At 41.1% G+C, this 225,548-nt stretch overlaps 17 protein-coding genes and 1 long non-coding RNA gene across 21 annotated transcripts; 11 read left to right on the top strand and 7 right to left on the bottom strand.

Moving 5' to 3' along the window:
- Positions 1-40,232: 40,232 nt before the first annotated feature.
- Positions 40,233-53,053, bottom strand: hic2 (hypermethylated in cancer 2). Its single transcript, XM_069138297.1, has 2 exons — positions 52,953-53,053; positions 40,233-42,960 (listed from the first exon to the last, which is right to left on the bottom strand). The coding sequence occupies exon 2, from the start codon at positions 42,902-42,904 to the stop codon at positions 41,138-41,140; it is 1,767 nt and encodes a 588-aa protein (XP_068994398.1). The 5' UTR covers positions 42,905-42,960; positions 52,953-53,053; the 3' UTR covers positions 40,233-41,137.
- A 5,645-nt stretch (positions 53,054-58,698) lies between these two features.
- LOC138191606 (sphingosine 1-phosphate receptor 3-like) lies at positions 58,699-59,565 on the top strand. The gene has a single exon (XM_069138508.1). The coding sequence runs from the start codon at positions 58,699-58,701 to the stop codon at positions 59,563-59,565; it is 867 nt and encodes a 288-aa protein (XP_068994609.1).
- Positions 59,566-64,825: 5,260 nt separating this feature from the next.
- On the top strand, positions 64,826-65,897 carry LOC138215916 (G-protein coupled receptor 183-like). The gene is made up of 2 exons (XM_069178415.1): positions 64,826-65,712; positions 65,839-65,897. Exons 1-2 carry the CDS (start codon positions 64,826-64,828, stop codon positions 65,870-65,872), a joined length of 921 nt encoding a protein of 306 aa, XP_069034516.1. The 3' UTR covers positions 65,873-65,897.
- A 2,503-nt stretch (positions 65,898-68,400) lies between these two features.
- LOC138191876 (protease-associated domain-containing protein 1-like) lies at positions 68,401-71,568 on the bottom strand. Its single transcript, XM_069138937.1, has 5 exons — positions 71,342-71,568; positions 70,960-71,060; positions 70,736-70,845; positions 69,554-69,721; positions 68,401-69,451 (listed from the first exon to the last, which is right to left on the bottom strand). Exons 1-5 carry the CDS (start codon positions 71,415-71,417, stop codon positions 69,331-69,333), a joined length of 576 nt encoding a protein of 191 aa, XP_068995038.1. The 5' UTR covers positions 71,418-71,568; the 3' UTR covers positions 68,401-69,330.
- An 894-nt stretch (positions 71,569-72,462) lies between these two features.
- On the bottom strand, positions 72,463-77,879 carry il12b2 (interleukin 12B 2). The gene is made up of 8 exons (XM_069138723.1): positions 77,052-77,879; positions 76,694-76,775; positions 76,313-76,561; positions 75,944-76,046; positions 75,625-75,815; positions 75,128-75,276; positions 74,925-75,035; positions 72,463-73,258 (listed from the first exon to the last, which is right to left on the bottom strand). Exons 1-8 carry the CDS (start codon positions 77,052-77,054, stop codon positions 73,094-73,096), a joined length of 1,053 nt encoding a protein of 350 aa, XP_068994824.1. The 5' UTR covers positions 77,055-77,879; the 3' UTR covers positions 72,463-73,093.
- Positions 77,880-79,524: 1,645 nt separating this feature from the next.
- On the bottom strand, positions 79,525-82,600 carry LOC138191743 (transcription factor BTF3-like). The gene is made up of 6 exons (XM_069138725.1): positions 82,498-82,600; positions 81,589-81,661; positions 81,393-81,506; positions 80,580-80,781; positions 80,436-80,492; positions 79,525-79,898 (listed from the first exon to the last, which is right to left on the bottom strand). The coding sequence occupies exons 2-6, from the start codon at positions 81,655-81,657 to the stop codon at positions 79,852-79,854; spliced, it is 489 nt and encodes a 162-aa protein (XP_068994826.1). The 5' UTR covers positions 81,658-81,661; positions 82,498-82,600; the 3' UTR covers positions 79,525-79,851.
- Positions 82,601-82,964: 364 nt separating this feature from the next.
- utp15 (UTP15 small subunit processome component) lies at positions 82,965-90,248 on the top strand. 2 transcript variants are annotated; one of them, XM_069178446.1, is made up of 12 exons: positions 82,965-83,110; positions 83,540-83,652; positions 83,788-83,880; positions 84,050-84,234; positions 84,521-84,699; positions 85,155-85,280; positions 85,866-86,001; positions 86,679-86,763; positions 87,341-87,496; positions 87,672-87,773; positions 88,016-88,149; positions 89,153-90,248. In XM_069178446.1, the coding sequence occupies exons 2-12, from the start codon at positions 83,563-83,565 to the stop codon at positions 89,448-89,450; spliced, it is 1,584 nt and encodes a 527-aa protein (XP_069034547.1). In that variant the 5' UTR covers positions 82,965-83,110; positions 83,540-83,562; the 3' UTR covers positions 89,451-90,248. The 2 variants fall into 2 exon arrangements, with proteins under 2 accessions (XP_069034547.1, XP_069034546.1); XM_069178445.1 differs by having other exon boundaries at positions 83,536-83,652.
- An 856-nt stretch (positions 90,249-91,104) lies between these two features.
- LOC138191609 (rho guanine nucleotide exchange factor 28-like) lies at positions 91,105-128,966 on the top strand. 2 transcript variants are annotated; one of them, XM_069138511.1, is made up of 39 exons: positions 91,105-91,304; positions 92,303-92,346; positions 95,631-95,772; positions 96,407-96,516; positions 96,935-97,121; positions 99,748-99,931; positions 100,431-100,632; positions 100,894-100,969; positions 102,509-102,555; positions 103,076-103,169; positions 111,305-111,426; positions 111,598-111,980; positions 112,852-113,026; positions 113,530-113,641; positions 114,803-114,845; positions 115,799-115,888; positions 117,301-117,424; positions 118,240-118,384; positions 118,644-118,699; positions 120,121-120,178; positions 120,829-120,967; positions 121,159-121,289; positions 121,374-121,514; positions 121,959-122,209; positions 122,286-122,411; positions 122,506-122,623; positions 123,077-123,331; positions 123,420-123,496; positions 123,596-123,774; positions 123,955-124,052; positions 124,221-124,418; positions 124,828-124,959; positions 125,203-125,336; positions 125,414-125,461; positions 125,927-126,031; positions 126,167-126,331; positions 127,051-127,302; positions 127,407-127,767; positions 127,920-128,966. In XM_069138511.1, exons 2-39 carry the CDS (start codon positions 92,314-92,316, stop codon positions 128,105-128,107), a joined length of 5,481 nt encoding a protein of 1,826 aa, XP_068994612.1. In that variant the 5' UTR covers positions 91,105-91,304; positions 92,303-92,313; the 3' UTR covers positions 128,108-128,966. The 2 variants fall into 2 exon arrangements, with proteins under 2 accessions (XP_068994612.1, XP_068994613.1); XM_069138512.1 differs by lacking the exons at positions 91,105-91,304; positions 92,303-92,346; positions 95,631-95,772; ... (6 more) ...; positions 103,076-103,169; positions 115,799-115,888 and adding an exon at positions 106,370-106,618.
- A 204-nt stretch (positions 128,967-129,170) lies between these two features.
- On the top strand, positions 129,171-135,999 carry osmr (oncostatin M receptor). Its single transcript, XM_069138944.1, has 17 exons — positions 129,171-129,258; positions 129,348-129,502; positions 129,659-129,812; positions 130,252-130,524; positions 130,638-130,767; positions 131,184-131,332; positions 131,542-131,675; positions 131,771-131,912; positions 132,210-132,295; positions 132,432-132,645; positions 133,060-133,245; positions 133,344-133,445; positions 134,212-134,379; positions 134,607-134,759; positions 134,899-134,980; positions 135,094-135,178; positions 135,461-135,999. The coding sequence occupies exons 1-17, from the start codon at positions 129,171-129,173 to the stop codon at positions 135,863-135,865; spliced, it is 2,706 nt and encodes a 901-aa protein (XP_068995045.1). The 3' UTR covers positions 135,866-135,999.
- A 473-nt stretch (positions 136,000-136,472) lies between these two features.
- On the bottom strand, positions 136,473-139,723 carry LOC138191885 (uncharacterized). Of its 2 annotated transcripts, XM_069138945.1 has the most exons (5): positions 139,635-139,723; positions 139,071-139,125; positions 138,156-138,227; positions 136,751-136,835; positions 136,473-136,557 (listed from the first exon to the last, which is right to left on the bottom strand). In XM_069138945.1, the coding sequence occupies exons 1-5, from the start codon at positions 139,686-139,688 to the stop codon at positions 136,509-136,511; spliced, it is 315 nt and encodes a 104-aa protein (XP_068995046.1). In that variant the 5' UTR covers positions 139,689-139,723; the 3' UTR covers positions 136,473-136,508. The 2 variants fall into 2 exon arrangements, 1 of the variants encoding a protein (XP_068995046.1); XR_011177760.1 differs by lacking the exons at positions 136,473-136,557; positions 136,751-136,835 and adding an exon at positions 137,255-137,810.
- Positions 139,724-140,899: 1,176 nt separating this feature from the next.
- ykt6 (YKT6 v-SNARE homolog (S. cerevisiae)) lies at positions 140,900-146,247 on the bottom strand. Its single transcript, XM_069138338.1, has 8 exons — positions 146,053-146,247; positions 145,613-145,750; positions 145,028-145,110; positions 144,587-144,687; positions 144,384-144,488; positions 143,897-143,962; positions 142,765-142,866; positions 140,900-142,667 (listed from the first exon to the last, which is right to left on the bottom strand). The coding sequence occupies exons 2-8, from the start codon at positions 145,714-145,716 to the stop codon at positions 142,632-142,634; spliced, it is 597 nt and encodes a 198-aa protein (XP_068994439.1). The 5' UTR covers positions 145,717-145,750; positions 146,053-146,247; the 3' UTR covers positions 140,900-142,631.
- Positions 146,248-151,095: 4,848 nt separating this feature from the next.
- On the top strand, positions 151,096-155,653 carry gck (glucokinase (hexokinase 4)). The gene is made up of 10 exons (XM_069138337.1): positions 151,096-151,176; positions 151,513-151,675; positions 151,788-151,942; positions 152,064-152,183; positions 152,347-152,442; positions 152,556-152,655; positions 152,750-152,933; positions 153,590-153,745; positions 154,196-154,429; positions 154,891-155,653. Exons 1-10 carry the CDS (start codon positions 151,096-151,098, stop codon positions 155,036-155,038), a joined length of 1,437 nt encoding a protein of 478 aa, XP_068994438.1. The 3' UTR covers positions 155,039-155,653.
- A 1,637-nt stretch (positions 155,654-157,290) lies between these two features.
- Positions 157,291-158,602, top strand: myl7 (myosin, light chain 7, regulatory). The gene is made up of 6 exons (XM_069138274.1): positions 157,291-157,326; positions 157,691-157,766; positions 157,975-158,079; positions 158,167-158,245; positions 158,358-158,406; positions 158,498-158,602. The coding sequence occupies exons 1-6, from the start codon at positions 157,291-157,293 to the stop codon at positions 158,600-158,602; spliced, it is 450 nt and encodes a 149-aa protein (XP_068994375.1).
- A 1,439-nt stretch (positions 158,603-160,041) lies between these two features.
- On the top strand, positions 160,042-160,328 carry LOC138191942 (uncharacterized). Its single transcript, XR_011177764.1, has 3 exons — positions 160,042-160,080; positions 160,174-160,216; positions 160,307-160,328. It is a non-coding gene; the product is annotated as an uncharacterized lncRNA (long non-coding RNA).
- On the bottom strand, positions 160,074-167,777 carry agpat9l (1-acylglycerol-3-phosphate O-acyltransferase 9, like). Its single transcript, XM_069139040.1, has 14 exons — positions 167,729-167,777; positions 167,159-167,365; positions 166,861-166,927; positions 165,428-165,576; positions 165,166-165,311; positions 164,098-164,172; positions 163,909-163,998; positions 163,728-163,821; positions 163,518-163,633; positions 163,283-163,338; positions 162,987-163,072; positions 162,752-162,880; positions 162,360-162,439; positions 160,074-161,995 (listed from the first exon to the last, which is right to left on the bottom strand). Exons 2-14 carry the CDS (start codon positions 167,303-167,305, stop codon positions 161,890-161,892), a joined length of 1,341 nt encoding a protein of 446 aa, XP_068995141.1. The 5' UTR covers positions 167,306-167,365; positions 167,729-167,777; the 3' UTR covers positions 160,074-161,889.
- Positions 167,778-172,658: 4,881 nt separating this feature from the next.
- Positions 172,659-192,451, top strand: LOC138191953 (A disintegrin and metalloproteinase with thrombospondin motifs 12-like). Its single transcript, XM_069139063.1, has 24 exons — positions 172,659-172,841; positions 173,004-173,368; positions 178,371-178,548; positions 178,739-178,944; positions 179,064-179,147; positions 180,109-180,233; positions 180,361-180,510; positions 181,571-181,714; positions 182,279-182,423; positions 182,503-182,595; positions 182,740-182,885; positions 183,015-183,184; positions 183,633-183,766; positions 183,943-184,063; positions 185,049-185,293; positions 185,584-185,725; positions 185,831-185,957; positions 187,400-187,610; positions 187,747-188,868; positions 189,180-189,332; positions 189,528-189,704; positions 190,740-190,886; positions 191,026-191,179; positions 191,329-192,451. Exons 1-24 carry the CDS (start codon positions 172,724-172,726, stop codon positions 191,442-191,444), a joined length of 4,773 nt encoding a protein of 1,590 aa, XP_068995164.1. The 5' UTR covers positions 172,659-172,723; the 3' UTR covers positions 191,445-192,451.
- An 8,018-nt stretch (positions 192,452-200,469) lies between these two features.
- On the top strand, positions 200,470-207,051 carry fgf10b (fibroblast growth factor 10b). Its single transcript, XM_069138427.1, has 3 exons — positions 200,470-200,923; positions 205,889-205,992; positions 206,291-207,051. The coding sequence occupies exons 1-3, from the start codon at positions 200,470-200,472 to the stop codon at positions 206,480-206,482; spliced, it is 750 nt and encodes a 249-aa protein (XP_068994528.1). The 3' UTR covers positions 206,483-207,051.
- Positions 207,052-210,788: 3,737 nt separating this feature from the next.
- On the top strand, positions 210,789-219,288 carry paip1 (poly(A) binding protein interacting protein 1). Its single transcript, XM_069138411.1, has 11 exons — positions 210,789-211,204; positions 212,754-212,905; positions 213,004-213,198; positions 213,301-213,413; positions 213,728-213,839; positions 214,130-214,255; positions 214,344-214,450; positions 215,046-215,163; positions 215,264-215,318; positions 216,367-216,445; positions 218,186-219,288. Exons 1-11 carry the CDS (start codon positions 211,006-211,008, stop codon positions 218,283-218,285), a joined length of 1,356 nt encoding a protein of 451 aa, XP_068994512.1. The 5' UTR covers positions 210,789-211,005; the 3' UTR covers positions 218,286-219,288.
- The last annotated feature ends 6,260 nt before the right edge of the window (positions 219,289-225,548 follow it).

The following is a 225,548-nucleotide window of genomic DNA, read 5'->3' as shown; positions in this document are numbered from 1 at the left end:
TTATAATGAAGTTTAATGTAAAACACATCCGTGTATTGTCTATGGAGGGTTCAGTGTTATGGATTACTATCATGGAAGGAACTTGATTTAATTATTTTTACATTCACATTTTAAATTTAGCTGGGTGGTAGCAGATATATTTCTCTTTAATCAATATGTTGGGCTGTGCAGTGAGGTGACTGGAACATTTCAACGTTTGGGTTGGTAAAAATCTGTAATAGAGAGTTTTTAAATACTAAATTATTGGACTTTTATGTTATGACCAGAAAAGTATAAACAAACAACAAAAAACAAACCAATAAAAATACTTTGAAGATCGGTAATACACCACAGGTTTTTTTTTTCCTGCTATGTAGCACATGCCTTGTTTATGTTAGATAATGTGCAAGTCAAGATGGAATCATGTTTTATTTATTATTTACATCCACCAGAGGGCAGCATATGATGTATATATTGTATTTCCAAGCTCTTAAGTGGCCTGTTTTTGACTGATTCAAAAAAGATACCACTGACTTTTAACTAATGTGAAGCCAAATCAGCTAACACAGTGTTCTGCCTGATGTTTTGAAGATGGCTGTCTCTGTGCACAAGACATGAAATATAAAAGAACTAACATGAAATGTGTTTAAAACAGAGCTCAGACATCACAGCTGTCAAACGGTTTTCCTCTCGCATAATAACAGTGACCTTGAGTATGCTTTGAAGGATTTAAAGATGCACTGACACACTCTGCTTTTGAAGAAGATCTTGCCTTCTGACAGCAGCATGACTTCAAATGGAGGCCAACATGTACTTGCCTGTTTCTGCTGCTATGAAACGCAGATTGAAATGCTGTCTTGTATGATATGATCTGCCAAAACAAGTTATGTTAAATGCACTGACGCTGGGAAAAGAAGTAAAACAGACCAGCCCAAAAGGCATTGCAAATTAGCAAGTTTCACTTTAGTCTCATAGGTGTGTTAACAATGGACAGCAGCACCTGGGCGGGGTGCGTGTGCTCCTGCTGTTCATCAAAAACATCAGTGAATTATTGGAGATATTCAGCATAACGTTCACAACTCAGGAACATTTGCTAGGTAACTGCTTCGAAAGATGAAGTTGAAAAACTCCCGTTTCAACAAGTTATGACTGAGCCTATGTTTTTCCTCACCATTAGGTGTGAATTATTAATTTAAATAACTTTCAAAAAGAGCAATATTAGTGCAGCATATATATGATTTAAAGTGTATTTGAAGTGTATAAAGGGGGTGTCGGGGTGGACTGTTAGATGCGTCAGCAGAGGAGAACGAGAAGCCTCAGGAAAGAGCCGACGCAGCTGAAGTTGACACACTGGAGGCCAAACAATCAGTGAGATTGAGAGAGAAAGATAGATAGAGATCCCATGACAGCATGCTGGGCTGCTCCTCCTTTTAGTTTTCACAGCTGTTACACCAGCGGATATAATCAAAAGTCTACATATCAACTAGAAGAAAAGGTGCTGATGGTCACATGCGTGTCTCTTCTCAACACTCTATTTGGTTAATATTTCATTGCATACAGATTTCCAGAGGGGAAACACCGTGATGTATTTTTGATGAGATCAGATCACTGACTGTCATTGCTACTCCCTGTGGTCATGCAGATGTACTGATCTGATCCAAGATGTTTGTGTGTGCATGCAGCAGACTGGACATTTGCACTGGCTTCAGGTCCAAACATGTACTAAAGCCTAAGAGACACAAATGTAACTTTCTGTTGGTTCACGAATCATGAATGACAGCCGAAGGAAAGTTTTGTTGGCATCAAGGTCTTTTTCTAAACACACCGAGCAATGGCTTCAACAAAACTTGAATATCTAAAATGACTTAAAAAGCTGGCGACAACACATAATAAATAAATATTACTTGTAGCTGACTATGGGTGATGATCAAAGAGTCAAAGACATATTATGACAATGGCTGTTCCAGTACTACGTTTAACCTCACATTCAAACCATGAAGAGATGATGCAGAGAGCTGCAAAGAGGTGGTAAAGAAAGTTCTGGATTTCACACTGTATATAAAAGAAACATTGATACTGACAGTGCAAAGTGCATTTCGTGTTAATGTGTCAGTCTTTGCAGGGTTGAGGGTCGTGGTGTTGGATGGATTGATGTTTGAATTGTCAGCACATGTGAGTGATTATCCAACATTTGCGTACTTTTGATTACTTCTAACTTGTAATCAGCGAACAGAAATGTTTTTATTTTTGTGTGTTTAAACACTGAGCTCCATATTTCCTTGTTTTCCATATGCATTAAACTGCAGGGCGTCTTGTGACACATTCATGCTTCTTGAACTGGTGCAGCCGTGGCTCCATATGCCAGCCATGTGCTATGCAATAATGAACTCTTCTCTGAACTGTTCCAGCCATTAAAGCTGTAAGGAGTGCAGCTGAGTAGAAAGGGCTATTTGTCCAAAGGAAAAGAGCAGACAGTCAGGCCTATTGATGAGATGCTGGAGCTAATCAGAAATAGTGGCTGCTGTGCCTTAAATAGTAGCGTTGATGTTGGGGTTTTTTTGTGGGAGAAAGGAAACTATGGTGCCACACAAAAGTCAGGCTGCAACAGGTCTGGCACCTCGCACTCCCGCAGCACCCCCCATAAAAAACCCCGAGGGATCCGGTCGAAAGCCTTCTCCATGTCCACAAAACACATGTAGACTGGACGAGCAAACTCCCAGGACTCCTCCAGTAGTCTTGCGAGGGTAAAGAGCTGGTCCACTGTTCCCCGACCGGGATGGAATCCGCAGTGCTCCTCTTGAATCTGAGGTTCAACAAACGGTCGGAGCCTCCTTTCCAGCACCCTGGCATAAGTTTTGCCCGGGAGGCTGAGTAGTGTGATACCCCGATAGTTGGAGCATACTCTCCGGCCCCCTTTTTTGAAAATGGGAACCACCACCCCATTCTGCCAGTCCATGGCCACTGTTCCCGACCCCCACGTGACATTGAAGAGGCGTGTCAGCCAAGACAGTCCAGCAATGTCCAGCGCATTCATCATGCCAGAACTTCCCTGAGGCCAACCGAAAGTCCTTCTCCATGGCCTCCCAGAACTCCTCCCATGCCCAGGTTTTAGCATCCGCCACCACCACAGCTGCAGCCCTTCTGGCCTGCCGGTACCTCTCAGCTGTTTCAGGTGACCCCTGAACCAACCAGACCCGAAAGGCCTCATTCTTCAGCTTGACAGCTTCCCTCACCCCCGGTGTCCACCACCGGGTTCTCGGGTTGCTGCCACGACAGGCACCGATGACCTTCCGACCACAGCTCCTTGCAGCCGCGTCCACAATAGAGGCTTTGAACATGGTCCACTCGGACTCCATGTTCCCAACCTCCTCAGGATGTGTGAGAAGTTGAAGACCTCCCAGACAGGTTCCTCCGCCAGACGTTCCCAGTTTACCGTCACTACACGTTTGGGCATGCCAGGTCTTTCCAGCCGACTCCCCCGCCATCTGATCCAACTCACCACCAGGTGGTGATCAGTTGACTTCTCTGCTCCTCTCTTCACCTAAGTGTCCAAGACATACCAGATGGTATGACTACAAAGTCAATCATTGATCTCCGGCCTAAGGTGTTCTGGTACCAGGTACACTTATGAGCCACTTTATGCTCAAATATGGTGTTTGTTATGGCCAAACTGTGGCTAGCACAGAAGTCCAATAACAAAACAACACTCAGGTTCAGATCGGGCCGTTCCTCCCAATCACTCCCTGCCAGGTTTCTCCATCGATGCCCACATGAGCGTGGAAGTCTCCCAGGAGAAATATGGAGTTGGCAGGCGGCACCCCTTCCAGGACTCCCCCTGTCTCCCCCTGCCGGCGATCAGCTCGCCCGGGCCCCTGGCACGGCCCGCCACCTGGTCTACATTACTCCCTGGCTGCTCCATGTTGTTTCTTCAAGCCGAGCCCGACCGGGCCCCATGGGCGAAAGCCCGGCCACCAGATGCTCGCCAGCGAGCTTCCCTCCTGGCTCTGGCCCCGGGAGGGTGCCCCGGTTTCCCTGACCCAGGCGAGGTGACCTCAGACAGTGGTGGGCTGCTATTCATCGGGGGGTCTTTTTGAACCGCTCTCAGTGTGGGCTCTCACTTGAGACCAGTTTGCCTTGGGAGACCCTACCAGGGGCTGATGCCCCGGACAACATAGCTCCCAGGATCACTGAGCCACTCAAACTCCTCCACCACGTTAAGGTGGCGATTCGCGGAGGAGTATTAAACTCAGTGTAAATTCATTTGATTCCATGTAAGAAGAAAACAGTGAAATTGGTGACATTTTGTCTGGCTGTAATTGACATGTGGCCAGAGGGCAACGGTTGGTCCAGCCTCTCCTCTGCACTGTAGATCAGTTGTGTTATCTGATGTCGTGATGATTTAAGGGAGAAATCGGAGCTACAGGCTTAACCAACATAGTCACTATTTACCTGCAAGCTAAAGGCCAGTGGGTAACAAACACTGTACATTTAAACATGCAAACACATGTATGCACACACAGGAGACATGCACAAATACTCACTGTTAACGGTCAACTGCTAAATTCAGTACAACAATATATTTCACTGTCTTCAATTTTTTTTTTTTTTAAATACTGTATTTGCATAACAAATAAATGTCTTTAAAAAAAAAAACTCCTGTATGGCTGCTTTAAATAAAAGACTTTCCCAGAACTCACTGAGGGCTTGTCAAGACACACACTGGGGCCAAAAACTTTCTGTTTCTCGATGCCCACATGTTATACGCTATTGGTTGGGCTGCTGAATGGGCCCCAGTGTCTGCCCTATCCTTATCGTGTGACCTTTGATCTGTTTGGACAGCGTGACCAACAGAGGCTGCAAGGAGGAGAGAGCCTAAAGACACCCGAGTCAGAGCAGAGGAAACCAGCACAATTCAATCGTAGAGGCTTTAAATACAGTAAAGTTCAAATCAGGGCTTTGTTGTGTTCTTTTTAAAGTCTGTATTGACCTCAAAATGTTCAACCACATACTGTAGCCATGCACTTTCCCATATAAAAGATATGCCACACCCATACTAACAACCTCCACACTGAGAGCAAGGATGCAAAGTGAAAACTCTCACATCAACATCGTGTTTTTCTCCTAAATCTAATTTTCTGTGGAACATCATGGCACCACTTATTTTCATGTAAAAAAAAAACCGTCACTGCTCTTGCAGGTAAAAATAGCATATTGAGCCTTTGTCCTCTTGACTCTATTGTTCCCCCGTCTGCTGTCCTCTCCCATCATTTTACCGCTTACCTTTGCCCCGCTTCTGCTTCTCTGTACAGACTTACTTTAACGGTTCCTGATTTTTGTCACTGCACTGACTTTGTGCATTTTACAGTCGACCATCTAAAAATAATACCAACTATATAAAATATGAAAAGCAGGCTTTCATGGACAGTAGATATCTATTTTTAAAATGGAAGCCACTTAGACATTGTTCTTGTTTTTGTTTTTTTTAACGCGGTTGCTTGTTATCTTGTTTTATTTATGATACATTATCCCTTCTTTTCTACCATTTCCTGCAACATTTCAGTGTGAAATAATGTTTAATATTTTCGATGGGTTAGTCAACAAGAAAAATACAAGCCAAGACAAGCAGAAGCAATAAGCACTCCATGGCGTTCCTCTAGGCATTAAAACAGGGATTTGATATGCATTAAAAAAATGCTCCTATAGTTAATTGGGTGGCTCTGGGTTGATGATCATGCAGTTGTGTGTTTGCCCAGCAGAGGGCTGAAGCAGCACCAAACTGCAGGAACATCAGCACAGGAGCTGGAACCCAAACAGGCCAGAAGAGCTGTGAATGAAATTTGCAAGGCTTCTCTAAAACACTTTCTAGTTTTCCTACCACTCCTGTTTTTGCTCTCTGTTTAATATGCTTTTGGTTTTAAATGCTCCGATCTAAAGTAGTCTCCACATTAAATAACAGCAAATGTCTTTGCTTTATGGCTACTTTAATGTGAAAATGACCTTTTTTTTTTTTTTTTTTTTTTTTTTTTTTTTTTTTTTTTCAAAAATCATACTTCTATTTTCCCTTTCGGGCTGATTCAGATTAATTAAGCTCTGGCCATGGCAACCAGTCAACAACAAAAAGCCTCTGCCACTCTCTCAACTGCCGTGGCCACTGTTGCCACGGAGACCCATTCAGATGCCCGGTGGTGACCTCTGACCTGAGGGGAGGCTGGTGAATGTCGCTGAAAGGGGCGGCTGGGTTGGGGCATCTGGGGTATCATCTGGCGCTTAACAAAGCCCCTCGCCAGCTGGGGAGGAGGGCAGGAGATACAGAGAGGAGAGAGGGAGCTGGAAGAAGGGGCACAGAGGAGAGGGGAGTGGAGAGAAAGAGAGAGCACCCTTTTCTTCTTGCCCTCTTCAGAGAGAGTGGCCATTGACACTGTGCATCTCATTAAAATATGTGCGCCCCCCCCCCCCCCCCTTTCCCTCTTCCCTCCCATCCTTCTCTCTCTGGTGCTCAGGGCCCAGGCAGCTGCCCGTCCCGCTCTGGCCATTCAAGCTCAAGTGCAGTCCACTGCAGGACAGGGAGAAAAAAGGCAGACAGAGAGAAGGTTGGGACTCGGAGGGGTGTAGGCGGGTTGGGAGGGGAGGAAGCCTTGGACATATGCCACCGCCACTGGGACTGGATAGACTGCATGGGGAAAGAAACTGCTCTAATGTTGTATCTCAAAATGCTTTTTCTTTCTGTGGGAAACACTTGTTGCAAACACATCCAAAAAGAGTGCAGATTAAAGAGGTGCTGTGCACAGAATTTTCTTTTCTTTTTCCCTTCGGAATCCTCTTGAAATGTGCATTTCTATTGTAAGACTTTACAGCTTTCCTTCCCTATGAAAAGAAGAGTATCAGGCACAGCATGCATCCTGAGTTGGATCATTTTTTTGTGCATTTTTTTGAAAGATGTAAGCCCAAGAGTGATGTGATGTCACCAAGGCGCCAGACTCAGCCCTATCCATGTGTAGATGGACAACAGGATAAAACATGCAAACAGCTGCTGGGTGGCAACACGTGTAGTCACAGACTGCAAACAATGACACACACACACACACACACACACACACCCGTCAACCTCCCAGAGCCCCTCTGCTGTCCCTACACCCCTGAAGGACATTGTGGATATGCACAGGTCCCTCTGAGGGTCATGGTAATGCAGTGTGTGTGTGTGTGTGTGTGTGTGTGGAGCCAAGAGAGCACAGCAGGGCTTCTGTCAAAACAGAAAATCTGCCATGGGGTGCAAAAGGTGGGGGATCTGTAATAGGGGAGGGGAGAAATCACTAATATGAGGGGCGGGGCTTAAACTGGTGGGTGCTATGCTAATGAGATGATAACATTGCAGGTACCAGAGAGTGAAGCACAAGCAGAGCTGAAATTACTCAGAGGAATATAACATGTTTGTGTGTGTGTGTGTGCACATATTTCATTTGCACACACAAACACACTTCAGGCATGTGATTGTTTCAGGAATGAGTACAGCGCTGAAAACAACATGTATCAGATGTCTGGAGAAATCAGCCTAAACTCTCCCTCCCTACCCCCCCTCCCTCCTTTTTTCCCTCCAGCTTTTTCAAACTAGTTTGGATTCCTAAATTCAAGGGTACAGCGACAGAGCCCCCAGTCTCCACCATCCCACCCTCCCACCTCTTTTCTCTTTCTGTCATCTCCACTGATGAATGGGGCTTTGCGTGTGGATTTTAATTACTGCACTGTCGAGGTGGGAATTGGCCATGCATTAAATTGGAATGAGACACATTTTTCCCCTCAGCAGGGGAGGGAGGAGAACGGGGGGTAAAAGGAGAAACTGGTTACTGTATATTAATTGAACCATCCAGTGGCACAAAGTTCTCATAAAACTGTGCGAGGCGAAGAAAAAAATGGGGAAGCTTGGAGAGAAGAAGTGCACATTTTTCACATGCAGGAAAACTGCAGAAGAGCCACAAAAGTTTATCAGTGATTCTACTGGATGTATATAATGGTTCACATGACATATTCTGGCCAGAGTATTCCCAAAAGATTCACCTTTTTTTCTGTTACAATAATTGCTTAAATGTGAGATGCTTCACATATTAAAGGCCTGGTTGCTCTTTCTCCTTGTAGGAATTTATTCAGCCAATCTACTGTAAGTGGATGGAGTTGCGGAGGCACAGCACTGCAGGGCTCCTGCATGGTTGGCAAGGGCACAGGCAGTTATGATGAAGGTCTATCTGTGTCAATTACCTCTGATTAAAAAGGACATTACACAGGTCAAATTCCATTTTGCAGTGTGCCAGTACAGCTTAGCAGCATCAAAGAAAGTTGAGCTTTGAATCCATTCACACAGACACACACACACACACACACACACACACACACATGCAGAGGAAGGCTCATTTTGCAAGAGTGACATTCAGTGGACCAAAGAAAGCTAAAGAAAGCACTAGTGGTCCATTTAATCTTTTTTTGTAACCCCAAAATTTTTTCAATTTCAGTGAGTGAGTCATTTTTCTTGACCACTAATGGCACATAAATCACCTGAGTTGTGGGGTTGATACTCGAAATGTTAAAGTTTATGACCAGGACATTAGACTTAAATGGCTGATAAAATGTAAATACCCATGGGAATGCAAGCAGACTGATACAAGATTTTATGACTTCACTCAAATACACAAGGGATGTCTAGAAAACGGTGAAGGTTAAACATATCCAAACCTCTTGTATTTTCCTGCAAATCCTTGTGATAAACCATATACTGTGTCTAGACTGCTGTTTTTCACCTTGTTTGAGTTGTTTTATTGCCACTGATCAGTGAACATCGGAGCTGTTTGATGCAGCCATGTCATATGTACTGCGTGAGTTGATTACGATCAGTAAACCACTGATTGCTGGTCTGATTGTGGCATCTACTGTGCTCTAACATAAGTCCCTTCTGTCAAGTGGGAACAAATAAAACACAGTGCACCAGCAGCCACACACATTCTCTTTAAAGAAAGGGCTCATTCTGGAGGAAGTCTGCTCATCTGATTTCCAAGCAGATGCTGTCGTCTGTACTGATGGATATTCCCCACTTGACAGAATGAGACACCAAAGCTATTTTACTCCACTCCTATTTCAAAGGACACAACTCAGATAGTTACAGGTGAACAATGGATTCGGGGATACTGAGGGCTGCGAAGGATTCACCGATTGTGTCCTCAAAATCCGGTCATGTGAGAGTTGGATTTTTGTCCGTCTTTTGGGCTGAATTCTGTAAAGAAACATTGGCTGTTGATGCATACAGTGTCGCCCTGTTGTGTCCTGTGTTTCAGTCATGAAGTGAACTTATCGTCTCCAGTGTTTCCTGTTGGTCCTCTTAAAAAAAGATTTTTTTTCTTCAAACCATGCATACATTGAATAAACTACCCTCCATTTCCGAAGTAGACTTTACTTGTCCTGCACTTGGTTTACAGGATCAGTATCTTTTCACCTGTAATCACTAAGACACACTGTATCAGCTCATGGAAGATTACATTATGCTGCATTTTGGAGGAGGAGAATACACTGTTTTAATATACCCAACAAGCCACTCCACGTAGACATGGTAGATCAGCCTGTAGGACAAGCAGACTGATTCATAATTGAATTTGGTAAAACCGTACAAATTCTGTTACAACATTTGTCCGTGTCCTATACCCACTTAATCCTGAACAGGGTCCATTTGGGGGGTGGAGCCTAGCCCAGTCAAGTTTGGGCGCAGGCGGGTACAACCTGGACATTTGTTATAACCAAAATTTAACTACTAAATCTCGTAACAACAATCTAAAGAAATGACAGACAGCTCATTATTAACAAATGTTGGTCTGTGGTGTCTTTGAGTTCAAAGATACCAAAGGCAAGTGATTTTTTTTCTGGTAATCTGTGGACTTTAGTGACCTGGACAGATGGCAACAAACAACTCATTGTGGGTATTTTCTTGTCTGATTCCAGTATCTTTATTCTTAGCAAACTAAACAGGACAATTTTCAGGCTGAAAATATCGATCTATTATACAAACTCCCATGAGGTGAAGTTGATGTTTGGGTCCTACTGAATAACTGTCTCATCTTTTTGAAGGATGATGAGTGCTCCAGGTCCCGAGTCTCCGAGCCAATAAATGTTACCTAAAAGAAACTTTTCTATAAATAGTACTGACATTGTTCCGGTCACATTGATAGGAGAGGACTTAAGACTAAACGTGACGTCTGTCAATTGGATACTTGCGGTATGAAACTTAATAGGATTAAAGTGAAGGGTGCAACCAACCAATGTGGCCTTGAAGTAGCTGAACAATTTGTGTAACATCCAATATTGCTCATATTTTTGGTCAATTATTTACTGTTTATTGATAAGACCACAACCTGAAATGTCCTTGGTCTTTGCCTGGACCTGCCATGTAGGGATTCATAGACTGCTCTTGTACTGGATGATGAGCGTGTCCAGCTGACTGTGGTTCTGGGGCAAATCCCATGATTTTATTGGAGGTTAGAGGGGTCAGCACATGGTCATCTGTAGTCAGCTGACAGGCCGAGCCTCTCTCTGATAACAGGCCAGACGGTCAAAGGGCAGGAAAAGCATGACCTGGCAAACAACACGTGACCCTGACAAAGATCTTTGTCTATTTGTCCTCGTTTGTCCCTTTAGGTCTCTCAAAACCTCTCTGTCACTTACCCTTTGAAGTGTGTCATGCTCAGCTCCTCTCAATAAAGACTTTTCTCTTTCAGGCTAAGGCCGAGTGCTCCACAGATGTTTTACTGAGAGAGAGAGAGAGATGAGCAAGGAAGTGGAACTTCTTTACTGCCAAAAATCAGAAACAAAATAAGAAACTAAAGTCACAGAAAATTTACCCGATTTGATATAACTTAACATAACTTAACAAAAGTAAAATACTTTTCAGTTCTATCTAACAGTCAAATCCACATCAATACTGGCAACTTTAAACACGGTGATTCTATTGGATTCAATGTCTTCCAGTTTGACTTTATATGGCTTTTAAAGTCTGTTAAAATGCTGTTCAGTAAACAAAATTTTTTTATCTACAGATTATTTTTAAGGCAAATTAAACATATGTTTTCCCTCTGGCATGCCTTTATACTGGATCAAAAAATATAACGATTAAGTAGTGCAGTTTTAAACTCACTTTAATCTCATTAAAGTAATTTGCTCCATCAACCTTCTTATTCTATCAACCCAGGAATGCACAAGAAGTTTATTCAATCCTCTATTTCCCCATATAATCAACTTTCCCTCCCTTTTCCTTCTTCTCTTCCTTCCTCCTCAGCTCTTCTTTTTTCCATTTCCACCCTCCTTTCCTCCCTCTCCTTCTCCTCCTCCATCTGTTAATGGAGTGTTGGCAGCGAGCCAGGGGAAGCCTTGCTCTGTAGGTCTTCCCTCCTTGGCATAGCTCCCAGTGTGCACGTGTGTGTGTGTGTGTGTGTGTGTGTGTGTGTGTGTGTGTGTGTGTGTGTGTGTGTGTGTGTGTGTGTGTGTGTGTGTGTGTGTGTGTGTGTGTGTGTGTGTGTGTGTGTGTGTGTGTGTGTGTGTGTGTGTGTGTGTGTGTGTGTGTGTGTGTGTGTGTGTGTGTGTGGGTGGCACAGAGCTCTTTCTCATAATCACTGCCATTCAGCACCTCGTCGGAGTGTGTCCGTGTTTACACGAGAGGGGTCAGGGAGTAGGCAACAACTCTCTCTCTTTCACATCAAACACACACACACACACACACACACACACACACATGTACAAACAGAGGTCAAGGAAGAAACATGGCACATGCTGAAAATAATGCTCCACAGTCTGAAAGTATATATATCTATATATATTTAATGTTCTAATATCTGTTACTCTAATAATTAGCTACTGATTGTAGGTTTACTTTTGAATCACATAATTTCACTCTATCAGTTCATTAAACTTATTTAAAGCATGATTTCTGGCTCATTACAACTTGGACCCATAAACAATAGTAACAAAATAATATTCAGTGGTTTCACTGCTGTGATTTGAAAAATCTTAAAGATATTTGAAACTGATTCTGACTGATAAGAGCCATGTTTCCATGGTAACAGTCAGTGACCCAGTTGACCAGTGGTGGCAGATAATAACTGCATTAAAAAGCAAAACAACGTTTTGTGAGACTAATGAGAAGGCAAAGATTATTTTTTGGGGTGGGTGGGAGGCTTCCTTTGTTTTCTTTCAACTATTTTTATTCTATTGTCGGAGCATTAAAAATCCTATACCATAAAAAATATATATCGATCCATGAATCCGAAGTAATCAAGAGTTTGTGTAGCAGAGTATAATAAGAACAAAAGAGAACAATAAGAGACACAAAAACTACTGCAAAATAACGAGAAATGTATGAAACAATTATTTTTCATCATAAATATGCAGCAGTCAACACTGTAATTGAGAAGTGGTCCAAGTTTGTGTAATATGGTTCTTAAAATTAAACAAAGATGATAAACAGAGAGCAGTATATGTGTTAGACTTCAGATAATAACTATGACAAGTCTTCTGGTAAATACAAGTCAATACAAGTATAAACAGTTTGTCAAGATGTGGGAAATACTATATGTACTGTACATAGTAGATTATAGGTTTTCTATGTTATTGTGTGAGTCAAGTAATCTGTTTATATAAAAGTATTAAATATTTCCTCTATAAATCTCAGGTTGGTATTAATATCTAAAAGTAGAATGAAACTGCTGAATGGCAGTCATCATTTGTCTGTATTACCACAAAGAGTACTGTATATATGTATACAGAAGAAACCTGATGTAGATAGCTGTTTATGTAACAATATGAAGTCCTCAGTTGTAGATTTCCAGGTCACCACGCCGATGGACTCCCAGCTCCAAAACTGTGTGCACATAAACACATCACTTTACACCTTAATGTCAACAAATTGTACCAGTGAGGCGTATGTGCAAATGTGCATGCAAATAATCCTTGTCTGTTGGCATAAGAAGCTTTCGGAGCATACAGCTCAGAGCTCTCAGCAGGACAACCTGTATCGCAGGTTTGAATGTGTAAGTTTCACATTGTTCAAATTGACAGGTCGAAGGAAAAGTAATTGTCTTTGCAGCAAAGACTCCCCTGGCATGGAGGAATGTGGCTCGTTTTCTCTCGTGCTCTGTTTTCTCTATAATCTGTTATTCTTTTTTTTTCTCTTTCTCTAATAGCAACCCTCTGCACTTCCCCCTGAGGGCCTTACATTTGCATGTTGGGAGTGGGTGTGTGAGCAGTTCAACTGTCTGTGTTTGGATGTCAAATAGCCCTGGGTTACACTAGTCATCACTGGATGGCAATTATGCTTCTTGAAGAAATGATAAAAAAAACACCTCCAACTGTGGCACTGACTACCTTGGGGGCTGTCCAAACACAATTACCATTTTCAGTGTTAAACAGTTAATATTCAAACCTGGGAACTGACTTTGGTGTGTCTTTATATTAACCGCTGCCAGACCAATGGTGCCTCTTCTTCTGGTTCCAGCCAGTAAATGCGAGCAAAATGTTTCTGTGTATTTGTGTGTGTACATGTGGGTGTCAGAAAATATGTGCAAACGTACACACAAAGAGAAAGAGCGACCTGATGGCTGAGTGGTCAGGGCCAGCTGCACTTTTGCGACGTCATTCCCCTTCAGTCTTTTCCCACATTTCATGTTTATCTCTACCTGTCTGAAAAGCTTAAATCCCAAATAATTATAATGATAATATTAATCTTTTTTTTTAAATTTATATATATATAAATATAAAACATACAGATGGTGTCTTTGCTCTTTAGTCCCAGCATGCTTTTCTACCATTGATGTACATTCACAAACATCAAACAAGGAACAAAACTGTCATCTCATGAGAACATTACAACAATAGACTGGCTTTTTTTATTTTTTTTTATTCGTTGTCATTTCATCCAACATAATTTATTCATAACAAATCACGTTTATTTTGATGCCGTGACAAACACTGTGAGGGGACAGCTCCTGCTGTGACAAAAGTGGCTTAGTACATGTGACATGTGATAAAGTGAACTCAGGTTAGACTGCTATTTTCTCAGACTTCCTACCTTCTCTTTCCCCACAGACCTCTCTATCAGAAACATCACTTTGGTTAAAGGAAGTTTATATTCCTAACTTGTTTTCAATATCTATCTACATAAATGTTTTATTTTAGTGTTAAAACCTCTAGCCAAGGACGAATATAATGGTACTCATATTAATAATAGATGCACATTAACTCAGAGACCACTGATGGGCCTGAAATGTAAACAGTATTGATTGATAATGCACACTTATCACCAGAGGGGTCTGCCTGTTTTTTTTTATTTCACATCTTTCTATTTTATAGTTTTGTTTTAGCTGCTAATAAATAAATAAGATGAATTAAATAATCCTTACCATCTTTAGTCTACCCCCTGTTTTTCCAACACTTACCTTATCCCTCTTCTACTGGTGGCATTTAGTCCACAGAGTGGCCAACTCATCAGCAATCAGCTTATACCAACTGGGTCATTCGCACCTAATGAGATAACAGAGGAGGCATCCAATGCCTTGAGGCTTAAGATCACACCAGCAGCACTTTTTATTTACATATATATTCATTATATGTACATACAACACATATTCACCAGCCTTCTAATACTAATAATGTTTAAGGTATATAACAAAAATGTGATAAAAGTGTGAGATTAACTTTACAAAATATGTTAAGCTTAATTAATAGTAATGAGACACAATGTGGCCATTGAGCAGTTGGTTAAACATTTGGTCCAAAACAGCCATCCCCTTTTTACTTTAATGTTTTTCAAGAAACAGCAGCATTAAGTTTAGAGCTGGTTTAGTAATTCTCCAAGCAGATTAGGATGCCTACTGCATGCTTGCAGGGGATTGGGCACACGAGCGCAGAGTCGAACAATACAGCAAGACAGATTACCTATTCGCTGTGGCACACGGCTAACCACAGCTATAGGGGAGACTTACCGCTGATTTCTTTCCCTCACAGCCTCATAGTCACAAGCATGCAGGCACTCACAAGAGAGCAGGATGCCTTCCCGATAGGCGGCACAGGCAAACAATGCACACATGCAAGCACACATAGACACATATGTACACATACCCTGCACACAATACCCAAGAACTTGAGCCTGATCATCTGGTGTTGATCTCCTCTGTGTGTACAGAGGTCATATTACATCCAACAATACATAGTATTATCTACAAAAATAATTGTATGAGTTCACATGCATATAAATGGAAGGTTTGTTCTCACGACAGGGACTATGTGCTCTGTTCATTCGAAGGGAAATGCAACCCCTGGTTTTATACAATGCTATTCTCTTCTTTTATTTCCCTACAAAATCCTAAAATAGTGTTAGCAACCTGCAGAGTTCCCGTTTCATTCATCTATTGGTTATACAGGTAACGAGTGGGTAAAAGCAGCAGTGAAAGAAAACCACATAGCCTATTCAAATTAAAACATCTGTGGCAGGAATGCATGCTGGTCCTTCTGCACCTGCATTCACTGGAGACTTATTTTAACTCTCGTTTTATAACTGTGTAGTGTAGGTGGAAAATAGACCGAATGAACACAGAAAACATCAAGATGGGATTAAAAGCAGAAAATGATTGAGAAATTTAAGTTTGTTTGTTTTGTTTTTACAATATTAGAACACTATATTTTCTGTGTATATGCATGTTTAAATTAATGTCTGTCTGTTAGATCATTCTTTCATTCCTTTATTGGTTCATGTGTAAAAACTGAATACATCTTGATACACTTGAATGTGCTGAAAGCACGCCCAGTACACACATGGAAGCCTTGTAAAATAAACAATGTCCTCCTTATCTACAATTATAACATGACAAGATCTCTTTCACTTTATGGCGCTGATGCTTTCTATTGTTTTTCTCAAATAAGCAGAAATTATGACCAAAACCTTAAAAAGTCCCTAAAAATCCAGATTTATTATTGTTAGATATTCAGTTACATTTTATACGTATTTTTGATGTTAAATATGGAGGTCTAAAAGCTGTTTAAATAATATCTAAGTTTCCAGGATTTAAATTCTGGAGAGGAAATACTTCTACCTTTATTAATTTTTGTTGTTGTTATTATTTCCTCAATAGTGGTCAAAAGTAAGCACATTAAAAACCCTGACATTATTTTGTGTTCAGTTTCAGTTGTAAAATGTTAACTCACTTTAGCAACTCAGGCAGCTAAAACTCCTATACTCCACCAATTACAGACAACAGGACTTCAGTATCCTCTGTTGTAGCTTCGTTTCTGTCTACATCATGAGCAGTGGCTTTAAATTGAAGGAAAACACTGACTGGAAATTTCTCATGTGATTCATTCCCATTGGCCCAGCTGAAGGACAAGTAAACCTAGAGCTGTTGGCTTTGTTCCCCTCCTTTATTCCCAAGACTGTTGTTACCAGCGTTGCAACGCAACCATTTCCTGGAAGAAAAAAAAAATCTAATTGGAGTCTGCTGTTGAATAACACCACATATATATTCCACAATTGACCATTTATTGATTGCAAAGTGTTCATACAAGTCATACACACACAGCACAAAGGCTGATGGTGCTGCTGTGGTGAAAACTCTATCTGCATGTCCACGTAGTGCAGGTCTGTCCCAGTCTAAGGGCTCAGAGTCCCAGAGGGCCAGCGAGGGTCTCAGGGCCCCAGTGGTTGAGAATAGCTAGGTGATCTATATTCATTGGCCAGCTTTGGAGAGGCCTGCTGTCATGGCCTCCCCACCCCCCATGGCAGACTAAACCAGGGACGTGTGCGTATACGTGCTCCTCATGGCAGTAATGCAGTCTGACAGAGATGAATGGAGCTGGACCACACGGTTTTCAGCGACGAGGGGTCCAGAGAGAGGAGACTGGAGGACGCTATCTGCATATTGCAAAGTGAAAGAAGGAATGGAGAGCATGTAGGTGAGGATAGAAGAAAGATGAGAGACTGCAGGGGTGGGAGGAGAGAGGGAGAGAAGGAGATAACATGAGGGAAATTAAGGAGTGGAGGGGGGAGGATGCAGGTGCTGGACTGGGCCTTGAGTGAGGAGGGGAGGGAGGAGGAGGAGGAGGGGGTGTGAGCAGCTCTTCTTTGGCACTGCATCTCTACTGGAGATGAGGATGGAGGAGATCATTAAGGTAATAGGACATTGGAGACAAGAGAATGACAATATCGAAAGAAGACAAAATAAGGTGAGAGATGAAATTAAAGGAGGATCAAAGATACACATGGACCATGGAGGGAGGATTGTGACGGGCAGGAGAGGGTTTTACGGAGGAGAAAGGAGGAAAAACAGGGGAAAGGGCAAGCAGAGAAGATGGTTTGAAAAATGGGGGCTGGTCCCATTAATGTTAATCAAACAGCCCTGACAGATCCTAATGAAGGTTTCATAAGAAAGGTTATTCATGATTTCTCCTCACAGTGTGTCACATAGCCGCAGCAGAGCTGCAGTGGCAAGAGCCATAGTGTTCAGCCTTGGTGTTATCTATTATCTCACAAGATTATTCCCTCAGTTAACCCCCAATTAATGTTTGATGTTTAGAAATAAATAGAAAAATATTAAAGATCAGGCAGAATTAGTTATTTGTAGTCTCTGGTTCTGCTTGGGGTTGTTTTAAAATCTGATTACAGCTGAAATATTGTTTTTTTTTTTGCATGGAACAAGTATAATTAAAGGGCTTCATTAGCATCTGCAGAAACTGATGTATCCTTATATTTTTTGAGGACTTTGTCTTTCTGATTTTAAAGACAATGACTGGGTTAAATAACTTTAAAGTTCAAGAAAAAAACAGATACACAAAGAATAAAACAAAAGCATAACAGATGATTTACACTGTTCTTTTAGTACTGGTATTTTTCATTTTGAAAGTTTCTGTTGGAAGTTTGTTCGTTAAGCTTATCTGTTAGTATGATCTCTGAAAAAAAGAAGAAAAAAAAGACATTTGTTTAAAACTTAGATCATGTAGCGATATAGAAGTAATGAGGTTTTGGTTTGTATATAAACACATAACTTCTCTCTTCACATGGTTGGTAAATAAAGTACAATTGCTGAAACACTGTCACTAAAATTTTTGCCAATAATGAAAGACAATTTTGAACATTAAACTGGGTAGGACATAAGATTAATTGATCTTTGAAATGCTTTAGTGTATTTTTCATGTGATAGCAGAATAGCACTTTATGACCACCACACTTACATACAACAGCCGGATGCAATGATGAAAATGATTCTGCAGAATAAAGCAGAACACTTACTGTAAAGACCTGTAGTGTACACAATAGTGTGTGTGTGTGTGTGTGTGTGTGTGTGTGTGTGTGTGTGTGTGTGTGTGTGTGTGTGTGTGTGTGTGTGTGTGTGTGTGTGTGTGTGTGTCAGTACTGATCATTGTTTTTTTTTCCAGGTATCTGGTGGACCACGTCTTAGTGTGTACCCCGTGCCTATTACCACCATGGTAATGACTGTTTTGCAAGGGACGTGCACACATACCCTTCTTCGTTCGCTGTCTGTAGGGCGTCTGAGGTGGCAGCATTGATGTGTTTATGTACCACATGCACCATGCTGCTTTCCATTATGGACCTGGGGGCTCTCTCACCTCCCTCCTCCGCTCGCCACGATTAGCAGCACTCTCCTGTCAGACTAATGAACATGGCAGAAAGCAAAGGCGAAGAAAAAGAGCGGGAGGAAGAGGAGCGAGGGGTGGTTATGAAAGAGACAGAATAAGAGGGAGATTTTCCAGATATGGGGAAGGATATTAATAAGTGAATGAAGTGAAGGGGAAAAGATGAGGCTACAAAATAAATTAAAAAAAGAAAGGGTGTTCAGAGAGTGTCAACTTATGTGGTCAGCCATCAGATCTGGTAACGACCAGGTTTTATTATGACAGCAGTATGGACTGTATGGAAAGGGGCTGACCTACATATCAGATGGAAAGAGGTGATATAATATAGAAAAAGTTCACTGTGGGTCTGTGTCATAAAAGTGGACAATAATGCAGAGTGAGCTGCCAGTGTTATCATTAAATTCAAACCATGTTCAATGGGGTGTAATAAATGAATTAAACAGAAATTTTACACTAATATACCTTTAAACTTTTCTATGTTGCCTGATTGGTCATACTTGATTGATTTGAGTCATGACCCAATGTTACGCAGTTTAAAATGTCATGGGTAAAAGCCTATTCTTTATTCTTTTGCAGAACAAAAGGCATAGTTTTTCTCCATGTGTGAAGCTCACATGAACGATTAGCTTTAAAGCTTCCATGTTGAGATGGTAGCTCAGTAATATGTAGCCAGTTTTATACGTGAAAGGAGCTTGGAGCATTAAGAGTACTTTATATGCTGATATGTCGATTTTTCTGGAGTTACTGGAGGAGCACTGGAGGCATTCATGATTGTAATTGCTGCAGGAAAGAGAGCTGTGGTGTATTTTTTGGCATCACTTAAAACCATAGAAGTCAGAGGTGTCATTCCCGGAAAACACACTCATAGAAACGTAGGTTTAGACCTGATGACCAAGTTTCATTGAATCCCATTTCCTCTAACAAGCCCATTTTCCTCCAACATGTGTAACAACAGTCGTACAAACGAACGGCAGAAGTTGTACCGTTTTCCTTCAGGCGGTCTTCAGACTGTACAGTACAGCGTTCAGAGCTGAGATCAGCCCTGACTTCCACCATGATGACAAGATTATTAAATCTGATAAGGCTGCAGATGTTGTGCTCCTTTCTCCCATGTGTTAAAGTGAGCCCAGGTGAGATGAAGATGATGACCCTTGTAAAAACCCCACCAGTAAATGCCTTATTTGTACAGCAAATTAAAGCATGTACAATGTTACATTTGAGCTCTTTGAGAATTAATGTCAATGAATGATGATCAAGAGTAATTCCATCCGCTTGTTAATAAATCATTTACTCCCGCTTCCCTGTATCTGGGCTAGATTAGCGGGAGAAATTCATAAAATGAGGAAGGGGGGTGGATGGTGGTTACTGTGGCAACACTAATGACACCCACCCCCACTGTCTTTGTGCGCTGTCTCCTTCCTCTTTCCAAGATATCATGTAATTGTAGCTTGTGCTGAGGTTGGTAGTGCAAGCCCTTATGGAGGGAAAAAAAAAGAGGTTTAAGGTGGCATGTATGCATGGTTGTGTTCGATATCTCAGGAGGAAAATTCCACACGAAGACACTTTTTATTTATTGTGATAGTTACGATTTTACAATTTTGAACAAGCCACTGCCAAAGGCTTGAAATGAAAGTGCCAACACTGATATATTTGATTTAATTAAGATAGAGCCAAACTATTACAACATCAGCAAATGGAAAACAATGCACCGAAGGCATTCTCAGGTAACATAAAGTCATTGTCTGATTGAAGATTACGTGCAACTATGAAAGGAGTACAACTGGATGGAAAACCAACATTTTACACAGTTTGGAAAGTCAGTTTGCGAATAGTTAACTTCTGTCAGTTTTCCTTTCATGAAACCACTTATGGGAACAACATATAAATGACAACCTGAAGAAATGTGGCATTAAAGAGAGTTTTGTCTATAAAACACAGTTTTTATTGTCAGGGGACAATGTTTTACCTAAAAAATTTCATCTTTTTATCAACACATACAAAATATGTCAGATACAACACTAAAGTCTTTGAAGCTGTCATGAGCCATGTAAATAAGAATGCAGAAACCAGCAGAAGTAGAGCTGCAGGGTTTACCAGGTGACAGCACTGGTGTGTTTGCGCTATTTTCGTGCAACTTTCATGTTCAGTGTTTACTTGTGTTGTATTTGTGTCTTCTTTTTGCATAATATGTGGATGTCTCACTGTGTAGCTGCACTTACTCATCCTGTTAACATAACGTCGTCTGAATCTGCAGGGTGAGACTGCTTGATGACACTATTTTAAATAAGTGTTTTCTTTTTCTTTAAAATTCTGCAGTGCTTCAAAGCCAATCACACTTGCTCTTTCCCATTGATAAAAAAAAAAAAAATACCATTAGCCTTTGCCTGTGTGACTAAAAGGCACGCATAGTGATGCTTAACTCTTATCCCTCTGGGATGAGATGACAGGAGAGCCCATGCAGTTGGTGTGGAGAGGCTTAGACCCATAGGCTGATTATCGCAGTACTGCTGAGTATGCTAAAGCACATGGGCTCAAGGTGGGCTGGGTCACTATGATTAAGGAAAGCGAGAGTGGGTGTTGAGGATTGGAGAGCAAAAGAGGGGACATGGCCACTGAGACACCATCAACAGAGAGAACTGCTGAGTTGGACTGAGTAAAGCCATCACAGGCTAAATCTCCTCCCTCCTCGCTCTGCATCCTGCCTGTTTGCATATACAGGAAAACTCCCGTGCAGGCCAGTAAATAATAATATTATGTAGCCTAACGGCAACGATTGGAGCAGTGTTTGGGAGGTTCAGTGTGTACACAATCAGTGTGAAAAGTATCAGTCACAGGTGCAGAGCTTGACCCCTTTTAAACACGGGAACAAAAAGAAGCCTGGAGCAAATCCTGTCCGAGTGTGTAGGGTCGTGGAGTCTCGTTGAGAGGGGAAGAGGTTCAACACACTCATGAAGAAACATAAAGAAAATGTGCTTTCGTACAGGAAACACAAAAAAACCGCTGAGTTTACCTTTAATCTAACGTACACGTGCGTGTGTGCGTGTGTGCAAAGACCCAGAGTGAAGATTATTGAACCCATTTGTGTGTTCATTCATACAGTGTGTGTGTTCATTTGTCCCCCTGAGGAAGTTCGTGATTTTATTGCCCGTCGACTTATTGCAATGGTGTAACTGTCCAATTGCTGGGGGTGAGAACATAATGAAGTTGCTTTTTATTGGCTCAACATTCAAAGTCAGGAGGCCCTTTCCCAGCTTTAGCACACAAGGTGTGTGTGTGTGTGTGTGTGTGTGTGTGTGTGTGTGTGTGTGTGTGTGTGTGTGTGTGTGTGTGTGTGTGTGTGTGTGTGTGTGTGTGTGTGAGAGTGATAAAGAGATACAGAGAGAACCGCCTCGTCTTTCATATGATGGTATGTATTTGTTGGTAGATTACAGGCCTGATCTTGTGCAAACAAGTGCAATAACCTGTAAAAGGTCTTAGCTTTCCAATATAGCCGTTACTGTAGGGCTAAAAAGCTTCAAAAGCTTCTTGACAAAATTAAATCAGCCACTGGTTTCCACTCATTTAGTATCAAAATTAATTGGCAGACTTCCCAGATAGAAGTGATGCAATGTTCAAGGAATGTTTCCTTTTTTTGTTGTAGTGTTTTTGTTTTGTTTTAGAGTTCGGATAACGTTCTCTAAAAACATTCTTAAAACATTTTAAGAGTGTTGACACAAAATATTTGTTTTATTATTTTCAAAGCATGTTATCCTACTTAAAATAATTACATTCTGAAAATGTAAAATCTTTTTTTTACTAAAAACATTTAATGCATTCAGGCATAATGTTCTGGCCTGGTGTTACAGGCCCAAATTCACTGTGTTAATTTGTGGGTCTGGGTACACTCCATCGGGGATTATTTCAAGTTGTTGCATCCAACTGGGCGTAGTCCTCAGGTAAAGTTTGAAACTATTGGAGCAGCCTTGACCAATCGGCATTGACCACTATATGCACTGAAACTCTAAAACTACTGCAACTATATTTAGAAAATAATACTTGACTTCATTACAAGCATTATCGTCATCACACCTGATTGTTGATAGGTCCGCCCTTCAGAGTGGCTGAGTAAACGTTAATGTGAACAGGGTTTCCAGACTATAATCAGAGCAAAGAAAACTGAAGCTGTGACTAAGGGTCTGACAGAGCCAGACTAATAATATCTTAACAATATTATGAAGAACATTGTGGGAAAAACAATATTCCTGCTGAAAACATTTCAAGAACATTGCATGACACTCAGAACAAATAAAATCTATCTGGGTTTGTTTTAATGGCATAATACAAAACAGAGAAGTTAAAAGATGATCCTGGTTTATTTCAACCTGACGTATTTCCCATTAATGTGACTACTGAAGCTCTATGATTCGAGCTGTTGTGGAAATTCAGGGAAACAAGAAGTTATACAGAACTGCAGCTGGAATGTATTGGTTGACTTGTACTCAAAAAGAATAAAACATGATTTGAGTCATTTTAAATGTTTGTTTTCAAGTCTGACCTAAAGTAAACAGTAAAATGAGCCGCCTGGCACGGCCATTTTGCGAACTGCATTAGAGATAACTATCTAGGACAACATGGTTACAGGTGGGACACCAACTCTCTCGAAACTCAGCTGTTAAATGTGATAGCAGATTACCCCGTGGACCATTACGAGGACGATCGCAAGTCATTTCAGCTTGATGCCTAGCTGTATTTATTGTAACCAGAGTCCATAGACAAGGAGCTGAATCAAAGTGAAGATGAGACTAGGACGCTGGAGGCAGAAAGCCAACAGGACCACCCTGAAAGACAACATACCTCTTGAAACTATGGTGTTCCTGGACTCACTGCTCTGCTACTGATTGAGCAGAAAACTGCTGCAGACAGTGGGATCTATTGATGCCAGAAAATCTAAATATATACATGAATGTGAGTTATCACAACTACAACAAAAGAACTTGCAGCTTTGGTATACACTGCCGTGCTGGTAATATACCTCCCAAAGTCAACTGGAGGGAAAGATTGGCCCGACCTAAGATATAATAACAACAATTACAAATTCTATGTATGTGCTAGATATCTTGTTTGCTACGACATCTCACAAACAGTCTCACATACAGACAAACCAGCATGTGCAGATGAATATGCCGGCCTAATGCAGGGTGATTAGGTCAGCCAGCAAATTGTTTCATGGAAATCCCTAATGCAGTTTGCAAAATGGAACTTCTATGCAGCCAATTTCAGTGTTTACTTTCAGTCAGACTTGAAAAAAATGTTGTAAATGATTAATGTAAAAATACCCTGTTTCAATGTTTTTGTAAAGCTACAGGGAGTTCAAGCCAGTCACTCAGATTTACAATGCCTGTGCTCTATTTTGTGTGACTCCTCATTCCTTGTTTTGAATCTCTAAAATGAAGATGGAGAATGGAAAGTGAGCATGACACAGAACCACAACAGGTACAGTAATGGGAAAAAAAAAATTATATTCTAAAAATAACAACCAAATAGATTTATTTTGTGCAAGCAGCTTCTTACAACCAACAGCTGCAGTTTAAATTTAAGCCACCTATAGCAGATGTAATGACAATCTGGTGTCCCAGAGATGGAGGCAGATCAGATGATGTCTTTTGATGTTTTTCTTTGCTAGGAGGAGAAGGGTTGAGTAGTTGAATCAATACCAACCACAAATCGGAAGAATTGTTAAAACTACATAAACCTTTGCCACGACAACAAAGCCAATTGGTTTTTAACCCAACTCAACCTGAGGCGTTAATTTGAAGCTACGGACAAACAGCACATGGTTGTATGGGCTGGAGGACTTGATGAAACATAGTCCAAGTTGAAATAAACCAGAATTAGTTTTTAGAATCTGCATTTAGTTTTGTAAGTTACCATATCATTGTTTCTTAATGTAATTTCAGCCAAATAACTACGGACATGTTATCTCACCTACCTTTTGTCCAGGTAGTTTTGGCTTTATTTTAGGTTTAAGATGATCTGTCTTTTAATTTTTTTTTTTCCCTCAGGTTCCATTACAATGGAGATCAAAAGACTGAAAAATTATATTTGACTATTTTCATATAGAAAGTAATTTCAATCAAAAACTGCTGGTAGTGAGGTCTGTGGCGACATGTACAGGAACATTTATACTGAAAGAAATATTGCTGTTTCATTTTTCATGGTCTTAGCCCATAAATTATTTGATCTACTGTATTTGAAATGATCCTTTTAGGGCAGACTAATGTGAAAAGTCTGCACTGACTTTGGGATGATGACGTCACACAAGTTAATCCAGACTTAATGTTTGTTGTAATGGATCAGAGAGGTCGAGCACGTTTCACCAGTTTGCCTGTTACACTGTATTTTGTATATCATGAAAAATAAATAGAAACCAGCAAAATCTAAAACACAACAGCAGATGAAATTAGATGTTGTGTAAAGTGTGTGTTATTTGTTGTAAATAAGCTGAATCATGCTAAACCAATGATGCGATGCCCTGAAAGAGAAGAATTATTCAGCAAAACTGGGTTATCAGATCACTGTAAAGTAATGAGCTGCAGAGAAAAGGTCACCAGAAGGCAGGAGTGGCTGTTTTTTCTGACTACAGTCATCAGGGGCCATTCAAAGAGAACCGACCAATGACGAACACTATATGAAGACATGCGACAGCAAAGGGTCTTATGACCAGCAGCCTCTCCACCGTGCTAAATCAATAATCATTAACACTGCAGCTATGTAATGTTAATTCCATACATAGCATTGCACCACATCACATGAAGGACGAGTCGAAATGTTTGCTCTAATCAATTGCACAGGGCCCTTCTTTTGACTCATTGTATTGTCCACACTTCATTTGTGCTCATCTGGGAAAAATTTATATTGCTGCTGAAGCATATATTAACACAAAGTAAAGAAGCTCCTTGTCTTTCGCTTATGTGAGATCTGGAATCCACTTGCAGGTTGCAAGCCACAGCGTATTTATCTTCCTGCCTGCTACACACACACCCACCCACACACACACACATAAACATTGCTGCCAGGCAGGGTGGAATAGCCAGAGATGTGCTTCAACTTGCCCAACAACATTCCCCAGAAACCATGGCAACCTCACAAAGTATAGTGTGAGCGTGTGTGGTGTGTTTACTTGCCTCTAAGGGTCTCCAGTGCCAATCAGCCCCACACAGTCTGACTGACTGCACCGGCCCTCGCTGGAGCCACTCCACATCTTTCAGCAGCTGAATAGGGTCAAGCCTGCATGGCAACAATCTCTTCTTCCTTTGTGGCTCTCTGGGATCCTTAAAAGAAACCAGGAGGGCATAAAACTCATTCACTGACTCAACCACTCATTTGCGCGTGCACTCACACACACACACACACACACACACACACACAGACACAGACACACAGACACACACATACACACACACACACACACACACTCACATGTCCTCTTTCTTCCTCTCTCTAACACACATGCAGACATGTACAGCTGGAGAATGTGGAGGTCTAGTGGGAATGGAAGGGTAAGTGCAATGCAACCTCACACTGACCCTTGGTTGAATGAAGGTGCATGCATCCGTGCACACCCACGCATGTATACACACACACACACACACACACACACACACACACACACACACACACACACACACACACACACACACACACACACTAAACTGAAGGACTCCAGCACCATGTTTCAAAGGAAACTCCAGCATCACCACCCAGCTCCATCTTTCTTTAACTCTTTCCATTACCTATTTTGATACTGTGTACATTTTAAGGTGGATTCCTGAGCGGGGTTGGCTACGGGTGAGGACAGCTACACACACACACACACACACACACACACACACACACACACACCCTCTCTCCCTCTCCTCAATTATTTATACACTATAACATCCTCTCCTGCTCCCAGCCAATCACCACAAGCTGAGAATGAGGAGAGGATACTTGGGGGAGGGCATGTAGAAACATGGGAGCAAAGAAAGAGCGGATGAATCCGTGAGCTCCACAAGAAGCTGACACTCACCTATCCATTATGGGCTCCATTATTTCCTGGAAGGTATCAGATGCGGAAGTATCTGATTCCATGAGCACAAACTGTGGATGGTATTGCACACGTATGTACACCTGTGCACTCATTACGTACAGCAGCTTGAGTCTCCCCTCTCTTGCCAATGCACTTATATGGGCACACTTAAGGAAGCCTTCACTGAACAATGCCGCCACAATTGCTGTGTAAGCATTAGCATAGTAATTGGTGTCTTGAATACAGGGTGAGACACAGCTCTTAGATGATTAGAGCCATTCCAGGTGCCTCCAATCTAAAAATGACCCTGTTCAGCTGTGACTGCAGGATCACTTTAAATGTTTGTGGAACAATTTTTGTAAGGGCTTACCAATATTCATAGCTTTTTTTGTAACTGTACATAAATCAGGCTAACTGTGGCTTAAAAGTGTGAAAGTTTTGATGAAAAAATAAAGTGAGTGTGAGACCCTGAGTGTTTTAGCATCACTCCAGTTTCATGGCTAGTCAATAAAATCTTTACTACAAGAATGAGGCATGTAGTTACAAAAGAAATCAGAAATTAAAAACCTCTGCTCATACACAGTTGTTGTAGGACCTTATGAGTCATGAATTATTGTAATGTCCATCAATGATGCACTATCTGTCACCTAATTGATACATAAATAAATGAACTTAATCTAGCTAAATTCTGAGGTCACTTATTAAGTGCTTTAATTGATTAAAAATACTTTTATTCGTGGCATTTAGTTAACATGTAATGAGAAAACATCACTAAAGTAGATTTAACTATTATCAATCACAAAACAGCAGACATACTTATGAGATGACAGTTAACAATGCATGAATATTATATTTTGCTGTGAGGAACTGAGCAAACAGTCAGACCGCTCCTCCCTGAGGAGAAGCTGCCACTGACCTCTCCCACAATGCACTCTGGTGGCTTCAGGGCAAAGGGTGTAGTTCTGTGCCGCCAGGGAGCTTTCCTCCCTCCATGTAACACACAGCTTTTACCCTTTATTTTAGTCCTCCCTTCTTCTCTATCCCTGCTTTTCCTCTACCTTTGAATACAAAGTAAAGGCACAAAAGGGAGAGGAAGAGGAAGCTTCAAGAGAGAGCCACCAAGACAATGAACAAAGGTTTTGACTAAATGGAATATATTGCATTATGGGGAAAGAGAGGAAGACAGAGGAATAACACACAAAAAAAGGGAAAAGAAGAAGAAAGGAGAAGGGGAAGCAGATCAAATTCTGTCCAATTAAAGCAGGAGCTGAGGCGTAAAGTGAACTGGTGAGGGAATGGAGGAGGTATTCTCACTAAACTACAGGCGAGGAGAGGAAACGAAAGGAAACAAAACAAAACAAAACAGTGGCTGCAATGATGAGACAAACATGTTTTATGGTGGCAAGTCTTTTAAACACAATTGTGACCCACAAAAATTAAGCAAACACCAAAAAGACGAGTAAATCTTGGACAGACACGAGAAAGGATAATAGAATAAATTGTAACATTTAACACATGGTTTACAGTACATTATAATATAAAAGTCTGCTGCTATATGAACATTTTACTTGCTTATTAGTTTAGCTATTATATTCTCCTGTGATGATATTACAATGGTGTTTTGGTATATTTTAAGGGTTGTTAAATTATTATTACTTGTTGCTATTGTGTGTATACTATATGATCACTAAACAGATATTAAAGAAAGAAAGAAACCATTATGTTGCTGTGATAGTGAAGCACTTGTACAGGCTGCACATATTATTGTTTTGACAGGCTTGAAACACAAATACAGGAACATCTTATCTGTATTTGTTAACAAACAAAAATCAGAATTAGATTTTGAAGAACAAAAATTAACCATGAAATTCCTTCAAACCAACATGACAAATGTGCCATTTCCCTTTTTATCTAACAATGTGCTTTATATAATGTAAAGCCCGTGTAACAGCTTTGTACGAAGTATCTCTTTACTACATGTTGTGCGAGCCTTTAATAAGGAGCGGAAAAGAGAGAAGAGTAATTTCTCTGAAACTGAAACGCGTGTCTTTTCACAGAACCACTGCTTGATCTTCTAACTGTGCCAAATCTTCCAAGAATATTTCATTGTTATTCTTTTTAACATATTCATCCATGAAACTGGATATTGTTTTAATTTTTCTTTCACATGTACTACTTTGGTATTTATATTGGGTCAGAAACAACTGGTAACTGGATAATAAGGCAAACATTAAAACTGGCAAGTAAGAGAGTAAAATATAACACTTGTGTAGAATATTATTGTGAAACCATGTATCTGAATTCCATTGTTTTGTTGGATCATTTTGTGACAAAGAAGCGTGTAATAAATGTATCACACTCTTGTGTTTCACTGTATATAAGCAGCAGCCAATAATTTTTCAGCACAAGATTATCCGTGTGATTGTGCCCATGCATGTGAGATAAGTGTGTTTATGCACACACTCTGATTAACACTGAAAGTCACCCAATGAATGATAAATTAGGAGCAAGTTTTAATTCACTCACCACCAGAGAGAATTGCAATTAAACCTCCCCCCCCTCCCCTCGCCCACACACACAAACACAAACACACACAGATGAAGAGATATAAACAAATTATTACAAAGAGGAGGAGATTACAGAGTAAATGAGTTTACCCATACAACATGACACTGATTACTCTTTGAGACAAATACTTCTCACCTCATGATACCCTTCCCATGTACACAACTTGAACGTGCTGTGTATGTGATTATGGAAAGCAAATGATTAAGAAGCAGTAACAAACAGTGGATGGTCTCATATTTTAAAAAGAGAATGTCATGTGGAGAGGTTTCATGATTGCACTGTATTATTTTCCTCTTCAATTAATGAAGGAAGCTGCAATTAACAAGTGTTTTCATTATCAAATATTCCATTGATTTTTTTTTCTTTTTATTAATTTGTCTAATTGATTAAATGTCAGAACATGCTGTTCACAATATCCCAGAGCTCAACGTATGTCCTCAAATCACTTGTTTTGTCCAACCAGCAGTTTAAAATCCAAATATGTTGAAGTCTGACAATAAAGAGAAGCAGCAAATCTTAAAAATTAATGAAACGAAACCAGTAAATATTAAACACTTTCAGATAGAGGTTAACTCTTTTGATAATTAATCAAAAAAACAAAAAAGATATAAATAGACTGTCTGCATTTTTTAGATTGTATGCAGGCATTTGATAATGGAGTCTTTATTCTTGCATTCAGTCTGTTTGCGTTATGTTTCTCTACTCTCACTAAGCCAGATGAGAAAACGAAGCTAAAAATTGCTTGCCAAAATGTACTTAATATAGTTTTAAATTGTCTGATGAGCTATTGTTTCAAAGTGCCCGAATGAACTTAAACACATTTGATGCCAACATGGGGGACAAGTTTTCAAAATGGTGCCAAGACATCAGACATTGATAAGGCAAAAGAACAGAAGGTGTTCGGAGGCATTTCAGTGTCATTAAAGTAAGTTTTAAGGAATTCAAATGTAATAAAAAGTTTACTAAATACCTTACTGATGTCTCTCCAAGAAAATCCCAGTATAACGTGATCAACTAAATAAATAAAATCCACAACTGCCACACTGGCTAAACAAAACCCCAAAATAGAGAGTGCACCATGAAGCAGGTCAGCCAGTCACTAATTCTTATTTAGCTCTGAAAATGGGATAATGATGATAATGAGTGTGATTACTGAAATGGACGTCGTGAAGCACAATAATCTAGACTGTCCATCACAAAGAGAAAAAAAAAAAAAAAAGTTGTGTGTGTGTGTGTGTGTGTGTGTGTGTGTGTGTGTGTGTGTGTGTGTGTGTGTGTGTGTGTGTGTGTGTGTGTGTGTGTGTGTGTTACAGCTTACAGTACTACTCTGTAAATGAACTGGCATTAGCATGCTCTGAAAGGAGCAGAGCTGGGGTTGAAGGGAGCAGGTGAAAATCTCACTTTGAATCATTTCCCCTCCCAGTCCCTGCCATTGTTCCTGTCCTCACACATGGCAGAGGCAGAGAGAAAAGATCCTATTATTCCAGCCCAAGCCTGTTCTCCTCGTTTATCGTTTAAAGAGGGGGAAGAGAGGGGGAAAATATTCTGATGGAAAACAGGGCCTCTGTGGCAGCCGAGTAGTTGTGTGCCAGCTGAAAGGACTCCGCGGGCTGAAGCTGCGGCGGTGCCCACCACCTGCCGAGCTCTTTCTCCTTCATCTCTCTCTCGCTGCCTGCTCTCTTTCTCTGCCTTTCACTGTCAAGCGCCTGGTGACTCAGCAGTCCAGGTTCAATTCAGGCTGAGGCCTCATAAAATAAAGGGAAAAAAAGAAGGGTACAAAAAGAGAGAGAAAAGATTAATTTCTTGAGTGGGAGTGAAAAGGGGCTAAAGGAAGCAGGCAGATACATAGGTACTGTATTTTGTTTTGCATTAAAAGGGAGGCCTGAGCTGCACCTGGCTCAGGATTATAGTGATTTTCATGACTGTTAAAGAAGGACGAAGTTTATCTTTCTCTCCTCCAGATATCCATCCAACTTCAGGAGCATAATAACCCAACATGCTACCTCTAATGCTTATATCTCGTATAGTTCACTGGACCTGCTCCCGCTTTGGCCTTGTGCTGTGCAACACGGGCCTTGGATATCCTCCCCATGCTCCATAAACAAACCCACTGAATTTAAGATCAGGTATTGATGCTCAGAGTGTTCTCAGTCCCCATCAATACTGATGGGTTATTGATGAAGGTGTGAGTGAATCCTTGTACTGCACCATCATGAGACCAGCGCTGTCAGAGAAACATCTGTGTGTGATGAAATAATGAGATAGAGTGAAAGCAAGGCGTTGTAATACATACGTGTGCGCACTCACACTGCAAAAATCAATGGAATCCCACACAAATGGAGATATATACATTGCCTGCAGCATTGCACTTTTGCGCCAAGACACGCGTCTTCCCAGTGGGACGGGATCCACTTCCCCAAGGAAGAAGGAGACAGGAGGAGGGCGTAGTTAACTGCATGGATGGAGGGAACGGCCCCCACAGGCAGAGGCAGGGAGATGAAACACTGCAACTGTGAGAAAGAGGAGAAGTGTTGGAACAGGGGATGAACAGGACAGAGCTTTGTATCAGAGGGGAAAGCAGCAGTGAATCAACATTTCCCCAGCTCCCCCCCACCATCTCACACCCTCTACTCTGCCAGGACCATCTTACAACGGCTGTTGGGGCTCCAAGGCATTAATTCAACACATTGTTAATAATAGATGTGCATCAAAACATTGAAGATATATGCACACATGATCAGAATGCATAAGTTCTACTTGTGGGTGATCCACTCTCTCTAGAGGTTTTTATCAGCCTCGTTTGGTGTGTTTGCTTACTCATTGCAGCAACTTTGGACCAATAGAAAACTCTTTGCATTCAGTTTTTGCATTCATAATCCTCACCTACTTTTGCTTCTGCTTTAAGTCATACTCAAATTGATCACAGAACTATTACACAAAGAATACAAAAACCCATTAAACAGCATGTCTCATTAATCTCTAGTGTTTCCTTAAACATTTCCCAAACACACAGAACATTAATATTTCACTCAGTGCAATCCTGTTGCTTTGATGAAGTGCTGGAACATGCTGAACATTTGTGTTAAACTCAAAAACAGAAGGCATTTCTTTATGTAAAGAAATTTAAGGAGAAAGGTTTGAAATAAATCAGGACTTTAAAGTAAAAGTTGGGCATTCTGGGAAATTCACTTCTTCTTTGTCTTGCCAAGAGTTAGATGAGAAGATTGATACTGCTCTCATGTGGTATCAGGTTACGTCTGTGTGGTCAATATTAAGGTAGAGCCAGCAGCTAATTATCTTAGCTTAGCATACAGACTGGAAACACAAGCCTGTCTGTGTCTAAAGACAACAATGGATACCCATCAGTACATCTATAGTGCACTGCTTAACACACCATATCCCTTTGGTTTAATCCATAAAAAAATTCAGAGCAAAAGTTACATTTCTATGCGGGTAATATGCTGTAATAGTTGCAATAACTGGCTTCTGGTGGTCGCCTTATTTATATATTTACTGTACAGTCATGTTAGCAGTATACATGTATGTGTTCTCAGATGACTCAGCAAGAATGTGAATAAGTGTAATGGCAACAACATCAAACTATCTTCACACAGAGGTTCAAACAAAGCCAGTCAACAAGACAAGACTACAGTCCATCTGCTTAATATCAGCACGGAGACAACAAGGTCATCTGGCACTGGAGATAAAGGGGGGCGTGGGTTTTGTGCGTGTTTTGTGTGCATGTGTGTGTGTGTATACCACTTATAACGGACGTTGTCCATCTCCCTCGCCCAGCATGGGCAGGCCAGGCATCTCTCATCCACATTCCTCAGATTATAGAGGGCCATCCCAGACGAGCAGAGGCAAGCCTGGACCCACCTGGGCAGACCCTGGTAAATTCCACTCATGCTCGCAGACCCGCCAGGATAAGAAAAGCTGGTGAGAAGTGGGGGGATTTTGAGGAGTGTCTCTCTTTGCTCTTCCCCAGATGAAACCAAAATAACATTGTATTCTACTGTTTGCGAGGAGCCAATCCAGCACTCACTGTGAGTGACCCCTGGCAGGCAAAAAGGCACTCCAGATCTTTGCTGTGGGTTATGTCCACTCTGTACCCATCCACCCCCCTCGGCTCTCACTATTGTGTTAGCTTGGCGCTGATGTTAGTGGAAAGAGGGGCTCGGGTGGGGGAGGGCAGGGTAGGGCTATCGACACCATGGCCATTGTTTCTCAGCGACCCCCATTCAGGGTCATTTAGCATGTGACACCTCTGGGGGCACAGTGCATTACTAATGGTACAGAGGAGAAATAAATGTGCCAGTTGCCTACACTCTGACCTGAGCCAGGGTGATGAGAAACACTGAGGCAGGATGGGCAAAGGGGCGGCAGAGGGAAAGTGAGATTATAGACTGAAATATTGTAAACAAGACAGCAGCAGAGGAGGACATTATAGAAGGAAGGCAGGGAGAAACACAAACATAAAGTAGACGAGACGGTTGAAGTAGCTCATATACATACCCAAAGAGGGTGTGTCGGCAAACGAGTATGTGTGATATATGCAAGTGTGAGTGACTGGCAGTTCAACAGCCCATAGCCATGGGCATTCCTGCAAGTGGCATCAAAGGAATATGAGAAAGAGACGCAGGGGGAAGGGGCTGTAAACAGGCTGGATAAGGCCCAGTGATTACCACAGCTGGGTCAGGACTAAGTACAGGAGTGCGAGATGATAGTAGAAACCCCCCCCAACAATTACAGGTAGGTGACTGGAGGAGCAGTGCGAAGACTGCAGGGCCTCCGAGTTAATGCACTGGCCAAGAAGTAGTTAAGCACCATAAAAACCAACTAGTTAGTCTGTTTTTATATATTCATATTTTTAGTGCTGTACAGACATGTCAGCGGCACTGATTGCCTCGTGAACGTATCAGCAAGAAAGCAAATGCTGTGCTGCTTTAATGGTTCACCGTTTCATAGTTTGTGTTGTTGATTATAGCATGTATGCAGTGAAGGCCCCTCCTAAGTCAGTGTTTGTGAAGGAATTTCTGTGAGCACATGCAAAAGCTCGAGTCACCCTGTGGATGGTTGTTGAGACATTTCCTGTTACCACATAACATACTCTTTTCAATGATTGTTAAGACGCAACTGAGGCAGCGAAAAACTACAAATGAAGCTACAGTTATATGAACATGAACACTAATTATGTGCCAAAACAAAGGACTGATAATCTAAAATTTTCATGGGAGTTTTCAAGGTAATTTATGGAAGTACAAAGAGGACACAAAGGTAGTCTGTATGAACTCCTTGTGCATCAGTGGCAAACAGCACAAATTGTGCAATGAGGCAAAAGGAAATAACTCAAGAATCATGACAACACGCATCTAATACAGGAAAACTGGGTTTGCAACGGACTAGTGGCCATAAGTTGACCTTCGTAATGGTGGACACTTTGACTCGTCACAGTAGGGAAAGCACAGGTTTATTGATGATTCTTCAGTGCATCTGTGTCACCCACGACAGTGTACCAACATGCACAATCGGCATCATATCTAGAGTTTTTGAGGAAGACTGCCAACAGGTTCTCATTTCACAGGAGCAAATTATACATCACAGATCAGATCAGTATGTCACTTCAGCATCCCTGCATGACGCACATAAATTACCCTGAGGCAAAAGGGTGGTAATACCTGAAATGAGACAAGAAAGCGTGATCTGCCCTGTTGGGAAACATTACCAATCCGATATTATCTATGACCAGGATCACTTACACAGACACAACAGAATCAGACCTGTTCTCCAGAGAGGAACAGAAGAAAAGTCAAAAACCATCTTGGTTTTCAATCAAGCTTTTAATGAAAAGATCATAAAATAACAGTTTATTTTTCCTCACTGCTGTACATTAAGACTGCAAGGTTGTGAGTGTTGAGGTCAGCTGTATTACACTTTTATGACACTTATGAGTTTGCGAGCCCCATCGCTATGCACGGCGGTGGCTCTGACCTGAATACGAGCTCTCTGAGGAGTGGAGATAAAGAGAGAGCCCAACCTGGGTGCTGCCAAAAGCCACACAAAGGGTCAGAAAATCTCACCTTAAATACTGGTGTGTGCATGTTAGGTGGTGTTTGAAGTCTAGACGGTGGCATCTGTGTTTGCATTAGTGGAGGTTTATGCGCATGCATGCTAGCAAAAGTGCACCTGGGCGTGTACACCTTTGCATGCGAAGTGTGTTTGAGAAGGGGGAGGGCTTCTTGACCTTTAATTATTCATCAGCAAAGACCCTACATGTCCATTCCAGGGCCTCTCAGCCCATGGATCCTGATACATTATTGAGAGGCTGTTCCTGAAGAAAACCAGAGAAAGCTCGATACACCCACTTCATGGGCAGCTCCACTAATCAACTCTTCAAGTACTATTTTTCTTAGCAGCTAATCATGTCTTTCCATCAAGTTAGTGCACATCAAGGTGACACTGTGCCTTTATAAATTCCTGAACATATGTAAATGAAAAGTTAGGTATGAAAATATGCTGCTATAAACTATTTCAAAATGGATATTTTGGTTACAGATGGACGGCAAAAAAAAAAAAAAAAAAAAAAAAAAAAAAAGTATAAATGTAATGGCAAGATAGCACATTTCTGTAAACACTGAAAGTTTTGAGGTAATTTGGTGTTTTCTGGGTTGTTGTTGTTGTTGTTTTTTTGTCACTACTGCACAATGTCATTAGATGTACAGTAAATACTGAAGAATGCAGCAGAGCGGAGGATACAGTCCCCTGTACGGTAATAGAGATTACATTGAGTGGAAGGGCTAAAGCAGGGGTCAGTTGTATCTGAGATAAAGCAAAGGACAATAAAGCTTAAGGGTTTAATGGCACTAGATGCCATTTTAAAACTGGCTTTGGTTCTGTCTGCCGAGGTAAGAAGGAGCATCTCCATAATAACTGGACAGACCAGCCCATCTACTATACAAAATGCCTGGAGAGGATGGTAGAAGTAGCAACAATAATACCAAGAAGTGAGATGGAAACTTGAACGCTTTGAGCCGAGTACAGTGCTCTGTTGAGTTTCCTGCTTTGTATATGTAAGTTTAAAGCTTTTTTAACACTGCATAATGATATGATACGTGAACAGCAACAACGATGAGGTAAGAAGAGAAAGAGAAAGAGTAAACCGTCAGTAAAATTGGAACTGATATGAGAGCGTCCGGTTCTTTCCAGAGGCTTTGAAAAACATACAAAGTGCACTTAGTAAAGCTATCTCTTCCAACGTTTCCAAAACCCTCCGAGGTGGAACTAACAGACACTAAAAACACACACATCATGTGAAAGAGATGGAAGAAGTGGCGAGTGGTTTAAGACATGAAATGTAACAATAGTGAAGAGGAGAACACTACAGCTGAGAGGAGAGAAGTGTGGAGTATGTGCATGTTTCTGCTGTGTAAATGTTTTTTCTTCAATGTCAGCAACATGGCAACACCCAGGGAGAGCAAGCTTGAAAAGATACAGTAGCCTCCGCTCTGCACAGGCAGCGACAGTGTCCTGCCTGTGTCCACAGACACACACAAGGGGTTAAAGTTCAACTCCCCTGGTGTACAGTCATTCAGTGAGGACGCATGGGTAAAAAATACCCACAGTGAATTACATGAAATGAGAACCCTACAGACTGTCAGGTATAACTGAGAAGATAATAAATGCCATAGACCATTTTTCTTTGAGTTGGAAAAAAAATAAAATCAGTTCTCCCACAAAAAAAAGTCAACTTCACAGATTGTGGTTAATGGCTATGTTTTGTGTCTCATTTTTGATTCTCAGCTTGAAATCCTCAAAACAAAAACAAAACAAAAAAGGGGGGTCCTGCCTCCACCTCAGTCTCACACACTGAGCAAAATCTTTGAAGAGGTGAGGGCAGGCCCAGAAATAAATACATTCATCACTGACAATAGACATTTGATAAAAAAAAAAAAAAAAAAAAAAAAAAAAAAAAAAAAGAACACTGTCTATAAGTGTTTGCACCAACTTTGTTTGAGGCTCGGCCAGCCAGAGGTTTGTGCTGCTTTTACCCACAGGACACGGGCAGCTAAAAAAAAAACAACAACAATATTTAAAACATAAAAGCAGAAAAACGACGATAACATTCACAGTTAAGACTACCAGATAAGCCTGTTTACATGCAGCGAACAAACCAAAGCTACATTCTCCAGATAGGTTTCAGGAACCGTCAGCATAAGAGATGGACCATGTTAGACTACGACTACGAGCCAGACCATTCAAGCATCACCCGCTCTGTCCTACATATTAAGAGACCCAAGCAGCAGAGGTAGTCCTCGAGTGCATTTGGGTAAACAGAGACACAACATTGAGCTAAAGACCCTTGCTAACAATGCCTTTTTATTAATACGTCAAGGATGCACTGCCCACCCCCCACCCCCCCCCCCCCCTTGCTGTGGTCCCATCTGAAGACAGGCCAGAGGGCAGGGGGACTGAGGCGCAGGGTCACCCCAAAGCCAGCTGGCAGGGAGGGGAGGTGTGCGTCTGTGTGGTGGTGGGGGTGCCCCTGAACCGCACACCCTCCCCTAAATTGAATATGCAGTAGTTCACCCTATGTTTAACGCTATGCCTTTGTTTTGGCAGCAACCTCTGTGGAAAAGCATCTTAAAAAAAATAAGACACAAAACCATCTCCCTGATTGGCCGAGCCTCGACTGAGGTCTGTAAAACTGTAAAAGTTTATGTAAACAATGAGATAAATACATGTTTCTTTTTAGAGCCACACATGGTTCCATAATCATTCAAATGTGCTTTGGTTTAAAAAATAGTTTGTGGATTTGGGTATGAGCTTCTTAGTTTCTTTGTACAACTTTGCAACTATTTCTGAACATACTGTGTTACCAACTAAAATGTAGACTTGTTTCGAGCTGCCTCGCCTTTGTCAAGGCTTTTTATGTTAGTTGAAAAAGTACCCCCGTTTGTCTTAAATATGAAACTAGTGTTTTGCTTTTCCCATGATTAAAATACAGAGAAATCGATACAATGCTATATCTTACAAATGTAGCTGAGAGTCCGCATTCACAGATGCAGTACAATCCCTGAAGTATTTGAGTAGTAGTAGTTCTAGTAGTAGTAGTAGTAGTAGTAGTAGTAGTAGTAGTAGTATGGTCACAGTTTGGAGTTCGTAGTTTTTCTTTCTTCGTTATGTCAAACAAGCAAGCATTCAAATGCAACTGCAAAATCCTTTGCAGAGATGGCTAAAGATCTTGTTGTACAAAAACACCTTTTGCATTACAGACTTTACGCTATGCTGCAGGAAGTGTTGACAAGTACGATAAAGTTTGAAGGCAATGCATTGTGGACTCCCTCTTAAGCTAGAAGAGGTCACAAGCAACAATGTATCAGGCGATAAATAACATGTTTGTGGGTGTGGTGGGGGTTGGGGAGTGTGAAAAAAATTCAGATGTACCATGCAATCACTAAACAGCAACTGCTGAACAGCAAGACACCAACATCCAGCATAACCAAGTAACAACACTGGGAGTCCAGGAAACAGGTACCTTAAAACAGTAGTGATGGTTGTGTAACTGTAGCTGCATCCCTATGATAACAAACATTTCACAGACCATAACATGAGGACAAAAGAGGAATAAAAAAAAATAAAAAATCAAGAGGATATTTAAACCAACATAATAGAGGAATGCCTATATCAAAAACTTGTAGTGAAGGTTCATGCTCCACAGTGTAACTGTTAACGGTAGATACACTGGACAACAGAGCGGCCATTCCCAACTTGTGGTTGCTTATGATGAGGTAAAGCTTTAAATAGTTTAAAAAATAATTTAAAATCACTGTGCGATGTAATGGAATACAATCAGAAACAAAAGGATGCTGCAGGAGACCAACGAGTTGTCCAGCTGTCCAGTGCATCTCTGCTTCTCCCTTCTTATTACAAGTTTTTACAAATCTGGCTCAAAAAACTAACAAGCAACTTGAAATTCACATTAAAATTCTGATTATAATTCCTTTGTTTGTTTTTTTTTGTTTTTGTTTTTGTTTTTTTGGTCTGAACAGAACACACAAAATGTCATCAAGTCCATTTTTTAAAGTCAGGGAATATAAAGTGATAAGGACTCTGGATACAAACAAAAAAGAAACGTTAAAAACATGTCCGGGGGGGAGGAGAGGGGGGGGGACATGTTTTTAAACTTTACCAGTTTTGGTAGGTGGTAAAGTTTAAGTTCTACCAGCCCACCAATCAGCACAAGCTTTCCTTGCAAACCACAAGAACCTTCGTCAGTCTCAGAGTCATTGGCCAAAACTCCATCAAAAGAGTAGATTTCTTTGTCTGGACTTAGAATATAATTCATAATTTGTTTTATACAGCAAAAAGAAATCAAAAGTGAAATAATTTAGTATGCTATATATCTTAAGTACATCTTTTTAAAACTTTGGTTATGAACTTGTCTAGCAATGTTTGTTAGTTAGCTCTGTTGTCCTCAACATTCATAAGATCTTTGGAACACTATACATTTAAACTAACCAACTAACCACTATTTGCTCCGGGCAGGAAGCTACAGTACACTTTGAAGTGGGGCCACAATGAGCAGGGCGCCCAAAAAGCTATATCTGGCAAGTACAAACAACAGCTAAAAACAATATTAAATGTTTAAATCTATGAGCATTAAAAACCTGTGTTGAGAGATGGGCAGGTTAAAGCATTAGGTGAAAAGTTACCATAATCTACACACTTTTTACAATTAATTACATAGGAACTTTCAACTAATCAACATAGAGTTTGTAAGAGTAATCAGAGGTAGCGAGGTCACAAGTCTATACAAATAGACTCTTCTTTTTTCTGAGGGGAGGAAAGCTATACAGACAGAAAAATAAACGTACCCACTGAACATAAAGTTCAGTCTAAACACCCTCTCCTTATCCCCATGAACCCCCTCCCCCACCCCCACCCTGCCTCCCCAACTCAAATCCCTCCCCTCCACAATAAAACTCCCAAGACCTTCCAGTTTAAACATTCACTGAAACATTACAAGTTCTTTAAGTAAAACAAGTACCTCAAGAGGTTCATCTTTCCAACCGGGAATCGTTCCCGGGTACACTAGCAGGCAAAACTGAAAACAATGAAAATCTTCTCTACATTAATGCAAACAGCCAGAGAGAGGACGTAGCGAGTATTTGTTGTCTATTAAACAAAAACTTATCCAATGTCCTCCCCATGTCAACCTTCTTTCAGGACTTTCAGTTAAAGCATGGAGATGGTCCCAAACCAGTTAACCCTCCTCTTACATACAGATACCCATCACCAACATAACCAAGGATATAAAGCTGTCAGAGTAAAAATAATCTTTTTGCTGAATTATTGCCAGTATTGTTTGCACGTGTTTTTTTGGTCAAAATAGCACTGGAGTACAGAGGGGACTCTTGAGTTAATCTGTTTGAGGAACAATCTGAAAAACTCAAAGACTCAATGCTTAAAGGAGAGGAAGGCTGCTGAGGGATATGAGGTGAGGGGGGCTTGACTTTATATCAGTACCCACATTCACATTTAATAGACCAGAAGTCATGTCACTCCATCAGGGCTTTGTGACTTTGGAGAGAGACAGCAGGAAATTGTCCCTTTGGAACTCCTGAGAGGTGAGCAGACGTCATTCGATATAAATGATGACATGTTCCTTGCATGAACAAGATCCCACCATCACCAAGAGCGCACTGTGGCTAACAGCTACATCATTCAGTTAGCCAGGGTGTCGTAAACTGGAATTTATATGTAGAAACTATGTGTGTGCATGTGAATGTGTGTGTGTGCATTTCTTTGCTTTCGAGATGGAAAAAAAAAGGTTGAGAAATGTTTTCTATTCCCAGAGTTCTTTGGCTTGATGCATTTCTAGGAGGGTGAGGTGTGCATTCTCAGGTGACTGATGAGGTTGCGCTGCTGGGTGAACTTCCCCCCACATAGCTGGCATTCATACGGCTTTTCCCCAGAGTGGACACGCATGTGCTCTGTCAGACGGTACTGGCGTGTGAAGCGCATGCCACACTCTTCACATGCAAATGGCTTGAGGCCTAGGTGGCTGCGCATGTGGCGCGTCATGGTTCCCCTCTGGGTGAACATTTTGCCACAGATGTTGCAGGGGAAGGGCCTGGTCAGCCAGTGGCTCTTTTCGTGTTGTCTCAGCGTTGCCGGGTCTTTATAGCTCTTACTGCAGACTGTACACTTGAATGGACGCGTTTCAGAGCCAAGGTTGGAGGGACCAACGGGGGCAGAGAGGTCCTCTGCCTCCTCCTCATCTTCCTCTTTCACAAATGTCGTCCCTCCCTCCTCTTTGATGTAGAGCTCATCCTCAGTGTGCGTCTCCACGTGAGCATTGAGCTGCTCAGAACTGGGGAAGCCCTTACCACAGGGAATGCACACGTAGAGGTTGTCTCCGAAGGCTGGCTCAAAACCTTCCTGCCGGTACACGTAGTTGGCGCTGTGGTGTCCCCCTCCTGTTCCTCCTCCACCTCCTGCGCTCTCGCCATCACTCTGACCACTCTCCTCACTGTGGTCCTGGCCGTTCTCTCCTCCCTCTTCCTCGTCTTTACACTGGAAGGACTGGTCAGACGCAAAGCTGCTACCACTGCAGCCTCCAATCCCAGAGGAGCGGCCATCTTTAGGACCCACAATCACCCCATTGACCAGGGGCCTGTCGTGGTCTTCAGACTTCAACCCTGATGCCTCTCTTTTAGGCCACTCGTTCTTGCGAGCACCCTGTCTGGATTTTTTCTGGGGCGGAGGGCCATCAGGCTGGTTTTGAGTTTCCTCTGAGGTTTTTGAGGAGGAGTTGAGCTCCGTGGTCTCTGAGGCGCAGGTGTCTGCACCTGGTAGGGTGGTAGAGGAGTCATCTAGTGAGGCACTGTTGGTTGTGGATACTGAGGCAGATTGAGGGGATTCTTGGGAGTTGCTGTGCGGGCTAAGGGTATCAGTGGCTGTGCCCGCAGAGGGGGGACTCTTCTTGGACAGGTCTAGTCCAAGGTCTGGCTCCCCAGCACTTCCTCCACTGCTGAGGTTACCGTTACTGCTGCCATTCCCCCCATTCCCATTCTTCCCAGAGCTGCCGACAAACATCTCGTCGTCTGAGAGCTTGTCCCGAAGGCCTTCATCTGGCTGTTGTTGGTCGGCATCGGAAGGGGTCGGAGGATAGTGGTTTTTGGGGCCAGCAGGGGTAGAAGAGGAAAGGCGCTGGTTGTTGAGGCGTAAGCGGCTAAGGGGACCTGGAGTGGAAGGTTTTCCTGGCAGGGGCTTCCCACCACTGCGCTTGAGCTTCTTTCTGCACAGAGCAGCGAGGTCATGGAGCTGGAGGTAGCTGGCTGCGGTTAAGAGGGCACTGAAGTTCTGTTCACTGCTCTGGTCTGATGAGGACAGCAGCTTCCCAGTGTAGATGAAGTCCAGAACTTGTCTGAATACAGAGGGGTTAACCATCTCTGTGTCGAGGTTAATGAGGTTATCGTGAAGAACCAACGACTTGAAGTAGATGCTGCTTGCCGCCAGGATGTTCTTGTGGGCACGGAAGAGCGCATTCTCCACCACGATGATAACATCACACAGGAAGCCCTTGGCTCTCTGCTGGTTGAGTTGCAGCAGCAGTTGTTTGGCATGATTTGGCAGTTCCATCTCCTCCTTCCTTCTTTCCTTCTCTCTTTCTCTTCCTACACGAACACCACCTGAAGCTGAAAGAAAAAATGAAAAGACTGTTAGTTTCACATGATACAAAATGTAGTATTACACTGGCAAATGACAGGTTGTTCAATGAGGTGTAAGCCAGAATAAAGAAACGAGAAGAAATGGTCTTCAAAAGAGCCCAAAATCTATAGAAACTAGCCGTCAGTGTGCGAGAAAAGTAAAAAAAAAAAAAAAAAAAAAAAGTTGACTAAGCAAGGTTTTATGAACTAGGTCAGTCCAGCATGCATGACTTTAGAGGGAAGCCAGAGCTTGCTTTGTTTAAAAGCAGTAAGTTTTTATGCAAAACTGGTTTAATTACAGTGCTTGCATGTGTCAAACGGCTAACAATTAAGGTGGGTTTCTTAGATTTTAGCTCTCACAGGGGAAATTAGCAAACTGTTAGCACAGCATGCCACACAATCACACGGCATCTTAGAAACTGGAACCTTTCCCGCCCTCTCATCTTCCTTTTTAAACAAATTGCAACCCAACATGGATCAAGTTCTGATTGTACACATTGCCACTGTTCTGGCACAAAAGCCATCGGGGCGGAGAGGAAGAAAGGGTAAAGTAAGTACTTTTCTAAGGTGGCTCCTCTCAGCTTCTCTTCCCTATCTCACCTTAGTAACTCTAGTTTCGGTGGGATGTCCTCTTTGGAAACTGGGCTCACACTAGTCTCCATTAGGTCATGGTAATGTCAGCCCTTCCCCATTGTCTGGGGGTGGGGGTCGGTGGCACAGCAGGGCCGGGGGGAGGGATTAGGTGACACCTGAGCAGGTAAAACTACACAGGCGCTCAGGCAGAGGAGGAGGGGGAGGGTGTGGCCCAAAGACAAGGACAGCACCACATGATCCCCCAGAGAGGCCATCATTTATGGAATTAGGACAGGTGAATCCCATTCACCGATATATCTCCATACAGATGACCTACTACATACCACAGTCCTCAGTTTCTAGTCTGACACTAAAAACACAAACTTGATATACAAAGAGTTAGAGTGCTTTGGTTGAGGGCAGCAGGGTCTGTCTTTGGTTCATGTTTACTATGTTCTTAAGGCTTTGGGCATGCTGGGAAAATGAAAACGCATCGTTAAAAGGCCCTGACCACAGCAGGGTATCCCACATTACAATAGATTACACAGTAATGCAGAGAAATGCTTAACTCAAGCCGTAAATACATGTTAAAATGTGCCATTTTAACCCTGTGCCAACCAAGAGATTTACTGAATGTCGTGTTTCATGATGCATGGCAGGAAAAAAGGGAGCGGTGCCTCAACTCAGCCACATTGAGAGGCGCCAAGCCTGACTGCGAAGACATACGACTGTTTTATCACACACACCTCTGCCAAAAAGGCAAATCTAAAAGCTGAAATAAAAAAAAATTGTATCAGACCAAAGCTCAAAGGCTCCTGTCCTATTTCAGTCACTTTTCAATGTATACTGAACACAACTGTATACGATGTAGTTCATCATTTAACTAGTCAATAAAATTTGAAGAGACAATTTATATTTCCAGCATCATAATGGGTATTATTACGGCTGGCTATGACAACATACTGTTGCAAAGACTGTTAAAAGCAATACTGATGAATTGAACAAGGTGAAAATAGAGAACTGGAGATGGCTGGCTGATGTATCAAAGCTTGGCGGTGTCACAGTCAGACTGGTTGATACAATCAGCTGAAGTGATCATATAATGCTCAGGTCCAGGCCTGGGCTTCCCCCCCTCTGCTTTGACGCTTCTACTCCTGGTCTTCTTCCCCTTCCCCCGTTTCTCCCCGGCACCTCTCCGCCTTTCTCTTTATCTTTATCTTCCCACCCTCACCAGGCTTTCACCGGGCATGCAAACACATCCCGGGAACTGTTCACTGTTCCCAATGTGAATCATAATGAGCTGTTCTGAAATGCACATAACCCAGATCTGGTAATGGCAAAACGTGCTGCCGGGGTCTACAGCTCTCAACCCTGCAGGCTGTAATGGAGAAGAGGGCTGCTCAAGAAATAAGGGCCTCAGCTACGATGCCAGCCAGGAAGCCATATATCATTCAAGTCTCTCTCTTAACATACACACACACCTCTGTAGGCTTTGTGGGGGGATTCAGGAGGCTTTTCCAGCAGACGACATAAAAGGGGGCTGGGCTCTGAGTAGAGTAGCCAGCAGAGGAGAAAAAAAAAGAAGAAGAAAAAAAAAAAAAAAGAGCCCTCCCCCACCACCCTCCACTTCTCATCCCTCTTTCTCCCTCTCCTCCCCCCATCACCCACACAGCTACCCTCTCCCCCTGGCCCCTCCAGTGCTGTGCTGTGCCGGCTGGATTCCAGGGAGCTGCTAATGGATTACGGCTGATCTATATGCAGCTAGGGTGGGACACGTGTAGGCCCAGCTCCCCTTCCAACGATACTGCCCAGGAAAACAGGCTTAATACCGCAGGGGACAGATAGGCCTGCACCATCGCGGCAGCTCCATCTGTGAGAGCATGGCACTCTTTGCACTTTGTAGAAGCATTTCTGATTCTACATCTAGGCTGGTCTCCAGCATTGCAGCCGCACAGTTACAGTGGGAAGTCGTAAATGGACGACCATTAGAAAGATGATCCTACAAGAAAAGCAAGAAAGATGTTTCCAGTCGGCAGGATGACTATTTAGTGTGTATAATGTTACGTAGTTGGCCAGCAGCATTTCCTGCAAGGGGAGGTTCCCTGTATTTTTAAGCCAGCTGTAATGGCTGACTCGGAGGTTGAGAGATGGCATGGTAGCTCATCAGGAGGTAAGAAACACAACGTGCCCTGACCAAATATGGCACCACATACCAACCAAAGTCAGCCTTGGGCTCAGACTGTAACAGATCAGGGTATATGTTGCCCTTCAAGCAAAGGCACGGGATCGGCTTACCTTGCCTGCAGCGTTAACCTTTTCAAAAACTGTGGCTTAATAAAGGAAAGGGGGCAACCTCATTTTAAAAACGCAGCACCCTGCTGCTTAGCCTCAATCTTGACTTGTTTCAGGAGCTGGCTGACGAGGAGATGAGCAGAGGGATGTTTACACACACCTGACAAACAAGATCAGGAAAACGTACTCGTGTGCTGATTCGGAACTGCAAACTAGTGAGCAACAAGTGCCCCGAGCAGTGAATAAATGTCACCCTTCTCTAAATTACACTGGTGACGCCAGAGATCTGGATGATCAGGTTTGACTTCATTTACTGCTGCCTGTCGTTGCATCCTTTTGTGTCCCAAGGAGTTTATGGATTAAACAGCAAGTTAGTAAACCTTTCACAGTCAGTGTTCATGCAGCGAAGGTGACTGAGAGCGGTGGGCTGTGGCACTAATCTCCTGAATAGAGGGTAGAGAGCCAAGAGAGAGGGCAGAGGTGAGGCAAAGTCCTGTGGCGCAATAACAAAACACGGCCTACCACTGGTGAAAGGTCATCTGCTAACAACCAATAGAAAACCAGACCAAAGCAGGATTTTAAAAAACATACTCAACCCAGGTTTTATTGCAGGGTTTTGTTTCACACCTGCAACAATGGACAGTAATAACCCGTCAACTATCACACTCTCCTTGAAAGAATAGGTAGTAGAGGCAGACAGGTAGACTGAAGTAGTCAGAGAACGATAGCCAATCATGCAGAGGTGCAAAAGGACAGTGCACTTGAATACACACACACACACACACACACACACACACACACACACACACACACACACACACACACACACACACACACACACACTGCTGGTGGGCAGAGGGAGTGGGGGAGGGGCTAGGGGGATGGTACAAAGCCGGTTTGAAATACAAACACCAAGCAACCACCTCTGAGCCAAATTCAACATGGCTGCGCTGCTGCTGCAGCATGGGTAAAGTAGATCCTCGCAGGACCCATGGGCAAGGAATTATCTCACTTTTGGTTCCCCATGAAAGGGTTGCTCTTCATACAATAAAGGAGATTAAACCAAACAGCTGGGCTTTTTCAGCAAATCACCCTACATTTTTCTTTACACCCAAGTCATATCTGCTGCATCAGACGAAATGCCACGAACCTGTTTCTAAAGATTTATCATGATATTAATATTGGGCCCACAGTTAAATTCACACACACACATACACACACACAAATAACAGGTTACTATTGTGAATTAGCTTACAGCAGGAAACTGGAGAGCACATTTGCAGTAACCTGGTTACTGTAAACCCTGTAGTTACATGCAGCTGCTGAGAGAGTAATTTCCACTCCGTGATGTTTTTAACTCTACCTTAAGTGTATTTGTCTATCTGGGTTGGGTGAGCTGTGCAGCAGGACATCTGACAGTATTTCCTTGGTGTACGTTTTATGGTCTTCTGTTTCACTGCAGAGATCAGCAGACTTATTTCTGTTTTAGTCAGTTTGATTGGTAACAAAGACTCACTTATAGGAAATTGCCTTTCATCCTGCAACACTACTGTCACTTTAATACTTGGCCTACCCCAACTTTGTCACATGCACACAAGTAAATCCTTGTTTAGAAAGTCTGTTTAACATGTAAAGCATAAAAGTCCCTCCAGCTGAAATCCAGCAGTGTTAACCGGGTTTTCTTAATCCCTCACCCCATTGAAGGAAACCCGATTTCTTGTTTCCAGAAAGTTCAAGAAATCAGGTTACTGTAGAAAATCAACAATACAAAGGTAGGTTAGACAAAAAAGTGAGCCATGCTTCTAATTTTAAAAATATGATCATAAAATTACTGTTTCATCATAAACCTTGTACAATCTGAATTTTCTAAACTAGATCTAGTACTATATCGAGAGCCATGTTTTTCAAGGTGTCATGGAGAGTGGAATATGCTGATTTATTTATTTTTCCAAGAGACTACAGAGGGTGAAATAATAAGTGTAATCCCTTGGTGTGGTCTTGGCTTGAAATAAAATAAAAACAATTTTTTTTTAAAAAGGCTATTTTCATGTCTCCATGGAAAATGGTTGAATGGCTCTGATGCAGAGCATCTGCTGGAGCTCAGGACACTGATCCAATTCTAGATATAATCTTTTCAGGAAAGCTGCAGGAGGGACTTTCTGCTGCACAAAAGCTAAAAAAAATTTTGACAAGAGGTAAAGGCCGACCTTTCCCGTCTTAAAGAGATGAATTATTGCACAAGTGCTGGATCCAAAATGTGAGTGAACAGGTGCATGATCATACATGCTGAATGGCTGAAGTACATGAATTACAGTATCCCCTGCTGCAGTCTGGGTAGAACCCCTCCAATTAAGACTCATTTTCTATCAGGCAGTTCAGCCATGTTACAGACAAACAAGTCGTGCCCGGGCTGCAGCGGGATGAAAAGATCACCGATCGTTTTATTACAGGGACGTAAAGGCAAGACTTTCTTTCTCACAAAGACACAAATCCTGTGCAAAATTCAACCAGTAATCAAACCCATGGATTATTTTGCATTTCAGGATTTTCACACATTGAGCCATCAACTCCATGAAAAGAAGAAAGAGGTGTTTCTGAAGATATTCTTTGCGTCATAAAGCAGTAATGTCAGCCATACTGCTTTTTTTCCTGTATCCTAACTTAACAGTGTATGAATGAGTTTGCTCTGTGGTGTGTGCGTCATCCACAGGTAACCCTAGATGCTAAAGCCACAGTCACATCTAAAAGGGAGTAACAGGGATACAAGGTTCCTCTTTCATGTGTGCTATTGCCGCTTATTCACACTGATGCAGTTTTCTAAACTGGGCCACACCCCACCCTTATATTTTATAGATTGTGACCAGATCCCATTTAATTCAAGTCAATATTATTTATCAGCATATAATGTCAGGATTAAAAAGGTAGAGTAAAATATTAAAACACAAGATTAAAAAAACAAACAGGACAGGACAGAAAATAAACATTTAAGGATGTTACTTTCAGTCATTTAACTCCCTTAATGTGGAGTGTACAAGGAGAGGTCAGCAGTTGTGTGTCTAAAGCTGAACATATTGTGCCAGAAGACAAATGTCCAGTTAAGTATTTATGTTATATTTAAAGATTATACAGTCAAAAAAAAATAATTTTATGTTTGCCTTTTCTCATTATGAGTTCACGTGTGAAGACTCAGAGTCTGCAAAAGGTGCACCTAAATGTTTCCCTTTGCAAAAATAAATGTGACTTATCCTATATTTTCTGGAGTTACACAAGTGTTTTAAATCTTGAACCTAATATTTAAAAAATATCACAAGATTCAGACATATAGAAAACCAAAGCTATGTTTTAGTATACAGACTGAATATTTAATGTTCTGTAAAATGACTATGTGAATGTGTTTTCATTTCTCAAACAAAACAATAAAAAGAGGCAATAAAAGATTACAGAAGAGCTTTTTTTTTACTCTGAGAATAATAAATCTAATTGTTTAATCAGTCAAATAAAAAATGGAAACATCAAACTCAATTCTACTTGGGTGATTTTTAGAAATAGTTACTACTGTCTCTCTCGTTTTCTGCCATGGGTTTATGTACGAGTGTGCCTCTCCTCTGTGTTGCCCATGCTGTATTGTATTTTGTGGCTCATCCAGAGTGGCCCCTGGAGAAATTAAATAGGGACTGAAATGAACACTGAGACTCTGACATTACCGACAGCCCACACGCACTGTATCGTCCTGTGTCTCCTCACCGAAAGTGAAGTAATCAACCACTTCTCTTACAACTTAACATATGACTGGTGTGATGAAGTGACCTCTGTCTAGAGAGTATAAAACTTGATGAGATGATAAGACACACACACACACACACACACACACACACACACACACACACACACACACACACACACACACACACACACACACACACACACACACACACACACACACACACGCTAACTGCAATAAGACTGTACAATAGTTAACCTCTGGCGAAATCCATCCTACATAAATAGCACAGTTGCACTCTTTGTTTAATTAATTGCACTGTTGTTTAGTTTAATAATATTCTATTTTTATTTGTATATAATGTGTATTTTTACATTTTTCATATTTAATATTTTTTTACTACCTCTATTCTTATGCTGTCATTTTCATTGCCTTGCCCTGTACCTGTACATGCTGCTGTAGCAAAAAAAAAAATGCCCCCTTGCAGGTAAAGTGTCTGTCTGTCTGTCTGAGGACAGCATGGTGGGTGAGGACAGCTCCTGTAAGGTCCAAGGTTTTACGGAGCTGCTGCTCTGCTCCCCTCTCACCCCACCCCACCCTCCTCCTCCTCCTCCTTCCTCCTCCAGCCTTTAAACACTGTATAACCTTCTGGCTATCAGCACTACATTCCACATTCTTCTTCTTAAAGAACAACAACAACCCTGCCCCGAGGTGCTTTATCCACTGAACAAACCAAACTGCCCTCGAACAGGCAGCACAGAACAGAACGGACAGATCCGTATAGCTCCAGCAGCCTAGCACAATCTATAAATCCTCGTCCAACATGTCAGCAGAACATATAGCCTAAGTAGCCTTCTTACTGCATTGTACTGCCCACACATGCCACTGTAAGCCACGATCACACTGTACACAGGATGCTGTGTGTGCTGGGGAGGGGAAGGGGCAAGGGTGAGGCAAGACCAACCGGCCGATCATGAGGATCATGAGGCGCACACACACACACAGGCCTCAAATTACCCTTCAGGCAACACTTTGTAGTCCATACTAATCAATGAAACTAATCACACTGAACAGTTGACTTGACTTGGTCATTTTAATGGGCTAAATTAACTTGTTTGTAGCGTACAAGAAGTACAATAGGCCGTGACAGGCTTGGCAATAAAATAACAAAAAGTACAGTCAGTATTAACTCTTATTTTTGTTTGCTGCTTTGACATCAGCTCGCTACTCATCTGCCATTTAGGCTGAAAAACACATTCTCAGTGTATTATTGTTATTATTATTATTATTTCTACTATCTGATAGAGGAGTGGTCAATACTCATACTTACTATTCCTGCACACTCTTGTAAATTTATGAGAGATACTGTTTTGAAAATAATGGTATCACATGCACTCAACACTACTCTCTTCAAAGCCTATTGCTGTTTGGCATGCAGCACTTCGATCATCAAACGCTTAAGTCAGCACAGCCAGGAGCCCTCTCCCTGCTTTAGAAGACTCACTAAATTAGATTATGTATATAAAATGTATTTGGATGCACCTCGTCCATGCAGGCTTAAAAAAAAAAACATATACTTTTCAGCTCTAATGTTGCAAGGCACCATTCAGCCAAATTGTGGGCCGGCAGGCAGAGCAACTGAACACTAAGACTACACCTCTGGCTGGGTGTAACCAGCCAAAACAACGTCTTGTAATCTTCATATTATAAGCTATGGGGTCCTGCGACTCCGAGCAGGATAAGAGCTTGTGAAAACAGATGGATTTATCTGGAGGTGGCTTTAAACTTTCTCAAGACAAGAGTCTAGAAAACAGAAATTCCAACTGGAAATAAATTGACTGCAACAACTACTGTGCTTTCTTTTTTTTATCTAAAGAATCAAAATAGTTAACTTTCTGGGATAAGGCTACAAACAAGACAAGCACACATATATCATGAGAACAAATATATCATTTTAAACCCACATTTTGTATACAGAGCTTTTACTGGAACATCTACTTTTAGAGTATTTAATACCAAAACGGCCTAAATTACTAAGACAGTAAACCGTTATTATATTGAATCACACAGAAAATATATGAGTACAACCTGTATGTTGGGTAATTTTTTTCTAACTTGAAACTCAGCAGTGTTAAACAGAACTAAAGAGGAACTAGTATTACAGAACTCAAATTTTGTTAGAACAGCAGTCAGTCGAGGGAACACATTACTGACATTCCTGTGCCTTATTATCGCCATGCCCCTTGGTACTTTAACAACACTAATCACCTGAGGAGCCGAGCTGCCTTCACACCTGAGCACATACATTGTTTCACCAGCAAAAAAAAGTGATTTGTGGTTAAGACTTTCAGAATCAAATATTCGGATTGTGGCTTTTTGTTTCATTTAGAGCGATCATTTACACCCGGAAATTAATGTCGTGCCACACTGTTTCTATATAACGCAGCAGTTTGGGTCACAATGTAATGTTACACCCACATTGTAGCCGATCACAAAGATGGTCGATGTATAGCAGTAGTCCCCCTGTAGGCTATAAGGACATATACAACCCATTGCCTCGACAGAATCCATGTTTAGAACACAGCGTTTTAAACCACAAACTGGTTGCATCTCCTGTGTTGGGTGTCAATCCTGTTATATCATTTTTAATTAGCCTATCTAAGACCGAGGTGGCTTAACCTACATATAAACAATGCGGGTATCGACTGCAACTGTTAACATCTCAACGATTATTAGGTGATTGCGCAAAATACCGTGCGTAAAAGCACCAGAATGAGCCCTGCTTCATTTACCACATAAAAGTGCAATTCAATTCCATTTGAAAAAGTCTACTGTGCTTTCATGACAGCGACGAATTTAAATGAAACCTTCAGCTCATCGCCTTACATTTTGGTAAACAATTCATTGAACATATTGGACTATAAAACCGAGAAAAACGAGGTTAAGCGTTGAAACGTTTAATTATTTCTGTAACGCGTAGCGACGAGCCGTTTGAGGATCCTTTCTGTCGCCTGATGTGCTTTGCCAGCCTGGTAATTATTTGGTACACGCTCGTCCTGTGGGGCTTCTCTTGTAAGCGCACGACGCCAAAATAAACGCCACAACAATGCAATTAATTTATTTTGCGGTTTCGAGCTGGACCCCGAGATAAGATCGAGTAATTGATGTGGGATTTGTCGGCTTGCCAAGCAGGCTGGTCGAGACATAATAGGCACCAACGGAGCCCCTTTTTGTTGGCACGCCGTGAAAAAAAAAAAGCACCACCGTAACGCCGAAAAGCCTTGCGATTCTTGCAGCAGCTGGGAGAAAAACGATCCGAACAAAACAGACACGAAAGCAGCTCCGTTTACCCATTTACAATCCACCTTCAAGAGATACAATTTCTTTGAATTACCTTATTACATCGGTAGGATCGTTCTCAAGCGTTCTTTACCATCCTCTTGCTCATCTCACAGCCTTCGGGACGCCATGTTGCAAGCTTATGACGTTAGGCTTCCTCACCCCTGACCCACATTTGAATAGAAACCAGCCCAGAGTGCAGCAGAGAAAACATCCCACTGTGGGAGGGTTTGGCCACTTTCTCAAACCAGGACTCCTGGCAACTTTACCTGCAAGATGGCAGAGAGAGAAAGACGGAGGTGTTTACGGTGGTTCGGGCCTTCTTTTATCAGCACAGCGACTCAATCATGGTCCTATACTGCACAATGCAGGTCTGCGCTGCAATAACCTTGTAAATACCTTGTAACCTTATACTTATTTTGAGTAATATTCATCCCCGCTTCTCTAATTTTAAAGAACAATTACAAGAACCCAAACTTTTTCTTTTGAGAGGATGTGATAGAAACCGGAAGGTTTCGAGCCCAGTTTCACCTGAAAGCAGTAAAATAAAGTGTCAGTTGGCCATAAATTGACGAAAAATGATATTGATCTATAAGACTTTATATTTTATAAAGGTTTTTATTTTGTAACTGATCCGGGTTTGATTTAAAAAAGCTAGTTGCACTGATGCATATTAAGTAAATCGATATTTTTTTGCAGTATATACTGTTTCTTTGCAATTTTTTTTGCAGTGTACACCATATTTGTCTGCAAGCTCAATGGTCTCCACTGGTAAACTATGCAATTTCAACGGGAAATGTAATACCCATTACATTATAAACCCATTACATAATAGACACTGCTATATATTGCACCTACTTCAATCACCAGAGAAAACAGCAACAATCTTGTAAATCAGTATAACAGATGGACTTCATGCAACCTGAAGCTTCAAAACCTCTAACCTAAAAATCTCAAGAATGATTTGAGAATGAATCCACTTTATTTCTCTGTTTGGTCTGGACTGGGTTCATACAGACAATAAGTGACTTGTGTGTTTCAGGTCTGAGGTTTTCGGGGCTTTTTTTTTTTTTTAATGTAAGACTGATGTATATGCATAGGCCGTCTGGTGACCAGGGTCATTTTAAATCTTCTGAGATGGCCTGGTGATTTAAAGGTAGAAGCAAAGTGAGAGAGAGAGAAAAAAGAAAGAGAGATGGTTGGGGTTCAAAAACTGGGCACCAGATGTGCGGAAGTGTGGCGATGTGCAGGCTCCTCCTCTTAGCGCAGACAACCCGGACCCATCAGCCAATAGAAAACTGGATATAAGCTCACTGATGGCTTTCACATACCATTTCTTCAAGCTCCATCAGTGAGAATTAATTTTGATAATGCTGCCTGCAACTACTAATGAATCGTATTGCTCATCTGGCACAAGGCGCTGGAGACATTGATCCGGTAATCTCCCATGTTTTGTGCTTATGGTTCACATTCCTGGCATATCGACGTTATGGCGGTGTGCCAAAGTGCTCTTCTGACACTGTGTGGTTGCCGCGGAAACTGCATCCCCCGCTGGGGAGGCTCGACACAGAGTTGCATAATCAAAGTTGCTCACAGGCACTGCATGAGCTGAGGACCATTCACAAAACAGCCATGACTATAAATCATGTGACAAAACTCATTTCTAATAGCACATATGTCCAAAGGAGATTTAAACAAGAAAATTCAGAGAGTCGTTACAGGCAAACAACTATTTTATTTTATTATTGTACGTTTCAATGTTAAAATGTTAACATTATCGAAAATCTGTTTAATTGAGATATCAGGGGAGCTACCCAACTAAAAAAGACAAAGATGTTGAAAATTAAAATAAGAAAAAAAAAAAATCAACAGGGCGAAAAAAATAGCACAGTTGTGTTTCGGTTATTGACAACTTTAAATTTGTATTGGATATTAAAGAGAAAAAAAATTATATTTTAAACTGGGTTGAGTCATCATTTCCATCAGTTCTTTGTGGAATAACATTTCACATGGAAACCAATTCGTTCATTATGTCTGAGTCGATTATGATTCAGTTCCAGCGAATTCCAAGAAACCAAACGAAGCATGATCAACGTTGATTTTAACATCCTCCCACTTGGAAATGATCTAGCGTTTACATTAAGCCGCGTGGACTGGGTGTTTGGAGGGGCCAAGGCGTCGAGGAGGCACATTGTGAAAGAAAAGGAAAAAACAAATCACTTGGATCAATTTCAAGATTTGATTGCATAAAACCAACTGAAGTCTGGTATTTTCATCACAGAGAAGAAGGCAGCGAGATAAATTATATCAATCAATAGCCAGTAGCCTAAACAACAATAACACGTAAAGTAGGCTATAAAACATGCAATGTCAGAATACATAAACAGCATATATTCATGTCAACAAGAGGAGCATTCAGAATAGGGGTATATCATGATATTTAGCACCCTTAAGAGATTAACAGGACCAAATTAAAGTAAATATGGAATTACGATACTATTTCAGTTTTCTGCTGCATCTATAAAGTGATTCTGAGCTCAGCTGTGATCATATTGATCTCACTATCACGAAAGGTGTCTTTGGATAAGACTTGTGGAACATATTGAGCCTCACCTCCTCCAACAGCAGGGTCTCCACACGGTGGCGAGCAGCGTCGCTTTGAGCGCAGAGCAGCCTCTGATGTACAGAACGGGGGTCAGGGCAGCATTAATTCGGGGCAAAATGCGCAGCGGGTCGGTGCCTTCATTCTTAAAGGTGTGACAGGCTGTACCAATTAAATTGCAAGCCATGACATGACTGAATATAGGAACCCACGTCCCTAAGAAAAACACCGCCACCACCAGGATGAGGTACACTGACGAGCGCTTGCTGTCTCTCTCCTTGGAGGGCTGCTCCCTTTCCAGATGGAACCTGGCAATGAAGAACAGTCTGATGTTCAGCCCTATCATTATAGTCACTGCCAATATGTTCCCCACAAACGTACCAAAGCTCGTGATCTTTCTGGCAATGCTGACTCTGACTAGGTTGTGCACAGCCACGATGATAAAAGCGTAGAGCCAGTAGGCACATATAACCATCACGGTCCTGTTTCGGGTCATGCGCTGGGAGTATTTAAAGGGCGACACTACCGCGTGGTACCTGTCTGCCTGCGCGGCCAGGATGGCCATGAAAGACAGCCCTAGAAAAGTGTGTACGACGTAAAAGGTTCTGGTAGGGGAGTCTAATGTGTCCCTCACATCAAGCACCCCAACATAATAATAAGACACGCCGGTGCAGATGTCACTGAGGCAGGTGCTAAGCATGTACATGAAGCGGTTATCGCTGCGCAGCCCCTGGTTGAGCAGGATGGCGAGAGACACGGACACGTTGAGGAAGATGATGGCTGTGGCCAGGAGAACGTTGAAGAGAAGCATCAACACATTCCCAAAGCTCGTGAGGGGCAGCACAGGAGACAGAGCCTGGCTGAGGTTACTCATTGGTGCAGAGACAGCGTGTGTGCGACAGTGTTCAGGTCTTCGTTGCACAGCGGGGACAAGCAGCAGAGCAGCAGTATCTGTAGCCTGCAGCAGAAGGGCTTCACCTCTGATCTGATTTATGCAAGCACAGTCAAGCTTGAGGAAGACCTCAGCGACTTCAATTCCCATGGACAACCAGTGAGCCCTTGATACAGAGGTCAACAACCTATTCAAATGACTGCTGTAATAGACCCAAATATGATCTTTGATTATCATCATATCGCTAAGTAGGTTAGTTCTATACATTCATTAGGACAACAACATCAGGAAGGACATGTTAGCATGTGCAATAAGTCAATCTCTGCAGCTCGAATATCGTTTTTTATCATAAATCATATTCAGCTATTTTACAGTCCAAGGCTGCATGTGGGCTAAATGTTTGACTTATTTTCAAGTTCTCCCTGAAAAACAATGGTTTCAAAAGGCCCCATGGTTCCACAAAAAAAAATCACCAATTCAATAATCTTTTTATTTACGGAGATAAATCTTTGCAGACTTCATGTGGTTGGTCATGTGGATATAGCTGGCATCTGAAAATAATGCAATTATTTTAATGTAGTCTCAGCAACAACAAAAAAGTGATAATAATCTCCCGCAGATTATTATTTCACTTTTTTTAATTTAAAAAAAAAAAATACTTAAGCAATTATTAAGCTACATTTTTGAATAGATTTATTTTCTGTCAACCTACTTATCAGCTAATCTGTCTGGTGTGCCCCCTCATTGTACCTGCCTGCCTGAAAGCAGTCAGAAACATTTATTAGTAGACATCTGCCTCTGAAACTGTTTGTTTAAATTTCAGACAGAAAGTAGGCAAAGAACAGAAACCTGCTATAATCTAAAAACTATTTTGCACAGTGTTCTCCAAAGTTGGAGCTTTAGGGCCATAAAAGAAAAACAACAGAGTCAGTTATGACAAGAATTTTCTTTGCTCTTTACCTCAGTTAAACAAATTCTATCTACATGGTCAGTTATGAATCTTTAATGAAGTTAGTAATCATACAGGGCTTTCTTATTGAAACATATAAAGAAAGCATAATGTTTCATAATTAGTCGTGTGTTTAAAATGAATGCATTAGTCACTGCCTATGATATTAACTCTTTCAATAACACAGTTCTTAATTAAATGTATTCTTATAGTTAATAGTGCTTCAAGAGAAAACTTGCGGATAAATCAGTGAACCAAAAGTATTTGCATCATGATGTCCACTGTGATGGGCTAATTTATGAAAGGATCCATCTTCCATACATTAAGATTTACTACAAACTGAACTGACAACACAAACATGACACACCTCCTTAGAGGCTATGGTGGACAGTATTGGACAAGAATCCATGCAACTTATTTTGTGCAAGATCAGTGATTGCAGCCATGAGTGAGGTATTTGGTCATGGTGAAAAAAAGTGTGTAATGCTCCCTCTAGTGTCTAAAATACGCATTAACTTTAGCCAGGGATTGTGACATGATCAAACGATTCAACAGCCTAGTCATGCGACAATTTATGTAATTAATCATCAGCAAATAGCAAATGTTCATGCATTTAAATGTTAATTTGATGAATATAGGCCAGTAAGAGATACATTGTATTTGATTGGAAACTGCCACTAAACGTTTTGCAAACTACATGTATACCTGGATGAAAAAAACAAACAAACAAGCCTATCTGTTCAGGCTTTTGTTTATGTTGTTATACTATGCGTGGTGAGTTGAGCAGTTCTAATGATTTTCAGGGTAATTTTGATAAAACATATACTAGACCTATTTGATCACTGTCTTCACTATTCTGTAACTAATGGGCAGATATCAAAATGGACATTTGTGAGAGCAAACTAATTCTCTATTACAAACGTAAAAACAGAAAGAAGAGTCAAGTAAAACAAAATGTCTCGTTGCAAAGATATCTTAGCATGTACATCTTTAGTTTTTTGTCGACGAATATCAGTGTTGATTTAGATGAGAAGAAGAGAAATGGGAATAATGAAGGAAGGGCCTATTGAACAGAATGCATAAACAATTTATGAAAGTATTCTTGGGTCATCAAGGTGAAAATAAATGTCCAAGTTGTTGTAGAAACAACTGAACGCAAATTATGATTGGTGATTTTGTTTTCACCATTATCAAACACACCAGGACACATCATGTGACAAGGCTTCGCGTTTCCCTCCATACAGTATATCTCTCCTTTGCATGCTGAAGCCTCTGTCCTCTAGAGATGTGGATGTTTGACGAGTGGCACCAGTCATCTATAAATATAATGAAGGCTCGTCCTCTGGCGGAGCGTCAGGATGCTCCTTAACGCCACCGTTCCCCTGTCGGTGCATTTCAACAGTCCGGAGGACTTTCTCATCTTCATCTTCCATATTCTCTTCGCCACAAGTGCTGTGCTGGTCGCCGGCTCGGTGGTCGTCGGGATCTCCTTTACCCCGTCTCTGCGAGGCCAGAACCGCTTTGTATTCATGCTGAACACGAGCATCAGTGACACCCTGACCGGCTTCTCGGTCTACTACCTGGGCCTCTTCGACGTCCAGGAGGGCTACCCCTCCAGGAACGGCACGTACTACATTTTACCGTCATTTCTAGGTGTCAATGTGTTGACCTTCCTCTTCGCTCAGTTTGACCGCTACTTTGCCGTGTGCCATCCGTTCTTCTACAACCGTTACATAACCAGGTCTGTTGTCATTGGTACCTGTGCTTTCTGTTGGATTTACACCTACTCCATCCTCACCGTGCAGAACATGGTGCCCATGTCAAAGGCGGCGCAAATAAACGCATTTGGTGTCATGACTCTGCAGATTATAGTTCTCATTAAAGTGCTTATGACAATCAAATTATACATTATAGCCAGGAACCACCTGGTGAGAGAGGCACCCAGTGCTGAGAGGGACAACAAAAAGGAGTCACTGCGCATCATTGTGTTTGTGGTGATCTGCTTCTTGGCTCTGTGGTGTCCATCCTTTGTCAATATAATCGTCAGACAGCTGACTAGGAGAGGTCTGATGTTTAGGAATGAAGCCACGAACCTGTTCGCTATTATGGCACGTCTGAACGCACTAGTCACCCCGGCTGTGTACATCTGGGGCAGCCCAGCGCTGCGGGGCGCCGTGTGGAGGACGGTGTGGCGGAGGGTCTGCCCCAGGCGCAGGGAGAGGTAAGACACGGTCTAAACACTTGGTCTGATGTCAAATGGCTTCTTTTATGTCAAATGAGTATTCTCACCCCCTCATTTTTGTGAATGACTAAATAACCCATGAATGATCTCTGTCTCTTTCCACCCCACCCTCTCGCTTCCTCTTTTGCAGAATTGGCTTTGGAGTGACAAACAAATTATAGTGAAGCAGCCAGCATCAACTGTATCATATGGAGAATGGACTAAATGGTCAGCTGATAGGCCATGTGTTTCAGTCACATTTGAATTGATGCGAGCTCACTTTAAAATTACCTATATAAACCAAACGCACATGGCAGATTCCCATCTAAAAATGGGACTCATTATATTTTACCCAGTCTTCTGCGGGTGAACATCATGACGTTTTTATTCGCCCAGTTTGACCGATATTTCGCGGTGTGCCATCCGTTCTTTTATGGTCGTTTCATCAGCACCACAGTCATTGTGTGTCAACACGTATAGCTGGGTGCACGTGTATGGTCAGCAAAATCTGCTGCTGCAAAACACCCAAAAGGTTGGTTACGAATTGCTGAAAGGAAAAACGGATACTTTATTTGGATTGTGTTCATTTTAGGCTACGAGCTAGAAATGCGATGACAATTCGCTTTAGTCTTCCCAAATAAAGCACAACAATTGTAATGGCAGTCTTTTGCTTTTCATTATTTGGCCATGAAATGTAAACTAAGAATGTTTAGCAGAGGCCTTTTTAATGGTAGGTATTTTAGGTGGTTTTTTTTGTAGAGATTACAAGTTTATATGCTACGAATTTAGAGAAATTACGTTCTAAGTAAATTAATTTCGCCGGAATAATAATAATAATAATAATTATGTATATACATATTATAATAATAATAATTATTATTATTATTGTCAGTATAATGAGATTTCACAATATCAAAGTCGCAAAACGTTGATTTCATACCGAATAATTAACAAATGATTATGATTAGCGCCATTAAGTGTTTGAAAAACAATGATTATACATGAATAATTTCTAGAAGACAGGGTTGCCGTGGCTCAGTAAAATGGACCTTGTAAAAGTCACACTTGTAATAACCTGCTCTGATTAGTCGAAATGAAACGGGCCTGTCGTATTTGCTCTACCCTGTAATATCTTGAATCACGCCAGACAATAATTTTCCCCTCAGAGTGAAGATCATGACAACCCAAATTCTTAAATATGAATTTTTTTTTTATTATTGTAATGCGATGGAGGTTTCAGAAATTTGACTTTGATTTCACTTAGTTTTGTTGATGATTTTTGAAATAACCAGAATTCCTTAAATATAAATTAGCATAATGCATAAATTATCAACCATGTTCTCTTGTTTAAGTATATATATTTAATTGTTTTTGTCTTATCGTACTGAAGTTGTAAATTCTGTAGGAATAACACATTTGATAGTAAATTGTATTGGGAGTTATTGCCTGGTTCTAATATTTCTATTCTGTTTTATTTACACTTGTTCAAGTCCAACTTTAATAATATACCAGAATTTCTACACAATTTCTACAAGTTTTTCCAAATAATAATATTAATATTAATAATAATTGACAATGGTTCTTCTTCTTGGGCTGATAAAATTGGTGATGAAGTGGTTTGGAAGATTCACAAAGACTCCCAGTTTGTGTTCAAGTTTGGAAAAAGTACTCATGTCATCTTCATCCCATGACTGTCAGACTGTCATGAAGTAGTGTACTATAGGCCTACTGATTTTTTTTAACTCTCATGTACCAACTGTTATTTAAAGGTTTGCAGGCCTCCTCATTGTAACTTGACAATATCCCCACAATAATATGAGCTGTGTGACTGAATTTCTTTGCCCAAATATCTGGAAATGACCAGTTCTGAGAAAAGTTTACAATAACAAGAACATCTGCAATGGTCACCTTTTTTTGGTTATTGAACAACAACCTTAAACAAATAGTTGTAAAGGCAGAGTTGTCATGTAAAGGCTATACAGATGCAGCACTCAAGATACACATATTATGCCGGATCAAAATTTTTTAAATTCAATTCTGTTGTCTTTTTAGATCTTATTAAAAAATATTTGACATGTAAAGGGCTCTACATTGCATGTGTGTATAAGATGTGCAAGACAACTAAAATCTGCTTGCTCTGTTTAAAAAATGTATACATTTAAAATGTAAAACTTTGTGACATACAGTAAAAATCCTGTATGGTTATGTGATTAACAGATCAACGTGTTGGTCTGACAGTAAATCGGTCTTTATACTACAAGTGTTGCTATTGTTTTGACTTATACGTGACAAGGTTGTTATGTACGGTTTGTAAAGTTGATTTGCAGGCCAAAAAAACAAAAGAACTGAATATTTCCACATGTTATTCCAGGGAAAATGTATTCTTTATTGAGTTTCAACTACACCTTACAAATGCAACAAAACAAAAAAAAAAGGAGAAATCTGAAGGCGAAAAGGTTTATGAAGTTATTTGAACAAATGTTAACCTAATCATTGATGCGAAAAGTGAGATTAGGTCATACCTCAGGAGGAAAGACGGCTTGGGTTTAGAGGGACAGAGGCCCCATAAGAAGCTATAAAAAGACATTCAACTTAAGCGGCGTTATTGTAACAATGCTCCTCTCCAACCTCACAGACTCTCTCACTGCAGGAGTTGCTCTCTCTGTGAACTTCGACAGTCCTGTGAATTACCTCATTTTCATTTTTCATGTTTTATTCGCTACAACTGCTGTTCTCGTGGCCGGACCTGTAACTGTAACAATTTTGGCCACCAGAGCGCTGCGCCTTCAAAACAGGTTTATTTTTATGTTGAACACTAGTATTTGTGACACGCTGGTTGGGCTCTCGGTGTATTATCTCGGTCTGTTTGATGTGAAGGAGGGATACCCTGCAAGAAATGGAACTTATAATATGTTGTCCTCTCTTCTTGGGGTAAACCTCATGACATTTTTGTTTGCGCAATTTGACCGATACTGTGCGGTTTGTCATCCTTTCTTCTACGCGCGCTTTATAACCCGGCGTGTGGTTATTTCTGTAAATGTCTATTGTTGGTTTCATGTCTATTCTCAAGCGATCGTTGCTATTTTCTTGCCACTTTCAAAAGCAATACAGCTGTATGTTTTCAGTATTGTCAGTTTACAAGTCATTGTGATCACCAAAGTTGCCATGACTTTGAAACTGTATGTTATTGCCAGATATCAAATCGAAAGAGGCCCTCCAAGCGCGGACAAAGAAAATACCAAGGAATCATTAAGAATAATCATTTTTGTTGTTATAAGCTTCTTGGTGTTGTGGTGTCCCTCTTTCGTAAATATCGTCCTCAGACTGGTGGTAGGAAGGGGGCTGATATTTAGGAACGAGGCCACCAATCTTTTCGCCATCATGGCGCGTTGCAATGCCGTGTGCACACCGGCGGTGTACTTGTGTGGCAGCCCGGCTCTGAGGAAAGCCGTGCTGAGGACGGTGTGGGGCAGACTGTGCCCAAGATGCAAAAAAAGGTAAGAACTGCACTAAATATGTCAACCCTTTCTCTCTGTAGGCTGTCAAATGTGCAATAAGCAGCTGTGTACACGCTTCTTGTACAGAGTTGCGTCCTGTCGGGGAAAAGGAAGGCCGAGGGAGTCTCACTGACCGGAGTGAGCTGACTGCGTGAACCAAGGACTGCGTCACCGCCCACAGCACACATAAAGGACTGGAGGACAATTACTAAAAAAAGGACCGGAAAAATAAACCCTAAATGTATGGAAAAAAAAAAAATCACTGATTGAATTGTGTTCTTTGTCCCAGTATATTGGCTGAAGGCTGTTCCTGATCTTGAACTTCAGTTGTCCGTTTGATCCTGATTTTCCAGTTTTATTTGGGATTTACTGTTTGAGTGGGCCTCAAGTCAAGAAGTCCCTCAACATTCTCAATTAGTTTTCCTCCCAATTAAAATTAAGCTAATACAAATTTATATATTTAAAAAAAAAAAAAAGGTGGATGCTGTATCAGCTTGCCATTGCACATTAAAAAGTGTTATAGCAGTTGGTAAATTAATTTTAATTTCTATTGTGTAATCAAATAACCATCAGTTTTACTGTTATTTAATCCTTATTATTAATGGTTTTTGATTGCACGTCACTCACCCGTCTTTAATGAATATATTACCGAATCAATTCTTTCTAGGTCCTTTTGAAACGCTTGGGTTGTATTTGATGTTACTGCTGAACCTAATTCTCTAATCTGTGTTAAAGAGCTCATGATCAATTTACTTTGTGTCCATACCTAAATAATACAATAATTCTCACAAACAAATGAAGACGAGGTTTAATCATTTACTACCCGCAGATTTAATACTGGTAGGATTTAATACACCGGTCTGGCAATGACAAATGAGTTAACACAAAATGCTGTTTATTCCTCTCTGTCATTCATCGGCATTATGTTTGATGATTAAACAAAAATAAATCACTGCATCTTTAAATTACACTAAACACAGACTCGAACTTAGTGTTGCCCTGCTGAAAGAGACCACAGCACCCTCAGGTGGTGTTGTTGAGTAAATATATCTAAACAACTGATCAAATCTCTGGGAATTAACGATGAATGATGTCATTTTATTGTGTTTAAAATGTTTTTCTCTATTGGGCCCCAATTAACTTGGAAATATTTTCCAAAGAGATGAAGCGTTTTAGCAATTAGTCAAGAAAAGACATTCGCTATTATATTTTTAGAGCCTATTTTAGCCAATAGCTCATTTTTACCCGTGGGGCCGGCCATGCATATTATCTTGGTGACCTCAACACATCTCTTACAACTAATACTTTCCTCACATGTTTGGTAATATCCACAATTTGGATATTTGTATTTTTGTTTCCATATTTATTTTTGTTCCGTCATGAGGGTGTTGGTCACTGGGAATGATTTGTGATTATTATTATTATTTGGATTTTAATATTACAAACAGAGATGTAAAGCACAATTTGCAGGTGTTTGACGAGTGTGTCCTCTTTAACTCTGCACTTCAAAGTCCCAATTAGGATCACATTTAGAATGACGACCGAGAGTCAAACAAAAGGTCAATAACAGCCTAATTTGCTGCATGTGTGGAAAACTATATTCAAACATATCTGCAGGACTTCTATACGAGACAGTTGTAGGAGGAGAAAAAAAAAACGAAAAAAAAAAAACACATTAGCTCAAAACATCACTGAGCGACCAAAGCTTGTGACTCCATGTACGGTGCCTATAAAATAATAGTTGCGCCTCATACTTGGGCATAAACAATGCTCCTCTCCAACATGACAGACTCTGTGTCGGGTGGCGTACCTTTCTCTGTGGACTTCGACAGTCCTGAGGATTATTTCATCTTTATTTTTCAGATTTTATTTGCTACAACCACTGTCCTCGTGGCAGGGACAGTAGTCATTGGCATCTCGGCCACCAGAGCGCTGCGCCTTCAGAACAGATACATTTTCATGCTCAACACGAGTATTTGTGACACGCTGGTTGGCTTTTCAGTGTATTACCTCGGGCTGTTTGACGTGCAGGAGGGATATCCCTCCAGAAACGGAACTTACAACGTTTTGCCGTCACTTCTGGGGGTCAATATACTAACGTTTCTCTTCGCGCAGTTTGACCGGTATTTCGCTGTGTGCCATCCTTTCATCTACAGCCGCTTCATAACGAGACACGTTGTGATAGGCATCAACATCAACTGCTGGGTTTACAGCTTTGCTCACTTGCTCGCCAGGAATGTGTTGCCAATTTCCAAAGCGATGCAACTGTACGTGTTCAGCATTGTCTTCTTTCAGATAATCGTGCTTACCAAAATGGTCATGACTATCAAACTGTATGCTGTTGCCAGATATCAGCTTGAAAAAGACCCTCCCAGCGCAGAGAGAGAAAGCAAGAAGGAATCGCTGAGGATAATCATTTTTGTGGTCATAAGCTTCCTGGTGCTGTGGTGCCCCTCTTTTGTTAATATTCTCATCAGATTCGTGGGAGGAGGAGGAGGACTGACTTCTAGAAACGAGGCCACAAATCTATTCGCCATAATGGCACGCTTCAACGCCTTGTGCACGCCGTCTGTGTACATCTGGGGCAGCCCGGCTCTGAGAGAAGCCGTGATGAAGACCGTGTGGCGCAGAGTGTGCCCAAGATGCAAGAGGAGGTAACGGGAGGGTGGCAGGGAAACACTGCATGCAAAATTCAATACCATGTGAGGCATTCATGTGTGATTTTTACGCACTGATGCAGTGCTGAATTCAATTATATTGTCCGTAACTCTTTTCTCCAGAGTCGGATCCAGTCATGGGATGTCATGGAAATAACAAGAACCCGAGGACTGCACTCAGCAATAATCACCTGCCTTCTGCCATCTCTCTCCTCCTGCATCTGTATGTCTTTCTGAATCGTGTGATTTGAAACTATAGCCTCGGTATACAGACACGGAGGTCGTCTGACATGTTTCCATCCGCTTATCTTCAAAGGTTTCATCTAATTAGCGGCTGATTCTTTGACAGCCAAAGGTTCAACGCTCATACAGCTACTCCTTTTCAATTTTAAACCAGTGCGATAGTCTGAAAAGTAGTTTATTTACATAAGATAGATTTTTTTTTTTTGAATTTGCAATAATAAAAAGATTCACATTAGAATTTTGATCTGATGACGTCTGCCTGAACGCTCGACTGGAAAGGTGATTTCAGTGCAGATTAACATCACAAGTGAACAACTTAGTTTACTGGATTCATGAATATTACAAAAAAGAAAAATAATACTTTTTAAATCACTGATGTTTCCAGTGTGTTTAAGGTCATTGCAGGTTTAAGGCCATTACACTGTTCATTGTGTGTAGTGCTGATCTGATATATCTTGTAAACACAGTAGTGTTAAGAACACACGGCATGCAGTTTGGGTTTATGTGCTGGTTTTTCACGGTTACTGTTTTATGTAACGATTTGGGGTTTTCTGGTTTTAACTTTGAGCTGAAATAGAGGAACCGGATTTCCCCAGCCCTTGGAGAGCGCGTTCAGCAGAGTGCAGCTGCTGTGTATGAAGCTCAACTTTTAGCAGGTAATACGCCCCACATCTATTTTTGAATATTAAAGAGGAATGAAAAACGTTATTAACACGCTTTCAACTTGAAATTAACTACATATGTAATCTGAAAAAAAATATAAACTATTTTTAGGTTAATTTTTAAACGGGTTCGATAAATCAACAAATTATTTTTTTTTAGATTGAAAAAGCAACAGACCTGAAGCAAAGCACGAACTGAAAGTAATGATGTTGTTAATAATGTCGGCTTTATGCATTTCTATTCAAAATATTTATTATGATTTATATGTCCGCTTTTTTCAAAGAGGTATAGATGGATATCAACATGACTCGAGGCAAATAACAGCATTTTTCATGTTCTTTCTTCTTTACGAATGGAATGTTTGTTGTTAAAAATGCTATCTGAAAGGACTGGAGAATTTGGTGTAGACTTCAGATACAAACCTCCACGGGACTACAACATGGCCCCATCTTCAGTGACATAAAATATTTTGCAAAAATAGGTTTAACTTTACTTGTATACATAAGTCATAAACACCTTTCAGCTAATTTTAATTGTTTATACCAAATTGTGACGGGTATACCAGAACCACAAACGTCATATTGCATCGAGCTGGTGTGGAAAGCTGGTTCAGAACCACAGACAGCTCCCTAAATTCAAATGTATAGCTGATTATCTTAACATGGTTCATTTTATCTAATGGAATTAAGATCGAAAAAATGCATAAAAGGACATAAAAAAAAAAATAATTAAAAAAAATAATGCAAGAGACAAAGCGGCTGCTATACATCATTAATATCAGTTCTCATTCTGTTGTTTCCTCTTTACATCTCGACATTTCTCGATTTGATCTTGTGCAGTCTGTCCCTCCTCCTGTGTGCGAGCCGTCACTCAGGACGGTCGTGGAAACTGTGGAGCCAAATCTGCTGCTCCACAAAGGCTTAAAGAAACCTGGTTTACTTTAAGAGTGTAACTAACACTATTTGGACTGAACAGAGAGTTAATTGAAATGATTTACTGCACCTCCAATTACAAAAAGGTCATCAAAGTTTAAATTAAACATGCATAAATAGACAACTAACTACAAAACTTAACATTGGTCTAACTATTGAATACATGTATTAAAAAAACATTTTTACACTTACTTGTTTTAACTTTACTGGCAACTACATTGGGGGTGTATATATATATATATATATATATATATGTATAAAGAAAAAAAAGTGCCACCTAATTATCAGAAACAAACTTCAGCAATACCTGAGTGTATATATGCAAGCATAGGGGGTTATTTTCTAATTAAGCCACAATAAAACTTATATTTTGAAAGAGCCTGGACATTTTCTTTTGCTACATCTTCAGTCAACTCTCACTGAAAGCGGTTTAGAATAAAAACTTCAGTTTCTTCAGCACTAATATCAAATTAAAATTTGAACAATCTGTTTGGAATATACCACGAGTCAAAGTCTCATTGCTGAAAGGAATACTTGAATCTGCATCATAAGATAGTAAACGACCGAAAATAGAAATAGCTTCAGTACATGGAAAATAACTTTGTTGTCATTTGGGAAGAAAATGGGACCTGTTGCAGAAGCTTATATAGACAGAGAAAAGATTTGTGGATGTGGACATACAGTCGATGGTTAAAAGAGGCTTTTGTATAAGCATGTGAAATATGAGATATTATTAGTTGAAGTTCCAAGTAGAATGATGGTTGATCAGCTACCGTTAAAGTCAGTCCAACTTTTACAAATCAAACACTTTTTTATGCCAAAATCTTACAGATTAGAAGACAAATAATTATTTTGATCTCTTTAATAAACACATTACAGAAAATACAGCAGGTATTGAGATGTAGCATCATTTCTGTTACACTAAACTGGAGTACTGCTATGTTGAATTGTGCTGAATGCTGCCACTAATGCTTAACTAATGGACCTTTATTGCAGTTTAGCTTCTGGCCACCAGATGCAATCTGCTTAACCTTCGATAGGTAACTGAATTCACAAGGAAGGTATAAAACGGGTGTTTCACTGGGATAAAATAGTTTCCCTGTTAGGGCTGAATCACAACATTGCAGAACAGTGCAGTATCACCTGTGGTGCTCAGTTCTGCCTACACTTTACAAAAACTGCCCACCAAGTTACTTTGGACAGGGAACAACAGATTTTAAGTATTCAATCTGCGTTTGGAATATCATCACATGCTGTATTTTTTTTTATTTTCAGCATAAGTACTTCCAGTAATTTATCCAAACTAATCGAAAACAGATTTGTCTGCATCCAGTGTATTGAAAATGTCAGTGAATATTGTAAATACACAGCCAAAGAGGCACAGGCAGACAAAAAAAAAGTGCATTCAAAGTTGAACTGAAAGCTATTAGATGATACTTGTCGATGCAAAAAATAGAAACTGAATGGCCCCCTGTTAACATTCATGCAGATAAACAAGAATGTCATGCAGTCATGGCCGGGTTTCTCTGATGGGTTGTATTTTTCAAAGTGGCCCAAGTGGTCTAAGTTTTTAGCTGAGCACTGAAGCAGGCATCTTTTTCTGTTGTCTATCTGTGTACTGTCACAATGGCTAAAGAGGTTCGTTCCAAATACTTTTGGCTGCGATTGTGATTTAATCTAATTGTGTTAATTTGATTCACTCACCACTGCACATATGAATTTGTTTCATCGTCACCAAAAATGTCCTTGTGTGGATGAAGTTGTGTGCGAGTCCTTTCTACCAAAGCGTCCATGGGGGTTGCTTGAGTGGGAACGAAGCCAAGGCAGAAACATTGACAGGGATTGAAATGACCGCCCACGGCAGATCTAGTCTCTGAAGAGATCGTCTAATCATCATCCTATAAAACACACGGAAAAGGTGGAAAATGTGTATTATCCTAAAATGTACTGGATTAACGCTTAAGTAAAATGACTTTTTTGTGTGTCCGCATGTGTCTTACCCATCACGTCCCAGCAAGAAGAGAGCAGGTATGCTTGGTTTGGTAGTGCTTCCATCAGTGACCATATCAAGGTACTGACTGTCGTTGTCCTCTGCATTATCAGCAATCAGAACAGCTTTTCCCCCGGCTTCCTCCACATGTCGGGCTTTTTGTACAAAGGAGCAACCTCTGGAGCGCAGACAGAAACAGAGAAACAAATGTGAGAAACTATTTTAAAATTTTACAATAATAACATGTTTTCAACATAACAGATAAAACCCTGTTTTTCTCATAAGCGCAGTTTGATCTGCACAAATGTGGTAAAACATTGAAAAATAAAGTGACGTCTCCTGCCATAGCTTTCATTTGGAAGAAGCATCATTTCATGTGTATGACATCTCACAGTGAGCACTAGTTCGACTTTCGTTTAAACACCGACTCCAAACCAGACTGTTGTTGGTCGTCATGGGTAACCAACTGGTAGTCACTGATCAAGTACATAATTAAACAATTCAAATTATTAAGGGCCACTAAATATTGTTTTTACACTGGAGATTCAACATGACGTAGAGCCAGACTAACAGATTAGAGCAATCATGCTCGGATTTATGTTCAAATATTGTTGTAGAGGAAAGAATTACATCTGGGGTTAAGAGGGTGGGAAGTTGAGCAGTGTTCAAACCATAACTCAGTTTGGGAATAGGGATGTACAGTCAAATCTGATCAACTGAATCAAACTCATAAATATTAAACATGGTTTTTCATTTATTTGCTGTTTGGGGGACAAGACTAGGCTATTTCCCAGGTAATGTCATATTCTCTGTCTCAGAAATACTTTCCCTATAAATAATCATCAAACCTACAAATAACTTTGAAAAAATATAGATTGTATTAATCATGCATTCTAAATATTTAACTAAATAACTCCATCTTACAAGACCACTGAAACAACAATATCACAGTGACACCTACAGCTCAAACTGGCCTCTGAAGGCTGTGATTGGATTGCCAAAAGTAGAATATATTAGTTGCCTTACCGGCCAATTATTCAAACCTATTCTTACTTAAAGCAGAATCTCAGGTCACAGCTTTAACTTGCTAAATGCCTCCAAGCTTGTAGTTTATCACCACTGGTTTGTGTTTATGTGTAGCCTGTGCAGCTTATACAGCTGCCGTTATAGTTGCTGAAGGATGTGTGCTTACCCCCTTTCCACCAGGATTACTTGCCCCTGAATGATTTCTCTGTCTTTAATGTCTGAGCAGCCGTCAGCGGGGTCTGCAGGCACGAGAAATATCTCATCATAGGACGCCGTCTGAGGGCCAAAGCGGAGAAGACAACTGTGATTAGAGGGTGAATGAATATGCGGCTTGAGAAACATCCAGAGATCAAATGGGATTCAGAGAAAAAAAAAATCAAGAGTACTCACAAAATCTCCTCCAAAGTCTTTAGCTGGTGCTGCACTGAAGAGGTACCCAATCTCCTCTGGACTGATGACTCGGAAATACAGCAGTTCATTGACCCCAAGACCTGCAGCAGGCCAAAAAAAACAAAAAAACACTTACAACGATGAGTTTATATCAGAGATGAGAGCTGTATCATTATTATGACGTCAGCGTTGGTAAACAACAACAACAACAACAGGGAGATATGAACGGGACATTCAGCTAACAACGCACACACACACCCGTTAAAATAACAAGAGACGGATCGTGACGTGAAAGCAGTCGTAAAACCAAAGCCACAGCTTCTGACCTCCTTCAGCTGACACCGACAGGCAGCTCAAGTGAAACGTGCCCTCTCCTGCTCACCTGACGAGCGACTGAGCTGCATGAAAACACTCCAGAGGTGTAAAGCCAGAGCTGCGGTCCGAGCAACATTTGCCATGTTCAAGACATTTGTGGAGGTCCTCGACGTTACACAGACCAGACTTCAGTGTAGTTTTGTGTCTGACGCCGGTGTTGTGTCCATTTGTAGCTGTGCTTCTTCTGTCAGTGCTTCATCATCTGAACAACAGATCAGCAACCACTTCCGCGCTCTTTTTGTGCGCATGCGTATGTCGCAAAGACGGATTGATCTGCTCGGTGAGCGCGGGGCGAAAATAAAGCTATTGGGCCCCATTAGCCCCCCCCCCCCCCCGTTTCTGCAGCTTGTACAACAGGTAGCGTTTGATGATTTGGGAAACGTGCTTATTTGCTTCCTTGCTGAGAATTAGATGGGAGGCTTGATACCACTCTCGTGTTTGCATGGTAAATATGAAACAACACGAAGTAAACAGCTAGGCCTACCTTGGTTATGTCTGTAAAACCCCTGCCTCACTTCGAAAGCTCTTCCAGCAACACATTATGTATCTTTTGTTCAATCCATACAAAAACGAAAGTTTAAAAACACAACTTCAACCAAATGTAGCCTACATTATATAAGTATTGCAAACATTTATTAAATTTTAACACTGACATCTGATTTAGTAACTTAGGACAGACTTTACACAAAATATTGCATTAAATTGCACACAGTTGTGCACAATGCTGGTGTAACCCTAAAGCTGACTAATTAACTAATTAAGTTATTGTTATTAAGATGTGAATTAATTAGTCAGCTTTAGGAGTGCTAGTTGGAGGATTTGGTCATCTTTGGATAGTGCCTGTGTTTACATTCTTTTGAACCTAAGTAATTTGCTGTTGGCCATATCTTCATATATATTGTACAGGCATTAACCTTGAACTTTGGGCAAGAAAGAGTTTAAGCATATTTCATAAAGTATATATATGCATATATATATTACTTTAACAATGGCTCTTTTTTCTCTGCTCTCTTCATAATGTGTCATGTTGCGAGTCCTGATAGTCTGTATGTGAGCCGTCACACCATGTACAATGCATCAGACTCAAAGACTCAAAAAACAGATAAATCGTATTCAGCCATAGCCTTTTCATTTTTTTTATTTATCCCTGCACTTTTTCCACTGTGACAAATCAAGTATATTCTATGAAAAATGTCAGCTAATATGCAAATAGGTACAATACTGTCATACAAAAGGTTATACATTTTATCACATGGACCCACTTCAAGTAAATTTCCTGTTAAATTGACCCAATTAGTGGGTTAGTTACTATTTTCACCCCTGAAGATCTGAGGAGCTTGGGTCATTTCCTGTATAGATCAATTTATTATCCAGTCGTAGCAAGCTGAACATAGTGGTTACTCATTTGTCTATAAAATTCACAGTCAATTTCAGTTAATTAGCTGCTAAGAAAACAACAATAATGCCAATAATAAACAATTCTCTAATCCACCCTTTATTCAAAGAATTAACTCAATAAAAATGATAAGATATTTAAATACATAAAAGTTTTAACAAAAACTGAATATTAAGTCCATCTTGAAGGCAAGATTTGTTGGCTCTATTTAGCTAGGTGTACCTGATATCTATTATAAAATCCTCACCACCTACAGAGTTGAATCTTGAATCGGTTCCAATTATTTTGGATACATCCAAACATTTTCCCTCTATTTATACATTTTACACATCAACACAATTCCAGTTGCAATGCATGTTTTTGTCAAACATCTTGCTTTTTAAAATCTCTGACACCACTCAGCATCTTCATTCCTTTTTTGTTCTTCCTCCGCTTCTTGATGTGGTCCAAAGACCCAGGTGGCAAGTCTGAACAGCAGGATTTTACTGGATTTCTGTATTTGCATCGGTTCTTTTTCCCTGTTCTCACCTGCAATGAGTTAAAAACAGATCAGGGTCTGAAATGATAATATGAAAATTGTAAAGGCAATGCTTCAAGTCTTACCAAGTCTTAGATGTAAAATACGATTAATCTTTGCAAGGTCTGGATATGAATGTCAGTAATAAACAGATTACAACACTTATTTTACCTGTTAATATAATGAGTGTATAAACTACTGCTCTATGTATCTGTAACAAACCAGTCTGGCTGAGCCAAAGCAGCCATGATAACATGTTTCTGCATTTTACTGTTTTCCATTGTTAGCTTCAGAGGGTTTGCATTTACATTATTGATGATGATATGAATGTGTTAAAATAGAAAATATTACCATTATACTATAGCTAATGTCTTAACTGAAAACTGATGTCAGTTTAAATCTTTTCCCTGTTTTAAAGGTTTTGGGTTGCAAAAACTATTCCTCATGACATACATGTAATTGTAGATTTTAAACCTAAACTAGGTGATAGTTTAAAAAAATATATTATTTGTGAGAAAACTACTTTTTGTTCATTCTTTACAAACTAAAAAGGTTGAATATTAAAGCTACTCCTTCAGTCTTAAACAAATGGTTTACCAGTAAGTGATAACATAGAAAAACTGGTGTGAATTTAAACAATGATTGGTCATGTGTTAGAATTACTGGAGTATTGAAATCCCCATAATAGTGATCAGTTCGTAAAAAAAAAAAAAAAATAGCATCTAATTTTGTTTCTGTAGAAAGCTGTTAATTTTTTTTAAATACTTCTCCAATAGAACCTAATTTCTTTTGCTCTTAGACTTGACTAGCTGTCTAAGAACATGAGATACACACACTTAGTGACCAAAGTTTAGAATGTTTTGTCCACCCCCGTATACATGAAGCATGTGGCTTTACGCAGCATTACACAGAGCAGGAATATCTTGTCTAGTCATTCACTGTACACATGACATGAGCACAACAAAAATGAAGAAGGAACATGTATAAGGAAGAAAGCACAGAGCTCTTTTAATAGCTATTTGTGTTGCACAGCACCAAACTACTAATACACAAAAACACCAACGTAATTACACAGAAATAACAGAGACAAGACACAGAATGTGTGAAAGTCTATCTAAAGGTTAGACTGTACTCAACTCCTCCAGCAGAAATGCAAAGTTTAAAATGATTCATGGTGAATTGTAAATTATGTAGATTTCCTGATGTTAATGTCCTTAAATGGACAAAACTACAGAAACCCATGAAACCTAATTGGGCAGTTATTGCTGGCAGATACAATTTCATGTTAATCTGTCTGTGTTGGAAGCTGGGGCTGGGAGGGAACAGTCGCTGTACCAGCATCTAGTGTCTACATTTCCTATTGGGACCTCTATTAGTCCTCATAAGGACAGTAGTGCTTTAATTTTGTTGTCTGTAATGGTGGTTGCTTTACTTTTTGTGTGTACGATTTGCAAATAAATAACAATAAATATGTCAATAAATAAATTATTTGAGGACTGTCACAAATAAAACTAATAATAAAAGGGTGTTGTAGTGACTGAATGCTCCAGAGAGAGATAGACAGGACCACATTATGAAAAACAGATGAGAGGACATCAGAGGACATTGCAGACATGTAAGAAAAATAGAAAGAGCAAGAGCTGACAGTACTAGGATCAAATAATATCAGTAGGTTACATTTTTCCAGGGAGTCCACAGACTCCAGGCTGAGGGCACCAGTGAGTCTCTGGAGCGGACCCTCAGTTTGCTGATCCTCTTCGGGATCAGAGCAGATGAAGAGCGTTCAATCTAAAGTCAGAGAGGTCACACAATGAGAAAACAAAACCACAACAGAGAGAATGACAGATGTTTTGATATCAGCAGTGTAAGCTTGTATGTACCTTGCCATCATCTTTGAACTCGTATTCAATCTGGTGCTGCAGACTGAAGAAGCTGTGAGGAGTCGACCAGCTGGATGGTGGATCGATGGTCACGTTCACGCCCTGCTCCTCCTCTTGGCACCTGACAATCTGGGGACTATCAGGCTGAACTGGACACAACACAACAAATATATATAAATTTACAAATCACATTAATATATAAAAACATCTCCTGATAAAAAAAAAATGGCATGACTGCTAACATTTGTTTTATTTTGTAGTTATTATTATTATTATTTTTACATGGATTGTTGATGTGGATCTCCTGCTTCATCAGAAAGTTGCTTTACTGAATAATGTGCGACTGGAACCCTATCATTACACCAAATGTTTGTATTAAAATGTTTAGTTTAATCACTGAAAATCAATGTTCGGAATTAGTTTTGTACTTTGTGAGTAGCATTTAAAAAGATGCTGTTTGTTTGATAATCTTCTGCTGAATGCCTTTCACATCTTACCAATGTCCCTGAGATAAAATGTCATGGTTCTCCTGAGGATCGAGAGGTCACTGATGGCCTCAGCAGTGAGCTCGAGCATGGTGCTTTCCTCTACGTAGGGTGAGAGGGAGTGAGGTAGCTCAAACTGGAAACCCCCATCCAGGAGCTTGCCATTGCTGTTGACCCATTGACATGATTCCAAACCTTCCCGGCTGCAAAAGCAAGCAGGAAAAATCCCATTCAGTCAGATATGAAACTCAGAGAGAAAATTATGGCTATTTTTTTTAGTCTGTGTTAATACATTATGCAATAGTTTTGCAGAATCTTTGAATTCCTTTACCATTCATGGCTCAGTCCAAGACGCACGGCTGTGTATCCACTGCGGGTCCAAATGCAGCTGAATGTACAGTCATAAGATGTTGCTCGACAGCTGATGAAGGAATCTATAACAATACACAATGCGAGTGCATACAAGTGTAATGGAAAATTAGAAAACGGTTGGCCTTTATGCTGGGAGCATAACATAGAAACATTCAGTGTTAATTTTCAATCTCACCCTCTGGAGAGAGACATATTTCAAACACGGCCATATTCAAGATTTAAAACTGTGTTTGGCAGTGCTATAAGTTGGCTGTATATTAGCATTGTAAAGAAATTCCTGTCATCAACTTGACATGTACAGTAAATTAGGGAAACAAGATTATCTTACCTAACGTCTCGTCCTCCGCATCCTCCAGCAGCAGGTAGGTTGATGATAACTTCTGGTCTCCTCTCCAGCAGCTGTATTCTCCCAAATTGGGTGTATCTACTTCTGACACGGTCAGACTTTGACCATCCTGCCGGACGTTGTCCACATCCTCCATCACATCACCATCAAACTTCCATGTGACAGCTCCAGCAGTTTTTGTGCCGCAGGTCAGTGTTACTGGATCTGCGTTGTTCCTCTTTGCCACCACAACTATGCAAATATAGACAGGCAGGTACACACACAGATACATTTACAAAAAACACACATATGGATGAGCAGATTTGAGATAAGCTGAAAGATGATAGTTGGAAAAAAAAAATGTGTAGCAGAAATAAGACATACAATTTTCTGGAAAGTAGTTGAGTCCATGGGCTTCTGTGAGGACGATCAGCAGAAGCCCACAAATCCACAGTGAAGAAGTCTTCTGAGGAATTGTGTGACAGAAAGAAGATTAGAAGATGATCATTGAAACTGAGCTTTTACTTCTATTGAAACAAAACCTAATTTTCCTGTGCTTTCATCTACAATTGGGAAACAAAATATGAATCTGTTCATAGATTTCAATGGGTCAAATCTTTTTTGAACAGCAAAGTTGATCATTTACACCTTATTCTATCATTACCAGATACATTTAAATGCCACATTAATTGACCAGATAATAAGTATAACTAACAAAAGGACTCCCAGTAGTTGTTCTTACCATCTGGATGAAGTGACACTGAAGTGATGCTAAAAAAGCAAGAGCAGAAGTTGACAGAAGTCCTGATGATGTATGCTCTAACTGTCCACTGAGCTTAATTTATATGTAGTTGTGTGCCGCTTGCATCATCATCATCATCACCACCACTATTACAGGACCTTTGGAGGTGAGAAAAACCACTGATATAGTAAACAGATAAGAGCCTGGTGACAGAGGCTGTGCATTTCCTGTACACTGTTTTGCATGTAAAATTTTTTATAAAGATAAACTGTGAGTTTCGAACAAGGGACTAAGAGATGGAGATAAGAAGCGTGGGAGTTCAGTGGGGTGGGGAGTTACCCTTAGCTCTGACGGTGAAATACAGCAGCATAACACAGCATCTGTGATATACTGATTAACAACCTGGAATTACACACCCACACAGTAAACAAGGAAAAAGCTTGACTTATTTTCATGCTTTTTCATGGACTCAAACACCAGTCTTCCAGGTGAATATGTGGGAACTTTGTAGTGCACTGACAGGTGTATTACAAACTTAAGATATAGCCAGCAATTTTGCTAATAATTGAAGCAATTTAAAGTATACACACACAAACATACAGGCATGTACACACACACACACACACACACACACACACACACACACACACACACACACACACACACACACACACACAAACAACACTGGTCACTGCTCTCAAATGTGAATATTTCTGCTTTTGTAGTATAGATTTTTGGTTTTATTGGTAAATTGAAAAATAAATTGTGAGATTATTTAATAATGAAAATCATCAATAATTTAAAAAAAAGTCTGCACACAAATGTTTTTCTGATTTTCAATCTCATTCTGTCCCCTAATCGTGGTTTTAAATCCTAGAAATAATTGCTCATTATCTTGGCCAAAGAGAAGACACGCAAAATGATCTTCTTTCAGAAGTTTCCCTTCAATCACACCATCATGAGGACACATGATGCTCCCAAAGCTTAAGAACATGCAGACATGACCACATTTGACAGGAAATAAGAGAGGGACAGACAACAGGACTTCCCCTTCACTTTAGGGGTAACCCAAATTTGTTTGGCCAAATGTCAGCTATGACAGAACAATAGATTTTGCTCATATTAAACAGTGTGAAGTACTTCCACAGTAATAAAACACTTGCTGGAGTGCTGCATTAGTATTTGGTGTCATAATTTTTTGTCCCTCAGACAGGTTGGTGAGTAAGTGTAACAGAATCTACCATGACATGATCTTGACCACACTGCTGACATGAAATTCATACGAAACTTGTTCGGTTATTTGAACAGAAATAGTCAGTTTCAGTTCCTTAAAAGCCTAAAGAGCAGTGTTTGTGTCTGCTGTCGAGACTTTAAATGTCAGTGTTGAAAAAGGTGCAGTAATTTGCAAATATTCACATCTAATAATCAATTAGCTCAGTCAGACAAACTGATATAATTATAGAAGACAGATTATGTCAAACAGGTGCTCTATGAGTTGTCACTGCTGGTTTCTACTGTCTGTAGTTCCTTTCTAACACCGAACTTACAATTTAATTTTGTTCAGTTATAAATTTAATCAAGCAATTTATGTTTGAATACTGTATTTTCAGTTAGTTTTGCTGAAGTTAAATTCTTATATAACAGTTTCACTTTCACTGTAGTTAAATATTTCTATAGTGATTGTATTTTAAGTCTCCAAATGATTGTGAACAAAGCTTGTTTTGTATGCTGTCTGCATTTACATCAGCTTCAGAGTTAATTTAAAAATGAAAAGCTAAGTAGCTACAAGGACAAGCAACACCAGTCTTAAATGGAAGATAAACTTATAGTTGACACAGAACTCTGACAGACCATTTTGGGTTGATACTGTTGACTTCAAATTCAGTATTAAAATGAGAATTGGGCGTTTTCTTTTAATCTGAATACACTAGAGAATATTTAAGGTTTGTAATTACATTATAATTAAGCACTGTGAATTCAGACCGGGGTGTTAAGAGGGGAGCTACATACATCTACTGTCCCTTGCCTATTAAGAGGAACAGCACTGGCCTGTTTGATCCTTACAACTCTATTGTATGTAACAGTACTCAATGCCTTTTGTTTTTCAGCCTTTGGTATTCTGGAGTGGACATGTTTCCAATAAAACCCACACTGCTGCTGTCTACAAAAGCCTTCCAATGTCTTACACATATTACATTGTGCTGGGCTGAGGTCTGTCAGATGCTTTGGAGAACACATCAGTGCAGCTGTGATCAGGTCCAGTGTAGACATACACCTTAAATGTGCTGCTTTTAATGGACAGCCAAGAGTGTTGTTTTTTTTTTTTTTTTATATTCCTGTTAGTAATGATTACCATTTGCTCATTATTGTTCAAATTGAAAGAACCAGGAGCATGAGTTTGAATTTATTAAAGTGAACATGATATTCTTTTAGAAGTGAGAAAGAGCTGGTGGAGCATATAAAAGAAGAGAAATTTAAATGTAATTTTTATTACATGAATAATTCCACTGATACATTTTTGATGTGTGGGCATCACAATGCAGGAGAGGCAGTGTGAGAAAGAGGAGGGTTTGCACATTCCACTGAATTAAATAATTTCACTTGTACCGCAGAACAAGTAAGACAAAAGGTTAACGGTTGCCATAAAAAAGTAGATTTGATGTGTTTTAGCCTACTGTCACGGTTAGAGTTAAAAAGCAACTTTTGTTTGTAGCCACAGAGCAACGACAGATGGACAAAAGATTGCTGCGCCAAAGTACGGTGAGTCAAAGAGGAGCTCGGAAATGTTTGCGGGCGCTTGTTAGTTTGCCTCGTCCTTTGAAGCCTCATCGAAGTTTTCAACAAGATCTGAAAATGGAAACAGAAACCATTTTTTATTATTAAATATGAATATGAACTTAAAATATCAGCACTCTGACTCTAACAATAAACTCTGTTGATGTTTTACATTCTTTAACACTTGGTTAGACTCAGAAGTGTTCCGAATATTTTGTCAACCCAATTCATTTCAATGGCACGGACAAAATATTAGGAACACTTCTATTTTGCAGTCTCCAAAATGACCATTACAATAAATCAAAACCTCTCTAAATCAGATCAATAAACAACTGAACATTATAATCATTAAGAAGGGAGGATCGGTTGTATGAACTTTATTCTACACCTAACAGTGGCTTTAATGTCATGGCCGATCGTTGTATGATCCATGTAATTGGGTCCAGAACAGACTGACCCAAAATGTTTGTGTCTAATTAATGGAAAGACCTACGTAAGCCTTTTCTGGGTTGTTGTTATTATTATTAATAATAATAATATGGTGATATTAATGCTACAGTATAATACAGACTTGATTTGTTTTAAGAGAAGATGTGTAAATATGCTCACCTGGAACCTCATCATCTTCCTCTTCAGCAGCAACCATCGGTGCTTTGTTCTCTCCGGCTGTGAAGGAGACAGCAAACTATTGAAAAACAGCACACAAAATGACTGATAGAAACATACAGGTGAAGATAAAAGTGTTGTGGGTACCTGGTTTTGGCAGGGTTTCTGCTAATCTCCGGAGGCTGGTAAGACTGTCAGCTCCCAGCTGGTTTAGGATTCCTGGTAGCATCTCTGTGAGCTGTTTGTTCTCAGCGTGCCCTGTGATTGTGAAGGTGTTGGCAGCCAAGGAGGCCTGAACCTTTGGGTTGTTGAAGTGGATCACTGTGCCCTGGTTTGTGAACATATTCACCTGAAGTGACACACAAAAGGAATTTGAAGGAAAGATAGAAAGAACAGGGTGAGGTTAGTGTCAAAGAAGATGATGCAACAGCCCTGCTCCTGCCACACACCGTTTTCAACATTGGATTGATTTAAAACACTCACTCTTACAGTTCTTCTTACCTCTTACTATTATGTTATTTCTGATGATGCTGGCTTCCAATCAATGATACAACACTGTGCTAACAAGCAAACTGCACATACCATCCATGCCCTTTTATATCTGAAGTAAAGGTTTGGACATATTGTGGTTGTCCTTTTAGGTAGGTAGGTAGGTATATACTTTATTTTTATTTACCAGGATAATAAACTGAAACATCATAACATATTTTTTCCCTACCATCTTTACTTTACTTGTTGATTAATGAACCCGGTTTCTTTAAAATACAGTAATGAAAAGGCTTCATTTGACGATACTGTTTTTTTCCCCCAGTCGCGTCTTGGTTGAAACTGGCCTTTTACATAAAGCTATATTTAATAATGTATTAATAATTGGACAAACCCAACCTTAAAACATCAGTGTCATGAAGACTATTTGTTTCTCTACTTGTTTCTGTACAGCACAGAGAGAATTTGATGCACCTCCTCAATGCCAGAGATATTGTTGACTCCCAGTTTCTTCAGGGAAAACTGCAGCTTCTTATCATCTGCTGTAGCTGTTCTGTGCACCACCTTCTTCTTTCGGCGGGCCGACCCCTACAGAGCAAAATGAATAGTGACGTCGTCATCATATATGAACCTGTAATCCATCGACAACACTCGGTGTTCTTCAACTCACCTTGCCGCCGATGCGGACCTGCGCCTGCAGTTTGGCAAGCTTCTCCTGGTTCATTATCGACTCCTTCATCTGACTAAAAAAACAACAACATGATTCAGAAAAGAAAAAAAAAAAACTAACTCTTATTAGACACAGAACAAGAAAACATCAATAGAAAATGGTGGTACTAAGTAAAACTGATTGATCTTCACACTGTTTTTTTTCTAACCATTCTCATATGTTCAAGAAATATGCAAAATAGGAAGTTTCACTTTCATGACTGACAAATTTATAAAGCTTCAATGTGTGATTCCAACAGTTCACGGGAAAAAAAAAAATGGGGTTTCTAAGTGACAAAAATAAAATGACCAAAAATCCCCCTCATCGGTTTGCAGTTTGACGCAAGATAAAAAAAAAAATAAATTAAAAAAAAACCCAATGCACAGCTGTGTGGGATCCACAAATAGCTGCACACTCCTGAAGTCTCCAGGTCTGCATGAACCAGACCAGAGGTGGCGAGTTCAACTTAAAGAGGACAAGTTGGGGCTCCACACCTTCTCCGGAGCGAACAGGAACCAGTCAAGACGCCGACTCGACGTTCACCAACCTGTCCACCTTTTACCAACAACAACATTTGACCTGACGTGGGCTCGTGATTGATCTTCGCGCCTCCCGAGACGAGGAAGGACGTTTCGACCCGATTCTCTCAACCTGATGACAACTGAACTTCGAGCTAGTTAGCAAACCAGGCTACACAGCCAGCCCGAGGCCTCCTCCACCTCCTCCACCTCCTCCACCTCCTCCTCCTCACAAACTGCTGCCGGCGTTCAAAAACAGCGGATGTTTTCATCGCGTTTGAACGCGTTCATTATTTGTGTTGAACTATATGAGTGTGAGGCTGATAAATATGCCAGAGAGACGTGAACTGACCTGGGAGTGTGTAAACACGCGGGTCACAGTCGATAGAGCCGCGGAGAAAGGAGGGAAGTCCGGAAGTGACGTCTTCAGATGGCGGCTCTGACGGATGTCCGCAGATATTTTAAAAATACGTCTCAATGTGACTTCAATTTCTAGTATTTCTGAATGTTACGTTGCAGAGACTACTCCCAACTAGTCTATATTTGTGTAATACAATTTTTCTTAACGCTCACAATAGCGGTTAAAAATATACTATTTAAGACAGAACGCAATTTATATTAATACGGAATATTTTTCAAAGAGAAAATAAATAGATGTATTTATTAAAATGTATTCTTAGAATTAGTACACCCTCTTGTAGTGTTATTTGAAAAAAAAAAAATTAAAAAAAAATGAAAACAGCTTTCAAATTGTGTATCCTTTCAGTGAACAATAAAGGTATGTCTTTCAAAACGGAAGTAGTTGCGCTCAGTCATGGCGTCCTCCTGTGCGGCGAGGAGCAACGTGATCGCACGTTAAAATGAGAAACTTTTGCTTCGGTTGGACAAACAATATCGGGATCGTCTAATTTCAGCAAGTCGTTCGTAAAGAATAAGTTTGCGCTCCTGGATCTTTTAGTGAGAAGGTAAGACTCATCGGAGCGCAGTTTAGTGGACAATGCCGGCCGGCTAAAGTTGTGATGTACTGAGCACGTTGGGTCACTTTCTGTCTCATAAGCGGCTTTTGTTTTCAAACTAGTAACGTTACATCTGTTTTCAATTATAAGGACAAGATTAATCACAGACACTTTTATTTTATTGAACTCTCTGTGCAGAATCTAAAGCTTCTAACTAGTGAGCTCGTTAGATTGGCCTTCGGGAAAGTTTAACGTGAACTCTGATACCAAAGTCGGTAACTTCTGCTTAATGTTATTCCACCCTCCCAATATATAGCCTAACATATTTCTAATGTTTGGAAACAGAAATGCAAAGTAAATATCTGTGTTTAATCAGATAGTTGCCATATCTCCATGTGGAAATATTCATGATTTTCCCATCTGCGTCTTCCCAGATAGACTATCCTGTAATCAGCGCAGAAATGGCTTCATTTAAACCCACAAAAGTCCAGGCCTATCCAAAACTCGGAGAGAAAGTCACATGGGACACACTGTACTGGAAAAACTACAAGGTATGTCTCTCTGCTGTATTCTGTTTTAATGTTACTGTGAACCGAAATGTCCTGCACCATGCTCGAGATCAGGGTAATGCATCTTTAATTTTGTTTCTGCATCCTCAACAATGCCCCATTTATTCCTTCTGGCAGGCTCCAGTCCAGATAAAAGAATTCGGAGCGGTCACCAACATCGACTTCTCCCCTGTGGCACCACACAATTTTGCAGTGACAGCATTCACACAAGTACGTTGGCTTTGCTTGTATGAATCCATATCAGATGTGTTCACTCAGTTTCATCCATGTTCACTTTGTAAACAATTATGGTTCCTGTCAGTTCAGTCCTTGATGAGTGATCACATATTAAGGGTGCAACATTTGTTTGACATTTCCTCTCATTCTTGTTTCTCTACAGGTCCACATTTACGGTCCATTCTCCCAGGAGCCCGTCAAGACATTCACACGGTTCAAGGACACTGCTTACTCTGGCAGGTTCAGGTCCGACGGTCAGCTGCTCGTGGCGGGATGTGAGGACTCAGTCGTCCGGCTGTTTGACGTCGGCGGCAAGGTGGCACTCAGGATGTTCAAAGGGCACACAAAGTAAGTATCATGTACGCCATTATCCAATTGTGTTTGAGTTGTTCTGACCCAGACTGAATTATTTTTGAGCTGTTGTCTTGTTCTCAGTGGCAGTGTCTTTTGGAGCTGCTGTGTAGTCAAAGACTTGTTGAATGATGATTACTTGAGTGATCCATCGACTGAATTTCCTGATGATCTCAAGAGTTCTGACAACCTGTAAACCGTCTTATGGACTTATAGACGTCTGGTCATGAATGTCTTGGTGTGACTTTTGTCTCTTCTTTTTTTTTTTTAAATCTTTTTTCAGGGCTGTACATGTAACAGACTTCACCTCGGACCGTTACCAGATCCTCACGGGGTCAGACGACTACACCTGTCGACTTTGGGACATCCCAAATGCGACTGAGCTCAACACCTATCAGGAGCACACGGATTACGTTCGCTGTGGTGTCACCAGCAAACTCAACAGAGATATCTTCATTACTGGTGAGATGGAAGCCCGTTTTGTTAAGTGGTGTGGAGAAATGTTAAAGGGATGTCGTCAAGTTACCTTTTTGCTCATTTAGCATTGATGTTTGGTGTGTCTCAGTGCGATCATGTATATATTTTTACACTTTTTGTCGCAGTTAGATTAAACTAATTTAACAGGCGCGATCAAAATCCACCAACATTTGTCTTTTGACTGTGCAGTATAATTTCTGCACTGTATGCTACAATAATTCTCCATAATCTTAACAAAAACAATAATCACAAAAGTCTAATTTAAGGACAGGAAGTAACTTGTATAAGTAGAATAAATGATATACAAAATGACTAACAGCAGAAAAAACTTAACCATCACAGTGATCCTTTTAATTATTGGATCAAGTGCTACATCAGATTGAAGGATGAAACATTGCTCTCTTTTTTGTGTCCCTAAAAACTGATTTTTATTCTCCCAGGATCATATGACCACACATTGAAACTGTTCGATGCCAGAGTGGATAAGTGTGTGATGACCATGGAACATGGCCAGCCGGTGGAAAGTCTCCTTCTGTATCCCTCTGAGGGACTCCTCGTCTCCGCAGGTAGGCAGCAGTGTAATCCGCATGTTCACATAGCATATCCAGAAACTGGGCCAACTTGTAGTAAGATATAAGATAACACTTTAATAATTCCCATGCCCAGAAATTTGGGTGTTAGGTTAGGTTAGGTAGTTACTTTATTAATCCCCGAGGGGAAATTTTTCCGCTACAGCAGCATACAGAAGCAATAAGATAATAGAATAATAGAAAAGCAATAAAATAGCAGTATAAAATATAAAATGCACAGTATATACAGTATATACAGTACAGTATATATCTATATATATTATATACAACAGTGTGTTGCAGCAAAAAGAAGTTCAGGGGGTGGTTTGGCCTTTATCAGCCTAACAGGTTGTTGTGTTGGACGGAATCCATCATTATCGGCCATGACAAACAAGGAAGACAACAGCGTTTAGGTCTTTTTTTATGCTTCATTGAGAGTTCAGTCAGGACAAAGCTTAAATTGTTTTTCTTACACTATTGCCATCTGAAATACACAGGTTATTTGTTGTATTTACTCATGTTCACCCAGGACAAATAAGAAGAAATTGTAATCCACCTTTCATTTTCTATCACTCTCTTCAGGGGGGCGCCATGTCAAAGTGTGGGACCTGCTAAAAGGAGGCCAACCCCTGGTGTCACTGAAGAACCATCACAAAACTGTCACCTGTTTGTCTCTCAGCAGCAACGGACAGAGACTGCTGTCAGCTTCCCTGGACAGGTGAGGGGACATTTGTAGATACAGCATGAGAAGGGAGTGAAAAGTTCTGATAAAGTTCATGTTGTGCACGAATGGAGCAAAGCACCGTAATGTGCACGGAGCAGGGGGAAGTAATAACTTCTGTGAGAAAATATTCTAAGTTAATAAACATCAGCACCTGAGTTACACATGCGTTTGTGACCACTGATGCGTCCACATTTGCGATTTCACCATGGATCTAAAAATTGAGCAGAGAGTGCACTTTGTTCTGTGTAACATTTTTCTGGAACAGAAAGAAATCTCGGGTAAACCAATCTGGCAAATATGGCCGGTGTGGACTGATCATTCTATCGTGTGCGAGAAACTGGTTTGTTTTCTCTCAGATGGCTCAGAATGTCATAGTCAAACTAAGTGTTGAACCTGGGAGACGAATTTACAGTTCTCAAACCGGTGACTGTCAAAGAAACACAACTTAGTTGTGCTCCTGACCTAATGCGTCGTCTTTGGTCCTGGGCAGTGATGTTCTGTCGCTCTTGAAGCACTATGTCCGTCATGATAGCTGAATATGTTTTTGATGAATTGTAGTGTGTACTCGGGGCGCTCAGACAAAAGAGAGTGAAACTGCTCTCATTGGACCACCCTGTACAGGCTGAACGAATTGCATCTGATCTAATGCAGAGCCTCTGTTTGTCTTTCAGGCATGTGAAGGTGTACAACACAACCAACTACAAAGTGGTCCACAACTTTGACTATGCCGCCTCTATCCTCAGTCTGGCTTTGGCTGTAAGAAACATTTTATTATTTGTTTTCCCCATTTCAGAAAGGATTCAAAGTGTGGTGCATCTAGGTCTGTTACTTACTTACCACCTGTTGTGGGAAGCAGTTTATTTGTCTGACTGCAGGATGGAACTAAAATTGCCTGCGTCTCTGAGGTGCACCCTCAGAGTGAGCTGTGATCTGAGAGATCAGCTCTGAGAATGCAAAGTGATAGAATCAGTTTTCTGCAGCGGCCAGCACAAATATCTGCCAGTGATTTAAATCAAAAGATGATGAAGCAGTACATCCTCTCCTCCTGGTGTAGGCTTTCCAGAGCACAGAGTGCAAAGTCAGATAGGGAACTGACAAGGTTTTCTTTTAACTTCGGCCTTTCAGTTCTTGTAGATTTTCCCTTTCAATCACCACCAAAATCTTTGATTTGTTAGAATCATGCATGCTATAACAATACAAATTAATATTTTATACCATATTGATGCATCAGTTATAGCAGAGTAAAGTCGATTTTTTTTTTTTTTTTTCTCCTGCTCCTAAAAAGTTTTGTAAAATCCTGACGGTAAAACTATGAATATGTCTTTCTCTGCAGCCAGATGACGAGTCCATTGTCGTGGGTATGACCAACAGTGTTCTGAGCATCAAACACAAAAAAAGCCCTGAAGAGTTAAAGGAAACAGGCGTCCAACAGAGGCGGCGACCATCCTATCGTGTTTTTGTGAAAGGGAAGAACTACGTCCCTAAACAGGTATGTTTACCTGTAGTAACATGTAGATGTGATTATTCTCCAGGAGATGCATTGAATGAATGTTAGAAAAGACTGACAGTGGTTTAAGCTGTTCATTTCTGCACACAAGGGTTATCAGACTGTTTCCTTTCTTACTGTTGTTCATTTATTTCTTGTTTTTTCCATCTTGTTCCAGGATGATTATCTTGTCAGTAAGCCAGTCAAACAACATTTGGCCAAATATGACAAGCAGCTCAAGAAGTTTAATGTGTCCAAGGCTTTGGATACGGCTCTGGAGGTAACACGTCTCGTGCATTTCTAGCATTAGCAACAAGATTAAATCAGTCGGTGTTATTTACTTGAACTTCCTCCTGGTTTCTGTGTTGTACGCATTAACAAATGCTACTCTGTTGTTACCGAGTTGTACCTGTTGTTACTGAGTTGTACAATGTGGAATGGCACAAACAAACATTTCTAAAAGCCAGTGGCACAGTTTTAGCTTTATTTGTGTATATTAAGTATAATGCATTTTATTTATAGGCATGGACAAGACTGCGAAAGCCAGAGATCACAGTGGCCGTTATAAAGGAGCTGGATCGAAGAGGAACGCTGAAGAACGCGCTGGCAGGAAGAGATGAACAGGGGCTCTCTCAGCTACTCAACTTCCTCATAGGGTAAGATGCAGAGAAGACTTCATCAGTCAGGTGCTGACATACACCGATGAGCCAGAACATTGTGATCCCTCAGATGAAGTTAATAACTCATAACAGCAGCACATTACTAAGGTCTGGGATATGTTAGTAATTTCGGCTCTCCGAGTCAATGGGTTGGACAATTGTGCAACAGTTGATAGTGTAACCTGTGCAGTGCTCCAAAGCCCATGAAAGACTGTTGTACACCATTGAATAACATAGCTAGAATCTTTAATGACTGTGACCACGATCTTGCGCTTGTGTTTACGGCGAGAGGAGAAACCCAAGAAAAATGTTTGCACTTGGGCCAATCACAACGGTCTGGTGATGTTGCAGATGGTGGGCAGTAATTTGTTTTAAAAGCTATGTATTTTCAAATAATTTTAAACCTCACAATATTTCATTTTAAATGGCATAAATATAATAATCACCAAACACTTTGTAAAACAAAGCTCATAGTGAGGTCATAGTGGCTAAGGTGCTGTAAAAAAACCCACTCATGCAGCACTTAAGTGTTATAATGGTAGGAAAAACCCTGCAACTACGTCATGCGGTTGAATGTGGGAGGAATGGGGTGGTGTAAAGACCTAAATGACTTTCTCCCAAAAAAACAGCCAAATGGTTTTCTGAGAAAATGACAAGTCTAGTCGAGAGTTACCGGTCAGCAGTGGTGAGCATTTACCTACTGTGGTCTGAGGACGGACAAACAACAGCAGGATGTTGGGGCATGTGCCAAAATAATTCTGACTTACAAGCTTTGCTGCTATTCTCTCTGTGCCAGATACCACAGTGCACATTAAGATGTCTTGTGGAGTCCACAACCTGTTTAGGTGGCACATGAAGGACCAACAGCTTATTATGCCGGTGTGGTCATAATGTTTTGGCTCATTTTATTGTCATTTGATGCTTTCAATTTATTTGCAGTTGTACATCAACTCATTAAGAAATATTTTGCCACAAAAAACGTTTTTTGTTTCTTCTCCAGGAACTTGGTGGACGCCAGGTTTGCTCCAGTCCTCGTAACAGCGGCCGACATGATACTGGACATTTACCAGTCAGTAATCGGCCAGTCAGCAGTCGTGGACCGACAGCTGCTGCGACTGCAGGAGCTGCTGGAGAGAGAGATCGACTACCAGAAGGACCTCCTGGAGGTGCTGGGCATGTTGGACACAATGTTTGCCACCTCCCTCCCGAGAAAGGAGGTGCCATGCGCTGGCATCAGCAGGTCTAATGGCCTGGCTCAGGGAGAGGCAGGTACCTCAAGACCGCAGCAGGTCACCTGAGACTTGCAGGGGAAGGAAACTGCTTTAGACTGGGTTAGAGTGCCTTTACAACTCTGAAAACCTCGTTTTGAAACATCGGACGCAAATTTCCCGACATGAAGGCTACATGTCATTGACTTCAAACAGAAACATTTTGCTACATGTTTTAAAAGACTGACAGAGCCACGGTGTCACTCTGGTCTTTTAACTCGGCGTGACTGACAACACAGCAGGCAAGGAAGAGAACATGCATTTACTGTATGAAAAATCTCTGAATGTGTGGATGTGAAGCAAGGCAATGCTTGTAAGTCTCGTAATTACACTTTCAATTGTAAATGTGTGAGTATATGCGTGTTTGAATGAGTTCACTGTGTACGTCTGCTTTGTGTTTTCATATGAGGCATTGTTAAATGTTTTATAAGCAGAAAAAAAATAAATCTTTGTCATATTGAAACTGACCGATCATAACTGTTCAAATAGCTTGAAAATCAGTGCAACTCACTGGTGGTGGAAGAAGCATTCAGATCCTGGACTCAAGGAGAACTACTAATACAGCAAAAATAGTAAAAAATACTCTTATTTAATGGTGAAAATCCTACTGCAGTCATAAGTACTAGCAGCAAAATTAAGTTAAAGTAAAAGTCCTGGTTGGGTCCCTTTGACTGGTATTATTATATATGACATCTTTAGATTGTTAATAGTGAAGCATAAGTGTATAAACAGAGTGTTACTGTTATAGCTGCTGCAGGTGGTGCTAGTTTGAACTACTTGTCTGCAGGGACAGCAGATAAATGTGAGTTGTCGTCAGATGATTACTGGGAGAGGAAAGAAGAAAAAAATAAAATTTGTTTTCAATTGTTTTTTTTTTTGTGATTTTTGGTGAGATATCAGATGATTTGAACTTAAAAAAAAAATAAATAAAAATAAAATAAAAATTAATCCTTACAGAAATGTAGAGGGACAAAAAAAAAAAAAAAAAAAAAAAAATCACTTTGGTGGAGCTTATCTCAACTCTGACATCTGTAATGGGACCCTTAATACACCCGGCTTTTTATAAGACATCAGAGGACAAACATGTTGGACACTACAATTAACAATGTATTTTAAAAGCTTGTTACATTATCCATTGTGCCAAATCTTCATCTTAAAATGAACTAAAGCTGCCAAATAAATGTAGTGGAGTAGAAAGTACAATAATCCCCTCTGAAATGTTGTGGAGTGGAGATATAACTTGCATAAAATAAGAAAAGGTCTGAAGTGTTACATTTAAAACTAGTTTAATGATGGTGTTCTTTGGTAGGGAACATAAAAAGGTCAAAAGAATGGACAAAGTCCAAGGCGCAAAAAAAGAAAACACCTTTATTCAGATGGTTAGTTCATGGTGAAAAACAAGATGCTTATATGTTAATCCAGTTCTGTTTTAACACGTATAAGCATCTTTTCCTTTCTTTTAAAACCATCATAACTTATAACCAAGTACCTCCAGTACAGTACTTGAGTAAAGGTATTTACATTCCACAACTACAACCCTCCACTGTTGCAGGTTTCTACTCGTCGCAGTTCCATCGCCCTCCACTGGGGGTCGCTGTAACCTCTTAAGAAATCGTTAACTTTCACTTGTGAGGCGGAATTTGCATTTGAGCAGCCAGACGGAAGACAAACGGCCTCAGCGAGAGACGCGGTGTCAGTGGAGGCTGGAGCTCAGCCTGCAAACAGCCTCGGCTCCGACCCCCCCAAAAAAACAAATGTCAACGAGTTTTTGAATTATCAGGTAGCAATAAGAAGATGAGTCCGACTTAGCGGCTTTTATTTTGTTGTTGCTGCGTTTCAGCGGGCTGTCAGGTTTCCTCTGCCGGAGTTTGAGCTCCTCTGAAGGTAGGTGCATCACTCATGTCCCTCTTTATGTTACCTGGCGACTTATGTCCGTTTCCTTTTACGTTATTTGACAGTTTGCTAATTTGTAAACACTCAAAAATAAAAGAAACCTCGGGCTTAATGAGTCAGCAGGAGTCGAGTTACTTTAAATCATCAAGAAAAAAAATAAATCACGTAGATACATCTAAAGCTTGAGTATTTGTGGTATTTAATGGTAAATATTCACTACAAAGCCATAAATAACCCAGCTGTGATGGACACTTTTGCTGTGTCATATAGCTAGCACACTTACAAAACTAGACAAAGTCCTCTCCACTTGTCTGTCAAGGCCTTTGCAAACTGTGACTGTTTATTATTATTATTATTAGTTTGGTTTGGTTCTGTTTAATATGATTCCACATTTATAATAATAACGTTTACATTTCTTATGCTTTTAATTTTCTGACCTTTGTGCTTATTGCTTGAAAAGGTGCTCTATAAATTGAATTATTATTATTATTCTAAATGTAAATGTGAAACAGATTGTGACTGCACAGGAAACAGCTTCTTAAAAAGTGGTTATTTAAGACCTTCGCTGTTGTGTCCAGTTTAGAAAGTAGCCCTCGATAAAGACCAGATCTGAACCCTGCATTACTGAAATCCAATCGATTTCCAACCAACACACACCTACGGACACGCACACAATCAGATGTGGGCACATTTGGTTTTCTGGTTCTGTCTCTACACACCACAGCACAAAGTATCATCATTAAAATCATTATTCACACAAAAGATGATTCTGTCTCGGCAGAGGACCCCTGAGTCTGCTTGGCACACAAAAGGGTGGATAATCTTTCTTAAGGATCAGAGGAAAAGGCAGAATAACCAAAACAACCAAAAATATCACATGGCTGCACTGAGTGTGTTTTCACCATTTCATTTTTATCTGTCTAAAATCTCTTTTTTTTTTTTTTTTATTATTATTATTTTTTTTTTAATCTTTAATGTCTGTCTTGCAGTTGCTGTACAGATGGAGTTGAGCAGGAGGAAAGTACCGCTGTATGTAAGTATGAGCCCTAGTTTTGCAGGCAAATTTTAGACCTCCAATTAATCTGCAGAGTTAGTTGTCCCTCTCTGCAAATTGAGTTTGGAATGTAGCTGGAGATCAGCAGCCTCGTTTATGAGAACTGACAGTCATTGGCAGAGATTTTTGTGCTCATGACCAAATGATTATAAATATTATATATATATATTGTACCTGAAAGAAAGTAAGTATGTTCTTTTCATGCATCGGTACAGTCCATGTGATGTAATGAAGTCTACTGCAGTATAATCAAATAACTGCATTAATGATTTTTTTTTTTTTTCAGAAATGACCTCAGTAACCATGTCAGATATGAGCTCAGATTTGCCTTTGGTGTCTCTAGGATGGCCTGAGATTGATGTTTTCAACTTTATGGGTCTTTGAATGCAACATTTCTGGCATTCGCTTCGATTACTTGAGCATAAATTGAAGTTTCTCAAGAAGATAATAACCTTATCCATCAGTACCACACTGACTATAGCAGCCTGGCATATGTGTACATAACTAGCAAATCAGTAATTCCAAGATTCATTCACAGTGATGTTTTTTATTTGTATTGTCGGAGTTGGAAAATAACGTTTATTTGCTGTTCCTTTGACCGGTGGTGTTTCTTGTGGTAAACCTTTAAATGGATGCTACATGAAATTGCAGAGGATCACTTTTAAAATTATTCCTCTGTGAGCATGGACGTATACTCCGAAATGCACACCAGTATAGCTTCTAAAAACAGCTACTGTCAACCTCGCTAGGGAAAAAGTCACGACTCATTACATCACTGTAGTCCGTGGCTGTCATCTGTGGTATACATGTGCACACATCCAAACGAGAGTCTATGAGCTTCTGTTCCAAGGTGGTGGATAAAGCAAAACAGTTTCATGGCTACACTGGCACTCATCATATCACTCAATGCAACAGCAACTGTTTTGGGCTTCAAAGCCGGTTCCAATCCATTCTTCCTCTGCCTCGTGTAGTCCAGTACTTTATCTTGCGGCCACAGCATCATTAGTGGTCACCATCTGGTCAGTCATACAGACGTGAGGAGTCCCAATGAGGGCGCAGGAGATGATGTATAAACATTTAAAAATTTGTGGTGAGCCTGATTTTCTGTCTGTCAAAGAATAAAACCATAAAAGAAATGAACCTGAAGGTTGGATTAGATGAGACGGAGAGAAATGGAGGCAGGATTACTCACTGTCTCTGTATCTGAGGCAGTGAGAGAAGTAAAGAGAAAAGCCTCCCAGTTTTATAGTGAGAAATCAGGTCAGCTGCCGAGGTGATGCAAGGCTAATAAATAGACTCTCAAGAGAAAAGAGAGAGAAAGAGAGTACTTTAAAAACACTCTTAAATTATCCAGCACTCCCTGACTGGTGTGGATTGAATTTAAAATTAAGCCTTATGTTTTACATTTCTACTCTATCTTTTTCCATCAGCCTGTCGCCTCTAGTTCTGCCTCAAGTCAGTTGTTTGAAATGTTTCCAAGAATAACCCACACAGTATGTGTTGTGGCCTCAATACAGTCTTATATTGAGGGAACTAGCTGGACAAATTGATATCTTCTACAATAGATTTTTCTTCTTTTTCTTCAAAGATCCAAAATTTTCCAATATATAATACTCTCGTATTCAACACGGCACAGAGACTGTCCTTGTAAGAGTTATCAATGATATCTTGATGAAGTCTGATGCAGGTGAAGGCTTGGGGCTGTTTCTGCTTGATCTCAGCTGTGTTTTTGATACAGTGGATGATAGCATTATTATTGATAGGTTAAAAAAGTGCTTTGGTATCTTCTCGCGTTGCCTTCCAGTGGTTCTTTTTTATGTTTCTTTAACAGAAAATTTGTGGTGTCTGCTGATGGCTTCACCTCCTCTCAAGCAGTGTCTAAGCATGGGGTGCAACAGGGCGCCATTGTAGGACCTATTTTATTTTGTGTAATTCACCCACTTTTTCATCAAACAGCATGCTACTTCCTTTAATTGCTATGCAGACGATACTCAGCTGCACTTGTCCTGCAAACCATCTGAATCTGCAAAGTTATCTTCACTGCACAATTGCCTAGTATCAGTTAAGGATTGAGTGGTAGAACATTTTCTTTAGCCAAACTCCTTATAATAGGTCCTGAGCACACTTCTCGCAAAGTTCTGCCTGCTCCTGGTACTGCCTGCTTCAGCATTTGGTACCTTCTGTTAAGAACCTTTTTTTGGGGTGAGAAACTGAACTCGAGTCTCATGTTAACAAGCAACCTCAGTCGTGTGTTTTTCCACTTGACAAATATCTCTAGAATCAAATCTTTTATTACTTTTCATGATTTTCTCAAAGAGTTACTCATGCTTTATCATTCCTTGTCTTAGCCAAAGCATGATTGAACAACTTTAGGGTGGCCAAAATGTAGTTGCCAGACTTTTCCGGTTTTCTTTTTTCTGTCCTTGTCCTTGTTTTTGAAGCTCTTTAAATATAGTAGTTCTGTGCTGTTTGAATAATTGAATATTACTATAAATATATTATCACACAAATGGACCTTTGTGGTAATTCTGCTGTCCACAAGTTCTGTAATATGGATCTTTATATAAAACATTTTTGCATGATGCATCTTAAGCTAGATATGTAACCTCAGTACTGTTTCATTACTGAACTACAGTGTCTCCGGTGTATCCTCCAAAGTTTGAAATGTCTGTACCAAAATCAGCGATTGAATGTCTGCTTACATTTAGAAACCTTTTTATTTGTCTTCATTTTGATAGTTCCAGATGGAAATAACAATTTTCAGAAAACATTTTATTTGAAAATGTTTCCCTCGTTGAGTACTACTCTCAAAACTGAAGCACCCTAGATAAATCAACAGCAGAGAATCTGAGCAACTCAACCTGGGCCTTTTAAATAACTATTTACAGTCTAGTGAGGCTGACATGCAGTATAACACGATGTCACAGCTGACCGACAGAAAGTATTTTAAAAGCTATCAATCACTTCATATATTCGTATGTTTCTCTTTCTTCTGCCTCAGATGTGAAGTCTAAAGTGTTCTGGCCTGTTGGGATCAGGGCAGGTCTTTGCAGCAGACACTATGAGGCATTCCTGTTTTTATTGAGGGGGTATATTTTATTGTACGCTCAAGAGGAATGCTGTCAGGGGATTTGCTGTGCTTTACAGACATGTAGAACACTCTAAAATGATCCGCCATACTCAGGAATAGATCTATTTTTTTGCTCTCTACATCTTTCGTCTTTATTGTGCCTCTCAACCTCTCCCACCTTTCTTTATCTCAGGGTGAGGCGAAGGTATTTGCATTGCTGGAAGGATTAGACTCGGTGCCAGAGGATGCAGAGGTCTATGTTGTTTTGGAAGGATCCACGCTGGTCCATGTCACCAGGGCTCAGAGTGATGTCATGCTCTGCTTTATCGTCCCTGGTATGTGCATGTGCATGTCTCTATGATATGTTGTCGTACGTGTGTTTTCATGTCCTTTGAAGTATTTTCCTTTGTTTTACAAAACCATGTTCAGATGTCAACCTGCACATCCTTACAAACCCAGGCGTTCCACTCTTGTACACACTGCACTCATGAACAGTATATCACCATTTGAATCTTCAGACACACACACACACACACACATACACACCGTATTGGCTTCCTCTCAGAAGGGAAACAGCTCCATGACCAAGCTCCATGTGTCAACCTACACAGAGCCTCAGTAATGTTGACATAGGCAACAGGCAGAAGACCTGCAGACTCTGTACTTCCCATTAGAGCTGCTGGATTAATAAAATAACGTTTCCTTCTATATTAATTTGAATTATGTTAATTAATTAATCACAAACCATAAATGTTTTTAGATAGATTTCCTAGCACCCAGTCTGCAATCAATTTCAGCTCATTTAATCACAGGCTTACAGAGATAAGTAATCAATCATTGTGAACATCGTCTCTGCTGAATTTGTGTTGCTGCTGGTGCTTTATTTTAGAGAGAAAGAAAATGTGGATACATATATTGTGCCCAACAGCTCTTTTTGATTAAACTTTAGCTTTTGATGTGTATCTTCAGGACATAACCTGGCTGAGGTGGTCTCTGTCCAGGCCTATCTGTGCTCTGAAACCACACCCCTTACCTGGGTAGGCGGGGCTTCATTAGAGTACGTTCATGATGATGCTCAGGTAAAAATGACAAAAATATGCAATCCTATATATTTCACACAAGGTTCAGTGTCATTGTAGTTAGAATCTATTCTTACACAGATTATTTTTGTGTCCATGCTGCACAAAACATCCATTTTACAGAGACAGGTTTTAGGCTTAAAAAAAGAAGAAGTTTGAAATGAATGAAATTGAAGAAATTCACTTTTAAGTCAGTAGTGGAAAGTCAATCTCATATCAAGTGATGTAATTAAGAAAAATTCTCCGAACATGTTTGATTCAGATTGGAAACAACTAAAATAACTCTAGTTGCATATTAGTAGCTAAAAAAACGAACTACAAAAGTAGTGATTAAAAAAAAAAAAAAAAAAAAAAAAAAAAAAAACTTTTGGAAGGCACTACATTGTATTTTATTCATAACTATTTTTTTCCCCTTCAGGACCTGGCAGAGCACCTGGTAATCTATGGACATTGTCTGAGCTCCATGGATCACAAGGAGCTGAGCAGCCTCTTCAACCTGGGCCAGGAGAGCTCTCGCTGGGCCATGGATCGTCGTGTGGCCCTGGCCATGGCCAACCTGGATATCCCCCAAAACTGGAATGTACTGGGGAGCCACAGTGGAGATGGTGAGAGCAAGACTGTCTTATCTTGCTGAATCCGCATTGCTGTACACAAATGTTAATCGAAAGCACTTTGGATTTGTTTGTTTTTTATTACGTAACAATGTGTGTAAAGCTACTGGTAAATACCTACACAGAACTTTGCCTTGCAGATGAGAGGAAATGTTTTAAAAAGGCGGTTTAAAGACAGACACAAGTGAAGAGGGATTTACCATACTTACATGTGTGTTCATTAACAATATAAAAGAGGTCAGTTAGTGAGCAGTGATGCAGTAGATATTGTCATGGCCTAATCTGTCAACAATGTCCTGGAAACTTGAAGCCAGTACTGTATAAGTAGGGTGAACTCTTCAACCCTGCCCCCCCCTTCTCCCTTTCCCCCCTTCTCCCCTTCCACCATCGTTCCCATTTTCCATGTTCACCGGACTGAAATCGGAAGTGAACATAGTCACATTTGTGCTTCTGTTGAATTCATCAAAGCCAATTAAGCAGCATGTAATGTGGTTATTAGAGCCTTTTCCATCTGGAAGTAGCCCGAGGCAGAGCTCAGTAAATCTGAGGCTAAGTGCGTGTATGTGTGTCTGCGTTCGTATGTGTGTGGCTTCTATGTGTGCTGACCACCATGTTTACGAGATGCCACCATCTGTTTGTATGATCTGAGTGTTTGTGTAGGGCCACCTACATAAATAACAAACTAGATTTAGTGGTAATACAGTTATAGCAGTCTGTTTCATTGCAGCGTCTCCTTCTAATTGTCTGCAGATAATTTAATAACGCTGCTTATGACATCACTCTAATGCTGATGCTTTATATGACTCGATTATCAATACCCAACTGTCCTTTAGTGGTGACCATTTGCTTACAGTGCATTAAATATTCTTCAAGTAAAAACTTAACAAAACCTCATTACTGCCACAAAATCAAGTCTTGTGTTTGTCCTCAACCGAGTGCAGTTCTTAAAGTGGAGCATTAAAATTTTGACATACAAATGTGCTATCTTGCAAAATCTGTCTTTGTAGTCTAATAAGACCTGCATCCTGGTGAGTTTTTGGATATACAGAATATCCTTGGGCAAATAATAACACTCCATTTCTAAAGTTACATTCTCAAAGATCTCTGTTTCAATCTCTTTGGTGGCACATATGGCAGTTAGCGATAATTGCAGCCGTGTTTTGGGAGCTAAACAGTTACTGTGTTTCAGTTCACGTACTTCAAATCGCACACACTTACCAGAAATAATCAGAACTTTTGAAAGTGTGTCACGTTTTGCGTAAAACTTGCATTTGTATTTTGTGGTGTTCCACAGCAGCTGCGGAGTTGAAAATGTGTCGGTGTTCCCTCCCTTTCTACTACGTAGCCGTAATGGTGACCATTGAGTGTGAGAAGTGTACAACGCTTCATACAAAAACTTTTGACAGTTATGAGTAAACCATTCAGGTACCACATGTTGTGCACGTTGCCTTACTTGTCGGTGTGATTGCACTTTTGCACTCAAAATAGCAAGTATAAGTACGTTAGTGCACGAATTGAGACAGCCAGTGTCTCCTGCGCTATGTCAGTCAATAGAAACTGATAGGTTGAGTTGAAGAGGGAGCGTGTTGTGTTAGCTCTGCCTTCCCACTGTGGAGGAAGAAATACTGCTGGGTGGTGGAGAACGTGTCACTAAGTGTGCACCGGTTGTGATTTTCCCTGAGAATCTCAACACAGACCCCCGGCTCGCTCAGTTTGTTATACTGCAAATGCTACCGCTTTCATCAATGGACGACTCAGCTTTTATTGTGTTCAGTAATTCAGTGATAGATAATGACTGAACAGACATTTACTAAAATGAAAGTCATTGATGACTGTAGCTGTAAAGTAAATACAGGTTTGGTTTCTTTAAAAAGTAAACAAATTCAAATATAGTTTTAAAGCATCAAATGAAAGTTAAGGGCTAACCACAGTATGTGATTAAAAATGACTTTTTTATCATGTCACCCTTATGTTTCTGAATGCTTACTGAACTGCCCGCTATAGTACAAAGGGCAGAGTTTCATTTATTTTGCGAAAGTCCCGCATCAACCCCACAGTAACACATTTCGTAAGATTGTATCTTTTTGTTAATGAACTATGACATACAGTGCAACACTTTCCATTGACCACAGGCTGAAATATGCTGAACGTCTTTATATTTTTAATGTGAAGATATTTTCTATTTTCAAGAATAAGAATTAAGTCTAAAAGGAATTGTCAGAAATCAAAATGTTTTAAGATTCGGGTGAAATTTATGCTGCAAGAATAAAGTCAAAGTTGTTTGCTGGGAACTGTTTTGATGCTGGACAGTTACCTGGATACGGATCTTGTTGGAATGCACTAAGTGGCAGACAGAAATAATAAGCTGTCATCACCCTGTATAAGGCTCGTATTGGTTTAAAGTGGGTCAGTGGAGCAGCGGGATCCGGTGCCATGCAATAATTAATTCATTATCACGATTAAGACAAGATTCTCTTCATGTTAGTTTCCTCATTTTTTTTTTTTCTCACATTCTGGTTTTACTGTTAATCTCACTTCCCTCTTTCACTCAGCAGCTACATACTGTCCTCTTTGCAGAATTACCTTTGTCATGGTGTTTTATTTCTCCCCTCATCTCCAGAGCACAGTCCCAGAGAGTCTCCCCTCCACCTGGCTGTGCGGTGGGGTCTGTGTCGGCTCGCGGAGCTGTTGCTCTGCCAGCCGGGCGGCTTGATGGCCGTCAGTCTGCCAAACGAAGAGGGAGTCACTCCGCTGCAGCTGGCACAGACAGCCGGCAACACTGAGTTCCTGGAGCTGCTCTCACAGTAAGATTATGAGCTCTAACAGGCCACTTCCAGGAGAGACACTGACAAATGAAACACTGTTTTGCTGAAACATTATGCACTCAGTGGGAAGCTTTCCCACACAAAACAGTAAGGGAAAGCTTGCTATCAAATGTAGAAAAACAAGCTAGTTTTACTTGAGCTATTACCCCAGATAATTTTCATTCTTTAGATTTCTTAAATACTGTAAATAGACTGGTTGAAGGGCATTTTATGAACACATAATAAAATAGTGGTCGCTGTCAAACTCAAGCTGCTCAATCAGTCAGAATCCATAAATCTTCAGCACAGCTTTATAACTTTGTTTACTTGACCTGAAAAACTAGAAGTCCATCAGTGACAGGCCTTTCCATTATATTTTTAAATATTCTGATAGTTTTATATGTCTTTTTTATCCATAAAAAACTATATTCTCTAAGAGTATCAACTGTAATTCTTAATATTTTTTTGTGATTAAACAAACCCTTCTGTTGTGTTGCAGCCCACCCAACCCTCTCGCCACACCTCCTGCAGGTCTGTCCCAGGTGTGGGCAGACCGGTCCCGCTTGCTGAGGTTCTGTCATGACACAGGGAACCTGACTCTAACCGTACGACAAAACCTGAGGTGGAGCTCAGAGGAGAGCCGGCACGCTGACATCCTGCTGCTCAGGGACCGACTCAGAGATGAAGATTTCCTCAGAGAGGCGAGTGAGGTTTTATCTGTGTTGCCGGATGATTGTGATGATTTGTTCACTTGGGTGAAGTCTCTAAACACAAGACTGAAACATAGTCTTTCTTGCAAGACCATGTACATAAACAGAAATGGTTGGGTTCTTTGCTGCAACTGATGTACGTAAAAGCACAGATTGTGTAATTAAGTAAGCATACTAAAGTGAAAACCAGCCCATACCCATTCTAATAATGTTTACAGCATACTTTTACTGAAACTGTACTTTTCCTCTCAGATCAAAGCACTGAGGAGGGAACGGGTGGAGACCATCTTAGGGAAAGAAGAACTAGTGGATGATCCTGCAGACAACGGTATTGTTCACTTCCTAATCTTTCTGTTTGTGGGATTTGGGAACCATCCAGTCTTAACTCTTCTCTTTCATGTTGCAATTATCTGCTATTTATTGTGGCAGTTGTTTGTCAGGGTTAGATACTGTGGCAGATACTGCCCTCATCTGGGCTTTTAGAGGTACTGCAAGCCTGTATCCAAAACAAAACAAACAAGAGAACAAGCAAGCTGTGGCCTATGGAGAAATAGTGCTGACAGTTTGTCAATTTATTGATTAATGGCTGATTAATTGTTAGGCAGTTGTTAGAGAATTAATTACAGGCAACGTTTTAATAGAGTAATTGCATCAGTCCTTTATCAAGCAGCAAGCTGTTCCAGCCTCCCAAATTTCAGGATTTTCTGCTTTTCATCATTGTTTTCACAAAAATATTAAAAAAATTAATGAATTAAAATATTATACAGGAAAATTATCAATACAAAAAATAAAGAAACATCAACACATGAACATAAACAACTGATGTTTACCAGGTAGACTGTTCATCCTCTTGATTTAGCATGTTAGTCTGCTGCTAATTAGCAGCACTAAACACAAATTACACCTGAGGTACACCTGAGGCTGATGGGAATTTCATTTTGCAGGTATTTTGGTATAAACCAGTTTTGATAAATACAAATTTTGACCTGAGATAGATTAAAAAGTGGAGGGCTCACCAATATTTTTCCAACTCATTCTGAGACATCAGGTTACAACATTTGCATTTTGTGCAGATCCATCAAGTTGCTTTGAAAGATATTTCACTGAAGTGAAAACTACAACCTGCTGGTGGTGCTAGAGGAAAAGTCTCAGGAGTCATTAAGCCTCAGGTATCCTGAATGGCTGTAAAGAATTTCAAAGCAGTACATCCAAAAGAGATATTTCACTGAGATTCCAGCAAACCAACCAAGAGACAAACTGCTGTAAATACACAAGTTATCCAGATGAAATTTTAAATCTTGCATCCCCTCTCCCTCACTTTCTGTCTCTCTGGTTTTCTCCTTCTTCTCAGAGCAACATTTGAGTAAGAAGACATTACAATATCAGGGAAAGTGTTTTCTTGAATCACAATAAGTCAAAGACAACTAAGGTCTTAGTTGTGTTTTCCTATATGTTATATTTTCTCCTTTCTCCACCTATGCTTTCTTTTTCTCATCTTCCTCTCTTGATTTCTTCTTGTCTCTTCTAACCTGTCTTTCCTTTATGCATCCTCACCACTTCCTTCTCCTACATTTCCTGCCTCTATATTTCCACATGACCCCGGGCCACTAATACCACCCAAACACTAATTTCTGCATGTCACTGCTTTGTTTCTGGTAAGTGATCATACATCGTGCCCTTTGATCTGGGATGCACATGCTAGTTAAATGAAAAGAAAAGGAGATCAAGGCCACACGATAAAAAAAATACCCCGCGGTTATGAAAAGAAAAGCAAAATAAGACTTTTACATGGTATCGTTAAAAACTGACAAACATCTGTGCTCTTTTGAAGTTTAATGGCGTCTGAATATGTTGTCTCCTCTTTCAGTGCTGTATCCTGACATGAATGGAGGAAACTCTGCTGTGGAAGAAAATGTAAGTATTTCATGCAGGACAGTGATGGATTTTTGTCATTATAATTCAAACACATCGAGAAAGAAAAGGCAAAATATGACCAGAATATGATGGGTCAACTATGAACTTAAAAGTCATTCACTCCCCGTGAACATCTGCACCAGCTCGTTGCACACTGTGGTCACGGCTCGCTTCAGGCACTGGCTTCCCCCTCAATGCTCCACATTGTTTCCCTCTTATTGTTAAGGTGTCAGAGTTGACACCTTGCACACGCCACTGAATAGCTGACTTTGTGAGCGGTCAAATGTGCATTTCAATGTTTTGAGAGGTGTGGTGTGTTCACATGATTCCAGTCCTCCAATAGGACCTGTTTAATGTGCTACAGATGGTTACCTAATTGAGTTCCCTCACACACCTTAGGCACTCGCCAAACACTTGTGTTTTTGTGCTTAGTTCTTCTCGTCTTTCAGTTTTTGTGGTGTGCTTTGCTGCTTAAAGTGAAAGTCTTACTGTGGAAACGTGCATGCTGTTTTGTGACAAGATTGCCAGTTTCTTCGCTGAGGACTACGAGGAGCCGCTGATATTTTGCCTGAATGAGGAGGACGAAGAGGACGACCCATTGCAGTCTGACTTTGGTAAAGATTTTCTTTCACAGAAGCCTGTTTTTAGATCTGGTTTTAATTTTAGAGCTTGCGGTACCTCGGCTACAGATCATGTTTTGTGCAGACTGAAACTGATCATTGTTTTTTTTGGGTGCTGTTATAGTCACAGGAAGTTATCCAAGTAGCTTCGAATCATTAGGTGAGTCCAACAGCAGGAAACATCTCCTTTCCTGAGCAGAACTTGGAACTCAGCTCTAATCCTCGACTATGGCCGTCTACCATCCCTGTAGGATCACATTTCAGCCCTCCTTTCCCCCTCTCCCCTTCTCTCCCCCCCCCTCCCCCTCCCCCCCCTCTCTCTCTCTCTCTCTCTCTCTCTCTGGAGTTCCTGGAGTCTTGTCACTCTGTTTTCACAGTTATTGTGGCACTGCAGAAGACTCCTTTAATGTGACATGTAGGGAACACCAGCTAATCCTGAGTCATCCCGCTTCTGCCAGCAGTGACAGGCGAGCTGAAATGAGCTGACCCCTAACGAGGTGGCTGAAGGTGGCATCACTCTGATCTGCCTCTGGACGGGAAGGGAAGGATTTGAGAGTGGGAACATCCTGTGGGTTAATAATTGGCTTCTTGTATTGCTGCAGAGCGGACTGATTCCTCAGTATAAGAATGCTGTGGTCACAAGCTGAGGCTTCAGGCTTTATAATACTTGGCACTGGACATCTCCAATCTTAACGTCCTGTGGCTGGTGTAGTTTTCCATGCTAAATGGTTTAGCCATTTGTACTCAGTATGTGTATCCGTGCATGTGTGTGTGTGTGTAGTCTTTGGTGACTGCCTATCCATGACCTTGTTCAACCCCTTCAAATGCCTTTTGTGGCTCAGATGAAACAACATTGGACACTTGAACACTGTTTTCTGCAAGTTTCCCTTCAAAGCTTGACTGTAAAAGCAGCTCAGACTGGAAATGACTCAGGTTTCATATGTGTCATTCTTCTGGGATAACAATGCTAATTTTTGACCCTTGAAGAATTTAAATGCTTCACTAGACATTCCTGAGCTGTCAGGCATCACGAACAACTGGCAGGTTTTTACATATATATATTTTTTTTAGCAAAGTAGTGAAGGTAATATTGTGATTTCAGTCTGTTTGTTAACACATGCAATATGGCAGCTTAACTGGAGGAATGCGTCATCAGATAGACAGATAGAAACTGTGTAGCCAGGTCTTCAGAACGGGATGAGGAATTTTGAGCGTAGCTGTCATGTTCCCCCTGTCCTCTTGATGTCACCTCTCCTCTCACCAGTTCATATTACTGTAACTTCACTGGCATGACCGTAATTAGATATGATGTAGCAAGAGAAGGATTTCCATTGTTTACAGTATAAATAGACACATTTTGAACTTTTTAAGGGAAAAGACAATCGTTCTCTTTGGTTCTTGCTCCTCCTCTTCCCTCCCCTCCCCGTCCTTTTTCCCCATGTCTGCCCTCCTAATGCCCCCAATATTTAAATACCACACCCAAAACACACACTTGCATCCAAATACCTACATACAGACACACACACAGATTTATAGACTCCCCCCCCCATCCATCCTCCCAGGTCAGCATTTTAATGTGAGTTTAGTGAACAAATAGCAAAGGCCACTTCATCCTGAGGAGCTCTGCTCTCCACAGCTGAAGAAAGGAAGGAGGTCGCTGTGTGTCTCTGTGTGTGTGTTCACTTGTGTTTTTGAGAGGAAGAATGCAGTAGGGAAGAGCGCTCTAAAGGGGGCAAGGGGTATAGGGAAGTGAAAAAAAAAGGGGTGTTTGTGGCTGAATGGGGGTTGCCAGGGCTTTGCTGAAGGCAGTTTTCCAGCAGCTTGTTGAAATCCCCAGGGAGAGGAGAGTAGAGGAGTGTTAAAATGGTGTGTGTGTGACTATGTGTAATGGGAGAAAAAAGACAGAGCGCTAGAGAAAGGGATTTATGATATGGATAGTTTGGCAGGGTGACAACAGACGATAAGTGCAACGCCAGGAGTGCCAACAAGAGTCTCCGACCCCGACTGAGAGATCTAATTGGAGAACGGAAAAAAGGATTAAACCTCGCACAGACCCCACAAAGGCAGCATTAATGTTCACCAGTACAGTGCCAACACCCTCTACCCCCTTCCCCCCCATGCACACACACACACACACACACACACACACACACACACACACACACACACACACAAACTACTTTCTATAGTCACAGTGTACCTCTTTTTTCCTCCTCTGTGTATATTCTGCCTACAAAACCCTTCTCATCCCCTTTTACTCTCTTTTTTTTTTTTATCGCATTCCTTCATTTATGTGCATGTATAAACCCATGTTTGGCCTCTCTCCACAGTGCCATTGTCTGATCTGTCTCTTAAAGCCCCTTTTACCATCCCATTTCGCCAAACTTTACTTCAGCCCTCACTGCTGCGAATGGTGCTCTGTGCGCCTGCAGGTTGGCAAGAGGAGGAAAAAAGGAGGAAAGAAACAAGATGGAAGAAGAAAACAGCAGCAGCTCTCATTGCTGTCTCCATGGTGAGGCTGCTGACCTGGCAGTCCGCCCCCCTCCTTCCCCCCTCGTTTTGGCTTTGACATGCTAAAATATAGAGAGAGAATGGAGTGATTGAGAAGGACTCTCTTCAGATGTGGCATTAGGCATGTTTGAGTTGCTTGTAGGTGCGTGCTGGAGTGTGCAGCTCTGCAGCCCGCTATATCTCAGAGACTGGTCATGAACTCACAGGGTTAATGATTTCCCCCCATGTCTGAGACTCACCTCCACTAAGCTGTCTGCCTTCGTGTTTGTCTCCGCTGCAGGTTCTGAAGTCACTGCTATGTTTGACTTTGTCTCTCGCTGTTTCTCTCCCTCCTTCGGTCACTCTTTCTGGCAGTCAATACCCTCCTCCCCCTGCTTCTGTCAGCATGTGTTGATCTCTCTCCTGCTCACTCAGTACTGTGTGGTAGATGAGTGACTGAGGGAGACACAGAAAGACTTAAAGAGACTCAGAAGCTGGAGGACAGATTTGAGAAGAGCACTGAGAAAACACAGGAAAAAGTTGTAGACAGAGAAAACTCCAAAAAGGGGCAGAGACATAAGAGAGACAGGGCTCAGTCCCGGCTGTGTTGGACAGTTGGTTCAGAGGGGGAAGGGGAGGATTTTAGGGGGAGGGGTGGCTGGGGGAGACAGAGGGGAACATGCTGGCTCACTCCTGAAGTGTCAGAGTGTCTGCAGCCGGGCTCTGGAAAAAAGGAGAGTAGAGTGCTGCTGCTAAGTTCGCAGTCTGCTCAGCCATGTGGGAATGGATGTAATTTGAGGCACCGCTCAATTTATTTATCGAACACCTTCAGCTGTTTGGATGAAGATTGTCTTTAACAGTGAGAATCATGGATTCTGATTCAGACTCTCCTTTCAACTACTCCTGGCCTTCATTTCCAAAGATGAGGATGCGCAGGAAGATGGGAAAAAAAGGTAACACAGTGGTAGTGAGCTGACCTGAACATCTATTTTGCTATTTTGCTGTTGTTTTACGTTGACAGTTATAGTTCTGAGTTTCCATAAATATTGACCAAGTCAATTTTCACTTCATGGATTTCCTTGAGTTTCTGACATGTTGATGTCTGCAGTGTTTGACTGACATGAAACACACGCTGATTCATTTCAGAGAGAGCTGTTGGCTTTTCACACACAGATTTTATTAGACTGTATTAAAGATGGCAAATGCAGGACTTAACTACTGCAAACTGTCCTCTTGGCAGACATGTTTTACCATTGACTGTGGAACAATAAAGTTAAAATTAGACTGTTCCCATTACACATTCTTACTCACAGGCTTCCACTGCAGCACAGAGACAGTCCCAGTGAGATGTTTGCCAGTGATGTAACCTGATATCTGACAGTATGTTGGGGAATGTCAGATGCCCACTCCAGGCTGATTTGAGTGTTGTTGTTTTTTTGTGTGTTTTTTTTTTTTTTTTTTTGTGTTTTTTTGTGTTTTTTTTTTTTTTTTGGGGGGGGGGGGGGGCTTAAAGTCACATCTTGACTTCATCAATGAATCACATCAATGAACACTGCGGAGGAGTCTTGCCCTCATGTGACTGCTGGGGTGCACAGCCTAATATGTGCCTTCACATGCTGAGGCTCAGGCACCTGCAAGCCTCATCAGTTTTTGTTAAGGTGTCGCTGAAAGTGTAATCGGTGCTGAAAATCTGTGTTAGCCTCGGTTTATTAGGAGAAAATTAAACCCAAATCAAGTTAACACTGGTGCTTAAACTTGGCATACAAGTTTGTTGCTTCATTGTTAGTCATGGAAGAGCTAAAGTGGATGCTTAATCTAGTGAAAAATGAAACCAGAGTGGTCAAACAGCTCATTGCTTGCGTGCAAGTGACTGTGTGTTTGTTTGGAGAGAAGAAAGAGAGAGAGAGAATGGGAAACAGAGGGACAGACACAGAGGAAGATCATGTTACTGCCACGGCTGTGTCATGGCTCAACTCCAGTGGTCTTTTCCTCATCTTTCACCATAAACCTCTGCAAGATTATCCATGTTATTACTTGGTAATTGTGATTGACATCTGCAGATTTTATACACACAGCCTGTCTGAGCCGTTCCTCCGAAGACCTGAAACAGTGGCACTACATAAACTTTTCAAACTGACCATATGTTCTTCAAGTGGACTTTTTTCTTTTTTAGAAGTCAGATCTGGTGGAACAATGCACCTGCAAAGTGAAATGTGATTTCAGGTGCGCTGAGGCACAAGTTTATTTCTTCACTCTGACAAGTGATCAGTGCTCGCTCCAGCTTTACCTCTTCCTGGACCTCTTGGGCCGGGTGACGCATTAAAATGTAAACACAATGGGAATGTGATGCCTGAACCGGGATATTTGACCACACGTGTCATAACTCAATTGCTTTAATGATTTAAACGGCCTGAACACTGAAGTTAAATAATTACCTCTCTCTTTTTTTATTTTTGAAGATGATACCACCCTGTGTTGTGATTCTTTTAAACTCGGCTTGTTATTTTTACTCTGCTCCTCATTTCTCTCAGCTCTCTCCAAAGTGATGGTTTTTTGGTGTGGTGCTTACAAACCAACTAACATCATAAAAGAAGGGACAGCATGAACAAATAACCCTTTTATACTCATAATAAACATGGCGAGGTGTTTATACATTTAATAATCATCATTAAGTGTTTATCTTAAATTTTTTGTTTTGACATTCAGCTTCTAAAAGGAGGGTGAACCTTGAGAAAGAGCCTTTGTGACAGCTCTGCTTCCCCGTCCTCTCCATCCTGCCTTCCTCGATTCCTCTCTCCCAGAGGTGTGCATGGGTTGAAGGGTCACTCTCTGTGTTTAACTGCCCTGGTCTGGAAACCTGGCACTGACTGCTGTCTTTGTCTGAATCTCTGTAGAGCTCCCGGCCTCTCTCTTTCTCTCTCTCGCTGCTACTCCAAGCCCTGCTACTGTATAGGGTTGGCTCTCACTCAGGGACACGCTCTGAATATCACATCACTCCAAATATACCTTCTGTGTGCAAAAAACCCCTATATAAATAGCCCCACACACTGCTTTGCCTTTCTTAAAACCCTCTTTCAAGTGGCAACCTGCAGACAGCGCTCTCTGTCTCTGCGATAAAGACACCTTCCCCAGCAGAAAGATTGATTTTGTGCAGCTCTAATTTGTTAGTAATATGAACTCCCTGCCTCTCTGTTATTCCCCCAGTTAACTAATCTTAAACACAGATCACACTGCCTGACAGTAATGTTCACTGAGGCAGTGTTTATGGGTCAGAGGTGTGTGAATGATTGAGCCCATGGCATCCAGCTGTGGCTTTGGACCCGGCCCAGAACCTGAACTATTAGGCCTGTCTGTCAAGGCCCTGAAGTGGGTTTATATGAAAAAGTATCTGCTTTCAAACAGCAGTTGACCCAGATCCAGGATCTGACCCCCTCTGTGGATATGATGTTGGATGATAACTAATCCTATGCTACAAACTAGAGGGTCTAATGTGACTTTGTGCTGCTATTGCGGATTTAGATTCAGGTTCATGGACAGTATAATGTTTACATGTGGAACTAAAAGGTTCCAGACATTTTTAACAACAGGTTCAAACATGTTTCTTTTCAAGAGACACTTCGAAACTTTGGAGGTTCAGGATTGATGTGGACTGCTCTCTGTATGTGCTTCAGCTTGAGTTAATTCATTTATATTTGATGTGGATATAACAGGACTCATCTGGTGTCCTCATCACTGTCTGCCTCAGTCCCTGTTACCTCTCAGATTTATTGGACTCACCGCCTACAGGAAGCACAGCCAATTGTTGGTCTGATTTATGCTCTGTTACAAAACGCTGCACGTCTCTCTTTCTACTCTGCGGTGCTGGCAGCCTAGAAACGATGGATAAACTATGGATTTGATTTTTAAAGAAGACCTTTGAGTCTCATTTTAATAACCGCTGGAAGAGCTGAGGTGGAAACAGGAGTGACAAAGACAGGTTTTTGCCAGGCTGGCACCGCTGGAGGCATGGCTTGACCATCGTGAGGTGAGACCGTCATTAAGGGAGTAATAATATAACTGAGCTAATGAGGCTGCCTCTTCTGGTTAGAGTGACAAGTACTGCTCCAGCTGCTAATGTGATTTGATTTTTTTTTTCTTCAAGTGAATGTTCAATAGAATGTGAAATCTCTTATTTAATGCTGCAGTTCACATAAATAATGCAGTTGTATAACCTTTGATCCTCTGAATTTATCCACAATTTATTTCTGTATTTCTATCTGTGGTTTCAGGAATAGTTAGGGGTATGTTCTTTATTTTTTTATTGATGTAGTTTTGTTTGGCCGAGTTATGACAGACCAGATATGACTGGAGTTTGACGGCCTAAAGAGTTCAGATGCTGAAAAGATCCGCTGCTAAGCTTTTGAAGTCAATGTCTGAGTAGAGGCTATACCTTTCTAGATTTATTTTCACTGATGGTCAACAGTCATACAGCAAAGAGTTCATTGTTGTTGAAACAGAAGGACTTCACTTCCCTGATGTTAGAAGAGACTGCTGGTTTGTGTTTAACTGAGCTGATTTTGTCAGCCTTCTGCGAAGCTGTACAACTTTCAAATGAAAGACAGAAGCGAGATAGTCAGTGTGGTGCTGAGATTGAACAATGTATGACTGAAGACAGTGTTGCATACCGTAAAGCCCAGTGGAAACTACTGAAACTTCATTAGATTTCACAGTAGTTTGTTACAAACACCCAAGAGTTTGAGTTTCAAGGTTCAATCTTCCCCTTGAAAAGAACAGATGACTGAGCAGTCTCAAATCAAGATCCATTTAGAAGCTGTTTTGGAACTTTTGGTCATCTCACATGAGCTTCATCAGCAACTGGAGCTTGCATATTTTAAATGTTCAAATTTCCATTTTTTTACTGAGCATTAAAACAACTTTTTGTCCTTGCAGGCTTTAGAGTTGACTGTCTCCATTTTGGGTAAATAAGCCTAAACAATATTGAACTGTAAATGTCTCATCAAAGGTTTGTCGATGTGTGTGCTGGCACTGGTAGCTTATTTGTTTATGCGTGTTTTTTTTGTTTTTTTTCTTGCCTGAAGTACTCTCTAAGAATTTGTGTTGTGGAGAGACTGTGCTTTGTGCAGGGCAACATCCCAGAGGGAGTCGTGTGTGTTTTGAGAGCAGGAGTGTTTTCCCCCTGTTTCACAGCAAAAAGCAGGCTACTGCTCACAGTGCCTCCACTGTGTTGGAAGGGTTCCTCTCAATGCTCAATGTGTGCTCACCGGGAGCTATTTCCACTCACCCACTGTATCGAAAATGGCAGGGTGGAGAAGAAACATGCGTCCACTCACAATTTCATGCACACCCATTCACGTGTGTGCAAAGGACCATTCAGACGAACACATACTCTCATACAGAGGCTCTTGGTCCAGAACAATGACATGCAACTGCCCAGGATGTCTATGTCACTTCCCGTGTTTGTGAGAAGTTATTTGGTGTTGCTGTGGAAACCAAATGTAATATTGAAAAATCCCCCTTCTCTCTCTCTCTCTCTCTCTCTCTCTCTCTCTCTCTCTCTCTCTCTCTCTCTCTCTCTCTCTCTCTCTCTCTCTCTCTCTCTCTCTCTCTCTCTCTCTCTGTGGCTCCCTCCCTCTCTGTAGCGAAAAGCCAGTCCATAAGGGAGAGCCAGGCCTTGTCCCCAACGCTGGCTGCAGCTGCCAGACTGTCAGCGATGATACACGGCAAAGACCAAGTGTACGCCAACGCCATGCTGGTGGACCAGGTGAGTCGGGCTGAATTAATGTTTCTTTCTACGCAGTGTAAGTAAACATGTTTTAATGTATAGCAGTTATATGAGCTATTAGTCAAAAACAGACTTGTCGCACATGAAAGGCGCCACAAGTTATCTGGTGAAACAGTTCCTTCTCACCGCTCTCTCACTATTCTGTTCCAGGTTGATGACGCTGACATCAAATACCGCTCTCCAGTGGAAGAAGAGGTCAGCCCCGCGTCCCACATCGGCAGCTCCTGCTGGGATTCCTTCTCCGGGATTCCCCCTGATTCAGGGAACTGCTCCCAGAGCCGGCACCCATCTTCGCCCCACACTGGGCAGAGGGGGATCCAAGGCCCCGGCCTGGAGAATCACAGGGAGCCGTCTCCCCGCATCTCTCCCCCCTCTCCCTTCGCTTCCTCCCCGTCTTTTCCTTCCTCTCCCCTGGCTTCCGCCCTCCGTTTGTTCGAGGGAGCACAGAGGCGACCGGCACAGACGTGCTCGCCAGTCTCTCCTGCTTTGATTCACAGAGGATGCAGCTTGGCCGAGGCGGGCCGGGGCCTGAGGTAGGACACTGTTGCTGCGCTGATTCTTGAATTAAAAAGCAAAGGGTGAACTAGGGTGTAATTTATATTTTTAACAATTAATGCAACTACCTCACAATGTTTTCTATGCTTGAGTGAGAAAACAAACACTTTAACCAACTTCCTTTCTTTATTGAAAAAAATATAATCAGTGCAGCAGAATATTAAACCTCTGCACAAGTTTAGAAATGTGTCATGTGATCTGGCTGATTTGAACTACAAGCAGTCCTGTGTTTAACCCACACTAAGACAACAATGTATAATCTGTTTGGCCCTTCAGCAAAATAATTGTTTGACATTTCGTGCTGTGATTGGAGTCAGTGAAGGTGTAGAAAGTGACAGGAAGCCTGAATACAATCGAGCTGTTTGTGTGTTGAAGTTGCTGAACATTCCTTCCAGTTTCCTGAGGTGCAAAGGCCACACAGTGTATAAATTTACCCATAATCACTGTCCATGGTGATTATTAGGTCATGGAGACCAACTGTCTTGATCTCTGCATAATAATGCCGCTCACCATGAGCCAGTATCGTCTAGAGTTTAAATTCTGTCACCTACGTGGGCCTTTGACCAGCTGGTGACATTAACATTCTCTCAGACTTGATTATTATGACTTTAATCTGAACAAATCTGCATATGCCTCAGTAGTTCAATCTGGTTTACAACAGGGGTCTGAATACAATGTGTTTCTCTACAACTATACTTAGAAAAGTGAGTGTGTGACACCAAGACTTTTAACTTCCGCCAGGATTTTTAAGGTCTACCAGTTTGCTCCTCAACATAATGTGTAATAAAATAGCATATACATTAACAAACCACAAGATCATAACTGAGGCACGTGTGTGTGTGTAAATAGTCCTAGTCTGGAGTGTGACAGCGGAGAAGAGGACATACTGGGACATTCCTACCCCTGCTCGTCCTTAAAGCAGCAGTCCATTGTGCGGTCCAGGTTGGGAGAGGAGAGGGACTCCTTTGACACTTCACCGGATTTTAATCGCACGCACTTCGACAGCACGCTCAAGTCCACAAAGGTACACAAACTCATCTCCATGTATGTTGAAGCATATTTGGCTTGAGACAGAATGTTAACAGTAATTCCTCTCCTGCTGTGTCAATGTCTTTATCCCAAACAGTCACTATGTTGCCCTACAGACAGAAGATTTAAATTATTATACTTACTGAATGCCTACTTCTATAAACACAACTGTTTGGCTTCAATTTTAATATGGTCTCTTTTCAGTTTAGCGTTGTCATTCCACACAAATAATGTCCTCCATTGTTTTCTGTATCATACTTTCATTCAATTCCCAGGAGGATTTAGAGTAAAAATACACCACAGACAGGTACAGCCTGTCGGACAGACAATCAATAGTAGATAAGACCACACTGTCGACCGATCAATAATGCGGACAAAAGGTCAGAGATATGTGGGCCCGCATGATTCTGCTGCTCTCCAGGTTTACAGGACTAGACCTGTGAATGTCTGCTTCCTGCTCTGTCTGATCTGTTCGCTCTCATTTGTTTTCTCACCCAGAGCCCAGAAGAAGCCGAAGTCCGTCTGCGCTCCTACTCTTACTCCTCCCCTAAAGCCAAACCGTCACGGCCGCTGCTAAACCGAGACGCAACCATTACTGATCTGGCAGAAGGTAAGTGAACTTTGACCCCCAGCCCCTTTGCCCTGTAAGCTTTTGGTTCTCAGGAGCCAGCTGAATGGACAAATGTGCCACATGTCTAACAGGGGGAGAAACTAGACAGGTGTCATAAATCAGCTGAGGCTCTCCAAAGTATTATGTGTGTTAAGTATCAGCTCCGCTCATTAGGGCGTTTGGGAGTAAATGCAAGTGTGCAGCGTTGAGATGATGCTTTATCCTGTGTGTAGATGGTGCGTTCAGCGGCAGCGGTCGTTCTCTACTTCAGGCTTTATCTCTTTCTAAATCCCTCTCTCGTCTCAACCAAGATAGTAAGTAGAAGAACAAGTCAAACAGCAACTTAGACACTGCTGGTCGATCGGTGGAAGTGTTTCAGTGTGTTCTTCTGCTCTCTGGTGAACAATGGGACAGACTGGTGATTATCAAGAGCTGCACAATTAAAGGTCAAATATGATATCTTTATATGACTTGATAAAAAAAAGAATATAATTTGTACAAGACTTAAAAACTTGCAGTAAGAAACGAAATCATTTTGTTGTGAAATGATTTTCCCGGATGTTTTCACTCCATTTTGCAAAAAAGAAAAATATTTTTCATTGTTTTCCAAATTGTGCAGTTCTGTATTTGTGGTAAGATTACATTTTTGGTGGTGAGCTTAACACTCGTACTGTGCACAAAACCATTGTCTCGGTAAGGAACATATTGATTATTATTTGGAATTGTCCGGTGATCAAAAACAGACTTTCTCCAAAGCTTGATGTTAAAAATTCCCCTCTAAGTAATAAAACAATCCAAAAAGTAATTTATATGATATAATGGCTGACAAGAAGATGAGGGTGGCTTTGGAGAAACTCTTCGACTCCTATAGATCATCTGAAGGGTACATTTGGGTACATGTTTTGTTTTATTCCTGGCTTTCATTTTTTCCATCTTAGCTGTCATCTGGTTTTTCGAGGCAGGACTCGCTGCTGTGTTTGTTCTTTCTCTGTCGGGGTTGGTTGGATCCAGACTTTTTCAATGATCCCTGCATTTGGTTTAATCAGGGCTGATGGTTTTTAACCCTCTCAGCTGATTCACTTAGAATTGACTGTAATATCTTCAAATATATTCGTGTTTCTGGCTCACTCATTTTCGTTTCCTCGTTGTTCTACGTTGCAGAGCAGAGAGCTTACAACCTGACTGAGACGCCCAGAGAAAAGAGGTAAAACCACCGTGTCATGTCTCAGGCTACATCCTCTCAACTGTGTCGGGCTCTTGCTCAGATGTTCCTCCCTTTTTAGGCATCGGTGGTGACCAGCGGTCAGAGGCTGGCTTAGACGAGACCCGCATCTGTATGTGTGTGTGTGTATCTCCAGTGTTAAACCTGTGGTTGGGGTCTGGGTGTGCAGGATGTGACATACTTCCTGTTGCCAGACTGGAGCCAGAGTATTCTCTGATTGCAACCTCAAAATAACCCTGAGTAAACAGCACTGCTCAGAGCTTTCTTGGATGTCCGACCTCAGAAACATTTTGCTAATTTCTCGACCACATCAATAATACTGAATTTGTTGTATGCACATATTGTAGTATTTATCTTGTAACAATCATTCTGAATTAACCTTTGATTTACAAAAGTAAATTACAAAGGTTGCTTCTTTAGATTTCATTTCATAAATGCCACTATCAATATTAATTTTATGGCTAATTTCATCTGACTGCCTCATAAATTCATCATGTGCTAATATATTTTGTTTGCTAATAACCATGCATTGCTAACAGAGGAAACATTGTCGAAGATCACATTAGGCAATTAAATTATCAGATTAGATCCTTGGTTTATTGTATTAGAATAAATCACATTAATATTACAATATTCACAACACCAGTCTGATCAAACTCACCAACACTTTTGTCCTTCACAATATCAGCATCCATCCAGTAATATTAACAAGATGTGGACATTGCCTCTGCTTTAAGTGTTGGCTATTATATTACATGGTCTACTAAAAGCATATGTGCCCATATGTATAACCAGTAGTCATCTTAATTTCCATACACACATCGTTAGTCCTAGAAATGGTTCGCAGACTCTAATCTTAGACATTATTAACATTTAGAGTTACCTGATGAGCAGAGACACAACAACGTGGTCTGAGGTGTTTTATATCCTCGCAGGGTTTTGGGTTTCCGTAAGCGGGCCCAGTCAGCAGAGGAGGAGAGCAGCGCATCGCTCCAACACCTCACCCTCACAGAGTTCCTCAAAGAGTATGTTTTCATCAAAAACGGCCTCACAGTCATGCATGTGTGCCATAACTCATGCTAACCCCGCCGTAAAAACCATTCCCATAGCGCATCCATTAACCACTTAGATTTTTTTGCCGCTGCATTGTTTGATGTAGGAATCTGAAGAAGTAGATTGCATTAACACTTTTTGTGTCGGGTCACAGTAGACGAGGTGCGAGGCTGCTCCTCTTGTGCATGAACGTAGTCCTGTACAGTGTTGTGAGCGGGGCAGGGTGAAGCTATAACGTTTGTGAATTCCTATCCCAAGTTGCATCACTTGATCGCTTGTGTTACACATATTTTTGTCACCACTGGTATGTGCGCATTTGCAATTTCACCACTGACCTGAAACTTGAGCAGAGGGCAGACATCAAAGATTGTGTCACATTTTTGTGGAACAGAAAGATGTTGCAGGGACCCGAATGAGGTGAGTAGGGGTGGTGGTGAGCGGTGGTGGTGGTGTTGACGGCGAGAAACTTGCTTGTCTTACACGCGTCATCAAAATGATCAAAATGTGCGACGAATGTTTTCCCTCAGAGGCCTCAGAACGTCAAAGTAGAACTCGGTGTTGACAGTCTGACCATGGGGGACGAATTCACGGTGCACAACCCCGCACATGTCAAAGAAAACCCAGCTGGTTGGGCTTCTGACCTGGACAGCGTTGTTCTGCCCCTCTTGCCCTTGCCTGGCTTGCTGTTTTATTGCTGTAGGATCTATAAAGCCTTTCAAAGATCTCTGTTGCCTATTTCCCAATTTTGATGGAAAAATCTGATAGGCACTCTCTGCTCAGGTCCATGGTAAAATCACAAATGCACATCTACCAGTGGTCACAAAAACATGTGTAACACAGATGCTGATGTTGATCAAGAAACATAACTTGGAATACTTTCTCATGAAAGGTTTTGCTTCCCGCTGCTCCATGCGCATTTCTGTGCTGCTCCCCATTCATGTGTAACAGTAACTTTTAGATCGCAACTTGTAGGTTTGATGTGATATTGCATGTTTCTCTTCTTTACGTCCTGTTATTGTGGCCTTTCACCTAGAATGCCCAATGTAACTAGCATTAAGTTGCTGTAAATAGTTGACACATTATTAATTGCATTTTGCCAAGGTCACACTATAAATAGCACCCACTAGAGTCCATAGTGACTTCCAAGCATGCCAAGCATGTTGTTAAGAGTAATAATCTGTAGACCAGGGGTCCTGGAAGACTGTCTGGACATTCCTTCATTTCAGCATGACACCAGTGCACCTTAACGCTATTAAAAGTACTAAAATAATGACCTGTTTTATACTGAGTGTGCATGTTGGATCAGATTGCTGTAGTCTTAGACAGGCTAAAATCATGTGAGGAGTTGTGATTGCTTCTGACTGAAATGTTCACGCTGAAACAGGATCGAGGATGAGGAGTGGGATAAATACATAATCCCATCTAAGGTTGAGTCAGAGAAGTACAAAGTCAGCCGGACCTTCAGCTTCCTCAAGAGCAGGATGTCCAGCACCCGCAGTAAGACCAAGGTGAGGCAGCACTTTGTTCCAGTGGAAAATATGATTCTTGCTGGCTAAGATTTCCCCTACATGTGTTTAAAATAGGATTGAAAATCCCTTTAGTTGAACTTTATATAAAAAATAAAAAAAAAAAGAGAGAGAGCTGAAAGGCTTACCAAAGTCATGCTGTAAAAAGGTTTACCGCCTCTCAGACAGCCCAGGTCAGGATTCCTGTGCTGGGGGGCCATTGTCTGAGCACGGTGCCTTTATTTGGCGAGGGAGAAAATTCGCGCTCTTCAGGTCTTAGCAACGGGACACAAAAATGTTCTCTTACATAACATGCGGACTCCCCTCCACACAGCTTGAGGAACCAAAACACATTCCCGCGTATACCCTTAATCTTATGAACACGTGTGCATGTGTTTGAGGACATGTTTCTATGTATGTGCAGACACACAATGCACATGAAACGTAAAAAAAAAACAAGCACACACTCTTAGACTTCCTCGCAAAGTTTGATAAGAAAACAAACATTGCTCTATCGCACGCACACACAGAGGAATCCCCCTAACGGCCCCCTAAGGATAAAGCACCATAACAGCAGCCGTCCCAGAGGACCTTAACAAAGTAAACAGAAGGGCTCACTCAGAGGCCCCTTTATCTCAACTAACTTCACTTTAACAGGTGTGTTTCAGCAACAACATGGCTGCTATATGCCTCTCTCTGCCTACTGCTCAGAGTCCTGTTATTTCTACGCTGCTGATTTACATGATATTGTTCCATCAGCTAATCAGTAAACGTCAGATCGATGGGTGAATTAAAAATATTTTCGACGTGTATTTCAGGTAAAGGGGAAGGAGGTGAAGGAGGGAAAGGAGAAGTCGGGCACTGCTAATGGACACCAGTTTGTTCCCGTGTCTCCATCTGGTCCCGCTCTCTGTGTGGCCTGTGATAAGTCTGTTTCTGGGAAGGAGCTGCTGCAGTGCTCCAGTGAGTATTACGCTGTCAGTATTGTTGTTTTATGTCCTGCAGTGGCTGAACTGTTTAGGGTTTGTTTAAATCTCTTCGCACGTGCTGCCTTGATGTTTTGTTTAGTAGAAGTCATGAAGTCAGTTTTATTTCTTCCATGAAGTCAACACTGCTGGTGAGAAAGGGGGCAGTTTGACAGCCATCTGGACACGGCATTAGGAGATGTGGTAATCCTGTTTATTGTCAGTTAATTTATGAAATGATCTCCTCTTGTCTGCAGACTGTTTCCTGAATGTCCATAAAAACTGTCGAGAGTCTGTTGCAGCCTGCGGAAAGGTAAGCATCAACATCACCCACGTAATTTGATCTCAAAACCACCAAGCAAGTACAAGGATTTCAAAATAGTTTAAAGGAAAAATTCATTCTAAATGACTTTGAAAAAGCAGCTGTTAGTGACAGACAATGCATGTCTTTGTATTTAATGATGCGTTTTTCTCCTGGACATGGAGAGGAAACCAGGTACAAATACTGTGGTGTCATTTCAAGATATTTGCCAGAATGTCAAGTGACATGCTTCTTCTTTTCTTTTCTTTTTTAAGTTGTATGATTTCACAAGTTAATGAGTCAAGAATTTGTCCATCATTACAGGAGCACTCACACCAGTTACACAATCAGTGCATTGCACAATACATTGTACACATATAGGTCAGGTACTCGTCATCGTTAGGACTAGTCAGTCTGTATAAACAGACCGCGTCCTTGTGCTCTTGCATGATACAAACATAAATGTGACACACTCGCAGAAACACTCTGCCCTTTATGAGAGGAGGAACTTTTTCATAGTTTTAAGTGTTTAAGAAAGTATCCCTGTGAGAGCCATTGTAGTTCTTACAAATCTGTTTTGAGAGACTTTTTTGGTCCTATTACAGGGCAGGTACTTTCCCAGCACAAGAGGAACTATAGTGATAGTGTGTGGTGGTTGGTCCACATCCAAAGGGGAACTGTGGCATTATATCGATCTCCTCAAAGCCAGTCTTTGACAAAACCAGTAATTTTACCTTTGTTGCTACTCTACCGCTGCCTCCATCGGTTGCCTTATTGCGTGACCTTAATGATCTTTTAGCACATTAGTATAGATCTGAAATGACACCACAGTCACATAATAACACAGACAAACCAATCACGGTCGAGGTAGACCAACATCTCTGGCCGCTGTATAGCTCTGCTAGCGGACAAAAACTCTACAGGTCTCCTTTATGTACACAATTAACTAAACTGAAAATCTGTAACTCTTAAGTTGTGATTATACTATTGCTAATACTTTGGCTAATAAAACTCTCCAGTCAATGCTTCGATCCATCATTGTAAACATAACCTTTTGGGGTTCTTAGTAAATGTAAAAACTGATGGTGTCCACACGTGCTGTGTGGCTGCCCAGCTCAAATTCGACTTTTGTTGCCGGTCATTCCTTTTGTGTCTCCTGTCACACCATGCTTTGATGTCCAACACAGGCAAAATGCCCAAAAACTACATAAATCAGTCACTGAAGTAGCGGCAGACTGAGAGGAAGTAGGTATTGCAGGAAGAGTAAATTCCATCGCTTGGTGACAAAGGAGCTCCTGGAATGTGTTGAACATCACAAACTGGTGCTGTGACTGATGATCACAACATCTCAGTGCGTCTTTCTTTTTTATTTTGCCATAAATTGACTCAAAGTTTACTGCTGTTGATGTTAATATGATTCCGTCTTTACCCAGAAGCCGCAGGAGAGGAATGCATTGCTGATGAAAAGCAAGACCATGTCTCTCCCACAGAGTGAGTCCCCCCCACCTCCAATCACCAATAATGTCCTCCCTTGGTCTTTGATTCACTTAGTTTTCATCTGGCCTCCCTTGTTTGTCCTGTAGTAGATTAAGTATGCCATTGCCCCCCCCCCTCCCACCACCACACACACACACACACACACACACACACACACACACACACACACACACACACACACACACACACACACACACACACACACTCTCTCTCTCTCTCTCTCTCTCTCGCTCTCCCTCCCTTCCTCCTTCCCTGTTGTTTTTTCCCTGGTAAAAAAAAAGTTAAATTTTAATCTCCCTCTGTGGGGGATCTAGCCTGGATTGTGTTTATGTGTGTTTCTGTGATTGAGTTCAGGGGTTGATTGTTTTGTTTCTCTTTCACTGACATGATAATTTTATTTCTTGATGTAATATGTGTCTTCACTGTTTGATATCCTCACAATCAGCTTTAATGATCACAACATGTCACAACTGTTGGCTGCATGCCCACTTCAACATTGAAAGATTCCAGCGTCAGATCTCCTCACTGTTTCGTGTTTCATCGAAACACTAAACAAACACTTGGACTATTTATCTGTGGGGTGGAAAAGCCTCTAAGCTGGTACTGATGCTCCTGGTTTTGACTCCTGCTGCTCTTCCCTTTAGACTCGGTGAAGGACAACTCTCCGGCTTACATTTTCTCTCCATCGTCCTCCTCCTCCTCTTCACTTCCAACGATGCCCAGAGACAAAAGAGAAACAGTTGTTCCTCTCGCCAAAAGCCTCTCCATCTCTATAGACAGCAGGTAGGTTGGTAGCGTTGCATACATCAAGGCAACACTTGAATTTGGTCATTTTTTTTAAAGATCACCACCAATGCAAGACAAAAGTTAAGATTTGACTGCAGTCAGTTTAACTCAACTTTACATTTTAAATGTCAATTAAGTACATTGAGTTCAAATTTTATTTCATTTTATTTAACTTTGTCTCAATGCAGACGGCTGAGTGACGCAGCGGGGGCGGACGGTGAGTGCGGTGTGAACGCTTGCTCTAACAGCTCAGTGTCTGATGAGGGAACCCCGGTCCCAACGACTCCCCCGTCCACCGACCCACCAATCGCCACGCAGGGTGAGGAACAGAGACTTTCATGCACATATCAGTTAAAATAGTGATAGAAAGGTAAAATCTTGTTCATTATTTATGTTCCTACAGATGCTGTTGATGCTCCTCTGCTGAGCGACCTGTCAGCTGACCTGCTGGGATTTGATGCAGAGTCATGGAGTCTTACAATCTCTCCAGAGTTTTGCAGGAAACATGACAGGCACACAATCAAACGACAGGATGTCATTTATGGTGAGGCCTTTCGCTCTTTCTCACTTTCTTACTTTCTATCTTTTTTTCACTATATGACATGCCTCATTGACAAATGTACTGTATATGTATATATATATGTGTATATATACATATATAATAGCTTTTTTAGTAGTCACTCAAACTATTTGGCTGATCTGATCGCATACACTGTCCACACTTCCTTGTACAAGGTTCATAGCATTTGTTTATTTCTATTAATTTCTCCAACAGATGTCCTTTTTTGCTTTTACACAAAGAAATGTGCTTCTGTACAACATGAATGGCCAATCTTACCTCTTGTTTGTTAAAATATTAAAATCCTGTCAGCAAAAATACGCTTGTTGTCCACTGAGGTTTATTGTCATGCTTTGCTCATCTCGGCCTGTAAACAGACACATTTCCACCGGATATTTCTTATAATCCACTTTCGCTGCCCTCATCTAGAGCTGATGCAGACAGAGCTGCACCACATCCAAACCCTGACAGTCATGTCGGAAGTGTTCAGGAGAGGCATGCTGGAGGAGCTGCAGCTGGGTTGGGACTCTGTGGCCCGGATCTTCCCGTGTTTGGACTCTCTGCTGCTCTTCCACAGGAACCTCTTCAGAGCGCTGCAGGAACGCCAACAGGCTGAAACCCAAATCGAGAATTCACGGAATTACCTCATCCATCAGATTGGAGATATACTGCTTCAGCAGGTTGGTGAAGATGGATTCATGCACGTAAATACACACAGATGCAGCCCGGTACTCAGTATCTGATGGTCTCTCTCAGTTCTCAGATGAAAATGCGGAGAAGATGAAGCAGGTGTACGGGGAGTTCTGCAGTCACCACATCGATGCTGTCAATGTTTTCAAAGAGCTGCAGCAGCAGAACAAGAAACTCCAAAACTTTGTCAGAGTAAGCTCTTGTTCCCAGACCTCCTGTGTTTTTATTTCACTAGGATTTTTATAGTATAATGTCTTGATTCAGCAGCTTCTTTCTCTTTTTACAGCAACAGAGCAATAACTCTCTGGTCAGACGGAGAGAAGTCCCAGAATTCATCCTGCTGGTCACTCAGCGCATCACCAAGTACCCAGTGCTGCTGGAGAGGATATTACTGTACACTCAGGGTAAGTCAGCTCTACTGTGTCCCATGCAAAACTACATACACACTGTAACTCTTAGGTTTGTCACGTAGTCTGTGGAAGCAACAACATAAATCACAAGGCACATGTCATTTTTTCCATTCTTAAATCACTAAATGTTAAATTGGTAACATGATCCTGAGGATGATCTTCACATGAAAAGTACTAATGTGCAATTAAATGATTAAAGCATATAATTGACTAGTTTGCATTCTTCTTTTTTATGATTAAGTAAGATGTTGCTGTTTCACTTTCAGTTAGCAGTTAATGGTTGAGGAAAGATGACGTGTATGAAATTTCTATGTAAGCAGAGAGCTGGCATGTTCTAACACTTCTTGTGCCTGCACTGTGAATTTGTGCACCATGTGTTGCATAATGTATTGTTTTTATGACCTCTCCCTCACTCTTGTTACACTGAGCTTCTGTCTCTGCCCGCAGAAGGAAGTCAGGAGCACTCCGACTTGTCGAGGGCTCTGGCTCAGATCCGTGACGTTATTGCGGCAGTGGACCTGACTGTGAGTAAGACTGAGAGATGTCAGGAGCTGCAGGAAGTACTGGCCCGGCTGGAAAACAAGAGCTTTGCCAAGCTCAAGAATGGCAAGGTGTTTCGCAAACAGGACCTGCACAGCAAACACAGGGTTCTGCAAAACAAAGGGCTGGTCTACTGGAAAACTGCCACAGGACGTCTGAAAGGTGTGAAGGAGCTCATCTTGTGCCACTAGTTATTTTGTTTTGTTTTGAGACAATCGATCTACATGTGTCTTTACATTTCTGTTTTCAGATACTTTGGCTCTCCTGCTCACCGACGTTCTGGTTTTCCTACAAGAGAAAGACCAGCGCTTCATATTTGCTGCTGTGGTAAGCATCAACCCAAACAACACTTTGAAATCAGAGACACCAACTGTCCACCTGTCTCTCTCCATCCTTTAACCCATTTCTATGGCTTCACTCCTTCAGGACCAGAAGCCTCCAGTAATCCCTCTGCAGAAGCTCATTGTGAGAGAAGTAGCCAATGAGGAGCGAGGGATGTTCCTGATCTCTGCCTCCTCAGTGGGGCCAGAGATGTATGAAGTTCACACCACCAGCAGAGAGGAGAGGAATGCATGGATGAGACACATCAGACAAGCTGTTGAGAGGTGTGTGTATGCATGCATATATGGTTCAAGTCAAGTCCACAATTAACGTGTGTGTGTGTGTGTGTGTGTGTGTGTGTGTGTGTGTGTGTGTGTGTGTGTGTGTGTGTGTGTGTGTGTGTGCCAGGTTAATGTGTGTAAATGTTTGCCACTCATTATCTAACCTACTGCTCTACATGGTAGTTGTCCCGAGGAAGAGGAGGAAGAGGAGCGAAGTGCTGAAACAGAGGAAGCCCGGCAAGCTGCAGAAGTGAGAGTTCAGAAGATCGCCAAGTTCCAAGGTAAGAAAATGAAGTATGTGTGTACCTGTATGCCAAAATGCTCTATTACGTGTCTTTTAAATATTTCATTTGTTGATATTATATGGAGCTTCAGAAACAGCCAAAAGTCTTTCTGTGACATAAACCATAAACAAAACAAATCCTTATCCCGGTGTTTGTTTTGTGTAGAGACTCTGCTGGGTCAGGACCAGCGGATTTGCAACAGCCTGGAGGAGAAGTTACAGCTTTACGCTGAGCTGTCAGATTTAACCCTCCACTCGCCAGAAGCTGTACCACACCGCCACCTGCTGGTACAACCAGCTCAGTATACGGACAGTGAGACTCCGCGACAGGCCTCCTCACTGCTCACGGCCGCACTCAGAGAAGGTAAGAAAGCTGAGGTGTGGCCACACACTGAATGTCAGAAGCCTGGTAAAGGCACATGATTACGACAAGTGACTAACCTACATAAGTCCTCCTGCTGGGGGCAAATCCACAATAGGGGAACACAAGGAGATTTTGGAGGGAGATGGCAGGGCCAGGGGTGCGGGACTTTTGATCAAGCACGTCAGCGCCACACTAACAAGGAGATGCCGTATTAAAAAATGTTTTCAATTAAAACTGAGTATTAGATTCATGAATGTCAGTCATTTGGCAAATTTGAATACAAAAAAGGTCTGTTGGGATAATCCTAAAATTGCAACTGAATAGTTCAATGAAAGTGATATGGTGTACTTTAGGTTCATAATGTTACAGAATAATCATGAGTTTTGGCAAATATTTGCCTCTTCTGCAGCGGAGAACCTGATAACCATTACTCAGGCCCGCGACTGCCTCTCTGCACAAAGTCAGATCTCTCCTGTCCGAGGACCAGAGTGCTGCAGCTACAACAGCCACGGCAGCAGCATCCAGGAGTCTCCCTCTGAACGTGAGTCACATACAGTACACGCTGCACCTCTGAATGATATTTTGTAATGTTAGCCTTTGACTGCCTACTCACAATATTATCTTACTGCTTCTGTATGCTGCTGTAGCGAAAAAAATTTCCCCTCGGGGATTAATAAAGTAACTACCTACCTACCTACCTACTACTTGACGTTCACTGATGTGGGGGGACCAAACTGCACAAATATGTGTTACTATGTGCCTTCTCCTTTCCTTGTCCCTACAGCGGATTATCTGAGCACGCTCAGTATGAGCTCCACCTCTCTCGGATCAGACTGTGAGTTAGCTGGGTCGGACAACGTGCTGTGGAGCTCAGCTGTGGAGCTGAGAAAAGGAGACACCAAAGGGACGCTATTAAAGGTTCGGCCGCTTTAGTTTCCCCTGAGCAATGTTTGTTAATGGATGCATTACTGTCATATTAACACACTGTTCAACAGGTGGCGGAAAGTGTCCAGAGCCTGACTCAGCTTCTCTATAGTCTACAGGTGAGAAAAACACATGTCTCAGCTAACTGAATGAGTCAATATCTGGATGGAAAGGACAGAGTTAACATTAAGTACTGGATGTAAATTAATTCAAAAAATTCATAATAGACATATAATACTAATAATACACATATGAGATCAGAAACTAAATCTCTAAAGAACCTTTAATCTGTTCTCTGTGTTAATTAGTAAAGAATAACAACACAGTCATTTTACTAAATGGCAAATATGAAATCTATTTTCTTTTACTCTCAAAAATACTGGGTAAACTCAAAATTTTGTTACCTCAGATATTTTAAATCTAACCTAAGTCGAAACCAGAACATTTTGGAGATCCCAGAAGATATGCATTCAAGAAACTGAACTCCGATTTAAAATTACTGTCAAATTCAAATAGTTCATATGACAACTGTTCTGTTACAGGGAGTAACTTGAGTGTGATCAGGTGTCTCCTCATGTTCGCAGGCTGCTGTGACCCTCCAGGATAGCTGCTATGAAGTCCACAAACTCCTTCTCCAGGAGGGAGAAAGACCTCAGCTGCGAACCCTCACCTCCCTCCAAAGCAGCCTGGTATCAGCCACATTATATTCATACTAAAATAAATATGATTTTTTTTTTTCATGCAAACCCATACCAGTAGAATTCAGTTGCCTGTTTTTGGAATAGTGACACAAATATATTAAACAAGTTTCTCTTCTTGTCCAGGAGCAGGAGAAGCAGAGGAGTATTGATAAAAAGAAAGAGGATGTAGAAAAGAAGGGATTGGAGAGGAAGAAAGAAGAAGTGGATGAGGTGCAGAAACTCCATGTGAAGCTGAAACAAGAACAGCAGCGCTGGGACAAAGAGTGTGTGGCCAGAGAGAAACAACAGGTGAGTCTCATGCTGATCTTCTCCAAGTGTGCTTTCATTTGTCTTTCCAGTCTCTCTGTTTTCACTCCATGGCAGTTTGGTATAACAGTACCAGGGTTAGTATGGTGAGTCCACGCCCATACCTTTAATCTGTGCCAATTTTTAATCAGATCACATTTAGTTAAAGCAGTCAAAACAAAGGCAAAAAATAGATCATTACCGAATAATTGATAGAAACATTTTAGGTTTCAGTGACATAAAAAGTAAAGTAGTTCACATGTCAGTGAAACCTGTGTCACATGAATCCATCTCCCCTCATTTGATATTCATAGTTTCTGATGCTATCAGGTCGTGACGTGCAGAAACATATAATGTTATTTTGTGGTGAAGTGTTGTAACTTCCTTTTTATCTCGCATGGGAATTTCTGCCTGCTTTACATAGATGGAACATTTTCTGCCACCTACCTCAGTTTGTAGTTCCGTTATTGCTTGTGCCTACATTTGGCAAAATGCAAACACACACAGACAGACAATAAAATACACTTAGAAATGCAGAACAAATTGCCAAAGGCTGTTGAAAGTTTTTTTAAACCTGCAAATCTAAATTATAATTTGCATGCAGAGAGCTGAAATTGCAAGTACATTCTAAAGATTTTAATCCCAATCCCAAAACAGAAATGTAACAAGTCTATTGCAACTACCGCCATTTTCTGATAAGTGTAATCCGTACATGCTTCCAGAGTGAGCAGGAGAGCGTGCTGGAGCAGCGGGAGCAGCAGTGTCTCCTGGAGGCCGAGCGGCTGCGTTGTGAGCGGGAGGAGTTGGAGGCCCAGCTGATGGAGTATCAGCAAAACCTGGACAGACTGAGAGAGGGCCAGAGGAGCGTGGAGAGGGAGAAGGAGAAGATCGAAGCCCAACAGAGGCTCCTCCAGGGCTGGAAGCACAGCCGCCAGAGCAGCCTGCCCGTTACGATATCACTGGATGGATACAAGGTATGAGAGACAAGAAGGTGGAGGTGTATTGAAGCAGAAAGAGAGTGTGGACAAACTGCTAAACAAACTATGGCACCTTTTTTGGTGTTGCCTCCATGTCCCAGGTGCCCACCCACAGCCGCTCAGGCAGCCTGGACGGTAACTGTTCCGTGTACGAGAACGAGGCGGCTTTGCTCGCCTCGCTCCAGCAGAACCACCTCCACCAGCCCACCACCAACAACCATCACCAGCATCTGCTCTCCATGCCGAGGAAGAACCACGACGGCCCCCTGCACAGCTCCGGCTACACCGCCAACCTCGGCCTCAGCGCCAGCATCTACAACAGCCTCAACACCTTGCTGAGCCAGACGCACATTAAACAGCCTCTGGACGGTCTGACGTACCCGAGCTACAGCAACAACCACGGCTGCCCCCGGCCGCTCAGTGATTCAAGGGGCCCTGCACAGCAACAGAGGGCCAACAACAGTACGGCTTTTTTCTACATATGAAATCATACACGTTTGTAAGAAACCACATTGTGATTTCTGATCTGTTTCGTGCACAAAGAAAAAAAAAAAAAAACATCATCCAAAACCTGATCTTTGTCTTGAGAGTTCTTCTTGTTCTCCTCCCACCAGACTTCAACCCACTGCTGGGCAGACAATCTCCCGGTCCCTGGAGGTCAGAGGTCACGGGTCACAGGCTTTACGAGAACGACTACTCCTCCTCCCGCTCTCTCACCCCGCTTCTCCCCCCGCAGGCTTACCTCTCTCTGGAAGGACAGAACGGGGAGGAAGGAGGCGAGGAGAACATTGTTTACCTCTGAGGAGAGAAAACAAGCAATGCAAGCTGCCTAGTGCATAACTGGACAAAAATAGTAGCTTATGTATGTGTGTTTGCATTTATATCCATCTAAATGTGATGGATCTAAGTGCTATTTTTAAATCCTGAAAGTAAAAACAGACTGTACAGTATGTGCCTTTATCAGTTTATGTGCTGAACTTTAAAATCATTTTCCTCCAGTGTGATCAAACCGTTGTGCCTTTTTGCAAACAAGTTCTTTGCAAATCAGCTTTTCTTCTCCATGTTTTTACTTCGACTATAATTCTTTTTAGTATCAGTTGCACTTGTTTAATGGCGGAGGTACTTTCATGCTACAGTTTAACCCTAAAGCAGCAGGAAGTCAAGACAGAAATACTGATGTAATCTGAGCACTTAAAAGAAAATGAAAATCTGAGAAGCCATTTAAGCCCTTCCCCGAACGATGTGTAGCGTGCTATTATTTCTCCGTGAGATCTTTAATAATATTTAAGAGGGATTGTGAGCATCTACAAGATGGAAATATACTGACATTATTGTATTAATAGTAAATATTTGTATAGTTTTATGGAAAGGCTACCTATGCACACGATGTTGGAAGAAAATCATCTATTCCCATCTTTATTTTTCTCACTTAAGTGCCAAAAATCTATCTAAGCTATCCAATACTGTAATTGATTTCTGTAAAGAGTGGGTGTATTTTTTCTGTTCATTGCGTTTTCTGATAATTTATTGCCTATAAATTGCTTCATGCACTGTCAACATTAATAATGTTTCTTTTTGATATGTGTTGTCTTGTAATCGTTATAATCAGAACTGTGATGTGCCATATTAATATTGTGTTTATAAAACTATTGTGGCAAACATCTGTTTTTAGTGTATATCGCCTTGTGTAAAACACATCATCAGTGTGATCTTTACACACCTCATGGTTTCCTGAGGTTCAGTTGTGCAACACTATTACTGACAAGCTGCTATTTACCACTGACTCATGAGCCTTTCAGTCAGTGCGCAGAGTCAACAGCTGATGTTTCACTCTTGTTTACTTTGATCATTCCTCAGTTGAGAGGATGATTAGTGTCAGAATATCCCTCATTAAGCTGCTTGGGTTGTATCTCATATTTTCTAAGGACCACGGTGAGGGCTGCATTGACGCTGGTAAGTTGGACTTACTTAAGTTCTCCCAAGTCATTTTAAAGCTCCTCATATATGTCTTGTAACTTTATGTGAACTGTGTTGTGTGCAAGGTTGTCAACTGCCAAAACCGAGCATCAGTCTTCTGAACGTAAGAAATGACAAGCAAAGCCTCACAGTGAGGTGGTTAGTAAACCACAGCGGCTTAGTGAGTGACAATTATGAGATCCAAATCGGTCGCACTGAACAGCACACTATAATTTACAACGTGAGTATTTAAAAGGGTTTGATGCAGGTTAAAAGTTCTATGTTGTTACTTTATGGTATTGCCAATCTTACTTTTAACATCCATTTAACTATCACATCATTAATAATTATCAACTGTAATGTAGTTTATCTATACGTCCTGTTTTTGTTAATCTAGAGTAATGCGAGTTACTCTTCCAGAGATTCAGCTGAACACACATGGACATGGATCTCTGATCTTCCTCTTGAGTGTGTCGATCACTCAGTCAGGATGCGAAATATCTATAATCAGTCCGTTCCGAGTCCTTGGAGCGACTGGATGACCAACTATGGTGAGATGCTGCTCTCCTCTTCAAGTGTCAATATACTGTATGTGAGTCAAATCTAACCAGATACGTAGACATTTCACTGATGTAGTAATCACTATTGTTGCTTTAAGTGAGTGAGTCTCTCATTCTTTCTCCCTTCCCCTTCATCAATCTTTACATCAGTGTTTCTCAACAGTTGCAGTCATGGCAAATGCCTATTGCCACACATCCAACTCCCACCCTGCTCATAAAAAACTGAGATGACAAACATTTTTATTGTTTATAATTTTTGAAGGCATTGTTCAGCAACACTTTTTCAGGTCCTTATAATTTTACTCAACCTGATCTTGTGCAAAGAGGCAACGTCGGGGAGTTTTAAAGGACTTTAGAATATACTAGGGATCGTTGATACAGAACTTCTGCCTCATCAGACTGCACTATAATTGTATACTGTGTCTTTTAGGAGTCAAAGCAGAGGATGAGGCTAAGATCTTCCCCTATGATCGGGTGCTGAGGGAGGGCACCAGTGCCGTCTTCTGCTGTGTTCCCCCTGCAGGAGTCAATATCACAAGCATTGCCTTCAGGGGCAACCAATACCCTCTTATGAGCATTGGAGCCAGAGTGAAGGCCATAACTGTACACAACCTGACTATACCAACAACAGTCATTAAAGTATTGTTACTCAGTTGCAAAGAAACAACAGGAAATAGCAGGCATACCTATAACTATGTCAGCTGTGAGTTTAAATTGACATCTTTTATTATATTTTTGGTATTCTGTATTATTTTCATGGAGAACTTGTACATGTGTATAACTCTGCGTGTGTGTATATATATATATATACTGTAGTTCCTCCCCAGAAGCCCAGAAACCTCAGCTGTGCAACCTCAGACATGCTAACGGTCACCTGCACCTGGGATACAGACAGAAAACGAGACCCGCGTGATCGCAACAAGCAGACACACACTCTCCACATAGAGTAAGCATACACTGTGCACACATTACCAGAAATTCAGGATGCATTTGTAGCAGAATGACAGATGTAGATAGCAGTTTTTTTTCGTCAATATTGGTCCGATATATTTAGCTTCTACCAGCAGACGGACGCTGTGGCGGCCTTGTGGTCAGACCTACTGTGTAGATATTTGTTTTGTTGAGGTACACAGCAAGGCTTCAAATATAAAATCTGTATTTAAATTAGTTGGAGTTACCTCTGCAGGTATCCTCACAGGATACTTACCACTTTTTACGGGACAGAAACTTAAAAACCCAACTATAGATTCATCAAACAATAGATACCATGTCACAACAAACAGTTGTTGGCTGTCTGTTAAGCCTTTTTTTTTTTTTTTTTTTTTTTTTCCCCTATTCTCTTCTTTGTTTTTGAAAACACAGGAACTCAGACCTGGCTCTTATCAACTGTGAGCAATCATCTTGTACTTTCCCTGCTATGCCACAGCTGCAAGAGTACAACATCAGTGTGGTGGTGACGGATAAACTGGGAGAGGAGACGGAGAGATACAGCTTCAACATCTCTGACAGAGGTCATGCAAACATATGACTAAAATATGCAATGTGTTGTTTCTATATACTTTACATACTTTCAGTTGTGAATTTGTTTATGTAAAGACCGAGGTAACATTTAACACACCCTATTCCACTCTCATGCAGCCTCAGTTCTTCTGCACAATGTAGTGAAATCATTGTTGAAGTTTTATCAAATATGTTTTTCATGTGTGTGTGTTGTCATTAGTGATTCCTGTTGTGGAGTTGCACAGAGAGAGCATTGGGGTGACGGATGCCTCCTTGTCCTGCAGCGTTCAGGGGAACTTGACTCGGCTGAACCTCCTCTGTCAGGTTTCTTCAGTCCCGGGCAGCATCACAGAGGTGAATTTAATCTGATTTACCTAAAGTGTTCATACTGCTGAACTGAAAGTCAGACATTTTAGTGCATGTTTTTTAACCTCCCACCTGTGTACCAGCTGAGCTGCAACAGCGTGAGGGGCCTCTGCGAAGTCAAACTGGAACATCTGCTTCCCAACACACGTTATTCCACCAAGGTACGCTGCTCTGTCAGCGAGTGGCTCTGGGGAGAGTGGTCACGGCCTCTGTTCTTCACAACCGGTAAGTATAAAGTGGGTGTCTTACAGGATAGTATGATGTTTACTGGGTGTAGTGAAGCCCAAATTCAATGAAGGAAGGTAGGCAGAACGTGACACTGACATGGCATCCTCTATTGGACTGAGGGGTGTATTACACACTGTAGCTTGATAGAAGCAGTTTAGCCAGCAATACTACGCATCAACACATTGGGTCAAGTCCAAACTTAAAATCTTGTTTTCGTACATACAACAAGTATGCTGGTTCTGGTATTGACTGATCGTCTTGTCTGTGATGTTTTGATCAAATAATTCCTCTCAGATCCTTTGGTGACCTTGGACCTTTGGAGGAGAATACAGCAGCTGTCTGACTCACACAGTCGTCAAGTTACTCTGTTGTGGAATCCGGTAAGCTTTTCTCCAGTTGGGTTATTTTGGCACAAATAAATGGTTGGTATAGCACCCAAACTCTTTGTTTGGTATTAGGGAATATACTGTTTGTCATGAACCATTTCCACTCTTCATGAACCCACTATATTCTCAGCATATTGTTGGCACAGCAGCCACAGTAAACATCCAAAGCTACACAGTTCAGTGGTCACAGGAAGGCCAAACCAGTACACAGTCGAAGGACAGCGGACAGAGCCAGGCAGAGGTCTCCATCGGTCCAGGAAAGTGTGACTTCACTGTCCAGGCTGTCCTCCACAGCGGCTCCTCCGTCCCTGCACACATCACCATCCCTCCGATGGACCACACAGGTAAACAACATCCGTGGAGTCGGCCGAGAGCAGCCTTTCTCTGAGACAGGACCTCTAAAATAGAGACATTAATAAAGCTTGTATTCCTGAAAATGTGATTTAATCTTACAGCATTTATACTGTTATTGTTAAGTTTGTGCATCTCTCAGCTGGATGTCTTGGAAATATATGAACAGCTAAAATGTGACTTAAAAAAAAATAACTTTGCTGTAGCAACTAGCTGAACGATTATTCAGCATTGTCTGTTGTTCCATGTTGTTCCTTTATTTTGTTTTTGAATTTACCTACTTTTCTAGTTGTAGCACTGCTAACACTAATAATAGGAGTTGCAAACAAACTGCATGTTAATCCTGCTGCACTGAGCAGTTTGACATAAATAGATATAAAGTGAATGAAATGTGTTTCTCTGTTCAGAAAAACCTCCAGCACAGAAGCGGCTGAGCAGCACCACAGCTGGCGGTTTCAATCTGTCTTGGGATGAGCGAAGCAGTCTCACCTGCGACTACACTGTGGAATGGTGCACCCTGGGAAATGCAGTGCCGTGCACTCTGCAGTGGATGAAGGTGCCAGAGGGAAACGACACACTGTTCCTCCCTGCAAGTAAGTTGTTGATTTTTTTTTTTTCTTAAGTGCCCAGTGTAAACATTTTTTTTTTAGCCTATTTTGTCATTAATTGTTATTTATTTTTTATTTTGTAGGACATTTCAAAGCAGGTTGCAGATATACATTTAATATCTATGGATGCACAGAAGATGGACACAGACTACTCGAGATACAGACCGGATACTCACAGGAGCTGAGTGAGTGAGCGAGAGTGAGAGTGAGAGTGTGAAAAAGTAGAAGAGGGGTTTAAGGTACAGTCCTGAGCAAAAATATTTTGGTACTAAAAGTGAAGTGAAGATAAATGGTTTTAATGTAAAACAAAAACTAAAAACATCTTGATACAATCGATATTTATATGATCACCTCTTGCCTTTAAAACAGCACCAGCTCTCTTTGGTGATCTTGCGCAGTTTTTCAAGGTGCGTGGTTGATATATATTTCAGCTGAGTGGAGATCTTGCTGCAGTTCCTCTGTGAATTTAGGCTGCATCAATGTCTTCTGTCTCTTCGTGTGAACCCAGACTGACTCCATGATGTTGAGATCAGGCTCTGTGGGAAGTCAGACCATCTCTTACAAGACTCCTTGTTCTTCTGTTTTCCTGTAGATTGTTGTTTTAGACTCTGCGTGTATGTTTCAGGTCAGGTGTGGGAGATCGCTGTAGAACCCACATCTAAATAAAACTCTTACTACGGTGTGGTAGCTAAAGTTTTGACACGTATGCAGAGAGTAGCAGAGAAAAGACAGCAATGCAAATGATACTGTAATTAGTCCGTGAACACCAGGTTTACTTTTGCAAAGGAAATAACAAAACAAAAGAAATCTGTACGGACATCATGCAGAGAGTTCCTGTAGTTTTCCGTCGGTTGGGGAAATTGTATTTTAGCTGTCTGCTTTAAGTCTGCTATTTTATTTCTAACTCATTCTTTCGGTCTTCCTTCCTCATCACCATCTCCTTTTCCTCAGAATCTGTACAGTCACCCATTCTGGTTGAACCTGTTCACAGCACTTCCTCATCTGTGACACTGGTGTGGCATTACAATGAAGATGATCCAGCTCAGCCGGCCTTCATCACTGGTTACCTGGTTACAGTGCAGGAAGGAGGACCTGATATGCTGCCGGGTCGAGCTGCAAGTGAGTGCAGAGGAACGTTCCCAGTGCTGATAAATTCTTCCATCTTAATTACGGTGTTATAAAACAAAATATGACTGCTATGAATAAAATAACAGATGAGGACTTATCCATATGTTTACATTGATTCGGTTGTTAGAGGCAGTCTGACTTTAACACTGGTTTTAGTTACACTCGAGTTAGTTATGCTGCTCAATAAAATAATGTTTACAATCTTGTGTGCATCCAAGATTTCTTCAACGTGTCGGTGGTAGACCCGCAGCAGAAGTCTGTAACCATAGACGGTCTGCAGCAGAACCAAGAGTATGTTTTCTCTTTGAGTGTTCTCACTAAAGACGGGCCCGGACGACCGACCAGCATCACCATCAGGACCAGGATCAACTGTGAGCTTCGTGGCATCCGGCACAGTCGCAGAAATACAATATTGTTCTCTGAAAATCTTCACCAAAATGAATCGAATCCCAGGACACAAGTTGTACTAGTTAACTGTGTAAACTGCTCATCTTCCGTTTCCTCCTGTAGATGCTGCTTACTTGGCCAAGATACTGCCCCCCCTCTTGTTACTGCTCGGCTGCACCATTCTCCTGTGGTCCCAAAGAAAAATGTGAGTCACATCATCTTCAAAGCTTCAGATTAATCCTTGAAGAGGAAGAACTACAGTGGAGCTTCTCTCCTCCATCTTTTTTTTCTTTTTTCTTTACTCTGTTTCTCCTCCAGGCTGAAGAGGAGGCTGAGGGAGATATTTGCTTATCCTCCTGGTATGAACATTAAAACTCCTGAGTTTGACAACTTCCTGTATGAGGTAAGACCAAAACCACAGAGACAGGTAAAGCATGCACTGAGAGGAAACAAACTAATGCTTGCTAAGAGATGATTACCACAAATATTTCAAAACTACTCAAGGATCAACTACAATCCATTGTCAACTCTTGTCTTTGCATAAGTTATTCCCTGGAAGTAAATTTGCATGTGTGTGTGTGTGTACGTTTAGGCTCACACATTTATTATCAATCATATATTCATTTTAGTCATTTATTTTCCTTATGTTGACATTATTATTTTTTTCCTCTGCGTCTTTGTCCAGACTGATCAGAGGCTGCGGTCTCAGGAGGTGGAGGAGTGCATCAGCTGTGACATTGAGATCGTGAATATCAGACCTCCCCTGAATGAAACGACCTCATCGAGAGATCCTGAACTCACCGACACTCTGCGCTCTCCAGGTTCCTGGACCGTGAACACTCTCTGTGCGCCGCTCCAAACAGACTACATTCCACAGTCAGCCACGCTACTCAAAGACCGACCGGCTTCGGAGCAAATAACGTGGGCATCTAACAGGAGTTACTTGTGCACCACGGTGGAGAACTTCTCCGAGCTACAACAAATTACATTCAGTAATTTCAAATCCAGCTTTGAACCCTCCGACGGTCTGCAGGAATCATTCAGTATCGTACATGATTACATCTCCAATGAAACTAAATACCAGAGCTAAAATTCTACGTCATGTGTTTCATTTGTCCATTTATGGAGTATAAATATTGTAAGTCTAAACTTTTGTATTTAATCTAGAAAAAAATTATAACAATTCTGTATTTTCACTTCAAAAAGGAATTTGTTGGTGCCGTTACATGTGAAAATGTTTGCAGCGGCGGAAAGAGGAAGTTACTGTAAAGATTTTGCTAAATCGTGAAGAAACTACCGATTTTTATCTGCAGGATGTAACTGGTTGCATTGATAAAGCAGCTGAACACATCAAGCAGATGAAGGAGACGGATACACAACCGAGAGGTGTGCTACTGTTCTGAACTTTCCTTTAAAAACACTTTTAAACATAAAAATAAAGCAACGAATAATCAGGCAGTGGTAGGATGCTGTCGAAAGTTCTTCTAAATCTCTTTCAAATTTTCTGGTTCGTAACTCGTGGAGCTTCAAGTCAACAGACGCCACCAGCAGACAGTAAAGCTGAGGGAAACGCGGCACCTCCACTTCGTTCCACTCAGTAATGTTTGCGGTTTGATCTTTGGATCTATTAAAAGGATTGTCTTCAGAGGGCAAATTCTGCTCTCACATTTTAGTCCCCACCGTTAAGAACCCGAAACGACCTGCCGAACCAACACGATGTATTTTCAACCTCTTCACACAGAAGTCCTCTGTTGTACTCTCACCCTCACTTTGCTTTGCTTCCTAAAATGGAAACAGAAATGATTGTGTTTACATTAAACTAAAACACAATTGAATATGAATTGCAAATCAGGTGAGGCGATCTGTGTTTTTGTGATGACAAAGTTCGGACATGTGACACTAAAAAGCAGTCGACCAGAGAGCAGTTTGCAAGATCGCTCTAACAAAATCAAGTTCCAACTTGGTTGTTCTTTACCGTGGCGGTGGCGACACCATGCACTTCCAGAGGACAGCATAGAGTCCGAGTAGAAACGCAATGAACACTGTGGCTGCAATCGCACCTAAAAGCACAAACACATTGGTTTATTGGCACGTGCTGACTTTCACTGATTCAGAAGTTAATCCTTATGTGACCTATAATTAAAAAAAAAACCAAAACTGTCCGTCTTTGTGCTGACCAGACAAAATCCAGCCACATTATTTTATTCCCAACATTTTGTGAGCTTTATTTACTGGTTCACAGGTGTATTCAGTACCAAATGTTTCTTTTTGACCGCTTAAAAAAAAAAATAAACTGAGCAAAATATTTCTTCTTAAACGGGAACAAAATGAATGAATTTCCTCAAGCTGCCTCCGCTCAAAGATTTGTCCTAAATTGGGCTGCAGTGGAGCAGTGATGGGAGCAGTATGCTTCTTACCGTTGGTGTGGCTGTGAAGGGCTACTTCTCGTATTTCAATTAGATAAATAGTAGTTTTATAAACTTCACACTTGGCTTTTCTGTCATCTACTCTCCCAAACTTTGAAGTCATCTTTTTGTAGCCAAAGCTCTTAAAAAAAAAAAAAATGTCCTGGCGTGTTTGCCTAAATGGGCAGCTACAAGAAGAAGCATATCTTGACTGAAGTGATTGTTGATAATTGAAAAGGGGATAAAACCACTCAGGAAACACATTGATTAACACCATGTAGAAAGATACTTCATGGAAAATATTACATTTTGTTAAATAATAACTCAAATTTAAACCCGCTCCAAACAAAACTTCCTGATATTCTGTGACTTGGCCCCCAAAAAATAATCAAATATCCTGACTTCCTACGGCTGGAATACTTCCTTAATCCCCCAATATTCTAGAAAACCCTTGACCAGTGGAAACCCTGAGACCTTTGGGATTTAACTGCCCCTTCCAAACACCTAGTCAGCATATGCTGAATTTACACTAATCTGAAACAAACCCACAATGTCATCCTGTCCAGAAGAGAGCTGTATGTCGAAACACATCAATACAAGATTGAACCTCCTCAGCATCTGTAACACACACTGTGGGTCAAAATAAGTGCACAGTTTCAGTGGTATCATTATATCACACAGACCTGCAGACCTGAGGTCACCAGAGTACAAAGGTTCTCTAGCACAAGGTTCAAATGATAAGCAAGAAGCAGCTCTGCTACTCTGCGTCAACAAAATATACACACAAAACCTTACGTGCAAACACACACAAGAGGTGTGCGTTGTGGAAGTGTTACGTGAATGACAAAAATAAAAACAGAAAATAAATATTTTGGGAAAATCGAAGTTTCCGGTGCTACCAAAGAAAATGGCCCCGAGCTGAAACGGGTCCCGCCGAGTGTGTGTGTGAAGATTTTGTACAAAAGTGTGTCTCACCGGGTATGATCCCACTGCTCCTGGTTAAAGAGTCCTCCGCCCAGGAGGGACGAGTGGCCGCTGCAGTTGAAACTTTATGGAGGAGGAAAATAGAAATACTTGAAACCAACGCAAATGTGTGTGTTTATGGGACACGGTGGCTTACGTAACTATTTCAGTGACACTTTAAAATGTTATTAAAAATGTCCACGCGAGTCTAAAAGACAAAGATCTAGGATGTGAATGGCTCGTTATTGAGGTTGGTGAACACAATTTTTAAAGCCCCCTGCTGACACATTAACTGAAAAGTAACTGATAAATCCTGAAATATGTAGATTTGCAAACAATACCTTTATTCCAAACCAGCTTTAGCAAACTCACGGTGAGCAATGGGTCAAGAAACTGGGTCAAAGTTCAGGATTCAAATCTGCGGTCATTATTGAATATTAGAGTTTGGCACAGTACTGTCACGCCACTCTCCTCGTCTCCTTTTCAGTCAGCAACTCCCCTCTCTGATTAACTAATTCCCACCCCACACATGTTGCATGTTTCTTTGATTTTCCCTTTGACACAGTGTATAGTTTGCATGTTTTTGACCACTGCACCTTCACCGTTGGACAGAGAGCACTCGGCATCATTGGAGCTCTGCTATTTTGTCTTGTGTTTGCCCCTAAAGCCAACACCTACTGCTAAATGCTAAATTGGTATATTTCAAAGTGAAGGCTCTTTTAGTTTGGTATTGAAATGAACATCCAGGCATGACACTGTGAGAGTAAACACACATGTACTTCAGCTTTTTATCAGAACAAATAATAATAATAATAATAATAATAAAAAGATCCAACTAACTAAGTAGCTATTGAGTATAATCCAGATAAATAGTTCGGGTCTCCCTGGTGACTGTAACTCGAGAAGATGGAAAAGACAAAAGCTCACCATTTCTCTGTTGAACAGTATGTAAAAGCTGTCCTCTGAGATCTGGGTCAACCATCTGAAAAAAAACAACGGCAAAATGTTCATGTTTGAACCAAAAAAAAAAAATAATATGTAGGGAACAGATCACCAAGAGAACAGGACACACTGCCACCGCAACAACTCGTATTGTGCAGATTATCGGCCACTTTATACAATTACATTTGTTAGGGAAGGTGGGGAACGTGAGAAAACAAGGTTTAGTGTAGCATGAGGTGGAAACTTGCAGCAGGAAGTCCAACAATGTGGAAAAATCTGAGGGCCTCGGGCGACGACGGGAGCGAAGACAAGGAAATATGCAAGAAATTGAAATGCAAAATAGACACATATTTCCAAAACATGTGCACAAAGACAACACTTGTGCCTGTTACTTAAGAGGCAGGAAGGAAAAAAAAAATAAAAAAAAATAGTGCCAGTCCAACTCAGTGCTGTGTCGAGCTTTAGCCCTGGTCAATTCAAGTAAACTACTTGTTTTGGCACATTGCTGTTCACCGGACAGAGAAAACCACGCCGGTTATAGCCGCTCACCCTCGAGCTGTTCCCGTCACTGGTGACAGTCTTGCTCTTGTTTTTCACCTCCATGTCACCACATGTCTGAGGCTGTGCGGTCAACAATGTTTTCCTTTCTTTCTCACCTCAGCTGTGCGCTGTAGACGCGCCTCTCGTGTTGCTTTCAAGCGCGTCATTTAAACTCGGATCTTTCAGACAATGTAGTAAACATGTTGATTAAGCCGTCAATGTCATCGATTTGTTATGGAGTTTTTTTTAATTTTTTTTTTTATATTAGACTTTCGGGTAGGCGATATATTTGTACTCCAAAGGGTAAAAACAAATCGAAATAAATTGTTTAGATACTTTTACACGAAGCATCGAAAAGGCCTAACTGATAACCACTTTGTTAGGGAAAATGTATGAGCTGCAACTCCCTGTTAAAGGTAACTTAAAACATTTCCTACAGCAAGTGAAGGTTGCACCAACTTCGCACCTAACCTTCCTGCTGGTGGGACCACACATCCCCACAGGTTTGCTTATAATGAAGATGATGACTGTTGGCTTCATGTTTCTGTACAAAACAACTTTTACTGCAGTGTCACCAGTGGTGGAGGAAGTATTCAGGTTCTTTACTTAAGTGAAAAGTACTAATACAACACTGTGAAAAAACTCTGCAAGATAAAGTATACATTCAAAACCTGTCTCAAGTAAAATTAATATTACTGCTGCATTAATGTGCAGTGGAGAGCTGTAATTACTTAAGTTTGAGCTTATTTGAACTACTTTATGTACTTTAAAATAAACAATCTAGAGTAATGACATATTCTATAATAATCATCATGTTTGTATCGCATCTGCTCTGAGAACCATGTACATGTAAATAGTCTAAAAGCTCAGAAAAACAATGCATTTTACAGCAAATCCAAGTGGGTTTTAAAAATAGTTAATTTAGCTTAAAAAGTAGGACATTTTTCTCAACATATGAAGGAACCTATGATCCTTCTGTTTATATAAAAAAAAAAGAAAATCAAATTCAAACCACATTTGGAGATAAATGGTTTTCACTAGACAGAACGGGTATTAAAAGATGTAATCTTAATCGTAACTAAAGGTGTCAAATGAAGTGGAATAAAATGTGGAAGTATAAAGCAGCATCAAAAGGAACAATTCTATTAAAAGTTCAAGTCCCTTATATTTGTACCCAAGTACAGTACTTGAGTAAATGTACTTAGTTAGGATGTTCTGAAACCTCAGAAAAATTACTTCTACATGGACACCTGAAACAATGAAGACACACAAGAAACAATTTTTCTGTTTATCTAAGATTATTTGTCCTGCAACAGTATTGAACACGTCAATGTTCCAAAAACAAAATGTTAATACAGACAGTATGTTATCAGAAGTCTTTGTTTTAAATTTGCAGACCACATGTGGATCAAAAACGTTGAGATGCCGACTGTTCAACAGTAAGGTCAGTGAGATACAGCAGAGCTCTGTACATCTGACAGATGACCAAATTCAACACACCAATTGGAATGGTTTTAAAAGAAGAAATCAAACATATCTCAGAAACACACCCTGGACAAGTTTCATGTGGGACTTGGTTATAAGAATAGCATATACAAAGGTCAAGTTAATCTTTTATGAGAAATATTTTCATTTATTCTCACACACCAACAGTCTGCAGATATTGCACAAAAAGTTTACAATGTAAAAGCAGAAAAGAGCAAATTCAGACCCCACACACAAGCACTGTCCTCACATCAGACACACAGGCACTCGACATGAACGCAGCTGGATGTTTCACACCAGCGACTCGAACACACAAACAGCAGAGAGAGCAGAGAAACACCTAAAATACACAACCAAAAAGGCATCGCTTCATCTTAAACCCACCAGCAGATCCTGGGGGGAAGTTTCTCAGACCGAAATGGAAAGCAAACGCTGCTCACAGCGAAACGACGTCAGCCGTGGAGTGTCTGGAAGAAAGAGCGGGATGTCCGTCCTGACATACGGCCTGCTCAAGTGTCATGCGTGTTGGATACCAGAGCGAAAAGCATGGCTACGTTACACAGTAAAAGAGATGAAACAGGACATGGAGGAGGTTACGCGTTAGCCACACTGCGATAAGGCTGCATCTATGGCAAACATCTTTATGCGCTTTACGTCTAATCTCCCACTTCTCACCAGCTTCAAGCATTTGCATCATTCGATAACACCATCATTCAAAGTGGGAATGTTGCAGATTTCGTTTAATGCTATCGGACAGAAAAAAAAAAAAAAAGAGAAGAAGTTATGCAACTAAATCCGGTAGACCAACTATGTTTAAAAATCACCGTAAAATTGATCTTAATTCTGACGTCACGTGTCCGAACAGCCGCTTTGCTCACAATTCAAGTTTTTAGGTTGATCTCACCATTGAGGCTCATCTGAACAGCGGAGTAAATAGACGGGGTCACCTCGTGGGCGCTAAAGGCTACACCTGAACGAAAACCAGTTTTAAAAGAACTGCAGCGGTGCCGCGCTGTATGATAAGACTGTGAGATTGTCAGAGTTGCCTCGAAGCAAAAGCACAACTGCGGTTAATACTCTTTCGAAAAATTTTTTTTTCAAGAGATCAAAGTGTTAAGATTTGATTCAGTCTGAATAACATTAAATGGTTCGAAGACGTTTTCAAAAAGACACACTACCAATACACAACGTCACACAATTACGTCTCCGGCTGGTATTCAAACACCACAAAGATGTTTACCCCTTGAAAAGGTTACAAAGAATTCAAACGGTACTTTCGTCCCCTGACCCGAACCGCGGCGCTCCTTCAGCCCCCATCAGTCACAATCCAGAGAGGTCAAACTCAGACTGGCCATCTTTTTTTGTTGGTTTTTTTAATGCTCTCATCCCTGCTCCCCATCTTGGATCGAGACAGCGGCCCGTTCTGTCCTTGTTGACAGCTGGAGGCTGGTGCATGATGGGAGTTGTAGGAAAAGCAGAAAGGCAGAGAGAGGCGTGTCCTGCGAGGACGAGGCAGTGGCATCACATGATTTCACAGCAGGAGTTCTGTTTCCGCGCCTGCAGGGTGAAGACAAACACGTACACATGGTCTGTAAACATCGGGTGATGACGGGCGCACCATGCAGCGGCAATCGGGAGAGACGTCAGCACTTACAGTCTTGTAGAAGGCTTTGGACTGGTTCCCCAGGTGCTCCGACTTTGCCACGAGATCATCCAGCTTCTCTCCTCTTTCCAACAGACTTTCCATGGTGTTATGCTGAAGAAAGCAACATATTTCGTTAGGTAGATCCTGCCCAGTGTAAAGACTATTATAGATTAACAAACCGGCCAATAAAACTGGTTTAAGCCCAATTTAAGGTTGGTGGGATCAGAACTGTCCTCCCTCCAAACGCTAGAAGGGGTCCGTGTTGCATATTTGCTGTTAACCTCCTGAACTGGCGATCCAACCTTCACCTTCACCGGTTAGCTGTGCAGATGTGAGAAAGGGGCGTGGCATCGTACTCCTCTTTGTAGCTCTCTTTTGTGACGCTTTTGATGTGCACAGCCCAAGGCAACACCAGCAGTTACTTCCTGGAGAGATTGTCTTAAACTGCTGGCTGTTATGTGGCCCGGATTCACCTGACTGTTGCTCGCAGCTTCAGTTTTCACTGTGATTATATTCTGGAAACTGGGTTCGCATTGTTTGCTCCCCGGACCAATCAGCAACAACTGAGGGCGTTTTAAATTGTTCCAACGACGGCAGCGGTGGTAGAGTTTGGGTGGCGGTCAATGCTGATTGGTTACAGGCTGCTACATTAGTCTTTCAAATGAACCCGAGGTCTACGTCCATCAGGATGCAACAACTGGAAACAATCCTCAATGGAACGAGGTCAGACATGAATTCTTGCAGTAAATTTGGGTCTGGGAACACCAGGCTAGCCGTTATCCCTATCTTTTTTTTTTAAAGGTATTGTGTCTCCACATCTCCATCTCTCAGTGTGGAGTTTCATAAAACACGTGACACATGATTTCTGAAGAGGTAGGAAGGAAGTCTGAGGACCAAGTTCTGAGCGAACCGTGGCATTTGGAAGGTATCTAGACCTTAAAGTGAAAAGAAACAAGTTCTTTCTCCTCTCGGTTCACTACACCGGTAGTGTGATCTTTCCATATCCAATGTGTGTGTGTTTTCAGCCATATCGCAATACTAAAAAGAAAATTTCTAATGCTTCCACCCAAGTGAGTAATGTGCATACATAATTAGCCCTGATGAGTGTCGACTACCGTCTGTGCTTGGGGAGGTGGTTTACCAAAATGATCTTTGTCTCATCCAGCTCTGCCTGCACTTTGGTCATTGCATCTGCTTCTCTGGGGTTCTGAGGAAAAAAAACACAAAAACAAGCAACTTAGCTGTCAAGTATTCATGTATTCTGTGTGGCCGCATTTTTGTAAACATGTAGTCTGTGATCGGCCACAAACAGATTCATAAACTTAGTAGACTGTTCTATTATTTCACTTTACCATTGGAGCCACATTACTGGTGAATATTAATGAAAAATCTCATCATGGAAATATCCCTACGATGTTGTTGCAATATGGATATCGAGATATTTGGCCAAAAACAGGATCATATTAGTTTCTGTCCACAACGCCCAGCCCTAAGCTCGACGTGACACAAGGAAATGACAAAACGTGGTAATTATGGAGGCACACCTGGTACAGTCATAGTCGAGTCATACTCGGAGGCAATCGGAGTTTTCTTTGACATATTTTCCTACAAGCAGACGATAAACTGACCTGGTATTTAGACAGGTGGATGTCCAGAGCTTTGTAGTTTATGGTTTCGGGATTACCGGAGGGCCAGTCTATACTGTCTACTTGCCTAGAGAACTCCTCTAATACCTAAAAAAAACCAAAAAAACAATGAGAACAATCTCAATATTAACTCTGAAAGCTGATAAGTCTATAGTAGTGTGTTTTATGTTCGTATGTATGCCCACCTTTTCGAGCAATGTGAAACAGACTCTCTGCGGGTATTCAGTGTCTGCGATGACCACGGCGCCCAAGTTGTCATTTCTCACGTACACATGGCACAAGTACTCTGAAAGAGAGAAACCATAGATGGTGTGATCACAACAAACGCGTGTTCCAACAGCCTTCCTGATGGTACGTGAACCCAGAGTCTGATGCTGGTTCAGAAAAGCAGAAGTGACACGTTTCTTTTGATATAAAGTGCGATCTCTGTACAGACACAGTCATTAAGCATCGGGGCGGCCCTGATATTTGTTAACGTCAGCTTCTTGTTACTTGATACATCAATTTGATAATGCAGCTTGTTTGATGCTGAGGGTCTAAAGTGATCATTGACAGGGGGGAAAAAAAAAAAAAAAAAAAAAAAAAAATCTTAATTTTAAAACTGGACTGCCTGGTTGTCTTTTTACCTTGTTCTTTGACAGAGGCACGGCTTCCTTGAGATGTTCGCTCAACAATCAAGGCACTGGTGAAGGTCATGAACTCCTGAATACTAAACAGACCAAAACAATAACATCACTCGTGGGCAACAGGAGACAGTCAAAAGTCTGCTGGGCGACCGCACAGATCAAACATCAAGATTATTACAGTGACATTAAAAACCCAGCGGTGGTAAGAACACGTTTTAGATCAAAACACGTTGATGGAGACGACATAGAGACATGGAGACATGGAGACGACTTGGAGACATGGAGATGACATGGAGACGACATACGACATGGATACGACATGGAGACGACATGGATACGACATGGAGACGACATGGATACGACATGAAGACATGGAGACGAGATGGAGACATGGAGACGACATGGAGACATGGAGACGAGATGGAGACATGGAGACGACATGGAGACGACATGGAGACATGGAGACGAGATGGAGACATGGAGACGACATGGAGACGACATGGATACGACATGAAGACATGGAGACATGGAGACGAGATGGAGACATGGATACGACATGGAGACATGGAGACGACAAGGACGCACCTGGAGCGCTGGAAGAAGCTGAAGGAGGAGAGGTCGTAGGCCGCTTTGAGGAGGTTGGCTTTGGTCGCTCCCTTGAAGAGGATGCTGAGGCTGTAGAGCTTCATGTTGCCGCCGGATCAGTTCAGACACAGTCCTGATCTGGACAGAGTCACATGAGGGCGTTAATCCTTCATCCACGGACCACTCAAAGACAGAAACTTAACGCGCAGCTTTCAGAGGAGCCGACCGGCGGTAGCTGGGGAGCTAACCGGTCACTGTTATCTTAACGCTCAGCTTAAGTCGAGCTTTTTTTTTTTTCCCTCCGGGCGGAGAAGACCATGTTAACTGGTTCAGATAATGACGTGAATGCGGTTTAAAACCCGTCGACGCGTCTTTGAATCCGGTCGAGAGCGCCGCTAGCTCCGCATGCTACCTGGTCTGCGAGGCCGCAGCGAACTTACCGGGAAAGTCTGCAGCAAAACCCTTCGATCCCCGTCAAAACAACCACAACGACCTCTTAGTCCACATAAAGTAAAACTCCTGGGTATGTTTGGCAGATGTCCGCACGCCAAAACACGGTGTAGTTAGCGGCAACTTAACTGTTTGCATTAAGCGCTTAAGAGACCGATCACCCACCACGTCACGGTCCCCAGACGGTCCAACGGGATATTGGCTCCGGCTGAAACAAACACGAGTTTCACGGTTCCTGTTGAATGTAAGATCAAATGTAACGCAATCAATGGTAGAATGTAGCTGAGTATATTTACTCAACTACCATAATTGAATTCCTAATGATAGAAAAGATTATGGGCATTTTATTTTCTAAAGTAATTTTGAAACCTTTGGGTGTGAAGCAAATAAAGAAGAGGAATAAATGATTTGCCAATTAGGTTATAGGTCTAAAATTGTTTAACATTTTGGTGGTTTTGTGAGTCAGCTGTTTTGTCCACCAAAAACATGGCACCCTCAATTGATGTTTTCTCTTGGTAATCTTGCTCCATTTAACAATTTCCCCCCTGGCCACTTAACTCAGGGTAACTAAGTGTTTTCCATGTCAGAAGTGGGCCTGTTATTCATTTCCCTGGCAACACATTGAAATCATTTTGGCGTGGAAACCACTGAGCCTTTAGGTGCATCTGTTGACAGGTGAGCTGCACCAGGGGGAGAAAGGATTTTTCTTTCTTGGAACTAGTTTTGGTAAAGATATTGAGGTCATATAGTCAGTGAGAAGTTCAGCTTTACGGACCTGGAGATTTGTTTAATATATATATATATATATATTTATTTTTTTTTAGCAGTTTTCTTGCTCAGAAATGTGATGGTTCATCGCTGAAATTAATGTTTGGGTGGAAAATTCAACGTTTTAATCTATTTTCCTCGACTGCTGGATGGCACATTCAGTTTGTGGACTTTAACTGAACTACAAGAATGAAGACGGATCCACAGGTTTTTACATAATGGATAGTTTTTTAATTAAATGTGTGCAAGAATGAAGTTTATTTTTTTCCCCTTAAAATATCTTTAAGAATGAGAAAAGCTCCGTTTATTTAACATTGTGCCCAGCCTAATGACTTCGTTTCACGGTTTTCCAGCTTGGCCTTGAAAACACTGCAGATATGTAAATGTCTTTGAGAGCTGCCGGGAAGCATTATGTAGATCAAACGCTGGGAATATAATAATGGTCTGTAAGAGGATAACATATTATTTATACTTTATGCACGGGCACCGAGACAAAACACGATAAGAGCAGAAATTTAGGAATCTCCAGTACTCCTGGGAAAAGGAGTGAACTTCCACTGCAGAGCACTAATGGTCGGCAGGACGCTTACGATTTAATCCTCGTGGTGATACGATGGATAAGGTAATGAAATAACTTTTTTTAATTGATTGAGTTGAAAGTCAAGGTTGTCTTTTTATGATGACATGTGGCTTATGATGGACATAGGTCTCCTGGTTGAAACTGATTAAATCACAATAACCCTGTAAAACAAACAATTTTTACATAAATTTTAAATTATGAAGGACAAAAAATTATCTAAATGTATGTATGTATCTCTGTCTGTCTGTCTGTCTGTCTGTCTGTCTGTCTGTCTGTCTGTCTATCTATCTATCTATCTATCTATCTATCTATCTATCTATCTATCTATCTATCTATCTATCTATCTATCTATCTATCTATCTATCTATCTATCTATCTGAGTTACTATAAGTTTGTATATGTAAATAAGGTAGTAACCAATAATCTAAATGAACAAACCCAATGAATGCATGCAAAACCACTGATTAAATGTTTGTGAAAAATTCATAACTGTAAATGAAGTAACTAAGTAAGCAAAAACGTAAAATGATTATGAAAGAAAACAGTAAAAGGTAAGTATGGATACAATGCTTTGAGTTTTTAAGCAGTGTTGACATCTGGAGGCCTGCTGCTATAGAGTGGGCCAGTGGCTGCAGTATGGATCTGAAATAGATGAAGGGCACTTTAAAGGAGGCGCTTTAAAGAATGGGAAAAAGTAAATAACGAAGTAGGCAGACTTTCAAACAGTCCGTAAGACTTTGATGGATACAGCAAATGGAGGCGACATCTGACAAGACTGGCTTGAAAAGTTTCCACCTCAATGTGCTAATTTTAATAAAGAGACTTGTGTGCCGCAGTTAACGAGCTGTGACACAAATTCCTTGATGCACAGTGGGGCCTATGTAGTACACTGTAGGCCTACAGATCTTTACATTTCCTTTTCCTGTAGTCGAATAACACAGTTGCTCAGTCTTTGAGGTTTACTTTGGGAGAGACAGCTGGAGATCCATCAGGCCACTCTCTGTGCAAACAGCCCAGCAGGTTAAATTAACTGGATAATCAGCTATTGACAAGCACTTGGCACACATTCATCTCTTTTCCAAAAATTCACGCAATGCAAACCGAGTCTGTGTTACAACTTGCTTATGATTTTAGAAATGTCACCATTTAACATTTCTTGGCATTTTGTAATGAATCGGGTTTTCCCCGCGCTGTAGTCATCTGTTTATCAGAATCAGTCGACATTAAAAAGATTCCTGCTGCTGAAAGTCAGAACTCACACTGGAGCTGATATAAGTATTGACCAACATGTTAGAAACACATTATAACTACATAAAGTTCCTCCTTTTGAGTTGATTTTTAGCCCCTGAGACCAACATGAGATCCCAAACTTTCAAAACAACCCAGATATCTCAGCTGAAGATTGTGGAAATGTGTAGCCTATAAAATGTTTGACAAGACATCTAGAACACCTCAGTTTGTCGTAATGTTGCATCACATATGTTAGATACTTTACTCATTATTATTTGCTGCACAGCTTCTATGAAACAACCAGGAGAAATAAATGTGATCAGTACTGGATGATTTTACTTACAATCTGTGTCACTAGGTTGGAGTTACTCTGGGTTTATTTATAAATCTTGAAGTGAGGACACTGGGTGAAAGGATCAGAGTTACCTCACAGACCAAGGTCAGAACTAAAAATAGCTCTGACCTCTGCTCAGGTAAACTATCAGGGCTGATAAGCACAGGAGGCATTCACCTCTAGCATGTTATTATTAGTTTTTGGGGTCATATGCTTAAACCTCTCTATCTCTGTCGGTTGGGTCAACCTTAAGCCACAGGCCACTCATTGCCACATGAAAGCAAAGAATAATTTACCAAACTTAACGTAGTTTTGGTGACAGGTGGATGTTGAAACCTGCAAGGTATTTCTGCTCTTTCTGTACCAGCTGCAGAGTGTTTAGGTGGGCGCCATCCTTCACTGTTGTTTCGCCCCTTTAATCCCAGGGTGTCTCAGGAAGGTGGGGCAGCTGTCAGGGATGTCTCAGTGCAGCTGGAACCAGACAGACTTCTTCTGTGTGATTTGTCAGTTCCCCTTATTCTTGCCTGTTCTGAAAAGTTTCCTGAAGCCATCTTCTCTCGGTACATATTAAGACAAGGTTCTCAGTTGCCGACCACAGGGCAATGTCAGGTGTCAGTGTGAGGTCTGACCTCAGTCATTTCCTAAGGCAAAGATAGATTATTCTGAGATGTGTGGGGCAGCTCTGCACCGATTGTACTGGTTGTTACAAAATGGACAAGCTGCTTCCAATGATGTTTGTGATTCTTGCTCACCAAGCCTGTCATGCTCTCAGTGAGATCGGCCAGCGTCCTTAGCAGCGGGTCATGCTGTGTCCTGTAATGACCCTGAATCAAAGTGGTCTTGCAGTCATGCGGTGGAGGTTTACCTGGGCTGCATTACTCTTCTAAGCAAATCAATCAGCCTAGATTATCTGGGATAGTTAGTGTGTCATACATGACTCGAATTAAAAAACTCAATCTTGCCTAAATACCTTACTTTGTCCATTGCCTATGCTGGTTTTAGCTAACAGACTCTTCCTCCACCCCGTCCCTTCTATGACCACCAACTTCTTTCATTCTTTCATAAATTATTTTGACAGAAGCTTTTGTGGCTTTCCTGAGCTCAGAGAACATCTTCCTTCTTGGATTCTTCTGACGAGTTCTTCAGGCTTTATTTTAGAGATGCTGTTGCCCACACAATCCTCTGCCTTTCACGCTCTGTTTGTGTTGTTTCTGACCAGCTGGTCACCTGCCTAGTCTTCTGCAGTCTGCAAAGCGAGATGTTCCTAAGAATTAGCTTTTGTGCATTTCTTCCAAACAGAGCAGCATTTGAAAGAAACCTTAGAAGTCCAAGACACTTCATGATGCAGCTGTTTGCTTCAGCATCCAGTTTTGCGACTGCTGTTACTTTTAACTTAAACTTATCAGTAATGGGTATTGAGTTGTTCACAGTGATTATTGATTAAAGATTGTTATATTACCTTAATTCAACAAGGAAAACATAATTGGACTGAAAAATCTCTTTTTCAAAAGTAGCCTAATCACGATAGAAGCTATTTAGTTGAATCACAGGCAAAGGTTAATACTCTGTGATAGCTTTAATTAACAACCTTTGTAATAGTAAAATATCAGCATTCCTAAAACATGTAGTTCAAGCATGTTTTATGATTCATGTTTCTATGGTTACTTTAAGGATTTTCTTTTAAAGAAAAAAGTAATCATGTAAATTAAATAGTGATAGAGCTTCTTGTTGAAACAAATCATAGATGAAATGCAGCATATCATATTTTTTTTGCTTCTGCAAAAAAACTGGACCTTTCACAAAGCTTCATTCTTACTTTTTAGAAATTAGGTCACGGGGATTTTTTGTTTCTCTTACAAGTTTGCACAGAGGCTGCACTTCTGTCTTTGCATGTGTATGTTTCTGTGTGTGTTTAAACCTCTGTCACCAGATGGGGTGAGACTGAGAAGGGGTGGGCATTTGCGTGTGGTGCGTCCAGCCCACTTCACCTGAGCATAAAAACAGCTGAGGATCTCATTCAGTGGCACTCACACTTCACTGACTCTGCACACACACAGGCTGGACACACACTCACCACACACCTAGAAACACACACAAGCGCATTTAGTCAAACCTGTGAAGATGCCGTGTGTCAATTCTTGTCTCGACCAGATGGTGAAGAGTCCTTGTAGCTACAGTCCTGTGGTTGATAAAATCCTCATGGTAAGATCTGATTTTTGTCTGAAATAGGACTTTCTAGAAGTTCAAGTAATTTCTGCCTGAAAGAATTGCCATGAATTGCCATATTTTATTAGATGAGGTTTTGTCCTTTTTGTAATTAGAAATATGGTTGTAAGAACTCGTTTTGTATCGTTTTTTTGTATAGCACCTCACTTGTCTGTTACTCCTTCTAGTTTTCACCATCATTTGAAAATAAGTGAACCCTCAGATTTCACGTTACGGTTCATCAACATTTGTCCTTTTCACATTGTGTAAAACCGAAGAAAAAGTATGGTTTGTGTGCAGCTTCTGACATCCTTCTTTATCGTCTGATGGCAGGTGGATCAGATCCTGTCAGAGTTCAGGTTGAATAAAGAAGAACTAAAAGAAGTCATGAAGAGGATGCAGTGTGAAATGGACAGAGGATTGCGTTTAGAGACGCACGAAAAGGCCAGTGTCAAAATGCTTCCAACTTACGTGTGCTCCACCCCCGAGGGATCAGGTAGATAATCATTGTTGAAAAATAAAACTGCTACTTTTTTAGATAAAATCCTACTAGTGTGGCTTCAGTGTGATGCTTTCAGTACATTATGTGTCCTGTTTTGTTCTGGTAGAGGTGGGTGATTTCTTGGCTCTGGACCTGGGGGGGACAAACTTCCGTGTGATGCTCGTGAAAGTGGGAGAAGACGAGGAGAGGAGCTGGAAAGTGGAGACAAAGAACCAAATGTACTCTATTCCTGAAGATGCCATGACAGGGACTGCTGAAATGGTAGGTGACAAGGATTTATACACATTTCTTTATAGTTGCCCTCTTGTAGAGTGGATATAGCTCTATGGTGACTGCTGACTTGAAATGTTGTGCCGTTATATCTTCCTCTCTGTCTCTGCAGCTATTTGACTATATAGCAGAGTGTATGTCTGATTTTTTGGACAAACACCACATCAAGCACAAGAAGCTTCCTCTGGGTTTTACCTTCTCCTTTCCAGTACGACATGAGGACATCGACAAGGTGGGATGTAATGCTGTCCACTGGACATATGTTTAAATAATAAATGAAAAAAACACCCTTTAAGATTCACTTTATTTGCCAGATTTCTAGACATTCTGCATCTAATATGAAGTTTACACATTTAGAGTTGCCTTTTTTAAAAATTTTTTTTTTTTTTTTACAGGGAATCCTGCTTAACTGGACCAAAGGCTTCAAAGCCTCGGGGGCAGAAGGAAACAATGTTGTGGGTTTACTCAGAGATGCAATCAAGAGAAGAGGGGTGAGTGACTATGTATTAGAATTATTGTTTTTTCTTAATAAATAACACAACACAACAACACCTATATACAGCTGGAGGACTCTAACCCATTATGATTTGGTGTTGTCATATAGGACTTTGAAATGGATGTGGTTGCCATGGTGAATGACACAGTAGCCACCATGATTTCCTGTTACTACGAGGATCGCAGCTGTGAAGTTGGGATGATTGTTGGTAATACGTTTTAAACACACATATGCTCATATGCACCAATGACTCATAAGGATGCAGACCATCTAAGGTTTGTATTATTGCTTTTTCTTACCAGGTACTGGTTGTAACGCATGTTACATGGAGGAGATGTGGACTGTGGAGCTGGTAGAAGGAGAGGAGGGCCGGATGTGCGTGAACACAGAGTGGGGTGCGTTCGGAGACAACGGGGAGCTCGAGGAGTTCAGGCTGGAGTACGACAGAGTGGTGGACGAGACCTCAGTTAACCCCGGACAGCAGCTGTGAGTAGAAGGATCTATTCAGTTCAAACATTCACACAGACATGTCACACAAGTCTGTAATCTTCCAGCTTCATTTACTGAGTGCACTTGCGACAAGAGTCCAATCAAGTTATCTGTTTGTGAAGCTCAAAGTGGTTGGCATGGAGTGTAAAACTCGGACTGTGGTTTCAATCATGGCTCCGTCTCTCTCGCTCTGTTTTTTTCTGAATTAATCACCGTTCTCTGGCAGTACTCACCTGACTCTCACCTGAGCTCTCTGTGTAGTTGCCAAGCTCCCAGCTGTTTTTCCTCAGGATGTTTGTAAATGGCCGGAGCCCTCATACGTGAGTGGTCAGTCAGCGGGTGGGGGTGTCAGATTAATGATCCCTCTCAGTGCCTGTCAGCCTAATGGCTGTTTACCTTTTTTACTGGCAGCCCCCTCACACAGACGACTGCTGAGCCCAGCCTCATTCAGCCTCTTTAGCCTTGACGTTTGCCTTTCTCTCCTCCTACTTCTTTCCCAGCCCTCATCTTGTAGAGAAAGACAGTTTTTTTTTATGTGTTTTATGATGCGCACATCCTTCCTCTTTCTTCCACCATTCCAACAATAATTTTTCCTCCTATCAACATTCCTCTGTTTCTAAAGTTACCCTGTCTCTTCTTTTGTCCTCATATAGATATGAGAAGCTGATCAGTGGGAAGTATATGGGCGAGCTGGTGAGGCTTGTTCTGATGAAGCTGGTGAATGAGGACCTGCTGTTCAACGGCAAAGCCTCGGAGCAGCTGAAGACACGTGGCAGCTTTGAGACGCGCTATGTCTCACAGGTGGAGAGGTGAGCGTCTGTGAATTCCACACTTCTCCACCACCTTGAGAAAACTACATTTTATTTTCATTGCCTATAAAAAAAAAAACTTGACAAAAGATAAGATATGATAAGACATTATTTGGCCATGCAAATATTGAATTTAAATGATAACAGGTGGAAAAAAGCAACAGACTTGCTGATGACATGAGTTTGTATCAGTGTTGATAGAGATTATGGAGATGAGTTGGTTTTGTTTCACTTACACTTAGTATTTTCTGCAGTATTTGTAGAATATAGAGAAAAGAAGAAAAAACACAAAACATTGGGCATTTTTGGATTATATAAACATGGCAGTAGTATTATGAACGAAGAATATAGTGGAACCAAAGATTTATTTTCAAAATTTGCATTTTCAAAACACTACATAATGTGCATTGTGCCTCCACAAACAATTTTGCCTTTTGTAATTTCTTTCAGTGACTCTGAGGACAGAAAACAAATCTACAATATCCTGTCCTCACTGGGCGTTCTGCCCTCAGAGCTGGACTGTGACATCGTGCGTCTGGTCTGCGAGAGTGTCTCCACTCGTTCTGCTCACATGTGCGGTGCCGGGCTCGGTGGTGTGATTAACCTGATGAGGGAGCGACGCAGCCAGGAAGTCCTGGAGATCACAGTGGGGGTCGACGGGTCTGTCTACAAGTTGCACCCATGGTGAGCAAGGCTTGTTTTTTAGACTTTTTAATATATCTCTTTTCTGAATATGAAAGTGAATAGAGAGATTTTGTAATTAAAATTATCTTTTGCAAAGCTAAAGCCAAACCTAGCAATCTAATAAATAATGTCCTCTTATTACCTATATGGCCCAAAAAACTCAAATGTACCACTGACTACATTAAATGAGAATCAAGTTGCCGGGCCTGCAGTAATATTCAATCATATAGGGAGAAATGCATTGGGAAAAAGCAAAGATATGTTCCCTTTTAAAGCCTCTTCCTCTTTGTAAAACAGTTTAAGAATTAGGGACTCAGTGAATGCTTGTTTTCCTTAAATCCACTGTATTACAGAAAATAAATCAGAGTCTAAATTAGACTTCGATAACTAAGCATTGGGGAAGAAGTGAAAAACTGTGATGGAGATCTGACTGACACGGACTGATTGTTTCTGTATCCCAGTTTCCGCGAACGGTTCCATAAAGTGGTGAGGGACCTCACGCCTCACTGTGAGATCACCTTCATCCAGTCGGATGAGGGCAGCGGGCGTGGAGCAGCCCTCATCTCAGCAGTGGCCTGTAGGATGGCTGCATGCATGCTGACACAGTAAAGGGAGATATGCACTGAGCTGTCTCCTGGCAGGACAGCAGTGAAGAAAGCCTGAACTCTGATCGGAGAGCGTTGATGACATGTCGTCCACAGATGTGCGGCTATGGCCTTTTGCCAGCTCCGAGGGATGTTTGTCTGCAAACTGAGTACTCATTGCTGGAAGATCTAAGGACAAGAAAGCATCAAAGAACTTGTGTTATTTACTCTATCTGATAGTTTTAGACCAACTTGTAGCAACTTCAATGTTTCTGAACTTTAAGAACTGGTTTACTGCTGAACCCAAAACATTAAGTAGCATGAAAGCTCATTTAAGATACATGCTCCTGGTGTGACACTGCCTGTTGGTAGAGTGGCCTGTAGCCTGGCTGATATATTATTGATGATAGTGTTTCATAATACCAGAGCAAACACAAGGGTTTTGTAAATGCTGTTGTAAATTATGACTAAATCGAATTCATTGCTTTGTTGTGTAATTCCTGTTTGTCAGCAATGAAATATTTGTTTGGTATTGTATATTTCAATTTCATATTTACAACTTATATGTGTTAGCCAGTATGTAGTTTTTCTTATGTGCATAATGAAATGTGCTTTGGATGTGAATACGCTTAACTGTAAATAAAACTGCTTAATTAAACTATTGCATTTTAAATTTGTTTTTTGTTGTTGTTGTTATTTTTTTATTATGACTTTTAATGCTCTAGCTGAAATGTACTTGCAAATCTCAGTGTTGTGACTTATTGGTTATATCTGTGACATCTTATAACTGCAATTCCAAGTTTGAGAAAAAGGTCTCATTAAAACATAAAATAATATAAACATAATATCTTCTAAGAAATAATCCATTGACACAATGTCAAATCTGAAGACAGCAGTGTTGATGTGACATGAATAAAGTTAAAGCTACCAAATATGAATGTTATATATTCTTTCCGGCATGCAGCAATTGTTTTGCTAGTTTTTGTGAAAATAGACCCTGAACAAATAATGATAAATTATTCTGTTCATACTAATATAAACTACACACAAATCCTTGCAAAAGTTGAATGATATGTGTAGGTTCTTATCCATCGGGCCGTACCATCAGCAACGAGCCCACAACAGCCGAAGAGATAAAGAACCATCTTCAGTGACGGGTAGAACAAGGAGACCTGTGGCAGTTGGCATGACTCCCACAGAGCCCCGATTTCAACATCATGTCTGGGAGACTTGTAAGAGACAGAAAACCCTGAGACCGTCTGAATGCACAGTCGAGATGCAGCAAGTTCCTGAAGATGCTGGGAGCCACCTACCTGCCAGGTATCTTGTGAACCTGTGTGCAAGTGAGGAGAGTTTTGGAGAGAGAAAAGGGTAGTCACATGAGGATTTAGCTGGATTTAGGCCTAATAAATCTAGATTTAGACATTTTTCACAGTGCTAACTTAATTTATTCACAGTCTTAGCATTGTCATTCAAACAGAGCTTTTAAAATGAGAAAGGAATGATATGAAAATAGAAACTTATAAGACAAGTAGACTAGTGAAGTTTAAAAAAACTAATTTTGCCCCGAAGAGACCCCTGAGCTTATCTTGTCTCATTTGCTGAAAGAGCAAGAAATCTTTATGTTTCTGAGCATATGAGCTGAAAGCTTGCTGTGCAGCATCACACAATCTTACAATCTTATCTTATTAATTCTCTGAAATAATGCGCAACAAACATAAATTTATGTTTAAGGTTTGACTTTTGTAGTGTAACTTTCCTTGTTTGAGAGCCTATCAACTGTCAGAGGTCACTTTCATCTGTCTCCTCTCCCCCTCTCTGATCATATCTCTACTTTCCAGCTCAGAGTGTTCCTGGCTGCTTCACCTCTTATCAAGTCCACTCAGTGACACACCGAGGGCGGCCATGGCCATGTAAGGGACTGTGCTGCCCACCGCAGGCTATTATAGGAAGGTGGCAGATAAGATGGGCCATACATAAAACCCACCCCAGCATCACACCCTGGCTGGGAGTCCACGTACGATCATTCAGACATGGTGAGTAAATTTTCAGTCTTTTGGTTTCCAGTCAGTGATGATTTAAAAAAAAATATGTCAGATGATATAGAAATTATCACATTGTGTGGTTAAAGACATTATTTTACTATTGTGAAAGCAGGTGTTTTTCATTCCTTTGAGTGATTTGAATTAGAGATTGTGTTCATCTTCTCAGGCAAGTAAGAAGGCTTCCAATAAGAGACAGAGGGGAGGACAGAAGTCTTGCTCTAATGTCTTCTCCATGTTCGAGCAGTCGCAGATCCAGGAGTTCAAGGAGGTACAGTAACATATCTTGTCCTGTCAGGACACAGCTTCCTTCAAGACCTTTCTTGGAGGATATTTATGGTTTTTGAAATTCATATTGAAGTTATTTATCCATTTGAGTTAACACAATCAAAGTGATTGGAATGGCCTTAAAATACGTAATACGTAAAAAACTTGATTCCTTTGAGAAAAACACTCAGCTTCAGACTGTTCTGAACACTCGGTTTGTGACGAGCTATCATCAGCTTGTCACAGATTTCTTTTTATGGTCATATGCACCAAGCCCACCCCACCCACATGGTGCAGGGACACGCCCATCCATCTATGCTAATTTTATTTGAAATCTTTGTGATTATTATTTTTTGTTTATCTTACAGGCGTTTGGCTGCATTGACCAGGACAGAGATGGTGTTATCAAAAAACAGGACCTTATGCAGACCTACGGACAACTCGGTAGTTTCTTTACTTTTATAGATTCACACTGATGTACTAATAGATTATAACTGAAGGCTCTGTTTATATAGCCTGCTTTCTTATTGCATATTTTTAAAAACTGATTCACTAAATGCGATTTGTACGTATTTGTATATATTTGTAATGTATGTATGTATGTGTGTGTGTGTGTGTGTGTGTGTGTGTGTGTGTGTGTGTTGTGTGCCAGGTAAGCTTAACGTCAACGATGAGGAGCTGGATGAGATGTTGAATGAGGGGAAGGGTCCCATCAACTTTACTGTGTTCCTGACTCTTTTTGGGGAGAAACTCAACGGTGAGATGTTGCAGATGTTGAGACAATTTTTTGAATTTCTATGAGAAACTTTCAGATGATGCTGGATGATACTTTGTTTTCCTCCAGGTACCGATCCAGAAGACACCATACTTGCTGCCTTCAAACTTTTTGACCCTAATGGGACAGGCTTTGTCAATAAGGAAGAGTAAGATACATTTTGCTAAATAGCTTTCATGTTGTTCAATTATTTTCTATGTTAATTTACGGTACATCACATTACATCTATCTTCTTTTAATTTTTTGTCCTGTTTATCCAGGTTTAGACGATTACTGATGAACCAGGCTGATAGATTCTCGGCAGAGGAGGTTTGTGTTGTCTGTGTTTATGGTTACAGACTTTCAAGCCATTCTTTACGATCATTTTCAGCAGACATATTGTGATCTCATACAACTGCAGGTGGAACAGGCCTTCGCTCTCGCTCCCATCGATCCCACTGGCAACATCGACTACAAGTCGCTCTGCTACATCATCACACACGGAGATGAAAAGGAAGAATCCTAACAAGGAGAGGTGTCTGCGTAGTCAGGACACACAGGTCATCGAAAAAAAACCTCATGACTGTTCTCCCATTGGCTGCTTTAATTTAAAACATTAATGAATACTGGAAAAAATGGTGGAATATATACAGTGTTATCATTGCTGCAGTTCTGTTGGTTTTGAGAATTGGCTCATTTGGTTGTAAGTTACTGAGAATAAAGTGTTGTGCTCCGCTAAATCGTCTTTATTGATTAGAAATTCACATATTGTTAAGTAACTCTATATATGGAATAAGACCAAAAAATGTCAGTCAACATAAAGAGAAAGTCAAGAAATTGAAGTCCTTCTCTCAATTTATTTGAAAATAAACATTTTGAAGTAAAACATTTCAATTAACTCAGCTCATCAAGAAATATGACTGTATAAATTGAAAAAGAATCATATCAGCACACTATACAAAATTACAGTGAAAGAACATTACATAAAGACAAGAGAGAATTTACCGGGTTTAAAAAAATACTTTGGAGATTTAAAATTTTAACTTCAGCTTATACATTTTTTTTTTTTATAATAGTAGTTAATGAAAGTGAAGTAAAGTAGATGCCAGTGGATCCAACACATTCACTGAGGCCTCACTGCTGTTCCATTCTTTTGGTGCACTGTTGCTACGGATACAACAACAAACACCACCATAAAGTCCTCAGGCCACATTTTCCTGCTCACACAGCAAACAGCCAGTCAACAACAAGCGGACGGCCAGAGTGTGTGAAGTTGTGCAAGGCAAGCTGGTCTTTCAGGAACATTTGCAGCAGCAGGTTTGCATCCAGATGACTGTGAGCTTTTGTTTACTCATTTCTGACATCTGTAGTGGTACTGGCAGAGATGCCGATCGCATCTGGAGCTAGAGGCAGGGTGGATGTAGGAGTAGATACAAATATAACATGGACCCCAGATGGATTTAAGAGGAAGACCAAACCTGTCAACAGGAACTGTGACTCCTATTTGGAACGGTGAGATTACAGCAGATAAAGAATTGATATTCTTGATTTTTGAAGTTAAAAAGTCTGCCATGGCAGTGTTAGACCCGGTGTTATCCTGGTGACAGTATGGTTATGGCCAGAGTGACTCTGCATTCAGTGGTAGAGCCGCTGAAGATTTGTTACAGTGCAGCTTTATTGGCTTTTGATGCTGAGAGATAAAAGCAGCTTCATTTAAACACTGCCTGACTGAATCAACAGCAGCCCGTTTGTCATCTGAACTGTGCTGAGGTAGACAAAGATGTGAGGCACTAATCTGGCTCATAAATATTTCACCATACCATTTGTTTCTCCAAGCTGGGTCAATAAAAGAAGAGACAGGAAGTCACATTTTAAACATACAAGCTGTCTGACACACGATTCTGCTGCTTACCCTTAAATTGTGACTAAATTAAAGTCCTTGTTGATAAAACTTGCAGATATTGGGAAATCAAACAAAGTCAGACCAAAAAGAATTTGATGGAGGTAAGTACTTTTATCATTTCATAACTGATCCATTTAAAGGTTGCCAGACCCTGTGTCTGTTCCTGTGATGAAGTGATGCTTGTTTGTACACAGGTCACACAGGATAACACAGATCCAAACAATCATGAGAGTGATGGTGAGAAACATTTTAAAACAAAAGAAAATCAAGTTTCACAATACGACAGAGAAAAACCTACAAACAAACGTGTCTCTAATTTGCTTCAAGGAGCCAATGAGGAAGTCCCACAGACAGATGGTGGCAGTGAGGAGAACTCTTCAAGAAACCCATCCATTGGAGAGCGATCCAAACTGTCTCGGCTCTGTGTTATACTGTAAAGACGTTAACGTCTCATGTTGACCTTTAATGAAATGGACTTTCACGCACAAGTATCATTTATTATTTAACTGCCAAAACTCCAGCATCTCTTTTGTCTGTGCTTTGTCTTTTTAACTCTGCCAAAAAAAGAGTGAGGGGGTGAAGTTTTGGTTTTGAATAACAAAAACTAAACTATGTCTGTCAGTGTTAAACCCAAATTTGGAAGATGCTCCCAAAATGTTGTACTTTAACTGAACACTATGTGATATAGTTAGGTCCTTCCCTCAGAAAAAACACCCAAGTTTCCCATGTTTTCAACATGAGGCACAATTTTACCACGTTGCAACCTATGATAACGTGAAAAAGTACATATAATAGTTTTCACATGGGAATCTAAATGGGCGGGGGGGGGGGGGGCACAGTGGTGCGCAGTGGTGCGCATCGTCACCTCACAGTAAAAAGGTTCCGGGTTCAAATCCAGGCCTGGGCCTCTCCGTGGGGAGCTTGCATGTTCCCCATGTGCCTGCGTTGGTTCCCTCCGGGTACTCCGGCTTCCTCCCACCATCCAAAAACATGCATCTCAGGTTAATTGGTGGCTCTACAAATTGCCCTTAGGTGTGAATGATCTTTGTTTCCATCTGTCTGTGTTGGCCCTGTGATGGACTGGTAACCTGTCCAGGGTCTAACCTTGTCTTTGCCCAATGTGAGCTGGGATAGGCTCCAGCCCTGATAAAGCAGGTATAGATAATGGATGGATGAATCTAAATGGGCTCCATATATTACACCATGAAACTGTTCCATAACCAAATGTTTCCCATTGGCAAAATACATGTTTCACATGCACAATCACATGTACATTGTCACGTGATCACAAGTAAATTTCATGTTTTGTCTGTTAATGGCTATCCGTGTTTATTATTTTGCAAGTTCTAAATACATAAAGCCCATTTTAAATGCTTAAATCACAAATATCTCAGTATTTCTTTACAATTTTTTTTACTAAATGAGTCAGGTTTTCTTATAAACAGACAACTACAATTACTTTTTTGCTCTTAAATAATCACACTATGGGTATTTAATCTATACATTTTATTAAAAAAAAAGAAAGAAGAAATCAACAAAACATGAGTAAATCAACTGGCTGTAAAACTGGAGACATTCATGACTCCAGTTGGTCTAACTAGTGGCTCGTCTGTAATCACAAATTTCATCCACAGCATTAATATTCAATCACAGCAGTAATAATCTAAAGCAGCAATAAACAGAGAGCTTTCCCTTTTCACAGTCTCTCTGCACCTCGAAGTTCAATATTGCACTTGTGTTAGCTGTCAATCACTGAGACTCTCCTCTTTTTAGTCGTGCCAAAGTTTTCACAGTGTTTGTTTAAAGTCCTGTCTGGCTGTACTTTTCCCTGTCAAGTCAAGCTGGTGAGAAAACGCTGGAGGAGAGTGGCCTCTTTCTAGTTTGTGTTCTCCGAAAACAAGACAAGGATCTCAGTCGCTGTTGCTGTTGTCGTCTCCCACCAGCATACTGCTGTACTTCTTCTGCTGCTGCTCTTTAAACGTCTCCTTCACCTTTGCTCTCTTCAGGCCTCCATCCCTGCAGAGGCAGACCGTGAAAGTCAGAGCAAACTGAGAGTAATGCTGAGCATTCAACCTCATACAATACACTGGACGACCAGTGGCAGTACTTTCACACGTTTTACTGTAGATGTTCTCAGGCAAAGAACTGCACGTTCCTCTGTTCCACTTTAGAGATTTAAGTTAATAACAGCTGTGATGTAATGATTACTTGTGTCTTATAAGCCAGTGGGTCAGTTTCTCAGTCACTGTATAAACCTTGACTTTTGAGAGGATTCTTTTGAAATGTAAATGTTTTTATCTAAAATGAAGCTTAGTCAGTTTAAAAAACAACAGCAATGTAAAAATCACATTACTAAGAAAGTGATGAGGTTAATTCTTACCACTGCAGATCTATCAGGCCTCCCTGATGAGCGATGGCTGACTTCACTCTGTTGGCAAACTGGACAGCATCTTCCTCCTCCTGACATTTATGAATACAAAAACAAATGCAGTCTACTATGATGTGCTTATATGTATTTACACCATCACATTGTGGGGACCAACCTTCCTTATGGGGACAAAAACCAAATCTCTATACAGTAAATCATGACATTATGGTTAGATAAGGTTAGGGTAAAGAAAAGTTAGGCAAATAATAGTTATGATTAAGGATAAGTGTCCTTGAAATTTTGTTTTAATTCAATAATATATCCTCTGAAGTGATGGAAACATGACGGTGTGTGTGCATATGTGGAGAGGTGCATGCATGTGCTTTAAAGCATGTCAAACACACCTGCTGGTGCATGGCCGGCAGGTACCAGATGTTGCAGACGAGGGCCCAGCTGGTCATCATCCTCAGCACGTAACTGACCATGCTGTATTTGGAACTGTTCCAGAACGCGTCTCCAAACTTTGGGTCATACTATGAAAAGATCAAAGATACGCAGGCATGCAGTGAGGATCAGATATACAAGACTCAGAGAGCTAGAAAATGAATGAGAAGGAGAACGACTGCTAGACGAGACTACCTTAATGGCAACTGGATATATTGTTGCTCCGATTTCAAAACTTCCCTTCTTAAACATCATGACAGATGTGTTGTTGATACAGGTTCCTATAGAAACCAGACATCAGGAGATTAAAGAGATAGAGCTGTGTGAGCTCCTTCCAAACTCACATAATAAAATATCTGCTCATTTGCTACAGCTCAGACTGTCATCAGACACTGAGCTGAAATAACAACATTCACAGAATCTTTTCTTTGACGATACAGAGACAAACATCAGCCTGTAGTAAGTCAATCTTTCTACATGGTCACACTTACCCTCTGGAAATATCAATATTGGAAGCTTTGTCTTGTCATTCACGTGATCCTTCAACCTGGAAGCAACACATAAGGCAATGGAAACCCTTTCCTTACTATATAAACATATATACATATTGAGGAAAATGCCGACATCTATTAGTATCAGAACAGCCACGGACAGAAAATACAACACGGCAATGACAATGAGGAGCCTAAACTGTAATGTGTTGATGTCGTGCAGTGATAAACCAACCTTTTGGTCACTAGATGGCGATCTTTCATCTCTGCTCGCTCAAACCAGATGTGAGGACAAGACCTCACCATGGCTCTCTGAATTACTCCCATCAGACCTCCATGGATCTGACCCACCTGGGAGACACATTTTTGGTAAAATACCAAATATAACATTTGATATAAACATGTTGAAATACTGTATGCTGCTTTGTGTGGTGTCTCTGAATACCATAGCGTAACATCCATCGTTGCAGAGAATCACGATGTCGATAGGAGAGGTGTGATTGGCGACACAGATACCTCCTTTTTTGGGTTTGTTTTCCCTGCAGTATTGAGGTGAAGACATAATCAGAAGATGAAGCTATTTCTGATGTTTGTTAGAGTGGCACTTAATGAGGAAGCTTTCGTACCTGTTGTGATAGCAAATAGTGGCAGAGAGTCCTCGAGCACAGATTCTGTAGCACATGACGTGGACCCATTCACTGAGCCACGACTTTACCCTAAAAACAGACATTTACACATACAGATGAAGCACAATTTAGGAGGGATACATTTCCATGATGTGTTGAAAAAAATGCGAGATTATATTTTGTGGTCACCTCCAGTTTGGTAGAAATCCAACTGCAGATGTTCCTATTACCAACCAGGTCAGGCCAATGCAGGCCAGTGTTATCCTGGAGAGTGTAACACATTCAGTCTTCAATTTTCAAGCAGCAAGTCAAGAAGAGTCTGAAGTTGTTTTTTTTTTTTTATTTCTGAGGCATATTTAACAGATCTAAATCTAATCTAACTGGATTCAAGAAGGACTACAAGCATGATCTAATGGCAAATGGCTGGAAGCATGCTCCAAGTGTGGCAATATTATTCACTGACATTAAAGTCCCATACAGTAAGATATTTTTGTGGTTTTAAATACCAAAAACCATCTCAATATAGTTTTACATCTCCTCTTGGAGCTTCTCTCTACTAAGAACAGGCTGTTTTGTGTCTGTATTTTTAAGGCATGTCCTCTCTTCTGATTGGCTGACTCTTTTCTGAATGACGCACACCTCGTCCAACCGCAGGTATTTATCGCTGTTGTAGCTTACTAGCTCAACAATGGAATGACTGCTCTGTGTTTGTTTTTTTACAGAGAAGTTTCAGCAGTGGGGAATACAAAGGGGAGACGTGATGTGAGCGTGAGTTTGTGACATCACTAACTTTAAGAAGTCCAAACAGTACAGTTGCTGACTATGGCCAGTGTACATTTTTCTGTGGATTGAGCATTTTGATACTTTCACAGTTTTTATACAGCAACTAAACCTGCTTTCTGATCAAAAGAAATGGAAATGTGAATTTACACATATGGGACCTTTAAACAGACTAGGAAAAGACATTCACCCTTTTGATGTACCAGTTACTGTAAGTGACTTGTAAACTCATCTTTGAAAAACTGGTTAAGCTTTATATAGAAAATAATTATGGCATTAAGTTATTCCCCTCTTATGCCTTACATTTTTCAAGAGGCTTCAATCTCAGGGTAACATTATTTCTATTGGAACAAAGGGCACTTATCACTCCACCCATGACATTATTTTCTGCCCCCAGAGCTGGGATGCCTGTGTGTCACTACAGTTCATTGCTCCCGTATTTTTGTATGCACCACACTTGATTCAGTATTTGTGTACCTGAGGGGGGCAAGGATGCAGTATCTCACAAATATACCGAGCCCGTAGACCAGAGTGAACCTCAGACTTATGTACTGGAAATCATTGTTGGTGCGAGTCAGTAAGTTCCAGGACACCAGCTCCTCAGAACTGAACCGCTGAGTCACCTAAATTTAAAGAGAGTAAAAATGTACAGAGTACTTAAAAGTCTGAAATGCAAAACCAGGCATTATAAATCAATTATTACCATTAAGACAATATTAGTAATAGAGTAAAAATGTACCTCATCCTCTATAATGCTCTCAATTCCTCGTCGAGTGAAATAGAAACAGTCACTTAATGTAAAATCACCACATTCTGGTGGTTTGGGGCGACTGCGTCTGAGTTCCTCCAACTCTTTCTCCATAGAGCCATCTTTCCTCTGGATGAGACCTGAGAGTGAGAGAGTGAGAGAGATAGAGATAGAGATAGAGAGAGAGAAAGAGAAAGAGCGAGAGAGAGAGAAGAGAGAGAGAGAGAGAGAGAGAGAGAGAGAGAGAGCGAGAGAGAGAGAGAGAGAGAGAGAGAAAGACAGAGAAAGAGAGAGAGCAAGAGAGAAAGAGAACGAGCCAGCGAGAGATAGTGTGAGTGATAGGAATCATTATCTTAGTAGTAATCTGTGAAATAAGTCAGAAAATCTAAATAGATGATTATCATAAATCAAAGTATTCTGGACTCCAGTGAAGTCTTGGAAGAAAATCACCAGCAACTCTGCTTCACCACAGTGTAAAAGTGTCCTACGGCATAACAAGCAGACTTGTAATACTGCCACTAAAAAGAGCCCCATGAGACATTGCATTACGAGTTCTCATCACAGCAGAGATTTTCCGAAACAAAATATATTACCTAAAACTTTTCCTTACACGTTTTGACTCGCGATACATAATAAAAACACAAGAACTGAGCTGTTTTGATAGCAGTCTTAAGTAATGAAAGCTGCACTGCCTGGCATTTAACTGTCCCCCTAACAGGTCTTAGAACAGTTTAAAAAAAACAACCTCCGCATTACCTGATAACTCACCAGGCAAAGTCCAAAACCCAGAGTAACAAATTCTGTAGTCAATATTCAATCAAAACGTTCAGAACAGTAATTGCGTTATCTGTTTCTTAATCACTTTTACTTCTCGTGTTCATTGTCCACATTTAAAACGGAACCACTGACACACGTTGGACTTTGTAGAGAAGGCATTTTGCTGACAACACTAACGTCTTCATGTGTTACAGCAGGGGATACCACTTGTGCAGCTTATATTGTCTGATAAAGAGTTGAGTGATTGCATCTTGTGAAATAGGCAAGAGTTCTCAGAGCAACCTGGTTTCTTATCGCAAAAGCCCTCACAGTGCCATTTGGAAACTTGTCTGTGCTCCAAAATAAAACCATTTCAACCTGCTGTGTGACAGAGCTATCAACCTGTGAGCTGTTTATGTGTATGCTGAAGAACATTGGCTACTTTGTAGGTAAATCAATAGATATTTCTAGTGGTCTGACTGCAACGTGCTTGCCCAGACTTGTAATAAAGTATCTAATGAAATCCAGTATTGCAGCAAACACACATCTGTCCCAAAAACCCCATGTTTCACAATAAAGGATATGATAAGAACTTCCTAAGAAGATTGCCCTCACCACAGTCATTTATTTTCTTTAGATCTGTCTGTCTGTCTGTCTTTGCTACTCACCATTAGATGCAGAAGCTACGAGTGTTCGCTCATCTGCCTTTACCTTCTGTATCTTCAGCGTGGCCCACTGTAGAGGACATACAGGACATTAGCCATGTCTTCAGTGGATGGATAAGAATCACAACATCTGCAGATAACTACAAAGTACCCCACCAATTGTAGACTGGACATACAAAGATAACAGGTTTTATTTCTTCTTCTAGACAAGCTGTGGAATTTATTTTAATAGAGTAGATTGGAAAGAGATATATTTCATTACATCTGTAGAGGACATGAAATATTATTATTGTGACAGTACCTCCAAGGTTTTCACCAGGATGGTCATGTAACTCTCAGAGATGCCCAGTGAGAATCCAAACATGGCGGGGATCATGATGAGGCTGATAATGAGGTACAGCCAGATCTTCAGGGCCCAAAAAGTTCCTGCCCAGAAGTCCTCCATCATGCACCACCTTGTTCCCTGAGATATAGCAGAGCAGCCCTGTGACTCAGATGAAGTGCAGTCCTGTTTGTGGGGAAGGAAAAGGGAGTTTTCTTTGTTGTGTTTGGTCAGCAAAATAATACAGACAAGAATCCTGTGTAAGACACTGCAACTTCTCAGTGTATGAAGAAACACCCACAATGACATCTGAAGCAAGCATAATGTGAACAAAACGTTGAAACACTCCAGTTAATTGAGTCAGGTGTAAAGTCTCAACGGGACACACTGACACAAAAACACTAAAGATCAGTATCACATGTATTCCTGAAAATATGAACAAAATCCACAAACTATGACAGAGATCTTCCATAGTTACACTACAAGACCATGCTCTCTCCAAGTCAGAATTATTTCTGGAAGTTTTGAGGCTGACCCCATTCAACTTACCCGTCAAGCTTCAGTCCATGTCCTTTCTCACTGAGGAATAAAGAATTGAACCCTCAGAGCAAACACGCCCATCTATTACTGGAGCAAAGTTCATAGGGTAGAGACTAACAGCGCATCCCTGTGGCCAGAGAGGGACGTGCAGACACGTGGACCTGGGAGGGATGCTCATAAATTGTTAGATAAACTGGAATTTAGTCCACAGGAAAACATATTTCACAAAATGAGTCTAAACTAACAAGAAACTTGTCATAAAGTCTGGTGCTGTTTCCTCTAATTCTGAACTTGTGTTTATAGATGCATTCCTAAACGGTGAAGTTTACAAAGGTATTTAAGACGCAAAATAAAAAAAAAGATTATTCAAGAAAAAAAAAGTGGATCTTTCAGCAGGATAATGATCCAAAAAAAAAATACCATCTCAGAGTATTTTATTAAGGAGAGAGTCAAAGTCTGAGTGGCTCTCAAAGAGTCCTGATCTACAGTATGAGCACCTCAGGGATGCTGTGGAGGGAGAAAAAAAGGTCAGCATGTTGATGCTGAGTTCTGTTGACTGAAACATCTGTCACCAGAGAAATTACAGAATTTTACTGATTCCTTGTCCAGATGTGGTCAAGTATTTCTGAGAGCTGAAGGAAGGCAGTGACAAATTCATATACTTCTAAGTGTGGCTTAAGTATCTAAATCCCTTTCTCACCTGTGAGGTATCAAAAATATGTGATATATTTTTGCACAGGTGCTCTACAGTGAAAAAAATAAAGCATAAAAAGTCAAAATTAACCTCAGAAATATGAAACAGTTTTTTTTAAATAAAACAATCATCACAATTTCCACTTGGAGTTAGTGGCCTGCCTCAGTGTTTGCTCAGAGCAGAATACTTTCAGATTTAGGACTTTTTTGAGGGTACAAATTATATATTTCAATAGAAAATAGGACTAAAAACTAATATTTAGTCTCCTTCATAATGCAAATATATAGCCTGCAAGCTACAAGCTGTATATGCTACTGGTTCATAAACTTTATTTTGTTATATGACTTCTGGTTTGTCCAGTATCACTGGCCCAGCTGATATAATGTGTGACCTTATATAATACCAAGCTGTATTTATTTTTTGCATAGAGTTTGTATTTGTATGTATTTATTCATTGCTCTTTTTTTTTTTCTAAAATAATCATATTTATCTATCTTATTTTCTCTATACGTATTTGTACATTTTTTTGTGTTTCTATGCTGCTATGATGACAGAATTTCCCCACTGCAGGATTAATGAAGTCTCAGTCTGCGTCTTAAAAAGTCTTAAACTACAGGGAGGTATTGTACTTATAAAATGCCTCATGTATTAATCAGAACAACACAGGAAAGACTTAATGAGGATTGAGGCAACAGTCTCTGTGTTCAAGCGTCTCTCTCCCATCTAAAAAAAAAACAAAAGGTCCTGATTATTTTCCAGGTTCAGACATTTCACAGTCTGTTGCACATTAATGTAACAGGCAACTTAAGGGGTCAGTTTGGGTAATGTCTCTGGGAATGATAAGATGGCGATTCATTCTGGGATTGAACTGGATCCAGAGAGGTCCTGAGCAACAGTCTGGATATTTGGCAAAGATGAATTTCAAAAGAAAACCGACAGCCTGCTGAAATAACATACCGAATAATATGCCATACGATGATGTCATTCATTTTAAATCAATCGTCTCTCCCAAAAATATGTGATCACTTTGATTAAAGAGACAGTTGTGAGAAAAAAAACAACTGTTGCAACCACAAGGTGTTATACCTATGGGTGGTGTTAATAAATCAGACAAATTGTCCAGCTGTCGCTCAGATTTTACATCAGGTAGACCTTCCAGATGTGTGGTCAAGAACAGCTAGCAACACACTATTTGTCCTATAATGTTAGGGTGTGTTAGCTGCAGTAAGGCAGTTCTCGTTAGTTCTAAAATAGCTGCGTTTTATCTGAAGTCTCAACACAGAGAGTTCACTCTTTATATCGCATGCTGGTTTTATTGGGTCCTGTTGGAGGAACTCTCCAACGCGGCCCATTAGTGCTGTTATTGTTAGTTTCTCTGCAGGGAAATGGGGGCAAGTTAGGATCACATGAGAGCCCCTCAAAGCTGAACTGTCAGGCTCTGTGTGGAACTGTGTGCCATCCGTTGTTTGCCTGGTTATTTATATCAGGACCCGAACTCTTCCAAAATGATGATCTCTCTACTATGGAACAGGTTTCTGAGAGATTTAGAAAATCTATGTATTCCTCTTTTGAAGCTACTTCCTCATTATCCAGCAGCCAATGTTTGAAAAACACGGCACATCTGATACATCTGTGGTCGGTCCACAACCACATGTCTGTACAGACTTCTTTTGTGCTTTTGATAGATAAATAGATAGACACTGATGCCATCAGACTCCGCAGATTAACAATTTCCACGTATTGTCTGCTTCTGTGTCTCCCATAGACCGAGATAACGCAGGAGGCAACGTGTCAGACCTCAGTAGCTTTTTAGTCATACATAAATCTTCTCCAGACAAATATTAAGACAACTGAACCACAGCAGTATGTACTGACAGGGGTTACAGCCTTCAGAGGATAAGCTCCAGGAAAGCCCTTAACCTCAAACTCATGCGGAAAATATAGTCTGAGGGTGTGAAGGTATTTGCATCTAATGTCTTTGAATTTAGTACAATCCTGCCAAAACAGGAATCTTCTTTCTGGTTGATAGAAACTAAAAAAAGAGGCACATGTCCCTTTAGAACATGTTCCCATAGAAGTCGCCGTTCAAAATCTGCACTGGCAATATATAATGAACAAATATTTGTTCTTAAATCTCAAATAAAACTAAAGAATGCATGTGCTTGCGCAGGATTTGCCAATTGTTTGACTTTTATGTTTCCATTTTTAGCAAAGAAGAACATTATTTGGAAAAGGGTTTTGCTCAGGTCTATGCCTTCCTGTGTGCATTTATATTTGTACAGCGCATGGAGCACTATAAGGGGGGGGATCCTACATCAGTTTATATAAAATTACATAGATTTAACTGTACTGAGCTAACATCACTTATTCAAATGCATTTTTACAATATACAAACACTGCACAGCTATTCCATTTGCGAGTATTGATTTTTGAGTGAGTGCAGTGCCTGAAGTGGAAAAAAAAAAAAAGAAGTGCCAGTATTCCTCCTTGTCAAATCATTAAGTATCACATGATTAATTTATACAGTAAATAAATGAACAAAATAATAGAAATGAAATACAAGATAATCAATAAAATGCATTGCAAGTCTTTTAATTTGAAACGCATGCAGGAAGTCGTTGTATTTGGCCACCAATGATGACTTCAGCCAGGTGCTCATATAAACTCAGGGGAGACCTAGTAGAAACTGTTAGGTTGTATTTTGTGACTGGATATTTTACAGGTAGCATCAATTCAGCAAGCAGTAGATGTTTGGGAGGACAAACAACACTGTAATTCATAATCAGAATAAGATGTTCACATCCTTACAGTATGATCTGGGGTTGAACTGAATGGTCGCCAAAGGTGTTTTTGCTGATGCTAAATGAACATGCTGTTAGCTGACGGTAGCTCGAGTTGTGTTGTGTTGTGTTATCGACTCTGTATGTACTCTCGTTGTACCCTTTAGGGCAGGGGTGTCAAACTCATTTTAGTCAAGGGGCCACATACTGCCCACTTTGATCTCAAGTGGGCCAGACCAGTAAAATCATAGTATAATAACGCATACATAACGACAATATTTCTCTTTGTTTAAATCATTGGTGAAGGTTTTTGGATGATAAACCCTACTTTAAGGTCTTTCTACAATAAACTAGGAACATAAAGACCAAAAACTCAGACATCAGCCCACTGTTTATCTGCCTGGGCTGTCCTCTGCAGATTCCCTAGCAGCGAGCGCTTCTGCCTCCGGAGAAGACGTCGCATTTACGCTGTTTTTGAAGCAATTACTGGATCGATTAAAAAAAAAAATTACAAAACGTTTGTACTCATAAACCTCCATATTCTCATAGAAATGTAATTTATGTCTTTCTGTAATTTTCACACTTAGCAAAGTCATCAGGCGGGCCGAGCTGGACCCCCTGGCGGGCCGGATCCGGCCCGCGGGCCGTATGTTTGACACCCCTGCTTTAGGGCAACTTTTTTTTTTTTTTTTTTTTTGTAAGCGTAGCGTAAAATTTACTTTGGGAGAACAGACACAATCTTGGTTGGTGCGAGATTAGATCAGCTGTGGGAAAGGATGGGAAGCACGCGCTAAACTGTCCGCTGCTGCGATTGGTTGTTTTGTTTCCGTGTCGATCAACTGGTGACGTATCAACCAATCACAGAAAGGCTTCTTTCCGCTGACCCTAACCTGCTGGTAGCAGCCCGAACTGTGCAGGTAGAGTAAAATGTAAAGGTGTGTCTGGACTGTTGCGGTGATCAGTGGCCCACAGTGAATACTGGCAGGAACAAATGTACCATTGAAGTGTTGAATTAACTTTGATCAAAATATGAACTTTTGATTGTTAAGAGTTTTACAGTTAGATTAGCACTGATTGTAGGCAGTGCAACAACGCTGTAATTAAAAAAAAAAAAAAAAAAAATCCCTCCGCATCCACAAACTTGAGTCCCTTAATGGCTTCCTAATCTGCTCGAGGGTTGTCTCGTTAATGATGAGGAAACAAGTCTGGACACAGGACAGAGCAGGACGTCTTCTTCCTCTGCAGCCGCGCTCCTGCTCCTGCTCCTGCTCTGCTCCCCCACGCTCCTGCAACGAAAGTAGACACTGCTCCAAAGAACACTCCTCCCCTCCTTCCTCCGTAGAGACGGGGAGCTTTCTCCCTCTTTAAACTATGATTTGGCTCCCATTCTTCCTCGGCGAATGTTTCACTTATGAGCTTGTTCATGTCATGACACAGTGCAGCGCAGGATCGACGTGGTCCCCTCTAGCGCCACTGGATCTCCCATGTCGAGGACTCTTTTCCAGCGCTTTGAGTTTGGTTACATGAAATATGCGATGTTCGCAGGAGTGCCCGGTTCTTTTTCTGCTGCACTTTGTTTTCATTTTGGCAGCCGGCCACGAAGAGCTCTCCGACTCTGGCAGACTGCTGTCCCTCTTTGCAGATGAAGGTCAGTGTGGTGCAGTTAAAAGTAGCTGCACTTCTGTGAATGCCTTGTTTGGGTGCGTGGTTGAAATACATGTTTGCATTGCACAGCTAAGTGCATATCAGCATGCATCAACGTTAAAACGTCACAACTGTACTAATCCTGCTCTATTTAACTACTCTGCAGGTTGGTTGTCCCGCTCAGATTCAGATCTGTCCATTGTCCACCCAGTGAAAACCAGCGCTGATGGAGAGTTCATGTCCCACTCTCTGTCTCACCACTTTAAGAGTGGGAGAGTCAGGCGTGACCTGCGACCCCTTGCTCTAGACGGACAGGTTTACTACAAGGTCAACTACAAGGGTCGACCTTTAATGTTTAATTTGACTGCAAACAATCACCTTGTTTCAAGTGACTACATCCTGGAGAGGAGGAATGGCAGTGCCAACACAACTGAGCATCGTCTCTCCGAGGGGAACTCCTGCCACCTCCTCGGCACTGTGGAAGCCTCAGATGTGCAGGGAACTGCTGCCATCAGCACCTGCAGAGGACTGGTAAGCTGTCACATTGTTTTAGGGATGTAACGCGGTGAAAAGGACTATTTTAACCTTGGTCTCAGTCACCAGATTGAACCCACATTAATGCTGGATGCTTGTTCCTGAATCTGTTCTTAAGGTCATATCTCTTTGAAAACTGTATTCGCTTTTGGCAGGAAGTTTTTTTTTTTTTAAATACACCTAGAGGGGGCATCACTGAGGAAGCTGTTATGTGGTTTAGGCAGTTAAACAACCCCCCACCCCATCTGACAGTGCCCTGTCTGTTAGCTTGCTCTTCAAAGACTTCCTGACACTATTTGCAGAAGGACTGTGCTGCAGACCCGCTGACGGCTGCTGTTTCCTGGCCAGCAATGAGACCCTTTCTGTCTTCTTTGTGTCAAGACGTTTTCCTCTTTACTTTCACCCTTACTCATTCATTCATTTGTTCACATCGCTGTCCGTTCCTGCAAAAACTCTTTGCAAAGTCCCGGCTGGAGGCGCGGTGTTACTTTGTTCTTCAGAAAGAGACCGTTTCAGTAATAGGCTTTTGGCACATTTTAATGTAGAGAAGCATAAAGGTTCGACAGATGAAGAGACAGGAAACTGAGCCATATGTTTGGTTCAGTGAATTTATGCTTTTTCACTCATGCTGTAATGTTTCTAATCAAATGAGCAGTTCAACTACAGAAGAGAGAAGACAGCTGGGCAGCAGAAATACCAAAGGGCAGTCCTACGTATGAAGGATTATAAGTATGAAGAGACATATGGATCACAGGAAAATATCAGGAGAAACGTGTGTGCTGGTTGCTGAGCATTTGAGATTTCAAGGCCCTTATTCACCAAATAATAGATGCTCAAAACACACTTCAGGGCTTCTGAGTTAACAACACAATTGTAACCAATATTTTTAAACTAACTAAATACAAAGAGGAACTTCCCGCCTCTGAAATGATGGGATGTGTCACTTTTAATTATGAAGAATGTCTCTGTGTTCATGTTTGATTGTGTCACAGCAGGAATTCCTCTCCTGCAGGGTCTTGCCTCCTGCCTCTCTGTTATGCTTTTGTGGGTTGCACTGCCTCTTCCTGACAAATCTTGTAAATGCAGATCATTTGTTGCATGTGACTCAGAACAACCAGACTAACATCACAGCCAGCCCAGCAGCGCCATAATTTATATCTGACCCACTTTACATGCTTTCAAGTAATCCTCAAAGGAAAAATGCGTTATGTCACTCAAAATTCCACATATCTACAACCTACCATATTAAGGGGATTTTTTTTTTCTCTTCAATCTTGAATGCCCCAGTTTGTCCCTTCTCCCCCAATCAACCAGGGAAACCACAATGATCCATTACAGCGATTTTCTCCTGTGTTCTGTGAAGGTTTATAGCGGCTAAAACCACACAGAGACCACTAAAGAACGAGTCTCAGCCAGACCGATGTGGGAGTGAAATTCTGTTTGCTGCTGTGAAGGTCATTCACCCCCAGGAGACGGGAGAGGAGGGCTGCTTCAAAATATAAATTCATGATAAGTATTTATGTAGCACAGAGCCGAAGTTAATAGGGGTCAACCAAACAGGAAATAAAAAAAACAGTAAAGGACACACATGACAAGCATTTACTGATGCTTATCAAAAATGTGGATGTGACTTCTGAGATTTCTGATTTATTTCTGTTAATTATTGTCAGTTATCAAAATGTATATTCTCATAGTGCTAATAGCCCAGTTGTCAAGATGTCCAGTTAAATTGCTCTGCTCTTAAATTACACTGCGTAAAAAACCCCGGAGATGGCTGCATTGTGTACAACCTAATCTGTCATCTCTATAAAGAAAGCCTGCAACTAACAATTTCCTTGATTGAGCATCATTTTCTGCTGATCGAATATTCAAATAATGTATTAAGTGCTGCAACTCTACCAGACACAACAGGTAACAGAGCAGGATAATGCCTCTTAAGCCACATTGTAGTCCCTGCTACTATATTAACACCTCTACATCCTGTCGTTTTAACATCCTGCCTCTGCTTACAAAAACTTTTTGCTCAAACAAGGAGTTTTACTGCAGTGAGCTGCACTATACTCACCTTGAATGATGTCCTTACAACATATAGGCTACCAATCACCTCTACTGTTTACTGTGCATGTGAATCCACGAGGACCGGAGCAGTTGCTTGGAGACAGCTGTCACCGTCCTTTTTTTTTTGTTTCTGTGGGAAAAGCGTCAGTTTAAGCAAAGCTTTCTCAGTGGAGTCTTTTTTTTTAATCCCAGAGGCACAAAACAAAACAAGAACCTGCAGGTTCAGACCTATTTTAATGGTATTTTCCTCTCTTAAATGAATGTTTCTTTGCACTATGCTGATGAATAATGGTAATGTCTTTGACCTCTGAGGAAGAAATTAGCTTGCAGGCAGAATTATCTTGTAAAGTAAAAAAAAAAAAAACACATACGGTGACATGTAAGTGTAGTGAAACCTGTAATTATCAAGAAACAGTTATCTAAGATTAAACGCATGTTTGGTTGCTAGAAAATTGTTAGGATTAATCATGTTGCAGTAATGAGCACCATCGGTCCCCACCTCTCCTTGTGTCCCACTAATCACTGCTGAGGCCACAGGCTGTGTAACAGCAGAGACTTTATTTCAGGCCCAGTTGGCCAGCACACCAAAACCCACAGAAGCAGGAAACAGAAGTAAAGCAGTTCCACATGGCCGATGTATTTAGAACACAGACCTGTGTTATGGTAACCTCCCCTGGCTCTGTCACCTCGCACCCAAACAACATGCTTCCTCTTGGTCAGAGGAGGGGGGATTAATGGTGAAGAGGAGGAGAGGGGCAAGAGGAAGAGGTGGCAGAGGTAGAAGAGGTGGTGAAAGTGCAGTGTGAACTACAGGTTGAGGCTGTTTCAGTTGGCGGAGCATGCAAGGATTTAGAAGAAAAGCTCTGCCAGGATAATTTTCAGAAAAATGGAGAACAAAGTTACTTTCAAGTTGTCCTTGTTTGTTGGGCAGGATTTGTACGTGGTCATTTAAGGATCACAAAAAGCACCATAACCACACTGTACAAGCAAAGCCTTGCAGGCTGTGTTGCACAGTCGGACTGCATTTGGTATGCGCATCATACACGTCATGCAGAGCAATGGTGGGAGTGTTTGGATGGGCCTCTCTGTAGCATTCCTTGCTGGTTGATCTGCACTCCACCACCTGCCTTTGTCTACTGGGACTCACTTCGAAGTTCAACACAGGAATACATACAGGAGACGACAGGGCGGTGTGATAACAGACAATACCACAGAATCTGCCCAAAATGTCAACCTTTTTTAATATGTTTCATTACAGTATGTGATCTGTCTGGCAGTGAGATGATGCAAATGAAAAAAAACAAAGAAATGATTATTCCCACTGAACAGAGTGAATTTACCTGAGTGTTCTCTGCACAGGGTTCTTGGGAAGCGTTCCCAACTGACTGTAGACATCAGCTTGCATGCTTTGCCGATGAGTCCACCACAAGCTCTGGGAGGTCTGGCTGAAGGCCACATGAGTCAGTGCTGCTGAGCCCTTTCTCAATATTTTATTTTATTTAACTTGAGTGTGTGCAAATATAACCAAACCTCAGGCATATACAGAGGACTCTTTAAGCATTTGTAATGGTATTGTTGTTATGGTGGTTTGTGGTGGAAAAACTATAGCGAGCACCTTATTTGTATCCTACAAAGTTTGTGCTCCAGTTTGTGGACACTTCATCTTGTTTTATAAGATTTATTGTAGCAGGTGGAGTAATATAGTCTTTCCAAAGGGACCCCAGATTTGCACTTCCTGAACTCCCTCAGTGAAGCAATGGGATACCCAATCAGAGCTCTGCAGACTGCTGAATGAATGGGCGTGGTGGAATTTTTTTTCCTGCCAAGGAACACATGTAAAACCTGTCAGGATGACCCAGAAATGTGAACAGTTTAACTGAAGTAAACAGCAGGATAGATCTGAGGAGTGCATGGCCTAATTTTTCACATCTGCCTTTGGCTTCCCAAACATTTCAGATACTGTACAACAATCCTATTCTCAGAATTCTTGATGAATGTTTTTGTTTTACTCATCTCCTGGAAGCATTTATTCATATGCAGTTGGTGCTGACGGAAAACATTCTTTCTTTACTCAGATGTACTGATGCACACTTTCCTCTTTCCATTCATTTGGTTCTAGAAAGAATCTCATTCTGTCTTTTGCGAGTTGGTTTAACACAAGAGGGAGGGGTTGGTCCTGGAACAGTCTGGGCATGTTTGGAGGCAGCTTGGTACTAAACCTGTACACACCCCCACACACACACACACACATACATTCACCTCAATGAAGACAACTTGCAACATTTTTAATGAGTGTCTTTACAAGAAAAAGTCAGAGACTGTGTCTTATGTGTGTTTACATGCATGAACTAAATGTTTTCATGTTGTTGTATTTATGTGCGAGGACTCTGTGTGTGTTTAACAGCAGACCTCACCAATCAGCAAGTGAATAGCCTGCACCAGTAAGAACATGCATGGCATACTTGGTTAGAAGTCGTTGTATTACGGAGAATGTGCCCGAGGGAATGATAAACGTTCCTATTCAGATCTGTTGACTAATGATAGATTCCAACCAGAAGGAAATTACTGCAGAGTGGGCTTAACAGACAGATTTAAAAGGGGATATTTACCTTCTCACTTTCTGAGTGTGGAAATGATTGACATTTTTGGTGATTTGTTGTTTGGCTCATAAATATTATAGCACACCACTACGCTAGTTAGGCTTTTCTGTTTTAGTCACAGTCTGAGAATGCATGACAATAAAAGAGAGCCTTAAAGCAGCATTCGGTACGATTCAGGGATACAAAATCATCTTTTTAATCTTAATTACAGTTTGCCACTGTGACTGAGTAGAGCACCACTTCCCTAATACTGGATTTGCCCTAAAACTTTAACTCGCTCTGCCCAAACTCAGTCATTTTTATTTATTGCATATTTATATACATAATTTTTCTTTCCTCAGAGAGGCTTCTTCTCCCTGCCAGAAGGACACTATTTTATTGAACCTGTCCAGAAGTCTCCTGATGATCCTGCAGGGACTCTAGAGCCTCACGTTGTCTATCCAAGAGTTACAACAGAAAGTCAGAGGAAAAAACGCAGTTTTGAGTCCAAAGAAACACCTAGACCCTGTGGAGTTCGAGGTGTGTATCTGAATTTGTGTGTGTGTGTGTGAGAGTGTGTGAGAGTGTGAGTGTGTGAGTGTGAGTGTGCTGCTGTAAGTGTTTGTGTAATTGTGCATAAGTAAGCATTTTTGCTCTGTCTGCACCTGCGTCAAGCAAGTAAAAACCACAAGTGTGCTGCAAGTGATGTCTTTTATTGTCCACCCTTCAGATGCCCCGAGTGACTCTGTGCAGGTGGAGAGGGAGGACTGGGAGAGGGAGCAGCTGCAGAGGGGGGAGGATCAGGCTCAGTCCCGCTCGCAGCGTTCGGTCAGCAGAGAGCGGTGGGTGGAGACCATGGTGGTGGCCGACTCCAAACTCATCGAATACCACAGCAGCAATAATGTGGAGTCATACATCTTCACCATCATGAACATGGTGAGGGGTCTGATTTGATTTTTAATTTTACTCTTTACATTCACTGTCACCCTTTATTTGTTCCTGCACTGGTGCTTTAGGTAAATACTTTTTGTAGTGAATGATGTTTATGTTGACAGGTGGCTGGGATCTTTCATGATGCCAGTATTGGGAATGCCATCCATGTCATCTTAGTGCGCCTCATTCTGCTACAAGGGGAAGAGGTAACATTCCTCTGAAAGAAGTCATCAAGAAATACTTTTAATGGGTTTTTAATATATTTAGTTTGATGGTGCTCACAATACATGTTTAACAAGAGAAGCAAATACACATACTGTATGTGAACTGAATTTACATCAGACTTTTCAAGTTTGTCTGAGATACATTTGACAAACTACAAAACAAATTCAAACAAGAACCCAGAGGACTGACTGCAAAGACTATTCAAATCAGCCAAATATCTGGTAACTGTACATGCATATTGTAAACTGGTTTTGAAGTGTGTAATCCTCCCATTTTTTAAGCTTTCATAATACAGAGTTCTGTTGCCTCGTGTGTAACAAACACTTGTTTCATTCGGAAAGGGAATAAGAGCAAACCAGTTGTATTGTAAGTCATGTCCTGCTCTTCTTTGATCTGAAGATGATGCATCTTTATAGTTCTATAGACAAATAGATGTTATGGTCTGAAAGAATGTAAGGCTCAGGGTTCAGGCCTTTACACAGTTTTTTGTTTTTTTTGTATAATTAATTTTCACATCAATGCATTATTTTGAACTGTGTTATTATCATGAGTACTTTCACACGGAAAGCTTTTGCATCTCAAATAAAGACAAATTACATTATTCATTTCAGTATTGTGATAGCCCGAGTTTCTGCTGTGGAGAATATTCATTCAGATGCTGCACTTGAAGCACACATGCAGAGGGTTTTACAGGCCAGCCCCACAACTTTCATGGAGCAGACATGAAAGTTTTAATTCCATTGGTTTTTTTTAAGAATGAACTTACACAAATCTTTTGAAAAACTGTCGCAAATTTACATTACAGCCATTATGAGTAGTTTGTCTATGCCACCTCCGGTGTAAAAAAAAAACCGTTAAAATTATTCACGATCCAAAGCTGCAGAGTCTTAAAACAATCCAGAAGATGTTAAATTATTTGTGTAATTGTGCTTTTTATTGCAGAAAGGGTTGAAAATTGTTCACCATGCAGACAGCACTTTGGCCAGTTTTTGTGCTTGGCAGAAAAACCTTAATCCCCAGAGTGACACACACCCAGCTCATCATGACGTGGCTGTGCTGGTCACTAGGCAAGTGACACACAAATTTGCATCAGATATTTCAATAGATTAAATGACTTGAATCAAATGTTTTCTAGCCCCTCTTATGGTAGAAATGTAACATGTATACAGATAATTTGCATGTGTGTTCTCCCAGGAAAGACATCTGTGCAGGAATGAACCAGCCATGTGAGACCCTGGGTCTGTCTCATCTGTCTGGGATGTGTCAACCCCACCGCAGCTGCAACATCAATGAGGATTCAGGACTACCTGTCGCTTTCACCGTTGCTCATGAATTGGGCCACAGGTCTGTCTGTCCGTCTGTCTGTCTGTCTGTCTGTCTGTCTGTCTGTCTGTCTGTGTGTGTGTGTCTGTGTGTGTGTGTGTGTGTGTGTGTGTGTGTGTGTGTGTGTGTGTGTGTGTGTGTGTGTGTGTGTGTGTCTGTGTCTGTGTGTGTGTGTGTGTGTGTGTGTGTGTGTAATTGTTGTGAAATCCCGAATAATGGAAAATCCTAACAATGGGGCAACATGACAAAGAACGCATCTTGTTCCCATGATCAGTTACTATAGCAGATATACACGTGTGTCATAAAATCTTCCAGCATTAGCTCATCTGCCCATTAGTGAATTGTCTGTGTGCAAATAATGACTAAGTATCTAATAACCTGACATAAAAAACAGTAGATATCCGAGAGGCTTGTTGTAGTGTTGGCTTAGATCATTTAGTAACAGTAAAAGTGAATGGACAGAGGTGTTTTGTTTTCAATTTTAGATTAAAGTGATGCAGGAAATTATGTCTTCTTTAGTTTTGATCTACTCCAGTGAATTATTAAGTCTTGGCTTCAGTGTTAGTAGTTCAGTCAGAGGAGGCTAATTTATGGATTTAAAGTGTTACCATAAATTCAGAGTTGATCCAAGTCTGATTTGGTGTTACAAATGTGATTGAAGGGCTGTATAACTGAAGGAGAAGAGGCCAAACCAGACCACATGTTACTAATTTGATACATAAATTATGTGTTGATCTTCATATTGTCCTTATTGGGCAACAAATCAGTGTACCTTTCCACTTTCCAAGACAAATGGAAGTCAGTTTATTGACTATGGACCATTTTCAATTTGGAAACAAATGTATGGCAGGATCAGCACTTGTTTTTGGCTCTGATAACTACCTAGCAACCCAGATGGTTTACTCAGCTACTACTGTCAATGTCGGCATGTTAGCATTTGCCAACAGTTAGCACAGAAATGGATCCTTGCTGTTAAAATTGTTTCTTTTTTCAGGTTCAGGAGCTGAAGGCCTCCACGTTGACAGCCTGAGTGTGTGATGATAAAATCATAAATAGTCATGTTGATTGTGTTTGAACACAGCTTTGGAATTCATCACGACGGCCAGGGGAATGATTGTGAGCTGGAAGGGAGGCACCCATTCATCATGTCCAGACAGCTCATGTACGACAGCTCCCCTCTCACTTGGTCCTCCTGCTCCAAAGAATACATCACACGCTTCCTAGAGTAAGACCGAGTCCATACTTTATTTTGAAGCCACTAACCATTAAATGATAGCTTGATTCAGTTAGTTTGTGTCTGAATTGTGTGAATTTCCAAGATTGTGAAATCATTGTGAAAATGGAGGTAATTCCAAGGTATAATGCCACCTGGATAAAGTGGATACGCTGCTGCAGATTTTTATGGTGGTGGTGAAAACGATCCTAAACACACAATGGGTGCAGTGTGTGCTGTTATAAAAGCATGGAAGTGTAGCAAACCGTGACAATAAAAACGTTTTTTTTAAAGAGGGTCAAAGAACCAAAGAGCAAATACAGTATGTTGAGCAGACTCAATTAATTTGAAGCAGAAAATCCAGCAAATAAGAGGAATTCTCCGATTCTGGTGTTTTACAATCTTTCTTTTTAATGTAATTCTGGGTTAGGAGATTGAAAAGTAAAGAAAAACAGATGTATGCATTGTTTTTTACTTTTAGATTTTCTCTTTTCCTTTCACTGTTTCTCCACCACCTGCGTCCCTTTCTCTTTTTCACCTCTTTTAAAATGTCACATCTTTGTTCATCTGTTGTAGTCGTGGTTGGGGTTTCTGTCTGGACGACCGTCCTTCCAAGAGGGACCTCAACACCCCACTGGCTCGTCTTGGTGTCCGCTACACCACACACCACCAGTGCCAGCTCCAGTATGGCCAGAATGCTACCTTCTGCCCCGAGATTGATGTGAGTATTGTGCATCACCTGAAAACTGAGATTTGTAGAAAATAGTCATTGCTCATTGTTTCTGGATTATTCCTTTCAGAACGTTTGCCAGATTCTTTGGTGTTCAGTGAACGGCTCCTGTCGCTCCAAACTGGACTCACCTATAGACGGTACTAGCTGTGGACCAGAGAAGGTGAATGGAGCCAGTTTTCTTGTCTTGTTTGGGGTACATTTCTTTGGGGGAACGGTTGGTTAGTAGTACCAATATGAGGGTGGTACCAACACAGTATTAAATGGGTCATTTTACTTATGTTATTTGAATCATTTTCTCACTCAGTGGTGTATCTCCGGAGAGTGTGTGATTGTGGGTAAACTCCCAGAGACAGTGAACGGAGGCTGGGGACAGTGGAGTACCTGGTCTTACTGCACCAGGACCTGTGGAACCGGAGTTCAGTCGGCAGAGAGGGAATGTAACAACCCAAAGTAAGAGCTGGCTCTGGATCTGCTTCTCACCTTGAAGCAGATTTAAACTATTTCTCACAGGTTTTCCACTTTTGGTGTGTGAAATGATAGCGATCACATTGATTCAAAGTGTGCTGCTGTTTTCCACAGACCAGAATTTGGGGGTAGGTACTGCACTGGCGAAAGGAAGCGTTATCGGACCTGCAACACAAAACCCTGTAAGAGTGATAGACCGGCCTTTCGAGAGATGCTGTGCAGTGAGTTTGACACCGTGCCTTACCACAACCAGCTCTACCAGTGGATTCCGGTGATTAACCCAGGTAAGTGCTTAAAGCCTCAAATACACAATAAGGTACCACAGATAGAAAGGCAGAGACACCCGAGTAGCCCTTCTTTGCTCTTCACCTTTCCATACCACAGACCATTAGATGTAATTGTAGGTGTTAATCAACAGGGGGCAGCATTCACACTTGAAAGCCCTCATGATTCAAATGCCAGCCTTATCTCAGCAGGGGAGTGTAACGTTTTACTTCTATAGTTGCTGAAGTTCTGTTGTGTTTTTGTGTCATTTTGTTTGTTCATATCCCTGTTATTATTGCCACTGTTCATACAAAATTTAATTTAATTTTGCTGGGCTCATGAGATGATTTTCCTTGTTAACTGTAAACAAACAGACAGAGGAGAAAATATGATCATGCCATAATTGACTACAGTCTTTTGTGACTAAGCCACAGTCCTCTTTCTCCCCCATTTCACAATGATCCTTAGTAAGTCCCTGTGAGCTGCACTGTCGACCAGTCAACCAGCATTTTTCTGAGAAGATGCTCGACACTGTTACAGACGGGACACCGTGCTTCATGAACAACAAGTCCAGAAACATCTGTGTTAACGGAGTGTGCAAGGTAGTGTGGCTGGGTAAGAGACTGATAGAGACTGGGGGGGTTATAGTGGAGCAGGGTGACACGCTGAAGCGTAACTACAGTATTAAAAGGGGTAGAAGATTTTCTGTAAAAACTTCTATGTTTACTGTAATACATTTTGGTTGTGGTTTTTATGTTACTGTGTGTTTTGTGTGCAGGAGGTAGGCTGTGACTACGGCATTGACTCAAACGCATTGGAGGATCGCTGCGGAGTCTGTTTGGGCGACGGCACAAGCTGTGAGATGGTTTATAAGTCGTTTGATGAAGGAGAAGGCTTTGGTGAGTGCAGCACAAAGGCGAGTCGACCAGCTGGAAACAAATTCAATTATCTCAGCATAAGAATTCATAAAATTATAAAATTGCAGTAACGTAAAACAGACAAGCCATTAATGAGGACAAGCTTTGATGTACCCACCAGAACAGTGTGAAAAAGCTCAGAATTCAAATTCATGTCTACGGGCGGAAAGTCATGTCAGGACAGGACAGTTCATTAGCATTACGCCATTGTGTTGTTTCTTAGTTGTCATGGTAGCCATCTTGTCCACACCATGCAGCTGTTTGTCCTGCTGTACTTGGCTGCTGTGAGGTGTTTGTGCATGTATGTGTGTCTGTAGGCCCATGTTCACATTTGTGTAAAGATTCACGTCTTTGGTTGCTTTTACTGTGTTTGGAAAAGTATAACTCACTCAGCAAATCAACAGACTGTGAAGACAGGTTAGTAGAGAAAAAGGCTCCAAGACAATAAAAAAAACTCCCGTCCTTTCTCCCTTCGCGCTCTTTTTCTGTGTGTTTGCTCTGCAAAGTATCCTCCCCAGATAACCAGCCCAGATGTGTAACACTTCAAAAGACTTAGACCAAGGGCAAACCTCCCCCTCCTTTCACAAACACAGAAACACACACCTTCCCACAAACATCATTAAACTCCAGAGACCCACTCATTGCTGCTTTGCCCCCCACCCCCCACCCCCTCACACTCCCCCATCCACACACAATAAAAAACAGAGACAGGGCAGTGCCCCCCACGCCGAATACGCACATGTACAGTCACATGCACGCACGCACGCACACACACACACACACACACACACACACACACACACACACACACACACACACACATGCCAACCACCCCTGCAGACTGAGCCCACCCTCTATTAAAGATCAGAGAGAGACTGTCTGGTAGTCTGGATGTGAGTGTGGCAGCAGCCATGGTGGGCCATCCATTACCTCGGTGTGACTCTGACTCCCCTCCCGACTCTCCCAGGGTACGTGGATGTGGGCGTTATACCTGAGGGGGCGCGGGACATCCTGGTAAAGGAAGTGGAGGAGGCAGGTAACTTCCTGGCTCTGAGGAACGTGGCATCGGAGGATTACTTCCTCAATGGCAACTACATCATCCAGTGGAACGGGGAGTACGAGGCCGGCGGGACGACGTTCTTTTACGAACGCAGCGGGAACATGGAGAACCTCACCGCTCCTGGACCCACCAGACACCCAGTCATGCTCCAGGTAGGCCACCATATTATACAGGTTAAATGGGTTTGATAGGACTGGTGGAGACCTTTTTTTTTTTTTTTAATTTGTTTAATTTTTTTTTTACAAATTTCAGGATTCTAAAATGTATTGAAGTTATCTGAAATTAAGATTTGTTATTTTAGTGTCTGTGTTGACACCAGCATCTATTGTTGCCTGCGTGTCAAAGCACTCCACACGTTACTGGCAAAAGAAAAAAAAAAAATCTCTAAAACACCCAATAATAACATCCGATTATCCTCGTTTGAATTCATGTGTTTCTCCAGTTACTGTTTCAGGAGAAGAATCTGGGTATAAAGTACGAGTACATCATCAAGAAGACCAAAGAGACACAAAATGAGGTCACTGAACCTATCTACAGTTGGAGACGTGGAGCATGGACGGACTGCAGCACCACCTGTGGCTTAGGTTGGGGTTATATTTGACTAGAACAATTTTATTTCTTATTTCTTCAGTAACCACTTTAGTAGCAAGATTTTAGTGTTTTAATGGGATCATGATGTTCTGACTCAGGTGAGCAACACCAGCCTGTGCGCTGTTTCGAGGTGGACATGGGCGTGGTGGATGAGTCTCTGTGTGACCCAGACAGCCGTCCAGAAGACAGACACAGGAAGTGCAAGAATATGGATTGTCCTGCGAGGTGTGTGCACTCAAATGTCAAAGCTGTATAATACCAATATACTGTACTTCTGTCAGTATCAGCCCTATTATGGCATAATGAAAATAGATTTAGCTGTACACTGGTTCTAACCAGATATTGAAGTACTCGTTTGAAAGTAAAAAGGTTCACTATCTGTTTTTGGGTTGTCCCTCCGTGCGTTCGTCCCATTTTGTGAACACAATATCTCAGAAACGCTCTGCTGGAATTTCATTACATCAGGCACAAACCTTCGCTTGGTCCCAAGGATCAACTGATTCGATTTTGATGTTCAAAGGGCACTGTGACCTCACAAAACATATTTGTGGCCACAACAGTCTAGACTAATGGTGAAATCATTTTACACAAATGTTTAATTGGAAAGAAAAAAAAAATAGGTCAACTTCACTGTGACATCAAATGGGGATGTTGTGACCATATTTCACATTTGCTCAGATAGTGAATTGGTGATGTAAATCTTGGGTGTATTTAATTATAATAATGGCAAACTGTTAAAATGTAACCAATGAAACAAACAATTTCAGTCATTGATAGTTTCACTGTTTGAGATGGGTTTGAAAGGCGGCACAGTGGTGCAGTGACTAGTATTGTCGCCTAACAGCAAAACGGTTCCGGGTTTGAATCCGGGCCTGGGCCTTTCTGTGCAGAGTTTGCGTGTTCTCCCTGTGCCTGCGTGGGTTCTCTCTGGGTACTCCGGCTTCCTCCCACCATCCAAAAACATGCGTCTCAGGTTAATTGGTGGTTCTATAAATTGCCCTTAAGTGTGAATAAGAATGTGAATGGTCTTTGTTTCCGTCTGTCTCTATGTGGCCCTGTTATGGACTGGTGATCTGTCCAGGGTGAACCCTTCCTTTGCCCTAAGTGAGCTGGGATAGGCTCCAGCCCCCCCCCCCCCCTCCACCCCCCGTGACCCTGTTCAGGATAAAGCGGGTACAGATAATAGATGGATGGAGATGTGTTTGAAATCTCAGTACTTTTTTGGAAACAACCAGAGGCTGGCATCAATGGCCTGGTCAGAATTACAGTCTTGTTTTCTTACTCTTTGATCTTACTGAAGAGCTGCAGAGATAAAAGCTCTTATAAATCACAATTTTGCCACTTTTAGACTATATAGTTTTGAGGTAAAATTCTTTTATAGTTTCTTATTTTTTATTTAACACTTTAGAAGTTTGACGTTTTCTGGTAAATAAAAAAACAAAGTTTTTTGAAAAATGTTTTTTCCTCCAAATAATATTTTCAAAACTACATTGTTTTAGTTTTGGTACTTGAACTTAGGAAATGCATTTGCCATAGTATAAATCATTTTAAATGATTTTCACCCCTTTTATATAAGATGACATCATCGTCCACTTGCCGTGTTCTCCTGTTTATTGCCAGTGGTCTCTTTCTTCACCTCCTCTTCTTGTCAATCCCCTTGCCCTCAGGTGGTGGGTCGGGGGTTGGCAGCAGTGTACAGCCACCTGTGGATCAGACGGGGCGAGGAAGCGGACGGTTCTCTGTGTCCGCACAGTTTCAGGCGAGGAAAGAGTGCTCCACCCTGTGGAATGCAAGCATCTCCCTAAACCAAAACCTGTGGTGCCGTGCAACAGAGATGTACCCTGTGGACAGGAGTGGGCTGTCAGCAACTGGGAAGAGGTGAGCTTTTTTCTATCATTTTCATTTTCTTCTTCATTGCTCTTGTCATTCTGGCCTCAGTCTTACACAGCCCTTCTTGCCTGAATACCTTCCTTTATTCCTCAGTTAATGTTTCCCTTTTTTTTTTTCTTTGCAGTGCCCCGTCACATGCGGAGGAGGTGTTCGCTCACGCACAGTCACATGTGCACTGGCACCCAAAAAGACCTGTGATCTCTCAACCAAACCTCGCTCCAGATCTCTGTGCGCCTTGCAGAGCTGCCTGAATTCAAGTCTCCGTAGACGACCCGGTCCTCCCCCTAAATACCGACGCATTTACCCACCCAAGACCCACTCCACCAAACATCCTGGTTCACCCACGTGGGCTCCCACGAGCACCACAGCCACAGCTGCACCCACAGCTGCTATCACCGAGAGGAAGAAAACAACCACCAAAGAAAGTACAACTGTTCTCGTCCCTACCACCACAACCCTTTCCACCCTTGGGACTACAATCCCTGAAATCATAGACGCAGATGATTATGAGTTCAGTGTCGTTGTAAAGAAAAATGAGGATAAAAGACGAAAAGTTTTGGAAAAGGAAGAGGAGAGGGAGGAAGTGGAGGAGGGAAGTACTCCGAATGTGGTGATGTACACTCCAGGATATGATTATGTTGTTGAGGACAGGACGACAGAGAAGGAGAGGATTATTGACCTGGATATTTTGACCACAGCTACATCACTCAAAAGTCTTCCTAAATCGACCACACCAACACAACATACAGTCATCACACACACTTTACAAACAAGTCCACCTACCACACACATTACCAGAGGACCAACCACAGCGTCCTACTCCACCCCTCACACCAGTACTGAAACATGGGAAAAGACCACTCGCTTCTTATCCAACCCCCACACAACTCCACGTGTCAGTACACGCAGCCACTGGACGACACTCCGGGTTCCACCGACCACACCCACACACAAAGAAACAAGCCTCCACACTTCTACAACTGCAAGAAAACCACTCACCACTGCAGGATCACCGCAGCCCACAGTGAAGATCATCAACCTGAAGAGGCCTGCTGTGACGCCAAAGAAAAACAGCTCCACCCCTCGTGCCAAAACGCCCTCATCCAGGTCTAAAGGTAGTCCCTCCAAGAGCCAAAACCAGCAACCAGGAAGTCCCAAGAGCAGCTCCCCCAGTGACCAGAGCAACCTCATAGCCAGAGAGCCGGTCAGCATGGATATATTCTGGGTTGTAGGAAACTGGAGCGAGGTGGGTTTATGACCAGATTATCCTACTCTTGTTGACATTAATGCTGACTTTTTTTTTTAAAGCATGCCCTAACTTTTTAAGATTGTTGTATACTGTGGATATCCTCTGTGGTTTGAGAGTAACAAACCACTCCATAATGGATTAGCTACCTGCTAGCTGCAAAACCAAAATGTAGTCCTTACAGAAAAAAAATTGTTTTTGATATTCTAGAACATCCAACATTATAATATTACTGTATGTTAACATTTGTCAGACAAGTAAATTTAAACCGAAACCGAGTTTTTAATCAGATAATACTCCTCAATCCTCAGTGTTCAACAACGTGCGGGACCGGAGCGATATGGAGGACGGTCATGTGCAGCTCCCAGAGCGACGACGACTGTGCCAACATGAAGAGACCTGAGCCCGCACGTACATGTCACCTGCAGCCCTGTGCCACCTGGCAGAGTGGCAGCTGGAGCAAGGTGAGTAACATTAGATTTCCTCCCGTCATTGAATCTGATGATTACACTTATTACTTCTTAATTACACTTAATACTTAATTATAATCCCACTTATTGTCTTACTTCTCCAGGATGACGATATGTTTTTTTTTCAGTTGCAGTTCTCACTTCCCATTTACTTCTGAGTCATGTATTGCACTGTAATATTCTCCACAGTGTCCAGATAAGTGTGCGTTGGTGGGACGGAGGTACCGTGATGTCCAATGTGTCGATTCTCAGACCCAACGTCCCCTCAGGCCTTTCCACTGTCAAGCTGTGGCCAGCAAACCGCTCAGCTCCTTGGTTTGCCCTCACAAGCCCTGTATGACGTGGAGTGCATCCCCCTGGGGACCGGTAGGAGCATCATACACTCACATTTTAATAACTCTTAAAGAATTATACATGTTTATATAAATACCTATGTTTGGTTTTTTTTGTCTTATTTCAAGTGGTATGTAGTCATGCAGATAGTTTTCGGTTTATTTGCCCGGGTTTGCCGTTGCCGTTTCCACCAAAGGCCACAATTATTACTGTTCTGTCATAAGAGGAAGCCTCCACTACATTACATTGAAATCTGAAGATATTTAGTGCTTCCCATAGCAGTTTGGGGGATGAGGGGGTGACCCAGGTTATTTTCTGTATCTACATTTCACATGCATGCACGCAACTCCTGTCTGACCAAACTGGTTTGAAAAGTGTAAAATCCAGTGGTTCCCTTTCGTTTGGGAGACCGTGCTCCTCCTGAAAGACACGCATGTCCAGGTCAGAACCTAGTGTATGGCTGGATTTTGTGTGAAACAAGAGGGCTTTTAATTTGAAACGGAAGTCGTGGCATTCAGCCAGCCAGTGGTTTAACTTTGACCCAGATTCACTTTATAGTTCTGGCCCTGCTGATGCAGCCCTACCAAAAATATTATATTTATGGTATTTCCCAGATTTTGAGCCCCCATTTCTTTTCAGCTCACGGTCCCGCTAGTTTCTGTCTTCTGATCTCTGTGTGTTTCATGAAGGGCAGAGCTCAACCCTACCTGTCCCCCCTCCACTAAACTGACACGGCGCAGACACCGGTGAAGCAGAGCAATGGGAAATTGTCCAATCGTTCCACGCGTTGATGGCATCGTTCTCTCTGAGAGATTAATACATAAATAGATAAAACAAATGTTGAAATGGGTTGCCAAATATACCTGGGGGTTCATTAATTTACCTGGACAGGCCCAAGTATATGTATGGGAAACACTGATATTCCGCCTGTACAGTCTCACCCAACTCCAAACATTTGTAAATATTGCCACATTGATTTTATATTATATCAGTGCAAATATAGGGAGAATACATTTTGTTCCGCCCAGCAAAAATCAGACACCCTTTAAATCATTGCATTTCCCTCAGTGCTCTGGCAGCTGTGGCGAAGGCATCAAGGAGCGGCTGGTGTACTGCCCCGAGTCTCATCGCTGCAGCACCACAATGAGGCCAAACAGCACAGAGCCATGCAGTTTAAAGCCCTGCACTCGCTGGAGAACTGAGACCTGGGAGGAGGTCAGTCCCACACTACCCATTCAGGGAATCTCGACATGTTTGAAATAAATAATTAGGTTTATAAGTCCTTTTAAAAACTTTTTAAAACTTGATTAAATTGTCATTCTGAGTGTGTATGTTTCTGTATGTTTATTTGCAGTGCTCTGTGAGATGTGGTGGAGGGCAGCAACAGCGAGAGGTCAACTGTGTAAGTGAGCAGGATTCGGCTGTAATGCCAAACAGCCTCTGTGAGAAGATTTCCAAACCACAAACACTCAGGAAGTGCAATATGCAGGAATGCAAGACAAACGCAGGTTTGTTCGCAACAGACGGTCAGATTCAATTTCTACGACTTCACAGTCTTGTAATTCTTTCTTTTTTGTGACAGACAAACATCTTGGTTAAAAATCAGTCATTAAATGTGTTATTTGAACACAATTTGACTTGTGTTCCCTCTCTGCAGGTCCAGTTTGCAGGAAGAACACCATGTCCTCTCGTTTCTGTGACAAGCTGAAGCTGTTGGGTCGCTGCGCTCTCCGGTCAGTCCAGAAACAGTGTTGTGTCACCTGTGGGGCGTAGGCAGGACATATTTGAACTTACTTTATCCTCCTGCTATAAAGCCATGCTATCAACTGACTGACAAACCAAAGTGCCAATGACCACTTCAACAAGCGCAAACAAACTGGGTCAACTAAGATTTTTTTTTTAAACCTATTTAGGTCTTGTTAATTTTTTCTAATGAAATATTTTATGGGGAGAGAACAAGCCAAAACACAAAGGTGTTCAGTGACTTTTTTTTTTGATTGGTGAATCTGTTATTACTAAAATTTCTGATGCTAAATGTCAGCATGCAAAATCTTCCACACACAATGTGATTTACCAAGTAAAATAAGTTGCTATAAAACACAAGTTACTAATTTAAACAATAATCAATAAGCACAATTCAAATATTACAAAACTTCCTCTCAGTTCTCTTACATAGTTGTGATGAATCAAATCATAACATAAGGTGCTTCTTTATTTAGAAGAAAAGTTCTGTCCAACTGTACATATCTTTCTGGGCTTGAGGGGCTTTTTATAAATCTATAAAGGTACTTTTATTATTGAGGTGCTGCTGATTCACAGCTCAACTGTCAAGCTACCAGTCATATATGTTTTTCAAAGTAAACTGGTAAAAACACAGTGTAAATAGTGGTTTTCTGTGACCTCTTTATTAAACTGTTAATAATACTGATAATCTCCAAAAAAAATAATTTTTTTACTTTTAAATCTAGCTTTTTTTTTCTGCTTGAAATGTGGTTTTGTTCTCAGAGCTGGCACTGTGTGTTTACATTATCCTGCTTTAGTCATTTTTATCAATGAGAATGAAATGAGCTGCAGAATGGGCACAAAGCTGCAGTCCAACCTTTGGTTCACCTCCTCTTGTGTAAGATTTGCCAATGAGAAAGAGGTGTTGCAGGTCATCCCTCTCAGGTCACTCTAAAGATGTCCACTGTATTTGTGTGACGTTGCACAGGCATTATCATTGTCGTGCGTGCGGCACGTGTCCTCGACTGATCTGTCCTTCGCACGTCTCCAACAATAAATGTGACAATGAAAGATGTTTTGTATATTTTTGATGTGTTGGTATGGTGGTGTTAGGGTAGTGTTGGTAATTTCAGTAATACCAGTGTAAGTAGGAATATTACCACCTTGCATCACAGTCTTCAACTTTATGACCTTTTGTGTCGACAAGGTCATTCTCGCCTGAGAGCGCCACATGCTGCTCGATGTGTAACACCTGAATCAGCAGCATCAGGCTCTGTTTCAGTGATCGGTTTCAGCTGGCCCAGATTTCCCAGGCTCCTCTGTGCCAGATAACATGACACGGACGGACGTTGGCCTGCTCCACACACCCCGCTGCTGCCATTCAAGCCAAAGACCAAGAGTTAGTCAGCAGCAATGGAAGGAGAAACCCAATACTGGGTCAGTGTCGAGCATAACGTCTTAAAGCCCATGTGTGTGTGTGTGTGTGTGTGTGTGTGTGTGTGTGTGTGTGTGTGTGTGTGTGTGTGTGTGTGTGTGTGTTATCATGACGAAGCAAACACCATCCACTTGTATTACCTAGCCACATCTCTCATTCTGTTATGTCACCGTGTTGCTTCATTTGCAGAGAAGCAGTTGAGATGAAAGTCGGGCAATGATTGAAAATATCACACTAGTTTCTAAATTCATGGTGCCTTTCACATTTTTCTTTTCACTTACAATAAGATAATATAAAAAAAATATGTAGCTTATTTTTTTATTTAAAATGTCTTCCTCAGAGTTCTAAACATCTTTAAGCATTTTCCAACTAAATCCTAGATGATTTACAATAAATAGAAGAGCAGGACAGACAACAAAAAGTCAATGAGAAAGTCATTTGGATGAAAAGATAAAGTTATATTTCATAAAAGAATTGATGAATTAAAAAAGAAGAAGTGCTTTTTACTCATAAAAACCTCACTACAAGAGCTTATCTGGCACAGCATAATTTCAGCTGTTTTCAAAACAATAAGTGTTGAATGACTTGTAAAAGGCAAAACGGTCATAAAATTACTCCTCACAGCTTGTACAACACAAGTTAAGGGTTCCAAAACCAAGCAATTGTGGTTTTGGATTCAATAGTTAAATGTTTATTTAATTATTTGTAGATTTTCCAAACCTCTCCCTGCAAAATACCAACAGTAGCAAACACATGTTGCTTCCAAAACTTTAGGACAGAGGTGCCCAAATTCTTCAATATGAAGGGCCAAAAATGTAAAGTTTTCTCTTGATAAGTGTGGCTGTAAAGGTCATGTACATTTAAGGTGCACAAAATTCTCAGTTCATTGTCATTATCATGAGGATTTATAGTACTTGCGAATAAGCACACACTTGCCAAAACAAAGATGGGATAGGCCAGTCTTGGCCTGTGGGATTTTCTGCCTCAGGACATTTTGCCTGATTCAGCATGCCTGATTTACAGATAAGTGGTAAATACAAAATAACAGAATATGGCAATTGTCAAACTGTTAAGCTGCTTACTAAAAGAAATGTATAAGTTACTTTTGTTTATCTGTTTGCCTTTTTCTGAATAGAAGGTACTCAGATTGAGGCTGATTTCCATGTACAACTAGGACTTTAAAATAAAAGACCTAAGTATTGGACAAGTGGAGCTCTGATCATAAATAATATGCAGGAGACATTTTAACTTTTGGAGGCAGAGAGGGTGTAATAGGCTTCAGAGCGCAGTGCAAAATTCTCATTTGTAGACAGATAATAATATCCTATATGATTTCATCTCATTACAATCCATGACATATTTAGATATCTTTTAATTATTGCTGTTATTTGTACTTCTGTAGTCAGGAGTTGTGTGCATCAAGGTTTTTAATGGTCATTATATGCAATATAGATACAATCCTTAACCACATTATTTTATATCATAATATCAGTTATATTATCATATGGTACATTATCTGGAGTTAAACTAGACAAGAATATCTGCTTTAGGCTAATTCAGCAAATAAAATGCCTGAAAATGCAACTTTATATACAAATTTTAACAATCCACTTTTGCATTATATTACAGTGAAAGGACAGCTGCCACAGTGTAAACAGTATATGTCAGTATTGCCTTGCATTCACTCGTTAATATAGTAAAAAGATTTCTTGTAAAACATGTTGCATCGTCACCTCATATTGCTCTGAGTAAGACTGAGGACAGCTCAGAGTGGATCAGTTGATTCAGTGTCTGACCTGTAAGTAAATTCCTCTGCCCTGCTGAAACCGAGACTCAGCAGAAGAGGATGATGTAAGGGCCTGCTCAGGACGGGGAAGATAACATGACAAACATCTATTGATCACCTTAAAGCAGGAAACAGCAACCTCATCTTGTAGGTTACCAGACACCCCCAATACAACGGCCAAGAGCACATGAAATATTTACATTTGATGACCAACAGAAAAACAAGGCCTCCAGCAACAGCTGAGCACATGTTTGTTGCAAGTTATCTGCTTGCAACATGAGGTAACACATTTTCCTGTGATCTATGAAAAGTACCACTAAAGCAGAATGTTTCTTTAATCTGGCTGCTTACCCACCAAATCCCAATGTAAACCCAGAGACAGGCTCGTGGAGGATGGCGGCGGAACGTAACCACCACCAACTGGCTGTTTTCTGGAGGAACAAGTCCAGTCTGGTGGCTCTCATCTGGACCCCATCATGTTGTATGTCCCCAGGCAGTCAGACTGGCATCCCTGTACCAGGCCTGTTTATTTATTAAAGCCTCAGCCTCCTCTGACCCAGCACACACAGATCGGGCCCCAGGGAACGCAGACAGAGACACACACATGGTTCCCATAGGTCAGTTTGGTTGTTTGTGAGTTGTGCGTTTGATTCCCTCATAGACCACATATGGATTTGAGCTTAAGTAACTCGGAGTGAGGTGCTTTTCTTCGTAAAATATCTGCTTTATGATCGTGTACCAAAAGGGAGGGGCTAATATACTCGCAATGAGGCCGAGCCAAATCAGAGACACATGACATGAATGAGGTGAATTTCCACAGTTCAACTTGCAAATGTGATACAGTATATTGAGCACACAGAGCAACAGATTGCACCGCACTCAATGCTGGATCCACCTGCTGCCACGAGGACCAGGATTAGGTATACTTAGGAATGCAAGCAAGAATTTAACTACAGAAATAGACCAAAATGTGTTGGATATTAATTGACCTGGCAAAAAGGAGAATTTAAGGTTTGAAATTCTGCTTTCAAGAAATGTAATTACATTTGAAAAATGTTTTTATTAAATTTAAAAAAAAAAAATGCAAACCTTTGGAAACACAATGACCGTTTTAGCTTGATCCAAGTCAATTAAAGCCATGTAATTATTTGCTACTGGAAACATTTGGGATCAAGAAATTTATCAGAAAATAAAATAATTACACACAGGAAGTGATGCATTTTACACTGTCAGGCAGCGGCAGTATAAAAAGAATAGTTAGTATGAGCAACAATCCTATCATGGATTTACAGGGAGAAGAAGTGACGCTAACCAAAGACACTAAATCATTGTCAAATCTTGGTTGGTTTGTCACATAATAGGTCATCAAATAATGTATCCTATTAAAATAGAAACAGGAGGTGTCATCAATTATCAAATTCAGTTTGACTAAAAATTTGTATTTTGTCTGTTTGTTAGATGTAATCTTTGTAGTGCCTTTTTTAACCAGGATCAGGTGATGAAATACAACATTATCAAATACAACAGGAAATATATTAGTCACAGACTGCCATGCGGGATGATGAGGTTTGAATCCAGGAGGTGAATATATTTTTCTTGAGTTGTTTTTTGTTTCCTGACCCCAACCATGTGCTTATCTAGTAACCCCCCAAAAAGTTAGATTTTTCTGTAAATCACATAGCTCAAAGCATGCAGTAGGTTTCATTTTTCTCCACTACAGGAAAATGTGTAATTTTGAAGCCTAGACAGCCCAAAGCGTGGGTATTTAATGTTTTGCTGTAGTGCACGGACATATCTATTTCACGCTTTGCTGTGATACTGGATTCCAATCAGACATGTTTTTTTAATGCATCAAATTGTTCAAGTCATAAATAAATAAAAATACAAGTCAATCCAGATGTGTTTATACTTCGCCAAAAACATTGTTAAAAACAAATTGAACTGTAAGCCATCTGTATTTTTGTTGAAGTTTCATTTTTCAGTGTCACTGATGAAGCCATTTTAATTATCTGTTCTGACAGGCTCTTACATTCAGTCTCAAATACATTCAATTGTCACTAAATGATCACCAAAGCCCTGTTTGCCTCTTTCTTTCCCTTTTTCTTCCACATTTGAGTGGAGCTAAGATAAAAAAAGATCTAATAAAAACAGACTGAAGAATAAAAGCCAAACTTTAGTACAATAAAAACAATAGCTGATAGTTTTACTACTTGTGGAAAAAGACCAGTTTCTTTAAGTGAAACTCATTTAATTTAATGCTGAAATTAATAAAAAGAACTTTTCCACGCATGTCAGTTTGATTCATTTTGCTTTTTGGCAATTGGAGTTGTGTGAAATCAAATCTCTGCTGATGCGTATAAATTTCCGTTGTTTGGCACTTTTCTTTTCCTTCATTGTAATTATGTTTTTGTGTTTGAGAGCAGCGTAATAACGCAGCTAGAGCCGCTGCCTGTAGGGAGGGATCAGAAGCACATTGGTTTGCTCTATCGTCTCTCGACCTGAACTTTGAAATTAAATTCAGGGGGATTGATCTATAAAGATACACTAAATGCTAAAGCTGTAGAGCAAGGAGGGAGATGAGTCCATCTGCAGACCCTGCAAATCTCACTTATATTGCATTTAGGAGAGAAAAACCCAGGCATGGTTATGTTTACCAAGAATTTGCTCCTTGGCCTCTGAAGAAATCCTGCAAATCTTGAGAGTCTGTCAGCATCATTTCAAGCCTCCAACTCTCTGAGGCACCTCGAGGACATTACTGTTTCAGTGGAGAGAACACTTATAAGTCCTCTGGGTGTGTCTGCACAGTTTTAGACTGTTCTGTCTCTGAAAACTTACAGTAGTTGAAAATTTAACACCTGCCGTCAATGTTAATTAATTTGACATGACATCCTGATCTGCGCTTAGTTGTCAGGGAAAGAATCTATGAGCTCTTACCACCTGTTGACAGCATAAAGCATTACTATGTTGTTGTGAAGTGAGCAAGATAAATATTTACAACCAAAATATTATATTTTCATAGAAAATGAAGTCTCAAGATTTAAATAAAGGTTGAATGAAAGAAAAATGTTTTGAACATGTTTCATCAATCATCATCAATCTGGATTTTTTTTTTTTTTAGATGTTGTCAATTAAGTTGTTCAAACAGTGACATTATTCCAAGGGAAATAATATGTTACGACTTTACAAGGTTAAATGACTAAAGATTTGCAAAATTTTATTTGAAGAGCAATTTGAGAGCTTGCAGAAATCATAGAAAGTCAAATATTGAATCCAAAAAAAAAAAAAAAAATCTTGCGTAAAGTAAAAAAAAAGCAAGCAATTCATTGTCCAATGTCATTACGATTAGGCTGAGTTAATTTCAGTGTTGTAAATAAATCTACAGAAACTATAATTGCTGCAACAATAATCAATGTAAACGATGGCTGCTCCTCCCAGCTCTGCGTCCTCAGCGCTGATTTAGGTTATCACACAGGGAAAGGACACCACAAAGGAAGCACTGATAAGACTGTTGTGTTTGTATCCCCAGATAAAACCTTGCCAAGACTAGAGTTAAGACCAGACCGCTGCTCTGGCTGTAGATCGTTGACAGACATTAAAGCAGGCCCTAAAAAACTGGGACTTAAATTAAGACACAAGGATCAGGGGAAACGGATAAGACTGCCAGCGCAATCACATTGGATTGTTAAAAAATGCCACCATAAAGTCGTTGATCATTGTTCATGTCTTGAAAGGCCTCAAGAGTTCTTGCTGGTGTTGAGTTGCAGCCAATAAAAGTACAATCCATGCCTTGATTGACTTAAAACCTTTCTTATGAGTGATTCATGTTGATTTAATGAGAAGAATCAATAAAAGCAGTAAGAAATAACATTGCTGTCTGGCCTCATCGCTGCACTTCGTGAGAACGCTGACCATCCCTAATATTTTGCACATTCACTGCACATATTGTACATTGCTGTCTAGTCCACTATGACATTGTCCATCCGGTGCCTGCCTCGCCTTGAGGAGCAGATGATGCATGGTTGAGAGTCTCGCTGGCTGACGGCCACAGACACCTGAGTCACAGAGGAAGGCAGAGGTCTGGTGAGTGAAACTGGAGAGCTGCATTGCATTACAGCATCGCAGGAGAGATAACGCGCAACGATAAAGTGCACGGAGAGGAAAAAGAGAGGCCTTAGCCAGATGGCGGTGATAAGGCAACATTCAGAATTGAACCGGCAATAGTAACTTAATATGATTTTTATCTGAAGAGATAGAGAAGAGTGGACACTTGTTGGGATTATCGCATCTTAATGAGGAACAAGTGAGTCCATTTCAATTTGTAATACTTATCCCCTTCACAGTCAGCCATACAGGCATATGTATCTACCAGATAATGAAAACGAACATGACAGACTAAGAGGAAAACACAGCTAGACCCCATTTTTGCATTTATGCACAGTAAAAATATGAACAGTCTTTGATTATAAAGCAATCAGCAGTACAATGTGGAGCTGAAGGGTCTGATCTGATACTGCCAGACTGCTTCCTCCATCTACAAAGATAAACCCTGTTATCACCTCACACACACTCCTACAAGTTGGATTTGCCTATTTGTAAATAGGCACGCACGCACGCACACACGCACCCACGCACGCACACACAAACAAACACATAAACAAATACACACACACACACACACACACACACACACACACACACACACACACACACACACACACACACACACACACACACACACACACACACACACACACACACACACACACAAACATGCAGAGCAGTACTTGCTCCCATATGTGAGAGGGGAAGTTGAGTAAAGGAGGGAGGGCTCAAATAACTAACAGAGTCACTGAAATACATACACACACACACACACACACACACACACACACACACACACACACACACATTCTATGCAATTACTCTCAGGTGAGGAATTCTCGAATCAAGAAAAAGTAGGCGACGACTCTGACTCAATCCTAAAACAGAAAGACCTCCCCAGAGCGTTACCTCGATGCTGCATGAAGGTGGAGTCATTTGGGGGTAGAGGAAAGGAGAGAGGGAGAGGGAGAGGGAGAGAGATGAGGAGAGAGCGAGAGGAGCAGGGCAACTGAAGAGGACAGACGGATTATCTGACATGCGCCTGGATTGACCAATGTTCCTATTTAAGTCTTGAATCCTGTTTTTTGTTCTCAGACTAAAATCTGAAAAAGCTTTCCTGCACATGTGGAGTCTAGGAGCCTTCACTAGGAGCCTTCAGACAAGTACATGGTGTGGTGCACCACTTTTTATTACACTGGAACTAAAGAGTTTTGCCATTTGCTGTTGCTGTTTGGATATCAATAGACTGAATATATTTTTTGGGAGTTTTTTTTTTTTTTAATTTCTTTAAATTGAACAACTACCTGGAATTACAAGAGTCCCACTGGAGCAACTAAGAGTACAGTTCAAATTTCATAATTTAAAATGAATTAGAAAACACAAAGAAAGTAAAACAAAACAGGTTTGTTACTGGACTGCAAACATTAATTGGTGTTTTTTATGTGATCTTTGTTCTTTCAGACTGATTTCTTTTTACTAAATAGACTTGGACTGCAGACTTTCTCATAATCAGCTGAAAACTTTTCAACTGTGTAGACTAAAACTCGGTGGAGTATCAACTTCAAAGAGACTTGTTGAAGAGATATTAGAGATTTTACATACACGTGCCGAGTAATTTGGACTCTGCTGGGGGACCATCTCGCCCAGTCTGGACTGTGGAGGGCTCCCCTCCCTGCCCTCCCAGTCTATCCTCGCCCCCAGCAGCATGTCCCAGGCTCTGAGGCTGCCTCTAGTCCTCCTCACAGCACACTACCATGATCAGATGGGCTGCTGGAGGGCTTAAGGCTGCCTCTGCCTCATCCTGCTCCGGGGCCAGGTTAGGGGCTCGTTCTGGCTCTGGGGCCAGCTCCAGACTGAGGTTATCAACACTGCTTCCCTCCCCGTATTTTCCTGTGCTGGTTACCCTGGTGGTTTTCTCCTTGTTCTTACCCGAGGCTACCTGCCACCAGCTCCGCAGAGACAGACTGAGGAACCCGCAAACTCTCGGGGCTCCACTGAACATTTCTGAGACTGAGCTGACCTCTAGACCCAGTGCCACTGGGGGCCCCTTGGGCCGGACGGGAGGCCCGCAGGGCAGGCATGTGCGCAGCTACAATTATCTACAAGGGGACATACGGAGGAGAAAGCTCTTCTCTTTCCAGAAGTTTTTTCTGAGGATCGATAAGAATGGAAATGTCAATGGAACCAAGAGCAAGGATGATCCCCTCAGTAAGTAACTTGGTGTGTAGATTATTGTACAAACATAGATAAAGAAGAGCGAATCAGACCCCAAAAATGAGCGGAGTCTCTGTGGGGGCTGCACAAGTTGAAAGAGACCCTACCCAAGGCTCATTTGGACTGAAGTTAATTTTAACCTATTAAAAACTGCCAGAGTGAAATCAATACTTTTAATCTCTGCAACCTCAAAAAACACCTGTTGATTCCTTTAATTCAGGGACATTTCTGACTCCAAGAAACCCTCTTGGATGTTGGCTATTTCTTATTAGAGAAATCAGGTGCTAATACTTTGACAAAAAATACTTCTTAACACCAACACAGATATATAAATTGGATCTATAAAAATACATATTTGCATAAACAGTGAATTTAAATGAAAAACATAATTCCCAATTGGTTGGTAGTTTGGAGGAAGCATTCCCAATTTGTGTCATCTGTTTTAAACCAGACATCACCGCTGATATCTCTCTGTCTAAACACTCAGCACAATGATGGTAGCTCTTAGATGGTTTAAAAAGGAGCAGGAGGAGATAACCCGGCCATTATCAGGCAGTCTTCACAGCCCAGGGTAAACAGCACTGATAACGACCACAGAAGAACAGGGCTGTGACAGGGGGAGGATATACGAATGTCAGTCTCATTGATGCATTCAGGCCCTTTCTGCTTCTCTGGGTCTGTTTCTCTCTCACTCTCCCACTCACATTGCCCTCCTGCCAGCCAGCATCAAGCAAATTACATATCCCCGGTCCCGGATCAGACATTTGTTTAAAGCAGTTTGACGTGCTCACTCAGAGAAACGTGTCTTTAGAGTGATTACATGTTGTATGTTTCAGAATATCAATCAGTAAAATAGCATTCTCATTAGCCTCCCAGCATTTCCACCGAGCTACGTGTGTGTGCCTATCAGCCAGCAGGCACTCACATGCTTCAGTGGGTGTGTGATCATACAGCCAACGATGACACATGTGCTCGCTTATTACTGACACACAGACACACACACACAGACACACACACACACACACACACACACACACACACACACACACACACACACACACACACACACACACACACACACACACACACACACACACATACACACACACAACTCCCTCATTGTCACATGCTTCTTTTCTCCCTCTTTCTCCCCGTTCCCCGAAACCCATAGCGAGTTTGGAACCTTTAATGTTCCTCTTGGGAGAGTTAAACCACACATTCAATCACTTGGGGGAAATGTCACAGGAAGGCTGAATGTCACGGGAGATGTTTGTTTTGACAAGGTCATGACAGAAGCAGCTTTAATTCCTGACCATATTACATAGTGATGCCTTTACTGCCGCCTGTGTTAATAGCGGTACGTTTTTAAATTGTAAAACTGAAGAAGCTCCGGGAAGTCAGACTCAATTTATAATTTTTGTGGTGGTGTGAATTCACCCTCAAGTTTATGTATGTTTGGAAGATAATTTACCCTTCTGTCTTCTTTTTCACTGACTCACAAATTCACGTTTTTTTGGAGCGTGTTGCCTTGTTAAAAAAATCCATTTGAATTAGCAGTGGATTGAGCATCAGGGAGGGAGGTGAAAGAAAGATTCTCCAGAGGTACAAGTAAATGAACGACATGGCTGAACATCATTGTGGCCACATCAAAGCTGTGCATCTTCAGTATCAATGGTGGTGCCATCAAAAAAGCTGTGTCCTAAGGGGTCTGGGGACACTGTGTGTGGATTATGTGCCCTCATATCAGGTTCACATGGTAAAGGATACTACACAACAGCAGCTTCAGTCTTTGCTCTGGCCCCTGGGGCTAGACATGATCCCAGGACTGACGTCCTTTGTAGACCCTTGATGGTCCCTTGAAGTGACAAAATATCAAGTTTTTTTTTTTTTTTTTTGTTGCAATCCTGAAGGTCAGCCAGCCTCCTCTGCACCACAAGTTGCAAGGAAAAGACACGATGCATTAAAATTTTATGATATATGAATTCATCTAATTATCATGCCTTGTCTAGGAGATGTGCAGACTTTGGTTTTGGGTGCTGACTTTGGCTCTGCGAGGACCCGGCTCACTGTCTGTTAAAGAGCCAGTATCCAGCCTCCCACAGATTTATGGGGATGCCAGGGCAAAACTGTCCCACATGGCTTTCCAACCCGCTGCGAGCCTGTGCTGAGGTTACAGAGAGGCAGAGAGAGAAGGAGAGAGATTATGTTAAAGTCAGCTAAGTAGCTATCTGCATGGTCTAAGTACATAATTAAAATATCTGTGATTCACAGCTGAGTTCTCTTAAATTTATAGACAACTAACAGCTCCGAGTGACTCGTGAAATATTGCCAAATGAGGCTCAGTCAAAGCCTTGGCGGTAAAAGCATTTGGCTAATTATCTATGGATGTGATGGTGTGAGAGGCTGAGCCTGTCAAGACTCTGTGTGTGTGTGTGCGTATTTGTGCCGGGCCACCAGTTGTGTTTCTGTGCTGTAAAAGCCAGTCTGTGAGCACAACACACTTCTGGACATGGCTTAAAGAAGTGTGTGGATACACCTACTGTGTGTGAATGTATGTATAAGTGTCTTATTCATCTCCTTTGATCAAAGCAGTGGCCTTTTGCATGGGAAAAAAAAAACATATGGTGCTCTTATGGAGGTCTGAGGCAGGAGATGTATAGCTTTGCTCAGAGGTGGGGAAAAGGCCGGCTCTCCCTTTTATGTAAATACAGTCAGTGTGGTCCTTATCAAGTGTTATTACTATATATCCTGATTTACGCCTCGCTCCACTCCATTTTCCTTCACGGGAATGGGAACAATCGAAATTGAAATCCTGACTTATCTGCCCGAATGTTATTTTGTGCAGACGAGAGCATCTATTTTTAAAAAAGAGAACCAAAGCAAGAGTGAGAAAGAATAACAATTCAAGCTGCAAAGCACAAGCGTTTTTGGCATCCCACTGTGGAAAAACCACCTTTTAATTGTCACTGGCAAAATGCGCCTCCATTCCACAACCAACGCACCATTTGCTGTTGTAACTCCAAACAGAGCGTATCAAATAAGCCACACATTAGGAAAAAACAAACCAGCATGCAAAATAAAAAGTGCAGTCTCTCCGTGTAAACAGTTGAACCTTGCTGGCTCACTTTGGGCTGCATTTTACATAATGGGGTCAGTAAAATTTACCCCATACAAAGCTGTTGTCTCATTTATGGCTTAATGTTATAATCTGGAGGAGGCTAAATGAAGAGCATATTTTTTCCCCAGTACTCGCAGCCATAAACTCATTACTCTCCACTTGTGGGTCAAGCTGAGCATTCAGCCGTTCAGAGAACTGTGAACAGAGATTTTCTAGTTTCACAGCCAGGTCGAGGTTGCAAGTTTTGTGCAAGTGCACATTCACCTGCTACAACACTGACTATGTGTGTGTGTGTGTGTGCGCATGTGTATGTGAGTGCATTAGTGCGTGTGCATGTGTGTATATACAACCTGTCTCGCCCCTGCCTCCGGTGGCTGACTTTGATCAGTGATCATTACAGCCTTTCTAATCCTCCCTCCACCCCCAGTCTCACTGTCATGGCTCCTCTGTCCTCCTCTGTTCTCCTTTCTTTCATCCCTCCCATGTTTACAGAGCAGCCAGAGACTGCCATAGATTGTCTTACATCCTCACTCCATACCCGACATCCGATCCCATACAGAAACCAGCTCCTCTCAGATCTTCAATGGCCGTTGTGTCACAGTCCCCACCACCGCCTTGCAGCTTCAGACCTCACTGCCTCGAGGTGCCACTGTTTGAACTAGAAACTGATACAGTCAAGACCTCACGGACGAGGAGAGACGCTTCTGTATATTTAAGAGAGGGATTGTTCTTTGGGGGGTACACCTGCATCCTCCACTGTCCACTCCTGTGGCGAGGCTGGCAGCCTCAGAGGCCCCCCAGCCGCTGCAGAGAGAGTCTGACAGTAGAACAGGGTGCCACACAAACAGTCATCAGACAGAGGAGGGGCCGCTGATTTGATCAAAGGGCGTCGTCGACTCTCTGGAGTTCACGCCCCCACGCTGAAGTCTGTGTGTGTGTGTGTGTGTGTGTGTGTGTGTGTGTGTGTGTGTGTGTGTGTGTGTGTGTGTGTGTGTGTGTGTGTGCATTCACATATGTGTGCTTATTGGGATGAAATAACGACAGCTCACAGGAAGTGGGGAAAGGAAGTCAGGGAGGGCGGCACAAAATCAAACATGCCATGGGAACCAGCAGGCTTCACTTACACGCACACACACAAGCGCGCGCGCACACACACACACACACACACACACACACACACACACACACACACACACACACACACACACACACACACACACACCGGCATAAGACGAGACAAGTGGGTTCTGTGGTCAAAGGACACATTAGGAAGTTATAGCTCTCCGACCTCTGATACTGAGACCACACAAATAACCACAGATGTCTGCAGCAAAAACATGTCCTCGTTAACTGAGGTATAAATTAACCCCTCCTATAATCTATGAGAAACCTGAATTATTTGTATAGGGACTTGGAAAGCTAAATGCCAAACAGAACATAAACAACCTAAGAATCTCTGTGGAATCCACCTATTAATTTTCAAAGTAAATGACCTGCACAGCTGGGATCTGTTACACAGGTGGAGGCTGTAAAGTAACTTATAATTATAATATCACAGAAATGATAAATGTGCTCAGGAATAGTTGTAACCTTACTCAGAGTTCCCACACATTGCCACATGGAAATGCTCAAATGGAATAAGTTGCTGATCATTACACTCTGACTGATGTCTGTATACATTTGTGGATTTCTCCCGGTCGAGACTCTCAAGTGGTCGGTTTGTGACTGTGTTAATTCTTCTACTTGGAGTCAGGAAAGCATCCTTTCATTTATTCATGACTCTTATGCTTCTTCTTAATGTTTACACATTTTGATGTAACCTTCTTTTTGCTGAATCTTAGGTATTCTGGAAATCACATCGGTGGATGTCGGAGTGGTGGCCATCAAAGGGCTGAACAGCAACTACTATCTGGCTATCAGCAGGAAGGGAGAGCTGTACGGAGCGGTGAGTATCCGGGTCAGAGGTCAATCTGGATGCTCCGGAGAGAGAGATAGTGTTAGATTCTTCAGCCCTTATCAAAGGAAGCCCTTATCTTTACTTCTCTAGCTGCTGGGTCAACTCTGAATCACAACCAAACCGGTGCACACATGAGCCTCCAACACAACTATGCTAAGCAAAGCAAAGCAGGCAATGCAGATTGAGGAGTAGTAAATAAACCTGGTACTGGAAAGTTCTGTGTTTTACCTTAACCTCACACGTCAGGGTTTTAATACTGAAACATGATACCCACGGTTTTCCTCAGAGAGAGTTTGGCGTCGACTGCACCCTGAAGGAGCGGATTGAGGAGAACAGCTACAACACGTACGCATCGGCTGAGTGGAGGAACAGGAAGCGGCAGATGTTTGTGGGCCTGAACATCCACGGGAAGCCGATGAGAGGAAAGAAAACCCGTAGGAAGAACACGGCCACCCACTTCCTTCCAATTATGGTGTGAAGTGAAGAGCTCACCCCAGGAGAGGGAGGACACGCAGCACTGGACAGAGAGGTTTCCAATACTGGAGAAGCTGTACAAAAAAAGACATTCACTGAGAAATCTCTCATTTGGAAAAAAAAGGCACTAACACTGTCACACAAACAAATGGTCTCTGCTCCTGACTTAACATGTTTGATTTGGTAGGAGAAGGTGATATCTGTGTTTTGAGTGGCACCGAATTCAATGTGCATCCCTTTTTTTCCCCTGTGCCAAACAGTTTGCAGCTGGACCACAACACTAATGTGGCCCAGCTAATGAACTGTAGATGCAGAAGTATCTCAAGATGTTATTTATAACCCATATTCTCCTGTGAGACGCATAAAGAAGGTAAGGTAGATACTGCAAACGGCTAAGATGAGGGACATGATCAGTCAGTGTATCATGACAACATTAAATAATAGAGGATACAACATATTTAAAGCAAATGTTTGATACTTAACCACTGTGTTTTGACTGAATTGTAATGATTTATTTATTTTGTGAAATATTTAACTGGAGGGGAACACAAGCATTCCTTTGCATTCTCTACTTTTTATAGGAACTCTATTATGTGAAAATAAAATTACCATTTTTTTTTTCCTCCTCTGCAACATACTGGAGTTGTCTGTCTTCCTTCACACACCAAAAGCTAGGAAAAAGTTTTGACAGAGAGAAACCACAGCGAGTGTTCAGGTCACGGTAAGTCTCTTCTTATCTGGTTCTGTGAGGTAGGAAGGGACAAAAGGCAACCATTAATGCCTAGCCAGATATTCCATGTGGCAACCATTGCGCTAATGATTAGTTCCCAAACAAATGGGAAGCATACAAGACCAACCACAACAAAATAGGAGGGAGGTGACTTCCCTGGTTTGGCCTTTAGATGCTGACATCATTTCCTAATACCACCACCATTACTGTGGAAGCTGCAGCATTCCCTGACTGCAGAGGGGCTTGACTAGTAAAGATAGCTGCTGAAGCACCTGCTGCTAACAGCAAAATAAATATGAAAACAGCCTTGGTCTTAATCACAACTGTATCTGAATGTGTGTGAGGGAAGAAATATGACCGAGGGAGAAGGAGAGGGAGATATGACCTGTGCCTGACCACCCACTTCCCTCAGTAATCATCCACAAACACACTAATCAATGACAGCTGCCTTGATGCCAGATCAAAAGAGCGTGGGGAGAACATTAACACCACAGGCTTCCGGGCCTTATGTTCTCTTATCCTGCCTTTTTAGAACATCTATCTGTGGACAGGCATGAAAAATTGTTTGAAGAGAGGAAGACAGTTCGCTGAGAGGAGGCCATGGCTGTTGTCTGTGACTGTGACTCCAAACTGGAAGGAGAGAAAACAACAAAAGCGATGTGAACTTTAGGAGGTGCAGGGAAGAATTTGCTTAAAGCTATAGTATATTCCCCTTTAATGGCTGTTTAAGGAATCACCGTGTCGAATGATTAATACTTCGGGGATGCTGCGGTGCATTGCACCGTGACTGTCCCGGCCAATAGCAACATATGGGGTTCTGTTTCATGATCGTCTCTGTACCGTACACAGCATTGTACATTGCTTTTGTTCTGCTCTCACGTAAAGTACTTGCTTGTGCAACATGTTGTGACATGGCATTGCACCTCTGAGGCCAGAGTCACTGCAGTGTCCTGAAAATAAACATCGAGATGTTTCTTAGAGGTTCAACTTAGGGTGCAATTTATTTCTGAATAAAATTTTATCACGATTTCGAATTTTATCTGAGGCCTCAAAAGGTGTTTTGATTTTTATTTCAATTTACTTATATATCTTGTTAAGGACTCAACAATAATGGCTGGCCAATTAAGCCAAGCCAAGGTATACGCCACAAACAGTAGCACTATATTTCCCTCCTTGATTTATCTTTAATAGCTCTGTATAATGATGCAGTTGATAAATAACCAACCAACATTATGGGCACTGCTGACCTCACCCCCGCGCACCCACCCACACACACATACACAGTCATTTGTCATCTTCTGCATTCCCAAGACTTGTGAATGTTTGAACTCCCTCCAACGCACCGACATGGGGGGAAGAAAACAGCAATAACACAAAATAGGTGCAGTAATCTTTTATCAAAGCGGATCTCTGCATTTCTGGCACGGGAATTCTCTGTGGCATAATGTGATCCAGCTTTGGGAAACAAGTGGAAAATGGCTGGAGGCAAAAACAACTAATGAATACTTACACTGAGATGTCTGGTGCAACACATGTTTTGTAGTGGGCAGCTACTGAGCGAGCTCCGGGAGAGAGGCACTTCAGAGGGGGTTGAACAGGTCCAGGAACCTTTCTGCTTGGTTAAATACAAATCTGATATAAAACTTTTAGAAAAATATTTTAAATCAATATGAGATCCATTGTTATGTGTTCATGTTGTGAAGACAATCACAAACAGGGCAGTAACGTTTTACACACTGAGGTTATGTCTTCAATATTTATTCTGAGAATTTAGTAGTTTTAAAAATCCAAGCCAGAGTTGAAACGTTGGAAAAAAAAATTGAATTTCCACACAAACTTTTCAAGATCTTTTTCTCTAAATGTGACTGCCTTGATAAATTATATTCCGTATATAAGACATTTAGTATTCCCCAAGAAATCCTAGTAAATTCTTTGAAACAGCAGTTAAACCTTGATGCGGGCCCTCGCACGCTGCACGTCGGGGATCCAGTGGGTCGGGGGCCGCCGGCTCCCCGACGTGCAGCACGCGAGTGTCCGCATTTTAGCGCTTGCAATTTAAAAGAAATTTGCGATCTCGTTCCTTATTCTTCTTAACAAAAAAGGTCGTTTTTTTGGCGGCTTTAACATCTTCAGAAACTCATGAAAGTTGGTGCCTGACGCATGTGCAAAGTTTTGTGAGGTTAGGAGCATCGTTTGTCCTTAAACATCAACTTCCTGTGTCACGGCGAAACATCAAACTTAGCGGCATCACCCTGACTATACTATATTACTAAAATTACTTTTGGGTCACTTTTTGGACGACATGCTATAGTATGACTTTTTTTAAAATATTTTGGACAACATATGTATGACTTTTTTTTTTTTTATCACTTTTGGAGTATGACCTTTTTCTGAACTGACATGCATGCCTCAAGTGGGGATCGAACCCAGTTACTTCTCACTGAGGCAACTGCCCTAATCACGTCATCCGAAATATGGAAAAAAAAAAAAAGTCATACTATAACATGAAAATGTATTAATGGGATTTGGGGGGATAACACTTGTGGTAGTTTGGACAGAAATCCAAGAAAAATTAGACATACCCTTTATTTTTTTGTTATTGATTTTTATTTGAGTTTTTGTATTGTTGTTGACCTTTTAGTTTGGTATTACTATGACTGCATTTACAACGCAAACCCAAAACCGTGTGGCTTACCCTTAGGGGGACTCGCCCACCGTGAACTGTGTGGATTCCCGCGTCCTCATGAGGTCGCTTCCAGCTCTGAAGCGGCGTCGTAGACCGCTGGACTAACTTCTGCGCTGAAGAAAGAGTCGCGGTGGAGAAAGTGTTTCACGGAGTTCACTCAGAGCTTTTAGCGACTCACCCGACAGTCTGGTTAACTCAACAGGTAAAAGATTCGACTTCACCAAGGTTGCTATTAATGGTTCAGATTCCACCTTGGCCTGTTGATGGTGATTCAACTTTTAGTGAAGTTGAAACGTTTGGAGAAATTGAAAAAGTTTTGCATGCACTACACATTACAGGAAGATATTTAATATCACTGCAGACCCCCTTGAAAACATGTATATCTACTATCCAAAGAATGTCTGCGGCAATTTTGGTCGCATTTGAATTAATATTTGTGGATAGTGGAGTTATAGGTTGCAGTGAGGCAAACATTTTTTACAATGCAGCCCATTCCTGGGAAGATTGGTGGTGCAGTGGTTAGCACTTACTTCTCAGCCATAAGGTTTGGAGTTTGAGCTCCCCCTTTGTCATGACTCTTAAAAAAAAACTTTAAAAAAAAAAACTTAAAAAAAAAATCATACTTGGACCAGATATAGCATGTCGTTCAAATTATAAAAAAATAAAAAAAAAGTCATACTATAGCAAAAAGTATTTTTGGGTCACTTTCCGGCACACCGATCGACGAAAACGAATTATTTGATAACGTTTAATTCCAAACATGTTAAAAGTCGATCCGACAAAAATCTGTCGGATGAGCTCGTTAAAACACACGAACGCCGCTTCACGCAGCGCTTCCACTCCAAGCCGCCAGAGGGCGAGCGCATTGTTTTTAGTATAAAAGATCGCCATCGACAATCAGCGACAGCAAGTTTGTTGTGAGAGGAAGTAGCTCACAAAGTTCTGTAACGGATCGAGGAAAGGCCACCATGAAAGAGAGATAGGGCGTTTTTATTTATTTTAATCGTGATTTAAAAACAAAAAAATAAAGAGCAGTTGGTGCGGCGTCCGGCGACATCCTCATCCGTTTCAGATGCTGTTTTGAGAGTCGGGCGGCTGACAACGAGCAGTCATGACCGAGAGTTTCGACCGAGCTCCCGGAGCCGGGAGAACCCGCAACCTCACCGCAGAGCCCGGGTTCGCGGGCAGCGCCGGTACCGGCGACACCAACACCACGCTTTTCAACCAAAGGGAGCCGTTGAGACAACCGCGAACCGCCCCGCCTTTCACGGAGAGCAACGCGGGCTCCGCCAGCGACATGGACGGTGGAGGTACGGTCAACGGCTGCGCTGCTTTCAGACTCGGTTTTCAGTAAAATGTCGCTGAAACGAGAAAACCGTGTTCACCTCAATCTGAAGGGTCACTTTTCTTTTTTCTTTTTTCTTTTTTTTTTTTTTCCCCCACTGCGGCGGAAATGTCCTCCGTGACGCGTTTCAACTCGTCGAAACCTGCAGTTGTCGTCGGCTCGTTAGCTGCTAAAATAGCATGTCGGCGCTCGTTTTAACGTGAAACAACGCAGCATCTAAATTCAGCCCCCTCCACCCACCACCACCCTCCTCCACCAACCCCCACCTCAGAGGTCAGGGTCGTCGGCCGGTCGTGTGGCCGACGACGAGGCTGTTTTGCTGAGCTAAAAACGTTGTCTTTGTGGACCTGGCGTCCACTACGGCTAGCTATTGTTGAGGTAGCAACGGCAAACAAAGGGGAACAATCCGTCTCTGTGTCACATCTGGGCCGATGAAGTGTCCCTCGTAGTTAAAGAGGACGGGGGGACAGTGGGACAGAGTTCATGTTGTAAATGTGTCATTTTTTTTTGGGGTGGGGGGGAGGGGTGAAAGTGTGCACCGTGTTTGCACAATTAGCTGAAAACCCTTGTTGTTATTTATTTCACAATTACCGTGTCACGCTGGAGACCACGTGACTTTATGATCAGGTCTGAAAAGGAAAACCTGCTTTAACCCGCATACGTATCAAAAAAGTCACACAAACGCACATCAGCGATAACCCAAATGGTTTTGCATCTGGAAAACACGTCACTGTAAATCTGTATTATGATCTGGTGATCATTTCTGACAGACAACCAATCACCTGAATTGCTCCACCACTTTTATTCCTGGGGATGTTATATATTGTAATTCTGGTTGTCTTGTGTAGATCTGTTTAATCTAACTTGTTCTTGACTTGTGCTGCTGTCCGTCTTGGCCAGGACTCCCTTGAAAGAGAGAGTTTTTTTTTTTTTTTTTTTTTTTAAATCTCAGTGGGACCAAATAAAGGTTAAATGAATAACTGAATACCACCACATGGAGAGTGAGGTTCTGGACCTGCCATCAGGTCAAGTCTAAAGTGGTCCTTTATCAGCCAATCAATGCCCCCTTTAACATTTGGGGGGGCAATTTTTCTTGTCTGTGCTACAGATCTATATTGTTGTCAAAAGCTGTTGAAAGTCCACAAGTGGGCTACAGCATAGCACCAGGTAACAGGTTCCTTCATTAGTATGAACTTGGGCACTGCAGTTTATTTTGAGTCATCCTGCTCCCATAAATACTTGCACTCTGACTGAAAATAGTCCCTGACCCCAACAGCCTGTCTGCCTTAAATTACTGAACGCAGCAGCTCTGGAAATTTACTGAGGCTGTTCTGAAAAATAAATTGATATTTGTCATCCAGTTTTTGAAATGTATGTTTTGGGAAGGAATGAATGGTTGACAGAAAAACAAATATAGACCCTAAGCAAGCCTTATGTTTGGAAAAAAAAAAAAGTACAATTTCCTCATTTGGTGTCACATGTTGCAAAGCCTGAGAACGTCTTTCTTCCTTCAGATTTTAGAAGACAAAGCAAACCCCAACAAAGTGCAAATGCCAATAATACGTCTGCCTCCCAAGGGTGTAATGATGTGGATTCTTTGATCAAGTCATCGAAGCTTTCAGCTAGTGCGCCAGAGTTTGTCCCCTCTGCAATTAACCCATATGAAGTAAGACAAATTTTTCTATCATGACTGAATTTATTCTGGATTTTTCTGTTTAGGTTTTCACGTTTGTTTGTTTTTATTGGGGTTTTTTTTTTGTGCAGGATCCCACTTATGATGACGGTGAAAGCTATTACAGCGACGCAACGCTGGCTGATATGGTCACAGACTTCCTTCAGCACCTGAGCTCCTCACCCGGGTCCTTTGAGTTGGACATCGAAGACATAACTGGAATGCTCAATTCCTGCGTTAACACTGAAGAGTTGTTGCAGGAGCTGGTGGAACTCATCTACACGCAGGTTTGGAGATTCACATTCAGCCCTCATTTTCCCTAAACACAATTTATAAATGTACGCTTTTGACAAAACACACAGTTTTACATGGCTTTCTTTTAATTGCAGTCCACTGCCATTCCAAACTTTGCCTACACTGGAGCCAGGCTTTGTAACTACCTGTCCCATCAGCTCACTATCAGCCCTATGAGTGGCAACTTTCGACAGCTGCTCCTGAAAAGGTAATTTTATTTCCATTTTCACTGAATTTCTACCTGTATCGCATTCAAACAAGATGTTATGACAAATACCCATTCAAATAAAATAAAATAATCTTTTTTCTTTTTTTTTTTAATCAAATATACTCTTAAAGAGGATGGGGTTGAAGCAGCAGAATTTTGTTTTTGCTACAGAAGCAGCATTAGGGGTAGAAATAAGTGTGCAATCTGACTAAATAGGAGTACAAGGGATAATAAACAGGAGTTAAGATGTACAGCAGCTTAAAATGTCATCGTTCAGATGGCCATTTAAGAAGTAAGAGTGTTGTCTGCTGTAGATGTCGAACAGAGTATGAACAAAGGGATGTCGCTGTTCGAGGAGACTCAGAGACTCAGAAGAAATTCCACTCCTTCGTGCTGTTTCTGGGAGAACTCTACCTGCATCTGGAGGTAAGAAGACACACTCACTGCTTGCTGTGTGTCAGCTTTTTGTTTAAATGGCAATGTCATTGCAAAAGTTGCCTTTTTATTGTGCCAATGTTACACTGCTTTACTGGCATTCAAATAAAAAGTGCAAATAATGCACCACATACTTTGTAGAGCTAAACAGGAGCAATCAACGTTGCAGGTTTGTTTGTAATCCACCAACTTCCAACGTCATCATGCTTTTTTTTTTAAATTTTTATTGTCAGTCACCTATTTTCTTTTTTTTTTAACCTGTGTGTCTTTCTTTTGTTCAGATAAAAAGTGGAAAAGGTCCTCCGAAGCGAGCTGACATCCTCCTCAATGGTCTGAAAGACCTGATGAACAGTCTGTTCTCTAATCCTATAGATGCAAATCTCATCTGTGCTGTCAAACTGCTAAAGGTGTCAAATGTGTTTACAGATTTGTTTTAAAAGCTTTCCAGGTATTTCTGTCATTTAGAATAGAAATGAAAACCGTGTGAATTTACAGTTGACAGGGTCGGTCTTGGATGACGCGTGGAAAGAGATTGGAAAACCGCACATGGAAGAACTGATCCAAAGAATAGAAACTATTCTACTGGATGCTACCTGCAGCAGGTGTGTGAATTTATGGACTAGTTGAGGCTCATCTTTCGACTTGACGTTAGATTTACAAAATACAGATATCTGCAAACACAAGTGCACTTAATGTTCATGTGCACCAGTTAGCAGCGTTGAAGACATCATCCACCATCAAAAAGCTTTGGGAGAACAGATTACATTTAACCGAGAGAAAAAAAAATCAAGAATATACTTTTTTGTAAGAGCTTTCAGTTTCAGACTTTTCTCAACATGAAACTCATGGCAACCAAACTGCATGGATTTTTGTTGGATGTTTTCCTGTTGTGTACAAGCGGATTGCAGTACAATGATGTGCACGCAGCAGGAGGAAGTAATAACTTCCAGTCGAAGATGTGCACGTACCAGTGGTCACAGAAACGGGTGGAACTCGGGTACTGATGTTGGTCATGTGCTGTAGTTTGGAACACTTACTGATGAAGGCTATAACTTCCTCCTGCTCCATGGACATCAGCGTACAGCCCTCCATTCGTACGCAACAAGAACAGCCTGACAACTTTTCAATTGTACAGTCATTTAAAACTTGGCCATAAATTAAAGGTAAAACTTTCTGATGTGATATTTTTCTCCTCAGGGATGTGAGGCAGATGCTTTTGAAACTAGTAGAGCTGAGATCCAGTGACTGGGGCAGAGTCCGTGCTGCCGCAGCAGCCAACAACGCCACACCGGATAACGACCCCAACTACTTCATGGTCAGTGTCGACTGTCACACTCCCCAACTTCCTTTTTAAAAAAGAAATTCTCCATCATTAATTGTTTTTCTTTTTGTGATGCTTTTGTTTTCCCTTTCAGAATGAACCAACGTTCTACACAGAAGATGGTATTCCTTTTACAGCTGCCGACCCAGGTCAGTCTATATATATTCATATCAAGAGAAATAAAAGACCAAAATAATCTCAAGTTGATTCTGCAGAGCTTTTGCACAGAAATATAAAGCTAGAAGACAAACATAATCGTATGGCTAAATATTGAAAATAAAGTAACTATTTAAAAAAAAAAATAGTATTGTAACTAAAAGAACGAGTAAGCTTTATAATGGGAAAATAAGCCACATGCCCTTATGTTACACTGTTTTCTCTCTCGAAATTAAGTCTCTCCTACATTTTTATTTATAATCTTTGTGAATTGTGTGTTGGATGTAGAGACAGGTGATTTAAAACTAGGCATATCTATATCAGTTGTGTTCGGTTTTAATTTGGAGCTGTGATATTCTTTTAATAGCGGGCTAAAATTGACCGGTGTTGATAGAAATAGGCTTCTCATTTGTAGGTTTTGTTATTGCTGACTGGAAAGTTCTGTGATTTTAAAAATAAAACCAACTTTAATATTCCTGTATGATTATCTAGATCATGTTTTCACTCCTAGTTACACGGCTGTTTCTTGTAAACAGTACAAAATATGGTGATAAAGAAAGTTCACAATTTCTGCATTATTACTGGAGCTACAGAAAGATTGTTGTAAGGGGAGCTGTGGCCACGACGGTCGAGTTGGTTGCACACTAATCGGAAGGTTGGTGGCTTGGTCCCAGCTCCTCCTGTCCACATGCCTAAGTGTCCTTGACCAAGACACTCAACCCTAAGTTGCTCCCGATGGTGTACCATCGGTGTGTGAATGTGCTCCTGATGGCAGCACCTTGCACGGTGATCTGTCTCTAGTGTGTGAATGGGAAAACCATGTTAAAGTGCTTTGAGACCAAAAGGTGATAAAGCGCTATAAAAGTACAGACCATTTACCATAAATACAAATTTTGACTTGATTCGTCCCTGCTCTTCTCAGCCAAGTTATTCTTTGTCATTTCCATACAAAAAGAATCAATTCCCTCTCTTCTTGAAATGGAAATCTCTTCATGCTGCAGTCTCTCTTGTGCCTGAATGTCAGTCTCTCTGTTTACACAGAATATGCTGAAAAATACCAAGAGATCATGGACAGGCAGGACTACTTCAGTGATGTTTATGGAGAAAATGGAAATGAAGAGTAAGTACACACTACAAGACATGGATGTTCGGTACATATGAACTGGTCATATTTTGTGACGGTTGGCAGGCAGCTGCAGTGGTACTTGTGAATGTCACCTAGCTTTAGCTAATTCAGTATCTTACATCCTCTGGACATCCAGTGGCCCCTCATGATGTGCAGCATGACTTAAACATCACTTATATTTAATCACATCTTGTCCTGCTTAAAAGCATTTTATTGGTTTTGTTGGCATACTAGAGAATCTGCCAAAGATGCACGGTGGGAAATGTGAATGTAAAACTAAGCATTTATTTAATAATGTCATTGACACAAAAGCTTCGCATTTCTGTAACGGTAATACAGTTAGGGGTGGGCGATGTGGTCCTAAATATTATCAAGATATTTCAGCGTATTTCTGCATTAATAATACTCTTGATGATTCAACAAAATACTTAATTACTTAGCCATGCTTGTTGTTGCCGTGCAGAAGTTGCGCACATAACATAATGCATACTCTTGTGTGCTGTCATTACATCAAGAAGAATAGTGCCGTTAACACAATATTAAGTGTACTATATATTTATGGTAGACTTCCTGTTGTGATAATGAAGTTTTGTGGTTTTAAAAATAAAACCGCCTTAAATGTACATTAAGTATCTTTAACATGTTATTTCTCCCAGTTAAATATATTTTTAGTATATTATCACTGATATTATCGTGAAAATGACGATATGGCACAGTCCTAAATACATTTATTCATATTGTGCACATACTATTCACACAGTCGCAGCAATGACTTGGGGATCATTTCAGTATTCATGTTATATTGTAGTTGCGATTTACTACAAACGCTGATGTACATTAACTATCTGCTTGTTCATCATCAATTGTGGTTTATTCAAACCACAACCTGCAGACGTTCAGCAGCGCCTCTGTGTTGGCAAATCCTCGCTCATGTGATTGAACGGCAACGTCGCCAGATACGTCATATGACCAGCGTTGACCTGTGGGCCTCCGAGCTCGGCAAATGTGTTTGACTGGCCCACAATGCAACAGGGTTGACCAGGGCCTCAGATTCAGTTTAGTCAGCAGTTGGGTTTGCAGCAGGGCTCAACTCGCTCCCGTCCTCTCTCTGAGCTGTGCGTGTCTTTGAGCTTGTGTTTTTGTGTCCGTCTAAATGGCAATTACTCACGGATAATAACAACATAAATTAATTAACTCAATGGATAATATAATAAGCGTTAAAAATACAACACATTGTTACAGATTAAACCGGTGGTGTCTAGCCTGTTCGTTTTCTGACATCTTACAAAGGTTTATCGTCCGTCCTTGCATATAAATCTGTATATACAGTAGTTCAAACTAGCTCCATCTGCAGCAGCTACAACAGTAGCATGCAGCTAACACACTGATGTGTCTATAAATAATCCAATGATATCATATTTAATAATATATCAGTCAGAGGGACCAAACCAGTATTTTTACTTTGATACTGTCACTACATTGTTGCTGCTTATACTTCTGTACTTTTACTTAACTAGGATTTTCATACAATACTATTACTTGTAATGGAGTATTTTTTTTTTTCTTTTCAGTATGGTTGCTTTTACTTTAGTAAAGGATTTGAATACTTCATCTACCTCTGCTTCCACATATTGTAGATTACACAAACTATTAAAAGCCCACACATCTGACAGATCTAAGATGTAACCCTAAATCCCTCTAGCCTCTAAATCCCTCACTGTGTTGTGTTCACAGGTCTGACTTTGAGGATGAGATGGAGCCCGAGATGGAAGAAGCTTTTGAGCATTTTTGTTTAGAGTCAGAGAGGAAACGACAGCAAATGCCGCGAGAGTGAAAGTCTGTGATGCGTATTCTGTAATTCTCCCACTCAACCTGCTGGAATGTTGAAAAGCAAAGGAAACTCGCACCGAATTGGCTCCAACTTTTCTTTTACTGCAAACAAGCATTTATAAGCTGCTCATAGTTGCACTTCTGACTTTTTTTTTTTTTTTCAGTCAGTGATGATTAGAAAATGGGGACAATCAATGGGATAACTGTTCAAAGTGTTAAAGTACTGAGACTTTTTTTGAAATGGAAGTATTCTCTTTGTTGTTTTTGAGGTTCTTCCAAAATTTCTTTACTTTACGCCTAAACTTAATGCCAAGAGGGAAATAGTATGCTGTGGATTTTATTTCTTTAGTTATTTTCTGTAAGGCAGTAAATTTTCATCACGCGTGCATCATTTGTCAAATACTAATTCATACCCCACACATAAGGTGCAGGCCAAAAAAAAAAAATCCATTCTCAGAGAGGCTTTGTCTTTTAAGTAAAATGCACTGTGGATGGTTGAGGTGGTGGTTTCACTACATGCCCACATACAGTGCATACATAGCCTTTATATCTACTGTTGTGACATTGTGTGTCCACGTTGCTAATATTCTACACTATATTTACAGCTATTATCCTGTTAATCTGGCTGCAGGTCAGGAACTCTGTGAAAAGCTGTGAAGTAGAAAATGTGTTACAACACGTGAAATTAGGCAGAACTTTTTTAAAATTCCTTTGGGAGGGTTAAAGCTAACATTTTAAGAAATTTCGAAATGTAAGTAAATGACTCAAAATTCAGCAAATTCAATGCATCTAAATCCAGTTTTATTTCCTGAATGTATTTTCAAATATGTACACATCCTGGAGGTCAGGGCGACATAACTCGTCTGCTACAAGGATTCATTGTTATCTCAAGACGGAAAGACTGTTTTACCAGCAATCCATGGATCCCATAAAAAGGAATGTTGTTTTATAGTTTGTAAATACTATTTATAGTTTTATTTGCCTGCAATAAATTCTTTATAATGTGATATTATATTTGCTTGATTTGTTTGATGCTTTTTGATTTATAGGAGGACACATTGAGCTACATCAGTGGTCTTGGATTATGTGTGTTTAGTATTAATCGGTTATTCTTCACATAAAATAAGCTTATTCAGCTGGTTTGGTGGAGCTCAGCTGTGTGAATAAATGTTTCATTTGATCAAAGTGGCTCTCAGAGGGGGAAAAAAAAGGTTGGAGACCCCAAAGCAAAAGTTTTTAAGAGACTATCGCAAGACACCAACCAATGATGCACCAAAACAACTTAAAACAATGCATAATACTTAAGCTTATAGTATTTATTTTAATGAATCTGCCAGAGAGCCATTGATTAATGGAAGGTTTTCTTGGTGGGCATTTGACTGCATTACAAATCATTATACCTCTTAATGTATCTAAACTGAGGTGAACAAGATATTTAAAACATGTTCAAATATAGTGATTTTGTGCAGTACAACATTCTCACTCTTGAAAATGAACTTCAGTCAACACTTTATTTAGTGTTGTCACGACCAGGAAGGACAAAATGTGAAGACCACACGAGTATTAAAAGTAGAATAAATTTCAGTATGTTGTCAGTTCATCAGTAATGTGTGTGTGGATCTATGAACAGGTGTAAGAAAAATAAATATATTTATATACATACAGTGGTGTGAAAAAGTGTTTGCCCCCTTCCTGATTTCCAATTTTTTTTGCATGTTTGTCGCACTTAAATGTTTCAGATCATCAAACAAATTTAAATATGAGTCAAAGATAACACAAGTAAACACAAAATGCAGTTTTTAAATGAAGGTTTTTATTATTAAGGGAGAAAAAAAAATCCAAACCCGCATGGCCCTGTGTGAAAAAGTGTTTGCCCCCTAAACCTAATAACTGGTTGGGCCACCCTCAGCAGCAACAACTGCAATCAAGCGTTTGCGATAACTTGCAACGAGTCTTTTACAGCTGTGGAGGAATTTTGGCCCATTTTGACTCATCTTTGCAGAGTTGTTGTAATTCAGCCACATTGGAGGGTTTTCCAACACAAACCTCCTTTTTAAGGTCATGCCACAGCGTCTCAATAGGATTCAGGTCAGGACTTTGACCAGGCCACTCCAAAGTCTTCATTTTGTTTTTCTTCAGCCATTCAGAGGTGGACTTGCTGGTGTGTTTTGGATCATTGTCCTGCTGCAGAACCCAAGTTGGCTTCAGCTTGAGGTCACGAACAGATGGCCGGACATTCTCCTTCAGGATTTTTTGGTAGACGGTAGAATTCATGGTCCCAGTTATCACAGCAAGTCTTCCAGGTCCTGAAGCAGCAAAACAGCCCCAGACCATCACACTACCACCACCACCATATTTTACTGTTGGTATTATGTTCTTTTTCTGAAATGCGGTGTTACTTTTACGCCAGATGTAACGGGACACACACCTTCCAAAAAGTTCAACTTTTGTCTCGTCAGTCCACAGAGTATTTTCCCAAAAGTCTTGGTGATCATCGAGATGTTTTCTGGCAAAAATGAGACGAGCCTTAATGTTCTTTTTGCTCAGCGGTGGTTTTCATCTTGGAACTCTGCCATGCAGCCATTTTTGCCCAGTCTCTTTCTTATGGTGGAGTCATGAACACTGACCTTAACGGAGGCAAGTGAGGCCTGCAGTTCTTTGGATGTTGTTGTGGGGTCTTTTGTGACCTCTCGGATGAGTCGTCGCTGCGCTCTTGGGGTAATTTTGGTCGGCCGGCCACTTCTGGGAAGGTTCACCGCTGTTCCGTGTTTTCTCCATTTGTGGATAATGGCTCTCACTGTGGTTCGCTGGAGTCCCAAAGCTTTAGAAATGGCTTTATAACCTTTTCCAGACTGATAGATCTCAATTACTTTCTTTCTCATTTGTTCCTGAATATCTTTGGATCTCGGCATGATGTCTATCTTTTGAGGATCTTTTGGTCTACTTCACTTTGTCAGGCAGGTCCTATTGAAGTGATTTCTTGATTGAGAACAGGTGTGGCAGTAATCAGGCCTGGGTGTGGCTAGAGAAATTGAACTCAGGTGTGATAAACCACAGTTAAGTTATGTTTTAACAGGAGGGGGCAAACACTTTTTCACACAGGGCCATGTGGGTTTGGATTTTTTTTCTCCCTTAATAATAAAAACCTTCATTTAAAAACTGCATTTTGTGTTTACTTGTGTTGTTTTTGACTAATATTTAAATTTGTTTGATGATCTGAAACATTTAAGTGTGACAAACATGCAAAAAAACAAGAAATCAGGAAGGGGGCAAACACTTTTTCACACCACTGTATAGTCCCTCATTATCTATGCTTCTCTTAGTCACACTACTTCCTCTCTATTTTAATTAAATGAGAATGATTCTAACTCTGAATTGCATGTTCTTATCATACAGTATGTCAGTGAGTTGAACTAAGCTGCAGAAGAAAAGGTGGCAGAGAAAAAGTACATTTTGCTTTGGACAGATGAAAGCAGATAATGAATGCATATCAGTCTGTATTTTATTACCAGAGCGGAAGATTTTCTGAGCAAACTGTGCCATCAAGTGGTAACTTTGTGACTATGCAGCACTGTCCAGACAAATTAGTGCACAACTTTTGTTCATTGCATTACATTTCATTAGATTGCATCCAAACCTTGCAACACCTGGACAGCACTGTACCAAAGTTCAGAAATGTCTATAGTGTCCGTAAAATATCAAGAATTAAAATCATGGCACTCTGTCAGTCAAACAGAATTTTACAGTTCAGTGGAAGAACTGTGCAGCGAAACTCTTAAGATGTTGGTCCACAGTGAAATAGTGCATATGAACCGTTTGTGCATACTAATAGCTATTAATAACAATTCACAATGTGAATGACTGTGTATAACTAATAAAGAAAAATATGTGTATATTTATACATGTATATATGTGTGTACATATGTATTTGTATATGTACATATATGTAAATCGAGCAATCAAAGTATACATAGAAATGTACTTAGTCAAAGTTAATTGTCCACCGTATTTTAGGTTTATTTCTCTTTAACTGTACTGAAGTTTACAGCTATCCAACTGTATGAGCATTAAATTAATGATCATGTTTTAAAAATTTTGGAAAGTGTAAGTTTTAAAGTAGTTAAGGTTTGCTTAAAGTTAAGTCACTTCACCCAATAAAGTGTTTACAAAGTTTGTTAAAAAAAAAAAAAAAACTATGAATATATAATAACAACTGTGTCATCATTTCAGTGAATAGGGAAGGTCATAATTAGATGAACAGATAATGTGTTAGTCATGCCACCATCTGGTGACAAATGTGAATAATGATCTGAAAAACTTTCAATGTTAACAAACTGCATCGATGACACAAGTCAGGACTTTTAAAGTAACTCTTCACAATTGTTTTTTACTTCACTTTTTTACAAAGTTTGTTAAAAAAAAAAAAAAAAAAAACAATGAATATATAATAACAACTGTGTCATCATTTCAGTGAATAGGGAAGGTCATAATTAGATGAACAGATAATGTGTTAGTCATGCCACCATCTGGTGACAAATGTGGATAATGATCTGAAAAACTTTCAATGTTAACAAACTGCATCGATGACACAAGTCAGGACTTTTAAAGTAACTCTTCACAATTGTTTTTTACTTTACTTAAAGACAAAAAAAAAATTTACTTTTTCATTGTAATAATAATAAAAATCAGTTGTTATAGATTAGTGTGAAAGAGGAGTTACAGGCAGCAAGTAAAGCAGCATCAATCTTTAGGCAATCTGTTTTTACTGAGACTTTGAACAGATTAAAAGTCAGGTTTTCATGTTTTCTGCTTTGGTTAGTTCAAACATCCAAAATATCAACTTCCCAGCTTTAAATTTGATCCTCTCACCACAACATTTCCATATGAACCATCAAACCATTTATTTTGTTCAATAAAAAGACTTCTGCCTCTTCATTGGTTCGTGGAGACACCTTTTCCATGTCAACTCTGTGCTTTGCGTGTTCAGAATGGTATCATAACTTCTCAGTGGTTGCCCTCGTTGAGAGGAAAATGATAAACAGTCGTATAATAACATTCTTTTAACCTCAACGACACACCGCAGATATTTCTTTTGTTCCAGTGAAACAACTCCTTTGTGCTTTGTAACTCTCAGCACCAGGCAAATGCTGAACTTCTTAGACATTTGAGTTTCATTTAAGATCATCATAATTTACTTTGTAATGTAGTGTATACTGTACCTCTTTCATGTGTGTCACTGGTACAGTATTCTGAGGCTTCCTGGTGACCCAGTGATGCTAAGAAAAACCCACAACGATCATCAATTTGAGCCTTGAAATAATCACAACTTGACCGGCAGCAAACTCTGATGTAGTTGTCCCATATTTTCATCTAAATGGAAGATATGTTTTTAGCAGACCGATTTACTGTACTTCACAATGAAATGGCTTGCAGTGAAGAAAATTGTTTGCATCTGCCAATTATTGCTCTTTTGGGAACAAAAATGGAAACACATTCCCACAGAAAGTGTGTATCCAATTTATTGCCAACAAGCAGTGGTGGCACTTATCAAGACCAAGGAATGATTATTGCTGTAAATTTTGATCTTTTCTTGTTTGGAAGAAAAGAAAAATACTTTATGTGCATGCATTTTAAGTGTGTGTGTGTGTGTGTGTGTGTGTGTGTATGTGCGTGCGTGCGTGCGTGCGTGTGTGTGTGTGTGTGTCTATAAGACTTTTAAGGAAGCACCTGCAAGCGATGAGAAAGACATTTTCACCATTAATGTGGTTAAGCATTACCAGAAATGCGGACGTGCAAAATTTGCAAAAAAGAAAAGAAAATGGTTGGTCATGTGACAGGACAGTAACTTCACACAAAGTCACATAACTACCACGTCTGTGCAGTCATTGACTCGTGAGCCCCTGTGAGCCTGCTGGATGTGACTGTCTGGCTCACAATGCGACCGAGGGCCTGACATTCCCACTGGTCAGCAGATGGGTGTGAAAGTGGGATTAGCTCTGTGCTACAATCCACTCACCCAGAACTCTGGGAGTGTGATCCTGTGTCTGTTTTCATGTCTATGTTATGGTGAATGAGGTGGTTTAAATAGTAACATAGTCACTAAACAGCATGTTTCTCCCTACAACTATTTTTTATAATGTCTGCAATCTGTACAGTTGGTGAGATGGAACATAAACCTTTTTTTTTTAGCAAGACAATGACACTAGTTTGTTGCTTGAATGATTCTAATTTAGAAAAATGTGGATTTATTGATTTTGTTTATTTTGGGGTTACGTTTGTGCCAAAAATATGTCGACATGCTCACTGTCTATGTCAACTGAACATTTGAGTGACAAAACATTTTTCAATGTCTATTCACCTTTGAACTGTACTTCTATCGTTGTGCCTTTTGTTGTTGTGTGAGTAATCCTGATGTTTCGTTTATGTTGTTATGAATATCATCCTGATGTGTCCTTTGATTGTGTTGTTGTGAGTGTGAATCAACAGATCAGAAAGACACGCACAACACAATTAAAGTACACCTCAAAACGACACACACACAAGAACAAGGGGCGCATGTCGATATATGTTTTGTCACAAACAGAACCCCATACTGTATGATATTTTATAAAATTTCTGTGTTTGTATTGGGCATTAAGTTTCAGGATGTGGACAGTAATGTAAATATCTGTAAAATATGCTGTATACCAGCAACAAATAGACCCTCTCTGAGGCTTTTCATGTTTAGCTTGTTCGTCTGTGTCACTGAGGTGGTGGCTCAACTTTGACCACTTTTGAGGCTGCAGTTTGTGGTGCAAAGGAAATAAGCTCATCAAAAAAAACACATATAGTGCAGCACTGCAAACTTCATTACCGACTAACCTCGCTATGAACACTTAGAATTGGGACTATTTTTTCTGGTGGAAAGAAGTGAAATAGGCACAATGATTGTGAAAGTATAATTGGTCTAAGTATAATTCCACCATAAGGAATAAATGAAAAAAATAATAATAAAATAGTCAATAAAAATGGCAAATCACTTCTATAATACTAAATCTTATATCTCAAAACCTGAAGAAAATACGGTACAGCCAAACCTAACTGTATGGAGAGATGCTGGAAGAGTCAAATTAGGAAAATACATTTATACACTTAGGGTGAAAAGACAGTTTAATATGAATGGTAACAGACAAAAGCTCAGCCTGGGATTACAAATGGTCTCCAAACATCCTCACTAATTTGGGATGATTCATGATCTTTCTCAGTGGGAATTTTTAATGACTCTGCC

Source organism: Embiotoca jacksoni, unplaced genomic scaffold (assembly GCF_022577435.1).
Source record: "Embiotoca jacksoni isolate LCO1_2020_lvr unplaced genomic scaffold, fEmbJac1.0.p SCAF_8, whole genome shotgun sequence".
Taxonomy (NCBI): domain Eukaryota; kingdom Metazoa; phylum Chordata; class Actinopteri; family Embiotocidae; genus Embiotoca; species Embiotoca jacksoni.
This window is presented reverse-complemented; position numbering and strand designations above follow the sequence as displayed.

What these genes read in the sequence shown, in the direction of transcription:
- hic2 (XM_069138297.1), bottom strand. Translation starts at nt 42,904, where the DNA reads ATGGAACTGCCAAATCATGCCAAACAACTGCTGCTGCAACTCAACCAG.
- LOC138191606 (XM_069138508.1), top strand. Translation starts at nt 58,699, where the DNA reads ATGCTCCTTAACGCCACCGTTCCCCTGTCGGTGCATTTCAACAGTCCG.
- LOC138215916 (XM_069178415.1), top strand. Translation starts at nt 64,826, where the DNA reads ATGCTCCTCTCCAACATGACAGACTCTGTGTCGGGTGGCGTACCTTTC. An exon ending in TGCCCAAGATGCAAGAGGAG is followed by an intron (nt 65,713 to 65,838) that starts GTAACGGGAGGG and finishes TCTTTTCTCCAG; the next exon opens with AGTCGGATCCAGTCATGGGA.
- LOC138191876 (XM_069138937.1), bottom strand. Translation starts at nt 71,417, where the DNA reads ATGGCAAATGTTGCTCGGACCGCAGCTCTGGCTTTACACCTCTGGAGT. An exon ending in AAGACTTTGGAGGAGATTTT is followed by an intron (nt 70,846 to 70,959) that starts GTGAGTACTCTT and finishes TTTGGCCCTCAG; the next exon opens with ACGGCGTCCTATGATGAGAT. An exon ending in TTCTTGCTGGGACGTGATGG is followed by an intron (nt 69,452 to 69,553) that starts GTAAGACACATG and finishes TGTGTTTTATAG; the next exon opens with GATGATGATTAGACGATCTC.
- il12b2 (XM_069138723.1), bottom strand. An exon ending in CAACTACTTTCCAGAAAATT is followed by an intron (nt 76,562 to 76,693) that starts GTATGTCTTATT and finishes ATATTTGCATAG; the next exon opens with TTGTGGTGGCAAAGAGGAAC. An exon ending in TGCGGAGGACGAGACGTTAG is followed by an intron (nt 76,047 to 76,312) that starts GTAAGATAATCT and finishes GTATTGTTATAG; the next exon opens with ATTCCTTCATCAGCTGTCGA.
- LOC138191743 (XM_069138725.1), bottom strand. Translation starts at nt 81,657, where the DNA reads ATGAAGGAGTCGATAATGAACCAGGAGAAGCTTGCCAAACTGCAGGCG. An exon ending in AGAAACCCTGCCAAAACCAG is followed by an intron (nt 80,493 to 80,579) that starts GTACCCACAACA and finishes TCTCCTTCACAG; the next exon opens with CCGGAGAGAACAAAGCACCG. An exon ending in GGAAGATGATGAGGTTCCAG is followed by an intron (nt 79,899 to 80,435) that starts GTGAGCATATTT and finishes TTCCATTTTCAG; the next exon opens with ATCTTGTTGAAAACTTCGAT.
- utp15 (XM_069178446.1), top strand. Translation starts at nt 83,563, where the DNA reads ATGGCTTCATTTAAACCCACAAAAGTCCAGGCCTATCCAAAACTCGGA. An exon ending in CAGTGACAGCATTCACACAA is followed by an intron (nt 83,881 to 84,049) that starts GTACGTTGGCTT and finishes GTTTCTCTACAG; the next exon opens with GTCCACATTTACGGTCCATT. An exon ending in AGAACTACGTCCCTAAACAG is followed by an intron (nt 87,497 to 87,671) that starts GTATGTTTACCT and finishes ATCTTGTTCCAG; the next exon opens with GATGATTATCTTGTCAGTAA.
- LOC138191609 (XM_069138511.1), top strand. Translation starts at nt 92,314, where the DNA reads ATGGAGTTGAGCAGGAGGAAAGTACCGCTGTAT. An exon ending in ACGTTCATGATGATGCTCAG is followed by an intron (nt 96,517 to 96,934) that starts GTAAAAATGACA and finishes TTTCCCCTTCAG; the next exon opens with GACCTGGCAGAGCACCTGGT. An exon ending in ACTCTGCTGTGGAAGAAAAT is followed by an intron (nt 102,556 to 103,075) that starts GTAAGTATTTCA and finishes TTTTGTGACAAG; the next exon opens with ATTGCCAGTTTCTTCGCTGA.
- osmr (XM_069138944.1), top strand. Translation starts at nt 129,171, where the DNA reads ATGATTAGTGTCAGAATATCCCTCATTAAGCTGCTTGGGTTGTATCTC. An exon ending in CGGATACTCACAGGAGCTGA is followed by an intron (nt 133,446 to 134,211) that starts GTGAGTGAGCGA and finishes CCTTTTCCTCAG; the next exon opens with AATCTGTACAGTCACCCATT. An exon ending in GCTGCCGGGTCGAGCTGCAA is followed by an intron (nt 134,380 to 134,606) that starts GTGAGTGCAGAG and finishes TGTGCATCCAAG; the next exon opens with ATTTCTTCAACGTGTCGGTG.
- LOC138191885 (XM_069138945.1), bottom strand. Translation starts at nt 139,688, where the DNA reads ATGGAGGTGAAAAACAAGAGCAAGACTGTCACCAGTGACGGGAACAGC. An exon ending in GTGACGGGAACAGCTCGAGG is followed by an intron (nt 139,126 to 139,634) that starts GTGAGCGGCTAT and finishes GTTTTTTTTCAG; the next exon opens with ATGGTTGACCCAGATCTCAG. An exon ending in TACTGTTCAACAGAGAAATG is followed by an intron (nt 138,228 to 139,070) that starts GTGAGCTTTTGT and finishes TCCTCCATAAAG; the next exon opens with TTTCAACTGCAGCGGCCACT.
- ykt6 (XM_069138338.1), bottom strand. Translation starts at nt 145,716, where the DNA reads ATGAAGCTCTACAGCCTCAGCATCCTCTTCAAGGGAGCGACCAAAGCC. An exon ending in AGCTTCTTCCAGCGCTCCAG is followed by an intron (nt 145,111 to 145,612) that starts GTGCGTCCTTGT and finishes TGGTCTGTTTAG; the next exon opens with TATTCAGGAGTTCATGACCT. An exon ending in GTTTCACATTGCTCGAAAAG is followed by an intron (nt 144,489 to 144,586) that starts GTGGGCATACAT and finishes GGTTTTTTTTAG; the next exon opens with GTATTAGAGGAGTTCTCTAG.
- gck (XM_069138337.1), top strand. Translation starts at nt 151,096, where the DNA reads ATGCCGTGTGTCAATTCTTGTCTCGACCAGATGGTGAAGAGTCCTTGT. An exon ending in CTCCACCCCCGAGGGATCAG is followed by an intron (nt 151,676 to 151,787) that starts GTAGATAATCAT and finishes TTGTTCTGGTAG; the next exon opens with AGGTGGGTGATTTCTTGGCT. An exon ending in GTTAACCCCGGACAGCAGCT is followed by an intron (nt 152,934 to 153,589) that starts GTGAGTAGAAGG and finishes GTCCTCATATAG; the next exon opens with ATATGAGAAGCTGATCAGTG.
- myl7 (XM_069138274.1), top strand. Translation starts at nt 157,291, where the DNA reads ATGTTCGAGCAGTCGCAGATCCAGGAGTTCAAGGAG. An exon ending in AGATCCAGGAGTTCAAGGAG is followed by an intron (nt 157,327 to 157,690) that starts GTACAGTAACAT and finishes TTTATCTTACAG; the next exon opens with GCGTTTGGCTGCATTGACCA. An exon ending in GCAGACCTACGGACAACTCG is followed by an intron (nt 157,767 to 157,974) that starts GTAGTTTCTTTA and finishes GTTGTGTGCCAG; the next exon opens with GTAAGCTTAACGTCAACGAT.
- agpat9l (XM_069139040.1), bottom strand. Translation starts at nt 167,305, where the DNA reads ATGATGGAGGACTTCTGGGCAGGAACTTTTTGGGCCCTGAAGATCTGG. An exon ending in CGTAGCTTCTGCATCTAATG is followed by an intron (nt 165,577 to 166,860) that starts GTGAGTAGCAAA and finishes TCTCACTCTCAG; the next exon opens with GTCTCATCCAGAGGAAAGAT. An exon ending in ACTATTTGCTATCACAACAG is followed by an intron (nt 163,822 to 163,908) that starts GTACGAAAGCTT and finishes TCAATACTGCAG; the next exon opens with GGAAAACAAACCCAAAAAAG.
- LOC138191953 (XM_069139063.1), top strand. Translation starts at nt 172,724, where the DNA reads ATGCGATGTTCGCAGGAGTGCCCGGTTCTTTTTCTGCTGCACTTTGTT. An exon ending in TACATCACACGCTTCCTAGA is followed by an intron (nt 181,715 to 182,278) that starts GTAAGACCGAGT and finishes CATCTGTTGTAG; the next exon opens with TCGTGGTTGGGGTTTCTGTC. An exon ending in CCTTCTGCCCCGAGATTGAT is followed by an intron (nt 182,424 to 182,502) that starts GTGAGTATTGTG and finishes TATTCCTTTCAG; the next exon opens with AACGTTTGCCAGATTCTTTG.
- fgf10b (XM_069138427.1), top strand. Translation starts at nt 200,470, where the DNA reads ATGATCAGATGGGCTGCTGGAGGGCTTAAGGCTGCCTCTGCCTCATCC. An exon ending in GAGCAAGGATGATCCCCTCA is followed by an intron (nt 200,924 to 205,888) that starts GTAAGTAACTTG and finishes GCTGAATCTTAG; the next exon opens with GTATTCTGGAAATCACATCG. An exon ending in AGGGAGAGCTGTACGGAGCG is followed by an intron (nt 205,993 to 206,290) that starts GTGAGTATCCGG and finishes GGTTTTCCTCAG; the next exon opens with AGAGAGTTTGGCGTCGACTG.
- paip1 (XM_069138411.1), top strand. Translation starts at nt 211,006, where the DNA reads ATGACCGAGAGTTTCGACCGAGCTCCCGGAGCCGGGAGAACCCGCAAC. An exon ending in CTGCAATTAACCCATATGAA is followed by an intron (nt 212,906 to 213,003) that starts GTAAGACAAATT and finishes TTTTTTGTGCAG; the next exon opens with GATCCCACTTATGATGACGG. An exon ending in CTGGATGCTACCTGCAGCAG is followed by an intron (nt 214,451 to 215,045) that starts GTGTGTGAATTT and finishes TTTTCTCCTCAG; the next exon opens with GGATGTGAGGCAGATGCTTT.